We start from the raw sequence: 288,358 nt of genomic DNA, 5'->3' as shown, positions 1-288,358 counted from the left end.
CCCCGGTATTACCTACCAGCCTGCTCACCCCATCTTTATATTACATAGACATACTGTACATCAGGCCCCCCCCCCCCCGGTATTACCTACCGGTCTGCTCACCCCCATCTTTATATTACATAGACATACTGTACATCAGGCGCCCCCCCCCGGTATACCTACCAGCCTGCTCACCCCCATCTTTATATTACATAGACATACTGTACATCAGGCCCCCCCCCCCCGGTATTACCTACCTGTCTGCTCACCCCCATCTTTATATTACATAGACATACCGTACATCAGGCGCCCCCCCCCCCGGTATTACCTACCAGCCTGCTCACCCCCATCTTTATATTACATAGACATACTGTACATCAGGCCCCCCCCCCCCCCAGTATTACCTACGTGCCTGCTCACCCCCATCTTTATATTACATAGACATACTGTACATCAGGCCCCCCCCCCCGGTATTACCTACCTGTCTGCTCACCCCCATCTTTATATTACATAGACATACCGTACATCAGGCGCCCCCCCCCCCCCGGTATTACCTACCAGCCTGCTCACCCCATCTTTATATTACATAGACATACTGTACATCAGGCCCCCCCCCGGTATTACCTACCTGTCTGCTCACCCCCATCTTTATATTACATAGACATACTGTACATAAGGCCCCCCCCCCCCCCGGTATTACCTACCTGCCTGCTCACCCCCATCTTTATATTACATAGACATACCGTACATCAGGCGCCCCCCCCCCCGGTATTACCTACCTGTCTGCTCACCCCCATCTTTATATTACATAGACATACTGTACATCAGGCGCCCCCCGGTATTACCTACCTGTCTGCTCACCCCCATCTTTATATTACATAGACATACTGTACATAAGGCCCCCCCCCCCGGTATTACCTACCTGTCTGCTCACCCCATCTTTATATGTACATAGACATACTGTACATAAGGCCCCCCCCCTGGTATTACCTACTGTCTGCTCACCCCCATCTTTATATTACATAGACATACTGTACATCAGGCCCCCCCCCCGGTATTACCTACCTGCCTGCTCACCCCCATCTTTATATTACATAGACATACTGTACATAAGGCCCCCCCCCCCGGTATTACCTACCTGCCTGCTCACCCCATCTTTATATTACATAGACATACTGTACATAAGGCCCCCCCCCCGGTATTACCTACCTGCCTGCTCACCCCCATCTTTATATTACATAGACATACTGTACATAAGGCCCCCCCCCCGGTATTACCTACCTGTCTGCTCACCCCCATCTTTATATTACATAGACATACTGTACATCAGGCGCCCCCCCCCCCGGTATTACCTACCTGTCTGCTCACCCCCATCTTTATATTACATAGACATACTGTACATCAGGCGCCCCCCCGGTATTACCTACCTGTCTGCTCACCCCCATCTTTATATTACATAGACATACCGTACATCAGGCGCCCCCCCCCCCCGGTATTACCTACCTGCCTGCTCACCCCCATCTTTATATTACATAGACATACTGTACATCAGGCCCCCCCCCGGTATTACCTACCTGCCTGCTCACCCCCATCTTTATATTACATAGACATACTGTACATAAGGCCCCCCCCCCCCCCCCGGTATTACCTACCTGCCTGCTCACCCCCATCTTTATATTACATAGACATACTGTACATAAGGCCCCCCCCCCCGGTATTACCTACCTGCCTGCTCACCCCCATCTTTATATTACATAGACATACTGTACATAAGGCCCCCCCCCCCGGTATTACCTACCTGTCTGCTCACCCCCATCTTTATATTACATAGACATACTGTACATCAGGCGCCCCCCCCCCCCGGTATTACCTACCTGTCTGCTCACCCCCATCTTTATATTACATAGACATACTGTACATCAGGCGCCCCCCCGGTATTACCTACCTGTCTGCTCACCCCCATCTTTATATTACATAGACATACCGTACATCAGGCCCCCCCCCGGTATTGCCTACCTGCCTGCTCACCCCCATCTTTATATTACATAGACATACTGTACATAAGGCCCCCCCCCCCCCCGGTATTACCTACCTGTCTGCTCACCCCCATCTTTATATTACATAGACATACTGTACATAAGGCCCCCCCCCCGGTATTACCTACCTGTCTGCTCACCCCCATCTTTATATTACATAGACATACTGTACATAAGGCCCCCCCCCCCCCCCGGTATTACCTACCTACCTGCTCACCCCCATCTTTATATTACATAGACATACTGTACATAAGGCCCCCCCCCCCCCCGGTATTACCTACCTGTCTGCTCACCCCCATCTTTATATTACATAGACATACTGTACATAAGGCCCCCCCCCCCGGTATTACCTACCTGTCTGCTCACCCCCATCTTTATATTACATAGACATACTGTACATCAGGCCCCCCCCCCCCCCCCCCGGTATTACCTACCTGTCTGCTCACCCCCATCTTTATATTACATAGACATACTGTACATAAGGCCCCCCCCCCCCGGTATTACCTACCTGTCTGCTCACCCCCATCTTTATATTACATAGACATACTGTACATAAGGCGCCCCCCCCCCGGTATTACCTACCTGTCTGCTCACCCCCATCTTTATATTACATAGACATACTGTACATAAGGCCCCCCCCCCCCCCCCGGTATTACCTACCTACCTGCTCACCCCCATCTTTAATTACATAGACATACTGTACATAAGGCCCCCCCCCCCCCCCGGTATTACCTACCTACCTGCTCACCCCCATCTTTATATTACATAGACATACTGTACATAAGGCCCCCCCCCCCCCGGTATTACCTACCTGTCTGCTCACCCCCATCTTTATATTACATAGACATACTGTACATAAGGCCCCCCCCCCCGGTATTACCTACCTGTCTGCTCACCCCCATCTTTATATTACATAGACATACTGTACATCAGGCCCCCCCCCCCCCCCCCGGTATTACCTACCTGTCTGCTCACCCCCATCTTTATATTACATAGACATACTGTACATCAGGCCCCCCCCCGGTATTACCTACCCGTCTGCTCACCCCCATCTTTATATTACATAGACATACTGTACATCAGGCCCCCCCCCGGTATTACCTACCTGCCTGCTCACCCCCATCTTTATATTACATAGACATACTGTACATCAGGCCCCCCCCCCCCCGGTATTACCTACCTGCCTGCTCACCCCCATCTTTATATTACATAGACATACTGTACATCAGGCCCCCCCCCCCGTATTACCTACCTGTCTGCTCACCCCCATCTTTATATTACTCCGCACTGCTATTTGGGGCCTTTCACCCGCCAGGCTGCGGCTCTAAGGTGTCCGGAGGACCTGGTGTGAGGACAAAGTATACACCGTCCTGATAGTCCTAGGGGGTCGGTGGGCGACACAATAAACCCACCCCCAGGCCTCACGAACGAACGTCAGGCCCGAGCCGCCATATTAGAGGTGGCAAACTCTCCTCAGCATTCCCAGCGCTGAGGTGAATGTTGTGGACTGAGAAGAGCGCGGAGTGTGGCGACTCCATGTAATGACTGGGGAAGTGTGAGAGACAAGTCCTTATAGCTAAGGGTTTCCCCTATGTCACTGTTCACACCTCTCTATTACAGCCCTATGAGGAGGTTATTGTTATGGTAAGCGCTGAATCTTCTACTATGAAGGGAAAAGATGCAGAGGATCCCAGAGACCCCTACAAGTCACTGCTAAACATATATTAACCCATTATTAGCACTATCAAGCTTTTTTTTTAAAAAAAAAAAAAAAAAGATTTTTTTTTGCACGAAAAACCCCTTTAACCCCTTCCCACAAACGGCATTTTTTGATTTTCGTTTTTGACTCCCCTCCTTCTAAACCCCATAACTTTTTTATTTCTCCGCTCTCAGAGCCATATGAGGTCTTAATGTTTATGGGACAAATTTTTCTTCATGATGCCGCCATTAATTATTCTATATAATGTACTGGGAAGCAGGGAAAAAATTCAGAATGGGGTGGATTTGAAGAAAAAATGCATTTCTGCGACTTTCTTACGGGCTTCGGTTTTACAGCGTTCACTCTGCAGCCAAAATGACATGTCCCCTGTATTCTGTGTTTCGGTACGATTCCGGGATACCAAATTTATATGGTTTTATTTACATTTTAACCCCTTAAACAAATCCAAAACTGTGTTAAAAAATTTTTTTCTAAAAGTCACTATATTCTGACAGCCATAACTTTTTTATACGTAAGTGTACGGGGATGTCTAGGGCGCCGTTTTTTGCGGGAACGGGTGTACTTTTTAGTTCTACCATTTTCGGGAAATGCTTTTGCTTTGATCACTTTCATTCAAATTTTTATTAGAAGCAAAACAGTGAAAAAACGTCTGTTTGGCACTTTCGACTCTTTTTCCCGCTACGGCGTTTACCGAACAGGAAAAATATTTTTATAGATTTTTAGAGCGGGCGATTTCAGACACATGAATGTGTTTTACAGTACTTAACTACTTTTATATGTGTTCTAGGGAAAGGGGGTGATTTGAACTTTTAATACTTTTAAAAAATTTTTTTACTTGCTTTACAACTTTTTTCTTGCATTTGTTAGACCCCCTAGGGGTCTTGAGAACCAGGGGGTCTGATCACTAATGCAATGCATTACAATGCATTGCAAAATACCGGCGCTTCTACGCTAGGTAGCCTGCAATAGAATGACAGGCTGGGGAGCCTTCACAAGGCTCCCAGCTGTCATAGCACCGTGACGCCGGCCCCAGAGCTTGCTCCAGGTGCTGGCGATCACAGCAAAAACGGCGGTGGCGCCAGGAAAATAGCGCCTCGGTCAGTTTTGACCAAGGCGCCGGAGGAGTTGATGGACTCTCCAACAGAGATGTGAACCTAGCCTTAGTGAATTGGCCATTAGGTAGCAGCCTAAAGTCATTATGGGGAACTTAATCCTGTACGGGGCCAATAAGCAGGCAATATACCATGTAGGGGTAAGTAAGGGGGGATTTATACTATGTGGAGGTTAGTAAAGGTGGCCTTATACTATGTGGAGGTTAGTAAAGGTGGTGTTATACCATATTTAGGCCAGTAAAGGGGGCGTTAAAGTGTGTGTGGGCCTTTAAAGTGAGGAATATACTATGTGGGCACTAGTAAAAGGTGCTTTGTATCGTGTGGGTACCAATAAAGTGGACATTATACTAAGTGTGGGAATCAGGAAAGGTGGTGCTATACTGGGGAGTTTGCTATGGGGCCCAGTCTTTGCAAGATACACCCCTGGTTCCTGCCTACCTGGATTCATTCAGGTAGAGCCAATGCCCAATCTACTCTTGAGATGAATCCTTTAATAAAATGAAAAGTTGTAAAATGTATGGACAATCTATTGGTTAGGGCGACCTTCTGCGACGAAACCGCTTTTTTTTTAACCGGACACAAAACTGCCTGCCGGTTTCTGTCTCCTGTCCAGTTTCTCGGGGCAGAAAACGGAAACCTGCAAAGCTGAGACCGGACATAGGTGTGAACCCGCCCTAAGCAGTATTTATAGTTGGAATAGTGGGAATTGTTATTTAGATGCTGTAAACATGAAAAGCATTTACTCAAAGTCCCTGCACTTACCTAGTAGGGGGAGTGTTCAATACTTTAACCACACCCCATAGGAGGAGCCAAGCAGAGTTAGATGATGTTCATGCTGTCAGGTAAACAAAGAAGCTTGGATCCTGCGATCTATTGGCCGGCTTTGTGACCGGCGGGGGTGTGGCTATTGTCAGAAGGGTGTGTAATGGGAGAGGATAGTGGTTGGCTGTTTAGGGTAAGTGGGAGTGGCCAAGGCGTGTTTAAAGTATGTGAGACGGTAGGGCAATTCGCCGCTGGAATCAGAGCTGACCTGCCATCAGTCAGTGAACATCACTGGACTAAGGTAGCATGGAATGGCAGTCTTAGCTGCTTGCTTTGTGTTATATCTAATCCCTGATGACTCTATCTTTTTTTTAAACTCGTTTTATTGAACATTATATAACAGAGCGAACAATACAATCAGGAAAAGTACGTTCACAAAAGAGCGTAAAGTACAAGGAAAATTACAAACAGAGATATGCAGTGGCGTAACTACCGCCATAGCAGCAGGCAGCTGCCACAGGGCCCGGGACATTAGGGGCCCGGTGACAGCCGCTACCGCTGCTATCATTATACTAGGGGGTCTTTTCGAACCCCCGAGTATAATGATTGGCAGACCAGGAGAGGTAAGGGAACGTAAAAAACACTGTTACTTACCTCTCTACGATCCTGGCCAGGCCTCCTTCCTAGTTGACTGACGTCTCTGACATCACATGAACCCGGCCTGCGTCTCGGGTTATGTGACGTCCGACATCATTGATGAGGGTCGGCAGCGGAGAAGACAGTGTAGGAGCCGGGGACAGGTAAGAAACAGTAGTTTTTTTAGGTTTTCATTCCCCCGGGTCTCCGATTATTATACTCTGGGGTCTGAAAAGACCCCAGAGTATAATATTTGTTTATGGGTGTCCACAGTGGGACATAATACTGGGTGCAGGGGCCACTGTTGGGGATAATACTGTGTGCAGGGGCCACTATGGGGCATAATACTGTGTGCAAATTTCTGAAGAGTGGCAGACATGAATGACCAATCGAGACGGTCAAAAGCCTTCTCGGCAGCAAGGCTCAAGAGGAGAGTGGGAGTTGCCTTGGAGACAAGGGACGAAGCCCACCTGGTCCTTGTGGATAAGAGATGGAAGCCAAGCACCGAGCCTATTAGTAAGGATCTTAGTAAAAAGTTTTAAATCAGTATTCAAAAGTGCAATGGGGCGATAGTTAGAGCACTCCTGATGGTCCTTGTGGGGTTTAGGGACCAGGGTGATATGGGAATGCAGCATATTCTGGGGGACAGGAGCACCCTCAAGAAAAGAGTTTAAAAAGACAACTCAGGTGGGGGGAGCAGGCCAGATTGGAACATCTTATAGTAGAGATACGTGAACCCATCAGGGCCTGGGGCCTTGCCATTAGGAAGACTCTTGAGAGTGTAGCTAATTTCGTCATCTGTTATAGGGGCGTTCAGAGAGGAGACAGCTTAGGGAGGGAACACGTGTGTAAGTATGCTTGAAAGGCAGGGTCACGAGACCCAAGGTCTGCTCCCGGGCCTGGGAACATGCGCAGTAGCATGCAGCTTCTACTACGGCTAATGCGCAGGCGCCCAGGCCATTTTTTTTTATCAATGTCAGCTCGCGAGCGCCGGAGGAGGACGGGACTGGAGGACATCGGAGGAAGAAGAGGCGTGGAGGAAGAAGACGGCGCACCCTGAATGCCCGTTCAGCGTGCACGATCCGTAAGTAGATCACATTCTTTTTTAGGGTTTTATTTTAAAACGGGGGGGGGGGGTAGTTTAATATAACATTTACAGTGCCTGAATAGCCTTTTTATAGGCTATTCACGCATATGTGGGGCTCTAGCAGCATGATTTTGCTGATAGAGCCCCTTTAAACTACCTTTTTCCCGCCATTAAATCAGAGCACTTTTGATATACAGCATGTGAGTGGTCTGTATTCTGTGTTCTCTGAGCGCTCGTACCCAACTTTCCCAGATTCGAATACCGGCAACATCTATTCCCTGGGGTGCCCAACAATCACTTTTATGATTTTTTTTTTTTTTTTTTAATGGCCTAGTTAGTCAGTGACTAACATGCTTCTACTGGCATTGAGGGCGTTCTCCGTAGGTCTTCAAATGTTGAGATCCGCTTGTCCACTTTCATACTATGATACAGCCGAATATCTAGTGAGTTGGAGTCGCACTGAGGAGTGGGTATACAGCCAAAGATACTGTACAGCTATTTTAAGTGACCTCCGCAGCCTCACACTCACACGTCATATGAACGTTTTATTCACTGACATGTGAAAATAGCTTAAGTGTGTCGAGTGGTCGAGAAAGCTGCAGGCGTTCACATGTTATGGATATAATACAGATTTTCTGTTTTTGAATTACATCTGGAAAATCTGCAGCGTACGACAGTAACAGCAAAGTAAAAGTACACACCATACTGTAGCATAAGCAAATTGTCAATTTAAGCTTGATATTTCCTACATGTCACACTTCGCAATCCAAAGATTGAAATCTTTTGCATTTATGCAACCAGGGCTGTGGGGTTGGAGTCAGAAAAAAAAGATAATTTATATTATATCAGTATTAATACAATTATACAATATAATGACTCATATTGTGTCAGAGGTGAGGAAACATAAAAAACACTGCTACTTATCTGTACTGGCTCCGGCAGGCTTTGGGCCTACTTGGTGACGTTACAAACATCACGTGGGTCAGGCTTGGTTCCTTACGCTTCATGATGTAAGCCCGGCTCAAGGGCCGTCTCTTCCATCTTTGAAGATGGCCGATATCAGCCGGAGCCCAGGAGAGGTAAGTAACATTATTTTTTATGTGTTCTTCCCTGGTTCTCCTACTTTGGGGTCTGAAAAGATCCCTGAGTATAATAATTGTATGTTGGTGGTCCACAGTGGGGCATAATACTTTGCGCAAGGGCCACTATGAAGCATAATACTGTATGCAGGGGCTACTATAGAGCATAACAATGTGTGCAGGGCCACTATTCGGCATAATACTGTGTGCAGGGGCCACTATGGAGAATAATACTGTGTGCAGGGGCCTCTAATGGGGCATAATAGTGTGTGCATGGGAACACCAAGGGGCATAATACTGTGTGCAGGGGCCACTGTTGGGAATAATACTGTTTGCAGGGGCCTCTAATGGGGCATAATACTGTGTGCAGGGGCCTCTAATGGGGCATTATAGTGTGTGCGGGGGAGGAGGTTGGTCAGTCAGTCGGGGTCTTCCGGAGGATGGGGCTTAATTATTCCAGAATTCCCCCTAAAAAAATTTCCCAATTTAACCACTGACTATATTGCAACTGTCTTATTATGGTCTCGTGGCCATAGTAGCCCGGCCTTATTGTCAGTTTTCCCTGAGCTCAGATCTAGAGTGGGCAGGGATTCATAGAGAAAAGGATATCCTGCTGCCCTCTCATATGTAGAAGCAGCATGGAGGATATAATACATTAGAACTGTTCAGTGTAGCTGTGAAAGCAGCATTTAGGTGAGTTAATAAAACACCTACCAGCAGCTGCTGCAGCATTTCTGTAAATTTGTGCATCTGTTTCTGCAGCTGCTTCCTTTTCCTCCCACTTCCCTCTCTATAGACTTCTATGTGCAGTAGCTGTAACCTGATCCATCAGTTAGCTGATATCCTTAGACTATGATTTCCATTATGTTATCTTATTTATTTCTGTCTAGTCCCCATTTATGGTTTTGGTTTACACTGATGTAAAACACTGACGTGTGAATAAGGCCTTAGAGTAAGAACCTTGCGCTCTTCATTTAAATCGCCTCATGTAATACAGCGGCGTTGTGTAATGCAACTAATAAAATCTGAGAAGAAGAAAAGCCTCTCTACAGGAACATGTCACAATGAACAAAACAATCACTGGCAAACATTTTTTTTTCCAGCTGACCTCAAAAGAATTGAGTGCATTAAAAAAAATCTCTAAATACTTGAAATTCTTTGTGACAATTAAAACCCCAGTAAAATAATGGAGCTGAAATATCAGCAGATACTCAGCGCTCTATACAGGGCATCGAGTTTCAGCGCCTGCATTGTGTAAGGAAAGGAGATTTTCTATACTCTGCCCCCCAAAAAGGATAAAAGACTGTAAAGCTGGAGTCATGTAGTCGTAGTCAGGACCAGTTATGGTTAGTCGGAGATGGTACAAAGTTACTGATTCTGGCTTCAAAATAAAAGGATGAATTGTTATCCAATTATCGATGTTGTATAATGATAAGTTTGTTGCATATTTACTTTAATAGGAATTCAATCACTCGCTTCATTGCGGCCAGGGCTGTCAGCCATTTATGAAGGAGTCGGATTCAGGTTGTTGAAGCGTAGAGGAGTCAATGCTTTATCCTACCAAATCCACAGCCATGCCAACAGTATATACTATGTCTATTCATTGATTTTCATTCCAAAAAAAAAAAAAAGTTGTCTGTATTGGTAGCATGTCATCGCTGTAACCAAGGAATGCCGCATATGGCACGTGCAGAGGTAAGCAAGACGCGGCAGGGAGCCAAGGCACTGTCTGCACAGGAATTTAAAACGTGAGTACAATTTATGTTATTTTTCGCTAGTAGGTATTCCGTACTTGTCAGGGTTATAGAAAGCGTTACTTTCCAGGGACAATACAATGTTCCAAAAGCACACGATATAGCGGGACACATACAGTAGTAACCTCTAGGCTTGCAATATGGAGCTCATAGGGGCCATTCACACAACGGAATATTGTGCTGTGTAGCTGTACACTGCTCCATAGGGCGGGTTCACACCTGCGCTCGGTCTCCACTTTGCAGGTTTCCGTCTTCTACTTGAGAAACTGGACAGGAGACGGAAACCGGCAGTCACTTTTCAAACCCATTCATTTGAAGGGGTTTGCAAAGTGTCTGCCCGTGAGCGTCTTCTGGTCTCCGCAGCAAAACCGTTTTTTTTTAACCGGACACAAAGTCGGACATGCAGGACTTTGTGTCCAGTTAAAAAAAAATGATTACACTGCAAAGACTAGAAGACGCTCACGCATACCTCCCAACCGTCCCGATTTCCGCGGGACATTCACGATTCCGGTGACGTGTCCAGCGGTCCTGGTTGGAGGGAGGTATGTCCCGATTTCAACTCAGATCTGTCCAGAGGACACAGATCTGAGTTGAACACATACACGGCTGAAGCAAGGAGCTGTCACAATTCAGCTCCTTGCTTCACCGCCGCATGCCGCCTACTGGCTGTGTAGACGCGATGACGTCACATCGTGTCTACAACTGTGTGCGCGCGAGAGAGAGAGCGACGAGGGAACGAGGAGAAGGTAAGTGTAATGTGTACACTGAGGTGGAACGTGAAATTGGGGGCAGATGCAGGAGAGGACGGCATGACACTGGGGGCAGAGATGGGGGGACATGAATCTGGGGACAGAGATGGAGGGGACATGAAACTGGGGGCAGAGATGGAGGGGGGACATGAAACTGGGGGCAGATGAAGGGTGTATATGAAACTGGGGGCAGATGAAGGGTGTATATGAAACTGGGGGCAGATGAAGGGTGTATATGAAACTGGGGGCAGAGATGGAGGGAGACATATAATTTATGGGTGACTGTAGGAGGATTATACTGTGTGCGGGCACATGGAAAATTAACGAGAATGGGCAGAGTCAACAAAAGTGGGCGGGGCTAAATTTGCCACGGCGCGCTACGCGCGCCGCACATTTTATCCCTCTTTCAGTTCTTCAAAAGTTGGGAGGTATGCTCAAAGGCGCTCACTGTCTGCTGGGTTTCCGTCTCCTGTCCAGTTTCTCGGGCAGAAGACGGTAACCCACAAAGCGGAGACCGGGCACAGGTGTGAACCCACCCTTACTTGACTTTTCATTTGTACTTCCTGTTGAAGGTTGCGCTTTATTTCGTCAAGTATCTTTTTGTTTGTTTTTTTCTTTTAGTTTCTGTGTAAAGGCTCAAGTGACCACATATGATTTTCCCATAAAGGAGAAGGATAAAAGTACCACCAGCTCTGGAATGTGAAATCTCAAGTAGATGTCATTGTGTTATAGAGTTACAAGATCAACAAATGTGTAGCATTGACCCCTGAGAGCCACAGCCATTCCTACACAGGGGTGAGGAACCTGTCTGGTCGGTATGTAATGACGTGACACTTTTTTAACCCATTGCAGTGTTTTATGGAAATCCTTTGGAGTTGGTGTAGATTAAAACATACCTGTGAACTTTTTATTACTTACCTTAACACTGTGGAACTGTGGATTTAAAATTTTTTACAAAAACATACATGGAAATTCTAGAACAAAATTTTACAATAGAGGTAGACAGGTAGGGTTTTTGGCTTGGCAAACACTTTTGCACATTTTATTTCAGATTCTATTGCAGCTGATAAATCAGGGTTGAATTGTTGTCATTATACGAGCATACCGGACACTGTGCGTACCTGAGTAGCTAACGCCTTTCTCCTCATCTTACCCACATTGGAATCTCCACAGCGACATGGACAGTGACTCCTTAAATGGGGGGAACAAAGTTTTACAAGTTATCGCCTATCCACAAAATGGAGCAGCAGATCATGCAGGCTTATTGCTGGTTCATTTATCTCTATTGGGCAGCTACTTTGCCCATAACTCTCTTTCCTGAGACACTTTGGAAAAATGGACGTACCACTGGTTCCATAACCAAATCAGCTGTTAGTGTACCTGAAATGAAGACTAGAGGGGTCCAACTACTGTACCGTATGTCACCTTACACCTACAACCAGTGTGAGGTTCCCTTGTGAAAGCCTCTTCATTGCGTTGCCCAGGTGGTCTCCAAATCAAGTCTAAATGTCATTACATCCAAGACAAAACCAGGACTCTTTGCTGAAGAGAGACCTCTGTGCACCATGACAGCCTTCGAGAGCAGTCCTTTCTAATCTTAGTGTACCGTCACTCGGTCAAGACGTTCGGTGCCAGGAAAAGGCTTCTCATAGCCATAATACACAGAAATAAATTTCCTGCACTCAAATTTGATCTGGATACCTTCTAAGCTTCCACCTTCCACAATACTCTACCGACAAACTGAAGAAGGTCTGTATATGACCGAAACGTTTTTGTCGGATGTAAATAAAAGTTCACAGTATTTGGAAGCATAAATCTGAGTGCAGGAAATTTATTTCTGAGCCTTCGAGAGCAGTGGCCTGAGATCACTGTAGCTAGGTGTCTGGCTCGTAGCCAAGTGTCATGCCAATGTCTTGATGGTTTGTGTCTTGGCTGTTTGCAGCTCTACGCTCGGGATGTGACGTTCATTGTCACTTGTAGTACAGGATGGATAAATAGACATGACTCTTCCAAACAGCTGTTCCGTCCATAGAGATTGGCCTCCACACGGTCTTTCTGTCATTCCAGTTCGTCGTTGTTCTCCCAACCACCGGGACACACAACATTGAGCAGTGCTGATTAGAGATGAGCGAGTAGTGTTCGATCGAATACTCCGGTATTCGAAATACTCGTACTCGATTGAACACTACTAGCTGTTCGAAGTTTAAGGTTCAATGCAGAACCAGCATTGATTGGCAGAATGCTATACATTCTGCCAATCAACGCTGGTTCTTCTCTTACCTTTAGAAGTCTTCTCCGTGCAGCGTCCCCGCGGCATCTTCCGGCTGGAATTCACTCTGCCTAGGCATCCGGCCTAGGCAGAGCCGACTGCGCATGCGTGAGCATGCCCTCGCATGCGCAGTCGGTTCTGCTCAGGCGTCCGGCCGGGCAGAGCCAACTGCGCATGCGCAGTCGGCTCTGCCTAGGCCCTGATGCCTAGGCAGAGTGAATTCCAGCTGGAAGATGCCGCGGGGACGCTGCGCCGGGAGAAGACTTCAAGGAGAATCCAGCCCGACCGTCACTCGTGGACCTGGTAAGTATAATTTTATCGAATTTTGCGTACCCCTGAAACGAGCATTTCCCCACATAGTCTATAATGGGGTTCGAAATCCTTTCGAACAGTGAGCGGCTGTTCGAATCGGATTTCGAACCTCGGACATTTTAGTGTTCGCTCATCTCTAGTGCTGATATCTCGGCCTAGGCATGTAATGTTCTGCCAGAAAGGTAAACCAGGGTCTCTCCATTCTAGGATTCTGTCCTCTCAGTTTGCGACAAGTGGTGAGAACTGGTATGTCAACAAACAGGAGGCAACGCACAATGATCCCGCAACACTGGATCCAATTTGTGAACTTTCTGGCTTTTATGACCCATTCTACATGCCATAGATTAGGGCTGGAAAATTTGATCAATTGCAAATCTTAGCGACAAAGGCAACCTCTTGATAACCTTATGGCCTGTCCTTGGTATTACGATTTCAATGTTGAGAAATATAAAACAAGTTATAGATTATGAACTTGCTCCAACCTCGACTTTCAAACGTGTATAGCACTTTTACATTTTTTGTGGAGTTGTTTTTTTTATTTTGTCACAATTGGAACATGTTTTTTTCTTGTCATTTTTTAAGTTCTAAAAATAAGTCTGTGGAAAAAAAAACAATAGAAGCAAAATTCCTCATCAAGAACATGCTGTGCTTTGAAAAAAGGCCACAAAAAGGACACAAACAAAAAAAGTGTTATTTTGCAATGTTCCTTGGGACGCACGAGGAGGGATCCTCTGCAAACAAGTCACTGCCTAAGGCCTCTTGCAGACAACTGTGGTCGAGATTATTTTGCTATCCTTGTTTTTCCAGGTAGCACACTGAGGCATTTATTTCTATGGGCCCGAACATATGACCATGAATTACACGATCACTTGTACGGGCTGAGGGGAAACAGGGACACAGACGCTGGATTGCACTCGAGTTCAGGCTTTATTCATATGTAACGCATACACTGCTTTTGCAAAGCCACAGGATAAACAAAACAAAATCCTTCTCGGCTGAGAAACTAATTTAAAAGTAAGGAAACTTTTCCCTGACTATACAGGAGACTGGCTACCAGTCTCCCACCTTGGCAACAACAACAGGTGGCACAGTACCTGCTTTGGAGGTCCGGTCTGGACAGTTCAACTCTGTCAGTGTGATGCCACCCCGCTAGTCTTCACACTCAGACTGTTATTAGGGCCTGATTAGTCAGCTGACCTCCCTGGTGTGAGTCTTTACCACACACCCTTTAGCTGTCTGCCTGGGACATACCTGTCTTCCCAGACCACACCCTTCACTCTCTCATAGGGCCGACAGTCCGGGACTCAAAATATAGAACAGATCCTATTCCTGTCCGATTGTGCGGCCCTGCTTTCATGGCTCCTATTCATTTAATGAAAGAGTCTGCAGAGCACAAACAGCACACGGGTGACATCTGCGTGTTCCCTGTGCACGACCCTTGCCTTTAATTCTTGGCCGGCCGAAAGCACACGTTCGTCTACAACAGGCCTAACCCACTTTATGTTTGCCATATGGCCCGCACGTTGGCTCAGTGGCTAGCACTATTGCCTTACAATACACTACTACAGTACACTGGGCCAGTTTTGGCCATATGAAACAACCCTAGGTCCAAATATTGGCCAGCAATGAGTGGTAAATTGTGAGCCTTAGTAGCGACTGGTAACACTTATGTAATATCACCCTGTCCCTAAGCAGCAGGTTTCTTGGCTCCTGTTTTCCGACTACTGTTTATATTTTGCCTGACTGTTTCCTGCTTCTCGATCACCTCCGGCCCTGCCCTCTATCTTTCTTATCATGTTTCTTGAACTCGACCAACCTCTGATTTGTACAACTCCACTTCTGTTTATCAATTCTGTACCAGGGTTTGCGGAAAAACAAAGTGGCCGCAGTGGAATAAGGTTTATTATGAAATAAATCTATTCACTTTCTTCATTATATACAGTAGAAATAAATAAGGGATTCTATGGCCAGATGTGGAGGTCTTGGTGGTTTCACCCGAACACCTTCTGAATGTGGCTCAGTTCCAATGCTTGTCTGAGGTCCTGTGCACACGACCATAGTGGTCCATAATTGCGGATAATATACAGACCTATTCATTTCTATAATTGATTATAAATAATTGCGGGTGTCAGGGGCGCTGCCCCAAAGGTCCCTCTGCCATAATAAAATATAGCATTATTCTAAATGGCACAAGTTAGTTAGGGGCCCTATTACATGTCTCTCGCGGTGTCCACATACTTTTGGCCATGTACTATACATTGACTATGCAGACACACAAAGTGGCATTGGCCGCATGCTAAGCCATTGGTACTTGCACTTTTAGGGCTCATTCACACTACGTAATTGCCAGCTTATTCTGAACGTAAAACACGTTCAGAATAAGCGGCGTATAAAGCAGTTCCATTCATTTCTATGGGAGCCGGCATACGAGCGCTCCCCATAGAAATGAATGGGCTGCTTCTTTCACTACGAGCAGTCCCATTGAAGTGAATGGGAAGTGCCCGCGCGTACGGCTAGCTCTGCTCATGCCGTGCCGTACACGCAGCGCTTCCCATTCACTTCAATGGGACTGCTCGTAGTGAAAGAAGCAGCCCATTCATTTCTATGGGGAGCGCTCGTATGCCGGCTCCCATAGAAATGAATGGAACTGCTTTATACGTGTTTTACGTTCAGAATAAGCTGGCGATTACGTAGTGTGAATAAGCCCATATATACAGTCCTATGAAAAAGTTTGGGCACCCCTATTAATCTTAATCTTTTTTAGTTCTAAATATTTTGGTATTTGCAACAGCCATTTCAGTTTGATATATCTAATAACTGATGGACACAGTAATATTTCAGGATTGAAATGAGGTTTATTGTACTAACAGAAAATGTGCAATATGCATTAAACCAAAATTTGACCGGTGCAAAAGTATGGGCACCTCAACAGAAAAGTGACATTAATATTTAGTAGATCCTCCTTTTGCAAAGATAACAGCCTCTAGTCGCTTCCTGTAGCTTTTAATCAGTTCCTGGATCCTGGATGAAGGTATTTTGGACAAACAATTCAAGTTCAGTTAAGTTAGATGGTCGCCGAGCATGGACAGCCTGCTTCAAATCATCCCACAGATGTTCAATGATATTGTCACGAACTGAACTCACTGGGTCTTGAACTCATGACTTCCTGGCTATGTTCTGCGGCCTTAACCATTGCACTATTTGGAAACCTGTTTTGTTCTGTGCTTTACCTTGTCTAGTCTCTTCTGTTGGAGTAATTGGGTTATTAAGATCACCTGTTCTGTGGCCAATCACAGTTTAGCCCGTCCTATATGAACTCACAGCTCACTCCATCCTGTGCCTGATTATTCTGGCTGTCTGCTTCCTGTTGCCCTGAACCTCACCACTACCTTGCTGCTCCCGTGTGCCGAACCTTGCTAACGCCTGACTACGATTGATCTGCTCCTCCCGTGTACCGAACCTTGCTAACGCCTGACTACGATTGATCTGCTCCTCCCGTGTACCGAACCTTGCTAACGCCTGACTACGATTGATCTGCTCCTCCCGTGTACCGAACCTTGCTAACGTCTGACCACGGTTTCTTCTACTTCTGAGGTACTTATCCTTCATTTATTACTATTTAAGTACTGTACCATTTGCCCCACCATTTGGACTCCAAATCTGATAACCAGAATCGTTACATAATAATCAGGCCCAACATGGAGGCCGGAGGGGTGGAGTCTGCTTTGTCACAGCATGCCTTCCAGATCTCGGAATTGCATAACCTTGTGTATGGCCTTCAAGGACAATTAAATGAAATGAAAAGTCAAGTCACTGAATTACAACAACAAGTAAATGAATTGCGTGCAAATTCTGCTGCTGTCAGTGCCACTTCGCAAGTTTACCGGATTCCACTACCAGAAAAATTTGGTGGAAAGAGACACTTGTACCGAGGATTCCTTAATCATTGCCGGATGATTTTTTCTACGCATTCTTCACAGTTCCCTACTGATAGGTCCAAAGTTGTGTTCATCATTGCCCTGCTAATAGACGATGCACAAGCATGGGCATCACCTTATTTAGAACAGGATGATGAGATTTTGGAAAATCTGAAGGACTTTCTTGCAGCAATGGACTTAGTATTTGATGACCCCAATCGTTGCGCCACTGCTGAGGGGGCTCTGTGGGATCTTCGACAAGGAAGACGCTCTGTTGCGGAATATGCTGCAGAGTTTCGGCGCTGGGCTTCTGATGTTTCCTGGAACACCCTCCGCACTAAAATGGCGGTCTGAGGTTTTTCAGTCAGTTGAAATTGGTCCCTGATGGCATCTACTTGAATAGGTTCTGGGCCGAACCTGTTTGAGAGGGTATCTGCATCTTTGGAGAAACCGTCCCTCAGGTAAATGAGAGAAGGGTGCCTGTGTTATGATGCAGGCACCTTCTCTCATTTACCTGAGGGACGGTTTCTCCCAAAGATGCAGATACCCTCTCAAACAGGTTCGGCCCCAGAACCTATGCAAGTAGATGCCATCCAGGGACCAATTTCAACTGCTGAAAAACTTCGCCGCCTTGCTGAAAGATTATGCCTTTATTGTGGACAACCTGGACATTATGTTCTTGACTGCCCTAAGAAATCTCAACGGGCAGTTGCGGCAACTGAGATTCGACCAAATTTGGAATCTTGTCCCCACTGTGCTTCTCTTAGTCTGGTGACACAGCCTCTGTTTTCCACCACATCTTGTCCTGACAATATGACATCTAACCGACCTCATTTCACCTTACCAGTTCAGCTTTCATATGGTTCCTATAAGTTGTCCACTACAGCAATGTTGGATTCCGGTGCAGCTGGAAATTTTATGGACATTAAGTTTGCATTTGATAATCATATTGAGCACAGTGCAAGATCTTCACCAGTTGAATTAGTAACTGTTGATGGGTCACCTTTAAATTCTGGTCCGGTTACTCATGAAACTACTGAACTGGAAGTATTAATTGATCCCGGTCATCAGGAGAGGATTAGTTTCCAGTTAATCTCTTCACCAAAATTTCCAGTAATTTTGGGCATACCATGGCTTAGCATCCACAATCCTTCAGTAGACTGGAAGTCAGGAAATGTAACTTTCACTTCTGAATATTGTCAACAAAATTGTCAACTGAAGCAGCCTATTCTTTCCCAGGTAGGAGCTACTGAAAGATCCAGCACTATCACTGCCGAATTACCTGAACCTTATAAGGACTTTAAAGATGTTTGTGACAAAAGGAATGCCGACCAGCTACCCCCTCACCGCACGTATGATTGTCCTATTGAACTTTTACCAGGCGCATCCATACCTTATGGACGCATCTATCCACTTGCAGAGATGGAGCTGAAGGTCCTGGATGAGTACATCAAAGAAAATCTGGCGAAAGGCTTTATACGGCATTCCACTTCTCCGGCAGGAGCACCTATATTCTTTGTACCAAAGAAAGATGGCACGTTACGTCCTTGTATTGACTACAGAGAACTAAATCAAATAACCGTTAAAAATCGTTATCCTCTTCCGCTTATTCCAGAGTTACTCGAGAGATTACGGTCAGCAAAGATCTTTACTAAGTTAGATCTACGAGGGGCATACAATCTTGTCCGTATACGACCCGGGGACGAGTGGAAGACAGCATTCCGAACACGCTACGGCCATTTTGAATCCCTTGTTATGCCATTTGGACTTTGCAATGCCCCAGCAACTTTTCAACATTTTATTAATGATGTCTTCCGAGATCTGCTGGATCAATTTGTGGTGGCGTATTTGGATGACATATTAATATACTCTGAGAACCTTGAAGAACATCGTAAGCAGGTTACCATGGTTTTGAGCCGTCTAAGAGAGAACCAACTATATATTAAACTGGAAAAATGTGAATTTGAAAAGACAGAAATTCAGTTTTTGGGGTACATCATTTCTACAGAAGACTTGTGCATGGACCCTAGTAAGATCCAAGCTATTTTAGACTGGCCTTCTCCCAAGAATGTCAAGGAGATCCAAAGATTTGTCGGCTTTGCAAACTTCTACCGCAAATTTATTAGGAATTTCTCAAAAGTTATTAGTCCGATAACAAAATTAACCCAGAAAGGGATTCCTTTTAAATGGTCTTCAAGTGCCGACGAAGCATTTAACCAATTAAAGACACTTTTTACTTCTGCTCCTATCTTAGTTCATCCTAATCCAGACCTCCCATTTATAGTTGAAGTGGATGCTTCAGATTCAGCAGTAGGAGCAGTGTTGTCCCAAAGAGTTGGAGATAAACAGTTTCTTCATCCTTGTGCTTTTTTCTCTTGCCTGATGTCTCCTCCAGAAAGAAACTATGACATTGGGAATAAAGAATTACTTGCAATTAAGAAAGCATTCACAGAATGGAGGCATCTTCTTGAAGGAGCATCTCATGTGGTTCAGGTTCTTACAGATCACCGAAATCTAGAATTTATTAGATCAGCCAAGAGACTTTCTGGTAGACAGGCTAGATGGTCTTTATTTTTTTCAAGATTTAATTTCATTATTTCCTACAGACCGGGATCCCGCAATGGAAAAGCAGACGCCTTATCCCGGATGTGTTCTGAAATAACACAAGATGACACATCCGAAACCACCATCTTACCTGCTAAGAATTTTGTAGGGGCAATCATTTCCAAGGATATACTTCAGAAGATCAAAGAAGGTTATAATGGAGATCCCTTCCTGAATCATCCCCCCACAGATCTTGATTTGGTGTTTAGAGATGGGGTTTGGACTCTTGATCAGTGTGTATATGTTCCTGAGACTACTCGATTGGAAATTCTGCGCCTTGTTCACGACTCTAAACCCGCAGGTCACATGGGAGTCGAAAAGACCAAAGAACTTTTGTCTCGTTCATTTTGGTGGCCCAAATATCAAGTGGATGTAAAGAAGTATGTTTTTTCCTGTCAAACCTGTGCTAGGAATAAGACCCCTCGATCCTCACCAGTGGGATTACTTCAACCCCTTCCTATTCCATCTCGTCCTTGGGGTTCTGTTTCCATGGATTTTATTGTTGAACTACCATCTTCAAGAGATATGCGTACAATTCTGGTAGTGGTAGACCGTCTGACCAAAATGGCTCATTTTATACCAACAAAGGGGGTACCCTCTGCTGAAGAGACTGCAGAATTAGTCATCCGAGAAGTTTTCCGCCTACATGGCATACCCGACAATGTAGTTTCTGACCGTGGGGTACAATTTACCTCAAAGTTCTGGAAGAGTTTTTGTGCCACTCTAGGAATTGAAGTAAACTTATCTTCTGCCTTTCATCCACAATCTAATGGGCAAACTGAGCGCACTAACCAAACCCTTGAACAGTATTTGCGGTGTTACACAAGTTATCTCCAGGATGACTGGGTTAATTTCCTTCCTACAGCGGAATTTGCTTATAACTACTCCCAGCATTCTTCTACATCTCAGAGTCCATTTTTTGCCAATATGGGTTTCCATCCTACATTCATTCCCAACCTTCCAATTTCTTCTTCAGTTCCTGCTGTCTCCGACAGACTGTCTACTTTGAAGCAAGTTCAAGAAAAATTGACAAACGCTCTGCATGAAGCCCAAGATCGCTATAAGAAGACTGCTGATAGACATCGCAAGTCTTTTCCTTCCTTTGGTATAGGAGATAGGGTATGGCTCTCTACAAGGAATTTGAAGCTCAAGGTACCTTCAGCCAAGCTAGGTCAGAAATTTATTGGACCATTTGAGATTGTGGCTCAAATTAATCCTGTAGCATTTCGTTTAAAGCTCCCAGACTCTATGCGGATTCACCCTGTTTTTCATTCCTCTCTTCTCAAGCCTTTTGTGGAAAATCCATTCCCGGGACGTAACTTGCCTCCACCTGACCCAGTTATTATTGAGGGAGAAGAGGAATATCTAGTAGAAGAGATTTTGGATTCTCGTATTCATCGAAATCAGTTACAGTACTTGATAAAGTGGCACGGGTATGGTCCTGAAGACAATTCATGGGAACCCGTAAACAACATCCATGCTCCACAACTGGTAAGAGAATTTCATCAGCGCTATCCAGAAAAGCCAAGCCAAGTACCGTCCAGAGGACGCTCCTGGAGAAGGGGGAGTAATGTCACGAACTGAACTCACTGGGTCTTGAACTCATGACTTCCTGGCTATGTTCTGCGGCCTTAACCATTGCACTATTTGGAAACCTGTTTTGTTCTGTGCTTTACCTTGTCTGGTCTCTTCTGTTGGAGTAATTGGGTTATTAAGATCACCTGTTCTGTGGCCAATCACAGTTTAGCCCGTCCTATATGAACTCACAGCTCACTCCATCCTGTGCCTGATTATTCTGGCTGTCTGCTTCCTGTTGCCCTGAACCTCACCACTACCTTGCTGCTCCCGTGTACCGAACCTTGCTAACGCCTGACTACGATTGATCTGCTCCTCCCGTGTACCGAACCTTGCTAACGCCTGACTACGATTGATCTGCTCCTCCCGTGTACCGAACCTTGCTAACGCCTGACTACGATTGATCTGCACCTCTCGTGTACCGAACCTTGCTAACGCCTGACTACGATTGATCTGCTCCTCCCGTGTACCGAACCTTGCTAACGCCTGACTACGATTGATCTGCTCCTCCCGTGTACCGAACCTTGCTAACGTCTGACCACGGTTTCTTCTACTTCTGAGGTACTTATCCTTCATTTATTACTATTTAAGTACTGTACCATTTGCCCCACCATTTGGACTCCAAATCTGATAACCAGAATCGTTACAGATATTCAGGTCTGGGGACTGGGATGGCCATTCCAGAACATTGTAATTGTTCCTCTGCATGAATGCCTGAGTTGATTTGGAGCAGTGTTTTGGATCATTGTCTTGCTGAAATATCCATCCCCGGCGTAACTTCAACTTCGTCACTGATTCTTGAACATTATTCTCAAGAATCTGCTGATACTGAGTGGAATCCATGCGGCCCTCAACTTTAACAAGATTCCCGGTGCCAGCATTGGCTACACAGCCCCAAAGCATGATGGAACCTCCACCAAATTTTACAGTGGGTAGCAAGTGTTTTTCTTGGAATGCTGTTTCTTTTTGGACGCCATGCATAACGCCTTTTTTTTATAACCAAACAACTCAATCTTTGTTTCCAAAATGAAGTTGGCTTCTCCAGATGTGCTTTTGCATACCTCATGCAACTCTATTTGTGGCGTACGTGCAGAAACGGCTTCTTTCTCATCACTCTCCCATACAGCTTCTCCTTGTGCAAAGTGCGCTGTATTGCTGACTGATGCACAGTGACACCATCTGCAGCAAGATGATGCTGCAGCTCTTTGGAGGTGGTCTGTGGATTGTCCTTGACTGTTCTCACCATTCTTCTTCTCTGCCTTTCTGATATTTTTCTTGGCCTGCCACTTCTGGGCTTAACAAGAACTGTCCCTGTGGTCTTCCATTTCCTTACTAAGTTCCTCACAGTGGAAACTGACAGGTTAAATCTCTGAGACAACGTTTTGTATCCTTCCCCTGAACAACTATGTTGAACAATCTTTGTTTTCAGATCATTTGAGAGCGGGCTGTCCATGTTCGGCGACCATCAAACTTAACTGAACTTGAATTGTTTTGTAGAAAGAAATGGTCCAAAATACCTTCATCCAGGATCCAGGAACTGATTAAAAGCTACAGGAAACAACTAGAGGCTGTTATCTTTGCAAAAGGAGGATGTACTAAATATTAATGTCACTTTTCTGTTGAGGTGCCCATATTTTTGCACCGGTCAAATTTTGGTTTAATGCATATTGCGCATTTTCTGTTAGTACAATAAACCTCATTTCAATCCTGAAATATTACTGTGTCCATCAGTTATTAGATATATCAAACTGAAATGGCTGTTGCAAACACCAAAATATTTAGAACTAAAAATGATTAAGATTAATAGGGGTGCCCAAACTTTTTCATAGGACTGTAGTAAACTAGCCTCTGCCTGCGACTTTGCCCGCATGTTGCTGCTGTCGATGGTTTGCCTGCTCCAGCGTTTCGGCAGCTCTTAAGCTGTCCTGCTGCTGAACTTGTTCCTTGCACCATGCCCGTGATTGTTCTGACATCTCAGCAGCTCGCTGGGACGCCATATAATGAGCATGTTGTTGGCGTTGATGATCCGCTTGCTCCAGCGTTTCGGCAGCTGTCAAGCTGGCCTGCCGCTGAACTCGTTCCTCGCACTGTGCCCATGATTGTTACAGCATCTCAGCAGCTCGCTATGTGGCAAATTTCATCCAAATCCATTCAGCCGTTTTTGCGTGATCGAGAAGCAAACATCCAAACTTTCACATTTATAATATTAGTAGGATTCATATTGGCCTTATGGTTTTGCAGGTAATCCTGCAAAACTGTGCGGCCAATAGCAATAGAATAAACTATCCTATCCTACTAATATTATAAATGTGAAAGTTTGTGTATTTGGATGTTTGTGTGTTTGTTCCTCAATCACGCAAAAACGGATGAACGGATTTGAAGGAAATTTGGCACATAGATTGTAACCTGGATTAACACATAGGCTACTTTTTATCTCGGTAAATGACATGGTTTCACGACTGTTAGGAATTCATCTTCACATACTATATTACACTGCTCTTGCAGTAGCTTATCTCAGGTCCCAGGGCTGTTATCTCTCTGTGTAAACACTCAGTTAACCCTCAGTCCATTCTCTACACACATTTGCATATTATCTGATCTGCTCTAGACAGTGCAGACAAACTGACATGGGCAAACACCTTTGATCCAAATTGGCAGTTTGTTAATTTTAAATGCAGGCGCAGCCTCCCAAAAATGGCCGCCGGCCGGCATGTGCACTCGGCTCTGCTGGTGTCTCACTGTCAGAGCCAACTGCGCAGGCGTCGGAGGTGACGCAGAAGGAAGACGACGAAAGAAGGGGAGGATCCAGCTGAAGATAGAGGCGTCGCTGGAGCGTGTTCTGGAGCAGCAGTGGGGACGCCCTCATCGCATTTTCAGCGCTCGGGCCCGCCCCCATCGCTGCGAGAGAACTAATTTTCATACCGGTAAAAAACGATATTTCTACGGAACGGCGCAGCGAAGACCACATCTAAAGGTAAGAGACGAATAGCCTGACTGCTCACACTCACCCCTACCTACCCTTTCACCCCCCACATTTAGTCCTCTCCCCCACTCATCTGTCCCACTAACCCCTCCCCCCCCCCCTTTTTTCCTTTTTCTTTTTTTTCTATGTTGCTTTCTTTGTCTTTAATTTTTTTATTTTTTATTTTATTCTTCTGATTGTATTTTGTGTTGCACTGTGTGCTTTTTCTGTTCGCAGGGCGGGTGTTCGCCTTGTAACTTGTAATTGTTTTTTCTTTTCTTATTGTTTAAAAAAATTTTCAATAAAAATTTGAGTTATAAAAAAAGAGACGAATAGCCTTTCTAAAGGCTATTCCGACGTGTGATAGCAAAAAAAAATTCATTTCAATGGTTGAATCCCTTTAAACATGCCAGAAAAAAGAAAATCTAATTTGTCGCAAACAACAAGAGCTATGAAGGAGCCAGAAGTCAGAGTTCTCCTCAAGTGGAGCTGAGGAGGAGCATCGGCACCAACAACACATGCATTATATGGCGTCCCAGCGAGCTGCTGAGATGCCAGAACAGTTACAGGCACGGTGCGAAGAACAACTTCAGTGCCAGGCCAACTTGAGAGCTGTCGAAACGCCGGAGCAAGCAGATCATCAATGCCAACAACATGCTCATTATATGGCATCCCTGCAAGCTGCTGAGATGCCGGAACAATCACAGGCATGGTGTGAGGAACAAGTTCAGCAGCAGGACAGCTTAAGAGCTGCCGAAATGCCGGAGCAGGCTAACCATCAACGGCAGCAATTTGCTGAATATAGGCGGATCATCCATGCCAACAACCTACAAACGAAGTCATGGGCAGAGGCTAGTAATCCATAAATGTAAGTGAAACCAGTGGTGACCCTATGTTTGGATGATGCTGGATCATGTGTATACACCATCAGAAGTCAAATACCATTGCCAACCTTTGCTCCATCCAAGCAGAGTACAAGGGACCCCGATTCTTGTGATACGTGGGTGTTCCAGCAGTGGGATCCCCAATAATCTGAGTTTAGCTTCAGTGTCATATTCAGTATCCTTGGGACCACCAGATAAAATGGCTCAGGAGGCCCACCCTCCAACAACCCCCAGGAAATAGACCTTAGCATTTGTTTTAGCCAAGCAGTGGATTAAGCAGAAAGGAGAAGTAAACAAACTTCTTATGTATTTTCCATTTTATTTGTAGTAACTCCAGGGTTTGGCTCAAAAATGCACAGCAAAATCTGAAACAGAATAAGAAGCTTTTCCGCATAGCGGTGCCTTAGCTTAAGAGTAAATTTACAGGTTTGTGGTGTTTTTATGTTTGTCAGAATTTTGTGCAAATAGCAGCGAAAACAGGCGTAGGGCGTAACCCTCCCCTGCTGCATGCATTAATATTTCTGATCCTGAACAATCCCTTTAAGGGGGCCCACAGGGACATTGTTCATTTAAAGTTACATATTGGGGGTATCATTCAATTACAGGGGATTTTTATATCGTGACGTTGTGTAAGCAAGGAAGATGTAGGTCAGGTGCCTGAAAAAGTGAGGAGGCAAAGATGTCTGTGTTACAAACTGAGGGCAAGTTCACATGGGGTTTTTTGTATCGGAACCTGAAGCGGAGGCTGCCTCAGGTTCCGATCCAAAAGACGGGTAGCCGCGACTGAAAGCCGGCCGGCATGCAGCCGCGCACTCCGGTACGGATTGGGCCCAATGAATGAGCCTAGTCCGGAGGAGGGAGTGTCTTCAGGCCAAATCACAAGGCGAAACGGCCTGAAGAATGAGCATCTCGCTTCTTTTTCCGGGAGCCGGAACAAACACCTGAACGGCCCCCGTTGATTTCAATGGGAGCCGTCTTTTTGGTCAGGAGTTTGAGGCGAATACGGCCTCAAAATCCTGACCAAAAAAACTCTGTGTGAACTTACCCTTAGCTGGAAGAAGTGGTCATGGCGATCCAAGTGGAAAAGAAGAGACCAGAAATAGGAACAATTGGAATAGAGACATCACTTGTAAATCAGTACATTTTCCCTGATCTGTATTTCCCTATATGGTCTGTAGAGCCCTGTGTAGAGACGATATCTATCGCTATATGGTCACTTGGATATGTTTGCCCCTCCGTTCCGAATCATTGTATGCATTATAATACAGTAAAATAAAACATCCCACAATTCTTTGAGCACTCTTTACTTCTTTACCATAAAGTACAGGTGTCACATACAACTATTTGCCAGTTTCTAAAACACATTCTGGAATGATCTGTACTATTGAAGTGCATACAACAATCTGCATATGATGAAACACATCGATTGGTTCTGGTATTACATGTACAATAACCGGTGACTGCAAAAAGTCACCTACGAGAAGACAGAAGTAGGGCTGAGAGATGGCAGTGAAAGAGCAAATTAAGGGTGGCAGTGGTAGAAAAATATCAGGAAAATGGGCACATCAGACGTGTTCTATCCAGGCTACTGACCGACTACAGTATAAACCCCTTCATGTCTTCTCAAATCTCCAATTTTTTTATAGATATTGGCTGCAAAACTTTGGAAGTTTTATCTTTCTGCCAAAATTCTTTCTTTAAATGTCCTAATATTGGATTTGTGTTTTACAGAAATTACTTGAAAATGGAAAGAAAAGTTGTAGAGAAGAGAGGTCACTAATTCGGGGAAGAGGTGCCTGACAAGCTTCATGCTCCAAGAAGAGGTAATGTTCAGGGAAGTGCTGTACTCTCTTCACATCACTTTCTTTAAGGCCCAGTTCACATCTGCATTTAGGGATTCTGTTCCCCTCTCTGCAAGCAGCACTTTTCTCTCCATATTTTTTGTGCGGAAATCACACGGACCCCATTATAATCTATGAGGTCCGCGGGTTTCCTAAGGTAACTACTTTTTTATGCATATTATGTTTCCATTCGGGGATCCCCAAGTAAACCTGAATGTAGATGTGAACCTAGCCTTTCCCTTGGTTCACATCTGCATTTGTAATCTGTTCAGAGAATTCGCATGGGGATCCCCGAACGGACTACAGAACGCATTTGCAAGCGGTGTGCAGTGAAAGCACACAGACCTTATAGACTATAATGGGGTCCGTGTGCTTGCAACAAGATCTCCGCATAAGTCATGCGGACAGAAAAGTAGATTGGGAAGTATTTCCCTGTCTGCATGTTCCCTGCGGAGATCTGGCAGCAAGCACACGGACCCCATTATAATCTATGGGGTCTGAGTGCTATCACTGCACACCGCTTGCCAGTGTGTTTGGTATTCCATTCAGGGGGATCCCCATGCGTACTCCCTGGAATGGATTACCAGTGCAGATGTGAACAAGGCCTGACACCTCTATAGGTTTTTAAGGGGCAAATGTATCGTTTGTCAGGTTTATGTCTGGATTTCAGACTGCATCAGAAAAAATGCACATGGTTAAGCCACAAGTTTGCAATGCATTTTTAAAATTTACAGCTGACGTTAAAAAAAATGCGATTTGCTTTATAAAACCATAACTGCATTGAAAACTGTGCCAAAAACACCACCATAGACTAAATTCATCCTAAAGTGTAGACTAGTGTAGACTAAACTGTCAGCCCACAAAAATAACGTGTATTTTTTTTTTTTTTTACAATAAGTCAACAGGCAGACACACAGCTGTATCTGAATGTTATATTTACCCCAAACGTGACCAAAACCTTAGGGTAATTTCACACAGTGTTTTTTGGAATGGAACCTGAGGCGGAGCCTGCCTCAGGTTCTGATCCAAAAACCACGTGGCCGCAACTGAAACCCGGTTCACTGCATCGGCATCCAGCCATGCACTCTGTTCAGGATTAGGCCCAATGAATGGACCTAGTCTGGAGGAGGGAGTGTCTTCCAACTCAGCCTGAAGAATGAACAGCTCGCTTCTTTTTTCCGGGAGCCGGAAGAAACGGCTCCCGGAAAAAAGACCTGAGCGGCTCCCATTGATTTCAAAAAGCCTGTGTGAATTTACCCTTCGGGCTCATGCACAATAGTGATAACCCTGTACTGAACTGCACACAGCCTGTCTGGCTATGGAGCCATACATTCTCCAAGCAATGCCCACCAGGCTCTGTCACTCTCTGCATACACAGATATATATTCGCCCCTATATTACCATACATATGGCATCTAATAAGGCACGTCACGATATTTTTATGAAAGATCCTGTTTTAAAAGACCCTTTCTGTAGCTGTGTATGAAATAGGAAAAATACAGGGGTTTTTTGTGGAAGCCCTATTACAGCCCCGCACAAAATAGAACTCTAATATGCAAGTATATATGAGCCCTTTGTAAGAAGACTGCTGATGGACAGAATTAACATATTAAGAAAAAATTATAACTTATTTTATGTATATGGTTGTATGAAAATATCAATCAAGTCCAATGCATGGAGTATGTACACAAGAAAGCTGCACTAGAACATAAACCAAAGCATAACCAAACTTGTCTGATAAATTTTATACATCAATAGTACGGGTAATAATAGTAAACTTTGTCATGTATTTTATTAAAGAGAGATGCTTGTTTCTATTGTGATTTTCCTCCTCCTTCACCTGTACTGCTCACTGTTTCGGAATACCCTGTTCAAATCTGTACTCCATACACAGCTTAGAGTTCAACCGATTGAAGTCAATGGAGAGGGAGTACAAGCTAAAAGATAACAAGATCCAGCTAAAGCTTCTAGTGCGGGTTTTATCTCACAACAGAGCTGGATTATTAGGTGAAGAGGTGAAACAATCACTTAAGGTCAGGTCCTTCTCCATAGACTTATGTGTGCAGCAGCCATAGCTGTGCATGGACTGCTGAGTACAGATTTGACCAGTGACTTCAGAAACAGTAATCAGTGCAGGGGAAGGAAGATAACAGGAGGAAGAGGTTTTCGTCATCAAAGTTTCCTATTAATGCCTGCTCTATTAAAATACATAGTAAAAGTTTAGCTATGCTTTAATGCAGTGAATATGTAAGAGGTAAACTTGACGGCCTGGAGACTTGTAATCATTTTTCAGAATATCTACAGATGATCAGCATGACAGTCTCTGGTTGGATACACATAATCCGCGCACCCCTCATTACTTCTCCAGTTGAGGTTGGTCTAATAACACCTGAAGGTCCCCGTGATTGATGGAGGAGGTTCCTATTATTCCATCAGGTTCATGAAGCTTCAAGGTGCTTGTTACTCGCAAACGGTACTATTTATATTTGTAAAAAACACCTTTTTCTTCACCTACAATCTCAACTCAAAATGTCATCATCGCTTTGTGCATAGGAGAAGCCATAGAAGGCACTGGAATAGCTGGAGCCGGTATTGTTCAGCTCAGGGGTACGACTCACAGAGTTAGGTACTGCCTCCTGTGTAAACTCTGGATCAAAGTGCCGCAGATCGGCTGGACCAGCCTGAAAAGGTAAAAACGCGTCAGTATTTTTATTTCACACCCAGACACAATACATGTAAGGGGCCATTCACATCACCAAGTCACATCGGTTATACGGCCTTCTGTTTACATGTTAAAAAAAAATGGTTCCATTTCTCTACATTTTTTTTGTAGGGCAGAAAAATTGGCCATAATACAAAAAAACAGATCTGTTTTTAATTTGGCGACTTTGGCCGTGAATCCTGTTGTACAACCAAAGATTGCCACGTCACCCTGCAACATCACTAATGTAAGTAAATGGAGAAGCTTTGTGACCTAGAGGATGCTGCAAATGCGACTTTTAGTTGCAAAAAAATTAACACTGCTATATACCTACATTACTGAAAGAGTCACAAGGCAACATGGCAATCTTTAGTCACACAGCAGGAGTCGCAGCCAAAGTCACCCTAGCCTTTCTCTTAACATTATGTAAACAGATTGCCATCCATTTGCATCAGTTTTCATCTGTTTTGTTTTTTTTGCATCTATGAAATAGATCTGTTAGATGGTTGACCAAAACATGATGTGAACAGCCCCTTATTTATAAGTAAAGGGTAATCTGAAGCTCTGTGTCAGGGATTAAGCACCCACTCATCACACAAGCATATGCGCCCCTAGTGGCCTTGATGGGTATCCACACTAGGCTATAAAGGGGTAAAGAGACCCCCAGCAAATAGATGCCAGCACCCGCCACTTATCAAGGCATTGATATACTCAGACCACTAACACCTGCCCCCTAAGTGCTTAACAAGAAAAAAGATGTAATAAAAAATATAAATGCAAGAAAATGTAATAAATAAAAAGGGAATAAAATAGACAGACCTCATACAAGTCTGGTGATGGAGCTCAGCATGAAGTTGGGCAGACTACATCTCCAGGTATCTGGCCAAGGGAGGTCATGTACATCAACCATTTTAGGACTCCTAAACTAGCCCTCTACTCAAACCCTCCCATCAGTGGCCAGAACCGGCTACATTACATGTCTCAGTTCCACAGGGCTATTACCTTTTTTGGGAATATGCTGTAACTCTGGGTGGCTACCATATACATCCGGTAAGTGATGCCAAAAGTCCAGGCATACCAAACATGGAGATAAAGTAATCATCCTTTCTGCAGATATGCAATTTGGTTTGGGATGGAAGGTTTTTAATGTTAAAGGCCCAGATACTTGATGCCAGAGATGTGTCTGGGCTCCCCAAATGTATTTCTGTATACAGATGGTTATGAAACATGAATTATGACGTATATGTCTTTTCAATGTAAAAGCCCAGGGTCTTTGTGTGTGTGACTTCAGCTACTTCTGTGATCCCTGATACTTGGGGAATCTATATCTAGCAAAGCAAAAACAACATCAAACAGCCAACTAATTAACACTATGGAGCTAATTCACTGTGGGCATCCTGAGATGTGGAAAGGAATTGGACTTATCATACACATTCAACACAAAACTAAACATAACCATTACAATGAATGAAAACCATAACCAGACACACAATGAATGAAAATTCATAACTACACACTCTACAATATACAGACAATGCATCACACTCCATAATTGTCATGTCAGTTTATGTGGATGATATTACTATGAATAGATGCTCTTTACTCTTAGTGACATTGTATTAAATTATACAATAGAATTTCATGCAATTAGAATTCTAATTATAACCGATCAATTTGGTCCTATACACATAACAATCAAAAATTGACAATTTGACCATTATTGTTATTACTCTCTGTGTCGCTTAGGGAGGGTTTGTGCTCCTCTTCCTCACCGAGCTGCTTGTATTAGGAATGTGATAGTTACTTACAACATTAGGGTTATAAGGTGGAGGAATCTTCTTCTGATACAGGTCGTCCCAGTTGATTGGACTGAAGAACACGTGATTCTTGATTTCTAGCTGCAAAGCGAACAGCGACATTGTGTTAGACACCTTTCTTATCAACTTTCTTATCAATGCTTTGCTCAATAGGGCAGATTTATTAAGACTGGTCTATTGTGTAGTAGTCTTAATAAGAGCCCTGACTGGATGCAGGGAACAAGTAATTTATGAAGAGGCTGAGGATTCTTCACAAGTCACCTGCATATCCCAGCGCCATAATAGAAATCTACACCATTTCCATTATAGCTCAAGCCAGAAAACTAGCACGAACAATAATGAACATGTTGGGAGGAGACGTCCCTGCCCCAACCCAATTATTGCTTCTGGTAAATGGTCCCCTGTTATGTCTACTTTCTGATATACAATATGCTAGCTCCAGTCATGGTGATCATACAAAAATATAAGTGTATTGAATATGAGTTATATATGGACCTTTCCAGTGCCTGAGACCGGGAGCATAACTACAAGGGTAGCAGTGTTAGCGGCTGCCATGGGGCCTGGGACATTAGAGGGCCTAGCGGGCCTAGCCCCTGAAGTGATTTATTTTTCTTTAATAGACCGTTACCTGCCGGTGCCAGGGCCTATTTTCTTTCTGATCCTCCTGCTTACGGCTGCCTGTTCTTCCCCTTCTGCTGATGTGGCTGTGATCAGGACCGGGGATTGGTGAGTGAGGCCGTGGGCCCGCGAACCCCACGAACATTGCTATCATTATACTCAGGGGTCTGTGTGCAGGGGCTATAATGGGGCATAATATTGTATGCAGGGGTCACTATGGGACATAAGGGCTTGTTCACATGTGGGCAAAGGGGCGGATTTTGACAGCGGATTTCGCTTCAAAATCCGCCCCTTTACAATGGTGGTCTATGCAGACCGCCGGGCTTCTTTTTTCCGCTAGTGGTGGGCTGCTGCTATCGGAGAAAAGAAGCGACATGTCCTATCTTCAGGCGGAAACCGCGGCGCGCTGGACCGCGGATTCCGCCTAGCGGCAGCACCCTCCTATGTTGGCTCATTCATTTGAGCCGACATAGGAGGGTAAAGCCACGACCGCGATGGTCGCGGCAGGTGGGTTTTGACCAGAGAGAGACGCGGCTCGCCGCGGCTCTCTCTGTGTCAAAACCCACGCAGACGGCCAACGTGTGAACTAACCCTAACAGTGTGTGCAGGGGCCACAATGGGACGTAATACTGTGTGCAGGAATGTGGTTTGTGCAGGGAAGGGGGTGGTCAGGGGACTGGGGGACTCTATGTCAAATGTTCATCTTGGGGCCCTGCCATTTCTAGTTACACCACTGCTTGAGACCTCTTTCTGTACTGCACACTACACACCATGGGTTCACAGCCTAACTTTGTCTAATAGGAAAGAGAATATTTAGTTACTGCAATACTGAGAACTTCACATTGGATCGGAGTACTTTATGGTCCGGGGCTGCTATTAACATAGTGTAACCTTTGCACTAATTCCACGCTTTCTACAGGCTCCAGATCTAGGCTACAAGTATAAAACCTATGAAAAAAAAAGAGCTGAATTACAAAATCGGCTTTGGCTCCCAGGCGGCAGTGCTGATCCTTGTGTAACAGACCCTGGAGAATGTCACAGGTTGCGGTGGTTTTTCCTCCCGGTAGTTGCAGGGGCTGATGTAGGATATTGTCATACATTTGTGACACGTCCCGGCTATAAAATGGTGGCTGCGTATAAAAAGAGAAACAGTGAAGAGATGAGATTACAATTTATAGCTCTGGGTTGGAGCTATGTTAAAAAATATTTTAGTGAAAAGCATATATGGCAATTTCCTAATACAATATTATTATTATTGGAATTGCTAGTTATCAGAGCAATTGCAGTATTGAGATTATCGTAGGAAGTAGCTGTGTATTCAATTCCTTTTCTATAGTCTCATTGAGGGTATAGTAAAAGAGATTAGAGAGAAAAAGTGGCTATATCCCTGGAGAACCTATTATTTTTGTGAATTAGATTTTCAACCTACAGTACATGTGCCCCAGGGGGTACTCCCAAAGTTGGCCAGGAATATGCACCACAGCTTAGAACGACTGTCCTTCCCCTGTCTACACATGGCGCCGACCACGCATGGCCACAGTTGTGCAGTCAGCACTTCCATTAGGGAGTGAGTGGTGGATATTGAATGCAGTTCACCCCTTAAAGGGGCTCTATCAGCAAAATTATGCTGTATGAGCCCCACATATGCGTAAATAGCCTTTAAAAAGGCTATTCAGGCACCGCTAATCTAATTTTAACCCCCCCACCCGTTTTAAAATAAAACTATAAAAACATATATGTAAATGATAACTGAACGTGCACCCTGGGCGGTTGTGCACGATCCAACGTCATCTTCGGTCCCTCCTTTCTCTTCTTTCTTCTTCCAGCGATGTTCTCCTGTACTGGATCTTCTCCACCTTCATCTTCTGTTCTTCCGGTGGATTGTGTTAAAATTCCGCGCGTGCGCAGTAGCGCTCCCTCCAGAGCGCTACTGCGCACGCGCCGCCGCCGTTTTTGTTGTAATTCTAAGTATCCTTAGAACTACGCGAGCATGTGCAGTACGCTCGCAAACGTCTTCATATCCGGAAGAAAAGAAGATGAAGGCGGAAAAAAGGCAGGGCAGGAAGACGTCGCTGGAAGAAGAAAGAAGAGGAAGGAGGGACCGAAGATGATGTCGGATCGTGCAGGACCGCCCAGCGTGCACGTTCAGGTATGATTTACATATGTTTTTATAGTTTTATTTTAAAACGGGCAGGGGGGGTTAAAATTAGATTAGCGGTGCCTGAATAGCTTTTATAAAGGCTAGTCACGCATATGTGGAGCTCACAACATAATTTTGCTGGTGTAACCCCTTTAAACATCTCTAAGTGTGTGGAGCATTATGTAAAATGTGGGGCTCTGTAGGGACCATTATATTGAGTGTGAGGGCCATTATACTATACACAGGGGCACTATTCTACTAGTGTGACGGGACCATCATGGTACATGTGGGGCACTGCTGGCGAAGCCATTTCTTAAAGGGAGTATGTCTCCAGAAAATGAACATTTTTTTTTAAGTTTTATATATTTTTTTTATATAGTTTTATATATTTTATATATATATATATATATATATATATATATATGTTTTTTAGATTTTTTTTTTCATTGCATGTCATTATTTATATTTTAAAATTTATATTTTAAAATAATATAAACCCTGCAATTCTTACTCTGGCCACTTGCCAATTCTATAGGGCTCTTCTTTGCAGCACTCTATTCAGTTACATCACAGACAGTATTACAATAGAAGATAACACTGACTGAGTCATCATTGTATACAATACTGACAATACGTTATATCACAGCTCATCTCCTCCCCCTCCCTGCACAGAGCATGCCTAGAACACTCTCCCATAGACCTCATTGCGTTGGCTCCAGACTGTCGCTAACTATGACCATGACTATGCTGTAAAGTATATCACTAAATGCTGTTGACAGAGCAGAGGAGAAGCTCAGGAAAGGTGGCCGCCCCATAATCAGGTACAGTAAAGAGAATAAAGAAATATATCTGAAAATTAGAAACAAATTAGAAAAAAGTGATAGATTTTCTTGAAACATTCCTTTTAGAGTCCCATAATCCCCCTCTGAAGCAGTACTTCTAAGGAAGAACACCTTAGTAACGTGGTTTGTAATACTACACAATGGCGTGGTTGGTAAATATGCCCCATTGTGTGTAGTCATACTGGCATACCGTATCTGTTACATAAGTCAGATATTGCTTTCTCACTGAACCTCACCTTTAAGAAGAACACGGGCAGAGAAATGGGTGAAGTGTGAACCATGGGGCGGACTAATGCAAAGGGCAAGATGTATGACAGAGACATAACTCTGACCTGCTTACCCAGTCCAAGATTGCTCAATCTGCCCCAACCTCCTGAACTTGTAGACAGCTGCGAGCAAGCGCCATATCCTCATAGTACAGGCAAAGAAAAGAGAAAGATGAAAGGCAGCAGAACAGGAGCCATAGAAGGAGTTGTGAAATAGATGACAGACATGATGTATTCTCTGACCAGCCACAGATACTTGCCAGTCCATACAGCATCTCATATAGGACAGCACCCAGGCACCACCAGTCTACTGTACGGTCATACGGCTGCTTTTTGAGGACTTCTGGTGCTAGGTACTTAAAGAAATAAAATAACACTGTAAGACATGTAACTCTACCATCTTAGCACTTGTATTTAGATATTATGCCCTCGTGTTAAAGAACTTTTGGAGGACTTTACTGTTAATAGTCATTAACATTGATGGGTGAACCTTGCAGGATCTGATTGACAGGGAGGGAGTGTAAAAGTAAAAAAAAGACATCTCCCGGGCTCCATCGCAGTATCCTATAGCATTCCAATATTTTTCCCCTGGTGTCCATGACGGTTGTCATCTCTCCCTCTCTGATATCATCAACCCCAGGTCACCGCCGAGGCCTGTGCCTAGGCCTTAGCAGTCATGCGGGGGGTGTCGACATCAATAAAATGCTCCCCACATGACCCCTGAGACACAATCACAGGCTTCAACCTCAGGCTCAAGACGTCATGAGAAAAGTGGAAAATGTGGAGGATACCCAGGGAAGAACACTGGATCTATGGAAAATAATGCAGGCCACAAAAGGTAAGTTATTTAATTTTTTACACATCCTCCCTGGCCTACAATTATTATACTTTGTGGCCTGAATAGACCCTGGAGTATAATAGTCAGCGTTCTTGGTGTCATTTGAGGACAAACCCAGTGCATTACGAAGCTATTCGCTCATCTCTACTTAGGTGATGGAAGGGGCTACGACAGCTACGGCACTCCAGTAGCAGGTACTACTTCATACATTGTGTAGTGATGGTGCCTGTTTACTGCAGATCAGGCCAATTCAAGTGGGGTTCAGCTGTAATACCATGTGCAGTCCTTACACAATGTACAGTTGAGTGTGGCCCCACCGACAACACATAAAGGCAACTGCGCACACACCACTGTAGGAAAACAGGACCTTGGTATTGGCGTGGGCCACATTACACATGCTCACTATTAAATGAGCCAATTGTTCTTGCTAAATGGGTTGTGCATTAAGCCTTAAAGGGGTTTTCTGGGTAAATGATTTTTATAATGGGTCATCAATATATGATCAGCGGGCACCTGACTGATTTGCTGTTATATGGAGCCACAATACAGAGAACAACGCTGGAAGCAGATAGCTTTGTTCTCTGTTTAGCAGCTGTGCTAAGTTACTGCAGCCTACATCCTATACAATAAATTGTAATCCCTCGCGGGCAGGGCCCTCTACCCCACCGTGCCAGTTGGTCACTGTTAGTATTATATCTACCTGTATATTTTGTGTAATGTATGTAACCCACAAATGTAAAGCACCATGGAATTAATGGTGCTATATAAATAATCAATAATAATAATAATATACAAGGGAAAGCTGAGCTGCAGTAACTCAGCACTGCCACTACACAGAGAACAGCGCTATCTGCTTCCAGCCCTATTCTCTGTATAGTGGCTGCTGAGAATAGCTGATCAGTGAGTGTCCCAGGTATTGGAGCCTTACTGATCTAATGTTAACCTATTCTCAGGGTAGAGCATCAATATTTTCCTTAAAAACACGCTAAGGGGGCATTCACACAGAGTAACGCCGGGCGTGTATCACAACCGTACACGCCGGCGTTACAGCAGACTGCCAAACACTTCCCATTCACTTCAATGGGAGCGCTCGTAACAGCGGCGTTTACGAGCGCTCCCATTGAAGTGAATGGGAAGTGTTCGGCAGTCTGCCGTAACGCCGGTGTGTACGGCTGTGATACACGCCCGGCGTTACTCCGTGTGAATGCCCCCTTAGGGAGCCTTCACACGATGTAACGCTGCGCTCATTTTGATTGTAAAAACACGTTCATTGACTTGAATGGGTGTCGGCATACGCGTGTAATACATTAAAAGCATAGGGAAAAAAGCCTCCCATTGATTTCACTGGGGAGCGCACGTATGCCGGCTCCCATTCACGTCAATGGGAGCTGCTTTTTACGCGCTCATTCTGAACGTATTTTTACGATCAGAATGAGCGCAGTGTTACATCCTGTGAACGCACCCTAAGTCTCCTGTAGTATTTTACATATGAACATACCATGAATGCACATAATATCACAAGAGTATTCTATAGATATAGAACTGGACATACTAAAGGTTCATACCACATAACAAATTTAAAAAACTAAGAATAAATACCTCTGGTGTCCCACAGAAAGTACTGGTGGTCCCTTCTGGTTCCATCCCCTCCTTACACAGTCCAAAATCAGTCAGAACCACATGGCCCTGAGTATAAGAGAAGAAGAAGCTATGTCACTCGTCTCCAGCAAGTTTATTGTACACTATATGGGAATCTAGCATACGTATTTTTCCTCTTTGCCCCTTACCTGGCTGTCAAGCAGGATATTTTCTGGCTTTAAATCCCTAGGAAAAAAATAATCATTGAGTTACAGTGGAAATGATATCTAACACCATCGATGGCCCCCAATGTCATGTTATCACATGTAGGAGAAAGTGATTTGTGTTCTATTAGAGTTGTCCTGATAAATGATTGTAGTTGGGTCATGAATATTTTCAGTGGGATGGGGAGAAGGTAAAAAAGGATCTTATGGGAGATTTATTTTACATGGACCCCACTTCAGTGGTAAAGTATTTAAATGGGGCCATGTATACTGATGTATACAAATATGACAGAATATGGTTCCATACTGTATACTGTAATACAGGACGAAATGCTGACAATCGTGTAAGCGAGGCCTTGCTAAATCCCAGGACATCCAAGTGAGCGACAACATTTGCTGTGGTCTTCAGCGGCGGCACATGAATGGCGCCATATGTTGCGGCATGGGCATTTTATTGTGCCTATGTGGTTTTATTGTAAGTTTCTGTATTTTTTGTTGCTTATATGGCTTGTACAGTAGAAGAGCATCATTTCAATGTACGTCCCCTATACAAGTCACTGAAAGCTGCAGCAAAGTAACAGCACAAGACATTTTTGCCCTGGATGCTATTTTATTGCATTCAGTCTAGATAGACAGAATCTCTTCCTCTGACCCCAAAAAAGGTTATCCATATTCTGAAGATTATCTCTGGTGGGGTTAGATTAACGCAGAGAGTACTGAAGATTATTGATTGATTTATTTGATGCTCACCTCCAGCCTTGTTCCAGTGTATTTCATGTGTATTTTATTCTATTTCTACTTACTGTATATCAGTCTGTTATATCTATTCTATATACATGCCTGTTATCTCTATGACTATATACATGCCTGTTATCTCTATTCTATATACATGCCTGTTATCTCTATGACTATATACATGCCTGTTATCTCTATTCTATATACATGCCTGTTATCTCTATGACTATATACATGCCTGTTATCTCTATGACTATATACATGCCTGTTATCTGTATTCTATATATATACCTGTTATCACTATGACTATATAACCTCCTGCTATCTGAGCTTTGTTTGCATTTAACATTGAGCCATATCTGAACACTTGATAAAGCATTGGAAGAAACAAAACAGATGTGTACAGTGCTGTACTGAACTCTTAGGGCTAGTTCACACAGAGTTTTTTAGCAGAGGATTTTGACACGAAATCCTCCTCAAAATCCGCTGCCAAAAACGGCTCCCATTAAAGACAAAGGGAGCCGCTCGCTTCTTTTTTCCACTAGCTAGTAGCGGGGGCCCCCAGGGTCCATTTACACTGAGTTTTTTGGCGAGGAAAAAAATCTTCTTCAGGAATTAGCAAATGTTTTTTTCTCCAGCACAGTGTATGGACCTTAAAAAAAAGCGCTACCGGTTTTTCCACATGGATTTTCCACCTCCCATTGACTGTGTTGGTTTTTGCAGGTGAAATCCGCCTAAAGGAAGCTTTTTTCCCGCTAGCGGAATCCATAGAACTCTATGGGGAGGCGTTTTTTCCAAGTGGATTTCGACACAGATTCAACGCCAAAATCCTCTGGACCTTTATGGGTGCAGTCACATAGTGAAAAATGGTGGGGAATTAGCAGATAAAGGAAACCATTGAAGTCAATGGGAGGCTTTTACTTTTTCAGCACTGAAATTCCACACCAAATTCCTCCGTGTGAATGGACCCTTAGACGACAACTTTCTACCATGTGTGCACAGCTTTAGATTAGTTTCTAAATGTTAATGGGTTAAAAAAAATCTATAGTTAACCCTATAGTCACTCAGATTCTGCCACAAAATGAGCTCCATAATCCGTAATGAATCTGCCTCCTATTGAGTTGACTGGGAGGCAGAGACTGAAGAATAAGAGTCCTGCTGGATCTTAGGGTGCATTCACACTACGGATACGCTGCCTGATTCTGAACATTAAAACAGGGTCAGAATCAGCGCGTATAAAGCAGATCCCATTCATTTCAATGGGAGCTGGCATACGAGCGCTCCCCATTGAAATGAATGGGCTGCTTTTTTCTCTACGAGCGCTCCCATTGAAGTGAATGAGAAGCACTCGCGTGTACGGCCCGCCGTTCGAAGGGGCCCAGTGCTCGGCTCATTCCGAGCCGTACACGCGAGCACTTCCCATTCACTTCAATGGGAGCGCTCGTAGAGAACAAAGCAGCCCATTCATTTCAATGGGGAGCGCTCGTATGCCAGCTCCCCATTGAAATGAATGGGATCTGCTTTATATGCGCTGATTCTGACTGTGTTTTAACGTTCAGAATCAGTCACCGTATCCATAGTGTGAATGCACCCTGACTGCGGATTTTGCCGCTGATTCAGACACAGATCCCAGGGTGCGAGACCCTCCGCTGATCCAAGTCTATTCCCCTGAGCCTTATCAGTGAGTGAAAGCCGCGGCAGAAAGAATGAAGGGTGGAAAGTGGAGAGGTAGTTGAGGGAGAAGTCCACCACAAAATTTCTCTTCCCTTCTGCTGTGTGAACTTACCCTAAATATGCAAAGGTACATAGTAATTCAGTATTAATAATCATTTTTTTATGCAGATTGTGAGCCCATATAGGGCTCACAATGTACATTTTTTTTCCTATCAGTATGTCAGTATGAGAACATACAAACTCCTTGCAGATGTTGTTCCTGGCAGGATTCAAACCCAGGATTCCAGCGCTGCAATGCTAACCACTGAGCCACCGTGTTGCCCTCAGTATTAATAATCTGTCTAGTTTTTCTTGAACCTTACCTGTAGATGATGTTTTGAGAGTGCAGATACCCAATAGCACTCGCCACTTCCGCTGAATAGAAACGCGCCCGCGGCTCCAGGAAAGAACGCTCTCTTTGCAAATGGAAGAAAAGCTATGTAGAGAGAGGAGAGAAGAGGTGCTGAGTCAGTCAGATATAATAATATTAAGGGACGCTTCAGCTTTATATATAACAGTCCTATTGGTGCCCTCCATATACACAGTGTTGTGAATCTCCCTGCCCTTTATCATAGTGAGAATGTCGCCATTAACCCATTACATAGTGTCTTCCATGGGCCAAATATTTGGAAATGGAGTAATTATGTAATCGAGACGCTATCAATCTCCAAACATGCATTGTAAGTACAGATGTGTAATGGAATAATACAGCACTACGTATCACTGGTTGCCCTCAGGAACAGAATTATGGCAGAAGACTGAGTCTGTGACTAGGAAGCCCAATAGGCGCAGTGCGTTATACTGAGCACCATGCCATTATATTGTCCTGTAGATGCACCATGTCCTTGAAAATGTCGTATTTAGGAATATGCAAAGGAGTCTCCAGTTCAGTGAGGTTTGTCAAGGACCCCATATTTGAGCCCTTCCTCCGTACACTTGATTGACAGCCTCTTCCTATGATGCTACTTTTTACATTCCTGCACATGTACCGGCATTTCCCGAAAGCTTCAAAGTCTCAGGCATGACCCCATTGCACTTGAGTCTCCTTTGCATATTTCTAAAAACATCTTTTTCAAGGAAATGGGGGAACCATCTTAAAATAGGAGTGCTGAGCATAATTCATTGTTACAGGTTTGATATCAAGTTTCCTGGTGATAGACTCCCCTTTGGAAGTTATGAAGGTTTTACACTCTTCTTGATAAAATGCTGACTGTGATCTCCATGTCTGCGTCCTCCTTGTTGGGTGACTGCACCCTGGGCAACGTGCCGAATACAGCAGACACCATCATTAACCCTTTTCTAATACAGCTGGGGTAAGGCTCCTTTTACCAAGCCTTTGATATAGTAAGTCTGTAACATTCACCAAACTTGCGTTCATATGTTAGGATTGTGGCAGGTTATTTGTAATTGTGAGATTGCTTGTCTTTCTCCCTCTCCTGCTACAGACACCTATTCACACAAGTAAATGTACAGTAGCGCTGTCAATGATCATTTTTATGTCAGCGATAATGATGCAGTCAATGACAAATGTACAAATTATTGTCAAGTATTCGACGGCTGTTCACACTAGACAATGATTAGGACTTTTTGCTCTGTATAACATCCCTATCAGTATTACATAGATTCCGTACTCTGGCTGTAGCATTTATATTAAGCAACTTCCAGACAAGACAAATACGTAATTTTTCACATATTTATCCTGCTTTTTTAATTCACTTTGTCCATCTGTCAACAATCGTTTGTATTCCTTCATAAGACATTATCTTAGGCTGAGCTGTGAGTCACAAATTCGTCTCTACATCATGAATCTTCCCCGTTTGGCTTCTTTCAGATAACCTAGTTATTCATCTCTATAACAGAATCAGTTCATGTGCACGCTCAGGCCCAGTTCGCATCTGCATTCGGGGAGTCCACTTGGGGACCCCCCCGAATGGAAACCTATGCGCATTAAAAAGCGTTTACCGTAGGAAACCACACGGACCCCATAGACTATAATGGGGTCCATGTGGTTTCTGCTTGGTTTCCGCACAACTCATGAGGAGAGAAAAGTACTGCTTGCGCTTCTCTATCTATTCATAGACACTTTCTCCATACTGTGCACAAGGTCTTCTTTAAATATTGGCATCAGACACATCCGCATACCACAAAAATCACAAGTGGGGCGGCCATTTTTTAACAAATGAATTGATGTAAAACATTCAGACCTAAACAGCAGGGACTGAGGAGACCTCGAATGGAAAGTGCTGATATAGCGGATAATATCTGACTCCTTTATGTTATACAGATAACTCCGTCATATTGGATCTACTGGATTGATCTAGTCCTGTAGTTGAGGGCAGAGGCCTAGCTTGGAGCTCCGGGGCTGCAGTACAATATCTATAACATGGCCCCGACTTATCATACACTATACATAATATTGGTCTCTTATTATACTGTAGAGAGGCCTTTGGGCCCAGTAGTGACTGCGACCTCCTCTCTCACTATGCCTACAGCCTGGTTGTACGTAAAGCAGGGCAACATGGTTGTGAATGTGAATTATATGTCATCTCACCTCTCCTCCGTTTACATAATCCAGTACAAAGTAGAGTTTCTCGGGGGTTTGGAAGGAGTAATGCAGGCCTACAAGGAATGGATGCTTGAGGTTCTTCAGTAAAACATTCCTCTCAGCCATGATGTGAGATTGCTGGGAATGAAGAGGAAACAAGTCATGTTATAATAACCTTAGAGAACCATAGAAACATGGCATTGTTGGCGTATTTTTTAGCAGAGTACCTCCTTTCTCTTAAGAATGGTCTTCTTCTGGAGAACCTTCACAGCATAGAACTTATGGTCACTCTTACGCTTGGCCAGCAGGACCTGTGAAAGATAAACCAAGATGTTCTTCCATTTGCTATTTACACGTGTACTTTGGGACTGAAATGCTAAAGGCCTATGTGTACAATTCATATGGGCCCGCTATACTGCTACGTGCAAATATCTCCAAGTCGCCAGGTATGAAGTATATGGAGAATGCAAATCTCTCATAAAACCCAACACAGCCAATGTTTCAGGGTATCAGCTATTTTTATAGTATTGTTTATTAGAGATGAGCGAACGCTCTTCGGATCAGCCGATCCGAACAGCACGCTCCCATAGAAATGAATGGAAGCACCTGTGACGCCGGCCCGCCGGCAAAGTCAGCGTCACAGGTGCTTCCATTCATTTCTATGGGAGCGTGCTGTTCAGATCGGCTGATCCGAACAGTGTTCGCTCATCTCAATTGTTTATCATTGCCTGTGTCGAGCACCGTCACCCTTCCTCCTTTCCCCCAAAGTGAGATCCCCAGTTTTCTCAAATTCACTAGATCAAAGCAAAATCAGACCAGGGCAGGTTTTCGGCCACCATACAACATTATGTGTGACCTCACTTGTAACAAGGACCCTTGTGGAATGACAAGCCATCTTTTGAGGACACTGATACTGAGCGCTCTTGATCTGGAAAGTGCTCCTTATTCCCCTCTCCACGGCGTCTTATCAAGCTGAAACATGGGGCTTAACATGATGTTCTCCTAGTTCTCACAGTTGCCCTTCTTATTCACATGCAGCAGTTTTGTTGCGAAATCTCGGCAACAAGCTCTTGGATTTATATTAAAAAGATTTTCCAGGAGTTTGATATTGTTGACCTGTTCTTCAGATCATCAATATCAGATTAGTGGTCGTCGACACCTGGCACCGCGCCGATGAGATGTTTGAAGAGGTCACAACACTCCGGCCATGTGTTCCTTCTCTTCGCAGGCTTTGATGTTTACATTTAACTATTAGAGATGAGCGAAAACTAGGCCACAGATATCCCGTATGATAGTTAATAGAGATGATTGAACACTATTCAAAACAGCCGTTTTGAATAGCACGCTCCCATAGAAATGAATGGAAGCGGCCGGAATGCAGACTTTGCCGGCGACCGGCTGCTTATCCCCCCGCGTGCTGGCTACGTCCATTCATTTCTATGGGAGTGTGCTATTCGAAACGGCAGTTTCGAATAGTGTTCGCTCATCTCTATTATCTATCATATGGGATATCTGCGGCCTAGTATTCAATGAAGAGGCCATAGCCCTCGTCCAAGTATCAGACCTTCCAAGGATAGGTCATCAATAGCAAAGTAAATTCCAATAAGGCACTTTCAGATGAATGGGACATTTATAGAAATTTCTGTAACAGATCTGCCACATGTGAACAGACCCTAAGCCTGTTGGGAATTATGTCCAGACTAATCTCTCTGCCATACATTACCAGAATACAGACTACCACTAAAGTGTTAGCATATCAGATGCAGCTAATTCTCCATGGTCAAGCATAGACATCCAGTATATTATTATGGACCATCTTGTAATAACGTAATAGGGAGTTACTAGTTATACACTTTACAAACCAGGTCATCACTTTAAGGTTAAGGCCCCACATAGTGAAAAAAACACAGCAAAAAACATATCAAGTTTTTTCCACAGCTTCTTTTGTTGCTTTTTTGCTGCATTTTTTCTTCCTTTATTAAATCTATAGGAAAAACCCATTTCCGCAGGTTAAATTGACATACTGTGTTTTTCCAAAGCGTTTTTTTTATGAAATATGTGGATGCCATTAGCCAAAATCTAATTTGTTTTGCTGGTAATATAAAACGCAGAGTTTTTTTTTTTGTTGTGTTTCCGCAACATGGGTCCTTATAAGACAGGAATGGATGTATAAAGAGTTAAACCATCCATACAGACTCAGCATTGCGAGCACATGAGATAGAGGAGATTCAGCGGGTTGTAATACGTTACATAGGGGCAGGTGAGTCTATGCAGAACAGTAAAACATCAAGATCTACCGAAATACAGAGAAACAGCAGCGGCCCCTCCACCCAGCCGCAGTGTCCTGCAGAGTCAGCTCCAGATTATAAGATTAGCCACAAACGCAGAGTCCTTGGCAGCCGAAGCTGGAATTCTCACAGCGGTGCCCCAGAACTTACACGTCTCTAACCCTGAGCCCCATGTCGCACAGATTCCAGTCAATGCCATATTGTAATTCTGTTTGGAAGGATGGATAAATCTGTCATATCCCTAACTTTATTTGCATATGTGTACAGTCAGGGTAATATTGGCAGAGGCTCCAAAATTTTCATAGAAAATCTTTATAGTCAACCTCTCCCCAGACCAATGTGGTTGATATCAGCTACATGAGACTTCATCTTAGATAGCTGACATACACACGCTGCAAACACGGCTGAGTGTGTATGTGTTCCAAAATGGATATCATAAGGTTCTGCCAGTCATAAGCAGTGACCTCAATGAGATCAAAGGAACAGTCAGGACATCGCAATTCATGTGAAACAATCAGTCGGTCCCCAAGATGCGTAATGTCTATGGTCACCATTAGTGCAAATTTATATCTGTAAAAAACAGTTTCTTACACGCATCTCTTAAAGGGGTTATCTGGTATCTTAAACCTAGGTTATCATTATCGGACCGGTAGGGGTCTGACTCCTGGCACTGCTGCCGATCAGCTGGTATAAGGGTCCCTAGCGCTCATGTTGCAGGTTGCTTCACATATACATACCAAGTATGGCAGCCTTTTCCATATCACAAGATGTGAAATATAAGGTATACATATATAGATGAGGTAGAGAGATTATAAAGATGGTCATAGACTTTAGACCCTTTGATCATATAACTAGTTTGCCCTATAACCTTACAAACTTGTCCAACAATGCACAGAGTAACCTTGTCATGTACAGGCGTCTGTGGTTCCATTCACACGGAGGAAAACGGTGAGGAATTTGGTGTGGAATTTCAGCGCTAAAAAAAGGCCTCCTATTGACTTCAATGGGTTCTGCTAACTTTTTATTCTGCTTGCAGAAAAGGGAACCCATTGAGGTCGATGGACATCCAATGGACCCCATTATAGTCTATATGGTCTGTGGGGCTCCTTCTTGGAGATGAGCGAACAGTAAAATGTCCGAGGTTCGATATTCGTTTCGAGTAGCCCCTCAATATTCGACTACTCTAATCAAATATCGAACCCTATTATAGTCTATGGGGGGAAAATGCTCGTTTCAGGGGTAGGCAACGTTCGATCAAATTATACTTACCAAGTCCACGAGTGAGGGTTGGGCTGGATCCTCCGAGAAGTCTTCTCCGTGCAGCGTCCTCGCGGCATCCTCCGGCTCTGAATTCACTCTGCCAGGCATCGGGCTTGGGCAGAGCCGACTGCGCATGCCCGCACTACAAACGGACATACGCAGTCGGCTCTGCCTAGGCCCGATGCCTGGCAGAGTGAATGAAGAGCCAGAAGACGCCGCGGGGAAGCTGCACGGAGAAGACTTCTAAAGGTAGGAGAAGAACCAGCATTGATTGGCCGACTGTATAGCATTCAGCCAATCAATGCTGGTTCTGCATCGAACTTTTACATTCGAACAGCGAGTGGTACTCGATCGAGTACTACTTGCTCATCTCTACTCCTTGTGTAACCAGGTTTTAGAAGTCTGCCTCTCTGTTCTATAGGTTCCCTGACGGACCTAAAGAACAAAGACGGGACACTACTGTGAACCTCGTGTTACCCTGCTATGACAGTGGGGCAGAGTCATGTCACCCCCAGTTTGGCCTATGTTTATCTAATCTGGCTGCGACTTTTATTAAGACTGTGTGGAGTTGGCTGTGGGGCTCTAGCCTTATACCCATTCAGGTTTCTGGATAAATCTGGAGTTTTGTAGCTATAGATGGGGTACGGTTTACAAACCTTTCCAAAGCTCCCCTTTCCGATAACTTTCAGGAAGTCAAAATCAGTTGGTTTAGCACTGAAAAAAAAGATAAAAATGACATTAAAGCCGTTTATATTAGTTTTCGTCTTGTCTGTATCTTTAGATACATTTATTTCTGCAATGCAAGGATACATTCACACAAGGCAGATTCACTGGAAAAATATTTATACCTGTCACACTTATCTTAATGGGTCCTGGAGAAATCCATACACATGATGCTGAACCAATCCCATTCATATCTGCATAGGAGTCTCCTGTACACCCAACAATGGAAACCCAATGGACCCCATTATAATCAATGAGATCTGTCGAGCTCCATATGTAACTGCTATATTAGCGTTCTGAATGTCCATTGTTCTGGTCCTCCAATGGACCAGAACAACGGACAGTCTATGCTAGTGTGAACCTAGCCACTGCTCAGCTCTTCTTGCTCTATAACATGCTGCCTCCAGATCAAACAACATTTTGATTGCGCCAAAATTTTTGACCGCTGTTATCTGTACTTGTTAATGACTCGAGTAGCATATGCGTTGTCATTGTGAGTCACAAGACACAACTTTGTTTTGTGTGTACGTAAATACTACAGGTCTTACAGGTACAGCTGGGGAGGGGTAGTGTACTCACTTGGGGTTGGCAGAAGGGCCCAGGTTTATGTTCGAAGTCATGACGGGGGAGAGGCGTTCACCTGTTCCAAGCTTGATGTCACTCAATGAACTGGAAAGTGAAGAGTTTAGATTCCTTTGTAGTTAACCACAAATATCCAGACTGAAAAGGGAAGAGAAGGGCACATGGAGATTGAGCAGATAGAAAGGCAGTTCTAAAGGCAATGTGTGAGGCTGACAGTGTTGCCAGGTTATGGATTATCATAATTGGCCAAAAAATTCACAAATCCACTTTTTTCGCATTCAAGTAAATGTACCTTTAGTAGGGTTGAGTGATCGGCGATCGAGTACATTTCCCGATCAGGTTCCGATCCCACCTAAAAAAGATCGGGAACGGAATTCCGATCCTGATCACTCAACTTACCTGCACAGAAATGCTGCCGCTGCAGCTCCCCGTTCTTCTCGCTCCTCTTCTTTCTCTTTCACATACCTTCAGAGCGCCCTGCGCGCCCCCGCCTCCCTAGACTAGTGTTAGAAATGCTGGGAGAAGGCAGAGCTTGTGGCTTAGGAGAGTGTGGGAGGGGAGACGTGAGTGATGCACTAACGTCTCCCCGCCCACACTCTCTTAAGCCACAACAAGCCCCTCCTACTCCCATCATCTCTAACACTAGCCTAGGGAGGTGGGGGCGCTCTGAAGGCATGTCAATGAGAGAGGACCGGACCAAGAAGAACGGGGAGCGGCAGCTGATCTGTGCAGGTAAGTGGACACCAGGGGGGCTAAGTAGCCGGGGGATTTTTTTTAATCACTACACAGCGTGGAGTCCAAAAATTGAAATAGTCTTTTGGACTAGTTTTTGAGAACTAGTATGTTAAACTATGCCATGAACAGTCAGCGCTGCCAGAAAAGAGCCCAATGATATTCAGGACATGGGAGCTCCCCAAGTCTTCCAGATGCTGATTGACAGATTTATCCCTATGTACAGTAGTAGAGACAAATCTGTCAATTAGCAACTGGTGGCGAGAGAAATAAAATTAGACTCCTTGCTGGCTGAGCTGAAGAGGGGGCCACAACTCCATTCACAAAGCACTTCAGTGGTTCTACAAATAATTTTTGGACTCCATGCTGTGTAGTGAATAGGATCATTTTAAAAATCCGATCTTCAATAACTAAAAAATCCCATTGACTTGCATTGGGATCGGGTTCAGATGGAAAATGATCGGAAATCGGATTTTAAAAACGATCCTGAAATTTTAAGATCAGCTCAACCCTAACCTTTAGTGACAGGGTGCAGAGATCATGTTACACATGCTGTGCCTTATATATGAATAGGAAATATGACACCAGGTATGACGGCTCATGCAGGGGATGCAATTTTTAAAGTTTATTTTTTAACCACACAAATTTTGCAGCAGTTTTTTTGCACTTTTGATACTTCTTTTGCTGCAGCCTCAGAGTGTGTTCACATGTTTTGTTTTTGATGCAGATTTTCTATAATTAAAGGAACCCTGTCAGCTCCATTATTTTTTTTCTTTAGCTGCTATGACTCCTACTATTCTTCTCTTATCTACTATTCTGAGCTTATGTGTGTCTCCTACTGTGATATATTACTGTGTATTATCATGTATCTGTATTACTATGCTGCTGTAACATACTGAAATTTCCCCATGTTGGGACTATTAAAGGATTGTCTTATCTTATCTCATATCTTATTGTTATCATGAAGTTGTGTAAGACACGTTCACTTATGTGTATTTGTGTACTAGTTTTTGAGAACTAGTATCTTAAACTATGCCATGAACAGTCAGAGATGCCAGAAAAGAGCCCAATGATATTCAGGACATGGGAGCTCCCCAAGTCTTCCAGATGCTGATTGACAGATTTATCCCTATGTACAGTAGTAGAGACAAATCTGTCAATCAGCAGCTGGTGGCGAGAGAAATAAAATTAGACTCCTTGCTGGCTGAGCTGAAGATGGGGCCACAACTCCATTCACATAGCACTGCAGCGGTTCTACAAAACAGGACAGGCTCATGCAAGTGTAATTTACAGGATCAAAGCATTCTTATCTGTCTTCAATTCCTCTTCTGTTTTTGTTATTTGCTCTTGTATCAGGGGTGTGGTGAACATTTTGGTAATATACTTTTATTGATCTACCAAACTTCCCTTTAATAGAAAGCAGGCTGCAAAGTTCCCATTAGCACAATTCAGATGACCGAGGAGCAAAATGGCCACAAAAAAATATCCATTTTTCACAGCCATCTTGCACCCCAGGGGCAGCCATTTTCAAAGAGTGTATGGAGAGATGAATAAAATTGACAAAAGTCATGACCTCTATTTTGACCGCCCATTACAGTGGACCAATATAATAATGGTTGTGTATAGCCATGAGTAGCTGTCGCCATGGCTTGAATCGGCCATCCATACAGTGTATTTGTCCTTCTGCAGTCAAGCACTCAAATAGGAGGTGACCATTCTAGTCAATGACCATCCACATAGTACATGGACTGGTTGGGTCTGTCAGGAGCTCCACATACTCTGCAGCTGTCTGCTCTAGCATAAATGGCATCTAACCAATCCAGCTGTCATCTGTTGAAGGCCCTTTTGAAAATGAAAGTAGTAATCTGATTGGTTGGAATAGACAACCGCTCCAATGTACCATCTCATGTGCACAAACTATTACCGGTAGATAAAAAGGTATGTAAATAAAAAACAGCAAATACTGGAGAACATGCCAAATTTTCTATTGGTTTAATACAGGCTATGTTTGTGGCGGTATTATGGCCACGAATCCTGCAGTGTGATAGCTTGAAAAAAAAAAAAAAATGTATATACAGTATACAGTATATATCCTGTGGATGGAATTATCTGACAATTGCAGATAACAGAGAACAACAGTGAGCGAGTATTATATAAACCGACTCTGTTTGTGTGTATATACAATCCGCTGATAATGTCTAATAATAGAAAACAAAAGTGAGCGAGGGCTGTACATATGTACTGTATATATGCAATCTTTTTATAATTTTTGAAAACAGTGAGCAATGACTGACGCTAGGGTCACACCTACGTTCGGCAGTCTGTTCTGTGGTTTCCGTCTTCTGCATGCAAGAAGACGGAAACCACAGACCGGGTCCGGCCGTGAGAGGCGGTGAGCGTTTTATGCTCTCCACCGCAAAACCGATTTTTTAAATCCGGACAAAGAGTACTGCATGTCCGACTCTGTGTCCGGATTATAAAACGCGGTTTTGCGGCGGAGAGCATAAAACGCTCACCGCTGCTCACGTCCGGACAGCTTTCTCACCCATTCAAATGAATGGGTGAGAAAGACTCCTGCAGGTTTCCGTCTCCTGCCTCTGTTTTATGCAGGAAACAGAAACCTGCAGAACGGAGACCGGGGTGCAGATGTGAACGAGCCCTGAGTGGGAAGGATATGCCACATCTTTGGTGCATTGCACCAAGGATGCACCAATTGTGTACCCCAACACTGGCACTGCCCTAAGCATTACATAAATCTGTTCAATTGTCATAGGATTTCTTCATGTGTGCAGATAATACATGAAGATTTATGGAGACGTTGTGCGACTGCAACAAACTGATTGGAACTAGTGTTATCCTGTTTGGTGTAGGTGCAGCGCTTCCACGTGTCCTCAGCAATACACGTGAGGGTAAAGCTATTGGACAGGGAGCACTTCTTTAAGTCTGTGGAATTTACCTGTAAATACAAGGATGCCTGTGCAGGTTCAGTTTAGTTTGTGCAGTTTTAATGCATTTTTTTCCAATAAAAGCAGTATATCCTATAGGCAAGACACTTATACTTGCATCAAAATGCCCCCGGAACTCAGCCTTCTTCTCCAGTGAGATGTTTTGTTTGTCAATTTTTGAAGGAACTGGGCAGGGAGGTTGTTCCCGCCATCTTGGAGAACTAAGCCCAGATCTTCTGTGGATGAAGGCTTGTTCTAATCCTTCTGTCTCTTCATGTCATCCCATGCATGATGTTGAGATCAAGGCTATATCTGTGGGGGCCATATCATCACTTCCAGGACTCCTCCTTTTTTTTATCATGGGCACCTGGTCCTCCATAGGGGAAGTCACTCTTTGCAGCTGCTCTCTGCTCTGACTAATGGGAGGTTTTTCTAATGTCTTGACAGAATAATCCTTTGTAGGCGGCCATGCATGCAATTTTTCCATCTGCTGCCATAATAGTCACAGAATGGAGTGTTTGGAGAGATGGAGGCTGCAGAAGTCCAAATTATTTTCTTAAGATTCTCTAGATTTCCGCTTGCTGTTAGCGAATGCCCTTTGAGCTAAGCATCCAGCAAGTGAAAACTAGTACGTGCTAAGAGCTTGCTTTACGTGTAAACAGTTTAGGTAATCTTCCATGAGTTAGCCACTTTGTCTTAAGCTCGCACACAAGGAAATCTGTCAGTTCCTTTCTGCCTATTAATCTTGTTACAGTGCTGGACAGCAAAATAGCGCTGCGTATACGATCCCGGCTCCCATTGAAATCAATGGGAACATATACAGCCCGCAAAATCTCACGCGGCGTATACGTGCCACATCACGCGGCACTTTACTCCGTGTGAACTCACCCTAAAATGGAGCATTTTCTGCGCCGCCAAAAATACTGTGTTTCTGCAATGTGGAGCCTTAGGCTTGAGGGGGCATTCACACTTGTGGCCTGTGTTCGCCCGTCAGGTCACCGTCCTATTCCCTGGAGAAACTAGATCGGGGATGGCTTCACGGTGGTCAGTTTTAAAACCCATTCAGTCAGACAGGCAGGACTTTGTGTCTGGCCAATAAAACCAGTTTCCCCGCGGAGAGGCTGCAGAGGGACACCGGTGCTTTGCTTTTAAAAGCCAGTGAAATGAATGGAATAGGACGGAAACCCAGCGGAATAACACAGGGCACACAGGGGCGCAAGTGTAAACGCCTCCTGAGACGCAACCTGGGGAGACTAGGATCCAAAGTAGGGACTGTCCCTTGAGAAGACGGACACTTGAGAGATATTATGTGAAGAGGGTCTAATCGCAGAGAAAACAAATCAGGTGGCAAGCGCCCAGTGGGTGACACCAAGCTCATAAATTAACCCTGCCTGTACCTCCCCCTTGATCCGAATGGATGGCTCCCGTGCAAGTCTGATGTTACTTAAACTGCGCAATTTTGGACAGACCCATGTCCTGCGGGGGCTGAGATCTTGGGGACTAGAGTTGAGAAACTAAGTATATTAGAAGTGTAAAACTTTTCAATGAGTGGCGGTATTGTCAGCGAGATCATGTGTGGAGTTGCTACAGCACATAGCAGCTCCAGCTCGTGTCCCGGGGCCATCTTATGGCTACAGACAGGGGCCACATCTGCATACCATGGCCTCTCTATGACAGATCACACGTCTCTCTAGCTTTATATATACAGCCTGTCTACACCTAAGGGTGCATTCACACTGAGTAAACGCTAGCTTATTTTGTAGAGTAAAATTACACTTGTAAATTTTGCTATCCCATTGACTTCAATGACATTTTACAGGCGTATTTTTACAGGCGTATTTTTTCACTTGTAAAAAAATATCATTGAAGTCAATGGGATAGCAAAATTTACAAGTGTAATTTTACTCTACAAAATAAGCTAGCGTTTACTCAGTGTGAATGCACCCTTACTGTGTGAAAATGTGGAAATGTCATATATTGTTAATAATAAGCAAAGTGCTATGTACACAATGGGAGGCTGCACGGAGATAATATTGTCTTTAGATGGTAGGACAGTATAGATTGTGTACACACTGCACCCACTCACCAGGGTCACTTCATATAGCACATAGAGAACACAATGAAAAGATGGATCATCTACCAGGACCTCCGGCTTATGGAGGGTTATAGGGTAGCGGAGTGTCCCATATAGGGCAGAATAGTAAATCCTCTATGACAGAATCAGCATACATCTAAAACCGGCCCATAGACTGTAGATTAGGAAAACTGGATGGATCTACTAAGAGCCCTCTTATTCCCATGGCCCCTAGGAAGACATCATTTGGTAATTGGCCAATGTATGGTGATATTAGTAGTTGTACATAGGACTGTGCATCTGTACATTCACATCTGCACCAGGCAGTCCGTTCTTCTGGTCTATCGGAGGACCAGAACAGAAAAAAGACTGCAAAAATGGAGTCTGAGGGACCCCATTACTACAATAGGGATTGCTGACTGTTTATCGGATGTCTGTTTTTTTTATAGTTGGGCTGGCTTCATCCAAAAATTTATGACGGACCTGCGCAAGATGGACACCCAGCATCGATGTGAACTACAGCTAAGTTAGGATAAGGAAAGTTATGTCTAGCCATAATATAGAGTATACGTGTCTGATGACTAGGGGGCGACTGCGCCGCTCACTTCTATGCTGGAGATTGTCATCCTATTGAAGTGGAAGCAACTAAGGCCAATTGACCATGTAAAGAGGACTTTTGGTCCCCCTTCTCAGGATATCTGGGGGTCCCATAAATTGGACACATATTCCCTATACTGTGATAAGGAGATATACAATCCCTTACACAAACACATCTTTTCTCCATCTATATTTAGTCTTCTTCAATGGACACATAACCCACCCACCGCTCATTTGTTCATTAATCAGAAGTCGGTCAGATGTAGCAGAGCCCACGCCATCAGACGGCAAACCTTAAGGTGTGTTATATAGGACTGCAGACAAACCTACTGCATTACCCTATCACACCTACTGTTTTTGCTTCCATTTCCTACTTCTACTTGTTGATTTTTGCATTTTACCTACCAACCAGATATGACATCTTTTTCATTCTCGACATTAGGAATCGCTAGTCCAGAAGACCCCTTGGCACCACAGTGGGCAGTCCAAGTGCCACAGACCCTGCTATTCCGAGTAGCCTCAGATATATCCAGCGGCGTATATGCCAGGTTCCCACGTAAGTTACAGATAATGTAATTGTTTTATTACCCCTATAGGAATAGATTTACAGCCCCATAGCAGACCCAGAAGCGCAACAACACCAAGTTATTACCGTTAACCCTTTCATCATCGACGCAGTCCCTTTCCTAAAAACAGACTAACACCGTCCACAGACGAACATTTTTATTAAGGTACATTCCTACCTGCAAAGTGAGGGGGTTGGTCCACTCTCACAGGCGTCTCCGACCCCGAATTACCTATAACTAACAACAAGTCTTGTTTTTGAGTTTAAGGGAGGTGGGGAGAAAGTAGCCAGGAGGAGGAGGAGGCGGAGGAGGAGGTTGGTGTGGTGGAAAGAGGGGTGGGGGACAGTGTGAAGGTCAAATATATTCCTCTCAAGGAGCGCCTGGAGTTTGGCTGGTTAATAAGTAACCCCTCAGTGTTTGGGCATTTTTATGGGAAATTATCAGTGCACGGAAATAATCATTCTCAGACTTCATTCACCCAGGTGTGTTTGTAGTCGCCTGAAGAAAACAGGGCTGAGGAAAGGAACGCTTCACACAGATGGAGGAAAGCCAGAAAATCCAGGCGACAACACAAGAGACTTGTAGATTAAGAGTCAGATCAGAAGATGAATCAGGGATTCACGGGAAAAAGACATGTAATAACCCCGGCGCCCTGCAGCCAGACATTTTATTACGCTCTTACATTTCGTGCTCAGCCGGGCAGGTGACTTCTGTCCCATATAAAGAATACACGACAATAAAGTGTCATACAGCGCCATCTGGTGGTGCAAAGTCCTCACCACATATCAGTAGGTAATACTGACAGTACTGAAGCTCCTGCAAAATGAGCTCAGTCATGGGAATGTGTTAGTATCCAAGTAAGTCATATTAGCTCTGTACAGGGGGATTCAGTGTGATATAGGGCACTGGTAGTGAAGGATTATAGGATGTCCGAGACAGGGGTCAGTCTGTAGAGTCCTCGGTATTCTTGAACATTAGGATGGAGTTGTAAATTTTCACAGCTGGCCCCAGTTTTATGCACAAGATCTTTACAATGTCCGTCTGTGTTAGGAGCAGGAGAGCTTGTCCGTCTATCATCTGTCGGGAGAGAATTGGGAGGAATTAGTATGTGATGAGTAGAATAGTAAAGGAGTAGGCGGGAGATTCGTTCTTCAGCCGGGGCCCCCCGTAGCCTAAACTACAGTGTTTTACATTACCAGCAAAATAAGTGGGATTCCAACGAACCCCATCCACTTATTGCAGAAAAATACCCGCACCGTTGCGTTTTTGTAAATCGCAGCATATCAATTATACCTACAGAAACGCTGGCGGTTTCCATATAGGTATATTTGAAGCAGAAAGTCCACAGAGGAATATTCACTTAAAAAAATCAGAGGAGACATGAACAGGCGATATCTGACATTACAATATGACAAAGAATTAACATATCACACAATGGAAGTGAGGACCCTGCTCGTGAGAGCTTGCAATCTATGAAAACCCCTTTAGGCTAAAACCCCACTTTGCAGAAACTCAGAATTTTTTGTTGCAGATTTTGCTGTCGTTTTTTGAGCCAAAGTCAGGAGTGGCATGCCGAGGAATGGACAATATAAAGTAAGATCTGAGACGTCTCTCTTCTTCTAAATCCACTCATAGGCAGCCAAATCTGCAACAAAGAACACTGCGTTTCCGCAACATGGGGCCTCAGCCTTAAGATTCCCATGTGCCTACCTCTCTCATTCCCAGCTTCTTCACCCCTATACCCATGCCTAGCTTGGCTTGGCCAAGCGTTCATGTGGTTTGGAGAGAAAGGCATTGATAGATACTAGAAGTCCCAGACATTTCAAGCTCCCATTTGAAGCAATGGTAGAAATGTTAATTGACCCCTCTCTGGGACTTCTAGTGTTAAGGCCAGATATTTCCTTGACCCCTGTACACTGTAGTAGTTACTTCAAAGGAAGCATATACAGAATGCTTTTACTGCCATCTGCTGGAATGACTTGGTACTCAAATCACATCAACTTGTATCTACAATAGAGCCACATAATGAAAAATGAAACAGTTCTTCCTACAGAAATGACATGTGTAATGAATGATAGCCGCTTGTATGTGTATTGTACACACACTGTCCGTGACCAGCCTCTTTTCCCCGGTACGTCTAACCTCTCCCGGAGATATATACCACATACATCGGATTGCTAGAATGCAAAATTTGCAGATCCTTGAAGGCTGTGACAAATCTAATGAAGACGTCTACTGATCATGTCTCTGTAAGTCTGCCCTATATTATGTGTTCAGAATAAATAAATGCCGGCATGGCAAGCAGTAAAACGACCGCGCAGCTACCTCGCCGATAGATGTGGTGTAATATCCAGTGTACAATAAAAAGAGTGACAAGTGAGCTGATGCATTTACATGGCCCGCTGGATGCTTTGTCATGGCCTCTCCTACATAATATCCTCCCATCTGTGCTGTAAGCTTCAGTACGGCCGATTCTCTTTTATAATGGACACCTTTTATGTGACCTTCCCTGCTCACCAGCTGCCCTGCTGTCACCCAGCGATGACACAGATAATACAGAAGGCACAGTAGCCTGATGGTGTCCTGCATGCCTCATCTCAGCGACACCCCTGTAGTTATGTCATCATCAAGCCTTATGTTATATAAAAGCTATATATGATTACCAAATGATCATATAAGGACCCTAGTAATCATACATAGCAGGACCTAAGACTTCTCACCTCCTCCTTGAAGAGTCGGGCTTGGTCCTCACATCCGGTCAGCGTCTGCACAAAGTTGAACACCTAGAAATAACCAGAAGTTATAGTTAGAGATCCCAAACTAACACTATGTTTCACCATGTATAGAGTAGTTTATGGTTTGCATCTTAGCCTTTGCTCAGCACAGACATAATAGGCACAGCAGGGTCTGTAGGGTATAAGCAGGGTCTGTAGGATATGAGCAGGGTCTGTAGGATATGAGCAGGGTCTGTAGGGTATAAGCAGGGTCTGTAGGATATAAGCAGGGTCTGTAGGGTATAAGCAGGGTCTGTAGGATATGAGCAGGGTCTGTAGGATATGAGCAGGGTCTGTAGGATATGAGCAGGGTCTGTAGGATATGAGCAGGGTCTGTAGGATATGAGCAGGGTCTGTAGGATATGAGCAGGGTCTGTAGGATATGAGCAGTGTCTGTAGGATATGAGCAGGGTCTGTAGGATATAAACAGGGTCTATAGGGTATGAGCAGTGTCTGTAGGATATGAGCAGGGTCTGTAGGATATGAGCAGGGTCTGTAGGATATGAGCAGGGTCTGTAGGATATGAGCAGTGTCTGTAGGATATGAGCAGGGTCTGTAGGATATAAACAGGGTCTATAGGGTATGAGCAGTGTCTGTAGGATATGAGCAGGGTCTGTAGGATATGAGCAGGGTCTGTAGGATATAAACAGGGTCTATAGGGTATGAGCAGGGTCTGTAGGATATGAGCAGGGTCTGTAGGATATGAGCAGTGTCTGTAGGATATGAGCAGGGTCTGTAGGATATGAGCAGGGTCTGTAGGATATGAGCAGGGTCTGTAGGATATAAGCAGGGTCTGTAGGATATGAGCAGTGTCTGTAGGATATGAGCAGGGTCTGTAGGGTATGAGCAGGGTCTGTAGGATATGAGCAGGGTCTGTAGGATATAAGCAGGGTCTGTAGGGTATGAGCAGGGTCTGTAGGATATGAGCAGGGTCTGTAGGATATGAGCAGGGTCTGTAGGGTATGAGCAGGGTCTGTAGGATATGAGCAGGGTCTGTAGGATATGAGCAGGGTCTGTAGGATATAAACAGGGTCTATAGGGTATGAGCAGGGTCTGTAGGATATGAGCAGGGTCTGTAGGATATGAGCAGTGTCTGTAGGATATGAGCAGGGTCTGTAGGATATGAGCAGGGTCTGTAGGATATGAGCAGGGTCTGTAGGATATAAGCAGAATCTGTAGGGTATAAGCAGGGTCTGTAGGATATGAACAGGGTCTTTAGGGTATAAGCAGGGTCTGTAGGGTATAAGCAGGGTCTGTAGGATATGAGCAGGGTCTGTAGGATATAAGCAGGGTCTGTAGGATATAAACAGGGTCTGTAGGATATAAGCATCGTCTGTAGGATATGAGCAGGGTCTGTAGGATATAAGCAGGGTCTGTAGGATATAAGCAGGGTCTGTAGGATATAAACAGGGTCTGTAGGGTATAAGCAGGGTCTGTAGGATATAAGCAGGGTCTGTAGGTTATAAGCAGGGTCTGTAGGGTATAAGCAGGGTCTGTAGGGTATAAGCAGGGTCTGTAGGATATGAGCAGGGTCTGTAGGATATAAGCAGGGTCTGTAGGATATAAACAGGGTCTGTAGGATATAAACAGGGTCTGTAGGGTATAAGCAGGGTCTGTAGGATATAAGCAGGGTCTGTAGGTTATAAGCAGGGTCTTTAGGGTATAAGCAGGGTCTGTAGGGTATAAGCAGGGTCTGTAGGATATGAGCAGGGTCTGTAGGGTATAAGCAGGGTCTGTAGGATATGAGCAGGGTCTGTAGGATATGAGCAGGGTCTGTAGAATATAAGCAGGGTCTGTAGGATATAAGCAGGGTCTGTAGGATATAAACAGGGTCTGTAGGATATAAACAGGGTCTGTAGGATATAAGCATCGTCTGTAGGATATGAGCAGGGTCTGTAGGATATAAGCAGGGTCTGTAGGATATAAGCAGGGTCTGTAGGATATAAACAGGGTCTGTAGGGTATAATCAGGGTCTGTAGGGTATAAGCAGCGTCTGTAGGATATAAGCAGGGTCTGTAGGATATAAGCATGGTCTGTAGGGTATAAGCAGGTTCTGTAGGATATGAACAGGGTCTGTAGGGTATAAGCAGGGTCTGTAGGGTATAAGCAGGGTCTGTAGGATATAAACAGGGTCTGTAGGATATAAGCAGGGTCTGTAGGGTATAAGCAGGGTCTGTAGGGTATAAGCAGGGTCTGTAGGGTATAAGCAGGGTCTGTAGGGTATAAGCAGGGTCTGTAGGGTATAAGCAGGGTCTGTAGGGTATAAGCAGGGTCTGTAGGATATAAGCAGGGTCTGTAGGATATGAGCAGGGTCTGTAGGATATGAGCAGGGTCTGTAGGATACGAGCATGGTCTGTAGGATATGAGCAGTGTCTGCAGGATATGAGCAGGGTCTGTAGGGTATAAGCAGGGTCTGTAGGATATGAGCAGGGTCTGTAGGATATGAGCAGGGTCTGTAGGATATGAGCAGGGTCTGTAGGATACGAGCATGGTCTGTAGGATATGAGCAGTGTCTGCAGGATATGAGCAGGGTCTGTAGGGTATGAGCAGGGTCTGTAGGGTATGAGCAGGGTCTGTAAGATACCTCTTCTGTGCTCCACTTTGATACAGTGTTAGCACTGATACCCGCTACACCAGGCAATAGACGGCAGTGCTGTTCCCAGCAGTGAGCCAGGGCTCGATCCGGATGGGCAGACATGGCTGACATGAACAGCGACTGGTGAACAGGGTCTGAGGATAGAGAAATAATACCATAAAGCTGTTAAAGGATTAGTCCAGAGGGGTATTTTATATTGGAAAAGGGGCATAATGGGTTATAAAAAGAAACACAGATCACCCGCTGCTGCTATTCCACCACTTTCCAGGTCCCCAATGGTCTCTACTTTCTGGTCCTCAACACACAGGAAATGCTGCTCCGCCAATCACTGGATGAGGCAGATTACCAATGCATACCTCCCAACCGTCCCGATTTCCGCGGGACAGTCACGATTTGGGTGACATGTCCCGCGGTCCCGGTTGGAGGGAGGTATGTCCCGATTTCAACTCAGATCTGCGTCCAGAGGACGCAGATCTGAGTTGAACACATATGCGGCTGAAGCAAGGAGCTGACACAGGTCAGCTCCTCGCTTCGCCGCTGCCCGCCTCTCTCCCTGACACATGCGGCTGAAGCTACTCGCGTGCTCGCTTCGCCGCTGTGTCTCTCTCTCGCTGACACATGCGGCTGAAGCGAGGAGCTGACCTGTGTCAGCTCCTCGCTTCGCTGCTGCCGCCGGCTCCTGGCTAGTAGACGCGATGTACAAGCCAGGAGCCGGCGGCAGCGGCGAAGTGAGGAGCTGACACAGGACAGCTCCTCGCTTCAGCCGCATGTGTCAGCGAGAGAGAGACACAGCGGCGAAGCGAGCACGCGAGTAGCTTCAGCCGCATGTGTCAGGGAGAGAGGCGGGCAGCGGCGAAGCGAGGAGCTGACCTGTGTCAGCTCCTTCCTTCAGCCGCATGTGTCAGCGAGAGAGCGGCGAGGGAGCGGAGGAGAAGCTAAGTTTAATGTGGAGGTGGAACGTTAATCTGGGGCAGATGAAGGAGAGGACAGGATGACAGTGGGGACAGAGATGGAGAGGACGGCATGACACTGGGGGCAGAGATGGAGAGGACATGAATCTGCGGGCAGAGATGGGGACATGAATCTGGGGGCAGAGATGGAGGGACAGGAATCTGGGGGCAGAGATGTGGGACATGAATCTGGGGGCAGAGATGGAGGGACATGAATCTGGGGGCAGAGATGGAGAGGACATGAATTTGGGGGCAGAGATGGAGGGACATGAATCTGGGGGCAGAGATGGAGAGGACATGAATCTGGGGGCAGAGATGTGGGACATGAATCTGGGGGCAGAGATGGAGAGGACATGAATTTGGGGGCAGAGATGGAGGGACATGAATCTGGGGGCAGAGATGGAGAGGACATGAATCTGGGGGCAGAGATGGAGGGACAGGAATCTGGGGGCAGAGATGGGGGACATGAATCTGGGGGCAGAGATGTGGGGACATGAATCTGGGGGCAGATATGGAGGGACATGAATCTGGGGGCAGAGATGGAGTGGACATGAAACTGGAGGCAGAGATGTGGGGACATGAATCTGGGGGCAGAGATGGAGAGGACATGAATCTGGGGGCAGAGATGGAGGGACATGAATCTGGGGGCAGAGATGGAAGAGGGACATGAAACTGGGGGCAGATGAAGGGTGTATATGAAACTGGGGGAGAGATAGAGGGGGGACATATAATTTACGGGTGACTGTAGGAGGATTATACTGTGTGCCGGCACATGAAAAATTAACGAGTGGGCGGAGTCAACACAAAAGTGGGCGGGGCCAAATTTGCCGCGGCGCGCGTAGCACATTTTGTCCCTCTTTCAGTTCTTCAAAAGTTGGGAGGTATGCCAATGTGACCAGTGATTGGCTGTGAGGTCATTTCCTGTGTGTCAAGCAGGACCAGGAAGGAGCAGTGCGGGACCTTGAAGCATACAGACACAGAGGCGAGGGATCATTTAACCTATTGAGGCCCTTTTTTTCATTTTTATTCTGCAGAACGACTGCTTTAATAATATGTGACATTATATATAGATGATGCATGTAAATATCACATGAAGATAGTATAAATTGTGCAGAATTGGTTCATTTGGCCTTACCTTGAAAGTTGTCCTGTTGAACTCGGCGATATTTGGGAGGACGTCCAATTCTATAATGAGATATACAAGTTACATAGGATTCATGGATTTTACCACAGAGGTACATTGATGAGACTGCAATGTGTCCCAAAATACTAGAAAGAGAGGCAAGCCATCTTAAGGAGAGTCTGTCAGCAGTGATTTGGCTCTATCCCTAATCCCAATAGCTGGTGATTCTACAGTATCCAAATTACCCCTGTTATGCACCTTTGGGGCCTCACTTTCATGGAAATTGCTGTTATAATCGTAAGCAAATGGGGGGAAAATGCTTTGTCTGGGAATCCAAAACTGAGACCAAATCCCAGACAAGCTAAGGCGCACCCTCAAAGCACTTCCCCCTCATTTGCATATAAATAAAACATGTAAATGAGCCCCAATACTGAATACCTGAGACATATTTGGAAACTGTAGTGTCACCTCTACAAGATACTGAGATTAGGTTTCTAACCATTTCATTTACAGTCTCCCTTTAAGCTGGCCATACAGATCTGATGAATTCCAGGCGAGTCTGCTGAATCTGATAGGCTGGACGATCAGCTAAAGCACCAGTCAGATCATGTGCTAAGAGGATGTAAAAAATGTGATGTGAATGGAGCCTTATGCTCACAGAGGTGTCCTGACTTCCCCTGATTGTTGGGAGAAAGAAAGGTTGGACATGTTGGATTTCAACATGTCCCATCTTTTCGTTCTCACTGGAGATAGGCTGTGGCCAAAGTTGTCTGGCACCAGCTTACTCCCCTCTCCATAATGAGAACATATGTAAGCCCAAGGAGTCAGGAGCTATAGCTGTCCTCCTAATATCCAAATGTGCATATCTTACTTTACAGAGGACCTTTCACCACCTCTGCTATTTGCATCACTAAATAGGTGCAGGAGCAATAGATGTACTTGGTTTTGGTGCCTGATATGATATTTAGTCAGGGGGTGTGGTCAGGCAGGAGCAGACAAGGGGAAGTGATTCTGTGCTCTGACACTGGCTGCCTCTGATTGGACCTCTGAATCACGCCCCCTTGTCCGCTCTCACCTGACACCGCCCACCTGAAAATACAAAGACTAAGCAGTATATCAGGCATCAAAACTGATAGTACCAATTGCTCAGTAACAGCGGGGACTACAGAAAAGATTCCAAATGTATTTAAAAAAGTGGAGCTGCGCCTATTATATGATGCCAAGATCTGGACTTGGTAGAGGTGGTGAAAGCTCCTCCTCTCTCCAATGTGAAGATAACACAGTCTATGCCAAAAGCTGATTTACAAGCCTGAATTCTCCGAATGACTCTGAAGACTGAAGATGTATAATTTTGGTAATAACAGGTTAGTACAGAAACATCTACTATCTAAGAATTTCATCTGTCTTGGTTGGTTGCCAAGAGGTTGTACCAAGTTCTGAAACTATATCCTATTGATTGGTTAGGGGATTACGTCCTGATCAGTGGGGTCTGACAATGGGGGTCCAGTTCCCCTGTCCTGATTGTGCAATAGACTAAGCATGCGCCCTGCCACACATTCATTCTATATGGGAAATCTGAGGATAGCCAAGTACTGGGAAACTGGACCCCAATCTCTGGATCAGCCGGGGGTCCCTGTGGATGGATCACTACCAATCATAAAGTTATCCCCTATCTTAAGGATGAACCTCCAGCTACACATTGATCTGTCACCTGCCATGGTGTCTGGATTTCCTACGAGGTGGCAGTGGGATAGGATTCCTGCTTCTTGCTGGTTGCTGGTTACGATCAGCCAGGGGACAACCCGATAGACAGTGGTGGGCTGTGAATCTTCCAGTCACGTGGCCAGAACCATCACAGCCTGGAGTGGGGCACTTCCTATAGGCAAACACAGAGGGGGGAAAAATAACATGAACAAGATAGAAGACTACTAGACGTGTCATACAGTGGGTGGGGATAGCTGATGTCTCCCCCTTTTGTTTTGTCTCGCTCTTTGCATTGTTCTATAAGATCTTTAAATCTTAATTAAAAAGTCATCGTAAACTTCTGGTTATCTTATCCTCAAATTATTATTCTTCAAGTCTATTTGTTTCACAATGTATTATATGCTCCAGGATGCGCTATTAAAACACAGTAGGAACTAGAATTATGTTCTTTAGGTCCATTAAATCCTCTGGCATAATTATAGGGATTGCAGTGGTGCAGTTTCAATTGGGCCCATAAGCCGGGGGGGCCGGTGGCAGCAGGTTACCCTCACGATACTAAGATCCCCTTTCTGACTTCCTTTGATGGTTTGCAGTTTGCGTATTGTAAATTTATGACCCTTGCACTCTGGTTCACTGGAGTGGGAAGTTCATGATACACGGCCTTCCACTGTCCGAAAGGAGAAAATTAACCTTTTCATGCCAAAAGGAGCAGTTGGTCATTAGCATGTAGCCAAGGAGGAAGACTGTGGCACAAAGGAGGACACAGTTATGATGTGGTGGGTACTGACAGGGCATGGGAATGACAGGAAGCACAGACATGTTGTGCACATGGAAGCCTGGGCCCATGTAAAGATGGCAAATGTAAAATGTATGGATGGGATGCAGCAGACAGTTGTGAGGAGAGGTTGCACAGGGGCCCAAGCTGGTCTTTAGCTCCTGGGCCTGTGAGCCTAGTTACGCCCATGAGTAATTCTATTTAATGTATTATTGTTCTGTAATTTTATCTATATGATGTTGGTGCATCTTGTGGTTCAGTCTCTTCTTTTATATAGGCAAGAAGTCATGAGAAAAGTAAGTGCCGTGTATCATAGTAAGAGAATGTTTTAGTGACTGTAGAGGATGCAGGAGAAGACTAAGATGGGTTCACATCACATTTGTGATGTTTAGCATGTATCCTAGGAAAACGTCCAATTCTTAAAGGAGTTCTCTGACACCAAATGGATTTTTCCTGCTAGTGACCTATCTGCAGGATATCCCCAGTATGTGATCTGTGGGGGTCTGACACCTGCACGCCACTACTGTTACAGCAGTCTATGAAGCTACATTAGTGGATGGGGTGCCGCGCTGCTCCTATCTAAGTAATAAGAGACCCAGAGAAGCACTGCTATACAGTGGACAGGGCTGCAGCTCTGTGCCTATTGACTGCATGCGATCCCTGTCTGCAGCATCCCAGAGTGCTACTGCTTTAAATGATTGTCTATTGTGCCTTTGGGTTGTGTCCCGTCCTTTACGTCCTATATTATGTGTCATTGTATATATTGTTTTGCAGCTTTCCTATGGTTGAGGGTGCCACTATTACTCCCATCCTCCAGTCTCCTCCATCTGAGTTGCGGCATGTCCCATCACACAAACATCCGATGCCTGGTCTGCAGCTGATCTATGAGGGGTCTGGGTGTTGGACCCCCACAGATCACATACTGATGACCTAATGTGTATATTGGTTATCACTATGAAAACTCCAATTATACTTGACCAATATACAGTAAATGAGTATGGTGCTTTATGATTTTTTTTACAATGGGACCCTATGATATTACATTCGTCACAAGCATCCAGTTAACATATATACCCAGACATATTGTATACAGTAACAGAGGTCATGCTGTGATGAGTTATGTAACTGTATACTACAGATCAATAGTAATAGAAGCTCACAGACTAATGGCTGACCTGTGCTGGAAACTGTATTTGTTGCTTCGTGAATGTGAAATCCCTTTACAGCTGAGAGACACGCAGGCACCCGGCGAGAGGTTCGGAGAATCACGGTGCCCTGTGAAAAGAGTTGGAAATGAAACCGAGGAAGCTTATTGTTCCGCCACAGACAACCTACACTAAGCTCTTCCATGCTAGACCTAGATAAGATGAGATAGATCACATGCTGCAATGCTGAAGACCATGGTGTAGGCCTAGACACTCTGACTAGTAGTATATACATGACATACATTGATATGCAATGTACATAATACATAGTACATTACTAGTCACAACTCTTTCAAAAATTGTCATGCATATTATGGATTTTTGGGATCACATAATTCCCTTTCATGTATTAAGACATCCACAACCGAATTGTAGTTCACAGTACTCACGGAGGGGAGTTTGCAGTGGGTGTCCTGTTCTTTGGCACCAACCCACAGGGTGTAAATCTGGGTGGTCAGCGTCCAGCCAAAAGTCATACAAATGGCTCCAGCCATCAAAGTGAACCTTAGAAGGTGGGATGGGTTGTCAGAAACCCAGGTATTAATAACCCTTCCCCGTGCCCAGCAACATAAGATGGAAGCACACTAACAGCCACAGGGCAAATGGTCCAAGCCACAAAAGACATAGCCATGTAATGAGAGAGGGAAACGTTGCACACAATGGACTGAACCTATGTCTTCACCTTTATTCTGCATTCTTCCACGTCCACCACAGATGCCACCCGGATCAATGAAGGATTTCTTCTATCCACTGCTTCCAGCTTCATGTTGTCTTTGAATCCATGCGGGGGCCGCTTAAGAAGATAGTAAGGATGACAAGTGATTGTGAATAAGGAACATATGAGGAGACATGAACAAGTCAGTATACTAGAAATGGATAACATTACAGTGTGGAAGGCTCGGGCCGGCACTGCAAAGGCTCCCGTCTCCAACAGGTATCTCTCCCAGGTAAAGTTATCGGGGTCTGGATAATCTACAGGAAGGCAGCCATGTTATTTGATACACTTAACAATGTCTTCTCCAAAACACACACACAATGGCCTCAGAAATGTTTGCTACTACTCTGCTATAGCTATTCTGAGCCAATACCTTGAGGGGGGGTGAGAGGCTTCCCATGTTCTTGACACCATCCCACAGGATGTACATAGGGACTACTAGGGTCGCACCTAAAGAAATACAAAGGAGAAATCTGTTTCATGCCGCAAGACTTTATCATGTAAAATTATATTATAAGACCCTTATACAATCCATGAGGCAATACATAATAATGGACATGCTTATAGCTGTGATCTGTATGTATCCTGGGCCGATCATAAAGTGTTAATGTAGATATGCTATTACTTGTACGTTCCATTACTATCAGCACAAAGTAAGACTGCTCATTGGTGTATATCTAGTGTCATTACTGTGTGAACCGGCTCAAGAAATGAATGAATAGGAATTTTAGTTTAAAAAATGCAAAAAAATAAAATAAAAAAATACTCCAGCTCTTCCTTCCATAATCCCATTCTTTACTTTACTCTTAATCTGTCTCCTATTGCAATAAAACTGCACAATATATAAAAGCATCTCTGTGTCTCAGATCAGCTATGTCATCCACCTCACTGTCCTGCGGCCTGCTGTGTCCTGTCTGCGGTAGGAGAATAAGATGGCTGTACCCCACCCGGTGTTCTCTGCAGGAACCTGCTGGACAGTGACAAACAAGGAGGAATAGTTTATTTCTTGCCTACTTTTAGAATTCATTTCTGGATTTCGCTGCTCCTTTACGGCCCTGTTGACACTAGTATCATGACTTACATTATTACAGGAGCCATGACCATTATATTTGGTCACAATGAGTTAGAATGATTCCTATCGGGTTCTGGAAGGAGTTTTAGGATACGCTATTCTGCCTGTCAAAGCAATAGATCCTTGATAGGATGGACCCAAATGATACCGTCAGCATAGCCTGCGTTGTACAAGAGGATTCATGTATATGTGATGAATATGAACGTTACGATTACTAAAACATCGGCTACTACAGTCCAGATAGCTGTATCATTGGTAGTATGGTTTTAGCTTTTAATGAGATTGTCCCATCCGACTATCTGTATAATTAAGATAACTATTGACTAAATGCTTGTTTGGCCAAAAGCTATGCCTTCTAGCTTCCTTCCCTTCCTCATAGCCTGTTCTACTTGGCTGGCTGAGTGTGCAGGTGTATTGTATGGGGTAAGGGGGACTTCTCTTACATCAACATCTCTTCCCTGAGAACAGAAGGATTGGGCATGTTGAAATCCAACTACCCTACCCCCCCCCCCCACCATGATCAAGTAGAGTCAACCAGAAAGAGAACCACTCCTGGACGTAACTCCAACTAAGGTTTTCTAATTTGTAGGATAGTATTGTCAATTAGGGTTGAGCGATCAGGATCAGAAACGATCGGATTCCGATCGGCGATCGAGAAAATTTCACAATCGCGATTGGAATTCCGATCCCGATCTTTTCGGGCGGGATCGAGATCGGGGCTTATTTCCCACAAGAGGGGGGGGGGGGTTAATCACTACACAGCGTGGGGTCCAAAAATTGAATCAATTTTTGTACTGCATGCTGTGTAGTTAATAGGATTGTTTTTTAAATCCAATCTCCGATTATTTAAAAAATCCCATTGACTTGCATTGGAATCGGATTGGGATCGGGTTCGAATGGAAAATGATCGGAAATCGGATTTTAAAAACGATCCTGAAATTTCAAGATCAGCTCAACCCTAAACGCTAATTTTATTTTAAACACCCCTCCTCCTCCGGTTTTAAAATAAAAATATAAAAAGATATATGTAAATCATACCTATTGTGCACACTGGGCGGTGATGCACGCTCCGACGTCATCTTCTGGCACGCCTTCCTCTTCTTTTGGCGACGCCTTCCGGTCCTGGCTCTTCCCCGGCTTCATCGTTGTCTTCTTCCGGCGGTTCAAATCCAATTGGTTCAAATCTGGCACGTGTGCAGTAGCGCTCCCTCCAGAGCTACTGCGCACACTCCGGTGCCATTTTTCTCAATGGCAGTGTGCACTCGCCGGATTTGAGCCAATCGGATTTGAACCGCCGGAAGACGACGACGATGAAGCCGGGGAAGAGCCAGGACCGGAGGGCATCGCCGAAAGAAGAGGAAGGCGTGCCAGAAGATGACGTCGGATCGTGCATCACCGCCCACCGCGCACAATAGGTATCATTTACATATATGTTTTTATAGTTTTATTTTAAAATGGGGGGTTTAAAATAAGATCAGCGGTGCCTGAATGGCCTTTTTAAAGACTATTCACACATATGTGGGGCTCATACAGCATAATTTTGCTGATAGAGCCCCTTTAATAAGAAATTCCTACCAATAGTCGTAGGTGTCACCCCAGTTGTCAAAGTGCACAAGAAATCTGTCTTCTACTATGTCCGTGACGCTGGCCACACATATAAGAGATGGATTCATCTTGTCCACAGCTTCCAATTTCATACCGACTCGAAAAAGGGATGGGGGCGCACCCTATGAAAGACAAATAAAATCCTAAGCACAGTCAGAATTGTTCATAACACCAAATGATATTAAAGACATAAAAACTCACAATTTTTGGAGTTATAAATAGATGTTTAGGAGCCACGTGAGCTTTTGTTAGTCTCAGGTAATGGGTCCAGCTGAAGTCTTCATCTTTGTATCCTGTGTAGTAAATAAGAGACATGTTAACCTGGATAGTAAAAGAAACGGTAAAGAGAGGGGGTGATCCCATCTTATAGCGTATATAGCGGTTCTGTACATTGGAGGTCAGGTGAAGGGGTAGTTTGGCAAAGGGGAGGGGAATGAATAGAAATACGGAGAGAAGGGGACGTAAGATGGCGGGTGAAGAATGGGTATGGGCCATAGGAGGTACAGGGAGGTCATATCTATAAAATACTTTCTTTCATCATGACCTTTTGGGGGCTGTAACTTGTGCCCGGTCCTCTCACACCAGCCAGCAGGGTGAATATCGGGCGAGTCTGCATTCACCCAGAAATCATGGCAGTCCGAATACCCATCAAAGTGAACTCTTATCCGAAACCCACACACCTAGAATACACAGAACATGTAGACCAAGAAAAGGTCAATGTTACGTAAATCACAAAAAAACAGAACATATTAAATCCGATAAAGGTAATGGCGCACAGAATTATTTCGGAAGGAAAACAATTCCTTATAGTCCCTCGACCGAGGGTTCTTAGGATACAGCGCCAGGAAGTGAGCAGAGACATTTTATGTAAATCTGACATTTTTAGTTAGTTGGCGATAAGGTAAATTTACTTCTGGAAGTCTAGGTAGAGAAAATAACCAATCTACCTACAATGGGGTGATCCAGCAGCGAACTCATGTGATGGTGCCGGGCTGACCTAATTATATTGTGCCCACTAGTTATTGTACCACTATGTGCCCCTCTCACCTCTGCCACAGTGAGGATGAAATACATGGATGGATGTTGGGGGTCGATTCCCTCTAGTTTCATCCCCACCTTGAAGCCGTTCTTGTGCTGTGCTCCCAGCTGCCACTGAAGAAACGTGAGGCAAAGCATTAAATATATAGATGGTGCCAGTCCTATGTGAGTGGCAGCGCCAATACAACACACCATAATCTCTTAACATGTCTGGTTTGTTAAAGAAGCACTCTAGTGGAAATACCGCCATATATCGCTGCACCCCCCACATGTGTCTCTGACTCTCTGCACTTCTGTTATGCTCAGTGTGAAGTTTAGCCTCCTGTCTGTCTCTGATGTGACATTTCACTTCTCAATCTCACCCTGCTGTCTCATACATTATGTTGTTCTATGAATAAAGAAGACAGATGTTAAAGGGGTATTCCCACCTCACATACTCATCAGTCTTTACTGCTGTAAAATCTTCTTTTTTCCCGGTTTCTTGCATCATTTGGTGGGCGGGGTTTCACAAGCAACCTGCCGATTAGCTCCACCCCCAAATCGTATGTAGCTCCGCCCACCCATATTGGACTATGAAGTACAGGCAGGAGCAACCCCATTCTGTGTTACATACAGAGACTGCCTGTCTCTGCCATAATGAACACAACTGAATTAGCTAGCCTGATAACTGGGAGAACAGAAGAAATGAAAGCAGCTCCTCTCCCCTATCTGAGATCAGGGAGCTAGGTCACATGGTGTAGACACAGGAATAGCTAGATACACAGGCTCACTCCACTGCACTTAGCCCCTCCTCCCTCCCCCCTGAGAGCAGCAGATACATCACTTGACTCAGGAGCAGCTAAGTCAGGGCTGTGGCCACAAAGAATTGAATAAAGTAAGATAGTGGACAAACAAAGCAGTTTTGCTGAAGCAATGTATTTAGGAAAAGTCTTAAATCCACATTAACAAGCAGTATAGATAGGATCCTTGTGATGGGACAACCCCTTTAACCTTACTGTGGTTTTGATGTGTAAGGAAATAGATGCACAGTATATTTGTTCTTAAAGTATACATTGCGTTATAAAACGCAGGCAGGCAAAAATAAGAAACTTTGTGATATATCTTATTAAAGAAAAATGTTTACATAGAAGTCTATGGAGAGGGGAAGGGGGAGGATCTGGAAGAGACATACAAATAACTGCATCCTAATAAGTGGAGGAGGAAACAGATTTCTTTAGTAAGATATATTACACATTTTCTTATATACACCTGTACTATTCATTTATAATTCAAGGTAGGCTTTAAAGTCAATGGAGTACCGTATATACTCGAGTATAAGCCGAGTTTTTCAGCACAGTTTTTGTGCTGAAAAAGTGCTCCTCGGCTTATATTCGGGTCATTACGGTAATTTTCTGCTAGCAGGCCAGGATAGCAGACCCCGCCCCCCCACCGCTCCATCACACGCCGGGTGACGTGGCCACGTAAGCTCAGGCCCGCACCCGGCGTGTGGCTGCTTCCTGGCCTGCTAGCAGAAGTACCGTAAGTACTTCTGCAGCTCTTAATGTACAGCATCGCCGCGCTCCTAGCAGGAGCGTGGCGATGCTTTGGGCCCCGGCACCCGCCCCGTCTGGATGCCGGGTTCGGATGCCGGGTATGTAAGTGTAATGGCGCCGCTCTGCAGAGCGGTCGCCATACAAACCGGCACCTCCACTGTAATGCTTACAACAGAGATGCTGAAGCTTATGCCTGCGATCTCTGATTGTAGGCATAAGCTTTGGCATCTCCGCTGTAAGCGTTACAGCGGAGGTGCCCTCCGGAGATGTCCTCCCCCCTTAGGCCTGCCCCATACCTTTAAAGATGCAGGCCGGCTCCTGCGCAGCAAGCTCGCAGTAGCCGACCTGTTCCGACGACAGCCGGGAGCCTAATGAAGGCTCCCAGGCCTGTCATCGCTTTATTACTATTACGGCTGGTCTATGATCAGCCGTAATAGTAATGTAGAGAATCTCCCATAGACGGCAATACACTTGTATTGCCGTCTATGGGACTTGCAATCAAATGACTGCAGGTTCAAATCCCCCAGGGGGGGGCTAAAAAAATTGTAAAAAAAAAAAAAAAAAAAAAAAAAGTTTAAAAAAAATATATATAATAAAAAATTAAATAAATAAAAGTTCTAAATCACTCCTTTCCCTATAATTCATATAAAGGCGGGTTCACACCAGCACCTGATCTCAGTTATGCAGGTTTCCGTTTTCTGTCGGGAGAGGACAGAAACCGACATTCAGTGTCTGTTGGTGAGTGTATTCTGCTGCCCATGGCGAAACCGTTATGCATAACGGAGATTGGGCGCTAGTGTGAACCTGCCCTCAAAGTAGAAAATGACTGTGACACACATACACATTAGGTATCCCTGTGTCTGAAAGTGCCCGGTCTACTGAATATAGGGGATCTGCAGTGCTCCTATTCCGTCGGGAAGGGGTTAATAGGAGCACTGCAGATCCCCTATATTCAGCCAGGCTGAATTCCAACTGGGGGTAAAAAACCCAGTCCTCAAGCTCAGGGAAGGGGCAGACAGACAACCACAACACCCCCTCCCCTTCCCCAGCATCTACTGCGCCCAAGAACTCGGCCATTTAAATTTTTTAAATTTTCCAGCAGCTGCTGCATTTTCCCCCTAGGCTTATACTCGAGTCAATAAGTTTTCCCAGTTTTTTGTGGTAAAATTAGGGGGGTCGGCTTATATTCGGGTCGGCTTATACTCGAGTATATACGGTAGATTTATTAAAATGGCCCGAAGGCAATACCATCTTAGTTGCCCATCTCAACCAATCATAGCGCAGCTTTCAATTTGTATTCTGCTTCTGAAAAATGAAAGCTGTATTGTGATTGCTTGCTATGGGCAACTAAGTTACACTAGGTAGGCCTATCTGTTGTTCTGTTCCATCGTAATACATACCGAGCCCAATTTACCCCATTCACTAGAGTGGGATCCTTCGGGTGTCCAATGGAGACTCCAAAGCAGATATAAATGTATCCTACATATTGCTTTCAACCATTTTAATAAATCTGCGCGACGTATTCCCCATGTGTTCCATAGTCTTGCTTCCGATCTGTTGTTTTATTTTGATTTTGGATTTTTTGCTGTCCTTTCTGTACATGACTCTGGAGGGAGCCATCTTTTATGAATTGCTATTAACAGCCTTTAGAGTAATGCTTTATGGCAGCCACAGTGACCGTAGTAACCTGTCATCTTATTGGAGCACATTTATTACTGTGTCTACGTCACTTTTGTGGTGTAAAAATTTTTATCTCAGTTTGTGACTTTTTGACGTTTGTGACATGTAGCATTTTTATCCATTTTTGTACGATCAGATTTTAGTAAGTTTTCTGGCTAAAATAATCCTTGAAATCTTCTCCGGCCTAGATTTTAGTACAGCCTCAGGTCCCATTGGAGGAGACTCAGGTTTTTTTAGGGACATTCTCCACCTGAGAATGGTGGAAACTGCCGGTTCCTGATAAATCTTCCCCCCTTACTTCCATGGTGACCTATCAGAAATCCTTATGTAGGGAGGGCAGGGTGACATCACCTATCGTGAATGGTAAATCCTGTGTTATCTATATGTAGGTGTTAGCGCTGCTATATCGCTATATCTGCCCCTGTGTGGATTGTTAAGAACCCATGTAAACAATTTCTTATAAATATTAACAATCTTTCTAAAACCAGACTTACCTCTCGGAATAGGTTGAGAGGAGCAGCAATGTATTTCTGTTCCTCCAGGTAGGAAGACCAAGACCAAGAATCTCCCAACTCGTCCCCTGAAACTTTGACATTGCAGGAAATAAGATGATTGTAACGTAAATGGGAGCCGGTTGGAAACAATTGAGTGTTTGTATACACAGGGATTGGGATACACTACAAACTGGGGGCAGGAGGAGTCAGCAGAACATGCAGGGATATCATAGGACATGTCACTGGATGCAATGGGAGGAAGAGTGATACAAGCAAATGCAAGTACTGAAGGACAGGTGAGGGAATGACAGTGTGATAAGTCTTAGCCCTAACCACTAGCTAATAGATAGCTCTCTTTTCCTACCAATCCTAACCAGTCCCAATGGGGTACTTACCATGGAAGGGGATAATCTGACACACTGCATCATATATGTCAGTAGACGGGAAGGATTTATGATACTTAGTTTAATGCCAGACATCAAATAAGAGATCAAAGTGTTGTTAGGGGGACCTGGAAGGGGGGGGTGGGGGGTGGATGGGGGGGTCGGCCCTCCCTCAAGGGGCCCATAGCAATTACCTAACTTGTCAGGAGATCATTAACCCTTAAATGAAACAATAGCAGCAGGTAAATATATACGCAAATAAGGGAAGCCCTGGATAGATTGTAGTAGTCTGCCTGGTGGCTGGAATAGTGGACTCTGTAGGCAGAGGGAAGCACGCCATTGTTGCCATTTTTCTTTTCCACTCTTCAAACACATTGACTTAAAAATGTCAAGATAATACATTATTTCTACAACCGCTTTGCTTACTCACCCTCAGTATGAATTCAGCTTTCCTGGTATGCCATTAGTTACGGCACCAATATCTTCCTTTACAGTCTGGCATCATCGCTAGGCTGTAAGGAACACCTCCCCCCATGACAGTACAAGGCTATGGTAGAATACAGCTGGGGGGAGGGGGCGTCCTTACTGCCCAGCGATGATGCTAGGCTGTAAAGCCCACACAAATATCTCCACCACCATAGCAGGAAAGCTTTCTAGTGGTATACAATACTGCACATCGATGAGGACATGAAACGTCTTCTTTAAAGAGGTTTTCCAGGCTAAAATTTTATTCTTTAGTGAGGCAGGGGGAGGTTAAAAAAAAAAATGTTCACCTGTCCCTGGTGCTCCGGTGTCCTCCCAGCGCGGTCCAGTCCTGCTGCTCTGCTGTCTTCTTTTGTGGAAGTATTCTCTGTCTGTGACATTCCAGGTTCCTTTAGCAACCTCAGCAGTCTCATGAATTAGCAGCCCAAGGAAGGGACCCAGAGATGTCATAGGTAGTGACTAGAGAGGAGCAAACACTGTTCAGATCAGCCGTTCCGAACAGCATGCTCCCCTAGAAATGAATGGAAGCACCTGGCACGGCAACCGGCCGCCGGCAAAGTGTCCATTCATTTCTATGGGAGCTTGCTGTTCGGAACGGCTGATCTGAACAGTGTTTGCTCCTCTCTAGTAGTGACGTTCCGTGTCCTTTGTTGAGGCTCCTGGTCGGCCTCAGCGGTCACGTGGAACAGGGACTTCCAGCAGAAGAAAACAACAGAGCTGCAGGACTGGACTGCGCGGGGAGGCACCAGGGACAGGTGAGTATGTTGCTGTGATTTGCAGAAGGCTTTGGATTTCTAGCCTAAGTGGCCAATTGCGGCAAATACTTCTAACTTTCTAGAAATGGCTTTTACGATATATTTCTGCTTACTCTTCCATATTTTATAGCGGATGTCCAGTTGTAGACTCCACATGGTATACAGAAGTGGGTGCCTCAGACTAATGCTTATCTATCCATTTTCTTCAGTCTCCATTGGGAAGTATAATCATTGCTCTTTCTACTTCTGTTGGGTTCACATCTCCTCCATGACTTTCTTGTTCCTGTTCCATCGTGGGAGCAGAAAACAGAATTCAAGCTCTGACAGCTCCATCAATGGACAACAATGGACCCCATTAAGTGTAAGTCTATTGGATTGACATCATTTTACTACCAATAGTGCGACACGTTGTTTAATCTTTTCAAGAATTTGTAATGGAAACTGCATCAGAGACTCCGCAACGCAGATATGAACCTGGCACTGAAAGAAGAGAGGGTATGCAAAATGCCCCCCAAATCCACCGCCTGTTTCATTACTGCATTGGTCCCCATATTTTACAGCGCAGTACTGATCATTCAGATCGCCTGTGTTATATGTGCACAAGTTTACCAGGAGGTCAGTGTAGTCCCCTACAGCATGCTATGATGGGCAGCCTATATCTGACAGATTGCATCTCTGAGTTATTGATCTGTAGGACCGTATTCATATAGTGCAAGTAATGCTGGTTTCCATATTGATCACTTAGCTGCTGTACAGAGATGAAATCGCTGGCCCACATTTACTAATAGTTACACAGGGTAGACTTAGGCATCACGATGGCAGGCACTGGATGATAAATCTGACGTATCTTTACGCTGTCTAGTCTAAGATTACTCCACCTATTAAATTACTTTGTTGTAGAATTTCACTCCAAAATTTGGTTCAGTTCTGTTGCATATTATCACAGCTTAAACCGGTTTTACCAGACCAGGATACAGACGATCTATCCACAGGATAGGTCATCAGTATCAGATCAGTGGGGGTTCAGCACCCGGACCCTGTACCAATTGGCAGCTAGAGGTATATGGCTCTGCCCCTATTGAAGTGAATGGGAGCAGAGCTGTAGTTCCCCAGCACCACCAGTGTAGTGTACAGAGCCGTAAACTGTATACAGTGCATAGAGCTGGACACTATAGCAGTGGTGATGGGGAACTGTAGCTCTGCTCCCATTCACTTAATAGGAGCATCCATATATGTTGTATACGACTTCCAGGAGCTGAGTCTGGTGATCAGTACGAGTCCAGGTGTCGGGGTGACCTATATTGTGGATAGATCCTTAGCAACCCCTTTAAGTTAAGCCCGCTTTTCATCTAAGGGCCCGTGCACAGGATGTAACGTGGCGTTGATTCTGAAACGTAAACTCGTGTCAGAATCAGCGCTTCAAAACAGAATCCCATTGACTTCAATGGGTTCCATTTACCGCACGTAACACATTGAAATAAATGGGTTTAAAAGCCTCCCATTGATTTCAATGTGTAGATGAAACCCATTGAAGTCAATGGGATTCTGTTTTGAAGCGCTGATTCTGACACGAGTTTACGCTGTGTTACATCGTGTGCACGGGCCGTGACATATCATGTTAGTCAGAAAAATGGCCTGAAACTAGATGCTACAGTGCTAACATGTGCCTATTTTAGACCAGAATTCACACACAGCCACTTTAGTAACATCTCCCATTCAGTGACATGTTGCTTGCTCGGTTCATGCACCTTCTTTGCTGTATGTAAGCAATGACATGCATTAAGTTAAAAAAAATTACTTTGCGATTCTCTCTGGCTCCATATCTCCCCTTCTGAGCTCCTCACATGGGGTTCATCGGCGTCTCCTGGAGTTTTCCGTTCTTTCTGCTTTTCCTGAACAGAAATACTTTCCAGGTACATGTCTGACATAACCGTATTACAATGACAGCTCACACGAGTACATCATGTCTGTCCGTGACATATAAGAGCATGCATAGTGTTATACTGGGTAGTGGCGAGCAGCACATCAATACGTGATTCATCACCACAGTCCATTTACACAGCGCCATGTTTATTTCCAGCTATGGGACATTATAACAGGATGGATAATACTTTATCCTGGGATCTTGTGACACACGACATAGCGGACATATCATCCAGTTCTGGACTCATACCACAACACTGTGACTCCCAAAGTCCAGTACCCATTGCACTCGCCATTCATAACATTTGCAAAGACAATACGCAGTCGACATGAATACAGTGATGACTCTTTCCTCACCATTGGATCGACCTCCGACTCTGCCGGACTTTGATATTCTTTTGGTCTCCGTTTCTTGACGGGTTTGTGGGCCTCGTTGCCCACCCCAAACCCTTGTGATGGCTCCACGACCAGGGACCTGCTGTGGATACCCCAGAAACCAGGGAGAGGGTGACACTGACCCACTCCCCAACCACCCCTCCCCACCGACTAATGTGACTTGCAGATATTAGTCTCACCTCTCTTTAAATTGACAGACTTCACCACACGTTTCGCACTTTGCCCCAGGTATATGCTGGCAGCCGCAGGTATCACACAGACACAGTATAGTATCAGAAGGAGGGCTGTCCTTTCCCTCAAGACCTGTGACGGAATATAGGAGTTACAAGTAGTGATATACAGGTCAGCCATGAGAAAAGCAGAGTCCACCCCTATGGCGTCAGATGAACAACACACAACGGATTCCACCGTATCATTATAACCAGGAAACCCATATGTGGAAAAGCTAAGCCCACCCCATGGAGAATCACATTTACAGCAATAACCTGGAGTAATGGTATTCTATATGACTTTATCAGTCTCTCGCTTTGTTCTGGAGGAGCTTTGGCTGCTCTTCTGTACAGCATTACTTCAGTTCATTCATGTCTATGGGTATTGGGTACGCGGAATCCGCCTCAAAATCCGCCTGCAAAAAAGGCTCCCCTTCATTTCAATAGGAGTCACTCACTTTTCTTTCCCGCTAGCAATTTTTTTCAGTTAGCGGGAAAAAGAAGCCACATGACCTATCTTCACGTGGATTCCGTGGCTGATCCAGCAGCAGCGTCCGAGGCTCAAGACTCCCTCCCGATTGGGTCCATTCATTTGGGCCTAATCAGGAGCAGGATGCCACGACGGGATGCTGGTGCAGTGCATTGGCATCCCATTACGGCTAGCCATGCACGGTGGAAAAGGTGAACGGGCCCTAAGACTGGCATACAGAACCCCACTCCTAATAAATTCTCTCCAGTATGTTTACATAAAAGATACGTGTCTGTCACACACATTACTTCTCAGAGGTAGGTCACCTTGTGGGTAGGCTTGGCTGATGATCTGTATGGTTTGCTGAGGGCTTTCATCTTTGGAGTGTAGGGGTGCTTCTGCTTTCGGGACCAGGGAGCTGAAACGCAACTAAAAGAACAGAAGAATCAGGCCATGTGCACACATTGCAGATTTGTGTTTCATAAAGATTATTCCACGAACAGGACTTATCTCTTATCCATAGGACAGGCAATAAATATGTGATCACCAGATCTCCGTCTGGGTTTTTATTACTATTTTATTGTTTATTATGTTATGCTTTTTGTTTGTGTGTATAATATATTTTTGGAAAATTTAATAAAAACTACAGTTAAATAAAAAAAGAATATGTGATGACTTCACCCCATGGCAGCCCTGAGTCCCTGTATAGAACGGTGGTCGCTCATGTACGTTGCTACTGCATTAAACTCTATGGGAGCGGGCCCCCTTCCCTCCATGGGCCCCTGAGCAGCCGAAGCAGCTGCACATGTGATATGCCCGCCCTGTATCAATCATGTAAACCCGCGTCATGTATAGTAACACTAGTCATTTATTCCACAAGTGCATTGCAGTACTTGGCGTCACAGTTAAAGGAGCGGTTATCTCTTTGCACTTGATCTTGTATTTCAATGGCCAGATGTGCAATGAATAGAAATCTGTGACATTCACATTCACACTTTGCATTATTCCGTGAGGCTTTAGATCACGCTCTAGGTTTTTTTTGTAGAAATGTATTTATGCGGCTTTTCTCTCTTTTCTGCTACAGTTCTCTACAACGTCCCCTCATGAATGAGGCCTAATGGCTGTTTCAGCTGGAAAGATAAAACCGTACAGTATATAGCCATCAGTTATTGTATACAGTAGTGTGACTACATGCTGGGCCCGGCCAATAAGTCAGGTAGGAGATAAATGTATGTTCAGTGGTTTATCTCTGCCGTGGCTTATAACTCTATCGTATGGCCCCAAGAGAGGAACCTTTTCCAGTTTTACAAGCCTAGTATATAACTGGTACATGTATATGGACTCCTACCAGGACAGGCATAGTAGTAAGTGCTGTGTATACTAAACATAGGATATCACTAGGATATGTCATCCATATGTTATTGGTATGAATGGGGGGGATGACCTATGTCACACCGAAACAAGGGTGGGTTAAAATATCAGCAGTATACAGACAAGCTGAGATATTACAGTCCTATGAAAAAGTTTGGGCACCCCTATTAATCTTAATCATTTTTAGTTCTAAATATTTTGGTGTTTGCAGCAGCCATTTCAATTTGATATATCTAATAACTGATGGACACAGTAATATTTCAGGAGTGAAATGAGGTTTATTGTACTAACAGAAAATGTGCAACATGCATTAAACCAAAATTTGACCGGTGCAAAAGTATGGGCACCCTTATCATTTTATTGATTTGAATACTCCTAACTACTTTTTACTGACTTACTGAAGCACAAAATTGGTTTTGTAACCTCAGTGAGCTTTGAACTTCATAGCCAGATCTATCCAATCATGAGAAAAGGTATTTAAGGTGGCCAATTGCAAGTTGTTCTCCTATTTGAATCTCCTCTGAAGAGTGGCATCATGGGCTACTCAAAACAACTCTCAAATGATCTGAAAACAAAGATTGTTCAACTTAGTTGTTCAGGGGAAGGATACAAAAAGTTATCTCAGAGATTTAACCTGTCAGTTTCCACTGTGAGGAACATAGTAAGGAAATGGAAGACCACAGGGACAGTTCTTGTTAAGCCCAGAAGTGGCAGGCCAAGAAAAATATCAGAAAGACAGAGAAGAAGAATGGTGAGAACAGTCAAGGACAATCCACAGACCACCTCCAAAGAGCTGCAGCATCATCTTGCTGCAGATGGTGTCACTGTGCATCGGTCAACTATACAGCGCACTTTGCACAATCAGAAGCTGTATTAGAGAGTGATGAGAAAGAAGCCGTTTCTGCAAGCATGCCACAAACAGAGTTGCCTGAGGTATGAAAAAGCACATTTGGACAAGGCAGCTTCATTTTGGAAGAAGGTCCTGTGGACTGATGAAACAAAGATTGAGTTGTTTGGTCATACAAAAAGGCGTTATGCATGGCGTCCAAAAAAAACAGCATTACACAAAAAACACTTGCTACCCACTGTAATATTTGGTGGAGGTTCCATCATGCTTTGGGGCTGTGTGGCCAATGCCGGCACCGGGAATCTTGTTAAAGTTGAGGGTCACATGGATTCCACTCAGCATCAGCAGATTCTTGAGAATAATGTTCAAGAATCAGTGACGAAGTTGAAGTTACGCCGGAGATGGATATGTTAGCAAGACAATAATCCAAAACAATGCTCCAAATCGACTCAGGCATTCATGCAGAGGAACAATTACAATGTTCTGGAATGGCCATCCCAGTCCCCAGACCTGAATATCATTCAACATCTGTGGGATGATTTGAAGCGGGCTGTCCATGCTCGGCCACCATCAAACTTAACTGAACTTGAACTGTTTTGTAAAGAGGAATGGACCAAAATACCTTCATCCAGGATCCAGGAACTGATTAAAAGCTACAGGAAGCAACTAGAGGCTGTTATCTTTGCAAAAGGAAGATCTACTAAATATTAATGTCACTTTTCTGTTGAGGTGCCCATACTTTTGCACTGGTCAAATTTTGGTTTATTGCATATTGCGCATTTTCTGTTAGTACAATAAACCTCATTTCAATCCTGAAATATTACTGTGTCCATCAGTTATTAGATATATCAAACTGAAATGGCTGTTATAAACACCAAAATATTTAGAACTAAAAATGATTAAGATTAATAGGGGTGTCCAAACTTTTTCATAGGACTGTATATGAACTTGGCACTATCTTCTGATTCCGGATGAATATCCACTTCTATTATTACCTTATTATATCAATTCACATTTGCATCAGAAATCCCAGAGAAAAAGGTCCTGTAAGGCGACTTTTTCATCCAGCTATTTCAGGGGAAAAAACTCAGACGCTTGGAGAGCCCATTATAGTTAGAGGGGTCTATCGGGGATCCCTTGCTGTCCGTCATTTGACCGTGCATTTCCCTGTTCTTTTGGTCCTGTAGTGAACCAGAAGAATGGATAGTATAACACTAGTGTGAACCTGGTGTAATTGCACAAACATAAGTATGGCTTCTATAGCCACACGGGCAACTACAGTCTGTGAAATCCGTACTGTATATTGCCTGTATGATCCAGAGACTGGGACTTCTTGCATCACGGTAATCTATGATGGTGGGAGTCCCTGCCTCCCTATGGCTCTATTGTCCTGTCCTGTATATCATATGGGGCAATAAAACCACGGTGAGGAAGGGGCTCCTAGCATCATAGACCACTATGTGGCTTGGAGTCTGGATCTCCGCCCTGGGTCCGAGCAGGGAAATCTGGCTGATGTATTGACTGGATTTTGCAGCCAATATTCCCCCTTGTACAGGAGACCATAAGGCACCAGTCACATGGTTACATGTAGTGTCCTATGCTGGATAGAAGTTCAGACAGGGGCCTTCTAAATACAACCAATAAAGTGTGTGCGCCCCATTATCATACAACAGGCTAGACTGTATCTTTAAAAAAATGACAAAAACTTAGTATTAGTTGATATTTTGGTAAAATACTCCGCTCAGAACTGCATCAAGGACCTTATTGCCTTCTACGTCCTACACTAACATTACAAAGTACAGAAAATGGGATCAGGGTTACCTTGCATCATAGTAAAAGCCATATATGATAAAACAAGGATGAGTGAAAATCCTGGTTCCTAGCAGGGGGCACTAACCCCTAGAATGGAGGGGCCACGGCACTTGGTAAAATGGCGCAGACCCATGAGAGCTTTACCAGACACCGCACCGCTCTACGGGATATCTCAGAAATATTTACGGATAAGTAAGGGTTCTAGGTAATAGCAGGAAAACTAGGACCACACAGCAGCAGAAAGTCATGTGTGATTCATGGCTCTTAGTGGGTGCAGAAGTCAGGGTCATGGGTTTGGAATGATAGAAACAGTCCAAGATCCAAGGTCACTAGCGCCTTTCTCTCCCATATGATACAACCATATTGCGATGATTTCACTGCAGTTCACACAGGACATCACGTAGCTGTAACCTACTGTAATTAGGACTGACCTGTGGGTTCACCGTGGCCATGACTGGCTCCACTCCCCTCCTTTCTCGCAGTTCTTCGACAAGAGAGCGCTGCATTTCTGAGGAGACGACTACAGGGACGTTGATAGCTGCTGAAGGAAAAGATTGTTATCAGGAGCGGCCATAGACACAGAGCATGGAGGTTATGGGGGACTGTATACATGCACGGACTAATGACAGTATACATCCCCTACAGGAGAAGCCCATAGATGGATCGTATGTGTACATAAGGGTTTCTTTACTACACTGTTATTATAAAGACATCCATCAGGAGAAATAAGACTCCTAATCCGCTACCCACCAGTCATCCAGGACAGTGTCAGGTTCCTAAGTTTGATAAGTTCGACATCATGACATCATGCAGAATAATATCTTCCTGCGTTCTTGCTATGACTCTGTAGAGCCATGGTTCTGCAGTGGAGTGAGGTGTCATGTCTTAGGCTATGCTCATATCTGTGTCATTGTCTGTCCGGTGTGGAGGACTTAAAGGTCCTGCAAGCCCAGTTGAGAAACAAAACAGATACTTGATGGACCCCATTATAATGAATGGGGAAGGATAATTTCTATTGTTTGATGCCAGGTTCATATCAGCATTGGTCTCTCTATTGTTCGGGTCTGCTTGGGTCCCTGAACAACAGAGAGCCTCTGCTAAAAAAAAAAAAAAAGTAGACACACGTGGACCCCATACACTCCAATAGGGTCCATCTCCTAGGGAGACTCCTACACAGAGGTGAATGCACCTCAAGGCTTCTGCACACTGAGCTACACAGGTTGCTGCACTACGGCCTGTGATATTGTACCCGACCTGCAGGACATCAGTCCAGCCAAAAGCAGGGCCAGCCAGCGTGACTTCTCTGCGGAGTGCCTCCTCCCCTGGGACTCTTTACAAGCATATGAATACAGAGTTTACACTTCTTTTTCGGCATGATGACACCTAACAAAAAGTAGCAGAACATCACTGTGAACCTGTCACCACCTGCATAGTAGGTTAGTGGCACTTTGGTGGCCTAATGTATTATGACAGGTTATGTTGGAATATTCCCATCTTGGCAATTTGCTTTTAAGATAGGAATAACTGCCACCCCCGTCCTCGGCCAGAATTGAAGGGAACAACCAAGCAGGGGCGCTCTATACTCCCATAGAGGAGAATGGGAGCTATAGAAACAGCGTAGCACATCTAACTACAATGTCTATCTGTTGGGGCAGTTCACACAGAGAAAATTTTCCTACCTGAAAATTCAGCTTCAGGAATTAGAAGCTGATTTTTCCAGTTCTCCATTCCATGTCAAAATCTGCACCTTCCAGGTGGTATTCTCTTCAATGGGAGTTATCAGGCGGAATCTGCCTAAGGTTAAGGCTCCACGTTGCGGAAATGCAGCTTTGTTTGTTGCAGATTTTGAGCCAAAGCCAAAAATGGCCGCAAATAAAATTGGAAGTATATAGAAAGCTCTGATACTTCTAGGTTCTGCTTAATCTAGTCCTGGCTTTGGCTCAAAAAACCACAACAAAATCTGCAAAAAAAAAAAGCTGTGTTTACGCAACGTGGGGCCTAAAGATCGAGCATGAGGCTTATTGTCCCGCTAGCTGAAAAAAACCTGCAAGAGGTAATAAAATCAGCATCTGACTCCCATTGGCAGCTGGTTTTAGGCAGAATTTGGAGCAAATTTTGAGAGGGAATCCGCTTCAAATTCAGCGCCAAATTCCTCAATGTAAATATGTCCTAACTGTGAATCTATGGAAACAGCACAACTCTGTTCCTGTAGCTCCGGTTCTTCTCTATTGCCATAGGGGTCAGGACAGGGGGCTGTTATTCCCATTTCGGCCTCGATTTGCTCTTTAATGTATAGCATTTTAGTAGTATAGAATTGGTTATTTGATGTGATATATTATATGGATTAGTTATATAACTGTGATATATGAATACGCTATATCATATCTTACAGTAATATATAAACAGTATACACACATACATATATCACTAGAGATGAGCGAGTACTGTTCGGATCAGCCGATCTGAACGGCAAGCTCGCATAGAAATGAATGGACGTAGCCGGCACGCGGGGGGTTAAGCGGCCGGCCGCCGTCAAAGCGGAAGTACCAGGTGCTTCCATTCATTTCTATGGAGCGTGCTGTTCGGATCGGCTGATCCAAACAGTACTCGCTCATCTCTATATATCACTAGACTGACATTATTCCTGCTGCTGTACCTGAGGCAGGAGGTAGCAGTACCATACCCTCCGGGGTGACCCGGCACAATGGCACGTCACTGTCCTCTTCACTCTTCACTTTGGGTGCCGATATATCCATAGTAGTTGTTCCCAGGTCGGAGATGTGGCGCTTCAATGGGCACAAATAAAAAACATAGGGGCTGAGAAGAAATGGATTGTAAGACATGCATAAATGAAGATGGGATGGACAAGATTACGAGACATACGAGAAGATACCAGCGCAGGACACATCTATCTTATATAACAAGCCATCTAGGCGCCCGCCACTGCCCTGGCATCAATAAAGTATACACGCTCTCTGAGTTTACCTGTATAATCTCCAGCAGACCGACAGTCCTCTCAGCAGGCAGGATTCCTGGAATCTCCGGCAGCTACATCCATGCTGGCGAGAGAGGGCAGATCACTTAGTAAGATGTATACCTTGGCATTAGGTGCCAACCTTCCTTGCAGCGATGTGTTATGGCAGTGAAGAGGTTAAACGCCGAGAATCTTACCTAATGAAACAAGCCAGCTATTCCAACCGCAGTCTGCAGGGAGCTTGTGCGCCTGCGCTACACCATTATGTGTGCAACACAGGGGGGTCAGCCAAGACAGAAACAGCTTTGAGGAGGGGGTGGAGATGAGAGCCGGGCTGCCAGGTTATAGGAAGATGAAGGAATAAATATCAGTGAGCGTGTATCTGTATCTGTATGGTATCAATGCTTACATCTCCGCCGTGACACAACAGCAGACGTGGCGGCTATAACCACATCACAAGCACCGGAGTAACAGATGACAGGAGGACAATATGGAGTCTCTTAGAGTAAAGGGAACGTGAAAAGCGTTTCTAAGTCGCTCATGTTTAGATCACTTATGCCTGTAATGTCTATGTGAAGGCGCCAAAAGCTGACACAAACCTCAGTGTTTAACCCCTTAAGGACAGGATTATTTTTTTTTTTGTCCTAAGGCATTACCTTTACATATTTAAGAGGCTGCATAATCCACAGTAAGGATGGTGCGATCCATGCGGCGTCACTGTATAAAAGGATATGGATTTCATAGTACAGTTTAAGGCTACATTCACACGTCAACAAAAACAGATCCGTATTCTGGAAAAACCATGGCCGCATACATCCATAGGTCATGTAAAAAGACTTGCCAGGAATAGGACCCGCTCCATATCTTAAGGTATGGATTGTACGGACCGGACACTGCGGGCATGTATATAGGGCCATAGAAAGGCCTGGACGAGTATACTGCGCACAAATATAACATCGTACAGGTAATAGCAGCGCTCATGGGTCCGTAGCCTGTAGAGTTGTTGTATGGTGGGACATAACTCCATATCCCAGCTCTTCTACGGTAGAATATTGTGCAATGTCATGTAACAGGCAAGTTATGGATTCATATGGAACCTATGGAAAAAGAGCCCAGTGTAAAATTAGAAACAGACAGCATTGTGGGGCCATGGCAGATTACGGGTGCCCTGTTACAGATCTGTAGATATACAAATGAACTGCCATGGAAGCTACAGGGAAATCAGCTCAGGCTTTATAACACTTGTCACAATCAGACATGATCTGAGTCAGCCTCCGTTCACACGGTGTTTTTTTCTTTGGTTTTGATGCCTTTTTTAATGAAAGAGCTACATACATCATTATAGCAGACAGCTAATGGCCATTAAATTGTGTTTCAACACAGATCCTAAGTAAGCTTGTGTAAGGGTCAACGCACACAAGAGTTTTTTGCTGCTGATTTTGATGCTGAATCCGCCTCAAAATCAGCCTCCAAAAAAGCCTCCCAATAGAGTTCCTGGAGAACCCCTTTAAAGTGTAACTAAACTTATATCAAACTTTGCACAAAGAGGAGCAGCGGCGTGGAGGACATGATATAGCATCACTGACTAGCTGCCACATCTATGTGTTCCTCTATCTCCGGTATCAGTTCCTCTTCACTTCTCCTTATTAAGGCTGCAGCCATAACCTGACCTGCGGACAGATTTATCATGAATATTTTATGCCGTATAAAAAAAAGAGTAAAAAGTGTTTCACTGTGATTAAAAACACGACTGGTCAGTGTAGATGACGCGACCCTCAGTCTTAAGAAGCGGGAACAGAAAGCAATTGTGTCAGGAATATCATGATATAGTCACATTATATAGAGAACATATATTTGCCACCCTGTTATAGTGAAAATAAAAATATGGTACCGTGGTATCCAGCCCTCTCCTGGTGACATCATAAGCACGGGGTCACCACGGAGGCCTGTGATTGGACCGCCAGTGGTCACATGGGCTTGATAAGTATCATGGTGTAACCGAGGAGGCAGAGAAAGAACGCCGGATGATTAGGAGCCGGGAAATCAGGGTCTCAAAATCTGACATGAATAAGACCTGTTCCATACTTTGCGGCCCAGAGTGTCGGCCTGTACACGGAGGCGTGTAATTCATGGTCATGTGTATAGGCTCATAGAAATGAAAAACCCGGATAGCACACCAACCAATTCATCCGGCCATCTGCAAGGGTTAAAATTGGCTCTATCAGCAAAATTATGCTGATAGAGCCCCACATATGCGTGAATAGGCCATTCAGGCATTGCTAATGTTATATTATACTACCCCCCCCCCCTTTTAAAATAATACCCTAAAAAAGAATATAATAAGTATACCGTATCGTGCACGCTGGGCGGGCATGCACGGTCCGACGTCATCTTTAGCCACACCTACATCTTCTTCTTGCAGCGATCGGGTCCCGTCTTCCTCGTCTTCTTCCGGCGTCATTGCTTGTAGCCCCGCGCCGGCGCAGTAGCAGGGAAACTGAGTATGCTCAGCTCCCCTGCTACTGCGTGGGATTGAAGACGAGGAAGACGGGACCCAAGGAGTAGCAGGGGAACAGTAGCAGGGGAACTGAGCATGCTCAGTTCCCCTGCTACTGCACCAGCACGGGATTACAAGCAATGACGCCGGAAGAAAAAGACGAGGAAGACAGGACCTGAGGACATCGCTGCAAGAAGAAAGAAGATGTAGGCGTGGCTAAAGATGACGTCGGACCGTGCATGCCCGCCCAGTGTGCACGATAAGGTATGATTATCATATTCTTTTTTTAGGGTATTATTTTAAAGGGGGGGGGGGGTAGTTTAATATAACATCAGCAATGCCTCAATGGCCTTTTTAAAGTCTATTCACACATATGTGGGGCTCTATCAGCATCATTTTGCTGATAGAGCCCCTTTAAGGCTAAGACTATTCTACAATCTGTTTTAAACCAATTTCAGGGTCATACCAAACTTGTTTCACCCAAAATTATTCTTGGACCCAAGCCAACTGTACCCGAAAGGAATCCTGAGCGGTTCAACCATCTCTACTCAACCCATGCCAGAACATGAGTTACAGCCGAAATCTACTTCTAGGGCTATAGGCCAAACCACCGACTCTGACTCCTCCATGGCCATAGTGACACAGACACCATAAAGCTCCTGTAATTCATGACATATCTAGTGACTATGTATAAAGACAAATATGGAACAAACTATACAATATTAATGACTATTTTTAATATCATTTATAATAATGAATCAGTTTATATTGATGGTAAAGTTGGAAACGTTTTTCCACCACCTGAAATGGGGCCAATGTCAAATCCACAGCCCTGGTATAGATCTCACGTCTTGTGCCCTGGACCCCACGATGATCCTGGTAATATTTAGGCACACTTTATTTTAATGCATACATGAAACATGGATGTATCTGCACAATGTGTATACTGTATCTTCTACATCCATATTGAAAATTATTTCCCAACTCCGAAATTAAAATGGTGCCAGTTACCACAGCAACAGATTAGTCTTACAGCATGCATAAATTATCCTCTGCAAGAACAATTAATTCATCGCCGGAGCATATGCATATCAATGTGTCTAGCAGATTATAGCAGAACATACTGGGACACAAACAATCCCCCATAGAGACCCCAGCCATGACATCAGAATAAGAGGACGCTCTGAGATAGGGTTCCGGGAACTCGGTGGAGCCCAAGCTGTGCAGTGTTATAGGACTGACGTCTGGGTATTCAGACTTGTAGTGGAACATGAAAATCCGCACTAATCTTCATTACACAGATGGGAAGGACTAAGGCCTCGTTCACATCTGCATTTGGTAATCTGTTCGGGGAGTCTGCATGGGGACCCCCCGAATGGACTACCAAACGCATTGGCAAGCGGTGTGCAGTGAAAGCACACAGACCCCACAGACTATAATGGAGTCCATCTGCTTTCCACACGAGTCATGAGGACAGGAAAGTAGATTGTGAAGTACATGCAGAAAGCACACGGACCCCATTATAGTGTATGGGGTCCGTGTGCTTTCACTGCACACCGCTTGCCAAAGCGTTTGGTAGTTCGTTCAGGGGTCCTCATGTGGACTTCCCCGAACGGATTACCAATGCTGATGTGAACGAGGCCTAAGAAATGAGCAGTCAAGTAAGAGAGAAGTGAAGACTAACTAGGCCAAGCAAATCCACCGCTAACACTAGAAGCCTTAATGGGAACCAGGATGATTCGGGATACTAAACCACCCACAGGCCCTTCTGTTCCAAACTAGCCCTGTTGTAAAGCTATTCACACCCATATTCTCTATTCGGACCCCAGATTATAATAGGGGGAGACAAAGGGGAGGGTTTAAAAAACACAAACAAAAAAAACTTTTATACTCGCCTTCCCTCCTTGATCAAAAGATCATGATCCTTGGCTTGTCCATCGGTGGTCCAAACACAGATCTCAGAGGTAACCCCAGGCACATGACATCACAGGAGAGCACCAGATACCGCAAGGTTGCCCAAAAGAGGTAATGGAAGGTGAATATGAATGATTTTGTCACCTCTACCTATTAGTATAATGTGGCGGCCATTTTTGTCATTTGTTTGGTTTTGCTAAAAACCAACAATTTGGAATATTCTCTCATAAATAGATATTTTTGCGCTAGGGTTCACAATAATGTTACATCTGTCAGGGGACATGAACCAAGATGGAACAAACCACAAAAACAGCATTTACACATGGGGCCCGGCAGACCTCATTGACTACAATGGTGTCCGTCCTTTTTAAACAGATACCAGCTGAGGTGAGAGGTCCTTGGTGCAAGTGTTTCCTCTGACAACTTTCCACAAACTCTGCAACGGAGCCTCCAACAGAAAATCTGGCACAGACGTCAACGTAGCCTTACACACACAATGATTATTGTATTTATGAGATGGTAACAGACTTTCAAAGTTTTTCAAAAACGTAATTCTATTTTAATTTTTTGCTGTGCCAGATGACTTGATTCTCTGTACCATATTGCAGTACATAGTACATTGATCTACTAGGCTGTTAAATGCAGGGACCTTAGGGAGTGAAACAGCATTGATCACAAGGGGCTAAAGCTGTGCATAACACAGCCAGGACCCGGAAACCACGTACTAGGCACAGTAAGTGAGCCTTCATACGGAGCTTACGCTCGCTCATTCTGAACGTAAACTCATTCAGAGGCAGCGGCGTGAAAAACAGATCCCATTGACTTCAATGGGTGCTGGCATAGGCTTATATCACATTGAAAGCAATAGGTAAAAAAGCCTCCCATTGATTTCATTGGGTAGCGCACGTATGCCATCACCCATTCAAGTCAATGGGATCTGTTTTTTACGCCACTCACGCTGTACGAATTTACGTTCAGAATGAGCGAGCGTAAACTCCAAGTGAAGGCTCCCTGACATGTTAGATATACTCTACAGAACCGGGTGCAAAAGGACTAAGCTGCTCATACACAAACATTTGTCTAAACACGCCAACCTTGTAATGTATGGGGGTGTCCCAGCTCTCCCCAATATTAGAGGAACATCATAGGATGACAGCAACATTAACAGCAATGAGTGATGGGCACAGATGGAGCCCCCTCACCTGTGCCCATCCCCTCTGCCTAGTGTAAAAACGACAGACGCTTTCTTCCATCATATTAGCTTACTTCTCTACAATATGAAAAGAAATCTTGTGTCATCACTTATACATATGGGGGGGGGGCTCAGTCTGCATTCTACATTTAGTGTACCAGGGTAGTCTGAGAAGTTTCCGACCTTCACATGTAGATGGCAACACCCGTCAACCAAAATTGGGAAACGTGTTTGCGCATGCGTTAGAATGTACTCACAAAAATTACATCCATTTTGCACCAGCGGTTTTTCTTTGACAGTCGTCATAGGGAGTCGATGCGAGTGATTTTGTGAAAATGAATAAAATCGAATATCGAGCCGTCATTACTGTAGATATTTGTTTTTGAAAGGCAATACACCTTCGCACTGTCACATTGAAATCTACACTTGTTGGACCCATGCAGATTCCAAGGATAGATCAATGTTAGAAACCGGTTACCCCTTTACTCCTTACATTCCAAAAGCTGTAACTTTCTAATTTTTCTATGTAGTCCTATGAGGGCTCGATTTTTGTGTGACAAGCTGTACTTGAAAATGGCTCCATTTATTATTTTGTAAACCAATTAAGAATTGAGAAAAAACCCCACAGTACTGCCGTTTTCTTAAAGAGGACCTTTCACCATATCCGGGCACAGGCAGTTCTATATACTGCCAGAAAGCTGACAGTGCGCTGAATTCAGTGCACTGTCGGCTTTCCCGATCTGTGCCCGGTGTGAAGAGCTTACGGCCCGGTACCGTAGCTCTTCTATGGTCAGAAGGGCGTTTCTGACCATTAGCCAGAGACGTCCTTCTGCCTCGCGGCGCCAATCGTGCTGTGCTGTGGAGCGGGGAGGAACGCCCCCTCCCTCTGCTCACACAGCTTGTCCATAGACTAGCATTATCAGGAGAGGGCGTTCCTCCCCGCTCCACAGTACAGCGTGATTGGCGCCGCGAGGCAGAAGGACGTCTCTGGCTAATGGTCAGAAACGCCCTTCTGACTGTAAAGCGCTACGGTACCGATAGCGTTTTACACCGGGCACGGATCGGGAAAGCCGACAGTGTGCTGAATTCAGTGCACTGTCAGCTTTCTGGCAGTATATAACAGTGCCTGTGCCCAGATATGGTGAAAGGTCCTCTTTAAGGCTTTTGCGGCTTCCACTCTGCAGTAATAACGCTGTGGTAGCTTTATTCTCCGGGTCAGTATAATCACAGTGATATCAAATATGGTAGATATACTTTTCTTCATGTTATAATAACTTCACAAAAACTCAAGAAAATTTTTTTTTTGACTCCCCATAATCTGAGTCCTGTAACTATATATTTCTGTGTAAGGCGGATTTTTGCAAGACAATATGTAGTTTTTATTGGAATTTATGTTTTGATCACTTTTTATTCCAATCAGCCATTTTGATTTTTTTTCCCATGACCATACCATTTACTTTATGGGACAAAAGTTTTTATATTTTAATAGTTTGGGTGTTGTCAGACCTGGGGATAACCTTATATGTTTATATAAGTTATGTATATGTGATCTAGGAAAAAAAGGTGGATGAGTTAAACTTGTTTATTTTTTTTATATTTTTAAGTTTTTTTTTAGCCCCCTAGGGTGCTTGAACATGTGATCTTTAGATACTACTGTACTGCAGTCTATGGCAGAATTTCTATGCAGGCTTCAGTTGTTAGAACACTATGCCAGGCGCTGAGCGTAATGGGACGTCTCCCACGATCACGCTGCGGCGGCCCGTCCCAATACACAGAAGCAAAGAGAAAGTGATAGTAGCTACTTGGTTGCATTTGACCGCGCCATCTGAGTGGTTTAATGCCTGTGATCAGTCATCTCTGGTCACAGGCAAATCTGCCAGGTCCCTGCTGTATAAAACAGAACAGAACAGACCTGGAAGCGAGTGCTGCCGCTGTCTTTCAGATCAGCCGCCATGTTTTTTCACACGCATCAGGACGTAACTATGTCCTGGTGCGCCTAAGGGTTAATGGATCCCACTTATAGCTCTGATGTAGATGAACACCGTCACAATGAACTGAAAACACAACTTGCACAGCAGAAAAAAATATTTATTTGCTCTGCAAAAATGGACTTACAGAACATCCTAAAAAATGAAAAATTAAAAAACGCCCCACATAGACAGTACAAACTTATTTACAATGTCAGCAGCTAAACTGAAAGGGGATCAACATTGAAACTCCCATCGAGCACTGTAGTTTAATACTTTATACCATCAAGAACAAATTGCAACTTCATCAGGGGTACAACACTGAGCCCATTGTGGTAACCAATGCATTTGCCTACAATATTAACCCACTTTAGGGGGAAAAGACCCCTCTGCATCACTACCTTATCACTGTGTAAAGAAATTTCCATGCAAAAAAAAAAAAAAAAAATTTATTGCCTTTTCATATTTACATAGCTGAAATCTTGTCACTGGAATATGACACAGGAAAAGTGAGGACATGCCTGCACCGAAACATCGAACAAGGTGATTATCTATGGGCATTGTCCTGTGGGGCTCAGTCCTAACACTGGGCATAGAAATCGACATCACAACTAAGACTACTCTGGGGAGCTAGAACGGGACCTGGAACTGGCAGCGGAAGAGGGGCGTGGAGGTGGAGAAACTGACCCTTCTTTGTCAGCAGAAGGTGGGACTGGGGATTTAGACTGGGATCTGGCATCCCCTTTGCCATTTTCCCTTGGGGAGGGGGATCTGGAACGACTGTGGGAAGATCTTTCCAATTTAGTGATTGATCGACTCCTAGAGCGCTCCCTACTGCTTCTTGATCGACTACGAGACCGGTCATGTTCTCCCTTGGACTGACTTCTTGACCTCTCTCTGGATCTTTCTCTGGACCCTTCTCTATTTCCTTTTGACTGACTGCGAGATCTCTCCCGAGACCTTTCCCTGGATCTCTCTCTGGGTTCCTTAGACTGGCTTCTTGATCTCTCATGTGATCTGTCCCTCTTTCCCTTGGATTGACTACGTGATCTTTCTCTGGACTGATCTCTTTTACCCTTAGACTCTCGTTTTCCTTTGGAACGACTACGAGAACGATCCCGTTTGCTCTTGGAACGACTTCTGGATCGGTCACGCTTAGATTTAGAGTGGCTGCTAGACCTTTCGCGTTTTGATTTGGGGCGGCTGCCAGAGCGATCCCGTTTTCCTTTAGAATGGCTACGAGACCTCTTGCGCTTTCCCTTGGACCGGCTGCGGGATCGAGAGCCATGCTCGGACACTGGCTTGCTTTTTGAACGGGACTCTCTCTGCTTTGATGGCGATCGAGAAGCTTCCTTACTTCTAGACCGAGATTTGGATCTAAAAGAATGAAGAGATGAATAAAACAATGTAATGCAGCAAAAAAAAAAAAAAAAAAAAAAAACACCCCACAGATCTGGCAGAATGTCATACTAGGAAGTTATTAATAGGAAATGGTCGTACCTTGACTGACTCTTAGCAGGGGAATGGGAACGGCTCCGTTTTACTGGAGAACGAGAGCGGCTTTCCTTAGCAGGGGAACGGGACTGACTTTTCTTAGCAGGGGAATGAGAGCGACTTCTTTTAGCTGGAGAACGGGAACGACTCTTCTTGGCTGGTGACCGCGACCGGCTTCTTTTAGCAGGAGAACGCGATCGGGTCTTTTTGACAGGGGAACGGGAGCGGCTTCTGGACCTACTATGGCTGCTACGCCTGCTCCTGCTGCGAGATCGCCGCCTGCTCCTGGATCGTGACCTGAGGGAAAACAATACATCACAATTACGGTTACCACGACTGAAAGCAAATTAGGACAAGTGGTTTTTTAATTTTTTTATAATATTAAACACGGCAAAGACTTAAAAACTTCACTTCTCAGCTACCAAATGACGAATGCGATGTTCACATCCACATCTGGGGTTCCGTAGTTCTGGACCACAGTGCAGTAAAAGAATGGACAACGGTGCCCAATATATCCCATTAACAACGGCATCCAGCACCTATGTCCACTGTTTTAAAGCGCTGGACAAAATGGTCGGACTTGCGGCACTTTCATAGATTTTCTTCCATCACTGACGGAGCTACAGAGACTCTGATGTAGATGTAAACCCAGTCTGCCAGGCTCACATGTGGGTAGTATGTCAACCAAAGACCTGAACAGACTTAACTGGATACCCCGCAAAATGGAGGGGCGTCTATACAGTAATCTAGTTAAAAGTCTAACACCCCCTTTAAGCAGAAGGGATTTTGTACACATATGCTCCGATACAGGCTGACTTGACTAATCTGTAGAAATGCTGAACGATATCAATAGCTGTGCAATAAATTAGATTTCATTCCTGACATTTACCTTGACCTGCTGCCGGAATAAGACCGTCTGTGGCGTGTTTTACTTTCCACTAGGCGAATTTTTCTGCCATTTATCTCTGTGCCATCGAGCTTCTCAAGAGCCCTCTTCATATCGGAGTAAGATCGAAACTCTATCACACCCTCGTTGGTACGCTCTTTGTGGGCATCTGCATAGGTAACCTCACCTGCTTGCCTCATGAAATCCTGCAGAGAAAAGGGGGAAAAAAAAAAAAGAAGTTGAGAATAGAAAATAGACAATGTGATCTGCAATATAGGTAAAGAGTTGTCAATGGGAATAAAGAGGTGTATACCCATCTCAGCTGAATAGGACATTAAATAAGATCTTTCACCACCTTCAGCAAGTCCAGCTCAGATTCTGGCACAGTTGAAATTTTTGCTCTAGCCCCCACCATTCCCAAACAATCAATGATATTCGTTTCGTTGACCAATATGCTACTTAGTCTCTCTACTGTCAGGAGGGTGGAGTCAGGCAGGAGTACACAAAGGGTGTGATTCTGAGCTCTAAGGGCTAGTTTACACAGGGGGCGGTGGGGCGCATTTTGGCAGCGGGAGTGACGCAGGGAGCCGGGTCACTCTCAGGTCAAAACCCGCCTGCCACAACCATCGCCCTTTTCCCCCTCCAGAGTCGGCTCAAATAAATGGGCCGACACCGGAGGTTGTTCCCGCCAGGCGGAAGCCACGACTCAGCGAGCTGCGGCTTCCATCTGAACAAAGGGCAGCTTGCTTCTTTTTTCCGCTATCGGCAACATCCCAATAGCAGAAAAACAAACGCTAGTGGTCTCCATAGACCACCATTGTATGGAGGCGGATTTTGAGGCGAAATCCGCTGTCAAAATCTGCCTCCTAGCCCCTGTGTGAACTAGCCCTAACACTGGTTGCCTCTGATTGTAGCTCTGAATTACACCCCCCTGCCTGACACCACCCACCTAAAAGTACAGAGCAGAGCATAAATAGCACATCAGGCATCAAAACTAACTGCACTGCTTGTTACTCAGGAACGGTGGGGACTAGAGAAAAAATTCCAACTGTGCTGGGATCAGTGGATTTATTAAATGGTGTATAGGGCTGGAAATTTTGGAGTAAATAAAAACTGATGTGTGAAGGCTTTTGCAACATTGTCGCACAACCATTTTGAGAACATATTGAGTTCAAGGTGTCTTCACATCTGCATTTGAAAAAAAACAACAAAAGACATGTTCTGTTTTAACCAGTGAAGAGGCAAGCTTTATTTCTCCCCAAATAACCCCTTACTGCACACAGGAGTGAAATATACAACCGTCTGAACGTCAGCGATGTAATCCACATCATAGATGCTGGTAGGGTTAATCTCTACTCACCTTAAGGTCTTGCCAACTGCAACGGCTAGAGAGATTCTCCACAATAAGTCTGAACTCCGTGCGCACAGGCGGACCATACTTATCTCTGCCAGATCTTTGGCTCCTGTAGCCACCTTTACACATAGAAAGACAATGTCAGGCTTGTACCCCAAAGGCACATGTTATTATCTAATGCTGTGTGTTTTCTGGGAGGGCTTTATAGACTAGAGTATGAGATGCTTTACATAAAACCTCCTTTGTAGCCGTGATTCTGGCGAGTGTTTAGCAGCAGGGACATTGAGTTACTCCGCTCTGCTGATCTAATGGCCGTGTGTAAGGAGCGCGCTCCGTCAGCCTCAGCAACATGAAATCTTTACAGGATTTAATGACATTACAAGGTATAACTTCATTGACATGCATTTCTACAAAGTATTTTTTTTTTTTTTTTTTTTTTTTTTTTACAAGAGATGCCAGTCACTTCATTACATTAAGGCAGGAGGTATAAGAGGTGGCACTTGGAAGCACACGCAAGGGGGGAGTCACCTAGTCCAGATTAAAGCCGGTTTTGTCTAACCCTTTTAAATCCTCACCATCACCCTGCGTCTAATGGCAATAGGCTGCTGTCGTCATGGCTTCCGGTAAGGTCAGCCAAAGGGTCATAGGGCAAGGGTCACACAATGTTTGGAAAGGCCAACCAGGAAAGGCAGTCATCTTAAGCCTCAATGGTCTCAGCCCCCACTGGTCTCTTTCAAATTGAAACATCAAGGACGGTTAAAAAGGATTTTGGAATTCAACATGCAAAAAGGTTAAGAATATACAAGTTAAAAAAAACACATTCATAAAACCATATTTTATTTGTCTAATCCCCCACATAATATATAGGCTAATACTAACTTCTGTGATGTCAGGGGTTAAACTTCACCGCGGACACCACAGACGTCAGCTTACACGAGAGGGTCAAGTTATCTGTTACTGCAGAAGTATATGTCAAAAAGTAGAGCGAGGGGTTAACAGTGGTCTCCAGCTGCCGCACAACTACAACTCCCAGCATGCTCTGACACTGCTGGGATATGTGGATGCACAACGGCTTAAGAGTCACAGGATGATGGTAGATTTAGCAGATTACCAAGGGCTTTAGTGAGGGCGACCAACACCTCCGCCCAGCTAATCTGCTGCAGTAACAGATACCTGAAGCAAAGCAATGAAGTAGAGGAAAATCTCCATTCTTGTACAAAATGATCCCAGGAAATGTAAAACAAAGCAACAGCTCAAACCCTGTCTGTCAGAGCAAGCAGCGGCTGCTTACAGGTGACAGACAGGACACAAAAGGTGTAACTAAAGGCTCAGAAAGGTTATTGACATGTCAGAAGTGTTGCTGGATATAGATTTGGGTGCAGAGATTGCTAAAATAGAGGGACGGAGGCGCTCAGACGACTGACAGGTGACAGGCACACTTTCTTACGTGGCTTGGAAGTGAGCCCAACCAAGCTGTCCGGGCACCGCTCAGATGAGGGCTTTTGCCCCTATATTTTAGTAATCAATGGGGGTCTGCGCCGACATATCAGATGTTTCTGAACATTTAGTTACACTGTAATGATTTGACTATCCATTTCTGTACATTTATAATCTTTAATGCTAGAAAGTTCCACATACATTACACCTTCAACATAAATTCACAACACACAAAGCTCAGTTTTTCCTGCACCTCCAACCCCTCCCCCCTCCAGATATGTCACTGTGTTTCACTACTGTGCAACCTTCTGTAGGCCACTGGCTATTATACTGTAACAGCCCATATACATGACACACAGTATGTACTGAGCACAGTATGGTGCAATAGTCTGCAGCCTACTGGATTGGTGCACAGGGCTGCTAAAGGTAATCTAAGCAGCATGGATCCCGAACGGGCCTTTAACAAGCAGGAGCTGTTGCTTTTACAACACATGCTCAAGGCAGATTTCCAGTTAACTCTACGTAGACTTCGTAATATATCATAGGATGTCAGACATTCTCTAGGATTCCCCAAAAAAGCTGCTACCAAAGAATGCAATGCTTACTGCGACTTCCAAAGCTGAATCCATCCCTGTCCCGGCGCGGTCCTCGGGCGTGCTCTACGATCACACGCTCACCACAGAGGTCTTTGCCATTCAGCTCATACACGGCATCGTCTGCATCACGAGAGTCCTCAAATTCTACAAAACCATATCTGAAATGAGAAAAAGGAGCAGAAACTATTAGAAAAGGACGTTAAGATTACAGGAATGCAACTGGGTGGTATCGCCTACATCGGTGGTCTCAGCAGTGGTCAGAGGGGGGGGTCCTCACACATTACTGAGCCATACAACTGCCCAGATAGAAGGCTGGATTCACATCTGTACTGGAGTCTCTGTAGGATATTCTGACTAAAATGGGCAAAGAAAAGTCCTGCAAGGATAAGTATTCTCTGCCAGCTTCAGTATAAATCCGGCAGAAACCTGGCAACCCCCATTATAGCCCATGGAGGTCCCTGAAAGTCTGCTTAGGGTCTAAAGTCTTGATGCAGCCAGCTCTGGGGTGAGACGCACTTACTTCATAAGATAATCCTTTAACCCCTTAGCGACCCTTGACGTAACTGTACGTCATGGGTCGCATGGGGATGTATAGAGCGAGCTCACACGCTGAGCTCGCTCCATACACGGCAGATGCCGGCTGTATAATACAGCCAGGACCTGCCAATAACAGCAGCGGTCTGTGCCCGAGCCGATCGCTGCTGTTAACCCTTTACACACTGCGGTCAAACGTGACCGCAGTGTGTAAACGGCGCCGGCGGCATGGGCGCCGCCATGTTTCCCCGATCGCCGCCCTCCTGAACGTCACATGAGGGCGGTGATCGGTTGCTATGACAGCCGGAAGCCTATTGAAGGCTTCCAGGCTTGTCTCTGCACTAGATCTATTAGACGATGCCAGAGGCCAGAGGCAGCGTCTAATAGAAGTGCTGGGATTCTGCTATTCACTGCAGTACTGTAGTATTGCAGTGAATAGTATGAGCGATCAGACCCCCTAGGTTTCAGGGTACCTAAGGGGTCTGATCATAAATGTAACAGAAGAAAAAAAAAGTTTTTAAAAGTATTAAAAAAATTAAAAAAATATAAAAGTTCAAATCACCCCCCTTTCCCTAGATCAGCTATAAAAGTAATTAAAGAACATTAAACATAAACATATTAGGTATCCCCACGCTCCAAAATGCCCGAACTATTAGAATATTAAAACATTTATCCCGTACTGCGAACGGGGTAGCGGCAAAAAAAATAAAAACCGCCAAAAAGCGTTTTTTTCAACACTTTGCCTCCTATAAAAAAATTTAATAAAAAGTGATCAAACCATCAGATCTTTCCCCAAATGGTATCAATAGAAATGTCATCTTGTCCCGCATAAAAAGACACCACAACCAGCTCCATACATGGAAATATGAAAAAGTTACAGGTGTTAGAACATGATGACACAAATTTTTTTTTCTATTTTGCAAAGTTTATCATTTTTTTTAAAAGAATGAAAACATTTCAAATACTATATAAATTTGGTATCACCGCGTTTGTACTGACACGTAGAACACAGGTAACATGTCATTTGTACCAAACAGTGAACGCTGTAAAAATTAAACCCATAAGAAAATGGCGCAAATGCATTTTTTCTCCAATTGCACCTCATTCTGAATTTTTTTCCAGCTTCCCAGTACATTGCACAGCATATTGAATGGTGCCATTACAAAGTACAATTTGTCCCGCAAACAATAAGCCATCATGTGACTCTGTGAACTGAAAAATGAAAAAGTTATGGCTCTTGAAATGTGAGGAGGGAAAAACGAAAATGCGAAACCAAAAAATGGCCGGGTCCTTAAGGGGTTAATAGTAACACCAGTATAGTATAAAACACACATACAAAGCAGATAAGAAAAGATACTAGGAGTCAAAGAAAGACTTCAGGGTCATGTAGTTCTCTGTGCGGAGCGCTCTACACTGAAGGCTTGTTCACAAGGTGGGCGGATTTTGGCACCAAGAGAGCATCACTCTCGAGTCAAAAACCCATCTGCCGCGACCGTCGCGGTTTCCCCCTCCAAAGTTGGCTCAAATGAATGGGCCGACTCCAGGGGCTGCTGCCGCCAGGTAGAAGCCGTGGAATCCGCCTGAAGAAAGGGCAGCTCGCTAGCAGAAAAAAAGAATCCTGGCGGTCTCCATAGACCACCATTGTATGGAGGCAGATTTTGAAGGGAAACTAGCCCTTAGCCTGGTGGTGATTATACAGGCTGACCGCGGTTGGGAGGAAGGACCATGAAAAGGAGAACGTCCTGAGTTTTTTTTTTAGATGTAACAAACTGTCTTCATGTGGAGAGAAACACTGATGTGAACACAGCCGAAGTGATCAGCCCTGCATGGATCTATAGCATGGATAGGGGAGAACTTGTTTTGGCGGGAAGACCTCTTTGCAGTATAAAAGTATGTTCATACAGTTTTTTGCAGGCGGATTTTGCCGCGGAAGCCGCCTCAAAATTCACTTCCAATGACTTCAATGGGAGCCGCTCACTTTTGTCATTTTCTGCTAGCGACATGACTAGAGATGAGCGAACAGTATACGAAACAGCCGTTTCAAATAGCACGCTCCCATAGAAATGAATGGAAGCGGCACGTAGACTTTGCTGGTGGCCGGCCGCTTAACCCCCGCGTACTGGCTGCGTCCACTCATTTGCATTGGAGCGTGCTATTCGAAGCGGCTGTTTCGAATAGTGTTCGCTCATCTCTAGACATGACCTATCTCAGCTGCTGCGTCCGTAGCTCATGACACGTTCCTGTTTTGGCCCATTCATTTGGGCCTAATTAGGAGCGGTACGTTGCGACAATGCCAGTGCACTGCATCCAGTCGCGGCTAGACGTGCGGACGTTTACAAGCCAAAAGCCATTTTCCACTGTGTGAACATACCCGAAGACTGAAAAATGTAATGTCAAGCTCCAAACTTCCATAATATTAGGCACGCTGGTTATTTCATGGGAGTATTACTACTACAGGGGGAATAGCATTTATGTCAGACTACATGGTGAGAACAGCTGTGTATCACACATACAGCCTACAATAATGGAGTCAGTGTCACACAGCTGCTGCAGCACTTGCTTCTCCCTCCTCACCCCCACCATGGTTATGTATCTTACATGGTAGGAGAGACCTATGACCTCCATTATACAGGCGCCCCTTCCATGAATCTCGCTTCAGTTAAAGAATTTACCTGACCACATCCCGCCCGCTCCCAGAGACTAAGCACCTGACAGACCCCAGCCCAGGGGCTAGAGAAACGCTGGAAGTGCATAGGAATGATGGGGTGGAGGTGATGAGTGCCCCTCTTTAATGCTGAGGCCCATGTTGCAGTTTATTGCAGATTTTGCTGCGGATTTTTGAGCCAAAGTTGAATAGCTTGAGAAGGAATGAGAAATATAAAGGAAGTTCTTCTACTTCTCCCTTCTGTTACATCCATTCCTGGATCTAGCTTTAAAAAAAACAAACAAACTGCAAAATCTGCAGCTTTTCCTAATGTTGGGCTTTAACCTAAAGGGGTATTCTGACCTCACAGGGACATTACATACCATTATGATTGGTGAGGGTCTCTTATATGGTGACCTAGGGCTGGGAGATTATGTCCTAAATCAAGATCAGAAGAAAATGGACCATTTTACATAGATTATACCAGACAAACGATTTTATTATAGTGTTTACAAGTCACATCCCGCAACTGAGACTTCTTCTAGCTCTTTTCTGGGTGAGGGGCTGTGACCTCTTCATCACACATTGCCCCTATTCATGTGATGTCATTGCAGCTTTAGACCATTCCCTTCTATGGGACCAGACTAAACACTGCACGGCCACTATAATACTTGATGGAAACATGGTGCAGCCCATTCAGACTCGGGATCAGCAGGGTTCCCAGGTATCAGACCCCACAGACACCTTACTGATAACCTATGAGATATAGGCAACCCCTTTATGCAGGTATTGTACCTGAATCCTCAGTGGAGCAGGGGGTAAGTGATGCATTGTACCATCACATAACCACTGAACCCAATACTACTGGACACACCACAAGCCAACACGAACTCCTCACTGACAGCTATAGGATAATCCTGTAATAGTCCTACTATAGGGAAATGCAATGTTATAGCAGCACAGATCATACAATGGCAACATATAATCTGGTTGTTACATTTTAGCTTTCCTTGTCTTCCAAGCTACTCACTTAAAGGAACTTTCTGGAGATCAGACTTCTGGAAGTCCACAAACAACGTGAGTATATATACCACATGGAGTCAGCCATAAGCACTATAGGGCAGGTGAATAAAGAGGAGTGCTGTCCTCTGCCATCTCCAGCAGTCAGTGACTAGAGGAGACCTGTACATACATGATAATGAGACACCTATAGATCAGTGGGATGTCAGCCGTGCACCATATAGTGACTGGTGTATAGTGCAGGGATAGGGAACCGTCACCACTCCAGCTGTTGTAAGACTACAACTCCCAGCATGCATACCTGCTCCGCTGTTCTTGGAACTCCCTTGGCAGTGAATGGAGCATGCTGGGAGTTGTAGTTTCACAGCAGCTGGAGAGCTGAGGTTCCCGACCCCTGATCTAGTGGGATAACCTCTAATGTAGTTCACAGGCCCAAGCTTGCTAAGGGCACATTCAGACGGCGCAATCTAGTGCTGATGTTGAAGTAGATTCTGCCTCAGAATCAGCACCAAATTTCAGCCAGACTTTGCCTCCATTCAGTTGCAGAATACACAGCGGGTCAGACCCGGGCCTGGAGGGCCAGAAGAATGGAAAACCCCTCTTGTAAAGCAGGGCCCACAGACACCATTACATAACAGTGCAGGGGGTGGTTTGTTTAAATAAGTTTTCCATCAGTTGACTTCTGCGTGCAGATGTGAACACGACCTTAGGGTGCTCGCACTTTGCTTTGGGTCAGACGCTCCTAAAATGGATTAAGCAATAAAGATCCAAAGTGACCAGGAGGAGATCGGTCAGTGACTATAACCTGGTGCTAGCAGAACTCTCTCCCAGAGACTGACTGCTGCAGGTGTGACCATGACCTAAGGCTACACATTGTATCCGTCTGTCCTCCACAACCTCACACCTGCACAGACTTGTAGGATCCCCGGGAAACAATAGCGGGAATAAGGTCTGGGCCCAGATACTGAGCAGTGCACCCCACAGCCCTGTATATGACGTCACAGAGAGGCAGATATACCATTATGGACAATATACTAAAAACTGCTCCGGCCCTGACACTGGAACAGAGCCTGGATCACACCGGCACCATGTGCCTAACAACATGGCCGGTCCCCAGGCCTATGACGTCACACACAGCGCCCTCTATTGTTCCTGTCCACGTCATGAGCTACCTGCACCCGCCGCTCAGTCTGCACGGTGCCGTAGCATCACCACAGCCATGTCGCGCCTCCATCCCACCCGTGCAACAAGATGGCGGACACGGACTTTGTTCGGTGGTTAAATTACCGTGCAGCACAAGCACAACATCAACACAGGCCCAGAGCCCGGCTGCAGACACAGCGCTCCCCGCCATAACCACACGTCACCCGTCCTTACCCGTTTTTTAAATCCACCTCCAGGAGTTTTCCGTAGCCCCCGAAAAACCTCTGGATGTCTTTCTCCCGAACATGGTAACTGAGTCTCCCGATGTACACACGCGGCATGGCGCTGGTCTAGAAGATGGCGGCCTCAGCTCCGCAGCAGAGTGACGCGACAAAGGCGGGAGGGGAGCTTTATAAAATAGGTGGGCGTGGCGAGAGAAAGAGGCGGGAGACCGCATGCGCGGTGCGGCCGGTAAAGGGAGACTCAAGTCTATTCTCCCGCCAGCAGTGCGCGTGCGCAGCTGGTGAACACGTGGTGGATGTCTGGACGAATGTTCTGGTTACAGTGAGGTGTATATACAGAGTATATATACAGTAGATGATCGATTAGATAGATAGATTAGATAGATAGATAGATTAGATAAATGCAATTCCTTCAATGTCACATCCATTGGGCTCAATTCATACTCCTGATGTACTCAGACCAGTGCGGCAATGCGATAGTGGAGCAGGCTGTACTATTTGGCAGATTATTATTGAGTTTACAGTATCTGGCATCAAAAAGTATTAAACCTCGGACTTCTGACTTTTAACCCCTTCCTGCCGGAGGTATTTTTCAATTTTTGACTCCCCGCCTTCCAAACGCCATAACTTTTTAATTTTTCCAATCACATAGCCATATGAGGTCTAAGGGTATGGTCACATGGTGGAGTTTGCGTTCCGCATGTGAAAATTCTGTGCAACTAGCTGCTATGGGATGCCAGTGCAGTGTACCGGTATCCCATCATGGCATTCTGCAACAGATTAGGCCCAAATTGGGGGGGGGGGGCGGGCTCGGCTGAGTCACTCATGGAATCCGTGGCAAGATAGGACAGAACGCTTCTTTTTTCCGTTACTAGCTGGCAGAAAGAAGAAGCGATAGGCTCCCATTTGTGCGACTTTCTTACAGGCTTCGTTTTTACAGTGTTCACTCTGAAGCCAAAATGACATGTCACCTGTATTCTATGTTTCGGTACAATTCCAGGGATACCAAATGTATATGGTTTTTATTTACATTTTAACCCTTTAAAGGGATTCTACCACTAAAACACATTTTTTTTCTAGTTAACACGTCGGAATAGCCTTTAAAAAGGCTATTCGTCTCCTACCTTTGGAAGTGCTCTCTGCCGCGCCGTTCGTTCAAAATACCAGTTTGTACCGGTACTGCGCATGCGCGAAATTGCGCTCCCAGCCATAGTGCGGGCACCGCAATTTCGCGCATGCGCAGTACGTTCGGCAATCTTCGCCGAACAGAGCGTACTGCGCAGGCGTCCGACAGGATGCTGAAGAAGGAAGGGGAGGATACCAAAGACCATAGAGGCGGCGCTGCGGTCGGTTTTCGAGCTGCAATGGGGACGCCCCCATCGCTGCTCCTGTGATGGGGACGCCCCCATCGCAGCGAGAGAACTAATTAGCATACCGGTACAAACCGGTATTTTGAACGAACGGCGCGGCGGAGAGCACTTCCAAAGGTAGGAGACGAATAGCCTTTTTAAAGGCTATTCTGACGTGTTAACTAGAAAAAAATGTGTTTTAGTGGTAGAATCCCTTTAACAAAAATCTAAAACTTTGCAAAAAAAAAAAAAAATTTTCTTAACAATTTCTCCATATTCTGACGCCTGAAACTTGTTTATATTTCCATATACGGTGATGTATACGGCGTCTTTGTTTGCGAGGCCAGGTGTACTTTTTATGTTATACCGTTTGGGGGAATTTCTATTGCTTTGATCACTTTTTATTCACCATACGGGGAAAATTATTTTTATAAGTTCTAAGACCAGATGTTTTCAGACACAGAGATACTTAAAGGGGTATTCCCATGACGCTTGTTCACTAACCTGCAGGCTGTTGTGCTCTCTTCACTTCCTGCTTTTCTCGGCACATTGGTGGGCAGGGTTTCACTTGCACAGGATTGGTTGTAAATGAATTACCAGAGTGTGAAGTTGATGTAGCAGAGCTGGATTTAAGTCAGTTTGCATTACATACAGAGGTAATACTCCCTACCTCAGCCCTTATCAGCCAAATTCAATTAAACCGACTGATAAGAGCTCAGAAATCCCGGAGCTCTCTCAGAAGCTCCACTACTTAAAAGACACAAACAGCTCAGAGCTGCTCCCAGCCCCTCCCCCCTGAGAGCAGGCAGCTACATCACTTGACAAATGAGCAGATAATCCCAAGGGCTATAGAAACAGAGTGTAAACAATGAAGTGAATAAATTAAGATGGCGACCAAACAAAGCAGTTTTGATAAAGCAATGCATTTAGGAAAAGTCTTAAATCCACATAAACTAGCAGTATAGATAGGATCCTTGTGATGGGACACAGTAATTTCAGTTTCACAGTAATTTTCTACATATACAGTACAGACCAAAAGTTTGGACACACCTTCTCATTCAAAGAGTTTTCTGTATTTTCATGACTATGAAAATTGTAGATTCACACTGAAGGCATCAAAACTATGAATTAACACATGTGGAATTATATACTTAACAAAAAAGTGTGAAACAACTGAAAATCTGTTTTATATTCTCGGTTCTTCAAAGTAGCCACCTTGTGCTTTGATTCCTGCTTTGCACACTCTTGGCATTCTCTTGATGAGCTTCAAGAGGTAGCCACCTGAAATGGTTTTCACTTCACAGGTGTGCCCTGTCAGGTTTAATAAGTGGGATTTCTTGCCTTATAAATGGGGTTGGGATCATCAGTTGTGTTGTGCAGAAGTCAGGTCGATACACAGCGGATAGTCCTACTGAATAGACTGTTAGAATTTGTATTATGGCAAGAAAAAAGCAGCTAAGTAAAGAAAAACGAGTGGCCATCATTACTTTAAGAAATGAAGGTCAGTCAGTCCAAAAAATTGGGGGCATCCCCAATGCTGCGAGAGAACTCTCTCCAGCGCCGACTCCATCTTCTTCAGGAAGCCTCTACGCGTCGTCTTCCGGTCTGGCTTTCAATCTTCTATGCATGCGCAGTAGACTGCACCTAAGCACGCCCATTTTTTTTGTGGCCGTTTACGTGAGCTCTTGTAATAAACAGCCACAAAACAATGGCCGTGCACAGGTTTGTTAGAAAAAAAAGGGATTGTAATGATAGGATGCCTTTAACCTAACTATACGTGTGGCTTACTACCAGCCACACAAACAAACCAGGAGCAATATTGTCTCACCGGACTCAGGGTTACAGGACAGAACCATACACCTCCTTTCACCTCATGGACCTGCACCGCAATACCGGAGCTGCAGCCTTTTCTGGCCCAGTAATGAGCGCAGGATTTACACCTGAACTGAGGCCTACTCCAGATCCACCCTGGACCACGTATATACTCGAGTATAGGCCGAGTTTTCGAGCACAGTTTTTGTGCTGAAAAAGCCCCCCTCAGCTTATACTCGAGTCAAGCAAAAAATAATAATAATAATTTAAAGAAGCTTTAAAAAAAATATAAAATAAATAAAAAGTTGTAAATCCTTCCTTTCCCTAGAATACATACAAAAGTAGAAAATGACTGTGAAACACATACACATTAGGTATCCCTGTGTCTGAAAGTGCCCGGTCTACTGAATATAGGGGATCTGCAGTGCTCCTGGTCCGTCAAGAAAGAGTTAATATTAGCACCGCAGATACCTTATATTCAGCCAGACTGAATTCCAAGTGGGGGAAAAAAACGTCCTCAAGCTCAGGGAAGGGGCAGACAGACAACCAAAACACCCCCTCTCCTTCCCCAGCATCTACTGCACCGAAAAACTCCGACCATTTTAATTTTTGAAATTTTCCAGTAGCTGCTGCATTTCCCCCCTAGGCTTATACTCGAGTCAATAAGTTTCCCCAGTTTTTTGTGGTAAAATTAGGGGGGTCGGCTTATATTTGGGCCGGCTTATACTCGAGTATATATGTCAGAAACCCTAGGCTGATGTATCTGGACTCCAGCACTCTGCCCGCCACCTTCTCACTGTATATATATATATATATATATATATATATATATATATATATATCACTTTTTTTTCTATAATATTTTATTTATGACACCCCCTATGGGTCTTCTTGACCCTTTTAACTTTTAAAACAGCCGGGTGCAGTGAAGAAAATAAAAAAGCATACTCATCTGTTCGCAATGCTCCAGTGTCCTCCCTGGTTTCTTCTAGAGTTCCATTGAAGCCGCTGATTGGCCTCAGCGATTACGTGACCGTGGAGGCCAATGAGTGAAGGGCCTGTAATATCACTACGTGTGACATCACGGGTCCTCTTCCTGAGGCCGCTGATGGGCCTTAGTGGTCACGTGATCACTGAGGCTAATCAGCGGCTTCACTGGAACTCCGGAAGAGACCCGGGAGAAAGCCACCAGAGCAGAAGAACCAGAACGTGTGGGAGGACACTGGAGCAATGGGGACAGGTGAATATGCATTTTTTTTTTCACTGCCACGGCTGCTTTAAAAGTTAAAAGGGTTGCCCATTTTTACCTGGACAACCCCTTTAAGGGTGCGTTCACACATAGTAAAGTGGAGCACAATCTGGCACGTTTACACGTGTCAGCAGATTGCACGCTCAAAAAGATCCCATTGATTTCAATGGGAGTTACGAGCGTATACGCCTCGTTATTTTGCGCCCGTGAATTTGCGGCCGCAAAATCACAGGCGCAAAATAACGCGGCGTATACGCTCGTAACTCCCATTGAAGTCAATGGGATCTTTTTGATAGCTCAAACTCTGACACGCCGTATACGTGCCAGATCACGCTCAATTTTACATCGTGTGAACGCACCCTAAGAACAAAAACCTCAAAATCCATGGTGTTTATCTTACAATGACTCAGAGGATCCAAATCCTGGTAGGTGCTAAAGTGGATTTAGAAGTATAGCTTATCCACCCTATATCTATAATGGCGGTGGTAATTGGTGGCGTGTACTCTCACTATATCTTCCATTAACAATATTATAATATCTAATATTTTTCTGGTGACATCTACATTTGCATTAAAATGAATTTAATATTCTACAATTACCTCCATTAGGGTCTCTGTGGATTTATACGCTACAGACTTTGCCATAAAGAACACATTAGGTGAACATGCGCCGCGCACTACAATTAGTACTGATACATTATGTATTGTAAGACACTTAGTGCTCCTGCCCTTAAGTCCACTGGAGTCACCAAATCCTGGCTCTTGCACTTTGAAAACTGAGAATAAAATTTAGCAATGTATTTATTTTATTATTTTTTTTTATGAGAAAATTAGAAAATTCCCACATGTCAAAAACATAGCGCTGAACTCCAGGGAGCTTCTATCAACAATGAACCTAAAGCTGAACAAAAAAAGTTTGGGAATTTATGTGATGAGTCATAAAGTAAATATAATATCTTCATAGCTCGTCTTGGGAAGTCAGGCCGTTCCTTGTAAGGTTCTGTGATCCACAGAAGAAGAAGAATAAAATTAAAGCATACCTCTAGTTATAGACAACTTTAATAAATGAATAGTACAGGTAAAAAGAAGAAACTTTATAAGATATCTTATTAAGTAAATTTGTTTTCTTCTCCACTTTTTGGGAAGTTATTTTCTCCATATTAGTCTATGAAGAGAGGAGGGGGGGGGGATAAAAAAAAAAAAAGACACCACACTCTGTTATTCCTTGGTTTTTAACACCGCTAAGTTGTAGATTAGAGGCTGTTAGTGCACAGAATGATGTACTAAATCAAAGTAGAAGGCATGAAAAATATTTAAAGGGGTTGTCCCATCACAAGGATCCTATCTATACCTCTTGTTAATGTGGATAGAAGACTTTTCCTAAATACACTGCTTCAGCAAAACTGCTTTGTTTGTCCACTATCTTACTTTATTCAATTCATTGTTGACACAGCCCTTGACTTATCTGCTCAAAAGTCAAGTGATGTAGCTGCCTGCTCTCAGGGGGGAGGGAGGAGGGGCTAAGTGCACGGGAGCCAGCCTGTATTTCTAGCTATTCCTGTGTCTATACCACGTGACCTAGGTCCTGCACTCACTTAGGGGAGAGGGGCTGCTTTCATTTCTGAATGTCTTCTGTTCTCCCAGTTATCAGGCTAGCTAATTCAATTGTGTTCATTATGGCAGAGACAGGCAGTCTCTGTATGTAACACAGAATGGAGTTGCTCCTGCCTGTACTTCATAGTCCAATATTGTGCATATAGTGTTTAAGGACCTTTGATGACATCACAGGCACTTCAGCCGCCCCATAGGATCACGTTATGCGGTGGGCGGAGCTACACACTAATTTGGGGGTGGAGCTAAACGGCAGGTTGCACGTGAAACCCGCCCACCAAATGATGCAAGAAACCAGGAAGAAAGAAGATTTTACAGCAGTGAAGACTGTTGAGTATCCGATGTGGGAATACCCCTTTAAAGAGAACCTTTCATCAAATCGGGCACATGCAGTTTTATATACTGCTGGAAAGCTGACAGTGCGCTGAATTCAGTGCACTGTCGGCTTTCCCGATCCGTGCCCGGTGTAAAGCACTATCGGTCCCGGGACCGTAGCGCTTTAGTGTCAGAAGGGCGTTTCTGACTGTTAGCCAGGAACGTCCTTCTGCCTCGGGGCGCCTATAGTGCTGTACTGTGGAGCGGGGAGGAACGCCCCCTCCCTCTCCTTATAATACTCGTCTATGGACGAGCTGTGTGAGCAGAGGGAGGGGGTGTTCCTCCCCGCTCCACAGTACAGCGCGATAGGCGCCGCGAGGCAGAAGGACGTCTCTGGCTAATGGTCAGAAACGCCCTTCTGACACTAAAGCGCTACGGTCCCGGGACCGATAGTGCTTTACACCGGGCACGGATCGGGAAAGCCGACAGTGCACTGAATTCAGCGCACTGTCAGCTTTCCAACAGTATATAGAACTGCTTGAGGTGTGTGATTGGTCCTCAGTGGTCACATGGGGACGCACGGACATCATTACGCCACTGCGCCCCATGTGACCGTTGGGGTCTGATCACAGGCTGCAGTCACATGATGGAAGACGCCGGAGAGGACGCTGAGAGGTAAGTATATCTAGTTATTATTTTAAGTCACCTCCCCTGGCCAGTATCCATTGAAAAGGGGCCCATTTCATTTTCAATATGTATAGCGGTTGGGTAACCAGGCTTTCCCTGACCACTGTCATAGAAGTACTGGGCCCCGACTATCTCCAGCTGGCCATGGCCAGGCCTTACCGGGCCCGGTTGCATTCCCTGCGACCAGGATCGTTACACCCCTGCTAAGTTCATATTAGCATTGTTTATATGTTGCTCGGAGGACCAGAGCAATGGATAGGAGGACGGCTAAAACAGCAGTCGACACAGACATCATTAACTCTTACGGGGTCCATCATTACAAACAGATGAAAAAGCCATGTGCGCAGGATTTTTTTGTCTGCCAATTTCAGGGGAACATTGTAACAGAGTCAGACTCCAGTGCACATGTGAACGCAGCCTAAGCAAGATCCTGCAGTGATAGTTACCTTGATAAAATGAGTCATTAAAGAACAGATAAAGATGGATCCATCACAAATCACATCTGATATACTGTCTCTTATTTATGTTTCTGAATTAACGGGTGAAAAAGAGGCCACCAAGCAGTGCCGATCCCACAACGCTGCCCCTGGCAGTGGAGCTGACATGTCATGGAGTCCAACCATGTCTGATGATGTCACATTGGCTGTGTCCAGCTGCCAGACTGAGTATAACCCTGTCAGATCTATTGTATAGAAATATCATCTCAGATGAGTCTCACATTGGTCGTTGTTGTTTTTCTAGTGTCTTGCTCCATGTTCCTTTAAGTCATCATTCCATCTGTGTATAGAGAATTGTCATATCTCCTATTCATCAACCTCTGTCTTTTTCACATTAGTTTTGCTCTTCTAGTGCTCTCAATACTTTCTTTACACAATCTCTTTCTATGAATGTCTGGACCATACGGCCTGCACCAGACGTCTGGTGATAGAAGGAGATTGCAGGGGGTTGTTCACACAGTGGAAATTTTCACGAAATTGAAGCTGAATTTTCCGCTTGTCTGACGATATTTTCTACCTCCCATTCACCTCGACAGGAGTTATCAGGTGGAATGTGCCTGAAGATGGAGCTAGCTAAAAAAAAAACTCACTAGAATAAAGGTTATGGTTGGGCTGCATGACTGAGGCACTGTATCCCTATATTAACATCATGGGAGACAGGTTTGCATATTCTTCCCATGATCCCTCACAGTGGAGCGCAAATGGCTTCATAAGTCTCCACACATCTATATGGTGGTCTCTCCCTAAGGAGGGACAATATCCCCTTAACCTGGTCTGCAGCCTCTCGCCTCTGCCATGTTAGTTTTCTCTGCACCGGGCTGAAGAGATCCAATCAGATCGAAACAGCTGTCCTCAGCTGACAGATTGACTTGGTAAAATCCCACATCATTGCAGCAAAGGCCTCTGGGAAGGTTGGGCATGATGTTAAAGGGAGCGCCCCCTAGTGGGCTGCATGACTGAGGCACTGTCTTCCTATATTAACATCATGGGAGACAGATTTGCATATTCTTCCCATGATCCCTCACAGTGGAGCACAATTGGCTTCATAAGTCTCCACACACCTACAGTGGGGCAAAAAAGTATTTAGTCAGTCACCAATAGTGCAAGTTCCACCACTTAAAAAGATGAGAGGCGTCTGTAATTTACATCATAGGTAGATCTCAACTATGAGAGACAAAATGAGAAAACAAATCCAGAAAATCACATTGTCTGATTTTGTAAGAATTTATTTGCAAATTATGGTGGAAAATAAGTATTTGGTCACCTACAAACAATCAAGATTTCTGGCTCTCACAGACCTGTAACTTCTTCTTTAAGAGTCTCCTCTTTCCTCCACTCATTACCTGTAGTAATGGCATCTGTTTAAACTTGTTATCGGTATAAAAAGACACCTGTGCACACCCTCAAACAGTCAGACTCCAAACTCCACTATGGTGAAGACCAAAGAGCTGTCAAAGGACACCAGAAACAAAATTGTAGCCCTGCACCAGGCTGGGAAGACTGAATCTGCAATAGGCAACCAGCTTGGATTGAAGAAATCAACTGTGGGAGCAATAATTAGAAAATGGAAGACATACAAGACCACTGATAATCTCCCTCGATCTGGCGCTCCACGCAAAATCTCACCCCGTGGGGTCAAAATGATCACAAGAACGGTGAGCAAAAATCCCAGAACCACGCGGGGGGACCTAGTGAATGAACTGCAGAGAGCTGGGACCAATGTAACAAAGCCTACCATCAGTAACACACTACGCCGCCAGGGACTCAGATCCTGCAGTGCCAGACGTGTCGCACTGCTTAAGCCAGTACATGTCCGGGCCCCTCTGAAGTTTGCTAGAGAGCATTTGGATGATCCAGAAGAGTATTGGGAGAATGTCCTATGGTCTGATGAAACCAAACTGGAACTGTTTGGTAGAAACACAACTTTTCGTGTTTGGAGGAAAAAGAATACTGAGTTGCATCCATCAAACACCATACCTACTGTAAAGCATGGGGGTGGAAACATCATGCTTTGGGGCTGTTTCTCTGCAAAGGGGCCAGGACGACTGATCCGGGTACATGAAAGAATGAATGGGGGCCATGTATCGTGAGATTTTGAGTGCAAACCTCCTTCCATCAGCAAGGGCATTGAAGATGAAACGTGGCTGGGTCTTTCAACATGACAATGATCCAAAGCACACCGCCAGGGCAACGAAGGAGTGGCTTTGTAAGAAGCATTTCAAGGTCCTGGAGTGGCCTAGCCATTCTCCAGATCTCAACCCTATAGAAAACCTTTGGAGGGAGTTGAAAGTCCGTGTTGCCAATCGACAGCCCCAAAACATCACTGCTCTAGAGGAGATCTGCATAGAGGAATTGGCCAACATACCAACAACAGTGTGTGCCAACCTTGTGAAGACTTACAGAAAACGTTTGACCTCTGTCACTGCCAACAAAGGATATATAACAAAGTATTGAGATGAAATTTTGTTACTGACCAAATACTTATTTTCCACCATAATTTGCAAATAAATTCTTACAAAATCAGACAATGTGATTTTCTGGATTTGTTTTCTCATTTTGTCTCTCATAGTTGAGGTCTACCTATGATGTAAATTACAGACGCCTCTCATCTTTTTAAGTGGTGGAACTTGTACTATTGGTGACTGACTAAATACTTTTTTGCCCCACTGTATATAGTGACAATATCCCCTTAACCTAGAACAAAGGTAGGCAACCTTCAGCACTCCAGCTGCTGTAAAACTACAACTCCCAGCATGCATACTTGTTCTGCTGTTCTTGGAACTTTCATGGTAGTGAATGGAGCATGCTGGGAGTTGTAGTTTCACAGCAGTTGCAGTGCTGAAGGTTATTGACCCCTGCGCTAGAGGAGAAATCAGCATCTGTCATTGAAAAGAATGGAATCTGGATTCAGGCAGAATTTGGAGCTGACTTTCAGTCGGAAATTCTTGGACACCTGTTCTGCCAGATTTACTATAACACACACCAGAAAACTGGCATGTTATACCACAATTCTACACCAACCCCTGTAACCAGACGCATCTGCATGTGCTAGAGTTACCAGAGCCTCTTAGTAAGATTCCATTCACACGGAGGAAAATGGCGCTTTATTTGACGCTGAATTTTCTGCGCTGAAAAAAAAGCCTCCAATTGACTTCAATGGGCGCTGCTAGCTTTTTTTCCACTATCGGAATTTTCTGCTAGCGGAAAAAAAAATCTAGCGGAACCCATTGAAATCAATGGAAGGCTTTTTGTTCAGCGCTGACAATTCGGTGCCAAATAAAGCACCATTTTCCTCTGTGTGACCCTATTTCTGGCAAGTCGTGCACATGGCGGAGAGTCAGTTAAGAATGGTGTAAGAACTGCCAGTCTTAATCATTTCCCCCAGCATTGCAACACGTCACCTAAGCCACAATATGCCTGCTGCAAAAGCACAAACCTGTTGTACTGTATTAGTTTCAAGTCACACATGACTTTACAAACATAGGCTGCAATGCAAGTCACGTGACTGGGATTTGCCTGCAACCTATATCTACATTTAATACAGTAAAGCTGGGTTTTGGTATATGAGTATTGGGTTGATTTTACTGGCACAACTACACCCTACCACCACCTGCTGTACTTGCTGTTGTGCTATGTAGCCATATCCTTTGTGTATCCTGTAGCCTTTGTATCCTTCTGAAAGGGTTGTGTTTGGTTCCCAACACCCTCAGCAAACAACTTACTTTGCCTAAGGGAAAGTCATATAATGCTTGGCTAGCTTTTGTCTGCCAGAGAGATGCACTGCTTGTTGTTAGCATCTCTCCAGCCAAGGACCTCCCCTCCATCTATTTATCCAAAGCAAAGGCTATCTTCATGAAAACTCCTTTAGGCTAAGGCTCCACGGGCCGTGATCGCATTGTGGTTCTTTCCGCAGCACTTTGAAGAGAAAGTTCACTGAATTTTCCTCTGTAGACTTTCTCTTCCCATTATATCTACGGGAAAGCCGCCAGCGGTTCCGTAGATATAATTGACATGCTGCGATTTGCAAAACCGCAACGGCTTTGCAAATCACAGTGTCCGCACTGCGTTTTTTTTTTTTCGCAAAGTGGGCATGGGATTCGCATGAATCCCATCCCCTTTGCTTGCACTGTAAAACGCCACAATTTTTTCTGCAGCGCCTCCGCTGCGGGCAAATTGCAGTGTTTACGTCCCGTGGGGCCCCCGGCCTTAGATAGTTTCTCTGGCTCCAAATCGAATTTTCATACTGATGTCCGTCACCCGGGCCCCAAACAGAGCATATGTTCTATATGTTTATATGTTCAGCCTCCGAGTGCTGGAATCCTCTAGTGGACACAGTGTCATAACAAGGAATGGCGGGCCCCCGTGGCAAACTTTTGACATGGCCACCCCCACCCGATGCCAAAGACCCCAACCGACACCCCCCCCACACGCATTCCTGTGCGCTCTATTACACCCCATAGTGGCCCCTGCATAAACTATTACGCCCCATAGTGACCCCTGCACACACTATTATGCCCCATTGTGGCACCTGCACATACTGTTACGCCCCATAGTGGCCCCTGCACATAATATTACGCCCTATAGTGGCCTCTGCACATACTATTACCCCCATAGTGGCCCCTGCACATAATATTACGCCCTATAGTGGCCCCTGCACATACTATTACCCCCATAGTGCCCCCTACACATACCATTATGCCCCACAGTGGCCCCTGCACATAATATTACACCCCATAGTGGCCACTATACACAGTACACAGTTATTTCAGGCCCCAGAATGTAATAATCAGAGACCGGGGAAGGGGGGGGGACCGACATAAAAAACATTGTCACTTACTTATCTCCGGTGTTGGCCATCTTCAATAACGTCCGGGATGTCACATGACCTTGGACGCACAACTAGGCCCGAAGCTTGCCCGGAGAGGTAAGTAACACAATTTTTTATGTCCCCTTACCTCTCTCGGGCCTCCAATCATTATTCTTGGTATAATAATAGTGTTTATGGGACCCACGGCGTCACTTACCGGTCCCTGCCAGGATCGGTAACTAAAAATAGGGCCGGCTGGACTAACTCAGAACCCCCCCCACACTCCTATTACTTGTACAGACATAATTCCCAACTCCCTCAGTTAAATGTCTCTGTCCATCGATCCCTACTGTTTAATGTCCCCCCTCCATCTGACCCAATTTAATGCCATCCTACATCTGCAACCAGTTTAATGTCCCCTTCATCTGCCACCAGTTTAATGTTCCCCTTCCATTTGCCCCCAAAGTTTAACATAACAAAAACACTGATACTCACAGCTCCTATGCTATGTACAGTGCTGTGCTTGGTATTCAGGGAAGAGGATTCTGCATTTATCCAAATGGTGAGGCCTTTTCAACCAGCTAATTGATGGGGATGCTGAGTGTCGGACCCCCATCCATCACATGTTAATGACGTATTATGATTGTTAAGCCCTCTAGGGCTGACCCCGTTAAATTTAACCGCTGTTATAGTAGTGTAGACGGTTCTAAGAGCCCATCTGTCCATGAGACGGCCACATGAGCCGTCATAGAATGGGACCACCAAAACACACAGCACATAGTAAATATTGTCTGTCCTCATTGGCAAGTTCCCAACTATGTCTGGAAGCAATTTCACAAGATAAAGATATGTTTAGGAGCCTTATGGATTGGGTTTCAGTGCTCTAGACCAACTGTCGGCTGAATGGGTGTACAGTATACCACCATTTGACCCTCTAGTAGTGGAAACTCAATTTCTCCCATGATTATTCACCATCTGGTAGGCCGATGAATGCCAGGAAAATACATAGTGCAGACTGGAAATGGAACAAAAGACAGGGAAGGATCTTCAGTATCCCAGAATTTCGCAAGGAGGACAAATTCTTATTCTACTGCATATCATGATATATCTGAGAACTGCGGGCTACCAAATACATCAGAGAAGGCTGTTACCTGTTTCATATGTTGTTGTTCTGCGGCCTGCAGTAACTTAAAGGGGATGTCCTTAAGATAGGTCATCAGTTAAAAAGGAGCTTTCACCACCTCCACCAACTCCAGGTCATGGCACCTGCTAAAGAGAGTCTATCATCAGGGTGAAGCATATTAAACCAGTAACATGGTAAGGCTAGGTTCACACATGCGCTTGGCTCTCTGTCGTTTGGGGATCCGAACAATGGAGAGCCAGACCACTACTCCGGTGGACTTTGGCATATAGGTGAACCTTAGTTGGACGGGCCCACCTGAATGTTGTGCCCCATAAAGTTTTCCCTATGAAAATTGGTGCCTCTGTTGTTGAGATATTCATTTATATGACAATATGCAAATGAACAGTCTGGAACTTTGAGTGCAACTCCGTTGCTCCAAACTGCTACGCCCCTCACTGCTCTAATATGCTGACATGAGCACAAGAACGCAGGGCCAGACGGGATTGCATCATAGCTCCATGGCTCTGTCACTCAACGAAGTGGAGGGGAAGCAAAGCATATTAGAGCAGTGCGGAACATAGCAGTTTGGAGCAACAGAGCCGCCCTCAGTGCTCCAAATTACTCATTTCATTATTGTGAAATAAAGTTGCCTCTTTATTGAATACCAAACACAGGATTGTAGATAGCGTAGTAGCTGGGGGTGGTATTGTAGGTCAGCCACATTTACTTGAATGGGACTGAGCTGCTACTGTACCATGTGACTGATAAATGTGACGTCAGGGAAGTTGTACCCTTTTTTGACATGACCTCCTGCCATGCTCCCAACCTTGTGATACATGCAGTCCTGACATGTCATCATCATATGCACTGGTGCCCTACAAAGAACCCCCTAGCCCGTGTCCCTAACACCTGCCTAATGACATCATTAGAAGTAAGATTAATAAGGCAGTGATGTTGACCTTCATGATATCAATCAGTGACATCATAGCCCTGAAACATACATCTGTGACATCACTACTCATTTTGAGGCCACAAGCAATTGCCACTTGCTACCATCTCTGTGACATCATCACTCTTGTGGCATGACTAAACCTGTGACATTATTATATGCACTGTTTTCCAAAATGGGACCCAACAGTCCATGTCTCTGACAACTCCTCTGATGATGTCATCAGCAGTGATGCCACTAGGGCAGTGACATCAGCCCCAGTAATGGCGTGTGGGTGCAATCACTGCAGCTGTCTGAATGGGCCTAATCGGGAGGGGAGGGGAGTGTCGCGCTGCGGACACTGTGGCTGATTCACCGCGGAATCCATGTCAAGAAGGGTCATCAATGGAATGAAGTCAATGGGAGCCGATTTTGGCAGCGGATTTTGAGGCGGATTTCACATCAAAATCCACTGCCAAAAAACTCTCTGTGAACGAGCTCATACTTATATTTTTCAATTGCATATAAAATGTGCGATCGATGGGGGTCCGGTACCTGGGACCCCTGCCGATCAGATGTTTAAAAAGCCTGTAGCACTCATAAGCACCACAGCATGTACCCCTGTATAGAAATCTTTGGCCAATGATCAGCAATGGACACAGCTGCTGTTGACAGATCCTACTGACATACCCTGAGCCCAAGGACGTGCTCTGCTTAACAATGTAGACATGTTGTCATCCAATATTGTCATCTGTATTCACAAACCATTGCCAACTCTATGGCATGCCAAGGATAATCCGTGTCACATGTACAACATGTTGTAGAATCCAAAAAGTGAGCTCCAAAAGGGGCCGATTTTGACCTTTTCTGATAAAACTAGATTTGCTAGTAAATAAACTTGCTCACTGACAGTCTCTTCTATAAGGGCTAAGATTGGGTTTTCTTCAGGATACATTGTACCAACAACAGCGGGGTACAGCAATGGGGTCTCAGGACACCTCAACTTATGTAACTTTGTCCATGTACGTTTTTGTATATAGTATTATTGTTAGAGATGAGAAGTTTTTCACAAATTCATCTGAGAAAGAGGAGGCTCAGGCGAGATGGAGAAGCATAAAAACTTTTAGGGTAGGTTCACACTGAGTTTTTTGCAGATGCATTGTTGAGGTTGAATCTGCATCAAAATCTGCCTCAAAAAAACGCCTCCCTAGATCTTCCATTCACTTCAATGGGAGGCGGAAAAAAACAGTACTGTTTCAAGCACTCCAAAAACAAAAAATCCTAGTGTTTTTTTTCTGACTCTCATCCATTTGTATGTGGTTTCAAGGCAGAATCCATCTGAAGATGGGTCCTGATGTTTATTTTTTCCTTTTGCAGAAAAATTCACTGGACGAAAAAAATCTGCTCCTGACTCCCATTGAACCTAGCCTAAGTGTGTACATTGTACAATGTTTTCAGCTCTTTTATTATTTATAGCTACTAATGGTTATACTTTGACTTATACTGTATATTACTCTGTATATATGTTGCTGTATTTATAAGATTATTTTTATGTGTTGTAGAGATGGTAGCTCGGTAGCAGCAGTGGTGCAGACCCAACCAGTCAGAGACAGGGACAAAAGTCTTGCAGCAAAGTTGTTTATTTACAAAAACACGGCAAAATAAATAAACCTTAACTTCAGACACAAAAACTGTAAGAAACATCCTGCTCGTCTGAGCTACTAACTAAACAGTGATAATAGTTTTACTACAGCCACACGAACAAACAAATAAGCACAGTCTCACCGGACTCAGGGTAACAGGACAGACCCCGAGTATAATGATAGCAGCGGCAGCGGCTGTCACCGGGCCCCTAATGTCCCGGGCCCTGTGGCAGCTGCCTCTGCTGCTACGGCGGTAGTTATGCCACTGATCTGAATAAAGTGGTCGCACCCTGCTCTTCCATTCAAAATCTAAGGTACTGACTATGATGAGCGACGTGCTGTACTGTTTAGCCGCTTGGGGAACATTTGCAACATAATTGCAGAATGTAGCCCTGGTGGCTGCCTGACAACTGCAGGTACCAGTGACCCATTGTCACTCCTGACATCACCACCTGCCATGTCCCCCACTGATAAACTCATTTTGAGACACCAAGCAGTCTCATGGACATAATGCACACATTACTGACATCCCCACATGAAGATCGTGAGTGGTGATATAACCAAGTCAGTGACATTGGCCCTTGTGACATCACAGCTGCGACATCATTACCTTCCATAGTGTGACCGCACCATTTCTTTTAGTCATGGTGCTCATGTTATATTACTTGTACATGCCAATCTGGGGAATATAAGAGGACTAAAGGAAAATGTTCGCTATAAAGTAGACATATTATACAATAATCCTATGATGAAAAGTCCGAGATGGAGATGTAATCTATGGTTTTTATAGACTTTTTTATAATGTGTTTTTTTGTGAAAAATATCTTTCCTGGGCTTTTCCAAAACAATGTTATATTCCCATAGACAAGAAACTGCACTGATGATACCTGAGTGTTATCCAAGTGCCATCTGTTTCCCATGAACTTGAATCCGGGGTTCCGTTCCACTCCATTCCAATGTCACAGAGAAGGATACGACCTAATCTATAATCATCACAATGGGATGGAGCATTGGACCCCTATTGGAAGAGACCTTAGAGTATGTTCATATGCTTGGAAATATCCTAGCTAAAAAAATTCAGCTTTCGAGATTTGAAGCAAAATTTTTCCGCTTGATCAAATTTGCAAATTCTGCACCCGCCAGAAAGTATTTCTCCACTCCCCATTCATTTAAATGGGAGTTATCAGGCAGAATCTGTCTGAAAAATCAGCAAAAGGAAACCTTCGGCATCTGTGTCCCACTGAAATAATCGGAGATTGGATTCAGTCGAAATATGGAGCTTTTTTCAGTTGGAATCTATCAGATGTCTAGACTGGTATATACTAGATTATCTGGAAATTGGTATTTGGATTCAGTCTTCTAGGCCTTGGGCTTCAGGAAGACCAGACTGTGCATGCCCGCGGCCACACTGTGTAAGCGGCCATTTTTCTTGTGGCTGTGGGCATGCGCAAGTCTGCTCTGCCCCAGCCCTAGAAGATTGAAACCCAGCTCCGGAAGAAGATGCGCAAAGTCTGTTCTAGAAGAAGATGGAGGCGTTGCTGGAGAGTTTTCTCGCAGCATTGGGGACGCCCCTAGTGCTGTTTGAGCGCTGGGGACCGCCCCCAGTGCTGCGAGAGAACTCATTTGCATACCGAAGAAAACCGAGATTTCTACAGACCGGCGGCGTGGAGAAGACATCTAAAGGTAGGAGAAGGTAAGTAACAGTGTTTTTTATGTTTCTTACCTCTCCCGGGCCGACGATCATTATACTCGGGGGTCCGAAAAGACCCCTGAGTATAATGATAGCAGCGGTAGCGGCTGTCACCGGGCCCCTGATGTCCCGGGCCCTGTGGCAGCTGCCTCTGCTGCTATGGCGGTATTTACGCCATTGCTAACAATAGATGATGCCACAGCTTATCTGTCTCCCTCCACAGACCATGCCTAGAAAACTCCCATAGACCTGAATGTGACGGTCTGTTGCTGCCTATGATAAAGCATGCTGTAAAGCATATCGCTAAATGCTGTAAACAAAGCAGAGAAGCTCAGGCAAGATGGCCGCCCCTATAATCATGTACCGAAATAGAATAAAAAAAATCAGAAAATAAAATCAGATTACAAAAAAGTGAATCTAAATTTCATCTGGTTTTAATAAATAAAAAAAAATTAAATGAAATAAAAAAAAATGGTGACAAATTCCCTTTAAATCCTTAATATGAGCCTGCTGGTGAGATGAGTGAATGTCAAGGTAATTTACAGTGAATTTACTTTAATTTCTTCCTTTTCACATACCTTAGAGGGCGGCCGCAGCCACATAATAACTCCCATAGACTTCCATTTTGTCTTCCCTCCTTCATTTTTTTAACGTGGTCTCAAGGCACCCATTTGACGCAGCACTTTCCAATGTCCCCCCCCCACTGTGTCTGCCAAATAACCATAGCAACGCAGAGTTTGTCATAAGAGCGAGATAAGTGGGACGTAATTATGCAATTTGTCATATTATGACTACCAATGAGGCAATGAATTGTTTTCACGCTTGCCACATCAATTCAGGACATTTTTTTGCAAAAAGATTTAGGAAACTTCGGCTACAAGCAGCAAGCAGTATAATTTATCTCAATTACAGAGTGAGCGACTTACAAGGCGCTGGGGGGCCCTCTGCTAAATTATAATAAAGAGAAATGCAAATGGAAGGTAAGACGCAGTTAGCAAACAACCCTGCAAATTGGACAATATTGGACAATCGATTGTGACCTATGGAGCAGCCAGAACTTTACCGGGACATTACCTAAGCTGCAATAGAGGAAAGCAAGGGGTCTGTGACTCAGATTAGTCAGCAACCTCCAGCTGTTGTGAAACTACCACTCCCAGCATGCTCCAGTCACTTTGGTGGGAGTTTCAAGAACAGCCGAGCAAACATGCATGGAGGTTGCTGGTCCAACAGGGAGGACCAATCAAAATCCAGGAGCCATTATTTAAAGAGACCCTGTCACCAGGTCTGAAAAGCCATGACATACAACACTAGATAGGCACTGTCACCCTGAGCATTTTGGTGTTTTGTTTCTACAAATCTGTTCAGCTATTCTAAAGATATAAGCCCTTTTAGTGTTGATATAAATTCAAGTATAATAGCCAAGTGGGCAATAACAAGGGTCTGTGGCTCAGATTAGTCCGGCAGGAGTCAGCAACCTCCAGCTATTTTGAAGCTACAACTCCCAGCATGCTCCAGTCACTTTGGTGAGAGTTTCCAGAAAGGCCAAGCAAGCGTGCATGGAGGTTGCTGGTCCAACACAGGGACAGGGAGGACCAATCAAAATCTAGGAGCCATTATTTAAAGAGGGCTTGTCACCAGGTCAGAAAAGCCCAATGACATACATCACTTGGTAGGCACTGTCACCCTGAGCATTTTGGTGTTTTATTTATTGAAATCTGTTCAGCTATTCCAAAGATATAAGCCCTTTTAGTGTTGATATAAATTCAAGTATACTTAACACTGTGATTTAACTCTGACGGGGTCTTTGCTATATTTCACGCAGTGTTACCGCCCACATGGCTAGTATATCCTAATTTGTATCAACACTAAAAGGGCTTATACCTTTGGAATGGCTGAACAGGTATAGATAAACAAAACCCCACAATGCAAAAAAACCTGGTCCAACGTTGTGTGGTTTTATGTGACTTTTATGCTGATCATTACGCCCTCAACCTGAATCATTTACAGATGGTGTTCAATTTTCTTAAGACGGCCAAAATGCCCTGAATCACTACGGCCTACAGACAGGTACTTAATAATCCTGTTGCAAGAGAACAATTGAATGTAGCTATTAAATCACTTACATCAGACTCAAGACCTGATGGTTTCTCGGGGGAATTCTATAATTTACTCCGGCTATTGTATCCTACACAAATTGTGGTTATATAACCACATGTTACATTCAGGTATGAAGATAGATAGTGTGCAGTGCTGTGAAAAAGTTTTAGGCAGGTGTAAAAAAAATGTTCTAAAGTAAAAGTGCTTTCAGAAATAGAAGTGTCAATTAAAGAGGAGCTTTCATCACCTACAACAATTCCAACTCACAGTTGAAATGTTTTCTCTAGCTCCCACCATTCCTGAGCAATCATTGCAGTTAGTTTCAGCACAACTATGCTCTCTACTGTCAGGTGGGCGGTCCCTGTCTTTCTATGCCAGCCCAGAACCGCCCACCTGACATTAGAGAGAATAATTATTCGGAAACAGCACCAATTGCTCCAGAATGGAAGGAACTAGATAAAAAATTCTGGAAACGGAAGACGGAAACCTGAGAACGGAGTCCAGACGCTGGTGTGAACTCAGCGTAAGCACAATTCCAATCCTTGCTCCAATCCTTCTATCTGCTCATGTCATCCAAGACAGACTAGAGGATGTTCAGGGTAGATATTGATAGGGTGTAAATTTCTCTTTTCTTCCTTCAATTCATTTTGTAAATTGACAAAACTAAACTATTAACCCTTCTATTTCTGAGAGCATTCATACATAGCAGCATTTTTTCACACCTGCCCAAAACTTTTGCATAGTACTGTATAGTCCTACTCTGAAAGTCGAAAAAAGATCTCTGTAAACCCAGCTCACACCTCTCATACCTCAATCTCGCTGCTAACGGTAGACTTGACCCCATGGATAGGGCTTTATATTTGTTCAGAATGTTCTCTGCCCAAGGAGGATGGCTACTATTTATAGGAATGTCCTAAGATCTTGAGATAAATGCTGTCTTGAGAAAAATAGTGAAGCAGCACTCAATAGGATTGATATAAAGTTAAAGGGGCTCTATCAGCAAAATTATGCTGTATGAGCCCCACATATGCCTGAATAGACTTTAAAAAGACTATTGAGGCACCGCTAATGGTATTTTAAACCCCCCATTTTAAAATAATACCCTAAAAACGATTATTCAAATGATACTTACCCATGCACGCTGGGCGGTCCTGCACTGTCCGACATCATCTTGCTGTCACGCCTTCCTCTACTTTCTTCTTCCAGTGACGTCCTCCTGTCCTGGCTCATCCCTGCCTTGATCTTCTGCTCTTCCGGCGGGTTGTGTTCAAATCCCGTGCATGCGCAGTAGCGCTCCCTCTGGAGCGCTACTGCGCACGCGCGGGTGCCATTTTGTTGTAGTTCTAAGTAACACTGCGCAGTACGCTCGCGAACTTCTTCATTCCGGAAGAAAAGAAGATGAAGACGGGGAAGAGCCAGGACCGGAGGGCGTCGCCGAAAGAAGAAGAAAGAAGAGGAAGGCGTGCCAGAAGATGACGTTGGACCGTGCACGATAAGTATAAGTTACATATATGTTTTTATGGTTTTATTTTAAAACGGGGGGAGGTTTAAAATACTATTAGCGGTGCCTGAATAGCCTTTTTAAAGGCTATTCACGCATATGTGGGGCTCATACAGCGTACTTTTGCTGATAGAGCCCCTTTAAGTTAGCATGAAGAGGAGTTAGAGATGGACATCCACCTAAGACACCTCCCCACCGCAGAATACAGAACCGGAGCATCAGACTTTCCGCTGCCTAGATGAATACGCCTAATGGCAAGGGTATCTTGAGCCACAGACCCTACAGCTGAATCCATCGCTTTGTCTGACGCTTTGTCCATCGCTTCTGATCAAAGAATTCATAGTAAATAGGCTTTTAACGTACGTATATGCTAATCCTATTGGGTGCTGGTCCACTATTTTTAGGCGTTATTGTGGACTTTGAAACCACTGTGGATACGTGCACCAAGCAGGTGAGATGGCTTTTACTCCATTATTATAGTAACTGAACATATCTTTTCCACATTACTGTCCCTTACCCCAGAACGGGCTCTGTTTTCTGCCTACAGTATGTATAATGCATGTGTGGGTGGTATCTACCATAAGAACATTCTACGACACTTTTTAGAACGTACTGGTTTGACACATTGCTTGATAAAGTAAAATACACTATGACATTTTATTATGATGTAGAAAATATTTATTCATGCGCGGCCATTATCCATAAGGACAGCGTTATAGGACTGGTTTATGAAGGGACCGTTGGCAGGCACAATGCCCATAATGGTAAACCAATTGTTCACGTTCTATTCTTCTTACCCAGTATGACTTTACGAGATTGTTTCCTTGTCTGTGAGAGTTGATGTTGTGCGGTGTGCTGGGATGATAGGAAGGTAAAACAAAAATGGCCTTTATTTCTAATATTAAGTCTCTTTCTGGAAGGTCAAATACTGGGTATTGATTTTAGACCAGCGTTACTTTACTGCTTCCAGTTTATTGACCTCGTAAAAAAATTTTTTTTAGAAATCAATTTATGAAACGCGTTGGTTGACACTTGGTGTCACAGTGATCAGTCACTGGTTACAGCAGTCCTGTTATTTATGAGCCTTGACCCCTTGACTAGCGATTTCTGACTATTCGACTGTCTTGTGGTTTTGCGCTGCTTCTGCTAAAAGCTGGCCCTATAAGTTATATGTACAGATGTAGCAAGCTTAACCCGAACTTCTGCAATTGGGTAAACTGTCGCAGCATGATATCTTATCACAAAAGACAACCAAAAGTTCGGGCAACCTGTTCATATTGGTTTGTATAATACTCAAGCTCAAGGTGTATATGTACCTTGTGGTTCTTCATCCTATTGAGTTGTCTATTGGCCATGTTCTCCAATAGGCAGATTTGGACCAGGTGCACACCTCCACTACAGGCCAGACCCCAATATATTACATAGTTACATAGTAGATGAGGTTGGATGAAGACATTAGTCCATCAAGTCCAACCTATAACCCTACAATCCCCTACAGTGTTGATCCACGGGAAGGCAAAAAACCCCATGAGGCTCATGCCAATTGCCCCATTTCAGGGAAAAAAATTCCTTCCCGACTCCAATCTGGATGTGTCCCCCTGTAGTTCAGCGTGACGTAACACATTGCACTTGGTGCTATGTCATATACAGAGGTGGTTTAGTGCCAGAAGCCTGTTGAAAACTGGTCCCTACTAGTGGAAAGTGTCAGAGAGCGAAGTCATAAAGGGAAGCTATAAAGTATGAGGGACTTATATGAGAGAAGAGAAAGATAAAAAGAAACCCTCTGGGGTCTAAGAAGAGGAAAACAAAACAAAAACTGGGATTTTGGTTTCCTCTTCTATGTTAATACCACTGATCCTAGTATTAAATGGTCCTACCACCTAAGTATAACGAGAAATGAATACATCTCTCTATACCAACATTGGCAGTAACACTATTTTGAGACATCACCAGTAGGAAGCGCCATTGTGGTCACCTTTTCCTTGGATTAATATGAGAACAGTCCCATAAATCTTAGAGCCTTCCAGGAAGGGGAGAATAGCCAATGTCACCCATATGATTGGCAGACTCAGGTTATTTGAGTATTTGAGCCATGGCCAGTATCTGAGGGCTTACTGATGTATTGCAGGCTGTTGTGAACCTGTCCTGAGGTCCTGGAGAGCAAGAGAGTCATCCAATTGAATACAGACTGTTGTTAACTTCTTCATGGCCTGCTGTCGCCTACATACATGTGATTAGTTGAAAGACAAGAAGGGGGTCATTTAGTTTTCCCAGTTAGTAGACTTATGAAACCATTTTGGGATGGCTAAGGACAGCCGGTAGTAGATAAGCCTTTTGGTACCTAGAGAGTGTTGGGTGGAATTGGAACATATCGCTATAAGTTGGGGCAGGAGGTGGCCAACGTAGTGACCCTGTCTCCAGTTTTAGACAGGTCTCAGATCAGCGGTTACCACAGACATTGTCTAGGCCAGTCTTTTAGAGAATGGAAGATGATCCATCAGTAGTACTAGTAGTAATGGCTGCTGTTTGGTGACTTTGGCAAGTGGCTGATTTGTAACGGGAGCAGTAAGGCTAGGATTAGCCAGTATCAGCAAACCCTAAGGGCTCGTTCACATCTGCGCCGGCACTCCGTACTTGAGGTTTCCGTTTCCTGCCTAAAACAGAGCAGGAGACGGAAACCTGCAGGAGTGTTTCTCACCCATTCATTTGAATGAGTGAGAAAGCTGTCCGGCCGTGAGCGGCGGTGAGCGTTTTGCGCTCTCCGCCGCGAAACCGCGTTTTATAATCCGGACACAGAGTCGGACATGCAGTACTCTGTGTCCGGATTAAAAAATCCGGTTTCGCGGCGGAGAGCCTAAAACGCTCACCGCCGCTCACGGCCAGACCCGGTCTATGGTTACCGTCTTCTGGCATGCAGAAGACGGAAACCACAGAACGGAGACCCTGAACGCAGGTGTGAACCCAGCGTAATCATGATTAATTCCTGAAACCATAGACTATAGATTTGTGTAGCAAGTACTGTTGCTATTGACTGTATATTGGTTGAATTCAGTTACTGTTTCCTTTGGAAGAGAGGGAGTCTCCCTCCCCACAGGTATACCGCTGCAGATGCTGGATTTCTGCATAAATATTCAGCGGATAACTGTATTGTACGTGTGTCTAATGTTATTATGTACTCTATCAAAGGCTTTCAAATAAAAGTTTTACATTGCAAATAGTCTCAGAAGTTTGTCACTATTGGGGTATGTGTGACTGCTCCACATTGGCATCCCGCTGCTGATTAGGCCCGAATGAATGGGCCTAATCGGGAGTAAGTCTCGCGCCACGGGCAGCTGAAAAGAATCGTTAGCGGGAAAAAGAAGTGAGTGGCTCTCAATGAAGTGAATGAAAGCCTTTTTGCAGGCGGATTTTGAGGTGGATTCTGCGTCAAAATCCACCTGCAAAAAACTCCATGGGTACTAGCCCTAGAGGTTATGTTCCTTGCTACTGTACTACTTCAGTGAAAAAAATAGATAGAAGATTACCCTCAATCCTCTACTATATACGGTGGGAAAAGGAGGGGATTGAATATCTAGTCCTCAGGTTCATGATGAAGGCTTGTAGGGATTGGGGTTACATTATACAGCACTAGTAGGGTCCACTGTGATATAATTTGATAGTCTTCTAAATTGTAACATATTGATTTGGCTAACATGCCAATCTCTGGAATGTAAGGTTATATGTATACAAAGTATTATTCTCTGTTATCCACCAGTACTATTTTTTTTTTTTTAAACTTTCAATACTTTCATACTTTATTATATGAATGAATAGGTAATGCCGATTATAGATATTTATGACGTAAATGGCTGGAAGGGCTCGTTCACATCTGCGCCCGGGGTCTCCACTTTCAGGTTTCCGTTTCCTGCACGAAACTAGGCAGGAGACAGAAACCTGCCAGCATTTTTCAAACCCATTCAAATGAATGGGATTGAAAAGTGTCCGGCGTTGAGCGGCGGTGAGCATTTTGAGCTCTCCGCAGCGAAACCAGTTTTTTTTAACCGGACACAAAGTCGGACATGCAGGACTTTGTGTCCGGTTTTAAAAAAAACGGTTTTGCCGCGGTTCGCTCAAAACGCTCACGGCCGTACACGGACTGACAGGTTTCCGTCTTCTGCATGCAGAAGACGGAAACCTCAGAACGGAGAGCGGACGCTGGTGTGAACACAGCGGAACCTGTATAAATCATAAGAATTTAGCCATCAGTTCCAGGAAGACGTGGCTCTTTCCATTTAGGTCAATATAACTTAAAGGGAACCTGTTACCAGATTTGAGGCCTCTAAGGCTGGGTTCACATGTGGTTTTTTGGGCCGGATTTTGACGCGGAATCCGCTTCAGAATCCAACTCTAAAAAACGCCTCCCATTGACTTCAATGGGCGCCGTTCACTTCTTTTTTCTGCTAGCGGTTTTATACCGCTCACAGAAAAAAGAAGTGACACGCCGCAGCGTCCCTGGTGTGACACCTCCCTCCCGACTAGGCCCATTCAGTTGGGCCTAATCCAGAGCAGAATGCCGTGACTGGATGCCGATATACTGCACTGGCATCCAGTCGCGGCTAGCCGTTTTACGGACCGGATTCTGAGGAGGCCTCCATGTCAAAATCCGGTCCAAAAATCCCCACGTGAAGCCAGCCTTACTCAGCGGCATGTCCATATACTGCTGGGGTGTATGGCCTCACACCCTGTGACCCTAGTCCCGTATACAGCTGTTTTTGGCAGGACTTGAAAGTCTTATTTTTCTAGAGATCAGCCATGACTGATGGAGTGTGCAACTGAAGATGACCCCTAGTAGTATAAGGCCATGCTGCTGGTTTAGGGTCCCCCAAACCTGGAGACAGGTTCCCTTTAAGGAAATGCCTAAACACTCTAAATTCAAAATCAATTCCTGTTATCAAAGAACAGTGCATTATGGGAGCTCAGATGACAGCACTAAGCTGAATGTCTGCGGAGAGAAAATATATCACATACAGATTCCAAGAAGTAACCTGCAGAATCTTAATTTGCTTTTTCTTGGAGTGGCAAAAAAATATCAACATTGAAGAAGAAAAAGCGCAAGAGCTAAAGGAAGGTGTTTACGAAATTCATCAAATTTCTAGGTTGATTTAAGCAAAGAAATATTGGAAAAAATAATGTTCTACTAAAACGTTATATTAGGTATATTTATAAATCATTTTATATTTGTACTGAAAAGAATAGCGTAGTATGGTTTGGCATCGCTGGGTAGAAATATTGAAGTTGATGATGGCCAGCAATTACTTTAGCATCCTCTAGTTGGCACAAGCACAGAATTTGCAGTTGAAATCAAGTCACAACTACTCCAGATGGCAAGTAGCCAGGACTACTGGTAAAGCCTTATACCCTGCTGCTCCCATTTCATCCCCTTTCAGGTACCCTGCTGGTCTCTACTTCCTGGTCTGTCTCACCAAATAGGAAATAGGCAAGGATGGGCGCTTCTTTTATCAGGCCACTGAAAAACAGAAGCATCCTGCTTGATATTGCCATGGATTCTGCAGCCGCTTCAGCCACAGAGTCCGCAGCACAAGACTACTACGACTCCCTGGTCAGCAAGTAAACCCTCGGCAGAAAGTTGAAGCTCCTAGGGATGAAAAGTGCCAGCGTGCTAGAGAGGAATCTGCCTCAAATTCCTTTTTACTTTGCGCCATGTGAATAGCCCCTTAGAATAATTCACATCTCCCTAAGTATTATTGGTGTATTATGATGTCATAGTAGTAACTTGTACTGTGACATCACTGTTTGTTATTCTTGTATTATGACATCACTGTGTTTAATATCTCTGTACTGCTCCTCAGTACGCCCCCCACTGTATTATATGCTCCTCAGTATGCCCCCACACACACAGTATCATATGCTCCTCAGTACACTCCCCACAGTATTATATGCTCCTCAGTACGACTCCTATACACACAATATTATATGCTCCTCAGTACACTCCCCATAGTATTATATGCTCCTCAGTACGCCCCCCACTGTATTATATGCTCCTCAGTATACCCCCCCCACACACAGTATTATATGCTCCTCAGTACACTCCCCACAGTATTATATGCTCTTCAGTACAACCCCCATACACACACACAGTATTATATGCTCCTCAGTATGCCCCCCCCCCACAGTATTATATGCTCCTCAGTACACTCCCCACAGTATTATATGCTCCTCAGTACACTCCCCACAGTATTATATGCTCCTCAATACGCCCCACTCACACAGTATTATATGCTCTTCAGTACACATCTACACACGCACCTACACACACACCCACATAGATACATACACACTTACTTATACTTACCCATGAAGAGTCGCCGTGCGTCCTCCTCCTTCAGACTGCTGTCGCGATGAGTTACGTCATCCAGCCTGCGTCGGGCTAGAAGTCACACTCTGTAGTCAGTGTAGGCCGCAGACCGCGATCCAGGCGACGGCACCCGGGTCACATACGGCAGGCCGAACAAATGTCCTTGGCAGGCCACATGTGGCCTGCGGGCCGTAGTTTGAGGACCCCTTGGCTAGTAGATGGGGTTCTAGTGAACCCCACCCCACACAGTGGTAAAAGACGCCCAGTGGACATGCTGTGATTTCCAAAACAGTTATACCTACAGAAACGCTGGTGGTTTCCCTATAGGTATAAATTGAATAGAAAGTCCACAGAGGAAACCTCTGTGGACTTTCTGTGAAAAGCCCCTTGCCGGCGCGGTTTTTACATCATCACTTTTTTGCTGTGGGACGTTACATGGGGCCTTCGCCTAATAATCACTGTTCATTACCAAAATAACTGTACAATGATAAAGTCCTGAATTTGTTGCTTAAGGTGGTCATGGTAGATTGGGGCACCAGTACAGACATTGCTATGGGGCCTCACGGCTTCTTGTTATGGCCCTGTACACACCTATATTAAGAACAGCTTTAAAGTCTGTGACCTCTGATGATTGATAAATATATAATCATGTGTCATGTATTCATTCTACAATTATTTTCCTTCCGGTGACGTAATATTGCATGTTATCTCTTCTACCAGTATTATCAGGAGTATAGTATGGTAGGGAAGGAGGGGAAAGGTTCTTGTAAGCCGGGGTGAAGGTCTGAGTGCGGTCTGTATAGGATACAATACATAGTATCATGTAGGTTATTGTGTATAGTCAATACAATTGTTAAGAATATATACCTGGAACTGAAATAAATCTTTGTTATATGTTAATATTTTTTTACATAGCCTTTTTAAGCTAGGGCTATGTGGCGAGCTTCGCAATGCGGGAAAAAGTCACATACACGTCATTCAACCAAAACTGTTAGCCTGCGACTTGCTGTTGTGCAAATATTTTATGCTGCAACCTAATGGCGAGTTGCATGTCATTTTGGATCTGTAAGGCTGGGACTGCACAGTAACTACACATGATGCATGTCCAAAAATTGCAGATATGATGTCCCCCACAAATATGGCACTATGAACACTATACAATACTTATGTGTTGTGTTTTATAATTGAATATTACATTTCGATCCACTTTTAGGCTAAGACTCTATGTTGCGGAGATGCAGCTTTTTGTGGTGCAGATTTTGCAGCGGTTTTTTGAGCCAATGCCAAGAATGGCTACAAAAGGAATGGGAAATATACAGAAAGTTCTTATATTTCTACCTTCTGCTCAATCCACTCCTGGCTTTGGCTCAAAAAAGCTGGTATATCTTCTGGCCCACCATGAACTGCCCATTTTTTTTCTCAAAAGTGTCAAGTGTCAAGTGACATATATTTTGGCCTTGCACCAAAAAGGTGCTACTTTTTCACCAGAAAATTGATGTGGTAGCTTTGATAAACTCCCCCAGTGGCCAAGCCTGGTTACTGCAGCTCAACCCTCATTAAAGTTGTTAGGGTGAATTCACACTGAGTAAACGCTAGCTTATTCTGAACGTAAAACACGTTCAGAATAAGCGGCGTCTAAAGCAGCTCCATTCATTTCTATGGGAGCGGGGATACGAGCGCTCCCCATAGAAATGAATGGGCTGCTTCTTTCACTCCGTGCAGTCCCATTGAAGTGAATGGGGAGTGCCGGCGTATACGGCAAGCTCTGCTCATGCCGGAGCGTACACGCCGGCACTCCCCATTCACTTCAATGGGACTGCACGGAGTGAAAGAAGCAGCCCATTCATTTCTATGGGGAGCGCTCGTATCCCCGCTCCCATAGAAATGAATGGAGCTGCTTTAGACGCCGCTTATTCTGAACGTGTTTTACGTTCAGAATAAGCTAGCGTTTACTCAGTGTGAATGCCCCCTTAGGCTGTTTTTTAGTGCTGAATCAGCCTCAAAACCAGCCTCCAAAAAAAAGCCTCCTAATAGAGTTCTATTGGGAGGCTTTTTTGGCAGCTGATTTTGAGGCGGATTCAGCACTAAAAAACAGCCCCAAAAAACTCTGACACTGGGTCCATTCACACAGAGCAGCTAGCGTAAAAAGGAACCCATTAAAGTCAATGGGAGGCTTTTTTTTCCACGCTGAATCTGCCAAAATACTCCGTGTGAATGAACCCTTAACGGCTTGTTCACATCTGCGCCCGGTCTCTGTCTGTCGGGTTTCCGTCTTCTACAGAAAGAAGATGGAAAACTGACAGACCGTGTCCAGCCGTGAGCGTCAGTGAGCGTTTTGTGCTCTCCGCGGTGAAATCGTTTTTTTAAAACCGGACACAAAGTCCTGTATGTCCGACTTTGTGTCCGATTAAAAAAAAAACCCGGTTTCGCCATGGAGAGCAAAAAAAGCTCACCGGCGCTCATTGAATGGGTTTGAAAAATGCCTGCAGGTCTCCGTCTCCTGTCCAGTTTCGTGCAGGAAACGGAAACCTGCATAACGGAGGCCGGAACGCAGATGTGAACCCGGCCTAAGCTGTTCCTTCTCCTCCAGTCTTTGCGTCAGAATCAGCATCAACGACTGCGGGGAACAGCTGCTCGTTTCAGTATCAGATGGCTACCGAACTGATAATACTGATGTATCCTATAAAAGACATCTGTTTTTTATATCAAAATCTGTTCAGTTATTCCAAAGATATCAGCCCCTTTGGTGTTGAAACAAAGGAGGGTATACTAGCCAATTAGGAGGTGGTTTCTATGTGGTTTCGTTTTGATGTTGTCATGTAGTGTTACCACCCACTTGGCTATTATCAACCTGTATCAATCCTAAAAGGACTTATATCTTTGGAATAGCTGAACGCATAGGGATAAACAAAACACCAAAATGCTCAGGGTGACAGCGCTGATCAGATAAGGGATGTCACTGGATGTTTCTGACATGGTGAAAGGTTCTCTTTAAATATTAAGGTTAGCATCAGTGATTCTATTTCCACGTAGTGGTAAAAAAGTCACATCCTTTACCAATAGCTTGCAGCAGAATACAGGCACAGTATATAGCAGTCTGTCAGTGGCACTACTGATGTCATTGGCACATTAGTACGGCCTCTTCGGGCTGCCACACTGGCTATTGTACCTAGTGCAGCTACTTTTTTGGCAGCAGTAAAGATTCTAATTTCCTTCCAGCCCTGCGGCCTTATCAATACAATCGTAGCTGTTTGTACAGGGAGTGGCTATAAACGGCACATACAAATGTTACAAGTTCTGCACCCCGGGGACCGGCTATTGTAGCTGAGACTAAATGTAATGTTTTATATTCTGTGCAAGAAGTCTCACGGCAGATGAAAAATGTAAATGTATATATTAACCACTTCATGACCAGGAAAACATGGGAACAGAAGAATAATGGTTGGCCTGACTCTACACCTAGATGATATAGTAGCCATCTATAGTACATAGAAGTAATTGTATACTGTACAATAAGTATCTGAATGCAGTAAAGTGAGTGTACTGTGCCTATACCTCCCAACCATCCTTAATTCAGCAGGACAGTCCTGGATTTTGGGTGCTGTCCCAGTCACCGGATGCAGATCCCTGTTTCACACTGTCTCTGCTATGAGGGGCGCCTTGGGAGCAGTACATGTGATGTGGTGATATTACTTACATTGCAACTACTGCTCCCTGAAGCCTCCATGATCAGAGACAGCAGAGAACAGCAGGGGAACAGTTCAAGATATTAGGATGTTTGTTTGTTTTTTCATTATACTGTGGGGACACCAGGAGAGAGACTTTATACTGGGTTGGGGCAGCTGAAGGGAGGACATTAATAATAATATAATAATACATTTTATTTATATAGCACCAACATATTCCGCAGCGCTGTACAATTTGTAGGGTTCAAATACAGACAGGAAGATACATTACAAAGAATGTCATTTCACACAATGGGACTGAGGGCCCTGCTCGCAAGAGCTTACAATCTATGAGGTAGAGGGGGTGACACAAGAGGTAGCAGGGGCGGCATTGCTTATACAGTATTCAGACAATTTTGTAATAGAGGTGACTGTCATTACACAAACATAAAACTTTATGAGCCATCACTAGTGGTGTCCTGTAACATGTGGATGGAGCTTGGACAAATAAAGTTGGCCTGAAAAGGCATCATATCATGTGGGGTAATGTGGGAGCCGAGACAGAGGAAGGTTAAATTTTGGGGATTCTAATTATAGTACATTATAGTGTGGGGGCAGCTGGAGGGGAATTTTATACCCTGGGGTATTTGGAGGGGGATTTTATACTGTGGGGCATTAAACTATGGGGGCAACTGGAGGGGAGCTTTATACTGTAGGGGTAAATGTTGGGAGAATGTAGGGGCATTTTACCCTCTTTCAGTTCTTTACAAATTGGGATTTATGTGTGCCATATCAGGGTTAACGTGGGGCCCACTGAGGGATTTACCTGTTGACCCGAGTGCTAGTTTGATCTGTTCAGCAGTATTTCTTTTGGATCGCTCACTTTAGAATAACCAGGGCTCAGCTTCCTAACTTCCCCGCTGAGAAGACTTAGTGAGAACATTGCACCATTATCATTGCGGTTGGCATATCTGGTATTCCACAGCAATAGCATCATAGTATATGGAGCTGAGCTGATAAGAACCATCAGGTTAAAGTAAATGATCCAGATGTACCGTATGAATTCCTTCCCTGTGAAGACGATGTAGGCAGTCCTTCTTACTGCGTTCCTTTTAATAAGATCATGAGGAACCTTGAAAGAAAATGAAAAGTAACACAAAGCATATGTTTCTACAGCGCGGTCAATAGAATGGCCTGAAATGTACAGGCAATATAACTCCTACCCATTAGCAAAGGGTATAAGGTAAATGAAACAAGAGCAGTATCTCCGGCCTGGTGCATGATGAACAACAGGGGGGTGCAGAGGTAGCCATCGCTACCAGGCCCTAGATCTTACATAGCACATGGTAACTGGCGCCCTGATATAGAGTTTGCAATGGGGCCCACGTTACACACTAGACACTATGTCCTATTGTGTTCTCTTGGGTTCTGACAAGATATTCCTTAAAAAGATTGAAATTTGTAACAGAGCCTTATTGTGCGCTCACCTGTAACGTTACACCACAAACAAATCCCGCGCAAAACCCCCAAAGTCTTAGTGAAGGATTTTGCTGTGGATTTGCGGCCTGCGCGCTGCTGAATTCACCCTTCACATTGCGAAAGGTGAAATCCATTTAAAACGTGTGGATTTTGTGGCGGATTTGTTTGCCTCGTAATATTACGCCATGTGTGAATCTACCGTAAGACTTATCTTACAGAATTCCCAAATCTTGCATATATAAGATGTGCTAGTGCGGAGGCTATCATTTTATACTAGTATTCACACTTCCTCGCACACATCTAATACATGCAGGGGCTAATTCACATCCTATGAAAGACTGACTCTAGGATGTCTGAATGTATTTCTAAGAGCTTTACATAGGGGTTATAGATTGTGAGATCCGCAACTAACTGCGGTCAGTGACTACAGGTCGTATACAGCATGGCAGTATGTACTGGTGTTGTATATTGTAAATGGTAATTAATAACATTTTCACCTTTGACCTCAACAAAGAGGTTTGGATGTTGTTGGATTTGGATTGTTGTTGTGTCCTTCCCCTGACATCACCTGTCAGACAGGGCAGTGGAGTCAGAGTTGTGGAGCTAAAATTGGAATCGGGGCCAATTCTGGTTGGAGTTGGAGTCAGAGTTCTACAAATGTTACAGATTCCGACAAAATGAAATGATTAATTATTTGAAATGATATTAAACAATGATTGATATTGTATCAGATACATAGTTTGTTACATATTTACTTTCATAGGAATCCAGTCACTGAATCACAGAATCCTTGCTGCTTCTGTCTGATCAAAGCGGCCACTTATGAAAGAGTCAGAGTTGAAGTCAGGCTGTGGATATATAGAAGAGTTGAAGTTGGTGGTTTGGCCCAGGGCCGCCGATAGGCCAGTACTACTGCTACTGGCGTCAGGGGCCCGGCCAAATTTTAAAATGGGGGGGGGCCCGGGCCCCCTGGCGCCGGCTGCAGTCATTATATGTCCTGTTTCCTGTTTCTGAGTTGACGCGGCTGAAGCGAGGAGCTGACATGTGTCAGCGCCTCGCCGCTGCCGCCTCTCTCCCTGACGCTGACATGTATGCGGCTGAAGCGAGGAGCTGACCTGTGTCAGCTCCTCACTTCGCCGCTGCCGCCTCTCTCGGTGACACATATGAGGCTGAGCCGGAACCCGGGTTCCGGCTCAGCCTCATATATGTCACCGAGAGAGGTGGCAGCGGCGAAGTGAGGAGCTGACACAGGTCAGCTCCTCGCTTCAGCCGCATACATGTCAGCGTCAGGGAGAGAGGCGGCAGCGGCGAGGCGCTGACACATGTCAGCTCCTCGCTTCAGCCGCATATGTGTCAGCGAGAGAGACACCCAGCGGCGAAGCGTGGAGCTGACCCGTGTCAGCTCCTTCCTTCAGCCGCATGTGTCAGCGAGAGAGACGCGCAGAGAGTGGCGAGGGAGCGGAGGAGAAGGTAAGTTTAATGGGGAGGTGGAACGTGAATCTGGGGGCAGATGAAAGAGAGGACGGCATGACACTGTGGGGACATGAATCTGGGGGCAGATGAAAGAGAGGACGGAATGACACTGTGGGGACATGAATCTGGGGGCAGAGATGGAGAGGACATGAATCTGGGGGCAGAGATGTGGGGACATGAATCTGGGGGCAGAGATGGAGGGGGGACATGAATCTGGGGGGACATGAATCTGGGGGCAGAGATGGAGCGGACATGAATCTGGGGGCAGAGATGTAGGGGGGACATGAATCTGGGGGGACATGAATCTGGGGGCAGAGATGGAGGGAACATGAAACTGGGGGCAGAGATGTGGGGACATGAATCTAGGGGCAGAGATGGAAGGGGGACATGAAACTGGGGGCAGATGAAGGGTGTATATGAAACTGGGGGAGAGATAGAGGGGGGACATATAATTTACGGGTGACTGTAGGAGGATTATACTGTGTGCGGGCACATGAAAAATTAATGAGTGGGCGGAGTCAACACAAAAGTGGGCGGGGCTAAATTTGCTGCGGCGCGCTAAGCGTGCCACACATTTTGTCCCTCTTTTAGTTCTTCAAAAGTTGGGAGGTATGGAGATGGGGGGACATGAATCTGGGGGCAGAGATGGAGGGACATGAATCTGTGGGCAGAAATGTGGGGACATGAATCTGGGGGCAGAGATGGAGGGGACATGAATCTGGGGGCAGAGATGGAGGGGACATGAATCTGGGGGCAGATGAAGCTAGGGGAGAGACGGAGGGGGACATATAATTTACGGGTGACTGTAGGAGGATTATACAGTGTGCAGGCAAATGGAAAATTAATGAGTGGGCGGAGTCAACATAACAGTGGGTGGGGCTAAATTTCCCACGGCGCGCAAAGCAAAAATGGGAGGGGGGGGGGCCCAGACACTTAGGCTGTATGGGGCCCCAAAATTCCTGATGGCGGCCCTGGTTTGGCCTACTCACCCCCTCCATCACCACCACTTAGAAATACCTGACCTGCACAAATGATAATGCCTCCTTAATGACTCCCACATAGTTTAATACCAGTGACGCTCGCACAGTATAATGCCTCCCTTGTGGCCCCATACAATGTAATGCCCCTCAGTGGCCCATCACAGTAAAATACGCTGCCATTTATCACACTTTAACACATTCCCACCACCATGGCCCCTCAGAAATTAACCTGATCCACCCTTTGTGGCTCCTCAGACATTATATTATAATGTCCCCTTCCAGTTGTCCCCCACATTTTCATGTACCCCTCCAGATTACCCCCACAGTTTAATGCCCCCCACCCCACAAGGTTGCGCCATAATTCCATGTTTCCCCCAGGTTGGCCCCATAGAGTCACGTCCACATTGTGCCTCCTGCTCCAAGACACTGGGAGCTGAGACAGCAGTGGATAAGGAATCAGAGAGCGATGGCTGCATCACCATTGTCTTCAGCTCTTACCCGTCTGGAGGATGCAGATGAGTTGGAACAGCCCGGATCCACTTTCCAGAACAGTGGGACTGCAAAAGCACATATCCATTGTCAAGTGATCAAGACAGCAGACATCTTTAAGGCCGGAGCCCCATGTGACCTTAATGGGATCCTATAATTAAAAAGCAGTTTTTTGTGGCTAACACATAGGAATAGCCTTAAGAAAGACTATTCTTCTCCTACCTATAGATGTCTTCTCTGTGCCGGCGTTTGGTAGAAAGCCTGGTTTTTGTCTGTATGCAAATGAGTTCTCTCACAGCACTGGGGGCGGCCCCATCGCTCAAACAGCACTGGGGGCATCCCCAATGCTGCAAGAGGAATCTCCAGCACCGCCTCCATCTTCTTCAGGAATGGCCTATTCACGCGTCTTCTTCCGGCGCCAGGGGTCAAACTTGTAGGCCTCGGGCAGAGCCGACTGCGCATGCCCACAGGTCACAAGAAAATGGCCGCTTACTTACTGTGTACTTAATGATAGGATCCGTTTACGGTCACAGTGTTCCTGTGGAGGAAACGTTGCAGAATAAATGTTCCGGTTTTGGAAATCGCAGCATACCAATTATACCTATGGAAACGCTGGCAGATTCCCTGTATGTATAACGGAAACAGAGCGTCCGCAGAGAAAACCTGCAAACTTATTATTATTATTATTATTATTTATTTATATAGCACCATTAATTCCATGGTGCTTTACATTTGGGGGTTACATACAATACACAGAATATACAAACAGATATAATACTAACAGTGACCGACTGGCACAGTGGGGTAGAGGGCCCTGCCCGCGAGTGCTTACAATCTATGAGGGAAGGGGGGTAGAGACAGAAGGAGAGGGGGACACTGTACAGATGGCGGTGCGGTGATAGTGTTATTGGAGGTTGTAGGTCTTCCTGAATAGGTGAGTCTTCAGGGCCTTCTTGAATCCTGTGATTGTGGGGGTCAGTCTTATGTGTCGTGGTAAGGAGTTCCAGAGTATGGGGGATGCACAGGAGAAGTCTTGGAGACGGTTGTGTGAGGAGCGGATGAGAGCAGAGCGGAGTAGGAGGTCATTGGAGGATCTGAGGTTACGTGTGGGCAGGTAGTGGGAGATTAGTTCAGAGATATATGGAGGGGCCAGGTTGTGGATGGCTTTGTATGTTAGCGTTAGTAGCTTGAATTCAATTCGCTGGGCTATAGGTAGCCAGTGGAGGGACTGGCAGAGGGGAGCAGCCGATGAAGATTGGGGGGTGAGGTGGATTAAGCGAGCAGCGAAGTTTAAGGTGGACTGGAGGGGGGCGAGGGTGTTAGCCGGGAGTCCATGCAGAAGGGTGTTGCAGTAGTCTAGGCGGGAGATTATGAGGGCCTGGACGATGTAAACTTTATGTAAACTTTCTGTGAAAAGTGCTGTGAGATGCCATGTGGGGTCTTCGATTACAACTTTTGAGTTTTTTAAATTATTTATATTTAATTCTCTCCAAATCTAAATATGGGTATGATTGTGGGAAAACCCCTTTAACATTTTATGAGTAAACTGCAATACTACTCATGTAACGGTCACGTATTAGCTAAGGATGTACTAAAGACAAAAGGGTACTATTCCGTTATCGGGCCAGCAGCAGCGCATTTCAGCACCAGCTTTCGGGACAGCAGTTCAGTTCAGCAGCGGGAATTACAATGACATCCGAGGACTGCTGGCCCGATGCTTGTGCCCAGTAGCCAGTACATCAATGACCCCCCCTCCATCTCCTCCTCCTTCCAGTGCTGCCCCCCAGCTCTCCTTACATCTACCCCGTACCCTCTCCCCGCCACATGACTAAGCCGATGCTGGCCCGATGATAGAGGCCGTGCTTGTGTGTAGTAGGCAGTACATCGATCGATGCCCTCATCCTCCTCTTCCTTCCAGTGCTGCCCCCCAGCTCTTCTTACATCTGCCCCGTACCCTCTCCCTGTAATAGGCCTCACCGTAAATCTTGAGCAATGAATGCTACTAGATAGCCGCCGGACGCTGCAGAAAGTTTGTCCCTCCGGCTCGCTGTAGCTCACCGTTCCTATAGTCGGCGTGTTTCTTGTCAGGGCCTGGATTGAGCCCCGGTGTCTTTCCTTTCGGTCTCGGTACTAGCGCTGAGGTGAGGCCTAGTCGTGTGGCGGGGAGAGGGTACGGGGAAGATGTAAGGAGAGCTGGGGGGCAGCACTGGCAGGAGGAGAAGGATGGGGGAGGGGGGTCATCGATGTACTGGTTACTGGGCACAAGCATCGGGCCAGCAGTCCTCGGATGTCATTGTAATTCCCGCTGCTGAACTGCTGTCCCGAAAGCTGCTGCTGAACTGCGCTGCTGCTGGCCCGATAACGGAATAGTACCGACAAAAGTTCATTGAGAATATTTCTACTTAATGAATAGTATTACCCAGCTACATTTTTCAGATTACTCTCCAAAAAATGTTTGCAAGTCATTGTCACGCAGAGCTGTCATGGATACTTCCAATACACACAGCCTTGAAACAGACTGCTGATAAAGTCACAAGGCAGGAAATGAATTTACTACTGTCAGAGATTTCCATGTTTGTAGAAGGAAATGTGATTCGGTGAGAATGTGCGGACAGTTGTACTAGAGTGGGATATGGAATCTAAACTTTCTATGTAACATTTGCTAGACGTAGTCAACAATTATTGTTTTACAGGTGACTTACAGAGAGTGTCACCAGAACCCAGCATATCAACCCAGTACTGCAGATAGATAGGTTAGGATCACCAAAACTCAGCATAACAACCCAGCTCCGCAGATAGATAGGTTAGTGTCACCAGAACCAGCATATCAACCCAGTACTGCAGATAGATAGGTTAGTGTCACCAGAACCAGCATATCAACCCAGTACTGCAGATAGATAGGTTAGTATCACCAGAACCCAATATAACAACCCAGTCCCGTAGATACCGTAGATAGTTTAGGATCACCAGAACCCAGCAGAACAACCCAGCTCTGCAGATAGATAGGTTAGTGTCACCAGACCCAGCATATCACCCCAGCCCTGCAGATAGATAGGTTAGTGTCAACAGAACCAGCATATCACCCCAGCCCTGCAGATAGATAGGTTAGTGTCAACAGAACCCAGCATAACAATCCTGCTCTGCAGATAGATAGGTTAGGATCACTTGAATCAAATGTGTTTTCCCCTTGTGGATCACTGCCTCTGTTGTACTATTTTTGGCTATATGCAAATGAACTCTTTGGAGCAATGTCATTGCTCCACCGAGATAAGAGGTAAGCCACAGTGCCATGGGCTTTAAACCTCTTGATGACACTGCGCACGGTAGACACAGGAACATTCAGGTCTTTGGAGATGGACTTGTAGCCTTGAGATTGCTCATGCTTCCTCACAATTTTGCTTCTCAAGTCCTCAGACAGTTCTTTGGTCTTCTTTCTTTTCTCCATGCTCAATGTGGTACACACAAGGACACAGGACAGAGGTTGAGTCAACTTTAATCCATTTCAAATGGCTGCAAGTGTGATTTAGTTATAGCCACCACCTGTTAGGTGCCTCAGGTAAGTAACAGGTGCTGTTAATTACACAAATTAGAGAAGCATCAAATGATTTTTCAAATGGTGCCAATACTTTTGTCCACCCCCTTTTTTATGTTTGGTGTGGAATTATATCCAATTTGGCTTTTTGACAATTCTTTTTGTGGTTTTCCATTGAAGACAAATTAAATGAAGATAATACCAAAGAGTTTGTGCTTGCAATCATTTTCTGCAAGAACATGAGTATTATCTGACAGAATTGCAGGGGTGCCAATACTTTTGGCCAACACTGTATACAGTGATGAAAATCCATGACTGGTCTTCTAACATCATGGACTTTCTATGAATCTGTTCATTGCTGGCTCACTCTCCAAGCAGAGTTGAACAGACATGAAGGGGCACACTCAGTATCCAAATTTCCACCAATCAAAACTTTTATCAGAGTTCTATAACATGTCAAAAATGTATTAAAATAATAGGTAACCTTTACATCAGAGGTACAAATGAGGAGAGTCAGAAGACTGTGGCGGTCCCAGTACTGGCAGTTGCTGCCAGTCTCAGTACCCGGCTCCTGGGGTTTGGTCTTCTGTATAGTCCTTATCAAATGATTCTAAATATTTTAGTGTAGAGATACCCAAAGAATAGAAATTTACACACGGGCTGTCAAGGGTCAGTCTATTTTATTCCGGGTGCCAGAAGGTCCCTGCCTATAAGAATGACCTCGAGAGGTCAACCACATACCACGAAACATTTTTAGCTGAAGATTTGGATCTGACCCAACATCTCTGACCCAATACACTCTGCGCTTGTGTCCTTTCTGGACCGTCACTGATGGATTAGTGGATACAACTAGTTCAGGATTTATTATAATATTGCATTACAGAACTTTCCGGCATATATATACGAATACATTGTAGATGTGTCTATGTACAGTGCTGGTAGCATTGCTGCACATGGACGGGTCTTAAGATGCCAGCAGTTCAGCTGCAGAGCCTATTAGCTTGATTGCAGTCATTGTGAGTCCCTGCAATCCAGATGAGGCTATTAACCCCTCGCAGCCTGCTGGGGTATGGCAGGGAAGCGGGATGAATCAGCAGGGGGACAGTCCATGACATCAGGCAGGATAGCAGCCCGGCTTTGGCAGGGCACTGACCCCGCACATGCACTAGGTGGGGCATCATGTATATGTATTGCACTCCAGCATACACACCAAAAATGATTTTTTTTCTATCTCTGGAGGCTGGATCTGTCTCTGGTGTGCCCAGCCTCCCTTCTCCCTCCCTCTCTCTCTCCCTCCCTCTCTCCTTTCTCTCTCTCTCTCTCTGCTCCAGCCTCCTTGTTTTCCTGCACTGCCCAGCCTCTCCAGCTAGCATTACCTTTTGCAGTATCTCCCTGTGCTGCATTAAAGCTCCTTTATTCATTTTAAAGCGAGAGGATTTTGGGGCGCCTAGGAGGCACAGTCGCCCTAAGCCTGTGCACGGTTTTCTTCCCTTCTCCCATTCGCCACATTGCCACTGCTCATTTTGCTATGTGGAGGATGTATTAGAAGAGATCTATGGCTCGCTGAAAGGGAAACCCACCCATAGCCCTCTCTCTGCTGACAGGTAAGTGACAGGCTTTTGTCTGGGGCATAAACGGTTAATCGGCAGCTGTCACATATATAAAGTATGTGTCATTTTGCAGAGTCCTGCGTTAACCCTTCACGGCGCAGGCCTCTCTGCTGACTGGCCCATTTATGCGGAGCGCTTATTGGTCCAATGCGAACGTTGGCGAGCATCCGTAATAATAATCGGCCATAGGATAAAATGTAATAAATGTCTATTTTCTTGACGATATTTTATGTATGATAACCCGGGCCATTGACATAAAATTGCTGGAATTTTGGCGATACTGTTTTACGTGTAAACAGGCGTGTTGTGGTCGCGACGCTATTCCTAAGTCACCGATTCCCTTAAAGTGTTTGTATAAGGGGTACAGTGTCTGGATCCATCGCCAGATTCCCCTTGTAACCACCACCCCTCCACCACCCTGGATTCTGCACATCACAAGCCGTCAGATAATCCAGTACACATCTGTCTGTGGCTGCAGTGCATGCACACACACAAATCTGTCATCCTACACTTGCCATGTCACCCGTTTGCTACCTGCTGACACTTTACGGTTTTTCGAAGAATCTGTGCTGTTTATTTAGGAATCTGTCATTTTTCCATACTGTACTATTATACAAGCCCACAATGTACCGGGATCATCTGTGAACACACACGCACACACCTACCTATGTGCAGAGGTACATACACACCCTCCTGTACAGCGATTATGCAGACACAATAGGTACGATGACACAAATCTACACATAAAGCCTACACATGCCTTGCCTTTTGCCTTCCTGCCCATTGATCGCTCTTCACACCTTCATTATTATAAAGTCATTATTACACATTTCTGCGCGCAGACCTCCACACCCATGAAGACGGCTACATACCCTCTACACATGTACGCCGAACACTTTACACACCTGTACGCGAGCCTTGTTGTACAGTGGCCAGCATGCACACATAGACACACATATAATCTCCCAACCACTCCCTGTGCAATCTATGGAGAAGAAGAGAGAGAGATATTCTTTGTACACATAGGGTGTGACACATGCAACATAATTTTCTTGCACAACCCAACCTAGGCATATCGGATGTAGAAATTGTGCCCTTTCTTATTGTCATGAATCCATTTATTCTGCATTTGTGGTATGTATCCTACTGTATATCATCCATCACATAGCACACGTGACATAGTAATACCAAGGACACACATATGTGTGTGTGTGTGTGTGTGTATATATATATATATATATATATATATATATATATATATATGCTATAAAAAGGAATGAGAATTATTTGATTAATTATATTTGATATATAATAATAATAATATATATTATTTTTAATATTACAATATAATATATATAAATATATATCGTTACAGATATATTTTTACATATATAGTAGCATATGAAATTAATGGTATTATATTTGATAGCCTAATACCATATTAATGCTATTGCAATACTATTGGCTATCACACACTGCATATATCTATATGATAGATAGATAGATAGATAGATTAGATATGTGCAGCATGTATTCAATCTATCTATCTATCTATCTATCTATCTATCTATCTATCTATCTATCCATATACTGTATATACATACACACACACATATATATATATATATATATATATATATATATATATATATATGATCATATTCCCATTTTTGATAATATTTCTCAATTGCACTATCCATGATGGAGGGAATTGAGGTGGCTATTGATAGGATGACTATATATCTGGGATGGGGGTGTTGTCTGGATTTGGCCAATCTGTGCACATCCCCAGACTGGGACCCCCACTCTATTATCTGCCACCAGCACCGCTCTAGTCTCTGAAGGGTATCTGTCACCAATAGAAATCAATGGACATCCATTTGTGTTACAGAAAATCAGTCAGCGCTTGTGATATGTCTGTTGTAGTAAATACTTGTGTTCCCCATAGAACAACCATTCGGAAGCGTATTTCTCACATCTACAAGGAGTTTGTATGTTCTCCCCGTGTTTGTGCGGGTTTCCTCCAGGTACTGCGGTTTGGTCTCGCACTCCAAAGATATACGGATACATTGACAATTGGATGTTACTCTTCCACTGTCAAAGAGGTGTGTCACTATACAATATGACAATCAGCGCTGATTGGGTAACGGTAGAATGTGCAGGGACACGCCCCCCATTGGTAACGCCCAGCTGTCAATTTAAACTTATGGGAGAAATGCGAAATGGAGAAAAATTCCCCAAATTTGTTATTTTAAGGGGATACAGGTATTCACTAATGCAGACATGCCGGGAGAGGTAACAGGTCCTCTTCAAGGAGGCTATTAATAGGATACATACGTATTTGGGGTAGTGGTGTGACCAGATTTAGCCAAATCAGAGTAGCTATAGAGGGATCCCTCCATAGATCTACGCTGTTACCTACAGTTACATTCACCCATTCAATGTAATGGACGTCCTTTCATCGTGCAATGCTATCAGGTACTCGTACTTCCACTGCATGGGGACTCCCAGTAAAGGAATTCCCTCTTCCTCACCTTGTCTCTGCGGGCCTAGTATGCGAAAATCGGTTGCTATTGTAATAATATCGCAATATTGTACAAATGACATCATGTCGTGTGTTATTGTATTGTATTAGAAGTTACTAAGTGATATAAAAAGCATAAAATGTCTGCACCCTTTAAGTGCAGTACTAGCTATAGTGTCTGGCTCTATAAAGCTGTACAGGATTGAATCCCTGTATAATGATTACCCATTGGTGAGCCATTTGTTCCTTTATTGGAATACCGCCGTAAGAGAGACGTGTCAGAGGTTAATACGGCATCTGCTGTTTGATCGTCTCTGCTATGCGGGCCTAGCCGCCTGCAGCTGAGGTCACAAGGCCCAAACACAACGTCAGCCATGTTTAAATATCCCCTCCAGCCAAAAAAAAAAATCTATTGGTATTTTTTTTGTGTGTGTGTGTAGGATTTGACAGCAAAAGGCGTGATCAGTGCTCCTTAGAGGGCGGAAAGAGAGAGCAGATAAGGAGCAGGGACGGAGTCATGTAGATTATTATTATATTAGGAAGGGTTATGGCTGAAAGGCATCTTTGTCATCTGCAGTTCTTGGCGCTCTGTGTTTGGCTGAAAGAGTTTTCCACTGTGCAAATAAAAGAACATTTACACAAGATAAACTACTCATCCGTCTATTCAGTTCGGGGTCAGGAGCGTGGAAGGGGTTAAGGGGCCGGCCCCACTGTCACCGCGCTCCGTGTGTTTGTACAGAATTCGTAGTACAGATTTCTTCCAGCTATAATTAAACGCGGCAGAAAAATAAAAGTATAAGAGGGACGGGTATAAAAACAGTAAAAGTAAAGCCCTGGCCTGGTGCCATGCAAAAGATTCCACTAGGCAACTGCATGAATAGTAATTCCATAGGGTGCTGCTGAGCCATATTCACACGGCTAATGAATAATGGCCATGTGACGCTGTTTCTTTAATGGATGTCATACGGCAGCATTACATTCAATGCAAGTGAATGGGGGCTATTCACAAGACCTGAGGTCACGTCCTATTTTTGACCCCTCTATAAACTCAAATATGTGGGAGTTCTGTGAAAATGGGTGTCCCTCGGGTGCAAGACGGCTATGGGAAATGGACGTGTTGCACCTCGGTCGTGTGAATGTAGCCATACCCTTAGTTCACATCTGCGTTTAGTAATCCATTTGGGGGAGACCGCATGGGGACCCCCCGAACAGACCACTGAACGCACTGGCAAGAGGTGGGCAGTGAAAGCACACGGACTCCATAGACTATAATGGGATCCGTGCACTGCCCGCACGAATCATGCGGACATGAAAGTAGATCACGAACACTGTGCAGAGAACACACGGACCCCATTATAGTCTATGCGGTCCGTGTTCTTTCACTGCACACCGCTTGCCAATGCGTTTGGTATTCCGTTCGGGGGGGTCTCCATGCGGACTCTCCCAAACAGATTACCAACACAGATATGAATGAGGCCTTACAATGGTCGTACATAATAGGTAGTTGTGGGCATGATCCCTGCCCCATTCCCCTAGCACAGATGAATGGATCCTGGAAGAAAGATGTCTGACATCTCTGGTCAAAGGAGTGAAAAAAGCAGCATCGGACGACATCTGTCTGACACGTATGTCTATGGGACTGATGGAAACAACCAGAAATTCTATAACTGGCCATTCAGTGGAGCAGACGGGAACATGCTCTAGTGATCGGAGGCCTTACCCAGTTGGGACCTCTAGTTTTTTGTAGTCTTCTGTGATAAGATATGTTGCTGCAGCAGTTTAACCGATTGTAGAATTTCATGTTAACTCGAGTAACATCCATTGGGGAGCAAACTCTTTAAAGTAGTCCCATCTAGGAATGAATGGAGTATTCTGACTACAGACATTTCCTGTGGACGAAAAATCCCCACAATTGGGTAGAGGTGAGATCCCAATCCCCCATGTGGTATTTCAAGGTCACCAGCATTTGTTGCATATAATAGATCTGATTGTCTGTTTCTTGTGACGCTGTGATCCAGACCTGTCTCATACTCACAGCATCCTCCGAGTATAGGAGAGGACCGACTGGTCCTGCAAATGGGGCCATCACATAGACAATGTTACCTGTCGAAATTCTGTCTCATAGGCCTATGGATTAGACAGAGTACAATGTTTTTGCAAAGAGTATTTTTCGCTATGGAGGACCCAGCACAGCCATGCATTAAACAGATGACTCATTGATTTCAGTGGGTGCAATGTAACGCTTCATCACCTGCAGCAGTGATGACAGTGCTGTACTAGGCTGGCTCCCCAAGGCTACATGCACACAAGTATATGCAAAAATGGATCCGTATTCTGCAAAATATCCCCCTCTGTATTGTACTTATATGTCACCCATCATCAAGGAGCGGTGCAAAGATTTGTGTGATCCCATACATGTCTATGGATGAGTCTGTGTCACATATGTGGACAGAATTAGAACCTGCTCCATATTTTGTGGTTGGTTTCTATGGTCTAGACACTGATCTGCAAAGACTTTACCGGCCATTACCTAATGCTTAATAATCGGCTCATCATCACTTGTCCTCTTGATATGCAGTTACATTCATCTTAATCTAAAATCTAATGACTCTGAAATGAATGAGTATATTATCCTTAAAGGCGTTGTCCAGGAATTATAGTTCTGGACCAGGAGGCCGAAACATTAAAAAAACCCCAAACCTACTTACCTGTCTCCGGATACTGTTCACCTAGCTCCGGTGTCCCCCATTGCTGTTTTACGTTTCTCAGCCTTCTGGCTAAGAACTGTAATTTCTGGACAACCCCTTAAATTATGGACCCGTAATTGTGAATAGTATATGGAAACAACTCTTGGTGTGTCCATGGGGCCTTACTCCTATAGACTTTGAATAGAGCTGCAGTGCACATGCTTGAATGTCAGTCTTGGAGATTATGGAGGTCCCAGTAATCTGACACGTCCAGATATGTCAACACTCCTGACTTTCTTGGGATTCTTCAGATTTTTAGATGCTCTTACTTGTGCTCATTAGCAGGGCTGTAGTTATAGGGGGTGCAGTGGTAGAAGTCGCTGGGGGCCCTGCACCCTGAAAGGTCCCTCTGACAATTCAAAATGGCACAAGATAGGTAGGGACCCCCTTACAGATTTGGCAATGGCCCAGGAGCTTCAAGTTACACCTCTGCTCAATAGTAAACAATATTTCATTCAGTAACAATCTGGGGTTCAATATTATTCTATGGGTCTGAGTATATTTCGCATGGCCACACCTCTTTTGCTACAAATTTCCATTTGCAAATCATCGTGTGAAGGGCTTTCCCAGGCGGACGTCTCTGCATATATTGCCTAGGTGATAAATGTCAATTCTGGAACCACCCCTTTAAAGATTCGCCAAAGTGAAATTGATATAATTGACTTGCCTACCTGTGACATGTCCACCATCATGGAACCGTAAGTCCCAGCATACCATACTACTGAGTGTATTCTGCTCCATTCATGACAGTTCAGAGTATAAAAATAAACAAGGAACTGTTTAAACCCAAAATACGACATCCCACACATGGCCAGGAATAGCGGCCTGATTACAGACCTCTTAGGAATGGTCTATTTTTTTTCTGACAGTACTTTTTATATTGTAGTACCTGCTGTATGATATTACATATGGTTCACATTACTGTGCCTACTATAATGGTGAATATTTTCGTACAGATTTCCATCCACCAGATGAGCAATACAGCACCACCGCAGGGGAGTATAAGTATTACACCGTGTACATTCAAATCAATAGATTGTCTGTGTAATGCAGGACAGAACAGGTCCTCCAGAGCCAGAGACACCCTTTGGAACTAGTCAGCACTCTGGTCAATAGATAAGGAGTAGAGATGAGCGAACACTATATGAAACAGCCATTTCGAATAGCACTCTCCCATAGAAATGAATGGAAGCGGCCGGCACGCAGAGTTTGCCGGCAGTCGGCCGCTTAAACCCCCGCGTGCTGGCTACGTCCATTCATTTCTATGGGAGCATGCTATTCGAAACGGCTGTTTCGAATAGTGTTCGCTCATCTCTAATAAGGATCCAAAACAGTGGCCCTTTCCTCCCTATTAACCCCAATAAGTTTATATAAATATAGATTTTTTAAACTGATCAAATCCTTTAAAGCAGCTCTTTCTCCAACTCCACCAATTCTAGATCTTAGCATCCACTGATTCCAGACAGTTAGAATTTTCTCTCTAGCCCCCACCCTTCCAGAGCAACAAGCACAGTTAATTTTGGTGCCTGATGTGCTATTTCAGCTCTGTAATGTCAGGTGGGCGGTGTCAGGCAGGAGTGTGATTCAGAGCTCCAATCAGAGGCAGCCAGTGTCAGAGCTCTGAATCCCACCCCTTGTCTGCTCCACCTGACAGTACGGAGCCTAATGGGAATGGTGGGGGCTAGAGAAAAAATTCCAGCTGTACCAGAATCAGTGGATTGGTGCCTATTAAATGCAAAATACTGGAGTTGTTGGAGGTGGTGAAAGCTCCTCTTTAAATGGGTTGTTCTGGATTTTTAATAAATTTGCCTGAGAACAAGGAATGGTATGAAAAAAAATATAACCATTACTCACACTATTATCAGCCCCTTTGGTTCTGCAGCAATGATATCAGGCACATCATATCAATGTCACATCCAGTGAATTGGGGAAACACTTTAGGGCCACTGAGGCCCTTTACAGCAGTGTAAGATTTGAAGGGTAACTAAGTAGTGGCTATATTTTATTTTATACCTTTTCTGCTCTTAGGGATTTTTTTTAAAATCCTGGATGACCCCTTTAAAGAAACCCTCAACACCTTTCTTGTTTAGGTTCCTCGAGGACTGGTTAGCAGACTCTTAAATTACGGCATCTTATATATAGTAAGAGAGTGGAGTAAAGGTGACTAGTGTATAGTAAATACCGTAGGATGGAACAAAACCTAGAAAGACGGCCTAATAAAAATAAGTTGACCCAGAGCCTTGAAAACTCATATTCACATATTATATTGGTGCTTTCCTCTCTTCCGATTGGTCATGAAGGATCTTCCGACCTACTCCACAACTCTTTAAAATCTTAAAGCTGCCCTTGTATGAATAGATCGTTCACCACCTAAACCAACTCCCATTCTTTGCATCATTCAGTAGGTGCCACTCTACTGATTCTGGCACAGTTGGAATTTTTTCTCTAGCCCCCACCATTCCTTAGTAATCAGTGCTGTTAGTTTCAGCACTCTCTATGCTAATTAGGGTCTTTACCATCAGTTGGGCGGTCCTTGGCTGACACAGACAGGGACCGCCCACTTTACAGTAGAGAGTCTAAATAGCATATGTGGTGCTGAAACTAATAGAAATTATAGCTCAGGAACGGTGGGGGCTAGAGAAAAAATTTCAACTGTGCTGGAATCAGAAGAACGGGGCCTATTGATGGATTGAAAGAGTTGGCGTTGCTTGACTTGGTTAAAGGTTCCCTTTAAAAATGAACAGAGACATTTTTACCATAAATCATAACTTTTTTACATCGCTTTGCTTCTTCGCTTTACCCTATTCCAGACTTTACACATCTCTAGTTAAATTATTCACAATTTCCTAGGCCTCTTCCTCCCAGTTTTCAGAGCTTTGAAAACCTGTCAAGTTTTATAGAGCTGCCGAGATACTAATCTATACGGGTTTGTTCATCTGTGTATGATGTTGTTCAAAGCTGTTCAGAATATTAAAGGGCTTTTCAGAACATACTGTAAAATATGATGTGACCCTATGAAGCTAGAGGAGTAATGTGAATGGTAATGGACAATGCTGTGTTCTTGTCGGGCCATGTTCACATCTCCGTCATAGTGTCCATCTGAAAGCGGCAGATGAAAAATTCTTGCATGGAAGACTTTTTAATTCGGCACTTTCAGGTAAAAAAAAAAGGGACACCCAATGGACTCCTTTATAGTCAATGGAGTTTGTTGGGCACCGTATGATTCTGCTATTTTAGTGGTCTGCCTGTCCATTGTTCTGGTCCTCCAATTGACCAGAACAAGAACCAGCCTTTGCTAGTGTGAAATAGCACCAATGGTGTCTTCCTATTACTGGCCATTACTGAATCGTGAATAATGGGCTGATGGTCACACATTCTTTGATCCTTACATTCATCTTAATCCAAAACCTAATGACTCAAATCATAATGACTAAGTCAGAATGATCTATGGGGCTGTGCAGATGTACAAGGTGCACTAGGGTCAGCACATGAGGCCTCCGACCACCACAAATCATCAGAGGAAAAATCTGTATTAGGCTCCCAACTGTAATATATCATTTACAGTACTGCTTTCCTCATAGTGTGAAGAGACACCTTATGGGCCCCTAAGGCTCTTTGACTCAGATTGTGTCTTAAAGGGGTTTTACGGGATCAGAATTGTAATGGCCTACCCTTTCCTAAGGGTAAGCCATTAGTGGCTCTGTTTTCTACAACTTGTCACCCTGTGAAGGGCACTCCCAGGTTGACATATGTATAGAACTGGTATTTAGTTACTATAAGCTGATATATTACGTGAGCAGTGTATGGCGGTATTTACCTGGCACTGACATTTGGTCCCTGAACGCTACATTCCATTTGAAGTCTATAGTGATGGTGGCACTTTGTTATTTCGGCCTCTGTATGAAGGTGGTATTTGATCAATGTATGACCCTGTTATTTGTACACTGCACTCTATGGCGCATATTAGGCATTGTTATTTTATAGTAGATGACTATACCCCATATATTGGGAATGGGGGGAACCACATAAGGCAACGTCCAATTTAAGGCTGGCCCTGGATGTATGTTCTAAAATCCACGATCCCCAGATTTTGTCACGTCTTTATTTTGGTGAATCCTTGAACGTGTTCCGAATAAACCTGCATGAAAAAGACAAATCTGGACTCTTCTAGATTCCTCAGCAGAGGTGACTGGTGAAGGTTTTACATGGGAGTAAATCATCTCATTTTTTTCATAATTAGTCTGATGAAATAAAAGATATGTCATTGGCGCCAAGAGAGCTGGATTAACATGTTATTACCTTGGTACATAGCTGCCCTGTGGATACGTATTACAGCGGCTTTGTGCTGGGATTCCATATATTAGTATGCAATTGTTTCACTATTACTTGTGGCAGTAGGTGAATCTAAGAAAAGGAGTGTTGGCTCTTAGCCTCTTTGTGTTTCTTCATGTACCGAGGATTTCCAAGTAAAACATGCTATAATGTTGACTTAACATAAAGAACACTGCAGAGAATAGCGACTTACATTGTCTAGGTAAACTGAAAACTGAATGTTCACCACTCAACACCGTTTCTGATTCTAGTTAGGTCTAAAATTCAACCATCTTTTGCAGACCTACATAGCAGGGCACATACAAGTTTAACCCCTTTCTGGTAATGGGGGGGGGGGAACCAAGTGGTCGGAACCTTTATCACCAATCCAGTGGATTGAAGTGAAGTTGTTATCATCCTTTCCTGGGAAGATCCAGTTGAGAAGTCTTTGGCTGGTTTGGGTGATGGAAAATATATATTTTTTAATCTTTTTGGAATATGTACATGTGTCACATAGAAAGCTTCTGATTTGCAAAGGTTCATCTCTCCCCCTATGTCTCTGAATCAACTTGTGTATGGTCACATAAAAAATATACAAAGTCTGAATGTTGTTACTGACAAAAGAGCCAAAATACATACAGCACGGAGCAGTGGCGTAATTAAGTCTTTTGGGCCCCGATGCAATATTTTGTCCAGGGCCCCCTACCCTACAGCGAATTCTTGATAGTGATGGTTACGGGAGCTACGGATTTTAATCCACCTTAGTGTGGTTAGGGAGATCTGGGATTCTACTAGGTTTATGAGCCAGATAGAAGCTGCAATCTCAATACTGATACCAGTGCTTGTGGGCCCCCTAAGGCTCCTGGGCCCCGATCCGAGAGCACCCTCTCCACCCCCTCAAGTTACATCCCTTCCACAGAGGCATAACTTGTGTTATAGGACTGTTGTTTCCCATAAATGTGTCTATAATAACTGCAGTTTGGTATCATTGCTTTTCTAAAGGAAGTATTTAATGACACATTCAGTGGTCCAGAAGATAATACCTGAAATTCAGGGAGTCACCGCTGGACTGGATGAAGGGTGTGTACCTTGTTGACAGCGCAGGTTTTAGGTGTATCTCCATGGTTGGTACCAGGTGTTCTGCTCGTGTTTCAACCTGTGTCGTGAGGGCGTCTAAGGGGCATCTCAGGGTGTGTAAAGAGTTTAGACCTGCAGAACCTTTATTATGTAAGGAGAGGCCTATCGGTGTTATGAAAACAGGATCCAGCTTTACTACGCTCCACGTGATCTGCATTGTACATCATTAACATAGCGAGTGACAATGTAGTTGTGCCCTGTATGTGTGTAGTCAGAGCACACAATGGGGAGACTTATCTAGCAAAATGCACCAGAATTCTGGCAGAATTTGTGCCAAAACGGTCTAACATGATGCGCACCGCATTTATAATGGTTTTTAGTAGAGATGAGCGAGTAGTATTCGATCGAGTAGGTATTCGATCGAATACTACGGTATTCGAAATACTCGTACTCGATCGAGTACCACTCACTATTCGAATGGAAAAGTTTGTTGCAGAACCAACATTGATTGGCCGAATGCTATACTGTCGGCCAATCAATGCTGGTTCTTCTCCTACCTTTAGAAGTCTTCCCCGTGCAGCTTCCCCGCGGCGTCTTCCGGCTCTTCATTCACTCTGCCAGGCATCGGGCCTGGGCAGAGCCGACTGCGCATGTCTGCTTGTAGTGCGGGCATGAGCCGAAAGACGCCGCGGGGACGCTGCAAGGAGAAGACTTCTCGGAGGATCCAGCCCAACCCTCACTTGTGGACTTGGTAAGTATAATTTGATCGAATGTTGCCTATCCCTGAAATGAGCATTTTCCCCCCATAGACTATAATAGGGTTCGATATCCGATTCGAGTAGTCGAATATTGAGGGGCTACTCGAAACGAATATTGAACCTCGAACATTTTACTGTTCGCTCATCTCTAGTTTTTAGACACCAACTAGACAAAAGGGACATAGCCTACATTGCAATGACACTGCGGGAAAAACTGCGGTGGCAATGCATTGCTTTTCACAGAAAGTCTGCAGGGGTTTCGGAGATCGCCCATATGCATTCATATGTCTACATGGTTACAGACTACAAACTACAGTAGCAAGAGGTGAATGACAAGCACAGGCATAACAAGATGCTCCTGGGCCGCAGTGCAAAATCTGTGCCAGTACAGTACAGTACTGATCTCCTCATATCAGGAAGAGACACCTTATGGGATCTCTAAGGATCTTCGACCTGCGTGTGACTCCATCTTCAGTAATACCTTATGTTACGTCCCTGGTGACAAGTGGAAGAGAGCATGACTGCAGGTTCAGACTACACAGGTTTTGATTGCAGTCTGTAACCAAGTCAACGCATAGGTCTGCATATGAGCTGCGGAAACAAAATGGCAGATTTTTCATTTTAGGTTCATTTTCAATTTAGATGTATTTGGGGCGATAAAATGGTTACAAATATGTCCATACTGTAACGGCATTAATAGAAACAATCATGCAATAAAAACATGTCTGTGCTAAGAGCCAAAAAATAGAATCTGCTGGAAGTACGCTTTCCCCACATTTTTTTGATAAGCAAACATATTGTAAGATTAATTTTTTTACAGTTCATGCTATACGTGTAGCACAAATAGCGCTAAATGAAGATAAACATTGGCTACTAGCCACTTTAAGGCTAAGACCCCATGGGACATCCCGAGCAAAAAAGCGCTGTGGGAAAAACCGCTGCGGCAACACATCGCGGTTCTTCCCGCAGCGCTTTACACTGAAAGTTTATGGAGTTTTCCTCCATGGACTTTCTGTTACAGTTATACCTATGGGGAAACCGCCGGTCTTTCCGTCGATATAATTGACATGCTGCGATTTAAAAAAAACGTGCCGTTTTTACTGCAAAATGGGCATGGGATTCACATATAGATTGCTAAGATATGGAGGTAACGTCAGCACATGTCACTTTGCTCTGCAGGGTGGATGAGATCTGGTAAAATCTCATCTGCTATGCTGTTACGGTATATCGCAGCGGGTTCGCTAACTGCTAACCTGCCGCCATTACACATTGCGTGACCCCAGTCTTAGGCTTAGAGGCTGAGTTCACACATTGAGTTACAGTTGCCAAATCTGACATTCCACAACTATATGTAAGTGAATGAAATCCTTGGCTATATCCTACATGTGGACCTCATTGTGGATTTTGGACAGACCTGCTGCTTATTTTTAACACTTCGTATTAATCCCCCCATGTGAGCCATAGAGACCCACAGTTCATTCAGCATAAACTTCTAGAAACTTCAATCCTAAAATCCCAGGTGAGATGTCACTTGACGTTCTAGTGTTGACAGGCGATACCTGCGTCGTACGTGTTATTGTAAGTGCTGACATTTACTAGGCCTTTTCACTGAGGTTCCAAAAGTTGCGTAAAACATTTACTAAGCTAAGAGCGAGTTCATGCGGCGGGAGCCGGGCCGAGCTGGGTTACATCATTCTTGGGAGCAATGTTAGTATTTATCTCCCTGTATTATACACAGAGTGCTGTGTGTATCTGCTATATAAACAGTCTTATTTATCTGGATTGTATACAGTACAGTACAGTGCGGGTTTATATACTAGATACAAAGCAGACCGCATGTATATGCTTTATATACAGTATATGTGCATTCATACTATAGGCAGAGAAGTGTGTGAGGGGGTTTTGTAACTGCTAGGCCATCAATATTAGGTGGGTGGAGGTCCAACCCTTGGCACAATATCTGTTAAAGGGGCCTGCGATGCCGTGCTCTTTGTTGTACACATTGTTTGTTGCACATTGCTGTGTTTTTCGTAGAAGTAACTATACTTGGTATTGAAGTTTTGGCCTAGTGGGTGCGAGTGTAGAGGACCCTCCAAACAGCTGAACCTAAGGATAGTCCAATTATATGCAATGATGAGTCCTATGATGTGCCGGAGATATCGTGCCCCTGTATTAGAAGCAGAGCCCTGTCTATATACCTGATACATAAGGACATTGTATAACCATATAACATACAGGGCTTTGCTGGTTAGGTTTACGGCCTGCTTGCAGATTTTCCGTATACATATTCTCTCGGTCAGTAACCTCCTGTTAGATCAGGCCGTGCTGGTGTTTACTTGTCAGTGACACATCGGATATGGCTTGTAATTGAGACACGGAGATGTAGTGGAGCTGTGTCTGTCATTTACCTTTTTCAAGATGGTTTATCTGCTCATCCATGAGGAGGGGAGTGGCGCCGCCTTCAGGTGTGGCGATGAGGTGCCTTAGCATTCATGGCCTAAGGGTCCATTCACATGGAGTAACGTACTGTGTGACCTGGCACGTATACGCCGTGTGAGACTTTGAGCGCCGCATACGCTCCCATTGATTTCAATGGGAGCCTGGATCGTATACGCCGCGTTATTTTTCGGCTGTGATTTTGCGGCTGCAAAATCACGGCTGCAAAATAACGCGGCGTATACGAGACTAACTCCCATTGAAATCAATGGGAGCATATACAGCGCTCAAAATCTCACACGGCGTATACGTGCCAGGTCACGCGGCATGTTACTCTGTGTGAATGCACCCTAATAAAACTGTACAACTGTAATTTGCAATTTGCTAATTTTTTTTGTCATTTGCTAGATATTGGAAAGTGCGAGGAGCACGACAAGCACATTTCCAATGGATACATCATTACTAGTAAAGACAGAAAGCTACACCTGCTCCCCTTAGGCCGGGGCCGCACGTGGCGGAAATCGTAGCATGTCAATTATACAGAAACGATGGCGGTTTCCTTATATATAAAGGAAGCAAAAAGTCAACCAATATAGCAGGATAAGCCTTCCCTCCTGTTAAGGGACCCTGGATCTCATGTGCAAAAATAATAATGAATTTGTTGCCCATAGCCCCTGTCATTTTGGTAGTATAGGTTTAAGACGCTATCTCCTTGGCTGCAATGGCAACCTCTGCCCTTTCTCCTTGTGCGTTCAGATATGGGGCCTGTTGATGCAGAGCTGTCAGAGGTTTTATATATAGTATCCATGTTCTTAAGGACAGTGACCGAGTCTTTCTGACGTTCATTTCCTTGAGGACTAACAGGCTTGTATCCTAATAGAATATGACGGTGGTGCAACATGGAAAACCGTGTATCTATGTGAAGTTCTTGCTATTAATAGTGTAAAACCACTGAGGAATGGACGATGCAATGCAAGGGCTAACAATCTACATTTTCTCTATCAGTATGTCTTAGGAGTATGGGAGGAAATCGACGTAAACACGGGGAGAACATACAAACTCCTTGCAGATGTTGTCCTTGGCAGGATTCGAACCCAGGACTCCAGCCCTGCAAGGCTGCAGTACAACCCACTGAACCACTGTGTTGTCCCTTTGATTTATTTTACATGATTTTCTTAAAATTTGCAAGGACTTTATATTTTAAGGTTGACCCCTGGGGATGGAGCCAGTCTATATGTGCTCCCATTCTAACCCCGCTTATAATTCCCAGCACCTAAAGACATCCGGGATCAGACAGATGCATCAGCTATGGCACAGAAATCCCAAGACTCCTCAGCTGTCTTAGCCCTTAAAGAGGCTTTCCGGCTCCAAATTGTATTTTCACATTATACTGTGGATAGGTCATCAATATGATCTGTAAGGGTCCGATACCTGGACCTGCACAGATCAGCTGTTGCAGCAGCCTCTAGATGTCAAAAGCTGCTAGGGGATGTGCAGCACATGGCAACACCATTCCTATTCAAGTAATAGGAGTGACACAGCAGCCCCATCCACTGCATAGTGGTGAACTGCAGCACTGCTCCCAATAGGTGCAGTACTGCTTGCGTCCCCCGTCCACTAGTAACTTCTGGCAACCTGAGGCTGCTGCAACAGCTGATCTGTGCGTGATCCAGGTGTCAGACCCCCCCAGATCACGTCCTGTGGATAGACAGTCAGTACGAAAATTCAATTTGGGGCCAGAAAACCCCTGTAATATTGGCTGAGAGGCCGCACAGATGTCTATTTCATATCATCCTAGACTCTAAACTTGGCTTTGATGTCATAGCCCCTTCTCCTCCATTTCTCCTTGTTTGCCTTCTCTGTATTATCCTGTATAATATATTGATATACAGTATTACCTTTTAAAAAACAAAAAGTGATATAAAAATACTTTAAAGCCTAAGGCTCCATGTAGTGAGTCCCAGCCAAAAAGTGCGCTTTTTCTCATAACGATTTTCACAAATAATCCGCTGAGTTTTCCCCTGCAGACTTTCTGCTTCCATTATACCTGTACAGAAACCGCCAGCATTTCCGTAGGTATAGTTGACATGCTGTGATTTGCAAAAAAACTCAACTGTTTCTGCTGTGGATTATTTTCTGCAATGTGTGAATGGGATCCCCACAACAGTGCCAGAGTGCCCTCAAAAATATGGCCAGCCATTTCTGTCTTTTTATTTTATTTGTAAAACAGAGAAGGAAAGGAAGGAACAGCAACAGAAAAAAGACCTACCATATCTAGTATCCATAAAGGCCGTCTACCACCTCACTGAGATAACCGCCACCATGTTACAGACACATCACAGTGATAACAGTATACCTTTGTTATGTACGGTATGTCCCTTTTGTAGATCTGGACAAAAAACAACCACAGAGTCAGATGGTGCACTGGGGGCGGGCCTTTACATCCTGAGCAGCAACAGCAGTCCTACAGGATGCTGAAGGCCCGCCCCCAGTGCACCAACTGCCTCAGGGCGGGTTCACATCTTCGCCAGGTCTCCGCTTTGTGGGTTTCCATCTTCTGCCCGAGAAACTGAACAGGAGACGGAAACCCGGCAGTCAGTGTCCGCCTGTGAGTGTCTTCTGGTCTCAGCGGCGAAACAGCTTTTTTTTTTATAACCGGACACAAAATCCTGCATGTTCAACTTTGTGTCTGGTTAAAAATAAAAACGGTTTTGCCGCGGAGAGGCAGAAGACGCTCACGGGCGGACACTTTGCAAGCCTATTCAAATGAATGGGTTTGAAAACTGACTGCCTGTTTCCGTCTCCTGTCCAGTTTCTCGGGCAGAAGTTGGAAACCTGCAAAGCGGAGACCCGGCGCAGATGGGAACCCGCCCTCAGTTGCATAAGACTTCAAGGTTGTTTTTTCTCTAAATCTACAAAAGTAACATAAATAACAGAGGTAGGGCCCCTTCACATGGCATAAGCGCGCCGCTCATTTAGACACGTATACATGTGTCCGAGCGCGGCGCTTCAAAATATAGCCCATTGATTTCAATGGGAAGCTTGCGTATATTGGCATATCCGTGTGCTTCCCATTGAAATCAATGGGTTCTGTTTTGAAGCACCGTGCTGGGACACGTGTATACGTGTCTAAATGAGCGGCGCGCTTACGCCATGTGAAGGGGCCCGTACATTGTTTATCAGTGTAATGTGTTCTGTATCATGGTGGTGGCAGTTGAATATACTTGGTGGAGGTGATAGACTTTGTTTAAGATAGGGGATACATGTTTGACTGCTGGGACCCCCACCAATTATGAGAACTGGGGTCCTGAGCCTCCCTGTATGAATGGTGCAGTGGTCAGGCATGCACACTCCATGCGAGTGCTGAAGATACACTGGGTTCACACCAACGCCGTTTTCAGGTTTCCGTCTTCTGCATTCAGAAGACGGAAACCTATCATGCCGAGTCCGGCCGTGTGTGCTGGTGAGCGTTTTATGCTCTGCGCGGCGAAACTGTTTTTTTTTAAAACCGGACAAAGAGTACTGCATGTCCGACTCTGTGTCCAATTTAAAAAACCCGGTTTCGACTTTTCCAGCCCATTCAAATGAATGGGATTGAAACATGCCAGCAGGTTTCCGTCTCCTGCCTCTGTTTTGTGCAGGAAACGGAAACCTGCAGAATGGAGTACGGGCACAGATGTGAACGAGCCCTTAGCCATGTACAAACCCTAACATGCTACTTTTTACAGATTTTTTGTTGTATGCCGGTAGGTGCTATGGAAGCAACCAACAAGAGGATGCTTACTTACAACTTCCATGTCGGGTGCTCATCCCTGTCAGCAAACAAAACTGGCTTAGAATGAGAAGAGGCTCCTTGACAATCTTGGACTGACATGTCTGGAGACCTTGTACACTCAATGCTCCCCTAATGGAATGTAGGTCAGGACTCGGATGCTACAAGTCAGTAGTGCTTACCGCTGAACCACTATACAGTACGTGAGATATTGCACTGAATTAAGGTCAGCAGAAAGCCTGTGCCTGCTGATAAACCTGTTCAGCCACCATGGAGGCTGTGAAACTCCTTGTAGGTTATTAAGAAATATTGCATTTCAGATAATAACCATATATATGCATGTCATGTCCTGGAGGAACAAAACGCTGCAGACAAATCTGATGCAGAAGATATATTGGATCCTGTAATCTCTGGATAACTTTATCTGTGTACCCCCTAAACATTCCTTTAGTCTTAGGCGCCACTTAGTGAGCCTCAGCCAAAAAGAGGTGCGGAAAAGACTTCGGTGCAAACGCATTGCGTTTTTTTCTGCAGCATTTTTCACAGAAAGTCCATAGAGGTTTCCTCGGCAGACTTTCTGCTTTTAGTATGCCTATAGGGAAAATAGGCATTCCATAGGTATTATTGAAATCTTGCTTTTTGCATTTTTGAAATCACAGCATTTCCAGTGCGGGTTTTTTTCTGCAATGTGTGAAAGGGAATAGCCAGAATCCCATCTACTTTGCAGGAAATGTAAAATGTAGTGTTTTTTTTTTTGCTGTGACGTGGGGTGCTAGTCTTAAAGGAATTGTCCGGTTTCGAACAAATTTAAAGAGGACCTTTCACCATTTTTCCCAAAGGCAGTTCTATATACTGCCGGAAAGCTGACAGTGCGCTGAGTTCAGTGCTCTGTCGGCTTTCCCGATCTGTGCCCGGTGTGAAGAGCTTACGGTCCCGGTACCGTAGCTCTTCTATGGTCAGAAGGGCGTTTCTGACTGTTAGCCAGGAAAGTCCTTCTGCCTCGCGGCGCCTATCGCGCTGTGCTCTAAGGCTGGGGAGGAACGCCCCCTCCCCTCCTGATAATACTCGTCTATGGACGAGCTGTGTGAGCAGAGGGAGGGGGCGTTCCTCCCCACTCCACAGCACAGCGCGATAGGCGCCACGAGGCAGAAGGACGTTCCTGGCTAATGGTCAGAAACGCCCTTCTGACCATAGAAGAGCTACGGTACCGGACCGTAAGCTCTTCACACCGGGCACAGATCGGGAAAGCCGACAGTGTGCTGAATTCAGCGCACTGTCAGCTTTCCGGCAGTATATAGAACTGCCTGTGCGCAAAATGGTGAAAGGTCCTCTTTAAAAAAATAAATAGTACTGTTTGTATAATGTAAAGTTGTACAACTTTCCAATATACTTTCTGTATCAATTCCTCATAGTTTGTGATATATTGTCCATGGTCATGTGATGGTGCACAGCTTGTTATAGTACAGCACAGTAATCACACATTTGCCTGGTAACAAGCTGGGCACCTGTGTGTCCATCACATGACCACGGACTGTATATCACATGACCATGGACCTTATATCACATGACCATGCACTGTATACCACATGACCATGTGCCATATATCATATGACCATGGACTGTATAGCATATGACCATGGACTGTATATCACATGACCACGGACCATATATCACATGACCATGGACTGTATATCACATGACCATGTACGATATATCACATGACCATGGACTGTATAGCATATGACCATGGACTATATATCACATCACCATGGACTGTATAACACATGCCCATGGACCATATATCACATGACCACGGACTGATTTTATGACCTGTCAGTAAGCAGAATGAATGACAGCAAGCAGAGATCTAGAAAACCATAAGGAATTGATACAAAAAGTATATTGGAAAATTGTACAACTGTTTATACAGACAGTAACATTTGTCTCTCAATATTGGTCTGAACGTGGACATTCCCTTTAAGGTGGCACTGATATACTATAAATCTGAGGCACTTTAGAGGAGGGTATGGTATCTCTAATTTACCCTTAAACGGTTAACTAGTTCAAACCAAGAAGCCCCTTCTATATAGCTTCCGAAAACATTTTGAGGGCCATATTCTTTGCCTGGCATCTAGTTGGCAAGTACAAGTGGGTGGAGCTTTGTTTTAGCCAATCAATTGCTGAGGACGGATCACTGTCAGATATCGGATACCAGCTCATACCAAATGTCCTTTTCAGCTGGAGACCGATCAAAGCTCTTAGAGTCCCAAACTCAGATTTTTGGAGCTGCGGAGCTCTTAACACGTTCTATTTAACCCCTTGTAAGCATTTAATAGATGCCATTGATTAACACGTCTCATGACAAATGCACTTTAAGCGGTAATTGGAAAAATATGTATCATATCATCATGTCCGTTTTGTAAGCAATCCAGTCTTTGCTATTTGTACAGTACAGTCATTAGAATTATTTTTGGCAAAAGATCCTCGTTAGATTTGCTACATCATCAAAACCGCAGATGCTGATGTTGTCTTCTGTCTTTTCATTTGGGTTCACATAGATGTACACACAAAAGCGTATGTACTAAAGCTGCCATATGTAGAAGATAGCGCACTACATGTACACGCACCATATCTATTGCAGGGAAGGTAGCTTGGTAGCAGCAATGGTGCGGACTCCACCAGTCAGAGACGGGGACACAAAATCTGTAACAAACAAGTTTAATAAGAAAAAATTGCTAAATAAATAAGCCTTCACTTCAGGCACAAAGGGAGCTAAATAAAATACAGCCTTAACTTCAGGGAAAAGAATGTGTAATAAAACCCTGCTCGTCCGAGCACTAACTAAACAATAAACTACTAAATGTACGTGTGGCTTACTAAACAAAAGTAAAGCAATACAGTCTCGCCAGACTCTCAGTGTCAGGACAGACCCAGACGCCTCCTTTCACTCCCTGGATCTGCCCTGTAGTGCAGGCTCTGCAGCCTTTTACGGCCCTGTAATAAAATCGGACTAGTTCAAAAACTACTGAGGCGATTTACATACAAAAGGTAGGTGTAGAATAGTCTTTCTAAAGGCTACGCAAGTATGTGCTTAGCTAAAAATGACTTTTCCCAATGATAGAGCCCCTTTAAGGAATGAGCAAAACATCAGATATTGGCATTTAGTGCTCACAGCGAGTTTTGGCTTTTAAGATTTGTAAAACTTTTTTGGTATTCTTTCCTTTCTTACTTTTACTCTGACACATCTGTATGACATGCTGTAAAGTTATGCCACAACAATTTCCATCTGTGTCAGTTTTTTGGCATAGAGAGGATAGTTAATCCCTCCAGATCACCTCCTGTACATGTCTTACAACACATGTATTAACTGTTTCTTGTCCTACAAGGGGGCGGGTCATGTCTCAAAGAGTGTGGAGCTTAAAGTGTAAGTACACGTCGTCTTCCGGCCTGGCTTTCAATCTTCTACGCATGCGCAATCGGCTTTGCCAGTGGGGAGAGACGACTTCACCTGCGCGCGGCCATATTTTTGGGGCCGCTTACGCCAGCTCTTGTAGTAAGCAGCCACAAAAAAATGGCCGCGTGCAGGTGCAGTCGGCTCTGCCCGAGGCCCGCTGGCAGAACCGATTGCAGATGCGTAGAAGATTGAAAGCCGGGCCGGAAGACGACGTGTAGAGGCCGGATCCTGAAAAAGATGGAGGCAGCGCTGGGAGTTCTCTCGCAGCATTGGGTATGCCCCCAGTGCTGTTGAGCGCTGGGGCCCGCCCACAGTGCTGCGAGAGAGCTCATTTGCATAAAGACGGAAAATGGAATATCTACCGAATGGCGGCGCGGAGAAGACATCTAAAGGTAGGAGAAGAATAGTCTTTCTTAAGGTTATTCCTCCGTGTTAGTTAGAAAAAAAGGGATTCTAATGATAGAATCCCTTTAAGTTTCCGTTAGGGGGGTCTACAAGTAGACGTCCTGAATGGAAACCCATGCGCAGATGTGAACTGGGCCTTACACACAGTACAGCTTTTGGCCATGTTTATGCCCTGTGATATAGGGGTTGGTACAGTAAATCATATTATCTCTAACATGTTGCTATTTCTTGTTATTATGTCGGCCTCGTACAGAGATCAGTTGTGTAGACTGTCGAGCTGACTGCTGCTATGACCTTTACCTTACAAACTCTCACATACCTCTCAGTGTAATGTTGGCTATAATACATTACTGTACAGTGTAGCTTGACTCCTGTTAAGAACACGTTTAGACATACATACCCGCAATACCCTTAGGTTAACCTTGTCAAACTTGAACTTTGTCATATAATTAAGCTGGAAATAGGGCTAATTCATGGTCAGGACTGATGGTGACTTTTCCTATAAAGCGGGATTTGCTTGTGTAGGGACACAGTATATGGTCATCATCGGTCACCTACAACTATACAGATATACAAACATTGGGGACATGCACGTTCTATTTAATACTCCTTACTTACGCTAATGTACTTTTTAGAATTGTTCTCTGTACTTTCTATGGCATTGTGACCTTCTTCACAATTTCTTAAATGACCAAAATATTTATTACACCTTATTACACAGGATTTCTGGTATACAAAGTCATAATGTTTTTGTGCAAATCAGGTTTTTCTGCAAAAAAAAACCAGCAACTTTTTGTTTTTGGGTCCACCTTCCATGAGCTGGTGTCAGTCTCCTTCCAGGCACAGGCAGCGGATACATCTCATTTATGAGAAGACATGTGCCTGGTCATAAAAGAGGCGCCCCCATTGCCTACGATGGAGTTATGAAGACGGGTGTCAAAATGCATAGATAAAATACCCGGTGTCCTCCTTTTCTGGTGTGGTTCCTCTGATTCCCAGGCCCCCTCTCTTCACTTCTGGTAGTCTGAAACCCCCCCCCCCCCCCCCCATTCTTGTATGGACCAGCCCAGATCAGGGGGAGTGTCTCCAACTACTAAAGCACAACATGTATAGAGTTGTCTGAGACACTCCCCCCTGTTCTTATATGTACCAGCCCAGATCAGGGGGTGTGTCTCAGACTACTCTATACATATTGTGCTTTAGTAATCTGAGACACTCCCCCTGATCTGGGCTAAACCATACAAGAACAGGGGGAGTAACTCAGACTACTAAAGCACAATATGCATAGAGTAGTCTGAGACACTCCCCCCTGTTCTTGTATGGACCAGCCCAAATCAGGGGGAGTGTTTCAGAATACTAAAGCACAATATGTATAGAGTAGTCTGAGACACTCCCCCCTGTTCTTGTATGGACCAGCCCAAATCAGGGGGAGTGTTTCAGAATACTAAAGCACAATATGTATAGAGTAGTCTGAGACACTCCCCCCTGTTCTTGTATGGACCAGCCCAAATCAGGGGGAGTGTCTCAGACTACTAAAGCACAATATGCATAGAGTAGTCTGAGAATCTGCTGGTCTTTTTTTTTTGTCACAGAAATGAAGAGAGGACTGTGAACCGGTGGAATCTCACCAGAAAGTTTATAAAGAAGGGCACTAGATATGTTAAAAATGTCTTATTATGTGAAATTATGACTGCGTGATACTATAATGTGCGCACTTGAGTCTGTTGCACATATTTATATTGCTTTCTATTGCAACCCTCTTTTTATCTCTGTAGTCAGACAATGACCAACCAAGTCAAGGTCGTATCCCGCTGCTCAACATTTCTTGTGCTGTAAAATTACTAGGACGGAAATACACAGACTGGTTTTTATTGCCAGACACTGCTAGGAATGGCTGGGTCACCATCTGTGGAAAAAAATATCACTTTTGTTAAAATTAGTGAATTTGTCTATTTTATTCTTCTGATATATTATGCGTGGGTAAAGCAATGGTCTCTTCTATGTTGTCATAGTCATGGGGTTGCAGCTCCAAACTAGATAGGTTGTGTATAAGACATAGCCTATGAGCTTTATGAGCTAAGTTCTAGTTGCTGGGACATCTTTGGTGTTTCGGCACCATCGTATATGTTTGGGGGCCCCCTAACTCCTGACAGATGATATTGGAGAAGAAAGGATCATTCCCTACATTCCCTTAGATCATCCACGTTCCTCACTACTCCTTATGGCTAAGGCCCCAAGTGGTGTACCGCAGCAAAAAAGCGGTGCGGGAAAAACTGCGGTGCCAGTGTATCGCGATTGTTGCCGCAGCGCTTTTGACAGAAACCTTGCAGAGTTTTCCTCTGTGGACTTTCTCCTTCCATTATACCTAAAGGGAAACCGCCGGCATTTCCGTAGGTATAATTGACATGCTGCGATTTCCAAAACCACAATGGTTTTGGAAATCGCCTCATGTCTGCATTGCCTATTTTAACGCAAAATGGAGATGGGATTCGCTAGAATCCCATCCACTTTGCTGTGACTATAAAACGCTGCGTTTTTCTCCATGTGGGGCCCTGGCCTATAAGTGGGTTATCCGGTTTCTAGGATTAATGGCCTATATGAAGGATTGGCCATCATTTTATGGGCTGTATAACCCCTTTAGCGTTCTAAAGGCTTTGCCAAAATCTTTGATGAGAAAACCCCGTTAGGCTAAGGCCCCACGGGCCGTATCCGCAGTACTAAATCACTGCGGAAGAACCGTTGCGTGAACGCATTGCGGTTCTTTTCGCTGCGCTTTTATAAGAAAGTTCACAGAGTTTTCCTCTGCTGACTTTCTCTTAACATTATATCTACGGGAAAGTCGCTGGCGTTTTCGTAGATATAATTGACATGCTGCGATTTGCAAAGCCACAAATTCGCATGAATTCCATCCACTTTGCCTGCACTGAACAACGCCACGATTTTTCCCGCAGGGTCTTTGCTGCGGGCAAATCGCGGCGTTTATGTCCCATGGGGCCCTGGCCTTAAAGCCTTCCATGCACATTGCGGTATTTTGGCTCTGTCAACCCACAGAGTTGTAGTATGGCAGCCATTGAAAGTGTCCTGTCCTAAAAAATCTGCTTGGGGAATATCTCTGCAATATAGTTCTGTGTAGAGAAACCATATGGCACCATACAGGGCATGCACTGCTGGGGATCTAGGACAGTGCTGAGATGACTTGGGACTATGCACATATTGAAATGAGAAAAGTGCTGGAAATGGGTGACCGGGACACGTAAACATAAAATTGCTCTATGGTACTAAAGGACGGTAACATAGAACATAGATGAGGTCAGATGAATCATGCTTATATCACCTCCCCGAAGCATCTACAACTTTCACCACCCCATTACAGAGCACATTACACTGTTATGTATATGACTTTTGTAGATTTAGAGAAAAACAACTTTGAGGTCTTGAGGCAGTAGGTGCACTGGGGGCGGACCTTTAGCTTCCTGGAGCACTGCTCAGACCCGTACCATCTCCTGCCTGACAGCGTTCATTCTCCCACTGCTATGGCATCACCCATCCTATGGGAGCACCGAGTGCAGTGCTCCAGGGAGCTGAAGGCCCGCCCCCAGTGCACCAACAGCCTCATTTGCATAAGACTTTAAAGTGTTCTTCTTCAAATCTACAAAAAGTGACATATATAACAGAGGTATGTTATTTAGCAGTGTAATGCGGTGGTAGTCGGTGAATATTCTTGGGGGCGGTAGTAGACTGCCTTTACATTTTGGTAATTTTCCCTGCATGCATTGGAGAGATGAATGTCTGTAGCACTGAAGTTATACAAGCACGCACAGTTATTGCCAATTTTAGCGTATTCAGTTATCACGTGCCCACATTGTAAAATACAGATTAGTCAAATAGCTATATCCATGCCAATGTCAATGCCAACTGATTGCCATAGACCTATTGCTATAGCGTTGCTACGCTACAACATCTTCAAGACATACTTGTTTATGAGCAATCTTATAAAAATCTTTCGGCACTTGACATTACCTCATGTCTTACATCTCCGTGGATGGCTTTAGGGCACGTTCACACCTACTGTATACATCATTAGTCAGTTCCACTTGTTGCTATAAAAGGTTGAAGGGAACCCGTCGTCCTAATGGGAACCATTAAGAATTAAGACAGCTAAAATCTCTTTGGCAAAGAAAGGAAGTCACGGAAACATTTTTGCACAATGTTTTTAGGTACAAAAATCTTACAGTATCGTATAGATGAAATTTGTATCTACCTATGGGGCCTAAGAGTCAGTAGGACTGGGCTTTTAGGATGTTGCCGCAGGAATGGATTGAAAAAGAGAAGAGATTTACGTATCTGCCCACTATATGTTTTCTTTTTGTTATAAGCTAAGGCTCAATGTTGCGGAAATGGGGGAGGAAAAAACACAGAAAAAATGTAGCAAAAAACGCCTTTTTCCTTATGTGGGGCCTTATTCTAGGTTCACATAAGCAATTGGGATTCCGTTCTTTGGTAGCCGAAAAATGGAAACCCAATCCGCTCTAAAAATGGTTACCCCTGGAAAACCAGGACTTTTTTCTCCGCATTTTTCAAGCTGATTCGGGGACGGAATCCCCAAATAGATGGTGTGAATTCTGAGGATAGGTTATCAATATGTAATCGATGGAGGTCCAACATGTAGAACCTCGACATGACCGCCATGGCCTCTCCTCTGTATTGATGACATCACATTTATTGGTCACATGGCTCAGTCTCATCGAAATGAATGGAACTCAGCTTCAATGCCAGGCATGGACCTCATCATATGTGAAGTGCTGCCCTTGGTATTCAGTGAAGGGGCTGCAGTGCTCTTGGCCTCTTCCGCCTGCTGATACTTTGGGGGTGTTGGACTTCCATCAATTACATAAGGAAAGGTCATTAATATGTAAGCATTGGACAACTCCATGTGAAACAGAAGGTGCCCATGCTGTTTTTTACAAGAGGGGTGCTGATCCAGCGTGCACAACTCTGGTAGATGAATCGGTTGTTAGGCCGCTACCGGAACTCACCCAGATTTGCACTTGCAGAGATTATTCATCCAGTCAGAAAGACTTTACCTCCTTCTCATGACTGTACACAATTGTGAATCCACAGTACAGACACATTCATTTTTATGGGCCCACAATTATTATGGCCATGTGTCCCTGCTGTATCCAAGGTGCGCAAATGATGAAACATGTCCTATTTTTGTCCGAATTTGCAGAACAGACAAGTGTAGGGATCAGACAAGTCCTTTTGCAGATCCGTGTTTGCCGATAACATGTTTTTTGCAGACAGTAAAAGCTGCTTCTTTGGACTCCCTCAGGCCTCAGAGCGCGAATTGTAACCTCTGTACTTCCTATATGTACAACCTTGCCTGTTGCAAATGATTACCTAACAAACTCGGCTTGTAGACTCCATATGTATAGGGTTCCCATAGCATCACAAGGCTCATGCTCTTATTTATACTCCATTGAACATGGCTGCTGCGTTCTGATCTTCAGGAATCACTTCCCTCCTCATTTGCATAGGTCTCTTCTGGGTAATACATATGCGACTGGAATGCAAATTAGCTCTTCTCCGAAAAGAAGGCAACTGTCTCTTTAGTGCCACCTATAGGTAAAGCCACCTGTATGGCAATATCTGACCCCCGGGGATGTTTTAACAATCAGTTGAAAAAGAAGCCATGCTTTGATGGACAAACAGATCCAATAGAAATCAATAGGTCTGTTTTTACCAAACTTAGGCCTAGTTATTATTATTGTTTATTTATATAGCACCATTAATTCCATGGTGCTGCACATTTGGGGGTTACATACAATTCACAAAATATACAGGTAGATAAAATACTAACAGTGACCGACTGGCACGGTGGGGTAGAGAGCCCTGCCCGCGAGGGCTTACAGTCTATGGGATGGCATCTTCGTGAACTAGGCCTAGGTCCGCACTTTTCTCTCCGCAATTTTTGTGCGGAAACCACATTATCTATTATAGTCTATGCGGTGCACAAGGTTTTATGCAGATTAGGAAACCTATGTGCAGATGTGAACCGGGCCTAAAAAAAGTTTGATGTCTGAGTTACATCTGTTAAAAAAGGACCAGTAGATTGGGTCAGTTGGATGAATTTAATTGGTCTATTTATTTTGATCCAACCCACTAGTAAATGTAACTGCGACATCAATCCGTCATTCCGTCCATTAAATGTAGATCTTTGGATTTCTATTGGGTTTGCTTGTGTGTCAATACTGTCAAGCATAGAACATGTCCATTTTTAACTGAATTTTTTTCCCGTCCGTCAAATAAACCTACACGTGTATATACACTCAGTCACTCTCATTGTTTTAAAAACGGATGTGGGATGAATGTTAAAATACTGTTGTGTGAATAAGCCCCAAGACTTCCTATACCAGCTGGATCGCCACAAGAAAACCAGTAATGCCAAAATATACCATACTACTGGTACAAAAACTACCGTAATAGAACTTCTGCTGAAGGTCTTCGTTCATTAGTCAGAGAGGAAAATACTTGCTTTGGATGATCCAACATGCTAAGATCCAGGACCGGTGTCAGTACCCAGCAGACCCGGGCTTATGCCAGGGCCCATAAAACTCATGGGGACCCACTGCTCAGCTGTGAGGGCAAAAGATTAGTTTTATTAATAAAAAAAACCCCTTGTTGTCTGTCTGCAACCCCTGTGTCCTAAAGTTTTCCCCCTCTGACCCCTCTGTAGCTGCTGCCTTCCCCAGGTGATGTATAGTGCTTCTGTAACAGCTGGTATGTGACTTGCTACCTGTACGTTTCTTCCTCCTGGGACTTGTAGTACGTCAGCCTTGTTACACAGTCGTCAGTGATTGTGTATGTCTGTAGTTTTAACAAGGAATCATTACAATAAATGTCCAGTATAAAAGCATGAAGTGATAAAACATACAGACCACATTATAAGTCAATGCATCTCTTGGGTAAAGGTGGTTTATGTCATGACACAAAGCCAACACTATGTCGTGGTTTGCATTTATAATAGAATATAATAACAGATGTGAACGGAATGTGTATGGTAATAGATAGTAGTGCTGTATACATCATTCAGCACTGTATGAGTTAGGTTCACACCTTTCAGTTTATTGCTCTGACAGAATGACAGACGCCGTACCCTCTATTTGCAGCCATCAGAATTCACTGCAGTGTTAAAATGATTGAAACTTCATTTGTTCACAGAAAGAGCAGATCTGACGTTCTTTATGAATCACAGCGTTCACTGGATGTAACTGACTGGGCCTCTTAGGGTCCGTTCACACTGAGTTTTTCGATGAGTATTTAGGCGCTATATCCATGTCAGAATCCACGTGGAAAAAAACGCCTCCCCATAGAGTTCTATGGATTCCGCTAGCTTTTTTTTTCCTTCAGGTGGATTCCACCTGCAAAAACCAACACAGACAATGGGAGGTGGAAATTCCACGTGGCATTGGCAAAAACCGAGTGGAAAAATCGTCCATACAATGTGCTGGAGGAAAAAAACATTTCCTAATTCCTGAAGTGGATTTTTTCCTCGCCAAAACACTCTGTGGGAATGGATCCTAACCATGATTTACAGGACACCCAGTGAGACCTTGTCTTCCAAGGGCCTGCGAAATCCTGGAGCCAGCTCTCTTAAGACCCCATGCACACAATCTGATTTGGAGTGCACTCGGATAGCACCCGGGGTCACATTTGAGTGCATTCTGTGATGCACTTACCTCTATGGGGGCTTCCAATCCATTCTGTGCTGTGATATGGAGCAGGATAGGACCTGCTCTCTTTGCATCAGAATGGACAAGACCATCAGACGAAGCATTAGATGGCACACTCGGACATGTGCATAGAATCTAAGAACGATGTAATGCTTCAGTTCTCCTGCGGAGGTGCTGCAGGCAATCTGGGTTCCCGTACACCTGATCACTGAGAAGATCAGCAATGAGACTCTTTATGATCATCTCATTATCAGGGGATCAGCCAAACAAAAACCTATTGTCCAAAGTGGACGCTCCTTATAAACAGTATATAAACAAAGTACCTAGGTATGTATTATATATTGTCTCCATTATTCATTGCGCCGGATCTGTCACAAGTAACACGGGAGTGGTTTTCTTAAAAAACGCAAGTGTTTAGTGAGTCAGTTTCCTATTATTTGCAGTGTTGACTTTTCAGACATTTAAGGAACTGTAAACCTGATGTATCATAGTGTCATTTATTTCAGGCTTTGGATAAAGAAGTGAAACAGCATAGGTGGATAGGATGATACACGCTATATGACGCGCAGTCTATACCCTGCGGTATATAATAGGCAGCCTATAGCGCTGTCACTGTCAGTCTGCTGCTGCTGACATCAGTCCTGTATGTACACGACTCTTGGATTTCCCAATGCTGTATGTAGCACCAGCAGTTGTGTTATGATCAGGTTGTGTTACACTGTCAGATGAGCTTATGAAGGTGAAGTATTGATGTGAGGCCGTGTGTGTGTGTCACAGGTATGTGAAGGTCGCTCTAGGGGGTGGAGTTGTTCCACAGGTAATATTTCGGCAAGTGCAGGTGGTGCTGATTTCTTACAGTCTGCAGCACCGCCCTCCAGAACCTGTTTGAGGATCACGTTCTAGTTCCTGTACACTCCCACTGTTTTGCTGTGTATTGGTAGGACTCACCCCTTCATTGCCAAGGATCTAATTCACCCCCATTAGGATCCGATCCCTAATACTGAGCCACGTGTGAAGTCATTACCTGTCTGTAATGGTATGGCAGTTGTTGTGCACGCTGGTGCTTTACGCTGACCCGGGAATGTGTACAGGTAGCTAATGATTTCTTCTTGTTTTCCTGCAGCCCCTGAGAAGAGCCCTGTGGAGTCCGGGATCTGTAAGTAGCACGCAACAACATTTACACTGACATTTCGGGTTGTTTTCTGTAGTCTAACTATAGAATTTTGTGTAATGTAACCGATGACAGTTTCTGCTGAAATACTCCCTCTCCATTGTTTTATATAATCCCTTCATTTTTGCATTTGGTGTCACTGGTTTTACTTTTTTAAATTTTTTCTTTTTTGCATTCAGCTGACCTTATTAGTCATATTGGTTATTAATCCAAGCAACGTTACCCATCAGCTACAGCAGGTTTATTCTAATAATGTCACAGTTACTGAAGTAGATTGTCCATCTCAGTATATGATATGTAGGGGTCTGTCACCCGGCCCCAGCACAGATCAGCTTTTCCCGCAGCCTCTGGTCACCGGTTGTTACACCAATAATACTAGGAGTGCGTGACGCTGCTCTTATTGTAGTAAGTGGAATGGTGCCGCAATTCTCAGAACCACCGCTACACAGTGGACTGGCAACTCACTGCTATATGATGGAGTGATGTCTGATAAATTATAAAGGTTCAAGATGGGCCTGGATGACTTTCTTGGAGTAAGAATATCATAGGTTATGAGAGCTGGAAATTTTTAGGATCGGATGCTGATCCAGGGACTTATTCCAATCGCCATATTTGGAGTAGGGAAGGAATTTTTTCCTCTGATGGGACAAGTATGAAAAAGTCCTTATGGGGCCACAAAATCCCTTTAAGGCTAAGGCCCCACGGGCCGTATCTGCAGCACTAAAGCGCTGCGGGAAGAACCGCTGCGTGATCGCATTGTGATTCTTTCCGCAGCGCTTTTAAGAGAAAGTTCACAGAGTTTTCCTCTGCGGACTTTCTCTTAACATTATATCTACGGGAAAGCCGCTGGCGTTTCCGTAGATATAATTGACATGCTGCGATTTGCAAAGCCACAACGGCTTTGCAAATCGCAGCGTGTCCATGCTGCGATCTTTTCTGCAAAGTGGCGATGGGATTCGCATGAATCCCATCTACTTTGCCTGCACTGTACAACGCCGCGATTTTTCCTGCAGCGTCTCCACTGCGGGCAAATCGTGGTGTTTACGTCCTGTAGGGCCCCGGCTTAAAGGGTATGTGCAAACTTTAGGCCTCATGCACATGCACTGTCACAATCTGCTAGCCATATTTTTCACAACAAGCACACTGATCCATTCATTTCTTTGGCGTCATCCACACACAACATATTGTCATCCATGTGCTGACCAGTCATGGCTTGGTGACACGCTCGCGGCCGAGTGCATGTCGTGTTACAGTGAATCCCCTATTTGTTGGATAGTTGGGACCCCAGCGATTGTGATGACATGGGTCCCTAGCAACCCTCTTCTGAATGAAGCAACAGTCCCGCAGGTGCACTGCCGCTCCATTATACTCTACAGGGCTGAAGGAGACATATGAGCAGTGTGAGGCCTGGTTCACATCTGCATTGGTAATCCGTTTGGGGGAGTCTGCATAGGGACACCCCCCAACGGAATACCAAATACACTGGCAAGTGGTGTGCCAGTGAAAGCACACGGACCCCATAGACTATAATGGGGTCCGTGTGCTTGCCGCGAGATCTCCGCAGGGAACATGCAGACAGGACAGTACTTCACAATCTACTTTCATGCTCGTATGTTCCGTGCGGAGATCTCGCAGCAAGCACGCAGACCCCATTATAGTCTATGGGGTCCGTGTGCTTTGACTGCACACCACTTGCAAATGTATTCGGTCGTCCGTTCGGGGCGGTCTCATGCGGACTTCCCAAACGGATTACCGAACGAAGATGTGAACCAAGGGTGAGATGAATGAGGCAGCAGCTCTGCTAAAAACTGGCCAAGTCGGGGAAATGGCATAAAATAATAACAGAACCGTATAATAATATGACATTGGCTTATGTTGTCTCATGCCTTATACTGCTTAGGTCAGTGATCAGCTACAGTGGTTACCGGCTACAGCCAAGTAAACAAAGGCCAGTTTATTATTTTAGGCTATTTTACCCCCTTGGCAAATTTTTGGCCTTTTTGAGAAACCTCCATTTTCTAAGACTGTCCTGGATAGGTCCATTCACATGGAGGAAAATGATGAGGAATTTGGTGGCAGAAAAAGGAACCCATTGAAGTCAATGGGAGGCTTTTTTTTCAGCGCTGAAATTCCAAACCAAATTCCTCACCATTTTCCTCCGTGTGAATGGACCTGTAAAGCCTTTAACTGACAGATAAGCCAGCTCCTCCGCTCAGACTCCTCTCTGGCACTCCCAGCTGAGGTCAGTACAATTTGCTTCACTGCGCCTGTACCGTATATAGGTTATACAATATGTATGTACTGAGATTGTCAGCTTCGAAGAACTAAATATTAATGACTTTATCTATGCACCCCTGGGTGCCATAGAGTCCTTAACACTATTGTTAGTGGTCACGTTAAACCTGCGGTGGTACTGTAATGTGCAGGGTACTGGTATAAACAGGTCTTAATAGCATCTTTGAGGTAACTGAACCATGAACAGCGCAACACAGAAATAACCCCATACAACATTCCAATGATAACTCCATAGTCTTCAGCTGCCAGGCCTGTGCAAGGGGAGTCTCCCTCTCCTTTGTATGGAGCTTCCAATGCAATGACAACCACTTCTTTGTCCCCTCTCCATTATTCTAGCTCCTTGGTTCTCCTGTCCCATCCTCTGGAACTTGTGTTGGACCCAACTATATCTTCGCTTCCCAGGCAGCAGTGTGTCCTTTCCTACACTGGTCAATGTGCCAGCCAACTGCACACCTTTCCAGCAGTCATATGCTTGTGCCCCTCACACTGTCCTCTGCCCCCTGCAGGCCCTAGTACCAGCCAGAATATTCAAGTCTGCAAGACCACTGCCCCCTAGTGGACTGGGTATGGGCTCTCTACTGCCTTACAATACCAGTAAAACATCACCAGTTAGCACTCTACTTGAACCCCCCATAGCATGTGGTCATGTTCTTGCTGTAGCTTTGCAGTTGTGATAAGGTATTTCCATGGTGTGCTCCCCTAGAAGCTTTGATTGTAGGTCAGAATAACCCTGCATTATATACAGTCCAGTTAAATTAATGTGACCACGTGTCAAAATCTAGAATAACCACCGTTGGCAGAGCGGAACGCTGCGAGACGTGCAGGAAGAGAGGGGATGCTGTGATGATGTTCACTGGGATGTTGAGCCATGCCGACTCCAGTGCCGTGGCCAGCTGCGCTAGGTTACGCGGTTGAGCATCCATGGCGCGAACAACCCGATCGAGGTGGTCCCACATGTTCTCGATTGGGTTCAAGTCTGGGAAATTTGCTGGCCAAGGGAGTACGGTAAACTCATCCTGGTGCTCCTCAAACCACGCACGTACACTGCGAGCTTTATGACACGTCGCATTGTCCTGCTGGTAGATGCCATCATCCTGAAGAAAAACATTTCGCATGTAGGGGTGAACATGGTCCGCAAGGATAGATGCATACTTGTGTTGATCCATCGTGCCTTCCACAATGATGAGTGCACCCAGATGGCTGATGACATGTGCCTTCTGCGATTGGTTATTTAACATTGACGTCAAAAGTAGGCGCTGGTCACATTAATAGGACTGGACTGTGTATAATAGTACTACATGAAGCACCATGGAGTGAGTAGGGTGCTGTGGCACAGAGCCACGGGGATTTCGTACACCACTACAGCCTCCTGCACACAGCTTTCCTTTAGACTTTCCTGCCGCTTCAATCCCTTGATCAGAAGGTCAGGGGGCTTTTTAGTGACTACTACTGCACCCCCAAGCTGAGGGCCTTAAGATAACTTAATTTAAAAGAAATCTTATTATTTTAGGTAGCAGTACTGCGTGTTACAATAGCATTTTATGTCTATCTAACTGGCAGGCGAATCCATATTCATCCAGAAGTGTGTGTACCTAGCGGAATAATTTCATAATGTATTTCATCACCCCTTGTATCACATCCATAAGATATTGCAGAACAATCCTCTTGTATGTGATGAACGTCTTCTATAAAATGCAGAAAAGAAGACAGATCGCCTACTTAGTCCAGGAGCCTCTGCCATAAAGCTGCTATTATAATCAATGCCACCGTACTGAATATCACGCTGAGCAATGATTCCAAGATAATGCGACATATGCCATGAAGTGGTGGATAGATGGGAAATATAATACGGCTTTCTTTAAGGAAAAGTAGCATTTGAATAAGGTTCTGTTCACACCTGAGCTATGGGCTTCCATCAAGTATCAGAATACCATACTATTTATCACAAAATTACCAAAATCTTGGTGGGACCCCTGCAGAAACCATTATAAGTCAATGGGTTCAGATCTGTCAAATGAAGAATGAAACATGGTGTAAACAGCATCCAATGCAAATCCAAGCCTTAGATCTGAGGGTCAGCCTCAGATTTCACCTGCCTCAAATAAACATTGGAAAATAAAATATTTTGTTGTGGAGTTGTATTGAATAATAAAGATAATACAGGGTTGTTCAATGGTATGGACCTGGTAAATAAATGAAAAATGGTGGTTGGAGACACTGTTCTGTACATAACTTGTGTCTCCATACCTTTGGACCATCCTGGTGTCTCTACACCTTTGGACCACTGTGGTGTCTCTATACCTTTGGACCACCCTGGTGTCTCTATACCCTTGGACCACCCTGGTATCTTCATACCTTTTGACCACCCTGGTGTCTCCATACCTTTGGACCACTTGGTGTCTCCATTCCTTTGGACCACCCTAGTGTCTCCATACCTTTGGACCACTGTGGTGTCTCCATACCTTTGGACCACTGTGGTGTCTCTATACCTTTGGACCACCTGGTGTCTCTATACCCTTGGACCACCCTAGTGTCTCCATACCTTTGGACCACCCTGGTATCTTCATACCTTTTGACCACCCTGGTGTCTCCATACCTTTGGACCACCTGGTGTCTCCATTCCTTTGGACCACCCTAGTGTCTCCATACCTTTGGACCACCCTGGTGTCTCTACACCTTTGGACCACCCTGGTGTCTCCATACCTTTGGACCACTCTGGTGTCTCTATACCCTTGGACCACCCTAGTGTCTCCATACCTTTGGACCACCCTGGTGTCTCTACACCTTTGGACCACCCTGGTGTCTCCATACCTTTGGACCACCCTGGTGTCTCCATACCTTTGGAACATCCTAGTGTCTTCATACCTTTTTATCACCCTGTACAATGTTTATTTGATATTACAATTTTTTGTGTACTTATGTTACTTATAGGAGGTAAAGCAAAGCTAAATCCAATTGTTAGATTGCCAGCATATCGCATCATTTTACTATGCAGAACCAGTTAGGTGACTGTCATGCAGGAAGTCACGTTGCCCATTGAAACATGCATGTGTCAGTTTCTGCATTGTCGCTTAAGGCTACATAGAGTAGAGTACTACAGAAGATCTTTACAGTTCTCATTATTGTTATATAGAAAGTTCTAGGAATGTGGAATCTGATGCCCTTGTAGATGAAGGGTTGTAGTATTTGTAACTCAATGACTCTGCTGTCATATGATCCATACAAAATATAGTGCTAGTAGAGACAGTCAGATGAATGGAGATAGTTGTATTATAGAATAAAATGTGCATTTGGTGTAATTGATTCACTGTATAATGGTGATTGAATAATATTCTATTTATTAACCCCTTCCCGACATGCGCCGTAATAGTACGGCGCGTGTCGGGTCTGTAACTATGGCGACCGCCATAGCCGCCGGGTGTCTACTGCTTTAAGCAGTAGACAACCGGCTCTAATGCCTCCGATCGGTCCCCGGACCGATCGGAGGCATTAACCCCTCCGGCGCTGCTGTCAAAGGCGCCGGAGGCGCCATCTTCCCGGCGGCGCATGGGCGCCGCCATTTTGGCAGGGATCGCCGGCTCCTGGAGCATGCTCCAGGGCCGACCCCTCGTTGCCATGACAGCCGGGAGCCTTGTTAAGGGCTCCCAGCCAGTCTGCAAATTCTCTCTTTTGCAGGCTGGTGTATACAGCCTGCAAAAGAGATGATGATTTTTTGCAATGCATTGCAATGCATTAGCATTGTAATGCATTGCATTAGTGATCAGACCCCCTGGGGTTCAGCACCCCTAGGGGGTCTAATAAATGCAAAAAAAAAATAAAAAAAAAAAGTAAAAAAATATATAAAAAAAATATAAAAAGTATTAAAAGTTCAAATCACCCCCCTTTCCCTAGAACAAATATAAAAGTAGTTAAAAACTGTGAAACATATACATGTTAGGTATCCCCGCGTCCGAAATCGCCCGCTCTACAAATCTATAAAAATATTTTTCCTGTTCTGTAAACGCCGTAGCAGGAAAAATAGTCAAAAGTGCCAAACCGCCGTTTTTTCACTGTTTTAATTCTGATAAAAATTTGAATAAAAAGTGATCAAAGCAATAACATTTCCCGACAATGGTAGAACTAAAAAGTACACCTGGCCCCGGAAAAAAAGACGCCCTATGCATCCCCGTACACCTATGTACAGTGGCGTAACTAGGAATGGCGGGGCCCCGTGGCGAACCTTTCACATGGGCCCCCCCCCCCCCGGCTGACGCCGAAAACCCCGCACGACCCCACCCCCCGCATTCCTACGCACACTATTACGCTCCATAGTGGCCCCTGCACACATTATTATACCCCATAGTGGCCCCTGCACACATTATTATACCCCATAGTGGCCCCTGCACACATTATTATACCCCATAGTGGCCCCTGCACACAGTATTATACCCCATAGTGGCCCCTGCACACATTATTATACCCCATAGTGGCCCCTGCACACATTATTATATCCCATAGTGGCCCCTGCACACACTATTATGCACCATAGTGGCCCCTGCACACAGTATTATGTCCCCATAGTGGCCCCTGCACACAGTATTATGTCCCATTGTGGCCCCTACACACAGTATTATGCCCCATTGTGGCCCCTTCACCCACTATTATGCCCCGTTGTGGACACCCATTAACAATTATTATACTCTGGGGTCTTTTCAGACCCCAGAGTATAATAATCGGAGACCCAGGGGAAGAACACGATAAAAAAAAACACTGTAACTTACCTGTCTCCCGACTCCCCACTGGCGGCCATCTTCAATGACGTCAGGGACGTCATGTGACCGGGAGCCTGCGTCGCGACGCATAAGGACGCAGGCCCCGATCATGTGACGTCTGAGACGTCACACAAGTAGGCCGAAGCCTGCGCGGAGCCTGGAGAGGTAAGTAACACAGTTTTTTATGTTCAGTTACCTCTCCTGCACTTCCGAACATTATACTCAGGGGTCCGAAAAGACCCCCGAGTATAATAGTGCTTGTGGGGCCCGCAGTGTCACTTACTGATCCCGGCCCCTGCCAGGATCGGTAAGTATATAGGGCCCGTTAGCGGCTGGAGTAACTCCAGCCGGAAACGGCCTATTAAAAAAACCCAAAAAAACGCAGCGGTAGCGGCTGCCACCGGGCCCCCAATGTCCCGGGCCCTGTGGCAGCTGCTACTGCTGCTACCATGGTAGTTACGCCACTGCCTATGTATAAAAAAGTTACGGCCGTCGGAATATGGCGACTTTTAGAAAAAAATTTTTTTAACACCGTTTTGGAATTTTTTTTAGGGGTCAAAATGTAAATAAAACCATATAAATTTGGTATCCCTGGAACCGTACCGAAACACAGAATACAGGGGACATGTCATTTTGGCTGCACAGTGAACGCCGTAAAACCAAAGCCCGTAAGAAAGTCACAGAAATGCATTTTTTCTTCAAATCCACCCCATTCTGAATTTTTTCCTGCTTCCCAGTACATTATATAGAATAATTAATGGTGGCATCATGAAGAAAAAATTGTCCCGCAAAAATTAAGACCTCATATGACTCTGGGAGCGGAGAAATAAAAAAGTTATGGGGTTTAGAAGGAGGGGAGTCAAAAACGAAAAACGAAAATCAAAAAATGCCATCGGCGGGAAGGGGTTAAAGGGGTGCCCATTTATTTTTTAATTTATGGCCTATGCTTAGGATAACCTATAAATATCTGATCGGTAGGGGATGACGCACGGTTCAGAAGTTTGGGCACATGTCTGCTCCCCGTACTATGCAGTGCACTGAGCCTGAAGCAGTTACCTCTGTGCCCTGTATGGTGGCCAGGCGCTGGAGCTCAGAACATTGTAGAGTATGGGAACTAGACATAACCCCAAGCAGCTGATTTGTCAGGGGGCCCAGTTGTCAGCCCCCCACCTATCACATATTTATAGCCTATCCTAAGGGTAGACCATCAACTAAAAAAAAATCATGCACAACCCCTTTAAGGCTTCAAGGTGCTAATGAAACTTGACACAAAAGGCACTCATCCTTGTCTGCAGATGATTGTCTGGTCTTACATCCAAGTCGTGGTTCAAGGCGTGTTTGTGGTCTATAGTGGTGCTGCCTAGAGGCAGACCTTCCAGATTCGGGCATACATTGAAGGTGGCTCCCTAAAGTATGGACCGCTTGGTGGAACAAAGAATGATCATACATTTAGGCTTTGATATTGGTGGGTCTATGGACGTACTCTCTAGCCTCATTCCTGGATGGTCTCCATTGCTTGAGAACTACCTTAGCAGTTATGAAAGGTTGTAATTTGTTTGGGCAATGCTGTGGGGTCTGCGGGCCATTGCACCACCATTGGAAAGTGCTCCAATTCTCACAACTGGCAGAACCATATAGATGTTTAACCAGTTTGTAGCCCACCCAGTAACTACGTCATTGCTTACCTTTTTGGATTAACCCTTTGATTTCGTAACCTATGTGATGATATGAGTGTAAAGGTGGCCATACACATTAGATGAATGAACATACAACCATCTAATATGGGGAAAGGTCTCAACTCTTCCTAGAGGTCTGGGAAAGAAAGGTTGGATTTTAACATTCACGATCCTTTAGCCACTGTAGCAATGGATTCCATTTTGGTGAACTCGAACCATCCCTTGTATTAGATCCACCTCCATTTACCTGAGCGGGACCCAGGAAGGTCGGCTGATTAATAGTATATAAAGGACAAGGTTGTGGTGTTGATCACGGCCTCAGAAAATCCCTCTACTTTGATAATATGTTCGGCATTTTCCGAACAATAAGGTATTTTCACTAACACAAAAGTGAATGTGCTTTGATCGGTCGAGTGCTAATAAAAGCCTCGGGCCATCCTTGACTTTCCTCTTTTATTATCGCCACTGCTATCATTATGAAGTCAATTAAAATAATTAGGATGTGTACGTTGTCATTTTATATATTGCGTATATACTGGTATATTACAAGGCGCTCATGTTTTGTTCTTCCACTAACCCTAACCCTACGGTTCTAGTTACATTTATGGAAATAGGATTGTAGAGAAATACGGTTATGTAACCAGGGAAATGTTTCATGGCATCTGCTATGTGGCTGCTCTTATAACTAAAGGAGATATGATGATATGATGATACAATATACGCAAGGAAAGCCTCTATGGAAGTTGTTATGGCAGCCATATTGGATTGTCACCAATGGCATATCTACCACTGAGGCAGAGAAGGCAACATCTATGGGGCTTGTTAAGGGAGGGGACCCATGAGCCCCCTCTTACAACTCTTTGACCTCTTTATATGAATAAGTATTGTAAATCTTTCCACCATTTTCCATTTATAAAGATGTATAAGAGTCTATCCCATTCTAACTTTTGCTTTGTGGTCACCAAAGGAGGGGTAAATATTACTTGGTGCCCGTTCAAACCAATGGGCTGTTGTAAGACATGAACATGGCAGTGAAAGACTCCCTCTCTGTAGATGCCTTCTGCTATGGCTAGGATCGGGACGCTGAAGAGACAACAACCTACCTCTCAAAGTCATTCGGGCTGATAGAGATAGTTAATCTATGGACGGGAGATAAATGTCCATTGCCATTGCCACAACACGTTGTATGGAGCCCCCCGTTTCCATACCCTTACACTATGCTCCAAATGGCTGATCAGTATTATGTATCACACCCCACAAAATCTGATATTCTAAGGAAAGGCCATCAGTATAGAGTCTCGGGGAACTTCTTTAATGTAAACTGTATCTCTGGCACAAAGGTACTTTATATAAAATGTTAGATTATGTTTGCATTGACAAATCTGAACAATGAAGGTTAAAGTTTTGCTTATTAATGGATACAAATGAAAGACTCCATTCTCTTCGACTTCACTGTTAAAGGAAAAAACTAAAGACCCTTCCATCTGCTTTCTGTTTTATTAAAGGGGTTATGCCACAAAATGTATTTATCCTCTATCCCTAGTGCACTGGAGATAACAGAGTGCTGTACTTCTATCGCCAGGGCTCCCATTGAAGTGAATGGGATGCATTCTGTCCTGCACCTACAGTGGTGGGAGGGACACCCACGTTTCTCCGAATCAGTAGGGATGCAGCGGTCCCAGGGACATAGGATAAATCATTCATGGCATACCCCTGTTTAAAAAAAAATAAATTCTGGAACTTACATATTGATGGTGTATCCTACAGATAGGTCATCAATATGTACAGTAAATCCTGGAAAGTTCCTTTAATGCTGCAATCTATGTTATTTTAGTTGTTTGATTCACAGATCTGCCCTGAATTGCCAATTTCTGGACACTTTATCATGTTATAGTCAATGAGATCCTTCAGGTTTCCTTTGTGGGCGTTAGTTTTGGGGTCCATATTTCCGTCCTTCTGGTCATACAATGGACCAAATGAACAGACAAAGCAGTGCAGATGAGAACTTTAGCGTTCATTGTTTAATCCTCTAAAGCAGATATTGTACCATTAGTGTGAACGCAGCCACAAAGCTGTTCTCTAGTCTATCTCTGGTGGATCTGTATTAATACGGTGGTCTCTGGGGAATGTCTCAGACTCCCTTATGAAGATGTGTTTTTGTTCATCTTGGCAAATATTTCATGAAAATATTATCAATTCTGTTTTGCTAACATTGATCGGCATACTGGTGGTTATATACATTTACAATCAGATGTTTCCATACCAACCCCGGCCTGGAATAAGCTCAAAGCTTTTATGGAGCAAAAGTCATTGTGACTGTGGACTCAGAAGCATGTGATATCAGTGATAATCTTCCGATAAAGCGGGATGGGTGTTTCCTGCCAGATACTGAAGATTTGGTAAAATATCTCCTTTTGTAAGTCAGTAGGAGTGGAATAGACATTTAACTACGTGTGCACTGTACCTAAGAATATCTAAAAGATTCTGACACCCATAAAAAACCTACTAAATCTGATTCTATACAAGGTGTCAAATAATTTACAGTTATGATTATAAAAAAGGAACTTAGAAGACGGCTATTAAAGGGATTGTCTTACGACAATTACATCTTCTATGAGAGAGGTGCCCTGGCTTGCAGAGAAGGGTTTAAAGGGTGTCTGTCAGGTCCAAAATACCTCCCAAATCAATAGTGCCATGTAGGGGCCTTTAATAAGAGTAGAAACATACCTCTGTGGCCACAGTGTAGGGATAATTATCTTTTATGGATATGCAAATCAGCCTGCAAGTGCACTGGGGGCGGGGACTGATTTAGAAGTCCTGTCTACAGACAGCTGTAATGCAGGCAGAGCCTGGCGAAGTCATTCAAAGCTAAAAAGGTGTCTGTCGGATGCAATTCCAGAGGGTAGCCAAAGTATTTACACCTGTCTGCAGGTAAATCTGGGATGTCAGGTCCATGCTGAATTCAGCGCACTGGCGACTTTCCTGATATGTGCCTCCGGGCTAGAGATATCGGTGCTGTTAGTTTTGGCACCGATTTCTGCCCACTGTCAGAAGGGTTTTCCTGACAGTCTAGCTGGGCTGTGAGGAATGACCCTCCTGACAGTACCGTCCATAGAGTAGTACTGGGGGCATTACTCACAGCTCAGCGTCATTCCTGGGCAGTAATGAACGCCCCCTCTGACCGTACAGGGCTATGGTCGAGTACCTGACAGCACAGCTAGACTGTCAGGAACGCCCTTATGACGGTGGGCAGAGATCGGTGCCAAAACAAATGGCACCAATATCTCCATCTCGGGGCACATAACGGGAAAGCTGACAGCGCACTGAATTCAGCACACTGTTGGATTTCTAGCGAAATATAAAATCGCATGTGCAGAAGGTCATGAAAAGTCCTCTTTAAAGTAAAGTACACCCCCACAACAATGTCCAAATATCTTAATACAGCATATGGAATAGGAGTTGTCTTGACAATTTCAGATTAGGGAATCACATATGCAGCAAGTTCCTGATATATATGAATCCCTATTGGAAGAGGGGCGGAACACAATAATGGGAATTAGGCTCCTGCCATTATATTTATTAGAAACCAAACTTTCCTGCCACTGTTATAAAGAGAGGGAAGGGTTACCTCAGAGGGTTTGGTACTGTGCATGGATTTTAGTGGATAGTACCACCTCATCATCTCAGAGATGATGCCAAATATTAGTTGTTTTGCTAAGGAAGGAACACTTCCAAAATATGTGTCCTCATCCTTAGAAGGAGACAGCAGACTCTTTCCTCCTTAGTCTGGGAGAAGAAGGAAGCAGCAGCGCCCTGGCAAGTTTGCTGGTACAAGTCAGAGACATGTCATTGTTGCAGTCAGGATAGCCTTGCTCACTTTTTGGGACCAGTATGTACACTGTCTACCAATAAGTATTTGGACACCCATGCAAATGAAGATATCTGCGGTTGTGATGTACGTCACACCTTCCACCGTTAAATAGAAAACAGCATTGGCATTAGTCACATGCAAGATGTCACAAAGTGCAGAGTTGTCCGATTTCGAGAAATGAGTAATTGTGGGGCACCACAGAAATGGTCGATCCTTAAGGGACATAGCAAGCGAACTGAATTACCCAAAATCAAAAGTGGCCTATGTGATTACCAAGTGGAAGGTGAACGGTGATTGTCGGAATGTGTCCCGAGTCGGCAGATCCCCGAATCTGGGAGATAGAGACCGACGAGTGCTGGCCAGAGAAACCGCACTCAAGCGATGGCTCACATACACCAGGGGTGTCACCAGGCATCCGGGAGTATTGTGTCGCTCAATACCAAATGTGATAGACGCTACCTGACTCCAGAAAGTACAATCACCCAGCTTCTTCTCCAGACTTGTGGTTCCACAAGACTTTGCCTCCATTTCCTGGAAGATTACTGCTTGTTACCTGCCTTACTTTAAGTAAACCATGAGTTACCGTATGTTGTTCCACCTTCCACTTGAGTCCTCTATCCTGCATTCACCATCAAGGGCACTCCGACCGCCATCAGGGTCACAGAGGCTTACTATAGGAATATTATCACCATCATCCACACCGCCAGCCCCCTTGTCATTCCTTCACTTAGTTCCGGTATTTGTCATTCACCTAATGCCCCCATCTTGCTCTATGCAATTAGGTCGTTTCCTGCAAGTGACAAAAGTTAGGCCACAATACAATATTAGAAAAAAAATATTAATTCTATCTATGCAAATTTCTTCGTATACATGTAATTGTCTACAAAAAATCCCTGATTAGAGATGAGCGAGTACTGTTCAGATCAGCCCATCCTAACAGCACGCTCCATAGAAATGAATGGATGCACCTGGTACTTCCGCTTTGACGGCGGCCGGCCGCTTAACCCCCCACGTGCCGGCTACGTCCATTCATTTCTATGCGAGCGTGCTGTTCGGATCGGCTGATCCGAACAGTACTCGCTCATCTCTACTGATAATCAATATTGCAAAAAAATAAAATAAAAAATTCATTACAAAGGTATACTATGGGCCACATCACGTATTGAAGTTTCCAATATCATAAAGGAACTGAGTCCACTAAAAATATCATATATTGCCCTTCGTCGGAAAAAAAAGACTCAATTAAATTTAATGCCACCCAATAACACACATAATAAAATCTAATTAACGGAGTGTGGAAATATTTAGAGTTGGCATAAGCTACCTCTCCTATAATTGATTTTATATCGCTGTCTAATTAAAGTGAGACGTTATTGAGACGGTGAAAGCGGGAGATAAAGGGTGATGGAAATGTTGTGGTGCCAGGTATAATTAAAACATTACCGGATATTTACCGCCATTGCATTAAGTGCCGTCTTTTCTATGGTCCTAGATATTCACACAGCAATATCCATCTCCATTTAATCTAGAAGATTGGATTGTAGTGATGGGACTGATCATTATACCACCCACATAACCATTCTCAGGTATTGTAGCTTGTAATGGGGAAATAGATGAATGAGGTAGACAAAGTGGAGATCAAGTACTGTGAGGTTATTACCGTATATACTCGAGTATAAGCCGACCCGAATATAAGCCGAGGCCCCTCATTTTACCACAAAAATCGGGGAAAACTTATTGACTCGAGTATAAGCCGAGGGGGGGAAATGCAGCAGCTACTGGAAAATATCGAAAATTAAAATGGTCGGAGTTTTTGGGTGCAGTAGTTGCTGGGTGCTGGGGAAGGGGAGGGGGTGTTTTGGTTGTCTGTCTGCCCCTTCCCTGAGCTTGAGGACTGGGTATTTCTTCCCCCACTTGGAATTCAGTCTGGCTGAATTTAGGGTATCTGCGGTGCTCCTATTAACCCCTTCCCGACAGAACAGGAGCACTGCAGATCCCCTATATTCAGTAGACCGGGCACTGTCAGACACAGGGATACCTAATGTGTTTGTGTTTCACACTCATTTTCTACTTTTGCATGTATTCTAGGGAAAGGAGGGATTTACAACTTTTATTTTTTTTAAAGCTTTTTTTCCCCCCACTATTTTATGGGAGATTCTGTACATTGATATTGTGGCTGGTCATAGACCCCCCCCCCCCCCCCCCTAAAAAAAAATAAAAATAATAATAATTATTTTTTTTTTTTTGCTGACTCGAGTATAAGCCGAGGGGGGCTTTTTCAGCACAAAAACTGTGCTGAAAAATGTGGCTTATACTCGAGTATATACGGTAATACTTCATGCTTTGGACATGACGGGGATACCATGTCGGTTTGTATGAAGATATGTGAAGAAGAGAAGTAGAAAGAGGTGCTTATAGGGCAGGATATCAGATAATAGTAAAGGAGGGTTATACAGTATGTATCCCGATAAGGGGCTCACCTTGGAAGCCTATGAGAATCAGGCACAACACTAAGATTATTAAGTCACCAGTCTAGTTTAGGTTCATTACTGTTACAAACACTAAGTTCTAGCTCCATGGATGAACTACACATTTAGGTCAGAGATTGGATCCTACCCTGAGAGGGAAGAGTGTCCTGGTCTCAGAAAATGGGATCAGGTCATGTGTTTGGTTCTCATCATGTAGGTTCTGCATAAAGTTGTAGTCCACCCCTGAAGTCATCTCCATTAGAAGTTGACTTGGTTCCTATCACTTGCTACTAAAGTCCAGTGTTGATCTGGAGTGCTTGGGGTCCAGCAGTAAAATTCATCTTGGGGTCCCTCTGTACAAATATTACTGAACATATATTCCCAAATTCCAAATTTTTTTTCTTATATTTCTGTAGTAGCTTACTGCCGAGCCCATGTTTCTATCCCGGGTTCCTGTCAGTAGTCTGCTGACTGGCTCTTGAAAAACATGGTAGTCATTGAAGCTAAAGGTTGGCTGAACTCTACCACGGGGGCACATGTCAGACCTTAACATGCCCAATGTTTTGTTGCCAAAAAAGATAACCCCCTGCCAACAGCATAGTCCACTCTCTATGTTGCAGACACAAAGAATCTCAACTAAGCCAAGGATACGTGTTTAGGGTTGAGTCGGAAGGAAATCCTGTTGTCAGCTATAGGCACCGTATATAGTGAGCGGATACATGATATTGTGGTCTTGTTTTATTCCTAAAAGTTTCTGGCTATGGATAGATATATATTTCTGAGTGTCCTACAAATTCATTAACATACCTTCAAAACAAGCCTCAGCCTTCCCTCTGAAGAGCTATATATAGAATTTTACAAGTTAATGTTTCGTACAAAAGCATTTTTCATGCATATTTTGTAGCTGTTGCTATGACAGTTGTCTCTGCTCGCTGCTGAGCTGTGAACATTATAATAATGCCGGACATGGTTCCTTGTTTGTTTATGGAGTCTGTAATACTTAGATTAGCAATAGCTGTCCGGCCTATGTGTACATGTTATGACTTCATCCAACCTAAGAGAACATTAGGGTGGGTTGGTGTATCACCCGAATATACTAATCACATACATATACAATCCTATGAAAAAGTTTGGGCACCCCTATTAATCTTAATCATTTTTAGTTCTAAATATTTTGGTGTTTGCAACAGCCATTTCAGTTTGATATATCTAATAACTGATGGACACAGTAATATTTCAGGATTGAAATGAGGTTTATTGTACTAACAGAAAATGCGCAATATGCATTAAACCAAAATTTGACCGGTGCAAAAGTATGGGCACCCTTATCATTTTATTGATTTGAATTCCCCTAACTACTTTTTACTGACTTACTGAAGCACAAAATTGGTTTTGTTACCTCAGTGAGCTTTGAACTTCATAGCCAGATGTATCCAATCATGAGAAAAGGTATTTAAGGTGGCCAATTGCAAGTTGATCTCCTATTTGAATCTCCTCTGAAGAGTGGCATCATGGGCTACTCAAAACAACTCTCAAATGATCTGAAAACAAAGATTGTTCAACATAGTTGTTCAGCGGAAGGATACAAAAAGCTGTCTCAGAAATTTAACCTGTCAGTTTCCACTGTGAGGAACATAGTAAGGAAATGGAAGACCACAGGGACAGTTCTTGTTAAGCCCAGAAGTGGCAGGCCAAGAAAAATATCAGAAAGGCAGAGAAGAAGAATGGTGAGAACAGTCAAGGACAATCCACAGACCACCTCCAAAGAGCTGCAGCATCATCTTGCTGCAGATGGTGTCACTGTGCATCGGTCAACTATACAGCGCACTTTGTACAAATAGAAGCTGTATGGGAGAGTGATGAGAAAGAAGCCGTTTCTGCACGTACGCCACAAATAGAGTTGCCTGAGGTATGAAAAAGCACATTTGGACAAGGCAGCTTCATTTTGGAAACAAAAATTGAGTTGTTTGGTTATAAAAAAAGGCGTTATGCATGGCGTCCAAAAAGAAACAGCATTCCAAGAAAAACACATGCTACCCACTGTAAAATTTGGTGGAGGTTCCATCATGCTTTGGGGCTGTGTGGCCAATGCCGGCATCGGGAATCTTGTTAAAGTTGAGAGTCGCATGGATTCCACTCAGTATCAGCAGATTCTTGAGAATAATGTTCAAGAATCAGTGACGAAGTTGAAGTTACGCCGGGGATGGATATTTCAGCAAGACAATGATCCAAAACACCGCTCCAAATCCTCAGGCATTCATGCAGAGGAACAATTACAATGTTCTGGAATGGCCATCCCAGTCCCCAGACCTGAATATCATTGAACATCTGTGGGATGATTTGAAGCGGGCTGTCCATGCTCGGCGACCATCTAACTTAACTGAACTTGAATTGTTTGTCCAAAATACCTTTATCCAGGATCCAGGAACTGATTAAAAGCTACAGGAAGCGACTAGAGGCTGTTATCTTTGCAAAAGGAGGATCTACTAAATATTAATGTCACTTTTCTGTTGAGGTGCCCATACTTTTGCACCGGTCAAATTTTGGTTTAATGCATATTGCACATTTTCTGTTAGTACAATAAACCTCATTTCAATCCTGAAATATTACTGTGTCCATCAGTTATTAGATATATCAAACTGAAATGGCTGCTGCAAATACCAAAATATTTAGAACTAAAAATGATTAAGATTAATAGGGGTGCCCAAACTTTTTCATAGGACTGTATGTAGAGTACTACACAAGGCTTGCTTACGTCTCCAATACTTACAAAGTCCTGTATGAATGGCTGCCCCAAAACAGAATGTGAGATGGGGACGGACCTGTGAGACATGAGAGTCTGTCAGAAACCAAGATGTTAGCAGCAGACCCTTCAAAGGGGCTCTATCAGCAAAATTATGTTGATAGAGCCCCACATATGTGTGAATAGACTTTAAAAAGGCCATTCAGGCATTGCTAATGTTATTATTGTTATGTTAATATTGAACTACCCCCCCCCCCATTTTAAAATAATATCCTAAAGAAGAATATGATAATCATACCTTATCGTGCACGCTGGGCGGGCATGCACGGTCCGACGTCATCTTTAGCCACGCCTACATCTTCTTTCTTTTTGCAGCGATGTCCTCGGGTCCCGTCTTCCTCGTCTTCTTCTTCCAGCGTCATTGCTTGTAATCTTGCGCGGGTGCAGTAGCAGGGATACTGAGAATACTGCACTGGCGCAGGATTACAAGCAATGACGCCAGAAGGAGAAGACGAGGAAGACAGGACCTGAGGACATTGCTGCAAGAAGAAAGAAGATGTAGGCGTGGCTAAAGTTGATGTCGGACCATGCATGCCCGCCCCGCGTGCACGATAAGGTATGATTATCATATTCTTTTTTAGGGTATTATTTTAAAATGGGGAAGGAGGGTAGTTTAATATAACATTAGCAATGCCTGAATGGCCTTTTTAAAGGCTATTCACGCATATGTGGGGCTCTATCAGCATCATTTTACTGATAGAGCCCCTTTAAGTCCTGTGAATTATGAAGAACGGCCTTCATGGATCTGACTGGTTTTTCCAGTACATACCACAGTTGCTTGATCAGATAGAGATCTGAAGAATTTGAAGGCCAAGCCAGCATCTTAAGCTCTTTGTCATGTTCCTCAATCCATTCTTGAACAATATTTATAGTGTGGCAGGGCACATTATACTTTGGAAAGAGGTCACTGCCATTAGGGAATACTGCCAAGGTGCACTTGGTCAGCAACAATGCTTAGGTATGTATTAAAGTACCATCCACCAAAATGCTAGGTTTCCCACCAGAAAATTACCCAGGGCTTTACATGGCCTTCTTCCTATAGTGCCTCAGTTATCCAAGTAACTGAGGCACCAGCACCCGGCTAACCACATGGGAATGTGATTCACCAGTCCAGGCCAATTTTTTCTATTGGACCATGGTCCAGTTCTGATGCCCATTACGTACAATATACCTGTATTATCAACTATTGGAGGTGCCCAGGCATCACTATGGGCTCAATGCTCAATTGGTTCGCCTTACCTTCCCACGTGCATCAGTAAGCCTTGGGGTTGTTGGTTTACCAGTTGTCCTTCCTTGTAGTACTTTTGCAAGGTATCAACTACTGCATACTGAGCACACCCTATAAAATTGACTTTTGGGATATTTTGTGACCCAGTCATCGAGCCATCACAGTTTGGACCTTGTCTAAGTTACCCAGATCCTTACACTTGCCCATTTTTCCAATTTACAACACATCACCTTCAAGAACTGACTGTTCACTTGCTGCCTGCTATATACCCCTGACTAGATCCATTGTCACCAGATAATCGATGTTATTCACTTCACCTGTCAGTGGCTTTTCTGTCCTTTCTGATTAATGCTCCCAGTGTTTCCAGGATTTTTCTCAAGATATTCTTATTTTCTCTAAATACTGATACTGGGCTACCTATTAGGTTCACCCTGGTGTGTCTGGGATAGAGACTGAACATATTAATATATTAATTCCATATAAGCAGTGAAATAAGTGTCTTGGACTACAAGGAAAAAACCTTGGCCAACACAGGAAGACTATACAGATCCTTGAGGATTCACTACATTAGTCTTGCTTGCTGTGGAAATTAAAATTTCTGACCTCTGGACCTTGTCAGTGGTTCTATGTAATTCACATATTAAGCTAGTCTTTTAAGGGTTGCTTCACATAGCTGCGATTCAGGCCAGGAAACTCGGTCCATTTGGACAGATTTACTAGGTCAAACCCAGATCTGCTTAAAGGACAGAGTATCCTTTATTCCCTATCCACGGGACAAGGAATAGTTGTTTGATCACGGAGGCCCGATCGCCAGGACCCAAAGTCCTGCTTTGTAAATGAAGCTTTAGAGTGCTTGTGTGACCGACACTCCAATTACTTCTATGGGGCTGCGGGCACTGCTAGAGATTACATTCCTAGAAGCCACAAAAGAGTGAATGGAGAGCACTGTCGTTTCATGATCTCTGGGGGACCTGGCGATTGGGAGGAGGAGTATATGAGCTGTGACATCATCTACTGTCAGTAGTGGATATAAAGGGTGTTATGTCATGTTAACTATAGAGGTGCATCTCTGGGAACTCCTTCAAGACTGTTGTAAGACCATTTCTGGTGACTACCTCTTGAAGCTCATCAAGAGAATGCCAAGAATGTGCAAAGCAGGAATCAAAGCAAAAGGTGGCTACTTTGAAGAACCAAGAATATAAGATATATTTTCAGTTTTCACACTTTTTTGTTAAGTATATAATTCCACGTGTGTTAATTCATAGTTTTGATGCCTTTGGTGTGAATCTACAATTCTCATAGTCATGAAAATACAGAAAACTCTTTGAATGAGAAGGTTTGTCCAAACTTTTGGTCTAGACAGTAACATTAGCATTAAAGGTATCCAATCATTGGAATCCCATTTTTTCTCCCTAATATGTAGCAATAGCCTTAAGAAAGGCTATTCTTCTCCTACCTTTATAAGTCTTCTCCGCGCCGCCGTTCCATAGAAATTCCTTTTTCTTCGGTATGCAAATGAGTTATCTCGCAGCACTGGGGGCGGTCCCCAATGCTGAGAGAGAAATCTCCAGTGACACCTCTATCTTCATCTGGAATGTCCTCTCCCTGCGTCTTCTTTCAACCTGGGTTTCAAACTTCTAGGCTCTTCCATTGCACCTCGGGCCTACACCAGCTTACTGCTCCCCGAGTACCGGAGGAAGAGACGACTGCGCATGCCTTTAAAATGGGATTCCAATGATTGGATCCTTTTACAAAGTCATAAAAAAATCTTACACAATAAGTTTTCCATTTTTTTAAACATATTTTTTAAGAATTTTTTTATGATTTTATTTTTGTAGAGGACATTTTTCTGGCCCATTTCTTGATAATTTGTGCACTTCTTATAAGACTGATGCTAAAACAACAGATATAACAGACTTTTATTTTTCCATAACCTATCCAATGAAGAACACATTTTGCGTACAGATGTATTGAATAGTTAGGGGTGGACAGTGTTAAATTTTAGCAATGGTGATAATTTTTCTTTCCCCAAGGCTGACCACATTACATGTGTAGAAGAATGAGGAGCTAAGTGAGGATTTGTCATAGACTCTCCATAACTAGCTGTCTCGTACTGCATTTAGGCTAGGATGTGATAAATGACCGCGGTATTACCGTGTATCCTGCTTGGCACAGAATGCCAATATTCTCTTATAATACAAAAGACAAAGAAGATTACAAAAAGAATGGGCAGAAAATAGGTGGTGGGCTAAATAAGAAGAATAACCAAATGAATGAAGACTGGTTTGTTTGTAGATGAAGGAAAACAACACAATGTAGGAACAACAAAGGGGAAGCCAATGGGAAGCATAGAGTGTATACTGTATACATATATAGGAGGTGTGAGGCATCACAGGCTGTGACGCTGTGACTGCAGCATGCATTAATAAGGATGAGAAAGCAGGGGGATGGGGGTTCTTGTTCTTTCACACCCCCAGTCAGCCATGCAAAGATATCTGTGTGGGTGTAGTAGAGATATTTTTTTTCTGTGCCAATCGGGGGGTAAAATACAGCAAAGAGCAAGGTATGAAAATACTGACGAAATTCAGTACAGTTATTTCTTATTCCATTTTTGGCATGAAAAGAATACTTAGCTATTCAGTGACATTGATAGGACTTAATATGAGAACCTCTATAATACATGTGATATGGACTGACTGCAAATTATCAAGAGATGATCATACAGCAATTCATTACTATGTAGAGTATAGTGATCCCATATAACATCCAGTGATCTCCTGACTACAGATTATCAGGACAGGATTAGATGGTGCTGGGTATATATATATATATATATATATATATATATATATATATATATACACACACACACTAGCCTCTGCCCGCGACTTCGTCTGCATGTTGTCGGCGTCGATGATCCGCCTATATTCAGCAAATTGCTGCCGTCGATGGTTTGCCTGCTCCGGTGTTTCAGCAGCTCTTAAGCTGTCCTAATGCTGAATTTCTTCCTCACGCCGTGCCTGTGATTGTTCTAGCATCTCAGCAGCTCGCTGGGAAGCCATATAATGAGCATGTTGTTGGCGCCGATGATCCCCCTCAGCTCCGCATGAGGAGAACTCTGTTGACTTCTGGCTACCTTCATAGCTCTTGTTGTTTTAGAATTTTGCCACAAATTAGATTTAGTTTTTCCCTGACATGATTAAAAGTAGCAAACGGGTTAAAGGTGGATTAAAGGTGTTTTCCCATCCAGTCTGTCAGCACTGGAGCAGATCAGATAATATGCAAATGCAGGTACACAATGGACTGAGGGTTAAAGAGGACCTTTCACGCTGTACATTGTGAGCGGGGAGGAACTCCCCCTCCCCTCCTGATAATACTTGTCTATGGACGAGCTGTGTGAGCAGAGGGAGGGGGCGTTCCTCCCCGCTCACACTGTACAGCGCGATAGGCGCTGCTGTGAAGAAGGACGTACCTGACAGAGTGTCAGGAACGCCCTTTTAACTGTAAAGAGCTACTGTACCGGGACCGATAGATCTTTACCCGGGGCACAGATCGGGAAAGCCGACAGTGAGCTGAATTCAGTGCACTGTCGGCTTTCCAGCAGTATATAGAACTGCTTGTGCCCCAAACCATGAAAGGTCCTCTTTAATGAAGTGTTTACATAGAGAGAACAGACATGACTACCAGAACCTGAGATAAGGCTGCTGTAGGAGCAGTGTAATATAGTATGTGAACATAAATTCATAATAGTCATGAAGTAATTTACCGGGATAAAAAGCCTATGTTTTAATCGAGGTTACAATCTATCTATGTGCCAAATTTCATTCAAATCCGTTCGGCCATTTTTGCGTGACCGAGGAAAAAACATGCAAACACACAAACTTTCACATTTGTAATATTAGTAGGATATAATGTCCAGTGATCTCCTGACTACACATTATCAGGGCAGTATAGGTCAGTGCTGGATTCTTATATAATACATGCCAATAGAATTTTTCCATTGACATGTCTGTACACTATTAGTATAATGAGTATAATGGTGATCAATGTCCCCCAGCTGACTTTCAGATCACTCTTTCCAGGAGTTCCTCCTTCAGTGGTACAGGCAAATGTGCCGCACTTCTGTATAACTGTATTTATTTTAGCCATTAAATATTAATATATAAAATATATAAATATTATTAATTTGTATTATTTTACTATACATTGTATATATTTTATATTTTGAATCTAATGACCCTTTTCTGCTTCCTTGCAGCCTACAACAGTCTGAGGAGTCACAATGACCACAGAGGTGGGGGCTGAAACCGAACTCAATCCTGGCGCAGACGGGCCTGCCCAGGATGGGGTACATAATCCTCCACTACTACCCCCTGACACCCCACAAACCCCTGCTAACAATGTAGACCGGTCAGGAGAGACTTTAAGGAGAACTGTGGATGTAAGTACACTGATGTACACTTGACCTAACGCCTCATGCACACGACTGAATGTGCAGTCTGAGGCTTTTCCAAGGTGGGTTCTGATGCTCCATTCCTGGACTATCCTGCTCTGTAACAACAGAATGGAGTTGAATTCCCATTGAAGTTAATGGGCCCTCAGCTGTCATAAAAAACAGACTCGGTTGTGTGCATAAGGCTTTAGTAAATGCCATAAATCATTTTATTATAAGCACGTCAATTGCAAACATTTTTAATGTTAGTCAATACAATGAATATCAATATGCTGTTTAATGGAACCACCCCTTTAAGGTGCTTATATACTAATCTGTAGGTTCTGCGGTCCGTTTTTGCAAACCCCAGAGCTCGAAGTTATTTGAGATTCTAACTGGATCCTTATTATAATTGTGAACTGTAGAGCGAAGAGAGGCTTGAAGTATCACAAGACAGAACGACACCTTCTCACAATCAGAGATCACCGCAGAAATCTTCTAGAAAACCCAAGAGTGCAGTTTGTAAGGTGACACTCCTGGACTCTTCCCAATATGAGTGTGAAGTGGAGGTAAGGAATAAACGCCGTCGGCAGGGGGTTAAACAGACCTGAAAATTTTAATGACTTAATAGTTTACGGCTCCGATCGATATTGTGAGGGTTCCTGTGACTGATGGCTTCTTCTCTTTCAGAAACATGCCAGGGGGCAGGTCCTGTTTGATACAGTATGTGAACACCTTAACTTGCTGGAGAAAGATTACTTTGGTCTTACGTTCTGTGACACTGACAGTCAGAAGGTAATGCTTCTAGAATCAACATCATCTGATGTGAGTTTACCAAACTATCCATTCTTGATGCCCCCAATAAATATGTCTGTGTTAAAGGGGCTGTCCAGGATATACAGTTTTTCCCGGAGGTTGGGGAAGGTGAAAATTAAAAAAAACCAAACCACTCACCTGTCCCTGGTGTTGCCCACCGCTGTCCAGTCCCATGGCAACTTGTGGCTTCTTCTGGCAGAAATCCTCGCCGCACGTGATTGCTGAGGCCAGTCAGAATAAATTCTACTGTGACCTCGAGCGTGGTCTATTGCCTTCTTCGTATCAGTGGCCTAAGGAAAGGAACCATGACATCACTCACATACGTCACCTGTGACCTGTCAGATCCCGGTTCCCAGGACTGCTGCCGGAAGAAGCCTTAAGGGGTCATGGGTCTGGACAGTGGTGGGTAGCACCAGAGCACCGGAGACAGGTAAGGGTGGGTTCACATCTGCGGCCTGGTCTCCGCTTTCAGTTTCTGTCTTCTATCGATAGGAGACGGAAACTCAGCAGACCGTGTGCGCCTGTGGACGTTTTGTGGTCTCGATGGCGAAACCGTTTTTTTTTAACCGGACACAAAGTCCTGCATGTCCAACCTTGTGTCCAGTTAAAAAAAACCTGTTTCGCCGCAGAGACCATAAAACGCTCACCGGCGGACACTTTGCAAACCCATTCATATGACTGCATCCATCTCCTGTCCAGTTTCTTGGGCAAAAGACGGAAACTGAAAGCGGAGACCCGGAGCGCAGATGTGAACCCGCCCTAAGTATGTTTTTTTTCTTTATTTTTTACCTTCCCTGTCCTCCAGGAATAAAACTGTGTTTCCTGGACAACCCCTTTAAGTTTATGATGTATAGGTCCCTATTCTGTCCACAATTTAGGAACGTATTTACAGTTGCTTCTAAAAAGATGCACAGTCAAAGCGGTATACATGTCCTGAAGCTTGTAACAAAATTACCTTAATACTTTGAGAGTAGAGGTCTTGCCGTTGCGATCAATATATTGCTCTCTTGTGACTTGTTACAACCATTTCCACAAATGGCATACTTGCCGAATGACAGGATGCACTTAACCATCTGGCCATGCTACATTATCATTATCTCCTGGGTTGACCGGTGACCTCATATATTTAGCTGGTAATTAGTCGTCAATGTCCGTGATAACAGCTCATTTCCTGTTCACCGTTTCATTTTCTTAAAGGGGTTGGTCAGCTTAGAAAGTCTGCTTTCAATTTGTGAATTAATAGAGAGGGAGTCTTCCCTTCGGGGCCCTCATCTACAAGAGCACCACTTGCTCTGGAGGATGCGACATGTTCCTGTATTACATAATGCTTCTTCGATTTAAATGGAAACGGTGTAATGCTTCAGAGTCTGTCAGTAGGTCTGACTTATCACAACTGCTGCATGTACTATATAGAGGACATGAAATGCAATGTAGGCATACGTGATGTGCATGGCCATGACCAAGAAAGACACAATGTAATGTCCCATCATCACAGCTGTAAGTGCCCAGAAAGTGGGACATCAGAATATCTGCTTGTGACATCATTATAATTACTTTCTGTATCTGCTGTAATGTCACAGTATACACAGTAATTTATTTGAGTGTTTATTATACCTGTACTATGATGTCATAGGGGGCATTATCCCTGTACTTTGACATCATTGTGTATATTATTTCTCTACTCTAACATTGCTGTGAAAATTATCCCTGTATTGTGACATCACCGTATTTATTATCCCTTTACTAAGACATCACTGTGTGTATTATCCCTGTACTGTGACATCACTGTGTGTATTATCCCTGTACTATGACATCACTGTGTGTATTATCCCTGTACTGTGACAACACTGTGTGTATTATCCCTGTACTGTGACATCACTGTATGTATTATCCCTGTACTGTGACAACACTGTGTGTATTATCCCTGTACTGTGACTTCACTGTATGTATTATCCCTGTACTGTGACAACACTGTGTGTATTATCCCTGTACTGTGACATCACTGTATGTATTATCCCTGTACTGTGACATCACTGTGTGTATTATCCCTGTACTGTGACATCACTGTGTGTATTATCCCTGTACTGTGACATCACTGTGTGTATTATCCCTGTACTGTGACATCACTGTGTGTATTATCCCTGTACTGTGACATCACTGTGTGTATTATCCCTATACTGTGACATCACTGTGTGTATTATCCCTGTACTGTGACATCACTGTGTGTATTATCCCTGTACTGTGACATCACTGTGTATATTATCCCTGTACTGTGACATCACTGTGTGTATTATCCCTGTACTGTGACATCACTGTGTGTATTATCCCTGTACTGTGACATCACTGTGTGTATTATCCCTGTACTGTGACATCACTGTGTGTATTATCCCTGTACTGTGACATCACCGTATTTATTATCCCTTTACTAAGACATCACTGTGTGTATTATCCCTGTACTGTGACATCACTGTGTGTATTATCCCTGTACTGTGACATCACTGTGTGTATTATCCCTGTACTGTGACATCACTGTGTATATTATCCCTGTACTGTGACATCACTGTGTGTATTATCCCTGTACTGTGACATCACTGTGTGTATTATCTCTGTACTGTGACATCACCGTATTTATTATCCCTTTACTAAGACATCACTGTGTGTATTATCCCTGTACTGTGACATCACTGTGTGTATTATCTCTGTACTGTAACATCACTGTGTGTATTATCCCTGTACTGTGACATCACTGTGTGTATTATCCCTGTACTGTGACATCACTGTGTGTATTATCCCTGTACTGTGACATCACCGTGTGTATTATCCCTGTACTGTGACATCACTGTGTGTATTATCCCTGTACTGTGACATCACTGTGTGTATTATCTCTGTACTGTGACATCACTGTGTGTATTATCCCTGTACTGTGACATCACCGTGTGTATTATCCCTGTACTGTGACATCACTGTGTGTATTATCCCTGTACTGTGACATCACTGTGTGTATTATCCCTGTACTGTGACATCACCATATGTATTATCCCTATACTGTGACATCACCATATTTATTATCCCTGTTGTGTAACTTTGTGTGTATTATCTCTATAGTGACATCACTATGTTCAATATCCCTTTGTGTAAACAATACTAAAATAATTGTACACATTTAAAGTTTTGAGCTTGGTGCTTAGGTGGTCACAATAAAGTAGAGCCCAATTAGAAGATCTTCCATGTGCCCATGGTTATTTTTACACCCCTGGGCTATTCTTATATTGCTGTATATACTGTCTGTATATTGCGGTGAGCAGTTTTGAGAGGTCAGACTCCCTTAAACCTGTACTGCAGTGGAATTGAACACTTACTGTAGGACACACTCTGAACTCTATGTTGGAGGACTCTTGTACCAAAAAAGTCTATATCAATGTACCCCTTTAATTTTGTCGGGATGTTATAAAGATGGTGCAACTAGTAACATTATAATATTTTGTGCATACAGTACCAGTGCATGTCATGATAATTTTGGCAGTGATTTCTTGGTTTGTCACATAAAACTGCTGTGAGATTCTTCTATAGTAAATTTCCCCAATTCTTCTGAAATTTCCCCAATGTGGGACTATTAAAGGATTATCTTATCTTATCTTAGTAACATTACCACTTTGGTTTTACAGAATTGGCTGGATCCCTCCAAGGAAATAAAAAAACAGATCAGAAGTGAGTGATAATCTCACACTTACCCCTGTCTTCTCTCTCTCTCTCTCTATTGGACAACTATCTCACCTTTCTCAATCTATCTTATTCTTTGCTCCAAGTTTCTTCCATCTGTATACCTCTCTCTACTCATGGTTCTCATCCCATCCGCCATGTTTGTCTGCTCATCTAACCAGTCCTACCTGTCTCTTCAGGTGGTCCCTGGACATTTGGTTTCACAGTGAAGTTTTATCCTCCAGACCCGGCTCAGCTCACAGAAGACATCACAAGGTGTGAGGCATTTAGCAGTGCTGACACAGGTGGAGTTATTGAGGAGAAGGCCGTAAAGGAATAGATAAGCTGGGCTCTATGTACATACATAGGTGTTTGGGAAATGATTCAGTATAACTTGTAAATCATCCATTTACATTCCTACTTACTCTGGGCCTAAGGGTCCAGCAGAAAAATGAACCCATTGAAGTCAATGGAAGGATTTTTTTCAGCGCTGAAATTCCACACCAAATTCCTCCGTGTGAATGGACCCTCAGAGAACAGTGGGTGGACCTATCATAGGACTCCTAGCCTAGACTAAGAAGGAATGTAATGGGACTGGATCACCATTAAACCAGATAGTGAAATCTATCACTTTTTCGGATCTGTTTTAATTTTCTGATTGTAGATTTTTTATTCTATTTCTTGTACATGATTATGGGGGCGGCCATCTTGACTGAGCTTCTTTTCTGCACTGTCAACAATGTTTACTAATATGTTTTACAGCATAGTCAGCAACAGACTGAGCCTGACTCATTGAGGGCTATGTCTATTTTTGGGACATGTTGTTTTTTTTTTTTTGTTTTTTTTTCCTTTTCTGGTGACACATTCTCCTTATAGAGAACAGTGTGTTGAATTCTGTGCCGGTATGCGTTCCGGTGCCAGAGATATTGGTGATGTTAGTTTCGGCACTGATATCATTCCACTGTCAGAAGGTCGTGTCTTTACAGTCTAGTGTCATTGTGGGACTGTGAGGAACGTCTCCCTGACAGTATTCTTCCATAGACTTCTGCTCACAAGGGCGTGTTCCTAATGTCATCGATGTTTGGCATTGAGGCGCATACTGGCTTTCTAGCCGTTATGAGAGGACATGAAAGGTCCTTTTTAAATAAATAAATTTTTAAGCTAAAATTAATCTTTTCCCCAAAATTTCATATATCATTATGATCAGCTCCTGCTTTATAGCATGCTGCACAGAGATAGGGCATGTATAACATGAAAGGTTCCCTTTAGCAAACCTGTATGGACTGAAACGGTACCCACTGACTCAATGGAGTCCACTTTGACATTTGCCTCTTATCGTCTGTTTACAGCCTTGCGGCCGCAAAATAACGCGGCGTATACGATCCAGGCTCCCATTGAAATCAATGGGAGCTTTTACGGTGCTCAAAATCTCACACGCCGTATACGTGCCAGATCATGCGGCACGTTACTCCGTGTGAATGGACCATTGGGCCGGGTTCACACGGGGTTTTTTTTGGCCAGATTTTGACGTGGAATCCGCGTCAGATTCCGGCTCAAAAAACCGCCTCCCATTGAAATCAATGGGAACCAGTCATTTCCAGAAATGCGGGAACAAACCAAAAAAGAAGCGACCTGCCCTTTCGTCAGACTGATTCAGCCACGGACGTCCACCTCGCGACACCTTCCTCCCGACTAGGCCCATTCATTTGGGCCTAAATCGGAGCGAAATGCCGCAACTGAAAGTCGGTGCACTGTACTGGCATCCAGTTGCGGCTAGCCATTTTTTGGACCGGAATCTGAGGCGGCCTCCACGTCAAATTCTAGTCCAAAAAAACTCATGTGTGAACTTACCCTTATAGTGTCCTTGTAGTGTAACAGGATTGCTAATGTTCTGTGTGAACAAGCTTCTGCTGATGGACAATTCATCATGATATATTCTATTCTTCTTCTCCATCACAGACCTAGAATAACAGAAATGTGGCAGTTTTGGATTTTTCACAAGATAGACACCAATGATACCCACAGGCTCCATTTATTATAATGGGGTCCATCAGGTTTTTGTCATGGTGTCCCTCTTATTGCATGCTGCGCTATTCTAGCTGGCATTTTTGATGATGCCCCCTGCGCAGACGTGAACAAAGTCTTGCTGAATATTTCATCATGTCCGGTCTAATAGATATACTGATGATGAGAGACATTATAGACTGTCACGAGGCTGTAGAGCTCCTTCAATGCTGTGTACGTTGGATAAACTGGTTGACAATCAATGACCTACAAATCACAGAAGAGCGATTCTGAGATGATGTACGTCCGCCAATCCCTCATTTAGATTCATGAGTTCTATTTTGCCGTTAAATAGCGTACCCGATCGAAAGGGGGGTTGCTTAGCAACACCAGGGATTCCTCTTTTATTGACTACACTAAACACCTGTAGTGTCTCACAGCCTTGAAGCGATAGACCATAACCTGGCAAAGTGCCGTTTACATATTCAGTGCTATAACAATTGACAGCATCAAGTAAGTGCTCAAAGAAACAGGGATTTACTCTTGAACTCTTGTTTGCAAAACAGACAAGCACCCATAATAATACTACAGGGATAGTATAGCATATTAGGAGGTACTGTCCATATATAGATGTGCGATGACCATATTGACGTATAGCCTGTTTACCTCCTTACGAGCACGGACTGTACAGATGTAGCTGTATATAAAGCCTGTGCAGCATCAGTCAGCATTGAAGCTTATAATTGAGGCTTTACTATATACTGGATTTTAATGATAGGAACATAGAATTTGGTTAAATAAGAAGTAAAATGCGCTCGGATTGTGTATTTGACAGCGTGTATAACCGTTACTAGGAGACACGGATGACCTCACACACCATCCCTCGCTTTTGTGCTCTGACACATCCATTTCTGTGAGCTGCATTTACTTTGTCACTAGCTGGGCATGTCACGGTGCTCCTAGGTTATGTGATTATATTCTATAATGCAAAATGCCTGTCTACGCCTGTCAAAGGGAAAAAAAAAACTAGTTTTATCTCAAATTGGTAGGAAAACATAATAGCAAATCTCTACTGAGTGCACAGAGAGCACGGCGTGTCTGTCTATATATTCTACATAGAGAAAAGTATTGGGACAACTACACATTATACACCTACATAGGTATTAATATGGAGTCACTCTCACATTGTGGGTAAAATAGCTTCCAATGTTTTGAGGAGGCTTCTAAGATTTTGGGTTATTCGGGGGGAATTTTTGGCTATTCTTCACGAAGGGCATTTGTGAGGTTGGGCACTGATATTGGATGAGAGGGCATGGCTCACAATCTTCTTTCTAATTTATCCCAAAGGTGTTCACTGGGGTTGAAGCCAGGACTGTACTGCCGGTCATGGTTCTTCCGCATCAAACTCACCCAGCCATATCTTTATGGACCTTGCTTTGTGCACTGGGGCGCAGTCATGCTGGAACAGAAAGGAGCCTTCTACACACAGCCTTGAGGTTATCCTAAGGGCTAGTTCACACGGGGCAAGAGGGGGGCGGATTTTGGCGTGGAATCCACCTTAAAATCCACCCCCTCACAATAGAGGTCTATGTAAACCGCTAATGTTTTTTTTTCCGCTAGCGGCTTGTTCCCACTCTCAGAAAAAAGAAGCGAGCTGCACTTTCTTCAGGCAGATTCCGCGGCTGATTCATCCCCGGCGTCCGTCTCGCAAAACCACCCTCCGGACTAGGCCCCGTGTGAACTAGCCCTAAGAATAGGGAAAAAGTGTGCGCGTATATGATAGCGGAGAGAAGCTGAGCTGTGTGATATATAGGGTTATATGATAGAGGAGAGAAGCTGAGCTCTGTGATATATAGGGTTATATGATAGAGGAGAGAAGCTGAGCTCTGTGATATATAGGGTTATATGATAGAGGAGAGAAGCTGAGCTCTGTTATATATAGGGTTATATAATAGAGGAGAGAAGCTGAGCTCTGTGATATATAGGGTTATATGATAGAGGAGAGAAGCTGAGCTCTGTGACATATAGGGTTATATAATAGAGGAGAGAAGCTGAGCTCTGTGATATATAGGGTTATATAATAGAGGAGAGAAGCTGAGCTCTGTGAGATATAGGGTTATATGATAGAAGAGAGAAGCTGAGCTCTGTGATATACATGATTTCTGAATAAAAAGCAGAGACTATCCTGACAGGACATCTAGGAGAGACAGTGAAAGTCCTGAATACTCCACCTTTGGAGGATGATTGGCAGCTCTCCCTGTATCACTGTGTACGCAGAAGGTTGTCCATCACAGTGAGTGGGTGGGGTCAGGATGATTCTTACCGTGTCTTATATAGGGAAGGAGTGAAGACTAAAACTAGTCAGAGTAATGTTATTAGCTGGGTCTAACAAGTGCACTTGGTGTGTGCCCATGGGTTTTAGAATACCTCTTTTTTTGTAACTTGCTTTATCCTCAGCCAGTGCACTAAGTGTTAAATTACTGATTCATTATAGTCAATGACCTTCTTGGCCAAAGGTACATTTTAGTTTATGAAGTCTGGAGGTTAAGCTGTCAGATACCTCTGGTGCCATTTATCTTACCAATTCCCACCCCAATATTAGACTTCGAATAAAGGTCCGACACCCCGACAAACATAAGATTAGCAATGTATTATGGTATACTATGGTACACTGTTTCAATATAGAGTCATTGTACAATATGATATATTACACGGTACTAGCCTCTGCCCGCGACTTCGTCTGCATGTTGTTGGCGTCGATGAGCCACCTATATTAGGCAAATTGCTGCCGTCGATGGTTCACCTGCTCTGGCTTTTCAGCAGTTCTCTAGCTGTCCTGCTGCTGAACTCATTTCTCGCGCCGTGCCTTTGATTGTTCAGGCATCTCAGTAGCTCGCTTGGATGCCATATAATGAGCGTGTTGTTGGCGTCGATGATTCGACCTGCTCCGGCGTTTTGGCAGCTGTCAAGCTGTCCTGCCGCTGAACTCGTTCCTCGTGCTGTGCCCGTGATTGTTCTGGCATCTCAGCAGCTCGCTGAGGCGCCATATAATGAGCATGTTGTTGGCGTCGATGATCCACCTGCCACAGCATTTTGTCTGCTCTAAGAACTGCTTGCTCAATCCTCCTGAGCTCCGCTTGAGGAGAACTCTGTGACTTCTGGCTACCTTCATAGCTCTCATTGTTTTAGAATTTTCTGGCAGCAAGAGCAGTGTAATATAGTATGTGAACATAAATTCATAACAGTCCTGAAGCCATGTCATTTCCAGGGATAAAAAGTAGCCTATGTGTTAATCAAGGTTACATACTATCTATGTGCCGAATTTCATCCGAATCCGTTCAGCCGTTTTTGCGTGAAAGAGTAACAAACACACAAACATCCAAACTTTCACATTCATAATGTTAGTAGGATATAGCTATATAATACTACAACAATATTTTCCTCCACTTACTAAGACATAATTCTATATTTTCTTAGTTTATTCTATTATAAAGCCTTGCCTTACGTTGTATACTTTATTGCTTCTTTTATTTGTTTAACTGATGTGTTCAGAGAATAAACTCTTATTACTGAATTGTTTGCTTAGCATATAAAATATAACATTCTTTGTCACGGCGCCATCAAAAATCTCTATAAACCACAGCACCTAGTCAGTATTACGGTGGTCAAGGACTTTTTGATATTTCAGCCATTCTGGCCAGCAATGAGCAGGGATAGTTGACGTATGTTTGGTCACAGTACGATGTGCGATGGATCCATTGGTTAGTAATTATGAGGGATTATGGCTACAATTATAGCTCATTCATTTCCTGTTTACTGCCATGTAAGTGACAATTACTGCAAATGGAGCAATTTTTCTAGCAAAAGACCCTTGTATGTGTGTACAGATGTAGGTTTGCAGGTTTTATGCTTGACTAGTTGTTGGATTTACATCTACGATAAATCTTTATGACTTTCGCAAATTCTGCATCTAAATTAAGCACAATATTCTACTTTTTTTTTTTACAATTTCTTGCGGCAGGTACTATCTGTGTCTACAATTACGCGCTGACATCATCAGTGGGCGTCTACCGTGTTCCTTTGTCACTCATGCCCTATTGGGGTCTTATACCGTACAAGCTGAGCTTGGTGACTATGACCCTGAAGAACATCAAGGAAATTACGTGAGTGAACTTCGTTTCTCCCCTAATCAGACAAGAGAGCTGGAGGAAAGAGTGATGGAGCTGCACAAGACGTACAGGTAACGGCACCCAGACGTGGGTACAGGTGGTGACAAAGGGATTAACTAAGGGGACCTGTCACATAGAACATGGAATCTGATCTGACATATAATGTTTTAAGTCTCTGTTCAATTTGGGCTTATGCTAGGTTCACACTTGCATTGGGGTTTCTGCTCTTCGAGCCCGATTGGGGACCCAAACCAGAAACCCAGTCTGCTTAAAAAGTGGGTACTCATGGAAACCCGCACACTCCATAGACTATAATAGGGTCCACCTGGTTTCCACCTGGAAAAATGCACAGAGAAGAGTCTTGCTTGCAGGACATATAATCTCTGTATTTATCAAGTGGAATGGGGAACGGAATCCGAGAGCAGGTGTCAACTTGGCCTTAATTGTTCAGTGGGCGGGCCTGCTCAGTGATTGACAGCTATCTCTGTATGCATGCTGAAGGTAAGTTCACACGGGGTGTTTAGGATGTAATCGCCTCAAAATCCTGACCAAAAAGACGGCTCTCATTGAAATCAATGGGAGCCAGTCAGGTCTTTTTCGGGAGCCGTTTGTTCCGGCTCCCGGAAAAAGAAGCGAGGTGCTCATTCATTCAGGAGGATTCACCTCGCAATTCGGCCTGAAGACACTCCCTCCTCCCAACTAGGCCCATTCATTTGGGCCTAATCTGTAACGGAGTGAGCAACTGGATGCTGGTGCAGTGCAGTGGCATCCAGTCGCGGCTAACCGTTTTTTGGTCCGGAACCTGAGGCGGCCTATGCCTCAGGTTCCGGACCAAAAGACCCTGTGTGAACCTCCCTTTATATAGGGAAGGCTGTCACTTACTGAGTGTGACCACCCACTGGACTCCTATGTAAGATATGTAGACTCTTTTCCCCAATTATTTTTTTTCCAATATATTCAGGTTATTCTGCTGAAGATATTAAACATTTTCATGTTGACAGATTCTTTTTGAAGGCTATATTCACGTTTGGGCACCAGTTTATATAGAGTTATAATCTGTTGTATTGTTAGTAGATGTAATATTCTAGAGCTGCAATCACAATTGTGCTGGTTGCTATTATACTAGCTGTGACATATCTGACTGTATAGGGATAAGCTGATCATTGACTTCCATTTTCAAAGATATATACCACATGGTACTTTTTTTTTTTTTTTACTGTATGGGAGCCTTCACACGGAGTATACGCTCTGCTCATTCTGAACGTAAAACTTGTTCAGAATAAGCAGGTGAAAACCAGCTCCCATTGACATGAATGGGTGCCGGCATACGCGCGCTCCCCATTGAAATCAATGGGAGGCTTTTTTCCCTATTGCTTTCAATGTGATACGCGTGTATGCCGGCACCCATTCAGGTCAATGGGAGCTGTTTTTTACATGCTCATTCTGAACGAGTTTTACGTTCAGAATGAGCGGAGCATATACTCCGTGTGCAGGCTCCCTATGACTGCATAAGGAAAAAGCAGTATGCTACTCATTCTTATACCATAGGGCACTCATTTGGCATTTGCCAAGTGCATAGGACCCTATCCCTCTATAAACCACTTAAGTACTATGGTCTGATCCTTAAAGCAGGAGCTCAGTCATCACTAGTCAGCCGTCTTGGGAAACCAGTGCAGCACTTAGTCTACAGCGGGGTAAAGGGCTCAGTAAATCTCCTGCAATAGATGTCTATGTAAGGCATCTATTATTCACAATATTCAGTTTATGGTGCTTTCTATGCACATCACTGAGGTATACAGATGGAATAGAAATATAAGTATGCTGTATAGTATATAAGACCTCCCAGGATGAAGTCAGCCCCGATTGGGTCCCTAGAAAACCATAGTCTGCTGGTATAGGTATATCCTAAAGCGCCCCGACGTCACAGGAATGTAACCAGACTGTGTGTTCCCCGTGGCAATTTCTCATTATAATCATTATATATCCCCATTATTATTATTATTATTATTATTATTATTATTATTTTACCCTGTTTTCAGCTAAGCAGCTGAAATGTCTACAGATCTGTATATATATCAATACTAGCCAATGCCTGTGGCTGATCTATGCAGATCTTGCATATTTTGCACAGATGTCCAGTCTTTAGGAGATCTGCATGTGTCACCCATATTTTCAGCTCTTATTGATATGCACATCTAGTACTTTCACTCTGTCATCAAAGTGGGAGCAAAAATGACCGCCACGGCCCAATGCATGAGAGAGGAGAGACGGTCAATGCTTAGTGGTGCCCTGCAAGGTGAGATGGGGATTGAGGCTCCTTCACAAACAATGAACATTCTCTTGCGGCGAACTTGGAAGTTCAGTAGCTTGGCCCTGCAGATGTTGTATCATGTGATAGGGGAACACTATGTCCCATTGTCTGCCCATGTCACTGCTAAGGATTCAGAAGGATGTGATTATCTGCATGGAAAAACGAGTTTATCCTATAAAGTTACCCATATGATAGGTGTATATGCATAGCTTGGCTTCAGGCTGTATTACATGCTGTATGTCAATCATTCTACCTTTACATTTATATTGTTTTTATCTTTTTGTGTATTTTTAACCAGAGGAATGACCCCAGCTGAGGCTGAAATTCATTTTCTAGAAAATGCCAAGAAGCTGTCAATGTATGGAGTAGATCTGCACCATGCCAAGGTAATGGGACCTAGACATCCTTGCCCAGTGTCGAGTTGGTACTGGAGGACCATGTTTTACAGTTCCTGCAAAGTGACACCCAGGCACACATAGCAGAAAAATACGCACAGCGGAAACGCTGCAATTTCCAAAACCGTTGCGGTGTTGGAAATCGCAGCATGTCAATTATACCCACGGAAACATCGGCGGAAGCAGAAGGTCCGTAGAGAACTCCGTGGACTTTATGTGAAAAGCGATGCGGAAACAACGGAAAGCCTTCGCTGCCTTGGTTTTTCCTGCAGAGCTTTTTTGCAGCAGCGGGCTATGTGAGGCCTTAGCCTTAATAAGTATATCTAGTATCATATGTTCCTGTTCACACTGGCAGAGGTATCAGCTGCATTGGCACTGGGATTAAGGGTTAGCCATCTATGAAATGATCTTTGGTTTAAAGGAGGCGCCACCAGCAACACAGATAGCTCAGGCTCACCTGAATGTAACGCCGTTTTCCCATGAAAATTCATGGCTTCAATGCTGAGCTATTCATTTCTATCAGAATATGCCACTTAGCAGTTTGGAGCACTGAGGGCGGTTATGTTGCTCCAAACTGCTACACCCCACGCTGCTGTAATATGCCGTCCCTCCAACCCCCCTTCTTTGACTGACAGGACCAGGGGGCTCAATGAAGGGGGAAGGACATATTACAGCGGTGTGGAGCAACGTAACCGCCATTGGTGCGGGATTGCTCAATTGCATATTCTGCAAGGGAGACATGAATTATCATGGGGGAATACGTGTTACATTCAGGTGTAAAGCAACAAATATATCAAGAAACTGCTTCAATAGCAATTCCTCTAATGTTCTGTTATCACTGAAAGACCTGGTTGGCAACCAAGGCATTTCAATAGAAGATATGGCAGCAACCTCTTTGTTCCCCTGTGAGTTATCTGTCTGCAGAAAGGCTACATTTTGGGTTGAAGTTTTTAGGTTGCTGTGAAACACTCTATAGTCTGCCAAGGTGCTGATAAGGAAACAGCATCTGAATTCTTAAAGGTACCCATACATAAGAGCACTGGCGGCCATCTTATGTGTGTGTGCCGATTCTTCTTCAACAGATAATGTCGAATTTCAGTGCTTGGTCCTTCAGTTTTCAAGGGAGATAAGTCGCTACTCTTTGGCGAGCAGCCACGTGTGTGTGTAGGTGGAAGAGGGTGTTGAAAGGAATAGCCGCTGGCCGAAAGAATGCTTGGCTGGCGGATAATGATGGTGGATGGGTTCCTAAACACATGTAAGGGTAAGTTCACGCAGGGTTTTTGGTCCGGAACCTGAGGCGGCCTCCGGGTAGCCGTGACTGAAAGCTGGTGCACTGCATTGGCATCCAGTTGCGCACTCCACTCCAGATTAGGACCAATGAATGGGCCTAGTCGGGAGGAGGAATCGACTCAGCCTGAAGAATGAGCATGTCGCTTCTTTTCCAGGAGCCGGAACAAACTGGCTCCCAGAAAAAACGAACTGACCGGCTCCCATTGATTTCAATGGGTGCCATCTTTTTGGTCAGGATTTTGAGCTGGATACGGCCTCATAATACTGACCAAAAAACTCCGTGTGAACTTACCCTCACAGCCCATACTGCAGGAATCATTTCATTTAGGCTGAGGCTCCATCTTGTGACTATATGGTGGAATATATGGCCATGGTGGAATTACCTGCAAAGTGGATGGGATTCTGGCTAATCCCATCCACACATTGCAGAAAAAAAAAACTGCAGCGGAAATGCCACAAATACAAAAAGTGTTGTGTTTTTGTGAATCACAGCATGTCAATTATATCTACGGAAACGCTGTACAGTACAGTCTCTGTATAAGTATAATACGGACAGAAAGTCCACAGAGGAAAATTCTGGTCAAAATATAGGTCATGCCCTATTTTGGTCGTTTTTTCATATCCCTCCATACATTCAAATTTATGGGATCCAAAAGGTGCCCCTCAGGTCTTAAATTTCTGCTCCTATCGTGACACAGTAGGAAATTCCTGGGATCACCTGCTTAGGCAATATCTGGCCACGGTGATAACCTGCCTCAACCAGAAATTGGCTCAGATATTTCCTGCTGTATGGAGACCCAGGCATGGGAAATGGAGTTCAGACGGAGTTTATTGGTCCAGAATTTGAGGCGGAGGACGCCTCAGATTCCAGACCAAAAAATCTGTAGCCGCGACTAGATGTCGGTGCAGTGTTCTGGCATCCAGTCGCGGAACTCCGCTCCGGATTAGGTCCAAATGAATGGGCCTAGTCGGGAGGGAGTGTGGATGTCCGAAACGGCCTGAAGAACGAACATCTCACTTCTTTTTCTGGGAGCCGGAACAAACCGCTCGCAGATAAAAGAACTGACCGGCTCCCATTGATTTCAATGGGAGAGGTTTTTTTGGGGCGGAATCCGCCTCCAAGTCCTGACCAAAAAACCCTGTTTGAACTCAGCCTAATGGACAGGCAGCGTGTTACAGAGCAGGAGAATCTGAACAGATTGATATATAGTTTGTGGCATATATCCGTTTATATCTCTGCTCTTTCTATGTTGAGAAGTCAAGGGGGCGGCCCTATCAGTAATTGACAGCTTTCCCTATATGACTGTGCATATACTGTAGACATAGCTGTCAATCACTCATAGGACCGCCTCCTTGACTAGTCAGCATAGAAAGAAATACAAATGAATAAAACACAAATTAAATTGATTTTTTTCCTACATAACTATCTGCTCCTCCTGCTCTATAATGTGCCGCCTTCATATTAGGCTGCATTTTCCATGTGACAGGTCCCTTTAAGGCTACTATACGCAGAAACACATTTTCTTTAACCACTATGTACTAGATATCCATCTCAATAGGACCCCAAAGCTTGTATACTATCTTACCCCATCCAGTTGGATCGTCTATGTCTGTTGTCCTGATCTTTTGTTCATTGCTCTGCAGGACTCTGAAGGTATAGATATAATGCTGGGAGTTTGTGCCAATGGGCTCTTGATATACAGAGACAGGTTGCGGATAAACCGGTTTGCCTGGCCCAAAATCTTGAAGATTTCTTACAAACGAAGCAACTTTTACATTAAGATCCGACCAGGGGAGGTGAGTGAAGTATCATGGAGAGCTATAGGAATGGGGAGGATTGTTCTACATGTGACTGGTGTCAGTCGGATGACATTTCTGTAGATTCCATATGATGTTTTCTGATGTATTCGGAATAACACCCATATTATCTGTTCTAGTACGAGCAGTTTGAAAGCACCATTGGCTTCAAGCTACCGAATCACAGAGCTGCCAAGCGCCTATGGAAGGTCTGCATAGAACATCACACGTTCTTCAGGTTTGTACTGGAAGGTCCGCCATGAAGTGACTATGGGCAAGAGTTGGTATTACCCAACATATTACGTTTATTATCCAAGCTCTATTCACAATTGGGTCTTGTTTAAGGGCTAGTTCACACGGGGCAAGAGGATGATGCGAAATTCACCTCAAAATCCACCCCTTACAATAGAGGTCTATGTAGATCACTAGCGTTCTTTTTTCCGATAGCGGTTTGTTCGCGCTCGCGGAAAAAAGAAGCGAGCTGCCCTTTCTTCAGGCGGATTCCACGGCTGATTCAGCCACAGCGTCCGCCTCGCGACAGCACCGTCCAGACTAGGTCCATTCATTTCGGCCTAATCCGGAACGGAAAGCCGTGACTTTCCCCGAATCCCGTTGCGGCAGCTTCCACGGAATGTGCACATGTGGGACCCCCGTGTCAACTAGCCCTAATAGGTCTAAACAATAATAGATCGCAATGGCTTAAATGGAATCCTAAGTTTCCCTATTTTTTACCAGTTACGCCATTCTTCCCATCTCACAAAATGGAGGCTAACTAATAGCAATAGATAGCATCAGTGCCATAAAAAGGAAACTCACTGAACTCAATAGAAAGCCTTAAGAGGTTGTCCCAGAGTCAACGCATATTACCTATTGTGAGAAAGTGAAGGGAGTGGTGTGGGAGGACAGGTATGTTCCAGCCAGGCAGCTAAAGGGTGTTTGGTAAAGACCCACACCAGGGAGGTCAGTTGTTTAATCAAGGCATCATATTAGGTTGTGTGTAGTGCTAGGAGCTGTGGCACCACACTGACAAAGCTGAGAGTTCCTGTGTGAACTAGACCTACAAACCAGGTACTGTGCCACCTGTTTGAAGATGACAGAGCGAGAGTCTGGCAGCCAGGCTCCTGTATAGTCAGGGAACAGTTTCTTATGTTTAGTTAGTTCTCAGCTGAGAAGGCTTCTGTTTTGCTTGTTTGTGCCTTTGCAAAGGCAGTTTATGAACCTCAAGTGAAATAAATGCTGAGCTTTAGTGTAACCCAGTCTCTGTGTCCCTGTTTCCTGCACTGCTACAAGCATCTACCTGAGCGATTCCCCACGGTATACACAGGATAGGTTATATGTGTCTCATTGCTGGGCATCCCAACACTCTACTTGTCTGTCAGCTCCATACACTTTGAGTTGAGCAACCCCATTCAAAATGGGGAACATAGGGTCTCCTCCTTTTTGTGATCGCAGGGGATCCCAGTGTTGAAACCCCATGATCACTTATCACGTGTCTGTTCTGTATATAGGTGATAAGCGTTGATTTTGGAACAATTCCTTTAACCAAAAGTTTTCTCTACCATAGTCTGTAAAAATGAGGACACAGAATAGATAGTGTCTTAGCTTTTATGCAAGGCTTGGATATATCTAGATAACTTTAACTGAGAAATGTACTGTATAGAAATTTACCCTTTCTCCTTGTTATACTATCTTACCTACATGCCATACACATCACCCCATAAAAGGCAAATGTAACTTGAAAGCAAATGTATATGTACCTGCCTCAATGGCCCACATTTGTTATTTATATATATTTGACTCTTGTCAAAAATTGCAAAAATTAAAAAAATGTGCATGTAAAATTTGCAAAATCTGCAAATTTGAAACAGTTATCAAAGTCCCTTTGTAAAATATCTGCAAATGTATGAAGGCTCGTAGCAGGCAGTTCCAAAAGTGCCCAGTTTATTAAAAGCAATGTCATATCACTAAGATGTACCATCCTGTTATGATCAGTAAGGGGAAGGGGGGTCTGACCTCTGGGACCCGAACCAATCCCGTCCCGAGAATGAAGGGGACACAGCACTGGAGTAGGGCTTTTATAAAAGGTACCCCAGCTACCTGGTCGGCGCTGATCTGCATTCAATCTACTGGCTGCAGTTCCTTGCAGAGCTTGATGAACTTGGTTCCTCTATTCAGGAAACAAGTGCTGCTTCGCCTTCATTCTCAGAATCAGTGGGGGTACCAGAGGATGGACCCTCACCAATAAAGTAATAGCATATAAAACCTACATATTTATCATGAATTCATTTTGATACACCACCAGCTGTGTCTTAATCAGTTCTCCAGGCCTAAAGGATGGGTATAGCCTATCCAGGCCTGTTAATTAATTAATTTGGAACTCTGCAACATACTCTATTATGAGGACCCCTTGATGTCCCTAACAAATTGGCTCCCAAAATAAGCAAAATTTGTGCTTTTATTCACCTTTGTGTCTCCCTTGCCAATTTCCTGGAAGAGGGGTGGCAAGGGAGTGGCATGGGCAGAGACTACCGCCCACCCTATGTATAATCGATTGTGCCCATTTACTGACGTATATCATATCTGAAATCTATTATCAGTATTGACCAGCTTGTTACATGGAAATATATAGAGATGTAGCAGAGTTAGACCCCATGCACATGACCCACTATGCTTCTGACTTGAAGACGAGTTTGCCGTGGAACGCATTCACACCTATGGGAGCTTCCGATCCGTTCTCTTCCTGCGCAGATTATTATCCTGCTCCGTGTCATCGGGATGGAACAGAAGCCCGCATGGATGTGAATGCATCACGAAATACACTCAGCTATCCCTCCTAGTGTCCTCCGACTACATTCCACTGTATCGGTTTTTGTTGTCTTCTATGATAAGACCTCACGCTGTGATAAGAACTACAGAAGTTCTGGTTAATGCTGTATATTTCCATACAACAAGCAGGTCAGCACTGATTCCTTACATACATTTTACCAGTTATGCAGAACACGTATGTAGCAATTGTGTATGGTTTGGTAACAGAATATTTTGTATGAGGTCTTAGGCTGATTTTGACTTCCTCAGACTGGTTCCCCTTTAAGAACACAGATTTTTATCCTATAAAATAATTGTAATATGACTGCGGCTTAGAGCATTAATATGCAGGTGACATCCTGTTCATGTTCGGGGCACGAGGGTTGGCATATCTCATCCTGACATGCTGACAGCTGAGTTAATATGCAGATCATGATGGCACTGCAGTGACAGCCCCATGTGTAGGGTCAGAGTAGGCTGGAGAAGAATGACAATGTTGTCTGTGAGTAGGCCGCTTCTATAATAACACAGCAGGCGCAGAATATTTTTTGGATAAACACTATACTGTGTGCGGAAAAGAAACATTACACCCTTTCTCTCCATATTCCAGACTGGTGTCTCCAGAGCCTGCCCCTAAGGGATTCCTAGTGATGGGCTCGAAATTCAGATACAGTGGACGCACACAGGCACAGACCCAGCAAGCGAGTGCCTTAATAGATAGGCCTGCCCCTAACTTCAAGCGCTCTGCCAGCAAGCGGTACACGCTGTCCCAGAGTCATGAAGGAGGTATGTACTGTATAGAGGTCCTTAGGATGTAGGAGGTTTATCATTACGGGGGTTATCCCATGAGAAGCATGTATTACCTGTCCATGGGATAGGAGGTAAATGTATGATCGCCGGGATTCCCAAAGAACACTAGAACAGGGGTCCGCAGCCCCCTTTCCTTCTACAATGAAGCGTCCTTTGAACAAAGCAGTGGTCGCACATGCTCCCTGGCACTTGGAACCCCTGTTTTTAGTGATCCTCGAGACCCCCCAGCAATCGTATATTTATTACCTATCCTATGGAGGTAATGAATGACTGTCATGGGATACACCCCTGAAAGAGGTCCCGTCACCACTTCTAATATTTCTTAGTAAACACTTGTATTCCCCTTGAAATAAAAATTCAGGATTATCTTTTCTTAATACTCTCCATTGTACCATCCCTCTGTTATTACTACTAGAACAACTGGGTGTTACCTGTTGGTGCCCACTCTGACCAATCACTGCTGCTAGCGTCAGTCTTTATAGGGACACTCCCCTTTCAGAAGAGGAATGGTAACACCCAGTTGTCAATTTAATAATAAGTATTCAGGAGGAATAATAGAGGAACGGAATAGGGCCCGGGAGCGAGCGGTGAGTACGGCTGTCAGTACATACTGCTCCTGGGATGTCTTGTCCCTTCAATGTGTCAGTCTCTCTGATATAGGTACCCAAGTGGTAAATACTGAGGATCGTACTTACCCCTCACTCCTCAGGCCCTATACTATATGGGACCGAGGGGCACTATAGTGTGTGGGACCTGGGGACATTATACTGTATGGGACCAAGGGGCACTATGGTGTGTGGGACCTGGGAACATTATACTTCTATGGGACCGAGGGGCACTATGGTGTGTGGGACCTGGGAACATTATACTTCTATGGGACTGAGGGGCACTATGGTGTGTGGGACCTGGGGACATTATACTGTGTGGGACCGAGGGGCACTATAGTGTGTGGGACCTGGGGACATTATACTGTATGAGACCGAGGGGCACTATAGTGTGTGGGACCTGGGGACATTATACTGTGTGGAACCGAGGGGCACTATAGTGTGTGGGACCTGGGGACATTATACTGTATGGGACCGAGGGGCACTATAGTGTGTGGGACTTGGGGATATTATACTGTGTGGGACCGAGGGGGACCTGGGGACATTATACTGTGTGGGACCGAGGGGCACTATAGTGTGTGGGACCTGGGGACATTATACTGTATGAGACCGAGGGGCACTATAGTGTGTGGGACCTGGGGACATTATACTGTATGGGACCGAGGGGCACTATAGTGTGTGGGACTTGGGGACATTATACTGTATGGGACCGAGGGGCACTATAGTGTGTGGGACCTGGGGACATTATACTGTATGGGACCGAGGGGCACTATAGTGTGTGGGACCTGGGGACATTATACTGTATGAGACCGAGGGGCACTATAGTGTGTGGGACCTGGGGACATTATACTGTATGGGACCGAGGGGCACTATAGTGTGTGGGACTTGGGGACATTATACTGTGTGGGACCGAGGGGGACCTGGGGACATTATACTGTGTGGGACCGAGGGGCACTATAGTGTGTGGGACCTGGGGACATTATACTGTATGAGACCGAGGGGCACTATAGTGTGTGGGACTTGGGGACATTATACTGTATGGGACCGAGGGGCACTATAGTGTGTGGGACATGGGGACATTATACTGTGTGGGACCGAGGGGCACTATCTTGCATGCGACATAGACACTATACTGTGTGGGACCTAGGAATATCATATTGGGTGGTGATTTTAGGGGACACCACGGTTTGTGTGGCAAAATTCCCCTGCAATTACCCCCCCACCCCCTTCCCACAATATTGCTATCCCCTAGAAAATCCAATGCACACCCTTTGCCCCCGTGTTATTCATATATACCCCCTCATTGCTTTCTTCAGGATTTTCAAAACAGGCTGCAGTCAATGAAAACCACGAGTCTACACCAGAGAAAAACCACGAACCATCTCAGCAAGAGGGAGATGAAGAAGGGGAGGAAGTGACAACTCCAACTAAAATCAAGGAGCTGAAGGTGAGTTGGCGATGGTTATCGATGGATCTATAGATGTTTTATAGGTCCCTGCTGTTATCGGGATTTGACCATTTCCACAACCGTTCTGAACAAGAGTCTGATCATTACTGGTCTAGTATCTGAAGCCACAAGTGAGTAGCTGTCACCTTGGCCGCACATTTCCTCTAGAATGGCCACTGCAAGAGAAATGCAATAGTACATGGGGCCCTATGTTCACATGAATAGGCAGCCATGTAATACATACTGTACATCATCCACTTCAGTGTGAGCCGCCCTGTGCAAGGAATAACCACTGGCCCACTAAAGTGGACTCTAAGCCGGGACCTTTCTCTATGACATTCATATGCATGATACAATGCCCTTAACCCTGCAGTGTGACGTAAAGTCTGTATATAACTATAACCTAAAAATATGTCCACATACAATATAGTGTATACTGCATCTTGGCTTCTGCTGTACTGTTTTGCATGTTTTTAGGGCATGCCGTGATGCTATTTATCCTGGTTTGGTCTGTTTTATCACATTATTTCCCCAATAAACGTCCGTCAGGTAAAATCAATAAATGTGAACGGTGACTCAATACCATAACGATAAAAATAAGACTAAAAGACGGTGTTTGCATGCTCCTGCCATAACACCACTGGTATATGTGAACAACTAGAATAGCATATGGTTGCTTAGTATCAAATACCTTCATTGTCTCACATCTGGTCGCTGAAAAGGACGTCATTGTTAATTGTGAGTCTGCACGGAAGTAAAATGTGCTAATGTCTTCTGGAATAACCAACTAAAGCAATTTCCCTTTCAGCAATAGGATTTCCTAGTTTTCAGGTATTTTAGACTGAACAAGTGATTTAAAGGGAATCTCCTTTGGAAACACCCCCTATGTACAGGATAGATTGTAAGTTTCGGATTGCAAAGAGTCCCACCGCTGGGATACCAAAGATCCTGCAAATAGGAACACTGTGTCCCCTGTCTGAATGCAGCAGAAGTCAGGTGTTTGTGCTGCTGCTCCATTAAGCTCTATGGAACTGGTGCAGATAACCAACTTCTCCAGGTTGTGGGGTCCAGCAGTTAGATCTACAGTGATCAGACACTTACCAACTATCCTGTGGATTTATAACTACAAAGCAGAGAAAGTCCTCACAGAACTCCTAGAACTCCTCCCGACCTCACCCACACATAGTGATCAGCAGGACTCACATAGTCTCATCCTAGGAGTCCTGTCAGGATTTATTCTACTTTTATTTCTCCACATCATATAACCCTATATCTCACAGACCTCAGCTCCTCTCCTCTATCATATAACCCTATATATCACAGAGCTCAGCTTCTCCCCTCTATCATATAGCCCTATATATCACACAGCTCAGCTTCTCTCCCTCTATCATATAACCCTATATATCACACAGCTCAGCTTCTCTCCTCTATCATATAACCCTATATATCACAGAGCTCAGCTTCTCTCCCTCTATCATATAACCCTATATATCACACAGCTCAGCTTCTCTCCTCTATCATATAACCCTATATATCACACAGCTCAGCTTCTCTCCTCTATCATATAACCCTATATATCACAGAGCTCAGCTTCTCTCCTCTATCATATAACCCTATATATCACAGAGCTCAGCCTCTCTCCTCTATCATATAACCCTATATATCACAGAGCTCAGCTTCTCTCCTCTATCATATAATCCTATATATCACAGAGCTCAGCTTCTCTCCCTCTATCATATAACCCTATATATCACAGAGCTCAGCTTCTCTCCTCTATCATACAGTATAACCCTATATCTCACAGAGCTCAGTTTCTCTCCTCTATCATATAACCCTATATATCACAGAGCTCAGCTTCTCTCCTCTATCATATAACCCTGTATATCACAGAGCTCAGCTTCTCTCCTCTATCATATAACCCTATATATCACACAGCTCAGCTTCTCTCCTCTATCATATAACCCTATATATCACAGAGCTCAGCTTCTCTCCTCTATCATATAACCCTATATATCACAGAGCTCAGCTTCTCTCCCTCTATCATATAACCCTATATATCACAGAGCTCAGCTTCTCTCCTCTATCATATAATCCTATATATCGCAGAGCTCAGCTTCTCTTATCTATCATTTAACCCTATATATCACAGAGCTCAGCTTCTCTCCTCTATCATATAACCCTATATATCACAGAGCTCAGCTTCTCTCCCTCTATCATATAACCCTATATATCACAGAGCTCAGCTTCTCTCCTCTATCATATAGCCCTATATATTACAGAGCTCAGCTTCTCTCCTCTATCATATAACCCTATATATCACAGAGCTCAGCTTCTCTCCTCTATCATATATCTCTATATATCACAGAGCTCAGCTTCTCTCCTCTATCATATAACCCTATATATCACAGAGCTCAGCTTCTCTCCTCTATCATACAGTATAACCCTATATCTCACAGAGCTCAGCTTCTCTCCTCTATCATATAACCCTATATATCACAGAGTTCAGCTTCTCTCCTCTATCATATAACCCTATATCTCACAGAGCTCAGCTTCTCTCCTCTATCATATAACCCTATATATCACACAGCTCAGCTTCTCTCCTCTGTCATATAATCCTATATATCACAGAGCTCAGCTTCTCTCCTTCTATTATATAACCCTATATATCACAGAGCTCAGCTTCTCACCTCTATCATATAACTCTATATATCACACAGCTCAGCTTCTCTCCTCTATCATATAACCCTATATATCACACAGCTCAGCTTCTCTCCTCTATCATATAACCCTATATATCACAGAGCTCAGCTTCTCTCCTCTATCATATAACCCTATATATCACAGAGCTCAGCTTCTCTCCTCTATCATATAACCCTATATATCACAGAGCTCAGCTTATCTCCTCTATCATATAACCCTATATATCACAGAGCTCAGCTTCTCTCTCCTCATATAACCCTATATATCAAAGAGCTCAGCTTCTCTCCTCTATCATATACCCCTATATATCACAGAGCTCAGCTTCTCTCCTCTATCATATACCCCTATATATCACAGAGCTCAGCTTCTCTCCTCTATCATATACCCCTATATATCACAGAGCTCAGCTTCTCTCCCTCTATCATATAACCCTATATATCACAGAGCTCAGCTTCTCTCCTCTATCATATAACCCTATATATCACAGAGCTCAGCTTCTCTCCTCTATCATATAACCCTGTATATATCACAGAGCTCAGCTTCTCTCCCTCTATCATCTAACCCTATATATCACAGAGCTCAGCTTCTCTCCTCTATCATATAACCCTATATATCACAGAGCTCAGCTTCTCTCCTCTATCATATAACCCTATATATCACAGAGCTCAGCTTCTCTCCTCTATCATATAACCCTATATATCACAGAGCTCAGCTTCTCTCCCTCTATCATTTAACCCTATATATCACAGAGCTCAGCTTCTCTCCTCTATCATATAACCCTATATATCACAGAGCTTAGCTTCTCTCCTCTATCATATAACCCTATATATCACACAGCTCAGCTTCTCTCCTCTATCATATAACCCTACATATCACAGAGCTCAGCTTCTCTCCTCTATCATATAACCCTATATATCACAGAGCTCAGCTTCTCTCCTCTATCATATAACCCTATATATCACAGAGCTCAGCTTCTCTCCTCTATCATATAACCCTATATATCACAGAGCTCAGCTTCTCTCCTCTATCATATAACCCTATATATCACAGAGCTCAGCTTCTCTCCCTCTATCATTTAACCCTATATATCACAGAGCTCAGCTTCTCTCCTCTATCATATAACCCTATATATCACAGAGCTCAGCTTCTCTCCTCTATCATATAACCCTATATATCACAGAGCTCAGCTTCTCTCCCTCTATCATTTAACCCTATATGTCACAGAGCTCAGCTTCTCTCCTCTATCATATAACCCTATATATCACAGAGCTTAGCTTCTCTCCTCTATCATATAACCCTATATATCACACAGCTCAGCTTCTCTCCTCTATCATATAACCCTATATATCACAGAGCTCAGCTTCTCTCCCTCTATCATATAACCCTATATAACACAGAGCTCAGCTTCTCTCCTCTATCATATAACTATATATATCAGAGTTCAGCTTCTCCCCCTTATTATACTCAGAGTGGTTTACTTTAAACAACCCACAGGTTCCTTTGTATTGTAAGTATTATAAATGACTGTTATATACTGCGGTAAAAATACAGACTTTATGAAATCCTTATTTATTACTTTACTGATTCCTTTTTTTTTTTATTCCAACACTTCTATTCCAATCCTAATTGGGTTTTACAGGCTGCTAAACCTCCCTTCAGAGCACTTCAGACCACAAGCGTTTAAACCTCAAAGCAAGATTACCATACTTACTGTGAAACATGATTTCTGCTAGCAGAGAAGAACAGAACGTCCCAGGCATAGCACTGCTAGCTTACAGACACCGCTCTCATGCCTGGCACACATATAGGCACTGACAAAAAAAAACCCTTCTACAAGGATGCACGGAGCACCAACCCAATACACTACAGTATATGTAACCAGACATCTGGTACCCGGGCCTAAGCTTCCACACCACATAAGGAAATGTAACACTAGGGCTTACTGTTTGGTTGCTTCTGAACTGCCTATAGAAAAATGTATAGACGTTATGCAGTAAGCCAGTATATGTTTTAAGTTATATGATCTTTCCATGTAATTCTTACCATATGTATAAACAGATTTTTCATTTGCATTGTATATGTTTTTGTGTATGAGATGCATCTTGTGTACTTGTGTATGGATATTTGTATTCTTTTGTACATTGCTGCATATTTTCAGATATAACAAAGTTTATGTCATAGGCCATTATATGTCCACAAGTAAAACGCAGGTGTTTTATCTAAATGTTTAGCTGGTGCTTATCTATACTTCTGTCTATCCATATATGTCTGTATGTGTTTCTCACACTCACTCGCTTGCTTCTGTTTCTTGCCTATTGCTATCAGTCGGAACAAGAGACCACTCCCCGGCACAAGGAGGTACCCACCTGTAACCAAACATCCATTTTCCTATCCTAGTTCCCATCTACCTACCCCAAACCTAGCATCCAGCTAGTACCCCTCTATCCCCTGATGTACCTTAGTACCACTTTTGTCACTGTGGATCCCATCAGTGTATCCTAAAATCTATCCCGCATCCTATCCACCTATTAACCCTTCCCTTAAACATATAAATCAGCCCTGTGATTGCCAATGTTATAACGTATTGGGGTCTTATATGCTGTCTGCGGTTTATTCTGGAAAGTATATCTACGGGTGCTCACATGTCTAGATATTATTATATTACACAGCGGTAGTCCTAGTCGACAAGATTAAAGGGATCTACCGTTAAACTCACATTTTTTCTAGATAACACGTAGGAATAGCCTTAAGGCCAGGGCCCCACGGGACGTAAACGCCGCGATTTGCCCACAGCGGAGACGCTGCAGGAAAAATCGTGGTGTTTTACAGTGCAAGCAAAGGAGATGGGATTCATGCGAATCCCATGCCCACTTAGCAGAAAAAAACGCAGTGCGGACATGCTGCGATTTGCAAAGGTCAATTATATCTACGGAAACGCCAGCGGCTTTCCCATAGATACAATTGTAACAGAAAATCCGCAGAGGAAAACTCAGCGAACTTTCTGTTGAAAGCGCTGCGGAAAGAACTGCAGTGCATTCACGCTGTGGTTCTTTCTGCAGCGCTTTAGTGCTGCGATTACGGCCCATGGAGCCTTAGCTTAAGAAAAGCTATTCTTCTCCTATCTTTTAGATGTCTTCTCCGTGCAGCCGTTCAGTAGAAATCCCAGTTTTCATCTGTATGCAAATGAGTTCTCTCGCAGCACTGGGGGTGTCCCCAATGCTGCGAGAGAAATCTCCAGCGACGCCTCCATCTTCTTCTGGAACGCCCTCTCCCTGTGTCTTCTTCCGGAGCTGAGTTTAAGCCTCTAGGCCTTGGCAGAGCCGACTGTGTATGCCCACAGGCCACAAGAAAGTGGCCACTTACTTACTGTGTAAGCAGTCATTTTTCTTGTGGCCGCTGGCATGTGCAAGTCTGCTCTGCCCGAGGTCTAGAAATTTGAACCCGGCCCTGGAAGAAGATGCACATAGAGGCCGTTCCAGAAGAAGATGGAGGCGTCGCTGGAGAATTCTCTCACAGCATTGGGGACACCCCCAGTGCTGCGAATGAACTCATTTGCATACAGTCGAAAACTGGGATTTCTACAGAACGGCTGCGCGGAGAAGACATCTAAGGGTAGGAGAAGAATAGCTTTTCTTCAGGCTATTCCTATGTGTTATCTAGAAAAAATGTGACTTTAATGGTAGAATCCCTTTTAAAAAAAATGGTCCAAGGGAACTTTATTAGGCCCGGTTCACATCTGTGCATAGGTTTCTATTCAGGTGTCCACTTGGGGATACCCAAATGGAAACCTATCCACATATATAGTGGTTATCTAAGGAAACCCACAGACCCCATAGATTTTAATGGGGTCCGTGTGGTTTCCGTATGAAAAATGTGAAGAGAAAAGTGCTGCTTACAGGACTTTTCTCTCTGCGTATTTCATGCAGATAGGGGAATGGAATGGCCTGAACGCAGGTGTGAACCGGACCTCAGAATGACTATCTATTCAGCCAATATGGTTTTAATCTATGTCAAATTTCCAAGGTTTACAAGGTTGTTCCACAAAAGACAATTATCACGTTTCCACAAGAGAGGTGATCACTGGCGGGCGCCATTGCAGGGACAAACATCAGTCACTAGAACTGGAGACCCAAGATCTGCCATTACTCCTGGACTGGAGATTAAGTGACATTTCAGTGTATGATCACAATTGTAATCCCTTACTTAAAGGGAATGTGTCACCAGAAAGTGACCTATTTTTAAACCAAATTTTTCTGTTAAACATATTTATTGTTTAAGAATTTCTTTCGTTTTTTTTTTTAATTATTTTTCAATGACACTTTCTATAAATTAATTTTTAAAAAAGTACTATATCATATAATTTTCACTCTGGCCACTAAGCTTAAAAATAGACTGACACTTACCAATTCTGGTGGTGGTTTCTTTGGAGCAGTCACTTCATATATATCACAGACAAGACAGACAGGATTATAATAGAACATAACACAAAAAAAAAGCCACCAGCCATCTTTGCATTCACTATGGTCTACGGTCATTATGCTTCTATAAGCTTACCACTGAAATCTGTTAACAGAGCAGAGAAGTTCAGACAAAATGGCAGCCCACATAATCATGTACAGAAAATACAATACAAAAATCTACAATCTGAAAATACAAAATGATTAGGAAAAAAAAAAAAGATATATTTTACTATCTGGTTTTAATATATAAATAGAAAAATGAGGATACATTCCCTTTAAGGAGAAAGAAATAAAAAATGCAGTGTGTCCTTTTGGTACAGATAAAGACATTACTAGAATTAGAGAAAAACAAATTTAGGCCGGGGCCCCACGGACCGGAAATGCCACGATTTGCTCACAGCGGAGACGCTGCGGGAAAAATCGCAGCATTGTACAGTGCAAGTAAAGGGGGATGGGATTCATGTGAATCCCATGCCCACTTTGCGGAAAAGTTCACAGCGTGGACACGCTGCGATTTGCAGGCTTTGCAAATCGCATCATGTCTATTATATCTAAGGAAATGCCGGCAGCTTTCCCATAGATATAATGTTAAGAGAAAGTCCGCAGAGGAAAACTCAGTGAACTTTCTCTTCAAAGCGCTGCGGAAAGAACCGCAATGCGATCAAGCGCAAGACACAAGACAACATACAGACAATTCCATTCAACAAGATTTGAGGAATTAAAAGAGTCTATATATACAAAACTGATTATTAGGGGACGTTCACGCAGGCGCCGTATCAACCTCAAAATCCTGACCAAAAAGATGGCTCCCACTGAAATCATTGGGAGCCGCTCAGTTCTTTTTCCCGGGAGCCGGTTCTTCCGGCTCCCGGAAAAAAGAAGCGAAATGCTCATTCTTCAGGCCGATTCGCCTCGCGATTCCCTCCTCCCGACCAGGCCCATTCATTGGGCTTAATCCGGAGCGGAGTGCGTGACTGGATGCCGGTGCAGTGCTCCGGCATTCATTCGCGGCTACCCATTTTTTGGTCCCGAAAAACTTATTCATTAACCGTTTGCTGAATGCCTGTTGACTTTATATGTCTAGGCAGCCGCTATATATCCCTATAAGGACTTAGCTGTATATCCTTACATAGATAGCAGGAGTAGGAAGCCAAAGGGAAGGCAGAGATGGTAATAAACCATCTCGATTGCTCAATAAGCAGTGTGTGTACAGCTATGGGAGCTGCCATGATGGGGCCTGGCAGTCATGTGATTACCCAGAGCTGCAGGTTCCAATAGGATCCAGGTCAGTTCTGATGTATACACTAGGAGGAGATATTCTTCCTGTATGTGAGGCTAATGTAGGAGTCCCAGTTACAGGGAGAATCAGAAAAAAAATGTAATGTTAAACTTTGACATTATGGGGGGCACAATGTGTAAAAAAATAAAAATTAAAGCAAAAAATAAAATAAAAAAAAGATCATTATCATTAAAAATGATAATTATCATTACTACCCCCACAAGTTCTAGCCCTACCCCCGGGGTCACAAAACGATGTTGCTCCTACATAAGAACGACCATCACTGATATTTTTATATCACTTTGTGCTTGTAAAAGGAAAAATGTGAAAACCAGACGTGTTTCCCATCCCTGATATTAAAAAAAGAAAAACATGCAAAAATAAAAAAAGACATAAATAAAACCCTATGTATCGATGAAAAAAAATTTCAATGATATCGATGCAAATATTATTTCAATAACCAGAACGAAAAATGTTACAGCCTTCAGAACTAAATATACCAAAAAAACCTGTGTCCAGTCTTGAATCAGGGAAAATGACCTGGTCATGAACTGGTTAAAAATCTGGGACTTTTTTTGGGGAGGTCAATGCAAAAAAACCTTTAATATTCTGAAAGTGCTAGAGGTGCCATAACACATTAAGCCCTAGTTCACATCTGCATTTGGTAAGTTTCGGGGAGTCCGCATGGTGACCCCCCCCCCAACAGAATAACAAACTCACTGGCAATCAGTGTGCAGCGAAAGCACATGGACCCCCATAGACTATAATGGGGTCTGTGTGCTTGCCGTGAGATCTCTGCACGGAACATGCGGACAGGAAAGTACTTCACATTCTACTTTCCTGTCCGCATGACTCGTGCCAAGATCTCGCGGCAAGCACACAGACCCCATTATAGTCTATGGGGTCCATGTGCTTTCACTGCACACCGCTTGCAATTGCGTTTGACAGTCCGTTCAGTGGGTCCCCATGCGGACTCCCCGAGTTGATTACCAAATGCAGATGTGAACGAGGGGTAAGAGGTTTAGGTATATTTAGAAGGTCCTAGTCACGCCAGGGGACATTTAGGACCATCACTTTATTGTACCTAATGTTATATATTACATCATGAACAACAGATGTAACTGTTCTTGAGACTGAGGCTCCGCGTTGCGGAAAAGCTGCTGTGGATTTTTGAGCCAAAGCCAGGAGTGTATTGAGCAGAAGGTAGAAGTATAAGGACGTCCTATATATTTCCAATTGCTTTTGAAGCCATTCTTGGCTTTGGCAGTAACATAAAAAAACATTTCTGCAACGTGAGAACTATTTTTGCTAGATTCCAACACTTTATCTCAAATTTTCTCGAATTTATCACTTTCAAAGTTAGCCCCTAAATAGCATCCAGACACTCCATAAAGTTGTCACCTCTTATGTGTCCTCTCCAAGCCCCCCGCTGTCTTGACTTCCTGCCCCCCCTACACCTTTCCTGCATTTATTTCCCCCATTTTACTAAACCTTTCCCAGTTTAGAAGATCCGTGGTGGACATGTCTGCTGAAACTGCATCCTTCATAGCCATTTTATAATCACATGGTTTATTTTCTTAAACGACAGGAACCCCTTCACTGCCAGAGAGGGCTACAGCACGTGGTGGAGTGAAGGGGTTAAGAGTTGGGCACTGACCCTTTTTTTCGTTATATCCCTTCCTTAGTTCCTTGACAAGTCACAGGACGTCTTACTGAAGCATCAGGCCAGCATCAACGAGCTGAAGAGAACATTGAAACAACCCAACAGCAAACTGGTCCATAGAGAGCGTGGACGTGAAAAGAGGCTGCCTTCCTCGCCGACATCCTCCTCCTCCAAACATGAGGTCAGTCAGAGATACTTCTACTCTGGATCCAAATATTCAAGGAACTGTGACATAGCGTGTCATGCCTTGTGCAAGTCCCAAGAGGGCAGTATGTGACTAATGTCTGATATTCATCAGAAGGCTTGTCCTTGATCAGTGGCCAACAACTGTGTCTTTTATGGTGGCCAAAAAATTCATTATTGTCAGTAGCTCCTGAGGTGTGCTGGTAACAACACACACACTCATTGGACACCAAACCATCACAGTAACAATCATTGGTCCTCACAGTTGGTAATACATCAAATGATGTATCAAATTAATCAGACAATATTAATAAGTGTATACTATAAAGAAAAATAATGAATCAGATTATTTTGCACATATAACATCTTCTAACAACTCCACCCAAAATTGGTCTCCACTCTACAGTCCTGCTTAAACGGGTTATGTGAGAAAATCAAGTGAATTCCTTGTACTGAATAAGCCTACTCACTGATACACCGCGTTCTCAAGTTACGATTTACTTTGAAGCAGAGGTCGGAAATGGCGATTTGTTTTTGAATTCCCAAAATTTGTCCGGACTCAGTCTCCAGTTACATTGCCCTGATAGTCACATGGCCACGTGCGGTTTTAGAAACACAGTCCTTGTGCTGGCAGCATTTACTGGAGTGACTGCGGCCATGTGATTGCGTTAAACTATATAGTAATGATGGATGGAGTTATGATGGGGTTATATGCAGTGAGTGTGAGTGTGCCTCTGAGCTGAGATTGAGTCTGCAGCGGAATACAATTGGATAATACTGCGATGCATTCAAGTCTATTGGGCCACCAGATCCATTATGTTCCGATAACACGGAGCAGAATAGGACCTGCTCTATAACTATCTGTGTTATCGGAACAGAATGGATCTGAAAGCCCCATAGACATGAATGCATCGCAGAATGCACTCAGCCCCTGATTCGGAGGTACACTCGGTCGTGTGCACGGGGCTTCAATGGCCAGATTTCTCCTGGTCAGGTGCACATACCCTTGGGCATCCACAGAACTTTCTATCAGTCCTACACTAGACACTGTGTATCTGCTTTGCCTGTAGCGTTCCTAAACTGACCATGGGTGGACAGATCATTTACTGTATGTTTGTGTGTTAAAGGGGCTCTTTCACTAAATGTTTGCGTTTTTAAGTAAAGATATGCCTGAATAGCCTTTTGTTTTTGTTCATTACCGTGGAAATCGATATGCAAATCAGTTCCAGGGTGCACGGTGGGCGTTCCATGCACCCCCTTGCGTCATACCTTCTGGTTGCCCACTGCTTCCTCTAAGTCCTCCTCCTGCTTATTCACTTCCTCCATTGTCAGCGTTTTCTATTGAAATCACGCTCGTGCACAGTAGCGCTCCCTCCAGCGGCATTTTCCCATAGAGAAGAATGCGAGCTGGATCATGCGCAGTAGCGCGCCACTTCAATAGAAACCGCCGACAAAGAAGGCGATGAATAAGCCGGAGGAGGAGGGCTTGGAGGCAGCAGTGGGCATCCAGAAGGTATGACGCAAGGGGGTGCATGGAACGCCCACCGTGCACCCTGGAACTGATTTGCATATCGATTTACACGGCAATTTACAAAAACGGGGGGGGGGGGGCTTTCTACAAATGATTAGCAGCACCTGAATAACCTTTTTCAAGGCTAACCGTATGCAGTTTTTATTCAACCCATAGTTTTCAGAGCTATTTAGCGTAAGGGTTTGTAAGGCCGAATAGACATATCTCCATCTAGTTAAGCCTATTATCCTGCAAGGCTGAACCAAAGGAAGGCGAAAACCCCCGTGAGGCAAAAGCCAATTGTCTTCAAATTAGGGAAGAATTCTTTCCCGACTCCATACATGGCAATCATAATAAATCCTTGGATCACCGACCCTTCTCCAGAAATCTGGTATCTATAATTTACTGAATACCATAATAACAGGCATCCTACAGTCCTATAAGCCTCATGAGCACCAGCAGACAACTCATAGGATTTCATCCGTAGATCAAAATCTGGATTTCTTCAAAATGTATCTAAAGTGACGTATCAAAGCAAGGTAACGTTATAGAAACATGTCTGTTCATAGCATTGATTGCAGATTTGGCGACTGGAATGTTTCTATGGTTGGTACTATTGTTGTTTCATATATATCATATATCTGGCTGAGGCCCGGTTCACATCTGTCCATGGGTTTCTGTTCGGAGAGTCCGCTTGAGTACTCCCGAACAGAAACCTAATTTGCATAAAAAAAGGTAACCTTAGGAAACCTGGGGGCTCCATAGACTATAATGGGGTCCTAGTGGTTTCCGCACGAAAAATGCAGAGAGAAATTTCCTGCTTGCAAGGCTTTGCTCTCCACATTTTTCATTCGGAGAGGGAAACGGAGTGACCTGAACGCAGATGTGAACCGGGCCTAACTGCTCAAAATCTCTGCACTCACTGATACCATAACTAGTAGGCATGAAATTCATTAGAAATTTCTCAGGGATATCAAAAGTGAACAAGAAAAGGAAAGAGAAGTATCTGATCATTTATATGCTGGGGGTAATAGTATTAACAATGGAAAAACAATTGCAAATAAGGACTGGGGGGTGAATGGAAAGAAAGAGGAAGGGGAGGAGATACCACACGTGTCTCAAAGTGCCCCCCAAAAGCTCACACACCACCTATAATCTCTCAGTAGACCCGTATACCCTAAAAGAGAATCTACAGTGTCCAGAGGGAAGATATTCTCCACCCTGCAAACCCACATGGCCAAAGAGTTTCTTAGTATTATTTAGATTTTGCTAAAAACATTGCCAGTTGTCATAGTATTAGAGTTGGAGAGACATATGGTACTCACGCAGGACACTGATCACAGCCATTTACTAAGTGATAGAAGGCACAGAATTTTTGGCTAATGGACAAAGTATAGTGCCCAATGGCTGCTGTAACCATAGGACAGATGGTACATATGCACAGGGTCCTATGGTAGTGGAGGCGTCCTTATCTGACCTGGATCAAGTGGGACATTCCCACGTTTCAGGTGCCATCCTGCTCTTCTTGGAAGCAAGTAGCGAGTTCACCTTTCTTTGTGCTCTTGAACATGATAGTGAAGCAGAGAGTTCTGAGCTCCATGCTCCACCATACAGGCTTTGGCTGGTGATTTCTGTGGCAGGGAGGTGAATGAGCGCCAATCCAGAGATATCACTACAGCCAGAGCCTGAAGGCACCTTGGTGGGAATGGAGTTAGGTGAGTATAGCTTTTTTTTATATTGATTGAATGGTCACTAAGGGAGCAGGGGGCATTATGTGGGCACTACATGAGCAGACATAAGGCGGCATTCACACGGAGGAAGTTGGCACTGATTCTGGTGCAATAACTTGCGTCAGAATCTGCGCGGAAATAAAGCTTCCCGTTGACTTCAATGGGTTCCGTTTTCCGCGCGAAACTCATTGGGGAAAAAAGTCTCTCATTGATTTCAGTGGGTTCCGTGCGGAAAACTGAACCCATTGAAGTCAACGAGTCTTCAGGAGTCTTTTTTTTAGCACTGATTCTGACGAGAGTTATCACGCCAGAGTCGGCGCCAACTTACTCCGTGTGAATGCCCCCTAAAATTGTGAGGGGCCCACCATGTTTTTCTTGTTGTTTTTTTTTTTTTTTTAAATGCATGCCTATGCATGAAGGATACCACTGATGGCTGCCATGAAGTATACACATCAGTCTTTAATATCTTATGGTTAACCCGCCTATTTAAACATTGATCCATTTCGGGATAGTATTGATAGTAATAATTGAGAAATATTTTTGGAAAGTCAGCTCAATTCTCCCAATAACAGACTATCAAAATCTATATACTGTAATTCCTTCCAAAGCCCCCTTCTTTCCTGCACTTCTCCTCTATGTTCCTGAATAAAAGCAGACTCCCTATCGTGATCAAATATCATTTAATAGAAAAAAAAGATGGCTCCCAAGTGGCATTTCCAAATATATATCAGAAATGGTTTCTAAATGGATTTGGTGACCTATAGCATTTCACCCCGGCATCTTATCGGTGAGAAAATCATGCTTTATTCAGGAGATATTTTACAATTCCTTGTCTTTCCTATGATGTCTATGGAGGCCACGTTCAGAATACTAAAAACGTGCTGCAGTCATCCTTCCAGGTAGAGATAGCGTGGCAATTGCTTCATTAATCCTGAACCCCATAGAGACTTTTCTTCTGAAAGTTCTGCCTGGAACATCTTAATTCAGCTTGATCAGATTTCTATTTCTCGTAGTCTCCCGAGAGATTTATCAAAGCGTTTACCTAGGGGCTGGAGCTCTATCGGAGGCCTCGGCGACGGCTCGCTATGTCTTGATTGGGCTGAAGCAGTGAAAATGTAGCTTTTTCCCCTGTAACCATCTCGCTTTTCTTTATTCTTGAGATACCATGTTCTATATTTTCCAGTCCTCATTAACATTTGGCACCATGACTTACCAGTCTGTTGCTCAGATCTCCCTCCTGTCGGAATGTTCTTTTCTGTAACCTTCAATGACTTTATTGTTGCTTCATTTTGGGTACATTTACGGGAACACTGCTGTACTGCTTTGCACAAGGTTAGAGTATGTTCATACCACAAGCGGTGTGGTGTATGTTTGTCACATAGTCTGGGAATGCTTCACATGTATAAGCCAAATTATAATGGGCCCCATGTACGCAAAAGCGACTTCTGTTTGACATATCTTCAGGCAGTAAATATTAATGGAAAAGGAAGTGGAGGATCATGCCATGATTAAGGTGCTACGGCACTGAAACGCGTTGGCGTTTAGACAGTACCACCTCTGCATATGGACTACAATACTTTAATATGTCCAAATTTTTAATGAAAAAATAAAAGCGAAGTTTTAAATTTACTATTTTCCACGAGAGTTCTGGGTGCTGGATCCTCCACTTCCTTTTCTGCTATTGCAACGGCTCCAGCCGGAGGGAGCCTTCTACCTGTGCATCCTAGAGGACTCTTCATGAAAACACCGTAATCTGGGAACTGTAAGTCCACGATTTTTTCTACAATTTTGACATTGTTGTTCTACCCAGGGGCTGAATGCACACCATTTTTTGTCTACAGTAAATATTAATATACGTTCTTTTTACTCTATTGAAATTGAATTTAGGATGTGTATATATTTTTTTAGGTGTCAAAAGGTAAATAGGTCTCTAGCCCACTTATAGGTCTCGAACATACTTATATAAATCTAGTATAATTATATACACTTAAAGGGGCTGCCCATTACAGATACCTATGGATATGGGATAAGTGTCACCTTTGGAGGACCACCAGGTCCACCAGCGACTCTAAGTAAATGAAGTGACCTTGTGCTTGCATGACAGGCTCTCCATTCCCGTCTATGAGGCTGCTTCGTTCATATGGAAGACATGGCAGCTTCAGTCCTGTTCTCCTCATCACCGGAGGATCCAGCAGTGTGACACACATCCCTATCCTGTTAATAGAGGATAAATGCCTTTAATAGGGCAACCCCTTTACGATGGCCATATACGTTAGATATAGATCGGCAGGACACACTTATTTCAATGGGACTGAGTGACTCATTTGTAAGGGGGATCTTCCGAATTTTCTCCAATGTCATCTGTCAGAGGAGGCCATGTTGGATTTTGCCATGCCTGATCCTTTTGTACTCGGGGAGATAAACCCCTGACAGAGGTGTCTGGCAACAACTTTCTCCCCTCTCTCATGGATGCTTGGCTGAGCCTAATGTATATTTGTACTGTATGTTGGGTTCGGGATAGACAGCCCTCAGCTGAATGAGCGTCCGTCTGATAGTTATCCAGTATTTATAACCAATATATAAGTACACACAGGTGCCACGTTTGGTCGAGCCAACAAGTGAGAGAGTTAAAATGACATGAAGACTCTCGGTATGTTAAAATGGGATAAGTCACTTTCAGAACCGTTTAAGTGTATGGGACTCATAACTGCTGCTATGTAAAAGATGGTGAACATTGCAGCTCCAAGCATGTAAGCAGTGTCAGGAACCAAGGTCATGGAAAACCAGCTGATCTGGGGGGAGGGGACCAATACATGGACCTTCACTGATCTAAAACCCACGGCCTGTCAATTTGATTAAAGTGGATATTCCCTATAAGTGCATAACCCACATGGAAAGTATATCTTTGTACCGTATTAGCCAGTGGATATGAAATATAAATATTGAGTCTTGAGTAGTTGATACCTTTCTAATGGCTAACAAAAATGACAGATTGCAAGCTTTTGAGACTACTAGGTCTCTTTATCAGGCATGGTGCCAGATGAAGGGTGCCAGATGAAGAGACCTAGTATTCTCGAAAGCTTGCAATGTACTTTTTTTTCCTATCAGTATGTTTTTCCCAGTATGGAGGAAATCCACGCAAACACGGAGAGAACATACAAACTCTTTGCAGATGTTGTTTGTAACTGGATCATTGTGTTGTGTTAAGCTCCCTTTATTTGATCTCTTCCTCGTCTTATATCTGCACGTCTTGTGGGGAGGGGATACAGCCGTCTTCTGATTCTGACCATGGGCCATTGGGCACTGCCCAGATATCAGACGGTCAGTTCATCCGTGAATATGGACCAATCAAAGGGCGCCACAGCGTGTAAATTTTAATAAGTATATAGGGTTACACTGCTTATGTATATACATAGGAGATAGCAAAAGCCCGGAGAAACCATCAAAATATTACAGGCGAAAAGCTAGAAGAGACAACAAATAGCACCACAACAGATGGTTACTGACAACTTAATGATTATTTTCTGATATCTTCCAGGATATAGTCTGATGACAGGTTTGCAGGACAACTAGCGATTATCACAATTTTCCCATGGCTCCAGGGTTAACATTTTCTAAGGAGTTGTCATTTTTTGGAATTTTCCAATATATAAAATGTAATAAAGAGGATTATCCAGATGACCAAGGCATAGACTTCTGTATTTAGATCAGACATTGTGTCCCTCCACTTGTTGTATTGTTCCTTATTTTACCATTTATTGTCTTCAACAGGACACAGAAGACACTGGAAAAAGAGAAGAGGATGAGCAGGATGCTACTGCGGCCCAGGACTCTGATGTATTCACCCAGAAAAGCTTGGCCTCATCTCCCGAGGTGCCTCACCTTACTTTTTACCTATTGTTTGCTTTGATTACTAGAGTGTATGGGACACTTAGGTCTATAAAATGGACTGGGTGTAGAATCTCTCTCTATATAAAATAGTTCTTCCATTGATACTCATATTGCCGTTATATAGTTTTCCAGCTGTTGCAAGTTTTTCACCCACGACCAATATCTAAGACTTAATACTCAACCCTTTAGACAATATGGATCATAACCAACAAAACAAGGTGAGGAATTTATCAAAGGCCTTACGTAAGGGTTATGGCATAGAAAAGTTGCAAATTATGGCGCATCTGCGATATCACTGGCAACTTTTCAGTAGTGGTTAGTAAAGTGAGCGGGGCTTACAGGATGTTTAACATCACTTATGGCAGAAATTGGTGCAAATTATAGGGCAAATCTACTGAGTCATCCTAGGATTTATAGCCAAGTCCTGATAGAGAGAAATCAAGACGTAGGAGGCAGGGTGATGAACTACAGAGGTATCAGAGCAATATACACAACCTAAGTCCAAGGTCAGGAAAAAATTGGAAAAAATTCTTGGCCCTGGACTGCTTCTTTAAGCTAGCTTACACCTTAGTGGATTGACTTGTAGTTAATCGATTTTCGGCCGGTTCTAGCCTATTGTCTATTGTGTATGGGGATCTCCAGACTCTTCCCCATTGGCTGATGTCTGAGGAGATCAGTTGGATTTCAGGTCCCCGATCCTTTTGCTCAGATAAACCAACAGCTATGTAAAGTGTATGGCCAGCCCTGGCTCGGCAGAAGACATCTGTTATGAAAACAGATGATCTGAAAGTGTTGGTAGTCAAAAGGATACTGTAATATACAGTATATAATACCTGGTGAAAGTTAGGAATAGGCTGAGGCCCCATGTTGTGGAAACACAACTTTTTTTGTTGCAGATTTGGTGCCGAGAGTGGCTACAAAAGGAATGGGAAATATATAAGAAACGCTTAGGGCCCCTTCACACGGCGTAAGCGCGCCGCTCATTTAGACACGTATACACGCTTCAAAACAGAGCCCATTGATTTCAATAGGAAGTGCGCGTATATCGGCATATACACGCGCTTCCCATTGAAATCAATGGGCTCTGTTTTGAAGCGCCGCGCTCGGACACGTGTATACGTGTCTAAATGAACGGCACGCTTACGCCGTGTGAAGGGCCCCTTATACTTCTCCCTTCTGTTCAATCCACTTCTGGCTTTGGCAGCACAATCTGCAACAAAAAACAAACTGCATTTTCGCAACGTGGGGCCCACGCCTATTCATTTACATGACTTAGTATACATTTATTTTTATTTTGTTTTTGCTGTTTTGATGTTTCTTACATGTTAAAATATTGCCATGTTCTGTACACAGTCACTTTCAAGAAAAAAGGTACAAAAAAGTGGAATTATATACATGCTAAGTATGGAGTGAAATGTATAAAGACTCATTTCAATAGAAGCAACAGAGCACATCAAATTATTCCTCTTCATTCACCAAGGATGTTTTATAGTGCGTAACATTACTAGTGGTATTTATTGTTACTGAAGTTGTTTTGAGGTATTTTATTAATGTAATATGTATATACGTGAAGTAAGGCCCGGTTCACATCTGCGAATTGGTTTCCGTTTGGGGCGTCCGCTTGGGATCCCCCGAATGGAAACTTAAAAAAGCAGTTACCATAGGAAACCCATGGACCCCATAGACCATAATGGGGTCCACGTGGTTTTGGTTCAGTTTCCGCCCGAAAAGGGCTTATAATGCGGAGAGGCGAATGGACACCAGGCGAAGGTGTGAACCGAGCCAAAGAGACGCTGGAGTCCAATGTTTTTGATAGTACACTTTATAAGTATTATGACTAGATCATAGATATGTCTTCTGATTCATCTTGAGGGTCAAGCACAACATTGCGAAAACGCAGCGTTATACATCACCTGCAAAATAAATGGGATCCTGGCTAAGCCCATCCGCACATTACAGAAAAAAAATGCACAGTGGATAAGTTGCATTTCTGAAAATCATAATATGTCAATTATACTTTCAGAAAGGCTGGTATTTTCCATATAAGTATAATAAGGGCAGAAATTCTGCAGAGGAAAACTGATAAAATTTGTCTTTATCAACCTATCAAACTTCCTTTTAATAGAAAACTGTATCTCCGGTTTTATACCCCCTAAAAATTCAAATACAATACAATTGTATAGGATTTTCTCTAGTAACAGCTCAGGCAGAGGGTTTCTAAGGAGAATGTTACAGCCTGTTTTATAATAAGAAGGAAGTTAGATAGGTTAATAAAGTATATCGCAAAATGGTCAGCCTACCAGACACTATAGTACAAAAAAAAAAAAAGAGGTGAGAGTTACATGTTAAATCCCCCCCCTCCAACTCCAGTGCTGCCTGTCCCATAGATCACTGACAATGTACTATAATCAATGTAACCCCTGCAGCCAATCAACAGTAAAGGTAAAAAAAAATTTGGAAAAAGGCTTGGAACTGGTCCAAATGAAACAAGCTACTGAATCAACCAGCTGCTCCTGGCTCTGCTGATTCCTGGCTGCCTGCTGATCTCTATTTCCTGACCCTCTTGGCACACATGAAATGACCCCTCAGGGAGTCGCTAACTGGTTTGGTGACCAAACCCCTAGCTACTGGGGGTAGTGACTGACTGAGAGGGACCAGGAAATAGAAACCAGCAGGGAACCTGTAAAGTATCGACACCTGGAGTGGTAAGGGGAGTATTGCTTGTTTGACTGTTAAAGATATTCAGAGCCTTTTGAAAAGCTCCTTAAAAGTTGTGCATAGATTTTATTACATAAGCAGCCATCACATCATTTCTATTAGATCCGGGACATCAGTGAATTATACAACCCAGTAGACTCTCGGAGGTCCTCTTGCAGTGTCTACAAACACTAAATAGTTGATCATGAGCTCTGGTGCATAGCATTATGTTAACCTTTAGTATAAGCACTTTCAGATGCGTATATATATATATATATATATATATATATATATATATATATATATATATATCAGTCCAAATCTTGTGAGACTAGACGTATTGTTCCTTACATTACTTTAAAGGGATTCAATCATTAAAATGCTATATTTTCTCACTACCACATAGGAATAGTCTTAAGAAAGGCCATTCTTCTCCTACTTTTCGATGTCTTCTCCGCGCCGCCGTTCAGTAGAAATCCAGGTTTTCTTTGATATCCAAATGAGTTCTCTCGCAGCACTGGGGGCGGCCCCCAGCGCTCAAACAGCACTGGGGTGTCCCCAATGCAGCAAGAGAATTCTCCAGCGCCGCCTCCATCTTCTTCAGGAAGGGCCTCTCTGTGCGTCTTCTTCTGGCGCTGGGTTCAAACATCTAGGCGTGCGCAGTTGGCTCTGCCATCGGGCCGAGCCGGCTTCACATGCCCGTGGCCATTTTTTTGGGACCGCTTACACAGCATGCGCAGTCGGCTCTGCCCGAGGCCTGACGGCAGAGCCGACTGCACATGCCTAGAAGTTTGAAGCCAGCGCCGGAAGAAGCCGCAGGGAGAGGCCATTCCAGGGGAAGATGGAGGCAGCGCTGGAGATTTCGTTCGCAGCATTGGGGACGCCCCCAGTGCTGCGAGAGAACTCATTTGCATACAGAAGAAAATCGGGATTTCTACCGAATGGCGGCGCAGAGAAGACATCTAAAGGTAGGAAAAGAATAGCCTTTCTTAAGGCTATTTCTACGTGTTAGTGAGAAAAAATAGCATTTTCGTGATTGAATCCCTTTAAAGTCTCAATGGACCACTAATGACGTCTGTAATATTTCCAGTGTGTCCACCTCTCCGATGAGTCTGAGTGAGGTATTGCTCACAGCCGTTACAGTATCTGATCTTGTTAAGTATCGTTGACTGTTCCACCTTTCTCAAACACAGGGCAGAGATGTATACTATGTCTAAATGTATAATTTTCTGTGGGTGCAGACCTCGCTGATGTATCATTAGCAAACAATGTGTACAGGGGTGACCTTTTGTGAGAAACAAATGAGACATACCGTATAACATATTGGCCTTTCTTCCGCTCACTGTGCATTAGCAGCTAACCCCTCTTGCTCTGATTACCATGCAGGGCATGGAGCATTGGGTTTTAATAGAAAGAAGGACAGAAAACTCTCGTGCTTCATTGGAAGAGGTGCCAAAATCTCAGACTGTCCAGATTTCTGGACAAGATTTGTCCCCCGGCAGGGAAGATCACACGCAACTTCCCAAGGATAGGGAGGAAAGAGAAACGGAGGACGCACACGAGGAGAAAGGGACTGAGAAAGCAGTCCCAGTGGTAAAGGGAGTGGAGAGAAGAATCAGGTTAACACAAAGAGAAGAGCGCCTGGTGATGGTAACTGGTGAATGGGACACGGTGGAAAGTAAAGCTAGGACAGCACCTGATGGTGCCCCTGCAGAAGATAGCAGAGAATGGGCTATAAAGATGGACAATGTTAAACAAGGCCAAGCCTGGAGTAGGGGAGAAGAGGTAGATGGCGAAGAACCCTTTATAAAGCGTACAGAGAGAGGAGGGATAGCATCAGGATCATCGGAAAGATCCCATGACATGAGCAGGACCATCGTGGAGATTGGTGAGAGCAGACGTGTCATTTTATGTGATGAAGAAGAAGCTGATGACAGCGCTGATGAAACTGAAGGCGAATGGAACAATGAGACCCACTGGGAAGACCAACATAAGACTTTAATATGGTGTGAGAGTTCTGGGTACCAGCAACCTAAGAAGCCCGAAAATATAGAGGAGACAGATATATGTGCACCATCTTCTATATCAAATGGTATAAAAGAACAGTACCATCAAGTCGAAACGGTGAAGGAGACATTAAGGGAATATGACACGACTGATATCCTAATGCCAGACGATCACACTGAAGAAATGACTGAAGATGGGTTTGCCACAAGCATGCATAATACAGAAGAGGTTTTGGCATCCAGACTCTCAAATGAACCAATGTCTTCAAGTGTGCAAATGACGGCCGAGAGGGGCGCAGAAGATTTGCCTTTGGAAGATTGGGGTCCGCCAGTGCTTCACTTTATGCTACCAACCATCATACCGCTACCAGTGAGCCTCCCCAGAGAACGGGGTCACCAAGAGGTAGTAGCAGCCAGCAACCCAAGCGAACGAATTCTTGTTCAACCGAATCCTCGGCACCATGCTGCTTCTTATCAAGAAGGACCTACCAGTCCTGCCGAATCCACAACAGACACCCCTGGAGACCTTTCATCTCCAGATTCGGGCTGTGAAATAACACTCACCGATGCGGCGGTAACTGTTCTCAATCCTCACCAATCGCATGTTTGTAAGGGGGGAGGGAAAGAGGCACCAAACCTGCTTGGCGTTGGAGTTTTGTGGTTTGGCTAGCACGCCAGGTCCCTTGTTTGTGTATACGGAGGGGCATGGTGTCATAATGGGATCTGTCTGCCTGTCTGTGCCAATACTCTCCCACCATCTGCTTCTGGCTGGAGTACCGTCTGGCTTAAAATACCCCGTCCCCAAAATCAGTCTGAAAAGCATGGAAGCAAAAAGAGGAGACGGGAAGGAGAGCTGGTGGAAAGATAAAGAGAGAGGTGAAGCTACATCCTCTTCTTAACTAATCTGGTTAACATCACTAAAAATACATCTTCCCCACTCCAGGAATCAGGCGCTTTCAATGACATGACAGTGATTCATTGGCTCCTGCAGTAATTTTCTTAGCCGTCTGGGAAAATCAATGCTTGGCAGGTACCCTGCAGTTCATGTCCCATACTAAATGCATAAATGGATTGAAAAGCCTTGCGTTTTGCTCCTTCATGGATAAGAAGGAGTTACTAATCTCCATCCCACCTCCTCCCCACTCACTGCACTGAGGCTGCTGTTTTCTTGCTTTTGTGCTATGCATCTGGACACTGATTCACTGAGCTGTATTAAGTCTAGGAAGAAGATGAAATATGTTCCTTAAAGGGACTGCAATGTTAATCAACCCATTTGGTTTACTTTTATGTCCGCTTTTAATTTACTCATATATCCATCAGTCTTTTCCCTATATTCCCTTTGAGTTATTGTCTCCCTACCCGGCTGACCCATGTCCATGCTGTATAAAAGAAAACAGAATATAAACCAATACGGCCCCTTGGTAACCATTTAATACAACTTAGCGAATCAGCGTCCATTCGAGCCTCGCTTTGATGCTGTGCTGCCCAGCATCGGTCTCATGCATTGTGCTACCGGTCTTGCTCTCTGCCCCATGGAAATTCTTCACTCTAATCCTTCTCTCCTGCTTTAGAGTCAACCACTTGAGTCCACATCTTGGGAGGAAAGGGACATCCCGTCTGCTCTCAGAGAGGTCTCCCTGCCGGACCAGGGTTATAGGAAATCCGGGATTGTCCTTTTTCAGGTCAGGGCTAATGGCCTGCCCTGATTCTGTTCTTTTCTGCCCTCACGGGGTGCTGAACAATTTTTTGATCTATTTGGTGTATATCAAGTAAAACAATGTCTAGGACTTACAAAGAAAATGTAACATTGTAACACAACTGTATGTCCGCACACATTCAATCACTGGGGTGCGTAGTTACATTTTAAGGTGTCTATTGAGAGTCTCTTTCTAAATGTAACAGGTACAGGTGCCTGATAGCCTCAACCAACACTGAGATCAAGTATTCTAGTAAGGGTTTGTTCACATGTTCAAGATTTCATGAAATCCACTACAGAAATCTGAGGCTAAAACTGGTATTTCTGCTGCAGGGATCGGCCCCATTGTCATGGCTTTTCCAACAGGAGTATTGAACAAAAAAAAATTGCAGTAAAGTCAAAATTCTATCCAGATTTTATTCCGCTGTATATGTCATACCCAATTCACCAGCACTGGATGCCGAATGTCAGCGGATCAGGACTTAGGTGCGGTATCTTGTCAAGTCCTGAACATGTGAACATAGTTTATAAGGGTTGTCCAGCACGGAAATTTTTTTTTCCAAAGGGATCCGAGTGTATTGAAAAAATTAAAGTAGCCATACTCACCTCGGATATTGCCGTTACTGTTCTGACTCTTACCAGGCCTCTACCTCCTGGTCCTGTCACACACACATGATATACTCGCTCGGCTAGTCACCACTGGTCCTTCTTATATGTCGAGACAGGACTAGGAAATAGAGACCAGCAGGGACTCAATAGCGTCAGAATGGGGCAGCAGGGGATTGATGTGAGTATTGCCCCGACTCTGAGCTCTTTTTTCCTTGCTGAATAACCCTTTTAATACCTTCCATCATGTTCCCATTAGAGGAGAACATTACTGACGACATTGCCGTGTCCATCTCAATCTGATGCCCATTGGATGGGCTGGATATAGATTAAAATATAATAATCCATACCTATGTCTAGTTTTCCAAATGGTTCTGGAAGGGCATTATCACAAATCCATCTGACGTCACCATGCCACCGGCCTCTTTGAGTAAATGCCACACTGAGACCTTTCGCCATCATGGCTTTTTGCATTCCCTTAGAGAGTGAGCAGCAGGGAAGCAGATGAAGGACGAACAACAGGAGAGGAAGAGCAAGGCGCAGGGCTCCTAAAGGAAAACCAGCTGAGCATTGAGAGGAAGTGCTCGAGCATAACCGTCAGCTCTACGTCCAGTCTAGAGGCTGAGGTGGACTTCACGGTCATTGGAGATTATCACGCCAATGTAGGCTTTGAAGATTTCTCTCGTAGCCTCCCGGAGTTGCACCGAGACCAGGGTGATGGTGCTGGAGGCACAACGGACAGGCCTGCAATGGAGTCCCAAGAAGCAAATGATGGTGACAAGCCAGAGGAGGAGGCAACGGAGGTACAAAGTTACAGCATGGAGTGTCCAGACGTCCCCTTGTCCGTGTTGTCATTCCTACCAGCATATACGTAACCTGTGGCATCTTAAATTGGCTGCCCAGGTCTGCAGTACATCAATGAAAGTGTCAAGTGCATTGAAGGTGCTGGAAATGCATGACGTGGTCAAATACATAAACTTTTTATGTACAACTCCATATCCTTCATCTACTGTGTGTGTGTTCAATATCCCCTAGATGTTGCATGTTACTGTGTCACGATATCACCATGTGCATGCTGTGGACATCCATCTTGTCATCTCCGTAGCCTCCAGGATGTCATCTGCACTGACACATGACATCAGAAGGTTTTTTCTAGCATGTCAATGTACATCATATGTCATCATTTTATTAAACGTCATCTACTCACCCTGTGCATGTCATTCATCTGTATTCATAAGCTATTTTCCATATAGTTTGAATGGTTGTCTATTACTCGTACCTTTGCTAACCCAATTTTTTGTCACACAGTCACACCTGAAGACAGTGCAGAAGGAGGTCATCACTAGTGTGAATGCAGTCAGCAGGACAGATGGAGAATCCATTACACACACACAGATCACTACTGTGCAAACCACTCAGGTAACCAGTGCAAAGGAAGGTAAATCTGTTCAATCTTAGGGTAAGTTCATGCAGGGTTTTTTGCTCAGGATTTTGAGACCGTATCCACCTCAAAATCCTGACCAAAAAGACGGCTGCCATTGAAATCAATGCTCCAGGAAAAAAAAAAGCGACATGCTCATTCTTTCAGGTGGATTCGCCTCACAACATCTGACACTCCCTCCCAACTAGGCCTATTAATTTGGGCCTAATCCAGAGCGGAGTGCGCAATTGGATGCCAGTGCAGTGCCCCAGCATCCAGTCACAGCTACCTGTATTTGTGAACTTACCCTTATGTTTAACATGCAATGAACGGTTATACACTTTGTTTTCTGTTTTATTGCCATTGATCAAGATTTCTATGACAATTTGGCTTTTTTCTTAATTTCAGACATATAGATCAGAGATACAGTACGTGAAATCCGTTAAACATATTTTTTTGAAGATTTTTTTGCTGTATCTTTAATTTTATATGATTATCTATATTTTAAAAAAATCCTAAAAATCTTGCAATTCCAACTTGTTGCAAAGCATGAAATAGTCTGCACCACAGGCCATAGACACTATTGTAGAGTTTTCTAGGCATGCTCAGTGTAACGAGGGTTATAGGCTGTGAAATCTCCTATCCTTATCTGCTTTGTTTTTTTTCTTAATTTTTTTTTTTTACATAAAACTTAATTTAAAAAATAAGTAATTTTCTGGTGACGTATTGTCTTTAAGGGTATGTTCACACAGAGTATTTTGCAGGCAGATTTTGAGGCGGGATCCTCCTCAAAATCTACCAGCAAAAACGTCTCCCATTCATTTCAATGGGAGTCACTCGCTTGTATTTCCCGCTAAGTGGCATGCCCTATCTTCAGCCCCGGCGTCTGTGGCTTGAGACCCCTCCTGATTAGGCCCATTCATCCGGGCCTAAACAGGAGCGGGATGCCGCGCCAAAAAACCACACGGCGAAAAAGGTTTCCGTCGTGTGAACTTACCCTAATACCACACTCCTTTCTGAAACAAAGCAGAAGATATTGACTGTGACAGTCTGTGTCATGTCCATGTTTCTATCCCACAATGGGTAGGAATGTTAAGCCCTAGAAATGGGCAAATCACCTAAGATTTGTTTTGGGTCGAACAAGGTCGCATAGAACCAGAAGTGAAATTAATATACTCTTCAGACCCCAGAGTATAATAGGTGGAGGCCCAATGAAGGTATAAAAATAAAAATAATTCATACTTGCCTTCCCTTCCCTCTTTTGAGCTTCCTTGCGGCATCTGGTGCACTTTCTTGGTCTCCTCAATGACGTCATGTGCCTGTGGTCACCACTGAGGCCTATGATTTAGCCTCAGTGGTGACATGGGCACGACAAGTATCATGATGCTCAGCATACCCTTGTGACCACTGTAGCCCTATCACTGGCCTCAGTGGTGACCCCAAGTGCGTGACATCACGAGGAGAATGGCGCATGACGTCACTAAGGAGACCAAGAGAGAGCACCGGATGCTGGAGGTCCAAAAGAGGTGAGGGAATGTGAATATAAATGTTTTTACGTTTATTCACCTCCCCTGGGCCTCCACCTATTATCCTCCAAAACATTTAATCAAAAACTGGACAATTTGGGGCCAAACCTGGCTCGTGACAAAGCAGTTTACCCACCCTAAGTACTAGACGGAAGGTCTAATTTTACTAGATGGGGTTCTTAAAGGGGTTTTACACCTAAGGAAAGGTCATCAATATCAGATCAGTGGTAGTCGGACACCCAGCACCCATTCACAGAGAAAAGAGCAAGAAACAGACAGCTCTGTTCTCTGTCTAGTGGTCAGAACAGGTTACTGCGGATCATTTCCCATCTCCCTATGCTGCAGTGACCAGTTGATAGCAACTTTACAATTCTTGTTTTATTTTCTGGCTGAACTGCTCAGTATGAAGAAAACATAAAAATATCTGCAAAAAAATATTGTTAAAATCATTGATTTTGCAGGCTGAGGAGAGCAGGACAGACCTCGGAGGTAGCGAACTAGCAAAAGCTGTGCCATCAAGTGACAGTGCCCAACCCCTACAAGCAGATGTGGCTCGGACACAACATGTAAGTTATACAGGAAAGTCAAGTATTGCTGTGATGTTGATATTAGACTGGATTCTGTCACAAAGTAAATCATTTATTCCTTAGGTTTCCCATACTGCAAATATTAGCCACGGCACAGCGGAGACATTGTCATCATCCACAACTACCCATGTTACAAAGGTGAGGACATTTTAGCTACTTTGTCATACTGTACATAGAACTATAATGTGCTTGAAGGGATTGTCCAGGAAAGGTGTTAAATAATAAGCAAAATGGCATACTAACCTGTCTTCGGCACTCCATTGTCCATCGCCAGTGCCCTTCTTGTGTTGCCGGAAGCCCTGAGGTTTGCACGACCATTGAGACTATTCATTAGCCTCAGCGGTCGCTAAAGTTGGACTAGTGGCATCACTCACATATGTCACTGGTTCCATACCAGTGGCTGACAGCTGCTCCAATTCCTAGACAACCCCTTTAAATTTTTAATGATTTCTTAAAGATCCTGACTAACTCCTCGGCTAATGAGGATGCCAATATTTTTATCACCCATTGTATTTGGCCAACCAGAACCCTACTATGCACTGATGAGAGGTAAAAACTCCAAAACAGAGCCATATACAGATGGGTGTCTCTGGTATACCCGATATCCCTAAGGCCGTGGTCACACCAGTGTTGGGTGGTCGTTCGGGGACTCGGTCCCCAATTCAGCTTGAAATATGCAGAGAGAAAAGTCCTGCAAGGCATTTTCAGACAGAAACCCGGTGGCCCCATTATAGTCTGTGGAGTCTGCAGGTTTCCGTGGCTAACCACTTTTTTAGCAGATTGGAAACCCCAACACTGGTGTGAACCTAGCGTAACTGTATTTCAAGGCTCTTTGGTTGGACATTGACCTACAAGGTGGCTGCCTATAGGTGGGCACTAGAGACACAGCCTATTTTCTTTCTGAAGCATAAGTTACTTGCATACTTTCCCCAGGGAACATTGTCTTTAAGACTCCCTACACCAATTGCATCTCCACAAGGAGTACCCGTATCTTCCTAGAGTTGCTGAATACAGAAGAGTGATGTTATCCTGCTCCACTGCCTGTATGACAGATCTTCTGTTCAGTCATGTACTAGAGGAATACAATACAGGTGCAGGCTACCTTCATATGGTTAAGGCTACATGCCTATGACCTAAGGGTCCAAGGGTAAGTTTACACTGGGTTTTTTGGTCGGCTCCCATAGTAGGATTTAGCTGTCTGCTGGAAAAATCAGAGATCTTTGTAAACGGACACTTAAGGACACACACGGACAGTAAAGGACACTACATGATGTCCCATTTAAAATAATGCAAATTGTAATGGACGCAGCTAGTGTCCGATGTTAAAACCTTGCGCGGACATTAGCATCGGACACCGACGCTAGTGTGAACCCAGCTTTAGTGACAGGAAAGGAGATGAGAGGGTGTATCATCCCCCACAGGTGTTATTCTCACCGCAGTGCACTGTGGAACTGACAGACACAGTCCTGTAATAGAGCAGGGATTGATGGCATTCAGCGGTCGCCTGCTCCTGTGCGCCCCTATCATCAATAACAATGAAGAGCAGAGAAAGACAATAACAGAAGGCGGCCATCTTTGCTCAGGGTGTCCGCATCACAGAAGCCAGGGGCGAGGTGTCAGCAACATCTGTCTGTTATTAGACAACTCATCTTGACACCCGTTTGATGTCTTGAAGCCAAACAGACAACAGAGCAGTTCAAAGGTTACATAATTAGTATATGCAAATCCCAACAAAGGACATAGTCAGGCATTTTGTAACAATTCTGATAGTGTAAAAGGAAGTCTCATTTTTTTTGTTTGCATGGTCAAAGCCACAGGTTGTAAATGTATTCGTGTTTATGTGAATGGAGAATCTACACAATGGCTGTATAATGACAATGAACCGACAGAATACAGAGAGGGATTTAGTATACAAAGCTGAGGCAATAGATACAGCGCCGTGCAAAAGCATTGGTAGGTGTGGGAAAATGCTGCACAGTAAGAATGCTTCCAGACATAGAAGGGTTAATAGTTTATTTTTGTTAGTTAACAAAATGAAGAAAACAGAAATGTAATTCCCACCAATATTTGGTGTGACCTTTGCACTTTGGAGGAGGAGTCCTGGAAGTGATGATATGGCCCCACAGATATAGCCCTGATCTCATCATCATCCAGTCTGTCTGGGACTATAGGAAGAGACAGAAGGATTGGAGCAAGCCTACATCCACAGAAGATCTGTGCTTAGTTCTCCAAGATGGTGGGAACAATCTCCTTGCTGAGTTCCTTCAAAATCTGTCTGCAGCTGAGGCCCAACGTTAAAGAAACGCAACTTTTTTTTGTTGCAGATTTTGGTTTTTTGAGCCAAAGTCAGGAGTGGATTTAACAGAACGGAAACATCTAAGAATGTCCTTTATACTTTCCATTCTTTTTCAAGCCACTACTGACTTTTGCTCACAAAAATGCATCAAAATCTGTAAAAAAACAAACAAACAAACAAAAAAAACCCTCATTGTGTTCCTGCAATGTAAGCCTTAACTATGCAAGTGTACTGAGAAGAAATGATGAAAGGCAAAAGGCAAAGGTCACACCAAACATTGATGGGATTTATATTTCTCTTTTCTTTATTCACTTTACTCTCTAATTTAAAATATGATCTTTAACCCTTAATGATGATTAACCCTTCTAATGCTGACAGCATTCTTACTTTTTCCACATTTAAAAATAAGCGATATGCTCTTTCTTCAGACACTCCCTCCCGACTAGGCTCATTCATCTGGGCCCAATGCGGAGCGGAGTGTGGTTTACTGCACCGGCATCCAGTCGCGGCTACCCGTGTTTTTGGTCCAGAATCTGAGGCAGCCTCCATGTCAAATTCCGGACCAAAAAACCCCATCTGAACTCAGCCTTAGGTTTCTCACACTCCTCCAAGCCTTGGATGCTCCTTATTAAAGGGGCTGTCTCAGCAGAATGATGCTGTATGAGCCCCACATATGCCTGAATAGTCTTTAAAAAGGCTATCCAGGCACCGCTAATCTTATTTTAACCACACACCCCCATTTTAAAATAAAACCCTAAAAACGAATATGCAAATTATACTTACCTTGCACGCTGGGCAGTCCTGCACTGTCTGACGTCATCTTGCTGTCACGCCTTCCTCTTCTTTCTTCTTCTAGCGACGTCCTCCTGTCCTGGCTCTTCCCCACCTTCATCTTCTGCTCTTCCCCACCTTCATCTTCTGCTCTTCCAGCGGGTTTGGTTCAAATCTCGCGTGTGCGCAGTATTGCTCCCCCCGAAGCGCTACGGCGCAACTCCAGAGCCATTTTTGTAGTAGTTCTAAGTTCCCCTCGCAGCTCACAAACCTCTTTATTCTGGAAGAACAGAAGATGAAAGCATGGAAGAGCCAGGGCAGGAGGACGTCGCTGGAAGAAGAAAGAAGAGGAAGGCGTGACAGCAAGATGACGTTGGACAGTGCACGACCGCCCACCGTGCACGGGTAAGTATCATTTGCATATTTGTATTTACTGTATTATTTTAAAACAGGGGGTGTTAAAATACCATTAGCGGGGCCTGAATAGGCTTTTTAAAGGCAATTCAGACATATGTGGGGCTCATACAGCATCATTTTGCTGATAGAGCCCCTTTAAGGGTGCTGAGTCTTAACTCAGACTTCTGACAGATACTGGGTCAGAAACTAAGAGCAAAAAGGACTTTACCTAAGCTTTGGTAAAGCAAATCTATTGATCCCTGGCTCTTGCAAGGCCTTCTGGCTCAGAGAAGATGTGGAAAGAATGTGGGGGTTCTCCAGATCCCTTTCAGAGAGGACTTGTGATAGACCACTTGTATGATGACCTACTCAGGCTTTCAATTAAAAAAATAGGTTTACATTCACATGGGCACTGAATTAAATCCACACTATAGGGGAAAGTAATTGTAGTATTTATCACTAACGGGACGCAGACATTTTTCATTTTTGTTTTTTACTCTCTGCATTCTCAAATTTTCATTTACGTAGTCATATGAGGACTTGATTTTTATGAGACAAGTTGTACTTGAAAATGGTGCAACTAGCCCAATATATAAATAACATATACATGGCAAGTTAGGAAAACGGATCACATGGTCCATACATGACAAATAGTGTCATCCACACAATAATAAATAAGGCTCCAAATAACTACTGTCATCGTGCCCTGATAACGAATGAACATATAGATAACCCAGAATAAGGAAGCAGTAGCACTCAAAGTATATAAAATAAAATACAAATTTTACTGAAAAATAATAAGACACAAAAATTGAAAAGAAACAAAGACTACAAAAATGTCAGAGGAGAAATACAGAGACCAGGACAATAAATGTCTAAGGCTGCAAATAAACAGGAATACAAAAACAAGGACACAAAACCGTAGATCTCTATATACGGGTGGGTATCCGTTTATATCACTTTTTTGTAAATAGACCCTTACATGTGCTGGAGAATCTACCTAGACCACAGCTATTAGTCATGTGCTATGTGACAATATATGTTGTATATGTCAGATACAGTATGCACAATATATAGAACCAATGAGATTCCTTTGCTTACCTTCTTCTATGGTATGACTGATTTCACCCGTTTCATCTTTATTTGACCTTTTTGTCCAATATGTGCTACAGACAGTGAAAGGTGGATTCTCTGAGACAAGGATAGAGAAGAGAATAATTATTACTGGAGATGAAGATGTGGATCAAGAACAGGTAATACTCCTACAAATGCAGAACTTAAAGCTCCTGGGCCTCAATGGAAAATCTGTAATGGGACCCCTATCTACTGTGAGCCATTTAGAATAGAGGTATATTTTTGTGGTAGAGGGGCCTTTGGGGCCCCTTCAGGGACCAAGACCTGGTGGTAGCTGCTACCTTTACACCCCCTATAACCTTGATGGCGAACCTATGGCATGGGTGCCAAAGGTGGCACTCAGAGCCCTCTCTGTGGGCACCCATCTGTGGACCAGATTATACTGTGTGTGGGCCATTGTGGAGAAAATTGTACTATGTTGGGGTCACTTTGCAGCAGATTATTCTGTGTGGGGGTCACTGTGGAGCATATTGTACTGTGTAGGGTCCATTGTGGAGCATATTATATTATGTGGGGGCGACCGTGGAGCAGACACAAACATCCAAACCCACAAACTTTCACATTTATAATATTAGTAGGATATAAAGGATAAATGCCTGATCACAGGGAGGTAGTTGTGCATGTGCATCTCTATGGAATGGGTCAAGCACCATCGCAAGTGTGGTCCGTGGGATGGGAGAGGCATCATTGGTCCATTGAAACAGAGAACAAAGGATCCCTGTCCTCTCAACTGATAGGAGTCTGAGTGATGTGAACCCCAGCAATCATAACTATAATCTATAACACCCTTATTTATTCTAGGCCCTTGCCATGGCTATAAAGGAGGCAAAACTGCAACACCCAGACATGCTGGTCACTAAAGCAGTGGTGTACTGCGAAACAGAACCTTCTCCTGAGGAGTCAGGAGAGAAACAGCAGGTAAAATGTATTAACTTGTGCAGAGGAGTTATTACTTAGGGTGTGTTCACATGGCAGAAATATAAGAGGAATTTAGGGCAAGACAGAGCAGAAGGCTGAGTTCACACGGGGTATTTTGGTCAGGATTTTAAGGCCATATCCCCCTCAAAATCCTGACCAAAAAGACGGCTCCCATTGAAATCAACGGGAACTGGTCAGTTCTTTTTTCCAGGAGCAACATGCTCATTTTTCAGGTGAATTTGCCTCACGACATCCGCCTGAAGACACTCCCTCCTGACTAGGCCCATTCATTTGGGCCTAATCTGAAGCGGAGTGCGCGACTGGATGCCGAAACACTGCACCGGCATCCAGTTGCAGTTACCCGCATTTTGGTCTGGAACCTGAGGCAGCCTCCGCCTCAGGTTTCGGACCAAAAAACTCTGTGTGAACCCGGCCTAACACTTTTTCATTATACTGCTTTGATCGCTGTCTCCTATTGAATACAATGGGAGACAGATTCATGGCAGGATTTGTCATGTGAGTCAAAATCAGCGACAGATTTCACCATGTGAACATGCCCTTAAGATGCATGATAAGAATTTCTTTTTACAATTTAATTTTCTTTACCTTCTAGCAATCTTGACCTTGGATTTTGGATGTAAATCCTCCCTTCCATCTCCCTCTCTCTCATTCCCTGTCTCATAAAATAAGGACTGTCCTCCCTTCCCTGATCCTACAGCACACGCCAGCTGCAAAGCCTCGAAATCGGCAAGGGGCCTCTGAAACCATGCTGACAGCATTCCCTGACAATGAAAGACTTGTCACCTTCCTGGGAGTAGAGTGACATCTCTTATGAAGATGACTATGGGACACTTCCTTCTTGTGCATCAGCTCTACGATTTGCTCCTCTTCTGAGAAGCATGCCTAGCAATGCGTGATTAGATTGCATGTGGCATCTGCAGAGTCTATTTTATCTGCGCGGTAAAGAAATTCGTGCTATGAAATACTGAAGAGTTCACCGAAAAGCAATCCCTCGACGTTCTTCAGGGCGCTCCAGCAACAATGGGGTTAATAATTCTTCATAAACTCATCATTTGTTATACGCATTAGATACCTAGCAATTCTCGGATATATTTCAGCCAGGAGATCTCTCATATACCGTAGGTACTTAGCGCTGTACGATCCTGTCCTGATAATCTGCGGTCCAATTGTCCATTAGGTAGAATTGAAGCAGTGGAGTCTGTTCTGATAATACAATGTCTGACCCTGGTCCCGTTTAGTATATGAGTTTCTGTCCTGCACAGCTAGTGATATGGAAATGAAAGGCGACTGATGTTTTTGAGTACTGTTAGACTCTTTGGACCCTGCTAGTAGGACTTTCTGCACAATTAACCCATTTGTTGCCGGCTGTGAAGTCAGAAGATGTCCTTGCTAGTTTGGGGGGAAAAAAAGGTTTGAGTCATGTGTGTGTGAAAAGGTTTTAACGTCGCACAGGGGGAGGCCTGATCCACTGCAATGCTGTACTCTCCCCCAGTCCCCCCTCCTCCCTGTGCACCGTGATCACTGCTCTATAGCCAATAAAAACAAAGTCAGTGTGACATGTGATTTTCTTCCTGATTCTGCATATCTTTCATTTAAAGGGGATGTATATTAATATTACATCAAGCTCTTAAAGAGTGGTGAAGATTAAGGAGGCAGAGAGAAGCTAGCCAAGTCTTTGCTGCAGGACACAGCTGCATATATAAGAAATGCAAGACAAGACAGCTCTTGTGCTCTGGCTGCCTCCCTTCCTTCTCTAAAATTTAACTGAATGTACTGTGAGGGTTTTACGTGTATTATTTAATATTACTCTACAGTCATTTAACATTTGCTTTTACATATATCGTTGTGCCCAATATACGGTATGTAGCAGAGGTAGAATGTTACCTATGATAATACAACTAGCATACAGCAAAACTGTCAGGTGATTTGTGCTGCCCTATCTGAGAGCAGGATATGATAGAGGAGAGAAGCTGAGCTGTGTGATATATAGGGTTATATGATAGAGGAGAGAAGCTGAGCTCTGTGATATATAGAATTATATGATAGAGGAGAGAAGCTGAGCTGTGTGATATATAGGATTATATGATAGAGGAGAGAAGCTGAGCTGAGTGATATATAGGGTTATATGATAGAGGAGAGAAGCTGAGCTCTGTGATATATAGGGTTATATGATAGAGGAGAGAAGCTGAGCTGTGTGATATATAGGGTTATATGATAGAGGAGAGAAGCTGAGCTCTGTGATATATAGGGTTATATGATAGAGGAGAGAAGCTGAGCTGTGTGATATATAGGGTTATATGATAGAAGAGAGAAGCTGAGCTCTGTGACATATAGGGTTGTATGATAGAGGAGAGAAGCTGAGCTCTGTGATATATAGGGTTATATGATAGAGGGAGAGAAGCTGAGCTCTGTGATATATAGGGTTATATAATAGAGGAGAGAAGCTGAGCTCTGTGATATATAGGGTTATATGATAGAGGAGAGAAGCTGAGCTCTGTGATACATAGGGTTATATGATAGAAGAGAGAAGCTGAGCTCTGTGACATATAGGGTTATATGATAGAGGAGAGAAGCTGAGCTCTGTAATATATAGGGTTATATGATAGAGGAGAGAAGCTGAGCTCTGTGACATATAGGGTTATATGATAGAGGAGAGAAGCTGAGCTCTGTGATATATAGGGTTATATGATATAGGAGAGAAGCTGAGCTCTGTGATATATATAGGGTTATATGATAGAGGGAGAGAAGCTGAGCTCTGTGATATATATAGGGTTATATGATAGAGGGAGAGAAGCTGAGCTCTGTGATATATAGGGTTATATGATAGAGGAGAGAAGCTGAGCTCTGTGATATATAGGGTTATATGATAGAGGAGAGAAGCTGAGCTCTGTGATATATAGGGTTATATGATAGAGAGAGAGAAGCTGAGCTCTGTGATATATAGGGTTATATGATAGAGGAGAGAAGCTGAGCTCTGTGACATATAGGGTTATATGATAGAGGAGAGAGAAGCTGAGCTCTGTGATATATAGGGTTATATGATAGAGGAGAGAAGCTGAGCTCTGTGACATATAGGGTTGTATGATAGAGGAGAGAAGCTGAGCTCTGTGATATATAGGGTTATATGACAGAGAGAGAGAAGCTGAGCTCTGTGATATATAGGGTTATATGATAGAGGAGAGAAGCTGAGCTCTGTGACATATAGGGTTGTATGATAGAGGAGAGAAGCTGAGCTCTGTGATATATAGGGTTATATGATAGAGGAGAGAAGCTGAGCTCTGTGATATATAGGGTTATATTATAGAGGAGAGAAGCTGAGCTCTGTGATATATAGGGTTATATGATAGAGGAGAGAGGCTGAGCTCTGTGATATATAGGGTTATATGATAGAGGAGAGAAGCTGAGCTCTGTGATATATAGGGTTATATGATAGAGGGGAGAAGCTGAGCTCTGTGATATATAGGGTTATATGATAGAGGGGAGAAGCTGAGCTCTGTGATATATAGGGTTATATGATAGAGGGGAGAAGCTGAGCTCTGTGATATATAGGGTTATATGATAGAGGAGAGAAGCTGAGCTCTGTGATATATAGGGTTATATTATAGAGGAGAGAAGCTGAGCTCTGTGATATATAGGGTTATATGATAGAGGAGAGAGGCAACCTACATATCACAAAGCTCAGCTTCTCTCCTCTATCATATCACGCTCTGAAAGAAAAGTAGAAATCACTTTAAAGGGATCCTATCATTGGATACCCTTTTTTTCTCCCTGACACGTAGGAATAGGCTTCAGAAAGGCATACTTCTTCTACCTTTAGATGTCTTCTCTGTGCCACCGTTCGATAGAAATCCGGGTTTACTTTGGTATGCAAATGAGTTCAATGTGTCAAACAGCACTGGGAGTGTCCCCAATGCTGCGAGAGAAATCTACAGCGACGCCTCCATCTTCTTCTGCAACACCCTCTCCCTGTGTCTTCTTCCGTCCTGGGTTTCAATCTTCTAGGCGTGCGCAGTCAGCTCTGCCATCGGGCCTCGAGCAGTGTAGACTGCGCATACCCGTGGCCCGATGGCAGTAAGCTGTGGCCATGGGCATGCACATTCGGCTCTGCCCGAGGTCCGATGGCAGAGCCGACTGCGCATGCCTAGAAGATTGAAACCCAGGACGGAAGAAGACACAGGGAGAGGGTGTTGCAGAAGAAGATGGAGGCGTCGCTGTAAATTTCTCTCGCAGCATTGGGGACACCCTCAGTGCTGTTTGAGTGCTGAGGACCCCCCCCCCCCCCAGTGCTGCGAGATAACTAATTTGCATACAGAAGAAAACCTGGATTTCTACCGAACGGCGGTGCGAAGAAGACATCTAAAGGTAGGAGAAGAATGGCCTTTCTTAAGACTATTCCGATGTGTTAGTCGGAAAAAAAAAGGGTATCCAATGATAGGATCCTTTAAGGTTCACTTAAAGAGGACCCTTAACCACTGCCAACAAGTTCAGCTCTTAATAACTATTGCTCCACTGATTCTGGCATAGTTGGAATTTTTTTCCCACCATTCCCGAGCAGTCAATGCTTAGTTTTGGTTCCTGATATGCTATGTAGGCTCTGTACTGACAGGTGGGCGGTGCCAGGCAGGAGCAGACAAGGGGTGTGATTCTGAGCTCTGATACTGGCTGCTTCTGATTGGAGCTCTGAGTCACGCCCCCTGCCTGACACCGCCCACCTGACATTACAGAGCTGAAATAGCACATCAGGCACCAAAACTAACTAATCTTGTTGCTCTGGAACGGTGAAGGCCAGAGAGGCAATTCCCAGTGTGTGTGAATCAGTGGAGCGGCGCCTATTAATTAATGTGAAAGGCTAGACTTATTGGAGGTGGTGAACAATCCTCTGTAAGGACATTTTAATGCTGTTATCTGGAGATATCCATGTAAGCATCTGCACTCTGTCTTTATCTATGATATTTCAGAGATGTCCGTGTTTACGGCGGAAGTCTACTTTAAATAAAAATGAATATTTCCCCCATAGTGTTCCCATTCGTTTGTTATATCAGCAAAATATTTCCCAGTGCTGTACGGGAATTACACATATATCATTTCCGATGTCCAGCTGTCCCCACATTGTCCCTATGTTGAGAGCATATAAACTAAGATTAATGTCACTGAAAGTAAAACACGTTTAAGTCCCCACATTGTGGAAAGGCTGTTCTAAATACACTCCCAAATTTGGCTCAAAAACACATCAAATTCTGCACCAAAAATTCAGTCAGTGAAATTTTCTAATGTGTTTTCCTCTCCGGATTTTCTCTCACTATTGTATCTATACAGAAAACGCCAGCATTTCCGTAGGTAAGCATTTTCGCTATGTGGAGGCCCCAGTTTTAGGGTGATTTTACTTGTATTTTGCATGCAGATTTGTCACAGCATTACTACAATGCAAAGGGTGAAGTCCACAACAAATTCACACCTAAATCTGCATTAAAATCGCCATGTAGGATGTGCAGATATTGCAATGGAATTGTCTGTAGTGTCATGTTACATATAAATCCATACCAAGGGCTCGTTCCTCTGCCTCAGATTGCACTTCATGTTCCACCCCACCCCCCTCCCGACTCCATCGTGAAGATGAATGGGCCTAGTCAGCGATGAGTCTTGGGCTGCGAACCCTGTAGCTGAATCCGCCGTGGATCTGCAGCAAAATTGAGCAGGACAATTATTTATTATGTGTCCTGCTTCAGTTTCTGCCTCCATTTGAATACAATAAGGCCGGGTTCACACAGGGTTTTTTTGGTTCGGAACCTGAAGCGGAGGCTGCCTTATGTTCCGGTCCAAAATACGGGTAGCTGTGACTGGATACCGGTGCAGTATACTGGCATCCAGTCGCACACTCCGCTCCGGATTAGGTCCAAATGAATGGGCCTAGTAGGGAGTGTCTTCAGGCAGATTCGCGAGGCAATGAAGAATGAGCATGTCCGTTCTTTTTTCCAGGAGCCGGAACAAACAGCTCCCGGAAAAAAGAACTGACCGGCTCGCACTGATTTCAATGGGACCCGTCTTTTTGCTGAGGATTTTGAGGCGATTACGGCCTCAAAATCCTGATCAAAAAACCCCGTGTGTATCCAGCCTAAGAGGCAGAATCAGGGTGGAATCTAAGGGTTAGTTCACACTGGGTTTTTTGGTCAGGATTTTGAGATCGTATTCGCCTCAAAAAGCTAACCAAAAAGACGCCGCCCATTGAAATCAATGGGAGCCGCTCAGGTGTTTTTTCCGGGAGCCGTTTCTTCCAGCTCCTGGAAAAAAGAAGCGAGGTGCTCATTGTTCAGGCCGTTTCTTCTCGCGACGTCCCCCTGAAGACACTCCCTCCTCCCGACTAGGCCCATTCATTGAGCCTAGTCCAGAGCGGAGTGCGCGGCTGGATGCCGCTGAAGTGCACCGGCATTCAGTCGCGGCTACCCATTTTTTTGTACTGGAATTTGAGGTGGCCTCCGCCTCAGGTTCCGGTCCATAAAACTCAGTGTGAATTTACCCTAAATTGATTTTGGGGTGGAATCCACCCCAATCTCAGTTTTGATTTTTCCATGGGAACTTGCCCTAATGGTCTATTTTGGGCAAAACTGTAATGACCACAACATGTGAATAACAAAGCACCCAAGTGCATACATATTTCATGCATGTGGTCATCTTATCAAATTTTGGTCTTTTGCTCAAAACCAGCAACCCGCTGCTTCTAGGCGATTGTGGTAGCCACAAGACCACCAGACTGTGACATAAAAATGAATCCAGATTGATGAGATCCCTTTCACGGGTTTTCTAACGTTTCCTAATGAAAGCAGATCTCTGTAGTTTGGAGCACAGACTACATTGGCGGTACACCGACTGTCAGAATAAAGGACCTGGATGACAATGGCTTCTTCGTGCACATCTCTCATTTAGGACTCATTAGGGGATGTGGCACATTGTAACATTCAGGGACCTGCTTCAATAAGAAGAACGATAGATGTTCTCACCAACCTTCATTATTTGTATGTGGGTATCCATTATACTTCTCTCTTTATTTACGGCAGATTTCCCCTTTGACAACATTTTACAATACTAGAGGAGATAAAGGCTAAAATGTTATTGTGGCCAGGATATTCTTCTGTAATAAAAAAAAAAAAAATAGTCTGTATTTACTCCTTTAAAGTCTGTCAGCACGAAATCTGACTTTAATCTAACCACAGTACCTTGTAGGGCTTCTGAGACAGATTACTAATATGCTTTTCTTATTTCTGACTGCTTCTCCATCGCTAAGAAAATTGTAAATTGAGTGAAAAGGGCTTTATGGGCATGTAACCTGCGGCTTTGGCTTCGGTCAACGCTGCAGATCTCTGTCCTGACCGCCGCTGAGGGGCGGCCCTACAGGATGAAAGACAGCCGTCCTTGCTAGTTCATGTCTCTCTTTGGATCTGGCAAGTGCACTGCACATGCTCACCACATTGCAGTACATCGAGAAGTGCCACACTCCAGCTTTAGGAGCCTCTCTTTGGGTTTGGCAAGCATAGTGCTGAGAGTAGCAGCTGGAGTGTGGCACTTCCAAGTGGATGTAGCGCGCATGTGCAGGGCACTTGCTGACCCGAAGATAGACATGAACGAGTAAAAAATAGGAGGGGGGGGGAACCTCAGCGGCAAATAGGGGTGGTAGCCCAAGCCGCAGGTTACATGCCACTAAATCCCTTTTCACTCAATTTGCATACTTATAAAAGAACTGTTTGAAGTGACCCCTCCCCACACTCATTTTTTCTACATTTACACAATCCCTACTCCATACACAGTAACATTCAGTGAGAGGCAGAAACAACTCTAAATACAAGAATACATAGAGGCAGAATTTCACACAAAGGAAGCAAAATGTGTTAATAAAGAACATTACAAATACTGCCAGAAAATCAAAAGTTGTCGGAAAGTTTAGTGATGCATACACCTTACCTTCCTTTCTGCACAGGACAGACAACACACAAGCTGGAAGCAGAAGTGGAGGTAAGGGTTAACCTCATACTCGCTATCTGAAGTAGATTTTTTATTGAAGAGCGTGGAAGGTCAGGGGGCAGATCACTGCTGGGCAGAGTATTCCCCAGAAATACTTTGTCCAAACTTTATTTTCCTTTATCTCCTGTCAGGGGAATGAGCTGTTCTCTCTGCGTTCATACTGTGGACGTTAGTAGCAAAGCTGCATCGACCTCTTCAACGTGGACAAGCACGGGTTGTTCTAATCTGTAGGGGGGTTAAATACTATGGGACCCTGATATTTACACCATTGCAAGATTTGGCACAGTTATGACAGATATATTGTTCATATCCCATTTTGTACAGTGAATTTGACTCTTGTACAGCTTGTTTTACAAGAAACATAGGCACGGACATAAGCAAGTCTTCCAAAACTGTGTCAGTTTGAGGAAACGTTTATAATGCAGGGAATCCTTCATGAAATGCAGAGCAGTCAATGGTCACACCACACGTTCACCCACTGAGCACTGATTTTACTAAGTCAAGGACTAGGGGCATAGGATTGTCCCTTAATTTTTCAGCATTTTTGCAAGGGCAACGTTACACTTGACATCTCAGACTCCTTTTAATATGTTCACCTGTTACCAACCACCTGTAATTCCTGGACAGTCCATAAAAAAAGATTTCCAGTGTCTTTAAAAAAAAAGTATGCACCCCTCATTTTTTTGCACAGGATATAACGTGGCTCATTCATTGTTATTACATTTATCATCATTTTACGGCTCACAGGGAGTCTAGCAATGACTTACCAGCAAGTGGGGTCTGTAACCTATACAGATCTTCAGACTCCTCTGGGCCCATATATACGTTTTGGACCAATGACCCTTCTAGTGAAGATAGCCAAAGGAAGATGCGGAATCTTGAGTAAGATTGGTAAGAACTGATGTAAGTGGACAACCCGGCCTCTACTCATCCAGTTATGTTAAGTATGAGTGATGGTTGCTCTTCATTCTGCAAAAGATAATGTAAAGATGTATTGAATACATGTAAGAAACTTCAGTCCAAGTCTGATAGAGGACACTTCCAGAATTTATAAGGCATTGGTTCACTCCAGCACTCCCTTTCCGTACGGGAAATCCACCTCCATTCCACTTGAAAAATGTTTCAGGTGGAAACCTGGCGGATCCCTCTGTTGTCTCTGTGGGTCCGCGGGTAACCGCTTTATAAGCAGATTCGGTTTCCGTTTTTCAGGACCCCAAACAGACCAGAAGAACAGAAACCCGAGCGCTGGCGTGAACCTAACATAACATATTTTTATGGTTTTCTGCTTAAGCTGTGACCTCGTTCTTTATCCTTTTCCTAAAATTCCCATTGCTTTTCAATTTCATGAAAACCTGTGCAAACCAATTGAGAACAAAAAAGTTGATGCTTTGTAGATAAACTTTATTTCAAGACAATAAAGTAAGGCTAGGTTCACATTTCTATTTCGTCCGTTGCTCTGAACCTTCATTAGAACAGAACAATGCACTGAAGTAGTAATACAATGGTGGAGGCAGATGATACATTCTGTCTGTATCCGTCACTGCAGCTTTCTTCCATCTTGTTTGTTTACTATTCAAACAGAGAAATCTGTCATTTTATTACATTTTTGGTCTGTTGTTCCGATGTTGGATCAGAAGAACGGACTAAATGACTGAGCCTTAGCTATTAGGAACCACTTAGTATATGTTCACACTGCTGTTGTGGATGTCTGTTGCTCTCATCTATCATAGGACTTTCGCTGCGATACAGTTTTGGACACAGATGGCGCCCCCTCTGTGTTTGCTCCCAACAAGAAGAACATTTCCTTTCATCTGAAAAGTAAAAACGAAGATGGAAGAAAACTTCCGCTGCGCCCCCTATATCTGCATCCATGGCCACAAGCGCTTTATATTGTATTCAAACTCGATATCGTATTCAATGTGAAGGGTTCCCTTTAAGGAATCTAGAAAGGTTGAGCAAAATTCCCTGTGTGTATAACGAAATGACTGTTCTAGTAAATTGACAGGACAAGTGAAGGACATGGTTACTGAAGATTTTTCTCTTCTACTAGGATACATTCTTGATCTCCTGTTATGGGTTAAATTGTATTGACATGGCGTGCCATCTGTCTTTCTACTCAGTGAAGTGTGGCACTTCTGCTGCAGTGGTGTCAGCCCAAGAACTGCTTGACATGCTGTATGCAGAGTGTAAGTCTGCCGTGTGTAGTTATAATAGGACGGCTCAGATTCTGCAGCTTATCCATTTCCATGTTCGCCTTCCATCACAACATAAAACTATGATCAGAAGCTCACCGGGGATTCACGCTACTTTCACAGCACAAAGACAAGCACAAAATCTTCCCAGAATTACTTGTATGGAAAATCACACTCTGCTATAATCCCCCACCCCATTCAATCCAGTGGAGGAACCCTAATCCTGACTTCCATGTAAATATAAGTTCTTCTGGTAAATACCAAACATTGGGGGTACAGTTATTAAAGAGGTTTTCCAAGACTATAATATTGATGACCCATCCTGAGAATAGATTATCAATATTAGATAGGTAAACCCACCACCCAAGAACCCACCAATCAGCTGTTTGAAGAGCTTGGGTGATCTCCACCCAGTGACATCACGTCTTTTTATCACACGGCCATGCTGCAGTTCATACCCTTTGAAATGAATGGAGATGATCTGCAATACCGAGCACAACCACTATGCAATGTACAGCGCTGTGCTCGGTAAGCAGTGAAAAGGGCGTTGTCCAAATGCTGATGGGGTTCCGGCTGTCAGACCCCTACTTATCTGATATTCATCACCTATCCTAAGCACAGGTGATTGATATCATAGTCCTAGAAGACATTCTAATTCCTGGTTCCTCTTGACACACAGTTAGGCTGAGGCCCCAAGAGTCGGAAATGCCGCAATGTGCCCGCGGCCTAAACGCCGAAGGAAAAATCGCGGTGTTTTACAGTAACTGCAAAGTGGATGGGATACTTGCAAATCCTATGCCTACTTCCCAAAGCCGGCGCAGTTTTGGAAATCGCAGCATATCAATTATATCTACAGAAACGCCAACGGTCTCCCCATATATATAACTGAAACAGAAAGTCCGCGGAGGAAAACTCTGCAAACTTTCTGTTTAAAGTGCTGCGGGAAGAATCGCAATGTTTTGCTGCCTCAGTTTTTCCCACAGTGCTTTATAGCTGTGGGTCGTCCCGTGAGGCCTTAGTCTTAGGTGGTATTCACACATATGAATTTGATGCCGAATCTGCCTCAAAAGACACCTAAAATCTGCCTCCTATTCATTTCAATGGGAGGCAGTAGCTGATTTTACAGATAGCTTCCTGCTTGTTCTTTAGGCCAATGAGAAAACTTCCATTGAAAAAAGTGGGCGGCGGAAAATAACATCTTTCCATAGGATGCGGAATTTGTCAAAATCTGCTTGTGCGATTTGGCCCTGTCCAATAAAGGAAAAATAGGCAAAACATAGCAGCACTCTCCTCCAAACCCCGTTTCAAATTTAGCACCCAAATTTCGTCAGTTTTTGTTAAGCGAAAAAAAGAATTGCTTCAAATTCCCAAAACAGAAATTTTCTGCTTGACAATTTCAGAGTCAAATTCCTAGGTGTGAATACCCCCAATTGTGAAATGATGGGCTCCTTTCCAGACCTCCTCTCTGCTTCCCTCATGACTCGGATTTACTATCTGAGCTGCACAAGATGGCGTATATTTGGTGCGCCACCATGGCACAGCTCAGCTCCTGTACCCCATTCACCACTTTTTGGACAGTAGACATTAAACGGCATGAGTTATAGAAGAACTCTACACCAATCCCTAACTGGAACACATTTGAGTTCAGGTGCAACTACATGTGCAGAAATTAATTAAGGGGCTGAACCCTCTTAGTAGTCGCAGCGTGTTCTGTGCCACTGGGCAATGAATATAAAACGGGGTAAGAAATGCTAGTCCTAATAAATTTCCCCCAGTGTTTCCTGTATTAACAGGGGGCTAAACTTATAATGCAAGTCTATTAGCTTTATTAACCTTCTCTGATAAACCTGAAATTATTGCTATGGCTAACACGCCATATGCTTCCCCAGTTACAGTCATGACCACCAGGTGGCAACACAGACAAATCCAATTTAAGTTCATATTATATAACCTGCTGTTTGGAAATAAATTAAAATCATTGGTCCTCATTTACTAACAGTGTTTATTACTTAGGCCTTAGGCTAGGACCACATGTAGGAATGTGCCATGGATTTGGGAGTGCATTATTCTATTCCGAATCTGCCTCCCATTGCTTTCAGTGAGAGGCAGAGATCATAGCAGGATGAAGTCACAGTTATACTGGAGTCTCCATCACAATGTCCGCCTGAAAATCAGCAGAGGAAAAAGTTTCAGTTTTAAAACGATGGACATCCGAATTCAGTTAGCTTTGCCAGTATATGCCCAAGTTGCAGAGAGTGTTTAGTTTTGGCTACCGAAATCCCTGCACTGTCAGAGGGACTGGCGTTTAATTCCAGCATCAATGGTGAGTAATGCCCCCCTCCCCTCGCGGCAGCACAAGTCTATAGAAGTGCACTGTTGGGCGAGAGGTGTTCCTCACAGCCGAGCGATGATGCAGATCTTTAAACCTGGCCCCTCTGACAGTGCAGGGATATTAGTGCTGAAACTATCAGCTTTCCAGCTGGAAAAAAAGAGGCCTTCAAAGAAAAGAACGCGGTCCCTAGTGTCAAACATGGCGGAGGTTCCCTGATGTTTTGGGGTTGCTTTGCTGCCTCTGGCACTGGACTGCTTGACCGTGTGCATGGCATTATGAAGTCTGAAGACTACCAACAAATTTTACAGCATAATGTAGGGCCCAGTGTGAGAAAGCTGGGTCTCCCTCAGAGGTCAGGGGTCTTCCAGCAGGACAATGACCCAAAACACACTTCAAAAAGCACTAGAAAATGGTTTGAGAGAAAGCACTGGAGACTTGTAAAGTGGCAGCAATGAGTCCAGACCTGAATCCCATAGAACACCTGTGGGGGAGGAGAGATCTCTTGGTGGCAGTTTGGAGAAGGCCCCCTTCACATCGCAGGGGGGACCTGGAGCAGTTTGCCAAAGAAGAATGGTCTAAAATTCCAGCAGAGCCTTGTAAGAAACTCATTGATGGTTACCGGAAGCGGTTGTGCGCAGTTATTTTGTGTAAAGGTTGTGCTACCAAGTATTAGGCTGAGGGGGCCAATACTTTTGTCCGGCCCATTTTTGGAGTTTTGTGTAAAATGATCAATGATTTGACTTTTTTTTCATTCTCTTTTGTGTTTTTTCATTGCAAGCAAAATAAATGAAGATAATAATACCAAAGAGTTTGTGCTTGCAATCATTTTCTGGAAGACAACGAGTATTATCTGACAGAATTGCAGGGGGGCCAATACTTTTGGCCAACACTGTAACTTTAGAATGTCTATTTTCAGATATTGTTCGTACTAAGGGTGAATTCACACTGAGTAAACGCTAGCTTATTCTGAACGTAAAACACGTTCAGAATAAGCGGCGTCTAAAGCAGCTCCATTCATTTCTATGGGAGCGGGGATACGAGCGCTCCCCATAGAAATGAATGGGCTGCTTCTTTCACTCCGTGCAGTCCCATTGAAGTGAATGGGGAGTGCCGGCGTGTACGCTCCGGCATGAGCAGAGCTTGCCGTATACGCCGGCACTCCCCATTCACTTCAATGGGACTGCACGGAGTGAAAGAAGCAGCCCATTCATTTCTATGGGGAGCGCTCGTATCCCCGCTCCCATAGAAATGAATGGAGCTGCTTTAGACGCCGCTTATTCTGAACGTGTTTTACGTTCAGAATAAGCTAGCGTTTACTCAGTGTGAATGCACCCTTATACTGTATTTTAATAAAAACCTATTCAAGTATCTACATATGCAAAGAAAATGAAAAACATAAACCCAGTAAAGTATGAGGCCGGTTGCAGACAACTGTGCGATGAATTAAAAGCACGAATGGCACACAGGGACACGGAGATGTCCCCCATGTTCTGCCCAGGATTCCATGGTTCCTTTCATTAAATAAATAAGAGCCATGGAAGCAAGGACTGTAAATTAAGACAGGATTAGGACCTGTTCTATATTTTGTGGCCCAGACTATCGGCCCCCACACAGGACCGTGAAATTCACAATCATGTGTATGGGCCCAGTGTGCTCTCCATGAAATGCACAGATAGTACACTGAACATGGCCACAGTTGTCTGCAACTGGCCTAAATTTCCAGATTTGACCGTCCAGAATGTTGTGAGGTGAAAACTGATGTTCTGCCATACAAACTACATCAGATTTTATATACATGTGGCAGCTGATGAAGAATACTGCAGATTTGTTTTATCAGATTTTTATGGAATATGTATACCTCCTAATCGTCGTGGAATCTGCGTGACAGTCCCGTTTTCCTGGTGCTTTGCTGGACGGTGTCCGTACCCTGCTTAACCATTCGGCCCTTGTCTCTACTCCCGATGTCTTGGGAGCAGTAGGCACGATGTGGTGACGTCACTTACATCACGCCTGCTACAACCTGAAACCTGCATGAGTAGAGACAGGAGAGAACAAGAGGTCAGTGGGGTGAGCTATTAGATTTTTTCTGGTTTGCTTGCTTCCATTATACTGTGGGCACCAGAAGGAGACATTATATACTGTGGGCAACTGGAGGGGAATGTATACTGTGGGAGCAGCTGGAGGGAGACATTATACTGCGGGAGCAGATGGAGGGAGATTTAACACTTTGGGGACATCTGGAGGGGACATTAAACTGTGGGGGCTACTGGAGGGGGGACTATATAACATAGAAGTAACTGGAGGGGGTCATTAAACTGTGGGCGCGTCAGGAGAGGCACTTTATACTGTGGGGGTAGCTGGAATGTGGCATTGTACTGTGGGCATGCCAGGAGAGGGACATTATTCTGTGTGGACAGCTAGATGTGGCATTATACTACAGGCATACCAGGAGGGGGACATTATACTGTAGGGATAGCTAGATAGGGCATTATACTACAGGCATACCAGGAGGGGGACATTATAATGTGGAGGCAACTTGAAGGGGACATTATAATGTGGGGGACACATTGTGTCAGGCCCACTATAGGTTTATTATACTGTGGGGGGGACAAAAAATATGTATGTACATGGGGCAGATGTGGGTGTCACTACGCATAAATTACCTCTTTGGGGTCATTGAATGTTGTGTATGACATAATATGGCGGTACAGTACAGGCACAATGTACTCGTAATGAAGCCATAATACAGACAATAAGTGGCTATTCATGGGCAGGTAGCACAACCATGTGGATGGACCTCCAGCTCAGTATGGAGAGAGTTACCTCAGAAAACAGGATTTATATTATTATATACTATATACTATGCTATAGACATCTGCTCTCCTTGTCTCCATTAGTTTTACACACGATGACCACACTAGGTATCTCCCCTTCAGGTTTGTGGTGTCAAAATACGGCCAAATCCGTCTATATAAAGTGCTATGTGCCCCCATACTAGGTCAGGGACAAGTTCTTCACACTGACTGAAAAGCGCGGGGAACCTTCTGCCTCCTCTGCATACTGATAGGAACCAAAGCTGCCCGGAACCAATCTCCCGGCGCGGGGAGGAAGATATTAGTGGCGCACAGGAAGTACCGGGCAGAGTTCGCAGGTGAGTAGTGCGGATGTAAAGTTACTGTATATATTAGTGTATGAGCGATAGTACATGGTGGTCGGTGCTGAGTGTTGTGCAGCACAAGGGGACGCGGCTTCTCCATTCTTAGCTGCCGCCATGATAGCAGGTACATGCGATATGCAGCAGTGTGAATAGTGGACAGACATGACATGATGAATTCTGGGGGTTCCTGACATTCCCGGCTCAGTGGCTGCAGCAGATATCTATGTCCTGGTGGAAGAAAATCCTTCTTAAAGGGGTTGTCCTGGAGTTGGCGATAATTAAATATGGCGGCTGGGCCTCGGCTTTAATCAAGAATCATCCAGGCCTGTCTCTCATCTTCTATCACAACCTGTCCTATACAGCCTGCTATACAAGTGTTATTATTGTGCAATGCATTAGCATTGTAATACATTGCATTAGTGATCGGACCCCCTGGATTCAAGACCCCTAGGGGATCTTATAAATGCAAAAAGATAAGTTAAAAAAAATCAAAAATTACCCCCTTACCCTAGAACACATATAAAAGGACTTAAATACTGTGAAATGCATACACATTAGATATCCCTGTGTCCAAAAAAACCCGCCCGTTCTACAAATCCATAAAAATTATCTTTCCCGTACGGTAGGTGCCGTAGCGGGAAAATATTAGTAGTGCCAAACCGCCATTGTTTTGCTTCTGATAAAAAATTTTAACAAAAAGTGATGAAAGCAATTCCCCAAAATGGTATAAGTAAAAAGTGCACCCGGCACCGCAAAAAAAAGAAAACTAAACGCCCTATGCATGACTGTACATGGAAGTGTACAGAAAAAAATATTTTTTTGCATAGTTTTGGATGTTTGTTAAGGTTAAGTTCACACAGGGTTTTTTGGACCGGAACCTAAGGTGGAGGCCGTTTCAGGGTCCAGTCCAAAATACGGGTATCTGCGACTCGATGCCGGTGCAGTGCAGTGATGTCGCACACTCCACTCCGGATTAGGCTCAAATGAATGGGCCTAGTAGGGAGGGAGTGTCAGATGTCATGAGGCGAATCCACCTGAAAGAATGAGCATGTCCCTTCTTTTTCCGGGAGTTGAAGAACTGACCGGCTCCTGTTGATTTCAATGGGAATCGACTTTTTGGTCAGGGTTTTAAGGTGGATACGGCCTCAAACTTCTGACCAAAAACCCTGTGTGAGCTTACCCTTAGGGGTTAAAATGTAAATAAGACTATATACATTTAGTATCTCCAAAATCGTAACGAAACGTTTTGGCTGCAGAGTGAACACCTTAAAAACAAACCCTGTAAGAAAGTCACACAAATGCACTTTCTTTAGATCCACCCCGTTCTGAATTCTTCTCAGTACATTGTTCAGAATAAAAAATGGTAGCCACATGAAGAAAAATTTGGCCTGCAAATATTAAGACCTCATATGGGTCTGAGAGTGGAAAATTAAAAACGTTATGGAGTTTAGAAGGTGGGGGGAGTCAGGCCTGGTTCACATCTGCGTTCAGTATTCCATTTGGGAAATCCGCTTGGGGACCCCGAACGGAATACCGAACACATTGACAAGCGGTGAGCTTATGAAAGCACAAGGACCCCATAGACTATAATGGGGTCCGTGTGCTGTCCGCATGAGTCATGCGGAGAGGAAAGTAGTTCATGAAGCACTTTCCTCTCTGCGTGACTCATGCGTAGACTGCACAAAAAGCACACAAACCCCATTATAGTCTGTGGGGTCCGTGTGCTTTCATTGCTCACCGCTTGTCAATGCATTCGTTATACCATTCCTTGCGGACTCCCCAAACGGAATACTGAACGCAGATGTGAACCAGGCCTGAAAAAGGAAAATTTCAAAATTCCTCTGGCGGGAAGGGGTTAAAGAGCTATTTTGGACTTGACAGACTCCCTTTAAGACATTCTTATTTCATGTGCTGAAAAGCCATCCCATAGAGTCCCTGATAACTAACACTTATATTTAGGACATCTGTGGGTAACAATGGATGACTTTGCATTGAGTTGGTTGAAATCAATGGAGTCTTTACCTAATGATGATGTTTTGTTGGGCAGATATGGCGAGGTCATCTACAGACATGGATCCCGACTTGGCGAGGCAGTTGTTCTTTGAAGGAGCAACAATTGTGATCTTTGGTTTACCAGAGGGTTCAGAATTTGGCATAGACTCAAACAGTTGGCAAGTTGGCCCTCGATTTAAAGGAGTGAAGATGGTGCCTCCGGGGCTTCACTTTATTCACTATAGCGTGAAAAGAATAGGAGGCGCTGCTGGTGAAACCGGTCCACGTTCAGGCATCTTCTTCTTTCTGGAACAAAAAGAGATCCGTCTTCTGCGCTGGGATTCTAAGGAAGAGGAGATGGTCGCTGCCCCCAAGGAAGAAGCTGACAATTTGCGGGAACAGCTCACATCGCTGGACCCATCTTTGGGGCCCTACCCCTATGAAAGTCTTCGCCACTGGGTATCTCTGACCAACCACATATCAAACGAGGCCATGTTGAAGTTACAGCCAGCCTGTGGGACCATCTGCTCCTTTCCAGAGGTCTTGCCTATGGAGGAAATGACCCACACAGCCGATCGGGCCAAACATAACTTACCCAGGTAAGGAAATATCGTGCAATATAATGTTTCTGTTATAGGTGATGCAGAGAAATCTGTCCTTGACACTTTTTCTATTAGTTCTTTACATGTATATATTCTGGTCTAGGTCAGTTTAGTGTCCTATCTGCACAATATCTTCTGCTGATGTTCTCACCTTCTACGTGGAGGAGCAGTATTGTGCCTCCATATTGGACTTCATATGTTGTTTTTGGTTCTTTGTACAGGTATGACACTGTGTGTCAGAACTATAAGGAAGGGATGTCCAGACTCCCCCAAATGAAGCAAAAAGAAGGGACAGAGATCCGGTTCAGCCACCTACCAGAGAAAATGTACCCCAATAACGCCACCCCTGCTGAGATTACCCAACATAGCATGGACCTATCCTATGCCCTTGGACAACTGATTGACATCAACTATCCAGGAAATCCTCTGGCAGTCGTAGGTCAGTAACTAAGATGTAGCGAGCAATAAAAATGAGGCTTTTATCAGTTTTTAATGTTCTATGTTAAGGTAGTTTGTTCAGTCAAAACTTATAAATATATATTTTGTAAATTTTTCCTAATCTTCTCACGTGTTACATTCCAGCGGAGCTGCAGTTCTCCTTTGTGTGTTTCCTTTTGGGTAATGTCTACGAGGGGTTTGAACAGTGGAAGAATCTGCTGAATCTTTTGTGCCGCGCAGAGACGTTCTCCTTGCAGCATCCAGATCTGTACAATGAGGTCATCTCGGTCCTATATCACCAGCTGGCACAGGTTCCTACAGACTTCTTCATAGACATTGTATCTCAGAACAACTTCCTCACAAGTACTCTGCAGGTATATTAATCCTGGGTGCCGTGTCCTTTGCCTTTCTCCTTTGTGTTGTTGCAAATAACTATCATTGTAAATATTTTTAGACTGCTTTGTATTCATGGCATTAAAGGGAATTTCCTCAACTGTCCCCAGACCTTACATTTAAAAACATTGCCTTGTAGGACAGAATAAGAGGAGTGGGGATATATCACTGTATAACTGGTTAGAACGCCACAAAGTAAACTTAGCAGGACTTTTGCCCCACTGCACATTCAACCTGAGCGCAGCTAGGCTGAATGTTGGTAAGACTGGTGATGGCTGGTGCTCTCATTGAAGTGAATGGGAGTATCAACCACCAGCAGTCCCGCACATAAAGTCTGGTGTACTCAAGTTGAATGTGGAGCAGGACAAAGGTTCTGCTAAGTTTACTTAATGGGACAACCCCTGTAACAAGATTCTGGGTAAGCTGGGTAGTGGCACCTGTGAGAGTTGTATTGGTAGCCATGTTGGCTGGAGATCTTGTTGTAGTTAAAGGGGTTTCTAACCATCCTTAGGCTGGGTCATCAATTAAAGGTCCCCCGCCAATTAGCTGTTTATAGAGGCTGAAGTGTTTGGGTGACTGCTGCAGCCTCTTCAATGTTTACCAAGCACAGTGCCGTACATTTGTACAATGGCTGTCATTGGTATGGCAGCACAGCCCTATCACTTGAAGTCAGACTATGTGGCCGATCGTGGTGACATCACATGGCCTGTGACTTGGAAGTGACACTCGAGGAATGCTGCTATAGCTCAAATAGCTGATGTGCAGGGGTAAATCAGAGGCAGCCAGTGTCAGAGCTCAGAATCACAGCCTTTACCGTCTCCTGCCTGACACCGCCCTCCTCACAGTACAGAGTCTAAACAGCATATCAGACACCAAAACTAACAGCACTGATTGCTCAGGAACAGTGAGGGCTAGGAAAAAAATTCCAACTGTGACATAGTCAGTGGGTCGGTGACTATTAAATGATGTAAAACATTGGTGCTGAGGATTGTGAAGGGTCCTCTAAGTAACAGTTCTGCAAAAATAACCCTGTCAAGTGTGCCTCACATTTCAATACACAGTACAATAGATACAGAGGTAATATATCAGGTAATGGACCATTTTCAAGGGGTTTTCCAGGATTGAAATATTGATGACTTATCTTTTTAGATAGATGATCAGTATCAGATCAATGAGGCCTATGGCTGCTGAACCAACACTTGAATGGTCACTGGTCTGGAGTAGTCTGGCATGGCTCTGTATACTGTGCAGTGCGGGTGGCTACAACTGTTGATATCAGCTGATCGTGGAGGTGCTAGATGGCAGACCCCCATCTATCTCATATTGATAACCTTTCATTTGCATAGCTCATCAATATCTTAATATCAGAAAAACACTTAAAACTTTCTTCCTAACTAGTAATTTCACTTCACTAGTGTTAGGCTGTTGGGGCCATTTTCGGTCCTTCCTTCCTGGCTTGTGGTTCAGTAGTACAGCACCGATGCATTGTGCAGTAACCTATACATGTGAAGTTATCTCATCTTAGCCGTCACCTTTCTCATTATAAGGCACTGCAATAAGGTGCCAGAGGTGATGTCACTGCTTCTGGGCTCGGGCAAATGCTGTGATCGGTGCCAACACTGCACACAGGGTCACATGATGGAGCAGACTGGACAACGCTGCTCTCCACCTCTAGTCTGCAGCTGCTGCCCGCCCAACAGAACCTGCATAGTCTGCAGTAGCATCACATTACACCCACACACAGCCTGCTGTAGCTGCTACGTCTTCAGACATAGGCTTCACCCTAAGTGTTCAGACATTTTGTGCCATTTACTGCAAGGAATACAAAACTTTCTAAAAACGCTCATCTTTACAATTTCTGTTTTTCTCACATCCCTTAGATCCTTTTCTCATTCCTGTGCTCTCCATCCACAAATAAAGACCTGAGGAAGAAAGCTCTCCGGTTCCGTGCCCATCTAACCAAGAGGTTCCAGTGGGACTTTGAAGAGGATCCCCTGGACTGTGCTCCTTTAGTTGTCCAGCTGCCTGAAGGCTGGGAAAATACCATTAATGCAGATCAAGCTGCACATCCAGAGGGAAGCACTGAAGTTCCTTCATAGTTGTAATAGGGCCCACAGAGTGATGCCAACGTATAGCTGCTGACTTTTCTGTGATGCTGAGAAACTCATCCCTGATGCCCACCTGGGTGGAATAAAGGACTATGCAGATTAAGGCATTTGGGTCCTGCATAAGTAAACTATAAAACTCCCATAGCTTATGGAGCTGTACTACTACAGCACGGTACCCTGAATGGACTCGGCGTGTGCACTTTTGCTTACTACAGACGGTTCAGTCAAGAAATCCCAGTCAGAATGCCAAACTACTTTACCAAATGTACTCGTGAACTGACATCACTGTAGTTATGACCAAGGATTTCATCATCTCCTTGTAAGGGTGCTATTACACATTAGCGATCCCGGTTATGTACCTGAACCTGTCATTGTCTAATGTTGCAATCCAGTAGTTGGCAGTAAACTGTGAGCGCTATGTACAGCTAAAAACTTGTGGTATTTTACAGGTGTATAAAAAAAAAATGTCAAACAAGGACTTTTTCTATCTTCTTCATCATTCAGCAGAGGGCGCTGCGTTACCTAAATCTGTAAACTTGCACTTGTGACATGTAGTGTATACGGTATGTACATATAGTCCATCCATAGTTAGGATTCTTGGCTTCGAGGTTTATTCCAGGACTGTGGAATCGGAGTCGGGGCCATAAAACTTTCCGACTGTGGCTACCAAATAAAATGATTTTATATTATACAATTGAGATGTATAATTTGACTTGCAATGAAAGTAAATTTGTAACACTAGCTTTTTCGTGAATTAGAGGAACTTTACTGTTTATGGGGGAGTCAGTGGAAAATAGAGGAGTTATATAGAGAACCATCTTCAAAAGTCACCTAAAGCTGGCTATATACCTTCAGTAGCTGTCTATATGCCTTCAGTGACTATTACCATCACGTCCATAGACCTGTACACAGAATTGGCCGAGTGTTTATGAGCTTTCAGTGGTGTGAAGAGAGTAAGTCGCTGCCAGACACCTCTGGCATATCTCCAAGGGGAACAAAGAACCGGGCATGATAAAATTAGATTTATCCCTCCTCCTCTAAACAGTTCTGTTGAGGGAGAGTCAGGAGACCCCCCCCATGCATGAGAGGTGGTCAATTGAATCCGTTGAAATTGGTGGGTTCAGCTGACCGTTCACTTATTCGCATAGAGGACTTATACATATAGCAAATCAATTTTAGCTTGTTAAAAAACGAGCCCCACATCCCGCCGCAGCCTCCTCTGCACAACTTCACACCTGTCACTTGCCAACCGGCGTGATGTTGAGTTGTACCACATGTTTTAACAGTGATATTTGTCAAAAGAGATTCAGTAAGTTGTTCCAAGATGTCTTTTCCATTTTTTTAATAGCATCTCTTACATGGAAGGCTGGGGACTTGTGTTTGTTAACTTCACACAATTAGAAGCGCCATAGTGAAATAATTAAAAATGTTACAGTACATTGCCCTATATATCTCCGGCATCCCCGTGGTGACTGAAGACGCTCCCCGCCGTGACTGAAGGAGAAGGTAATCGGTCATTGTGTCTGTGTACATAAATGTCTTATCACCACGAACAGTTACTTAGAATGAATGGAGATGTCAGTAACATACGCTTACTTCGGTATTGTGGCAGGCAAGACATTAGATGAAATTGGCAGATTCAGGCCAACTACAATACATCTACTGTATATGGCGGTATCAGGAGAGAGAAGGGTCGGGCGTGTTGGCAGTAGCTTACTCCCTTCTCCCCACTGAGAATTTGTGTATGCTTGGCTGATCACACATGTATTGCGGATTGGCAGGAAGCCTACTGACTGACAGCTAACCTCAAAAGGAATATATCAGCAATTTTGTAATTTTTTTATAAAAACCTGATAATAAAAAGTCTCCTTTTCTAATTTTTATTATTTTTTTATTGATTAAATCTTTTTATTCTATTTTCTGTAAATGACTATGTGGGCTGCCATCTTACCTGAGTTTCACTTCCTCTCTGATATGCTTTATTCTCATGGCAAGAGACTAGAGCTGACGTCTTGAGACCTATGGAAAGGGAGCCGGGGTAGATAACATCATCTGTTGTCAGCAGTGGATGCAATGATGGCTCAGGCTAGGTTCACATCTGCGCTCGATGACCGTGTGGGCATTCCTCTCCGCATTTTTGGGGTCCTTTGCTGGTGATATATTCCCTTTATAGTTGCCATATTTGACAGGACTGACATGTATTGGGGAGATAAGTAGCTGTCCTACCCTTGTGTTCTCAGGATAGTCTTGTAGCAGCTTTCTCCCTTCTCCTAATTCAGTATACATGAACTGCTTGGCCAAGCATGTGTAAGCATGGAGGAGTTAAGCAAGATAGCGGTGTTAGGCTGATGGCAGTCTGGCAAGTTTTACTCAACTACTAGAACAAACAGTGATAACCACAGAAGTAGTTTTAAAGGCGTTGTGACACCGAAGGAGGATGTCCGCAGTATATGTCATTACTTGGTGATCAGTGCTAGGAGGGTTCTGAGAACAGGCCTCCATCTTCCCCATGTTAATGGATTGGGAAGTTGCGCATGCGCAATGCTGCTTTATAAATTCTCTGAGGGCCCGCTGTATACAACAGTGTCCAGCAGTCCCATGAAAAATGGGAAAGACAGGACTCCATTCTTAGGATTGGAGAGGGTCCCAGTGATTAGACTCCCACTAGTCAGCAAGTTATGGCTTCTCCTATGGCGAGGTCATAGTTTGCTCTTGTCCCATTAAAGACATATTTAACATATGACATATTTAGACATAATGACATATTTTATCCTTTGCAATGCAAAGGCATTGCAATACGATACATAGCCATACGTAGTTAGCCAGAAACACGTGCAGCCCTTCTATTTCCAAAATGACTCCTTTTGTAAGAGTGATGCAGTAATACAGCGGGACAAATCACCACCATGGACAGCAGAATACAGAGCATTGTATATAGCAGCCTGTATCCTGCACATGTAGCTTCCATATAATAGATCACTGGGTGGATGTGCTGCAGGGAAGCTGTGAGGGATATGATCTCCCTGTGACTTCTCTCCTATATAATCAGACAACTCCTGATCATAAAGACAGCAATTCAGGTAATAAAAGGCAAAGGTTGCGTTTTGGGTGGAATTATCATTTATTATGTAAGTATAATTATGTTTGATGGGCTCTCGGAAACGATTACGAAGGACATTAGTTATATGGTCGGTACGGACACATCAAAAGAGCTTTATACATTGTTAGAAAGTGTCAGAAAAAATGTGACTACAAATACATTTACTCTGAGTCATCATCCTGGCAACAAAGCTGACATTAGAATTACATGCGTTGCTATGGCCTAGGTGTGCATACATCTCTAATAGATGTCGGCTGAACACTCATTTTACCAACATCTATATCCCCCATACACACTAACTTTGTGACAAACCTACAACGTGTCAATGTGTTCCTCAAAAGGGTTTATCTGGGAGTCCAATGTTTCATTCATATGGAGGATGCAGGGTGACGTTCGGGCCCTTGTTTTGATCACTGGGGTCCCACTGGTTGGACCCTCATTGATCTGATTCTTATCCACTATCCTGTGATTCATGAACTAAAGACCCAAAAACGTATAACAAAAATCCAGTCTAACCCCAGCATAGCCAACACAGACACACAAGACAGGTGCCTATGCTGGGGTTAGGGTAAGGTCACACGGGGTTTTGGTCAGGATTTTGAGGCCGTATCCGCCTCAAAATCCTGACCAAAAAGACGGCTCCCATTGAAATCAATGGGAGCCGGTCAGTTCTTTTTTCCGGGAGCCGGCTCCCAGAAAAAAGAACAGCCATGCTCCTTCTTTCAGGCTGTTTCGCCTCTCGACATCTACCTGAAGTCACTCCCCTCCTCTGGACTAGGCCCATTCATTTGGGCCTAATCCGGAGCGGAGTGCGCGACTGGATGCCGGGGCAGTGCACCGGCAACCAGTCACAGCTACCCATATTTTGGTCTGGAACCGGCGGCGGCCTCCACCTCAGATTCCAAACCAAAAAAACCCAGTGTGAACTTACCCTTAGCCCGGGGCCCCACGGGCCGGAAACACCGCGATTTACAGTGCTTGCAAAGTGGATGGGATTCATGTGAATCCCATGCCCACTTTGCGGAAAAAATCACAGCACGGACACGCTGCAATTTCCAAAACCAGCGCTGTTTTGGAAATCGCAGCATGTCAATTTATATCTACGGAAATTCTGGCGGCTTTCCCATAGATATAATTGTAAAAGAAAGTCCGCGGAGGAAAACTCTGTGAACTTTCTGTTCAAAACGCTGCGGGAAGAACCGCAATATGTTCACACCGTGGTTGTTCCCACAGCGATTTAGCGGGGCCTTAGCCTTAGGGTGCATGCACACTGAGTAACGCCGGGCGTGTATGAGAGCCGTACACGCCGGCGTTACAGCAGGGCTGCCGAACACTTCCCATTCACTTCAATGGGAGCGCTCGTAAACGCCGCTGTTACGAGCGCTCCCATTGAAGTGAATGGGAAGTGTTCGGCAGTCTGCCGTAATGCCGGCGTGTACGGCTCTCATACACGCCCGGCGTTACTCAGTGTGCATGCACCCTTAGACTGGCTTTATTGGGCTTTACAACACTATTAATAACAGATGATGCCTTTCTCACGCTAGGTTCATACTAGTGTTCAGGTTTCTGTTCTTTGGGACCGAAAATAGAAACCCTATCTGCTTAAAAAGTGGTACCTGCGAACCCCATAGATATAATGCTGAATTATACTAAATTACATTGTATAGAATATGAAATGGTCCCATCACAAACTACAATTTGTCCTGCAAAAGTTAAGCCCTAATACAGCTCTGTGTATGAAAAATAAAAAAAAGTTCCAGTTTCCGGAAAAGGAAAATCAAAAAATGTATGCACCGAGAAGGGGTTAACAGACTATAGACTAGATAGCATTTCCATCCTTACTACAAGTCAGTGCCCAATCTGATGTAATATGGGGACCAGTTGATAGCCTGTTGGTGAATAAGACTCGTAGAAGTAGGTAAAACCCTGAAGGACGCTGAAGGATGTTGCTATGTAAATTTAGAAAGCAGCTAATTGTATGAATCAGCCTTACTCCGTGATTTCCATAGTACGTCTACACACAGATCACACAATTACACACTGAGTTCAATAGTAAAACGCAAGAGCTAATTTTGGGGGATGGCAGGAAGAGGCAAACACTATTTTAAGGCAATGTCTTAAAAATAGTCTGCGTCTATTGTTCATAGGCCAAGCAGAGTGGTGTAGTGAGTGTTCGGAGACATTCTTGTAGACCTGCACATTCACTTGCCTCCCCCGGTTGTCCAGCTGAGAGCTGCTTTGAGATGATTAATGTCCTGGTCACCTCCCACTCCTCCTTCAGTCCTGCTATTGCCTTCTATCAGCCAGGCACAAAGGAAGCCGGCTCTGTGACATCACAGTATATGGCTATGTGACATCACAAAGAACAGTCATTTCCCTGTGTTGTTTCCTATATATAGTACATTACATTTATAGGCCCGGATTTATAGTGCAGTCTGAATATACGCCAGTGACTGAGGCTGGATGATACATCAGACGTAGCTTTACAATGTCTAAGCTAAATTTATACTGCGCTTACATTGATTTAAGAGAATTTTTCTACACTATTTTGTTGTGTTTTTGTCACAACGTGGCACATTTAAGCCACGTCCTCTTTTCCGGAGAATCCACACCCACAGGTCTAGCATGTCAAAAATTTTAGCCCAATATAGATGAACCACAGATGCAACATGTTTATGCCAGCGCCTAATCGTAACAACAATAGTACCATATATACTCGAGTATAAGCCAAATTTTTTTTTTTAGGGGGGGGTCTATGACCAGTTGCAATAGTAATGTATAGAATCTCCCATAAAATAGTGAAAAAAAAAGGAGCTTTAAAAAAATATAATAAAAAAACAATAAAAGTTCTAAATCCCTCCTTTCCCTAGAATACATATAAAAGTAGAAAATGACTGTGACACACATACATATTAGGCATCCCTGTGTCTGAGAGTGTTCACTCTACTGAATATAGGGGATCTGCAGTGCTCCTGTTCCGTCGGGAAGGGGTTAATAGGAGCACTGCAGATACCCTATATTCAGCCAGACTGAATTCCAAGTGGGGAAAAAAAACTCAGTCCTCAAGCTCAGGGAAGGGGCAGACAGACAACCAAAACACCCCCTCCCCTTCCCCAGCACCTACTGCACCCAAAAACTCATAATTCATAAACTCATAAACCATTTTAATTTTTGATATTTTCCAGTAGCTGCTGCATTTCCCCCCTCGGCTTATACTCGAGTCCATAAGTTTTCCCAGTTTTTTGTGGTAAAATTAGGGGCCTCGGCTTATATTCGGGTCGGCTTATACTCGAGTATATACGGTAAATCTGGGGCATAGTTCCTAAAATATTTTCTACTGCACAACTGCATCTGTAGGATATATTCCCACCATGCAGTTAGTATTACATCAAAACACCATTAGAAAAACCTATGTGTGGTTTTGATGTTTTTGACTCACAAGGTAGAACATGCGTAAAGAAAAAACGCTGCATTTTACAGTACCAGCAAAGTGAATATGTCATTTAATCGCATCCACATATCATATGGAAAAAAAAATCAAAGCAACATGCTTTCTTGAAAATCACAGATTAATAATTTATATTATTTTCTCTATGGTTTTAAAGGGCTTATCTGGGTTCTATGATTGATCGCCTATTCTTAAGGGGGCATTCACATGGAGGAAGTTGGCGCTGATTCTGGCACAATAACTCGCGGCAGAATCAGCGCTGAAAAAAAGACTCCCATTAACTTCAATGAGTTCCGTTTTCCACGCAGAACTAGAGATGAGTGAGTACTGTTCGGATCAGCCGATCCGAACAGCACGCTCCATAGAAATGAATGGATGCACCTGGTACTTCCGCTTTGACGTCAGCCGGCCGCTTAACCCCCCGCGTGCCAGCTACGTCCATTCATTTCTATGCGAGCTTGCTGTTCGGATCGGCTGAATCAGCGCCACGTTACTCCGTGTAAATGCCCCCTAAAACAAGCTATCAATATCAGATCTTCAGTTGTTCAATACCCAGCGACCCTATGGACACTCTGCAATTTCCAAAACCGGTGCTGTTTTCCAAATCGCAACATGTCAATTATATCTACGGAAATGCTGGCGGCTTCCCCATAGATATAATTGTAACAGAAAATCTGCGGAGGAAAACTCTGCAAACTTTCTGTTTAAAGTGCTCCAGGAAAAACCGCAATGCGTTCCAGCCGCGGTTTTTCCCGCAGTGTTTTATAGTTGCGGATCATCCCGTGGGGCCTTAACCTAGAAAGACTATTCAGAGAATTTATCACGAGGAGAAGTCAGTTTTGCTGAACTCTGCTATAATTTACGGCATTTTTATTACATTTCACACAGTATTTAATCAATTTGGTGCATCTAGAAATTTAACACTTCCATCCTAAGATGTTTTTCCATTTTATAAGGCCACTCCATTGCTGGAAACAGATTGTGACAATTTTTGGGACATACTAACTATGCCCAATTTTGCACCCAATTTTCAAAAGTGGAGTGAGGGCTGTAAAACTGCAAAATGCTGCTAAATTTTACACAGATAAGAATTAAAGGTTGCAAATCATTTTGTGAATTTTTTTTTGCCGAAATTCTGAAATAGGTGGTAAAAAAGTGGTAAATGACTTTGCAACATGATGTGGGAGAAATAGCTTCATCCTAAAATTGGCAAAATTAACAAACTAATTATAAATATCACTAGGTCCTAGACTGAGATCAGTCCTGTTACCGTAGAAGGACAGGCCATAGAATCGGTTTTGTCCTACAAATACCTTGGAGTGCACCTGGACAACAAACTGGACTGGAGAGTAAATGCTGACAAAGCCTATAAGAAGGGAGCCGGTAGACTATATTTCTTACGACAACTCTGATCGTTTGGGGCTAACCACTTAAAGACGACCTACTTGATCTTTTCCACTAAGCTACTATGGCCTGGGCCTTATTCTATGGGGCTGTAGGTTGTGGAAAATTCTAGAAAGACAGATACTGAAGGAATAGACAAATGAATCAAAAAGACACGCTAAGTCTTGGGTCGTCATCTCGATGACTGGGAATCTAGTCTGGAAAAAAGAACCCTCAAGGCAGTGGCGTAACTACCGGGGTAGCAGGAGTAGTGGCTGCCACAGGGCCCGGGACATTAAGGGGCCCGGCGACAGCCACTACCCCTGCGTTTTTTTTCTTTTCTTCATAGGCTGTTACTGGCTGGAGTTACTCCAGCCGGTAACGGGCCCTATTTACTTACCGATCCTGGCAGTGGCCGGGATCGGTAAGTGACACCACGGGCCCCAAAAACATCATTATTATACTCGGGGGTCTGAAAAAATGATCGAAGGTCCAGGGGAGGTAAGGTAACATAAAAAACCATGTTACTTACCTTTCCATGCTGTGGGCAGGTTCAGGCCTACTTCTGTGTGCAGGGGCCACTATGGGTTATAATACTGTGTGTAGGGGCCACTATGGGGCATAATAGTGTGTACAGGGGCCACTATGGGGCATAATAGTGTGTACAGGGGCCACTATGGGGCATAAATAATGTGTACAGGGGCCACTATGGGGCATAATAGTGTGTACAGGGGCCACTATGGGGCATAATAGTGTGTACAGGGGCCACTATGGGGCATAAATAATGTGTACAGGGGCCACTATGGGGCATAATAGTGTGTGCAGGAATGTGTGTGTGTGGGGGGGGGTCGGTCGGGGTCTTCGGCAGGCGTCGATCAGAGGAGGACCCCATGTCAAAAGTTCGCCATGGGGCCACACCGTTCCTAGTTGCGCCAATGCCTCAAGGAACTATGTGCCATCACCGGAAACGTACTGCATCCACTACACAAGGTCCTCCTCGACCAAAAGAGCTTGTTCAGCAACAGGGAGATGGGTCTACCTTGTGTCTGTCAATACCAAAACACCCACATGTAAAGTGGCCACTTGGCCCCTCACAATCTCCCCTTCCTCAAAGAACCTCACCATCATAAACCCCCGACCATAAAACCCCCATAAATTTCTGTTTGTACATTGTGATTATTAATTATGTTCTGTTATTACTATGTATGAAACTGCAGCCGATGGAAGCCGATAATATCCCATGGGGATCAATATAGTATTATTATTATAGTAGTTGGCTGACATCTACTGAAGGTACATGGACACTTCTACTCTAGCCAAGCCTGTATTGGATGGACTAGCGAGTGATCTTCTGTTATATCTATCACTGAAGACTCTTTATGTACAAAGTAGATGAAAGCTCAGCTCAAAGAGAAAGCAGCTGAGACAGTCACTGGACTATTAGATGAACATGTGCTGCTCCTTGGCCTTTGGACGGCATCTTCTGAACAGATTTGACAAAACGTAGCCATTTATCATTGTTTTGGGATCTTATTCTGTGCTATTGGCCAAGTGTCCTCCATCTCTGCCAGTATCAAGTACATGTGGCTCACGGCTCCAAGTGGGCAAGGAGTGGAAAGAAGCCACGATTTATCCTTGAGCCAAAAAAAAAAAGTAAAACATATCATTTACAGTTTAGTTTTTGACAACTTTTTAATGAAGTGTAAGGGGGCAGGTCCACCCCACATGTCTTATACTTCCCAGGACAAACTGTTCTACTGTGGATGTTCCGAGTGACTTTAGTGATGGAGCCGGGTCTAATGTACTCGATGTTCTATAGAAGAGATTCATACTACTTACGTTGCTGCAATACTAATGTCCCTTGTATATGTTGCTACTGGTGGAAGGTCACGGGAGGACTGGGTGCGGAAAGCTTCATGGAAATTTTTTTTATAAAAAAGTTAAATAAAATGTCACAGCTCTGAACTGCTGCATCTTGGCTTTCAGGGTGTTGGTGCTGAGGTATGCCATGGCTAAGAACCAGTGGTCTGAATGACATGATGCAATGCATGTAGGTCCCCCTGCTCAGGATGGACGCCTGTGCATGGCTGCGGGCCATTGAATACTTTAGAACTGCAGTGAATGCTTCTATCAGTACTGATAGAGGTGTTCTCTGTGGTTATTGGCACCCGGGAGGGAGTGGTGAGCTGTATTCATCACTCACCAACCAGGACATATCTCGCACCGACCGAGATAGTGGAACAGGACCCGGAATCCGGGACAGTTAGGCAGTGTGCCAATGTGGTTCTGTTCCTTCTGTTCCCCATGTTCTGCTTTAGTAATACAATGGTTTATTTTTCCATGTCCTGAGCTCTGCTGCTACTCAGCTGTTCTGGACGAGCTTTTCAGGTCTGCTATATATAGGCTCTGTTCTAACACCAGATGAAGCCCCATTTGCATGTGGATAACAATTATAGCATGACTATAACATTAAACTTCTGCACGTAGTTGACGTTTCCTCCGCATGTGGCTGCAGGTAGCATGTGCTGCACCCATATACTCTCAGATCTCTTGCTCACTACCTGGTGATAGGTATTGCTTTGTAGTACATTTTTACACATTTTAGTGTCTTACAGTCTCATCTCTAGAGATGAGCGAACACTGTTCGGATCAGCCGATCTGAATAGCACGCTCCCATAGAAATGAATGGAAGCACCTGTGACGCCGGCCGCCGGCAAAGTCAGCGTCACAGGTGCTTCCATTCATTTCTATGGGAGCGTGCTGTTCGGATCGGCTGATCCGAACAGTGTTCGCTCATCTCTACGAGTCATCTCCTTTTCGGTTCTCGTTCTGTATGTTCCCTTAACCCTCTCCCACCACAGCCATTTTTAGTTATTTTGATTTTTGTTTTTTTCCCACTTTCCTAAAGCCATAACTTTTTTATTTCTCCACTCACATTGCTATGTGAGGACTTACTTTGTGTGGGACAAATTGTATTTTATAAAATGTCCTTAGCTAGAAAAGAAAATCAGAAGAAAAAGAGACACCGAGCGCCGCTAAGTGTAGTATTAACCAATATGTGGTGAACAAATGTATTGTTATTGCCTAGATGGATTCTCACCTTTCGGGGTGGCAAATTAGTCACAACACCTATTTTAGCACGGCATCAGTATTCCAGGTGAGAGTGGCAACGGATTAACCTGAAGACACCGGCAAACTGGGAAGGATACAGTGGACAGAGGAAGAGCAAAGGTCTCTAGACAGGAGATCTGCGCTCACTGGGATATAACACGACACAATCCAGAGATTTTATCCAAAATCCTTTTATTATGACAATGATACAAAAAGGCCATCACGACGCGTCTCGGGCTTTTCCAAGCCCTTTATCAAGTGCAATCAACTACTCACGTCGGGGCCAGGTGCACCATAACTTTATCTTTCCGTTCACAGAGGGCTTAGTTTTTGCAGGACAAATTGTACTTTGTAAAGGTTTCATTTATTATTCTGTACAATGTACTGGGGAGCTGGAAAAAAATTTAGAACAGGGGAAATTGGAGAAAAACTGCATTTGTGCGGCTTTCTTAGGGGCTTTGTTTTTGTGGTGTTCACTGTGCAACCAAAATGAAATGTCACCTGTATTCTATGGGTCGGAACAATTATGGGGATACCAAATGTATATACAGTCCTATGAAAAAGTTTGGGCACCCCTATTAATCTTAATCATTTTTTGTTCTAAATATTTTGGTGTTTGCAACAGCCATTTCAGTTTGATATATCTAATAACTGATGGACACAGTAATATTTCAGGATTGAAATGAGGTTTATTGTACTAACAGAAAATGTGCAATATGCATTAAACCAAAATTTGACCGGTGCAAAAGTATGGGCACCCTTATCATTTTATTGATTTGAA

At 44.1% G+C, this 288,358-nt stretch overlaps 5 protein-coding genes across 17 annotated transcripts; 2 read left to right on the top strand and 3 right to left on the bottom strand.

Moving 5' to 3' along the window:
* Nucleotides 1–27,808: 27,808 nt before the first annotated feature.
* On the bottom strand, nt 27,809–55,567 carry SGK2 (serum/glucocorticoid regulated kinase 2). Of its 3 annotated transcripts, XR_012716913.1 has the most exons (13): nt 55,240–55,567; nt 48,146–48,235; nt 47,500–47,557; nt 43,523–43,606; nt 43,302–43,433; nt 41,074–41,186; nt 38,288–38,324; nt 38,100–38,186; nt 35,923–36,018; nt 33,389–33,544; nt 31,788–31,877; nt 28,629–29,959; nt 28,541–28,590 (listed from the first exon to the last, which is right to left on the bottom strand). XR_012716913.1 is itself a non-coding variant. In XM_075277570.1 (12 exons), the coding sequence occupies exons 2-12, from the start codon at nt 48,184–48,186 to the stop codon at nt 29,798–29,800; spliced, it is 1,056 nt and encodes a 351-aa protein (XP_075133671.1). In that variant the 5' UTR covers nt 48,187–48,235; nt 55,240–55,567; the 3' UTR covers nt 27,809–29,797. The 3 variants fall into 3 exon arrangements, 2 of the variants coding, with proteins under 2 accessions (XP_075133671.1, XP_075133672.1); XM_075277570.1 differs by having other exon boundaries at nt 27,809–29,959; XM_075277571.1 differs by lacking the exon at nt 55,240–55,567 and having other exon boundaries at nt 27,809–29,959; nt 48,146–48,281.
* A 56-nt stretch (nt 55,568–55,623) lies between these two features.
* On the bottom strand, nt 55,624–86,416 carry L3MBTL1 (L3MBTL histone methyl-lysine binding protein 1). Of its 6 annotated transcripts, none has more exons than XM_075277543.1 (22): nt 86,145–86,416; nt 85,959–86,032; nt 85,630–85,759; nt 83,405–83,511; nt 79,270–79,372; nt 78,445–78,568; nt 78,227–78,347; nt 77,745–77,838; nt 74,326–74,417; nt 70,629–70,733; nt 70,114–70,261; nt 69,783–69,874; nt 69,552–69,703; nt 67,278–67,354; nt 66,872–67,161; nt 66,579–66,693; nt 66,160–66,259; nt 64,217–64,381; nt 62,518–62,567; nt 60,421–60,566; nt 57,783–57,845; nt 55,624–56,139 (listed from the first exon to the last, which is right to left on the bottom strand). In XM_075277543.1, exons 3-22 carry the CDS (start codon nt 85,727–85,729, stop codon nt 56,005–56,007), a joined length of 2,379 nt encoding a protein of 792 aa, XP_075133644.1. In that variant the 5' UTR covers nt 85,730–85,759; nt 85,959–86,032; nt 86,145–86,416; the 3' UTR covers nt 55,624–56,004. The 6 variants fall into 6 exon arrangements, with proteins under 6 accessions (XP_075133644.1, XP_075133643.1, XP_075133646.1 ...); XM_075277546.1 differs by lacking the exon at nt 86,145–86,416 and having other exon boundaries at nt 55,626–56,139; nt 66,872–66,982; nt 67,076–67,161; nt 85,959–86,133; XM_075277547.1 differs by lacking the exon at nt 86,145–86,416 and having other exon boundaries at nt 55,627–56,139; nt 66,872–66,982; nt 67,076–67,161; nt 70,126–70,261; nt 85,959–86,133.
* A 7,235-nt stretch (nt 86,417–93,651) lies between these two features.
* SRSF6 (serine and arginine rich splicing factor 6) lies at nt 93,652–104,978 on the bottom strand. The gene is made up of 6 exons (XM_075277572.1): nt 104,860–104,978; nt 99,294–99,442; nt 97,258–97,370; nt 95,901–96,103; nt 95,018–95,308; nt 93,652–94,894 (listed from the first exon to the last, which is right to left on the bottom strand). Exons 1-6 carry the CDS (start codon nt 104,964–104,966, stop codon nt 94,135–94,137), a joined length of 1,623 nt encoding a protein of 540 aa, XP_075133673.1. The 5' UTR covers nt 104,967–104,978; the 3' UTR covers nt 93,652–94,134.
* A 40,481-nt stretch (nt 104,979–145,459) lies between these two features.
* Nucleotides 145,460–256,876, top strand: EPB41L1 (erythrocyte membrane protein band 4.1 like 1). 6 transcript variants are annotated; one of them, XM_075277531.1, is made up of 25 exons: nt 145,460–145,752; nt 176,099–176,131; nt 199,497–199,679; nt 200,096–200,239; nt 200,361–200,465; nt 204,152–204,194; nt 204,386–204,461; nt 210,211–210,429; nt 212,968–213,055; nt 215,999–216,151; nt 216,292–216,389; nt 219,567–219,742; nt 221,688–221,818; nt 226,844–226,876; nt 231,943–232,101; nt 239,115–239,216; nt 243,318–244,511; nt 245,509–245,619; nt 246,722–247,042; nt 247,548–247,658; nt 249,647–249,751; nt 249,836–249,910; nt 254,408–254,488; nt 255,171–255,287; nt 255,901–256,876. In XM_075277531.1, exons 3-25 carry the CDS (start codon nt 199,521–199,523, stop codon nt 255,907–255,909), a joined length of 3,810 nt encoding a protein of 1,269 aa, XP_075133632.1. In that variant the 5' UTR covers nt 145,460–145,752; nt 176,099–176,131; nt 199,497–199,520; the 3' UTR covers nt 255,910–256,876. The 6 variants fall into 6 exon arrangements, with proteins under 6 accessions (XP_075133632.1, XP_075133630.1, XP_075133634.1 ...); XM_075277529.1 differs by having other exon boundaries at nt 200,361–200,495; XM_075277530.1 differs by lacking the exon at nt 145,460–145,752 and adding an exon at nt 175,896–176,011 and having other exon boundaries at nt 200,361–200,495.
* A 14,075-nt stretch (nt 256,877–270,951) lies between these two features.
* AAR2 (AAR2 splicing factor) lies at nt 270,952–277,089 on the top strand. Its single transcript, XM_075277568.1, has 5 exons — nt 270,952–270,996; nt 273,050–273,593; nt 273,818–274,035; nt 274,179–274,408; nt 276,308–277,089. The coding sequence occupies exons 2-5, from the start codon at nt 273,052–273,054 to the stop codon at nt 276,524–276,526; spliced, it is 1,209 nt and encodes a 402-aa protein (XP_075133669.1). The 5' UTR covers nt 270,952–270,996; nt 273,050–273,051; the 3' UTR covers nt 276,527–277,089.
* The last annotated feature ends 11,269 nt before the right edge of the window (nt 277,090–288,358 follow it).

This window comes from Leptodactylus fuscus, chromosome 6, assembly GCF_031893055.1.
Source record: "Leptodactylus fuscus isolate aLepFus1 chromosome 6, aLepFus1.hap2, whole genome shotgun sequence".
Lineage (NCBI taxonomy): Eukaryota > Metazoa > Chordata > Amphibia > Anura > Leptodactylidae > Leptodactylus > Leptodactylus fuscus.
The sequence above is the reverse complement of the archived record's forward strand: the minus strand, read 5'-3'. Positions and strand labels throughout refer to the sequence as shown.

Coding starts and splice junctions, on each gene's coding strand:
- SGK2 (XM_075277570.1), bottom strand. CDS start 48,186: ATGACTTCGAACATAAACCTGGGCCCTTCTGCCAACCCCAA. Junction 43,607..47,499: donor GAAAGGGGAGCTTTGGAAAG/GTTTGTAAACCG, acceptor TATCTTTCACAG/GTCCTGCTGGCCAAGCGTAA. Junction 38,325..41,073: donor TCTCAAAACATCATCTACAG/GTAAGGTTCAAG, acceptor TTTTTTTCCTAG/GGATTTAAAGCCAGAAAATA.
- L3MBTL1 (XM_075277543.1), bottom strand. CDS start 85,729: ATGGATATATCGGCACCCAAAGTGAAGAGTGAAGAGGACAGTGACGTG. Junction 78,348..78,444: donor GTCTGTCAATTTAAAGAGAG/GTGAGACTAATA, acceptor GGGTATCCACAG/CAGGTCCCTGGTCGTGGAGC. Junction 70,262..70,628: donor TCATCCTCACTGTGGCAGAG/GTGAGAGGGGCA, acceptor TGTGTATTCTAG/GTGTGTGGGTTTCGGATAAG.
- SRSF6 (XM_075277572.1), bottom strand. CDS start 104,966: ATGCCGCGTGTGTACATCGGGAGACTCAGTTACCATGTTCGGGAGAAA. Junction 97,371..99,293: donor ATTCAGCTTTGGAAGTCGCA/GTAAGCATTGCA, acceptor CTATGTGTAAAG/GTGGCTACAGGAGCCAAAGA. Junction 96,104..97,257: donor GCAGTTGGCAAGACCTTAAG/GTGAGTAGAGAT, acceptor TTTTCTCTGCAG/GATTTCATGAGGCAAGCAGG.
- EPB41L1 (XM_075277529.1), top strand. CDS start 199,521: ATGACCACAGAGGTGGGGGCTGAAACCGAACTCAATCCTGGCGCAGAC. Junction 216,390..219,566: donor GAACATCACACGTTCTTCAG/GTTTGTACTGGA, acceptor TCCATATTCCAG/ACTGGTGTCTCCAGAGCCTG. Junction 247,043..247,547: donor CAGAGGAGGAGGCAACGGAG/GTACAAAGTTAC, acceptor TTTGTCACACAG/TCACACCTGAAGACAGTGCA.
- AAR2 (XM_075277568.1), top strand. CDS start 273,052: ATGGCGAGGTCATCTACAGACATGGATCCCGACTTGGCGAGGCAGTTG. Junction 273,594..273,817: donor GCCAAACATAACTTACCCAG/GTAAGGAAATAT, acceptor TTCTTTGTACAG/GTATGACACTGTGTGTCAGA. Junction 274,036..274,178: donor AAATCCTCTGGCAGTCGTAG/GTCAGTAACTAA, acceptor GTTACATTCCAG/CGGAGCTGCAGTTCTCCTTT.